Source organism: Haliotis rubra, unplaced genomic scaffold, assembly GCF_003918875.1.
Source record: "Haliotis rubra isolate DU_JTF1 unplaced genomic scaffold, ASM391887v1 Scf275, whole genome shotgun sequence".
Lineage (NCBI taxonomy): Eukaryota > Metazoa > Mollusca > Gastropoda > Lepetellida > Haliotidae > Haliotis > Haliotis rubra.
The window spans coordinates 1,107,555-1,311,860 of NW_025766836.1; the positions used below are offsets into that span (position 1 = coordinate 1,107,555).

At 40.0% G+C, this 204,306-nt stretch overlaps 6 protein-coding genes and 2 long non-coding RNA genes across 9 annotated transcripts; 2 read left to right on the forward strand and 6 right to left on the reverse strand.

The window, feature by feature from the left end:
* The first annotated feature begins 5,436 nt into the window (after window positions 1–5,436).
* On the forward strand, window positions 5,437–8,487 carry LOC124280865 (telomerase-binding protein EST1A-like). The gene is made up of 2 exons (XM_046716855.1): window positions 5,437–5,523; window positions 7,139–8,487. Exons 1-2 carry the CDS (start codon window positions 5,445–5,447, stop codon window positions 8,485–8,487), a joined length of 1,428 nt encoding a protein of 475 aa, XP_046572811.1. The 5' UTR covers window positions 5,437–5,444.
* Window positions 8,488–8,537: 50 nt separating this feature from the next.
* LOC124280864 (telomerase-binding protein EST1A-like) lies at window positions 8,538–26,978 on the forward strand. Its single transcript, XM_046716854.1, is given in 18 exon segments — window positions 8,538–9,412; window positions 9,986–10,150; window positions 12,911–13,094; window positions 14,183–14,400; window positions 14,871–14,949; window positions 15,787–15,897; window positions 17,093–17,269; window positions 19,414–19,475; window positions 20,697–20,715; window positions 20,717–20,843; window positions 21,569–21,824; window positions 22,466–22,563; window positions 23,250–23,353; window positions 24,176–24,352; window positions 24,761–24,901; window positions 25,291–25,441; window positions 26,139–26,350; window positions 26,871–26,978. Coding segments are annotated over 18 exon segments (3,249 nt in total). The 3' UTR covers window positions 26,964–26,978.
* Window positions 26,979–37,474: 10,496 nt separating this feature from the next.
* On the reverse strand, window positions 37,475–47,426 carry LOC124280868. The gene is made up of 2 exons (XR_006899789.1): window positions 47,390–47,426; window positions 37,475–37,635 (listed from the first exon to the last, which is right to left on the reverse strand). It is a non-coding gene; the product is annotated as an uncharacterized LOC124280868 (long non-coding RNA).
* Window positions 39,806–46,784, reverse strand: LOC124280867 (zinc finger protein 239-like). Of its 2 annotated transcripts, none has more exons than XM_046716858.1 (2): window positions 46,690–46,784; window positions 39,806–42,762 (listed from the first exon to the last, which is right to left on the reverse strand). In XM_046716858.1, exon 2 carries the CDS (start codon window positions 42,652–42,654, stop codon window positions 41,629–41,631), a length of 1,026 nt encoding a protein of 341 aa, XP_046572814.1. In that variant the 5' UTR covers window positions 42,655–42,762; window positions 46,690–46,784; the 3' UTR covers window positions 39,806–41,628. The 2 variants fall into 2 exon arrangements, with proteins under 2 accessions (XP_046572814.1, XP_046572815.1); XM_046716859.1 differs by having other exon boundaries at window positions 46,743–46,780.
* A 573-nt stretch (window positions 47,427–47,999) lies between the features above and the next one.
* On the reverse strand, window positions 48,000–60,636 carry LOC124280866 (zinc finger protein 271-like). The gene is made up of 2 exons (XM_046716857.1): window positions 56,825–60,636; window positions 48,000–48,010 (listed from the first exon to the last, which is right to left on the reverse strand). The coding sequence occupies exon 1, from the start codon at window positions 60,526–60,528 to the stop codon at window positions 57,070–57,072; it is 3,459 nt and encodes a 1,152-aa protein (XP_046572813.1). The 5' UTR covers window positions 60,529–60,636; the 3' UTR covers window positions 48,000–48,010; window positions 56,825–57,069.
* A 6,538-nt stretch (window positions 60,637–67,174) lies between these two features.
* Window positions 67,175–90,958, reverse strand: LOC124280877 (zinc finger protein 91-like). The gene is made up of 3 exons (XM_046716867.1): window positions 90,832–90,958; window positions 88,403–89,591; window positions 67,175–69,151 (listed from the first exon to the last, which is right to left on the reverse strand). The coding sequence occupies exons 2-3, from the start codon at window positions 89,126–89,128 to the stop codon at window positions 67,340–67,342; spliced, it is 2,538 nt and encodes an 845-aa protein (XP_046572823.1). The 5' UTR covers window positions 89,129–89,591; window positions 90,832–90,958; the 3' UTR covers window positions 67,175–67,339.
* A 28,665-nt stretch (window positions 90,959–119,623) lies between these two features.
* LOC124280878 (zinc finger protein 721-like) lies at window positions 119,624–157,153 on the reverse strand. The gene is made up of 8 exons (XM_046716868.1): window positions 156,496–157,153; window positions 155,935–156,222; window positions 140,251–140,322; window positions 139,081–139,152; window positions 138,679–138,933; window positions 136,473–138,600; window positions 132,710–132,763; window positions 119,624–122,621 (listed from the first exon to the last, which is right to left on the reverse strand). The coding sequence occupies exons 1-8, from the start codon at window positions 157,151–157,153 to the stop codon at window positions 121,889–121,891; spliced, it is 4,260 nt and encodes a 1,419-aa protein (XP_046572824.1). The 3' UTR covers window positions 119,624–121,888.
* A 13,622-nt stretch (window positions 157,154–170,775) lies between these two features.
* Window positions 170,776–175,398, reverse strand: LOC124280869. The gene is made up of 2 exons (XR_006899790.1): window positions 172,826–175,398; window positions 170,776–172,070 (listed from the first exon to the last, which is right to left on the reverse strand). It is a non-coding gene; the product is annotated as an uncharacterized LOC124280869 (long non-coding RNA).
* Window positions 175,399–204,306: the final 28,908 nt, after the last annotated feature.

Below are 204,306 nucleotides of genomic sequence, written 5' to 3' on the forward strand. Positions count from 1 at the left end.
GAATGTTTAGGTCATACATGTACACTTCAAACTGTCTCTGAGTGCACTGATGTGTGTTCATGGGTTGAAAGATGTGTATGATTTAGTTGTGAATCATTTTGTAAACACATTAAAACTAAAACATACTGTGTACAGATAACTTTCAAAAACACTGACTAACAAGCATCCACATTGTGCTCCTGACAAGAACATGGACATCCAACATTTGAATGACAAGAAACATGAAGATACATACCAACATGAGCAAGGTATGGAAAAGGGAGAAAACTCTTTAAGAAAAATCATTAATAGCTAAAGGCTAAATGTTGATAAGTGTTTTCAGTTTTGCTCCAGAAACGACACCTACCTTCCTTCCAGCTAAGTCTAACATGTTTCCATGGAAACAGGAAAAAATATAAATGCAAAATCCTCAATTAGAAGAAGGCACAAACAACTTCAGGATCTGGTTAATTCACCTGCCAAGTTATGTTGAAACAAACTGTTTTAAGTTGTGCTCCAGAAACGAAATCCGGACCCTCGTGGCCGTTAATGTAAACTGTTTCCATGGAAATCGAAACAAATAAAAATGCTGAAAATCACTACTTAGCAAAAGGCACCACTTCAGGATCAGTCCGATATATACACACGAGCATTAATCAAGCAGTCGGCATACTTTGTGTATCCTATGAAAACAAATTCCGTTAGAAATACAACAAAAACATAACTGAATGCGTGTGTATGTGTGGCTGCTTGTGCTAGTTAAGCATGAATACCCCACTCAGACACGTTATACTGACTACGCGCCAGACAGGGACCAACAAGTACCATATTTTAACGTCTTTTGGTATGACGCGGCCGGGGATCGAACCCGCGACCTTCCGCTCTCTGACCACAGCAGCATTTGGATGTTGTGGTTCATAGAAAAGGCGTTGTGTTGAAAAATGACGTTTGTTAATTGCATAAGGGGAAGGGCATGTGGCTGAAGAACGTCATCTGTGTAGCGTAGTGCCGTTAAATTGCCCTGTGCGTGTACCAAGTCTCTTACCTGTATGGGAGATGGCAGCCCACACCATTACACTATCGGCCGCCTATTTCCTGTATGCAGATTCAAACATAACGTTCCTAACGACATCTGTAAACACGTCTTCCGTCTTTACGTCTCCATCGCTGTTGTGATCATACTTAGTGTTCTTCACACAGTGACATTTTGATCAACTCGAATGACGCCTCGAATTGGTCGTCCCGGGCGCATACCTCCGGTGCGGAAGAAGTTCGTCACTACATGGGCTGATGTTCTCCGCAATTCTGGCATCTCTGTAGTGTAGAAATGGCCGTGGTGAGTCTATCCCGTAAGTGACGAACCCGTATGAACTTGTTCAGTGCGGCAGTTGTCACACGTAGGTTTGTCTCACAGTCCCTGAACCACATTATTTTCAATGCTAAAGCCCTAAATGAAGCAAGTCTAGATCTCACACACGGACACTCTTTGGGCTCCTTTTCAGTTTAAATGGGTTCAGATCTATTTGATACGATCTGTTGACCCCTACGTCTGACAACGTTTCCGTGATCTTGAAATATATGGTGCATGGCGATACGAGGAAAATCCGGTAATTTATCAAATGATACTGCACGTGTTAGTGTGTCCACCATCTGGTCACCTACCATCGGATGAGTGGGTTCTTAAAGTGCACATGGTTGTGCACTGCACACCATGGGTTATGAGTGAGTGAGTGAGTGAGTTAAGATTTAACGTCACATCGGCAATATTTCAGCCATATCGTGACGACCATGGGTTATGACAACACTGAAAGTGCCTGCAAGTAATGTTAGCTCCAAGGTTTTTACACCCGGTCACAAGGGGGATGATTCAGGCACCTTTCGCTTACTAGCGCTGCGCATAGACAGCTCACCCACCAAGCCCATTACATTATGCTCTCTGTACCTCATTGCCAAGATAAAAACGGATAGCAATTCAATGCAGCTGTATCGACAAAGTGAATGCTAACAAACATCAGTGGTATATTGTAAAGTGGATTTCCCCACAATATGTTACTGATTACTGCATAACTCACTGGCGTATGTCGTTATGCTGCACTAACGAGCAAATGATGGCAATATAATTCACTTGAATTATCAAATCGAATGCTATTTTTTTTAATATGTTAATCTATCATTCTATTACCGAACATTTAAGAATGTATGAAACATAGTACAAATCCAAACTTCAAATCCAAATATAGACAATTTAAAAAGTAATAAAATCTGTGTCATATACGATCCAGGTTAGAATTGGTTTGTCTAAGAGTCTAACGGGATCGGGTGCTCAGGCTCGCTGATAAAAACACATGTCATCGTATTCCAGTTACGTTGATTGATGCTCATGCTGTTGATCACCGGATTGTGTGGTCTAGAACGATTATTTACGGACCGCCGTCATATCGCTGGAAAACTGCTGAGTGCAACGTTAAACAACCTATTTTCGACCATACTTTAGCTATTTGTCGACAGAAACCATGACAGCCTCTACACTTTATTTCCTATGCAGTCGGGCTTCTGGCGAGTATAGTCTGTTTGCAGTGAAAACGTACCGATGAATGTCACTTTAAACCAAAAAGTAAAACAAATAAAGTGAAATTAAGACTGCGAATCCTCATGATTTTACCTTGCCAATTGAACATTTAAATCTCAGAATTTTATTCGACTTAGAATAAAAGTTGTTTAACAAACGATCATAGTTTCACATGGCTATTATTGGTTTGTATTACAAGGGGGTATGCACATCAAATGAAACACCGAAAACGACAAGGGTTGTAATAAGTTAACGCTCTTCACGTACCGCACGTGCATTTGTTTAACTGTTCCAACTACTGCGCTTACCCCATTGTAATACAAACCAGTAATAGCGATTTGAATCTATGATCGTTTGTTAAACAACTTTTATCCTAATTTGAATGCCTTTTTGAAATTTAAATGTTCAATTGGCAAGGTAAAATTATGAGGATTCGCAGTCTTAATTTCACTTTATTTGTTTTACCTTTTTGTTTAAAGTGAAATTAATCGGTACGTTTTCACTGCAAACAACCTATAGATGAAAGCTATTTTATCATCCAAAACTGTGTTCCACAGGAGATATCGCTTGTGTGAGATCAAACGATATCTCCTAGGAGATATCGTTTTGACAGTAGATTTTGTACAATGCCCTGACAATGCTATGACGTCATGTACTTGATGACGTCACAATGCTATGACATCGCTGCACTACAAGTCTAATGGCAGAACCATGTTCAGAGATGTACATTTTTCATTGAAAATTAACAAAGAGTGATTTTGGATGATAAATAGAATCTCACCCTCGTGTCTTCTGATATCAAATATATCAACACTCGTTGATAAAGTAAAAATATCCTCGGCAAGCCTCGGATATTTGTAACTTTATCAACTTGTGTTGATATAATTGATATCAGAAGACACGAGGGTGAGATTCTCTATATGTGCTGTCTTCTGGTACGATCAAGATGTAACTGCTGCTGCAAGGTAACACCTTGAAGAGTGAGTGAGTATAGTTTTATGCCACACTCAGCAATATTCCAGCTGTCTGTAATTAATCGAGTCTGGACCAGACAATCCAGTGATCAACAGCATGAGCATCGATCTGCGCAATTGGGAACCGATGGCATGTGTCAACCAAGCCAGCGATCATGACCACCCGATCCCGTTAGTCGCCTCTTACGACAAGCATGGGTTACTGAAGGTTAATTCTAACCCGGATCTTCACGGGTAACATCTTGAAGATATTGGATTTAGATAGCAGGACATCTGTCTCCTTGAAGTAAAATATTGATATACGTGCAAACCTTGTAACACACGGTATATCTGGGATTACAGTTTCTCAATAAAGTACAGATTCTAGTATTCATATTGGGTAGAGTCCCATCCGGGATTCGAACCCACACTATCAGAGTCAGGCACCTAATGGCCAGCACACAAAGTCAGCCGCCTAAATCACTCAGCCACCGAGGCTTCCACAAAAATGAATGTCGGACAACTGATATCTATGCCGCAGAGGTACAGATAAGCTGCGTATATGCGTAAATTACGCAAATATTTATGTGAAAACTCAATTCCTATTAGGTCTTTTGCGTACAGATACGCTTGTATTTTTGTAAATACTCAATAAATTTGATCTAACATGCGTGCACACAAAAATGTCAAATCTTAGCTTGTGTACTGGTGGAGAGATAAATAACAGGTATACTGAGAGGTTCTATTTCAACACATGAACTTGGCAACTTGCAGTCTTTCTTATCGTTTCTCAATTTACTGATCAATATAAATAACAAACACGTAAACCAACATTTAAACTTTATTGTATTTTAACAATTAATGGAAAATGGCAAAATATCCAATTGAGTTTGAGTGAAGTGGGTACAATTTATTTGGTTACTCAAAGGAAAATTAGGATACCCACAAGCGAGTACATATACTAATGACATCAAAAAGGTATCTGCAGCTTCGTATACCAAAGTGGTTTAGACGGCTGACTTTGTGTTCTTGCGACTAGGGGCCTAGCTCCAAGAATGTAGGGTCGAATATCCCGGATAGGACTCTACCCACCAAAAGTTCTAGAATCTGTACTTTACTGAGAAAGTGTAACCCCAATATTATAACATGTGTTACATTTGACCACTTTCCAAAATGCCATTGTGAATTCATAGCAAACCTTACTTGCATGATAAAAAGACTTGCTGTAGCATACGGTATATGCTGTGACGGGATACGGTTATCTCTCGACTGCTTTACCGTAAACAGCTGGCTAAAGTTAAAAACATTACGTGAGAGGGATATGTGTTTACGAACACCCCGTGGGTTGAGCAAAGACCTTCATTCAGTAGCCTAGTGGTTAAAGCGTTCGCTCGTCACACCGAAGACCTGGGTTCGATTCCCCACATGGGTACTGCAGTATAATGCGTGAAACCCATTTCTGGTGTCCCCTGACGATGAGTGACGTGACATTGCATATTCACTCGCACACTCGTTTATGTGTGTGTATGCGGTAAATTCGCCGAATATGCTGGTTAAGTCGTTTGTGAAGTTGTAAGGATAACATTTTGGTGAAACCAACTTGCACGGGAATAATGCCCGCAAACAAAACAAAAAAAGCACACAGGACAAACGTCGTGATTCCAACCCAAGTTCACATGTAGCGGCACACCCAGAAGACGTAACTTGGCACAATGAATCACTACGCCTTTGACGGTTAGAACTCTATTTCAAGTGGCGTTACATACAACTGAAAAAATATTATTCAGAGAAATCATGGTGATTTTGTACAAGTATGCGGTGAAAAAACATTAATCATGCGCTCTCATACGCACAGATCTCCAACGCGCAGAAGAGAAATAACGGTATTTGTTTAGAGTTGCCTCCCCTAACACGTTCTCTCGTGCCAGAGAAATGAGTTCAAAATGAAAATGGCGTCTAAAAACGAAGTTGTAAGGATAACATTCAAAGAATTACACGAAATCGTTCAAAATTCACCCAAAGGTGAGATTATGTCTATTTATATGTGAGTAGGAGACTTATTTTATAGGTACACTACTTTTACTTTCATGGATATGGGTAGAAAGCGGACACGAAATTTGACACTTACAGTTAGAAGTTCATCAAAATTCCAATTTCAATTCCTTATGGGTAGTGATTAGACAGTTCATGTACATACAATACTACCTGCAGTTTTGTACACGTAGCAAAGCCACTAATAAGGATCAGTTTGGATTAGTAAAATGCTTACAGAATCAGTTAACTGTAAATATATACACCTGACAAAACATTAGAACTGCCGGTAAATTCATTGATTAGATTTCCATTCCTATCATTCCCATTGGGTGTGCAAGTCTTTGATTCATTTTCATGATTATTTGAATGGAAATGTTGGTGTTGAGCAGGAAATGAATGCCAATCATGTTTATGCAGTTCCTTTGCTGTAATTAAGCTATGCCTGTTTCTAATTGCTCTATAAACCAATTTAAACTTTCAAGTTTATCATAGAACAAACAATTATTTGATATATTTCTCTGTATTTATGAGTTGCATGCACAGCATGTTCAGTTGAACAGCTCCTTACTGCCTCTATGAGAACTTGAACAAAACTATACCTACTCACCTTTCAGGAAAAGATGACTGATAATCTAATAATTTGTTTTGCATGTTTGTTGATTAACACTGCACTAAGCAATATTTAAGCTATTTTACTGCGATCTGTATATAATAAAGTCTGCACCAGAGAGTCAGGAGACTGACATTATGAGCATCGATCTACACGATTCCCAGTTGGCATACAATGACATGCATCAACCAAGTCAGGGAGCCTATCCACACCATCCTGTTAATCGCCTCATGCGACAAGCATGGGAATCATTGGGATGTTGAAGACCAATTCTAACACTGATCTTCACAGGTAGTGTTGGGAATCGGAAACCAAATCCACTATCCATTATCGGAGGACTTGTGGTGAACAATTATTGATTATAATCGAAATATATTTATTTTTAATGTATTCACCGATTTTAAGGGTTTTTCCCCTTATTTTTTCTAATTAATGTTAATGTAATTATTTTGTTTAATTAATACAAGAAATATTTATCAGTATATCTCATTACGTTCACAATAGATGTAACATGTATAGATAGACAGGTTACAGTAATATTTACCATAGTGATGAATACGAAACTATGAATACAATATACATATCTTTACGCTGTTGAGAGCATGTTTATTTGTGAATATTCGTCAAATTTAATTGTCACTTCATTCAAGTGTGTTATACTAAAACAACAAAATTCTTATTAATCGAAAATATGTTTTTTACAATCGATAATTATTTTTAATCCTTCTTTCGATCGATTTTCGATTATTTTCGATCATCGGAATACCACTATTCACAGGTCTTTTAGCATGTTTGGCATGTTTAAACATAATGCACTTTTGCAATGTTTACACACTTAAGATCATGATGATGTGTTTACTTCCCATTCTTACTGTCACAGGTTTTGTAGTTTTTCCAAAATGTAAACAATAACATGTTATGTTTTCAAAATATTTCATTATTATTCAATATTTTCAATATTAGTGAAATTGTATATTGATCTTTTAATTGCAGGAGAGAAACCTGAAAAATCTACCGATTCACAGAAGAAAGCTCAATCTCGACGACGCCCTCCCATACAGTTATATCAACCAGGTGTCTCTCGGTTGAGTAAAACAAAAATATCCAAAGAACTTGCTAACCAGGATAGAAAAAATAGTGTCTCAGATGGAGAGAACTGGGATGTAGATCTAGAGCAGCAGGATACAGAGGAAAGTGGACGAGGAAGCAAGGAAAGCAGTGTTGAACCTGAGGTCAATGGGGTCACACCTGCAGGTCATGTAGATGCCGAAGCATCCAATCAAAATGGGACAGAACTAGGTGAAGGTGGATCTCCAAAGAGGACTCCTAAGAAGTCCTATAAAAGGATGGATAATCGTAGAAGAGGGAAAAGACCTGACATTCAGATCTACGTTCCTAAGGGACGTTTGATGGAACAGGATACGAGAAGGGGAGATGGATGCAATAGTCCTGATTCAGTTTCACAGCCTGAGTATGAATCAGAAAGTCCGTATTCCACCCTCGGGAGGAGCTCAGAAAGAGGTTATCACAGAAGAGGGTCAGATGTTACTAGTCCCACCTCTCCGTTACCCCCTAGTCCCAGGTCTCCTTCTCAGAGGAAAGTTGATGTTCGGTTTGGTTTGCGCAACATGCAAGTGACTGTTGTTAATGATGCAGGTGAAGAAGAAAACCCTGTTGATATGTCTAAAGAATCTGGGAAGGAGAATGTGAAAGAAAATTATAAGGATAACATTGCAAGAGAACGGGCAAAAGAGAGACAAGAACTTTTGAGCACCCTGAGAGCTGCTCGAGCAAATTCGGAAACTTTAGACTCGCCAGAGCTTTCAAGAAGACTTAACAGACCATCAAGGTTGTCTCTGTCCAGGCAGAACTCTCTTGCAGACACTCAGTCAGAAAATGAAAATTATCCAGACACAAATGACAGTGACATGAAGGAAAATGTGTACAAATCCAGAACATCAGGATCTCGGGAAGGGGGAAAGAGGGGAGGCAAACGTCACTCGTTCTCGGCAATGCGTCGACAGAGAACTGGCAGCTTCAGTAGTGACGTGAGTGCCAGCAGCGATGTAAGTCTGGAGGAGGAGTTCCAACAGGAACCAAAACCACTGGACTGGGTGCAGGAGATGGAGCAAGAGTTGGCCAGACAGGTGCAGGATGAAGCCCAGAGACTCAATGACTATCTCGAAAGTTGTGTAGCAGGGTACCCGGGTGATATGGATCAGGCAGCACCTCCAGAACCCAAACCTAAATATGAAAAAGCCCCTCCACAAAAAAGGATCCATAGCAAAGGATGTGATACGATCTCAGGAATTCCGTGGCCGCAGGAAGGAGAGGAGACGTAGACCTTCTGGAACAGAAAGTCGAGAGTCAAGTGTTCATAGTAATTATCAGGATGAAGATCCCTGGGCACCAAGGATTAGACCAGCACGGCGTCATAAAAAAACGTCATTCTTCAGCTGGGTCAAGAGGGAAGAAGGATAAGATGGATAATTATAGTGATATTGGGACTGATGGAAGCAGGAGAAGGAGGCATGACAGTCACGGAGGCAGCTCGAAAGAAGGAGGGAGGAGAGATTTCTATGAGAGGAGGCATAATTCTCATGAGCTTGACATTGGGTCAAAGCGGGAGGGATTTAGACGGGGCAGGCATGACAGCTATGGTGAATCTCCCAGAGACAATATTAATATCAAGGTTACTTTGGATAGGAATCAGAGACAGGTTAAGGTGTCAGGTGAACAGAACAGGTCCGAGTCCGACATGTCCAGCTCTCAACATGCACATTCTGGTGGACTTCTCCATCTTCCAGGGCATCAGTCCAAGCAGCAGGAATATTATCAGGAAGAACAAACAGATGCAGGCATGATGGCAAGCCATCATATGAAGAACAGAGATCAGACTCAGGATCAAAGCAGGAAGATGCTTTTTGATCCAAGGAATCCAAACAAGCCAATTGTAATAACCAACTCAAAAATCAAAGGTCCGGATAAACGTGAGATGGCTTCATCACCCCAGGAATCAAATCGCAGCACTCCACCAACTAATGTGCCTCAGCAGCATCCACCCCCACAACCACCTCAGCCCCACCCCCAACAGTACTATCAAGACTACCGTCAGGGATTCACTTACCCAGACATGCCATACCCTGGCCCAGCATATGGCGGCATGCCACCACACCCGGCAGCTATGTTTGGTTATCCCCAGTTTCCATTCAAAGAGTGTGGCCTCTACACTGATGACACCTACACTAGGGACCCATATTATCACGGGTAAGTACTTTGTTCTTGTTGTGTCTAGTTCATGTGTGGAATTTGAAGAGCTTGATCTGGAGTTTTATAACTTCAGTAAGTAACTATATATTGAAGTTATAAGCAGCTTTGTATATGTGACATTATTGTGATTTATTGTGTTAAAGCACTGATTATGTGTTTGGTAATGAAATATGTCATTTATTCTAAAACAATAATAATGATATGTCACTGGATTTAAACAAGTGATATAACAAGGAAAGACAAATATTCTAATGTATTGATGTTCCAGAACTATGGTAGGAAATCAATACAACAGTCCACAAAAATGTACTGTGACAGAATTGCCCCCTGCCTGATGGAAAAAATAGTTGTCTTCAAGAAAAATTACTAGTCTCATACTAACGATCATCATTCAAATCAAGAAAAGAACACATTCAGTGACATTTTTCATGTGCGTGATACAGCTTTATTGTGGTAAAATTGTATGATCCCGATCTAAAGCTGAGGATCAATTCAGAATGTCATCACCATTATGTATATTATATTTATACAACATTAAATGTGATGTGTATCTTACATTGCTACCTTCAGTGGCTACGATCCTGACCAGGTAATTGGAGGCAGGTCCAAGTCGCAGTGTCGAGCCATGTCTGAGCAGCTACTCCGAGATACCCAGCCATTGGACAACCAACTTAACAACCTCCTGTCTCGGAGAATCTCGGGTGATGATGGGTGGAGAAGGATCACCAAACTCAGGTACAGACAACATAGAGAGAATCTTATCGTAGTTGTCCAGATATTGTTTTGAGCGATTGGGTATATACTAAGAAATGATTCACAGTGTTTTGACTTGACATTTTTCCAAAAAATTTGCTTAAACATGTTGACAGGTGACTTCTTATTTGTATCTGTTCATCTGTTGGCCAAGTGTATGACAAATTCTCAGTAGCACTATATTATTATTCCCCGCTATGCGTATAGCGCGAAGCGGGGGATATAGTATTAGGCTCCGTACCTAAGTACGTACATACGTTCATACGAATTGGAATATCTTAAGAACCGTTCTCTGGATTCTTTTCATATTTGGTACCTAAGTTCATCACAGTATAAGAAAGGCCCAAGTCAGGTTTGGTGACCTTGACCTTCATTTCAAGGTCACAAGGGGACTTTCACGTTTTACCTGCATGTTAAGCTATCTCAAGAACCGTTCTCTGGATTTTCTTCATATTCAAAACACAGCTTTATCTAGGGAAGGCGCAGGGCCCAGTCGATTTTGGTGATCTTCACATAATTTTCAAGGTCATGGCGACACTTTGAAGATTTCAGCATGTAAACCTGCATGTCATTGTTAAGCTATCTCAAGAACCGTTCACTGCAGGGGTGGAAATTACCCATTGCCCGACGCCCGAGTCCAGTGTTTTTTTCTGTCGGGCAAGCAAATTTGTATATCACACTGTACCGGTGTCCAGTTGATATTCCAATGTTAATTATGTTGTTTATTTAAAAAATCAACAAGCAAACGGCGGGTATAGTGGAAAAATTATCAGGGCAAGTGATTTTACATGTGCCACTGTACCGGAGTACACTAACAATTTTAAAGTTATTTTCACCCCTGCACTGGATTGTCTTCACATTTGAAACCAAGCTTTATCCAGGGAAGGCGCAGGGCCCAGTCGATTTTGGTGATCTTCACATAATTTTCAAGGTCATGGCGACACTTTGAAGATTTCAGCATGTAAACCTGCATGTCATTGTTAAGCTATCTCAAGAACCGTTCACTGCAGGGTGGAAATTACCCTGTCCAGTGTTTTTAAAAAGCAAATTTATATCACACTGTACCGGTGTCCAGTTGATATTCCAATGTTAATTATGTTGTTTATTTAAAAAATCAACAAGCAAACGGCGGGTATAGTGGAAAAATTATCAGGGCAAGTGATTTTACATGTGCCACTGTACCGGAGTACACTAACAATTTTAAAGTTATTTTCACCCCTGCACTGGATTGTCTTCATATTTGAAACCAAGCTTTATCCAGGGAAGGCGCAGGGCCCTGTCGATTTTGGTGACCTTCACTTAATTTTCAAGGTCACAGCGACACTGAAGATTTCAGCATGTTAACCTGAATTGTGAGCAAGATATTTCAAGAACGGTTCTCTGGATTTTCTTGAGACTTTCCAGACTTTCCTTAAATGTTTTTCAATAAGCAATTTCTTTAGTACTATTTTTGCATATTTCATACACTATGACATTCATGTCAAGGTCAAAGTCACTCTTGAAAATATGTGGGTGTTTGAACAACTAAAGAGCCAGATATCAAGAGAGGTTGATTAGCCATGTTTTTGTTGACATTTAACTTCATCTTAAACTTTCATTACTTTATAAGTTTGATTTGATAATTTGCGTCGGGGGATTATGATAATTATAAATCAGTGTTCAGGGCGATTATGTCATTCCTTAGTGACAATCTACAACCCACCGCTTCTGACTTTTTTTCAAACTTATAAGTAATGTGACAATATGTTTATAAATCTTGTGCTTTTAGGGTTATTCACTGCAGTAGAGTACATGTATGTGAGATGCTTGTAATCAATCAGAAAACTGAAATCTGTAAAGAAATATAGTTACACAAATTGGAAAGGATAAATTGGGTGTTGTTATACAATTGGGTATTGAATGTTTTGATACATGTTTGTAGGCAAGCAACTAAAAGTTCATTGGGTAATGGTGATTTGTCTTGTATATTTTATGCCAATAGGCAGTTGAGTTGGTGCTCTGTCACCCATGTGTCTTTTGCTTTCAAATAGTGACCAACAGGTGTTGATGGTCAAGTATCAAACACTGCAGTGTTGAAAATTCTCTGTACTAGAATGCTGAGAATGAAATGGATAAAATTGTAGTAAGAGTTCCTTGTACCTGAAAGACACAATTTAGAATGTTCCTGTATGCTCTGACATGTTTTGTGTACGCTGATAAAGCATATGGAAAGGATTACCAAATGGACACACATTACATGCTTTATGCAAAGTATTTTTCACAAAGTAAACCTAAGGATTCAGAACTTGCAAACAGCATTATCAATCTCATTTGAAATGAAGATGTCAAACTTTGTAAATAACTTATCATTAGCTAGGTCATGGTTAATTGACTTTCACCAAGTTTAAAGATGTTACAAAGGTATTTTCCTGGCTGGCATATGTAAATTGCATAGGGCTCATCTAAGATCAAAGGGCTCATTAGATGTGCCATATGGTACACATTAAAGGAATTGCTTAAATTTTTTTAAACTGTTTGACTCAAGTTTGATCAGTAGTTATCTGATAGTTGAGGGAATATTTAATCCAAACCATGCTGTAAAAAATTACTTTCTTAGGCTGTGTATATGGTATCCAAGGTTCAGTAAGTACAAAAAGACACAAAAAAGTATTAAGAAACATTCTTGCACTTTAGGTACCTTTTTGACATACAGTAATCTTACTTCAATACAACATGTCACATTTCGGGATTACATTGTTTCAGAGATGAACTACGTAGCCGTTACGAGCAGATCATATTCCTGGATGCAGATGTATCCAACAAGCATGGTGTTGAGCAGCTGCTGTGGAAGTCAGTGTACTACCAGGTGATTGAGGTGTTCCGCCGTCACCTGGGGGAGGATGAAGATGAGGACTTCAAGGACAAGCTCCATACTGTCCTAAATGAAGTAAGTAATGTTTGATACTAAAAGACAGTGGGACCGCCTCCGTTGTGTAGTGGTTAGAACATCCGCCCGCTGAGCGGAAGATCATGGGTTCGATCCCCGACCGCTTCATACTAAAAGACGTTAAAATATGGTACTTGTTGGTCCCTGCCTGGCGCTCGGCATTAATGGGTACAACAAGGACTGGTCGGTTTGGAGTCAGTATAATGTGTCTGAGTGGGGTATTCATGCTTCACTGCGGCATGGTATCTCAGTGGGCTAGCACTATAAAACCAGCTTAAGTTTGGGCTAGTACATGTACAAGCATCCGCACATACACACGCATGCACGTCGTCATATGAGCGAAATATTCTCAAGCACGACGTAAAACCCAATTTCACCTCACCTCACCTAAAAGACAGTGGTTGTTTTTATATAGTTGGTGAGTATATTTTTATGCCACTTTTCGCAAGATTCCAGCAATATCAAAGTGGGGGACACCAGAAATGGGGTCCCCACATTGTACCTATGTGGGGAATCGAAATTGGGTCTTCGGTTTTACGAGCAAACGCTTTAAGCACTAGGCTGTCCGAATGAGACCTCATCTGTGAAAGAACTGCAATCTATCGATACAGTTGGAAGCATAATCCCATACTCCACTGTGTTTACTTTGATGCTATTTATTCCCACTTATCGCACGGCTGAGGTGCTCATCTTGTGGGACCATCAAGTGACAGGGCAGTGGTCTTGTGAATCACACCATGATTCTGTGATAGGTAGCTGTAGAAGTTTTCCCAACATTAAATGGTTGTAGCTTTGTATAGGATCATAAAGGGATGTTTGCATCCAAACTCAAGTTTTTCATTTTCATGAATCGTTGGCTTTGTTCATCCTTTTGAGGATTTACCAAGTTGTACATCTGTATCTTTGTGTACATATCATAATTCTATTGACTTGGATTTTGCAATGAAATTAGTGATGCTGTAGCAAATAAGAACTAAACACCCAAACCTTTCAGATTCTATTATCATTTAGAATATTTCATTCTTCCAGCTGACAAAGACTAGAGTGTAAACTGCTTCTGATAATAGTTTTTATGCTTCCTTCCACAGGGTACTGAGTTTTTCCAGAATCTTCTTCAGAAGCTACAGTCTACCTATAATTTTAACATTGATGTGTTTCTGGATGTAAACAACCCTCCTGGAGACAACATCAGCCGATCGGTCAAACTGGCCCTTCTCAGTGTCCAGAGGACCTACATCTTCCTGGGAGACATTGCCCGGTATCGGGAACAGGCTAATGAAACCACAAACTATGGGCGAGCTCGGAAGTGAGTCGGTCAGATTGTATTCAGTAATGTCAAACAGCCTTTAAGAACTGTAATATTGACATGGTCATTACTAGCATAAATAAAACTCCTGTCATCAGAACTGTCTATTTCTGTTTCAATATCAAAAGTGTTTGAAGTTTAATGCTGTACTCAGTAATACATTGCAGTTGTATCACATTGGTCTGTACATAATCAATTCTGGACCAGACAATCCAGTGATTGTCATAATCTAAGCATATTGGATATGATGACATGCATTACTCAAGTCAGTGAGTCTGGTACCCAATCCTGTTAGCTGTCTGTTTTGACAAGCATAGGATTTACTACTTTTAGAAACGATTGACAGGCTTTAAAAGCTTTAAAAATAAACAGATACTTTCTATTCTATTTTTCTCTTTCACTTTCAGTTGAATGGATAGATGGATTTGTTTCACATGCAAAATCACCTACATTGTTTTTCTTGTTTCCAGTTGGTACATGAAAGCACAGCAGATCGCTCCTAAAAATGGAAGACCCTATAATCAACTTGCAATTCTAGCCATGTATACGGTAAGTGTGCGAGTGACTCACTGCAGAGATTCAGTGTTAATCAAACAGTGTTCGTGCTTTCAGTATTGATATATTAAAGATTTGTCTTTCAGAGAACATAATTAATGTCAAACAGTTCACAGTCATCAAAAATACTTCACCAGTTTGCATACACAATGTTCCTCCCATGGTTGTGAATATGTGTACTTGCAAATTTAACCAACGGCACACTAGACCTGATCCAGAGGGAAGCTACCAAGTGCTCAGATTTAGGAACAGCTGGCATGGCACAAAGGGCAAGGTTTCACGTTGACGGGTGTCAACATTGCTGTTGCCTTGTGGTTGCCTGGTCTGTGACATGATTTAAAGTCAGTCTGCTGTTTGTACAGAATTCAGGCATAAATTAATGTTTATTTGACTTTCCATACCTTCTAAATGCCATCATTTTATTAGTTAAGATGCACAATGCTTAAAATATAGACATTCAACATTAACATATACTGTTTTCCAAAGTGATTTTATGTGCTCTTCGGTGATAGAGGAATATTGTGTGTACAGACCATAGAGTACTGACAATGGTGTTCAGTGGTAATCCAGTATTCTGAACTGGAAACTATGCCTGTAGCCTGAAAATAACCAACAACCTGCAGTTTGCCTGGAACAAATGTATTAGTGAGTGACACTGAAACTGAAACTTGTCCAACTGAAACTGCTGTTAATGTTATCAGAGTAAGACTCTGATATAAATGAGATTGCCAAGAAACCACAAAGCCGGAAAAGTTAGAATCATAGGTTTTGTAGCTGTAAACTGAGAAATGTTACTCTAACTAGGACTGTTATTTTGTGTGTGTTTTGCAGAGGAGGAAGCTAGATGCGGTGTACTACTACATGAGGAGTCTGGCTGCCAGCAACCCTTTCCTCACAGCGAGGGAGAGTCTCATGTCAGTGTTTGAAGATGTCAGGAAGAAGGTGATGACTGTTGTATTTTCATATCTTAGGAGCACAGTTTGTTTAGTATCAGTTTGATGATATTGTGTGTTCAAGAGTTTGAGTGTTCGGGTTTAAAGTGTTTTCTTGCATCACATGAAACATGAAATGATGTAATTTTTCCTTATCCTGACTCATGCTTATTTGCTTGTCTCCTCCTTCTATCCGAAAGATGGGGCGGTGGGGTAGCCTAATGGTTAAAGCGTTGGCTCGTCACGCTGAAGACCCGGGTTCGAATCCCCACATGGGCGCAATGTGTGAAGCCCATTTCTGGTGTCCCCCGCCGTGATGTTGCTGGAATATTGCTAAAAGCGGCGTAAAAACCAAACTCAGTCAGTCAGTCTATCCGAAAGATAGTGGAACACTTGAAATCCCTTGAAGTTTCCTTCAAAGAGGAGGATGTAAAATCCTTACTCACCCACGAGTAAGGGATTTCGCCATGTGACCTATAAGGGCCCTTATAGGTCACATGACGTAAATTCCTTACTCACCCACGAGTAGCCTTATTTCATACAATATATTCAAAGTTTCGGTGTAGATGCTAACACTGTTATCAAGCAAATGATGTACATTCCTGATGATGATGATGTGGACGCTTAACATGCGCTTTCCGACAATGCGTTTAGTAGGTAAAGCATTTATATACATGGGTAAAGTAATGCTTATACAATTAACGTACAGGCTGATAATGTTGATGATGTTTACACATTGGACTAGGTTGATGTACAAAGGCAATAAGATTGCTTAGTGATGTGTTGATAGTAGACAGTAGGTTTGAGCTTATTGTTGAAGATAAGCTTTACAATTAAATTCATGGAGATTTTATCACTTACTGTCACATCCGTTGTACTTGCTTCTTAGGCTTTGAAGACAACATTAGATCGTCACCAGTTCTACATATAGCCAATTTGCAGTAGAATCCGTTAATAATAATAACAGGACCTGCTTAAGTTGGGAGGGAAAGTGCTCAGGTTATGTCATACAATTGCAGTATTCGCATTCAATACCTGTCATATTATAGTGTCCCCTTGCTCTAAATATCAAGCAGTGATGGGCTTTGCAAAAATTCCATGCCATTTCAGTAAACCTTTTCCATGAGTATATTGATTTCATAGTTATTCTAAATTGTAATTGATAAAGCCAGTGTAAGAGAGTGTTTTGAAATATTTTTTGATAGGCTGAAGCTACAGAACAGAAGAGACTGGCCGACAAGGAAAAACTGAAGAAGTTGAAACAGAAGAGACACCAAGATGGCCCCCGGGTTGAGATCTGGGTGTCTCATGATGGCAGGAGTGTGGAAGATAAGGTTGACGAGACACATGAAGAAGATCTCACTAATCTCTCTGCTATAGAGGTGAGATATCACGTTTGAAAGTTTTCATTGGCCTTGGTGGGTAAGGGTGGGGTAAGTTTAATATATTTATTCATATTTGACCTATGATTGGATTACCTTGAAGGTCAAGGTCTCTTAGTATGAACTTGGGCTAAAGAAATTGTGCATGATTACTTGAGTATTTATCAATGCAATGTGGTGTGACTTAGTATACAGTGCACTCTGTCAAACTCGGACTCTGTCTTTCTCGGATTGCTGTATAAACAGGACTGAACTCACGGTCCCGACGTAATCCTTCTTTGTTGTCATAATAAAAAAGTTCTGTATCTCGGACTCTCATTATTTCGGATTTCGGACCAAAGTGTCTGCCCGATAAAGTAGTTACATGTAAAAACATTGCTATATAATTCGGACTGAGCAGGAAGTCCGCTTGGCCAATAAACCTTGAATAAACATTCCGTTGATTGGTTTGTGTATTTTGTCTTATTTACTTAGCAGGAAGTCCGCTTGGCCAAGACCGCGTGGTCTAGCGGTGAACGCTTATTTACCTATGATGCGACTAACACCAATTGTAAACTTTAATTGAGCCGATCATGTCAACTCAGTGTCAATGTCACTATGCATTTAAGATGCCATCAGACACAGTGTGATATCAATCAGTTGTAAGAAGTGATTTTATTGGATAAAGATTGGTTTCTAATGACGCTTTTTCGCCACAGTCTGCTATAAGGGTCGTGATTGGTCAAAATCAGACACATGACCTAAGGCAGCCAATCATATTACGGCAATGGATACCGTCCTCGTAAACGAAAACTTTTAGATTTAGACAAAAGTTTTGGGTAAAATAATGCTATTCTGAACATATTAAGTAAGAAATTGCTACCTATAATGTAAATTATGGAACGATTCGACTTTATCGTGCTAGGCTATGACCTGTGACAAAATGCTTCATGTATATATTTTCGCATTGAACATCCTGTCCGAGTGTGAAGATTGAGGCGGCAAGAGCCGAGATGTCACTTGTCAGTGACTTGAATTACATTACATGATCGCACAAAAAGATGGAAATAGTAATTTTATATGTACGTTTGACAACTTTTATGAATGTTGTTGTTGATTTCATTCATTAGTTTATTCAATTTATTTCATGAATTCCTCGAAACATCGTTACTTTGCTCTTTGACAATGTTATTGTGGACCCGCTGCCGAAGCAGGCGTCCGAGAATCGTTGTTTTCAATAACATTGCGAAAAATAGTTTATAATTTTAATTCTGCTGATAATAGGGATATAACTCCATTAAAATCTGTGTACTTCGGACTACTGTATAATTCGGACTTTTTAGTCGGTCCCAAGCTGGTCCGAATTAGACAGAGTGCACTGTACACTTAGTATATTATCTATAAGACTGGGTCTTGATTGTTTAAGGTCAAGGACCAGAGGTCAAATTATGAAACATAGTTCTAAGTTGATATAATTTCAGATACATCATGAAATATCTAAGGTTTAATCAGTCAACTCCACAGTTATCATATGTCATGTTTTATCAGAGGCAGTTGACAGGACAAGGTGGTTAAACTTGATGATTTATTTGCTGCACGTCATCATATCCCAATTGGGTAAATCAATACTCACGATGTCAGTCGTGGATTGTCTGATCCAGATTAAATTATTTACAGACTGCTGTCATATGGCTGGAATATTGCTTAGTGCTCATACAAGCAACACTCTGTGTTTGTGTAGTATGGAGACTTCTTAACTGTTATACGACTCTTGCATCAGTGGATGATCTTTAAGGTCAAAGTGATGTCTTTTCATATCCATGATGTTTTTAGGAAGTTCAAGAGATTGAAGGTCAAGGCTATGAAACAGGAAGTGCTTATAACAAAGGGCATAAAGCATTGAACTCGTGTGAGGTCAGCTGTACTTCATGCAATTAAGGGGCCAGTGGGGTAGCCTATAGTCTATACTGGTTAAAGCATTCACTCGTTACGCCAAAGATCCAGGTTCGATTCCCCACATGGGTACAATGTGCGAAGCCCATTTCTGGTGTCCCCCTGCCGTCATATTGCTGGAATATTGCTAAAAGCAGCATAAAACTAAACTCACTCACTCACTCAATTACCACCCACTTTTTACCTGAGACATATCTAATTTTATATTTCAGCTCAACAAACGGTTTGTGCTTAGTTTCCTCAATGTGCATGGGAAACTCTTCACTAAGATAGGGTAAGTTCTTCAGGGACTATCATAAAGGATGTGTAACTTTGGGTGATGAAAAGGTGTTCCCTGAATACATACCACCAAGATTGTCAGAAATCTCGGTACATCTGCAGTTTGATATGAAACAACAAATGACTGAATTCCCAATTTTGCTCACAACAAATGTGATTATATTTTATGCAACACATTCTTTTGAAAATGTGTCCCTTTTGGGATTCTTGGTCGGAATACTTAGGGCCCCAGCAACCTCTGTTTGCTTTACGAGGTAGTTAAATGGATCAGGTTGTCAGTAGGGCTGCAACGATTCGGTTCAATTCATTGAAAATCGAATCTGACACCTTAGTTTCGATTTTCGATAACCATTATCACTATTTCTATTTGATATTTAAAAACTAGTTTAAGTATTTCCACACAGCCAGAACGTAATTTTGACCCCAACTCAAACAGTTTTGAGCGCTGAAATAAGGGGAAATGTGATTGGTTGACGTCGGGCTAATTATCCAATGAGAATTGTTGTTAGTAGACATCGCCAAGTTGACGATTGATTTCACGCTGAAAACGCCGACTCACTTGAACTCTGAGAGTTAAATGAAATCTGATGTTTTAACTTGTATAAAGAATCGAATCGAAAATGTTCGAATCAAAGGTCCAATATCGAAAATCGAATAGAATCCAGGTCTGGGTGAATCGTTGCAGCCCTAGTTGTCAGACTCCGTGACTCAGCTGATTGCATGGATCGATGTTGATATTGACAGTCACTTGTTTGTCTGGTCTAGATTCGGTTGTTTATCCAAATCACTACATTTTAATCTCTACAAGTGTCACAGCCATGGCACATTCTACTGAGGGGCAGTGGGGTAGCCTTGTGATTAAAGCGTCAGCTTGTCACACCTAAGACCCTGGTTCAATTCCCCACATGTGTACAATGTATGAAGCCCATTTCTGGTCTCCCCTGCCGTGATATTGCTGAAATATTGTTACAAGCGATGTAAAAGCACACTCACTCACTCACTCACTTCACCATGACTACTAGACAGTGCAAATAGCTACATGTTTTTCCTTTCATCCATCTCAAGTAGCTAAACACTTATATTAAATATGTTTTCTTCAAAAAGTTTTGAGTTTGCCCATGCTATCAAACACCAGTTTCTCTTCCTAGCTTTGGTACATACAAGCTGTCATATAGAACTGTGGCTTAGTAAACACCTTGGGACTGACTGTTTTCAGTATGGAGACATTCCCCGGAAGGCAGCTGCCTGATGTTGCGAGAGTTTGAGGCTCTCCTGCAGAACTCCCCGGTAGTCATCAGCAGCAACAGGCTGATACAGCTCATGGCTATCAATATGTTTGCTGTGGAAAACACAGCTCTTAAGGGTAAGCTGGACTGCAGTTGTTGTGGCATTGAAGATGCATTATGTGTGTTTTGGGCAGTTCTTATTTAATTTGTTAAAATATGGTACTTGTTGGTCCCTGCCTGGCGCTCGGCATTAATGGGTACAACAAGGACTGGTCGGCTCGGAGTCAGTATAATGTGTCTGGGTGGGGTATTCATGCTTCACTGCGGCATGGTTTCTCAGTGGGCTAGCACTATAAAACAAGCTTAAGTCTGGGCTAGTACAAGCAGCCGCACATACACATACACACACATGCACGTCATCATATGAGCGCGAAATATTCTCAAGCACGACGTTAAACCCAATTTCACCTCACCACACCTTATTTAATTAAGCAAATATGGCATCAAACGTTGATAATTTTCACTCACATATGTGTCATGTGTTTCTACTGAAAATATCAAGAGAAAAAAGAACCTTCGTAGTTTAAACTGTATTATTTCAAACTGTGGCACTAATATGTTGGCATCGACCCTTTGGTATTTCGTTTGGTCCAAGAACGTAACATTGCTGATGTAGTATAAGTGTGCTGGAACAGGACATGAATAAACCGTTTATGCAACTGAGTGTATATGTGGCAAAATGGTCAGCATTCTTAGCACTACGCAGATTGGCATACTGTAACAAAACTGAATATATATATCAACCTGTATACTACTTGTGATACGACCGATACAACAGCTGACACCCTACTCCTGCTTCCAGATGAAAGTCTTGGAGAGACGTGCCGGTCACTGCTTCAGGAACACGCTGTCCAGCTGGGTCTGGACATGTTTGGGCTGCTCATCAAGCACTGCTCTGATCTCCTGACCTCCCACCTCAGTTCCACAGACTACCCAGCCCAACTGCTGAATGAGGACCTACACCAGCTTGTCCCTGGGGTCAAGACTTGGTCTGACTGGATGATGTGTCATCCTGCTCTGTGGAATCCACCTCCATCACTCAGGCCCCCGGACCTTGGGTATGTAAAAGCTTGTGCTAGGGCAGTAGTGGGCTTGTCAACTATGAAGTGTGTGGAAATGGGTTTAACATTGTGTTAAAGATTATTGCACTTGCATTATGTGCTTGTGTGAGTATGGCAGCTTGTACTAGTTTTATACTGGTCTTACAGTGCTATCCCACAGATATACAGTGAAGTTTGATATGGTTGCCCCAGTCAGACACTCATTGCTTGTGTGGGGTATCCATCTAATTCCAAGCATTTAACAGATCAGATCTTTTCATTTGTTTTCATAATTAAGGCCTCAAACCCCATATATTACAAAACTTAAACTAAACATCTATTTTTCTTTGTAATTCAAGAATGAAATCTGCAAATGTATCTAAAATGTATCAGCATACAAAAGTAAAAAGATTTAAATTAATCCTGATACACAAATATTTCTCAGCCTCGAAGTTTTGTATGTAATTTTCCAGCTGATTTGTGAATAATGAAAACAAAAGCAGACTTAAAATACACACTTGTCTGACTCCACTGAAATAATTAATATAGACTGCTGTACTAGTTCTTGAAGTTTCTGTCACAGATCTATAAGATTTATCTGATGACTCGATTTACGGACAGATGTCTGTGTGATATTTGACTTCCCTGATATATTCCAGGCTTGACATTGATGTGTGGATGGGAATGTCGAATCTGTGTAATGTGCTGACAGGACTGGACACCTCACATGTCAAAATCTACAGAGACAGGAAGGAAAGTAAGTCGGGTTTACTGTTTGACAGATCTGGCCAGACCAACTTGTTAGAGTTTAATGATAATGATATTAAGTGTATTGATGATATTTTCAAATTACCGGTCATAGTCGTTCTGTGGATTGTGGTTATTGTTTTTGTTTCTTTTAGAACGGTGTCGACCATAAGCTACACCAGCACTTTAGCTGGGATTTGGAATGTGAGCACACTTTCAATTGCTGGCATTTCAACACAATATTTTAGATTTTTCCTTATCCTGACTCATGCTTAAGCAATAAGTATGAGTCAGGATAAGTATAAAATATCAATTTTATTCAGAAAATTACATATTTTTAGAAATCAGCTTCAAATACTTCAATATGGTTTATGTGTCTTGTTGTGTCGTAAATCCGTGAAGTTCCGGGTTAGAATTTGTTTTGAACAACCCATGCTTGTCCTAAGAGGCGATTAATGGGATCGGAGGGTCAGGCTTGCTGTCTTGGTTGACACATATCATACTATCCCAGTTGCTTAGATCGATGCTCATGCCGTTGTTCGCTGGATTGTCTGGTCTAGACTGGGTTATTTACAGACCGCCTCCATATAGCTGGAGTATTGCTGAGTGCGGCATCAAACAACAAATGAACAATGAAATGTTGTGTGGTAGATCTGTGTCTCTATCATGAATCATGAATGTTGGTGATTGCTTCAGGCTGTGAGCCCATTGTCCTGAGTGAGGATGCTACGATGGCAGGCTTCATTCCAATGTTGAGTGCACTAGTGGAGAGCTGCTACATCCATACAACCACAGACAAGGTGAGCTGCCTGTAGGAAGTAGGTAGAAATATCATCATGTTAGTCAGGTCTCCAAACACTACTTGATGTAAAAAACGATAACTACCGGTATGTCGATCAGATGCTTATAATGTGTGACCAAGCTCATTGCCAATCACTCAGTCATGTTACTTTAGTGGTAAAGCCTTGTTGGTAAAACACTTTATCTGAATATTGAGTACTATGTGAAGTTTGTACAGTGTGACTGGTAGGGGTGGAAATAACCCATTGCCCGACGTCCGAGTCCAGTGTTTTTTTCTGTCGGGCAAGCAAATTTGTATATCACACTGTACTGGTGTCATGTTGACTTTCCAATGTTTATTATGTTGTTTATTTAAAAAATCAGCAAGAAAACGGTTGGTATGGTTGGAAAATAATCAGGGCAAGTGACTTTACATGTGCCACTGTACCGGAGTACACTAGCAATTTGAAACTTATTTCCACCCCTGGACCGGGATCATTGTTTTCACACCTGAATGTTTCTGAGGAAATTGTTCATTGGGATTCTAGTGTCAAATACTTAACAGGATGTTCTATGGCTGAAAATTAGTGAAATGTATGCAAGTTGGAACAACAGATAACCATGTCATTAAACATGAATACAAAAAATGTTCAAAGGCCACTGACTGGTACTTTTATTTGGCAATGTGGGAGGTAGCATTTGAGAAGTAACATTGTAGGCATCATTAAGGAGTGAGGACATATTACTTGAATTATGTTATTGAGATAACTATGGCAGTAACTGATTCTGGCATTACAAATATGCATGGTTTTGTCTTTACTAATACCATTATATATTTTCAGGAGGTTGCCAAGGATTGCCTGAGACTTGAGAAACTCCGCCTTTTCGGAGAGTACCTATGTGGCATTGAGCCACCCATGCTTTCCTACAATGTTGAAACAAAACTGTACTTCTCTGTTGCCTTGGCTACCTCAGTCAGTGAGGAAAAGGACAGGAAAAGAGGCGGTAATTCCTCAGACGTAAGTTAATGTCTACTTGCATGTCTCCATTTTACGTACCATTTATTGCATATTGCTGGAATAATGCTAAAAGTAGAGTAAAACTAAACTCGCTCACTCACTCATCAAGTCAACAGGCTTACTCTCTTAAACTTTGTTTTTCATCCATACTGTACCTATCAATGTTTCTTTTTCGTTTCGTAACATTGGCAACCTCAATTGCCTATAGAAAGAGCAGTCTGCACCAAAACCTTTTGAGTCTGTTTTCCCAAGCTTGGCTCCAAAGCCATCTTTTTCAAATTTTATTAGATGGCCTTAGTGGACAGAACAGAATTTTACAAAACTCAAACTTTAGACCAGTAGGCAAAATCTTTTGTCCAAGTAGTATTTTATTGCATGTTGTATCTGAGTTATTCCATTTGTATTCAGTCTGATGATGTGATAATTGAGAGTGAAGATGAGGCTGATGTTGAGAGTGGTGAGGAGGATCATGTCCGCCATCTGAAGGCCCGCAAGCAGGAGCTGCAGAAGAAGAAGGATGAACAGACCAGGCACCAGGAGAATGTCCAGGTAGGGACACGTTTGATCATGTGTAACCTCATGGCATGGACCCTCCACTGGTGGGAGATATGAGTGTTTCTATGTTAACTTCTTTGAGTGGCATTTAATAAGCTTGGATATACAATATTGAACTTTATGGATGACAACTTCATTCCTGCTTCAAACAGTTCAAGGATCTGTATTGAACATCGCACTCATGAAATAACAAGAAGTTATCCATAAAGTTTGTCAATATTGTATTTCATTGTCTTCATTGTTTTGTCAGAACTGTACCTCTGAGCTTATGCAGACATGACATATGGGTACATAAGGCACTAGACAATACTACCTCATATTTAAATCTATAACCATATATGTAATACCAGACAAATTTAACATGTTACACTCATGCTTTTCAGGCAATTCTTGATGAGAATCGGCATCGTCGAATTGAACTTGAAATCCATCCAATCTTCCTCATCCCTGACACCAACTGCTTCATCGACCATCTCCCAGGACTGAAGAGAATCCTAAACTCGAACAAATACACCTTGGTTGTGCCCCTTGTTGGTGAGTGCTTTCTTAGTATGGGGAAATAGTGTTACATCTCATTTCCAGCAGCTGACAACACTATTTCAGTAAATAACTGGAGTAGTATGAACATGGATTTTTGTGTGTGAAGAAGCCATCCAAAAATAAGGAATAAAAAGTGGATTTATCTTAATCAGTTGTAACAGCTTTTAGTAAATGTAAAATAATTTACACCTCATACATTTCAGGAGTTGCAGCAGTCATATAGTAGAACAGGGTTCAGGGGCTTGAAAAGCCTGAAATTCAGGCATTTTACCCTAAAAAGACTATAAATTCGTTTTGGCCTTGGATAGGCCCTAATTGCTAGTGGTTTGCTCTAAAAAGGCCCTATATTAAGCAAAACATGTCAGTATTACATAGAAAAAATACTTTGCAATGACAGTGGGTGTAAATTAATCTCTATCATGAAGCAAAACTTTCCCAGTGCAGCGATGTAGCTAAGAGTTATCTCCCTCTGATGTTCGGTCCCACATTTCACCAACCTTAGTTCCTTACAATTGTTGATTGGGCCTTGAAAAGCCCCTAAAAAGGCCTTAAATTTGATGGCTGATAATCTGTATGAACCCTGTAGAAGTGAAATAGATAATCAGTTTATATAGTTGCAAAAGGTGTAACAGTTATTTAGTAGATGTGAAATAGCTAATCTGTAACATGTTTCTATTGTACTTGTTTCCAGTCATCAATGAGCTGGATGGCTTAGCCAAAGGAAGTCGTGAAGGCCAGTATGAATCAGCCGAGCATGCTGGGATAGTCAAGTCAAGGTCACAGCAGGCCATTGTTTTCCTGGAGGAAGAATTTGAAAGAAAGAATTCCCACATACGAGCTCAGACTTCCAAAGGTTCCATATTGGAGACAATATCATTCAGGAGTGAAGAGACAGATGCGACGGTATGTATTTGATAGTTGCCTGTACATCTTACCTGTACAAACACTGCTCCTGGGAATGTCTGCTAGTATGAGAACTTCCCTCCTACTTAGTTGGAAAAAAATGTGAGGTCTTCCCATCCGCAACCCCCTTTCTCAGCCCCCTCATTTCACATACGAAAAGCTTGCCGTATACTCGGCGATATACAGTACTTGTGTCAGTGTTTTGACTTGAATATATTATGGGCATGCTTGTACGAAGCAACAACTTATATCGATGCCATACTCTCATTTCTTTCGAGTCACTTGGATTGGCTGTTGATTTCATGCTAGAAAATCCTGTTCTACGTTAATGATACAATGGTGATAGGGAAGTCACACAGAAATGAAGCTTTGGAGATGATTGGGTCCTGGGTAGTTATCAAAATAGACTGGAGACATAATACATTGTATAATAATGGATGAAACTTGTAAGAACAGTGGTGATTAGAATGTTCTGCTGAGTGATCTGCATTCAACACGCTGAAATTATTGTTATTTCCAGGGCAACAATGATGACTTGATCTTATCCTGCTGTCTTCATTATTGTAAAGATAAGGCCAGGGACTTCATGCCAAAGAATAGAGGTAAGTCTTAGTGTATTTCATATAATAAATGATAGTACTGAAATAATTATGGTTCTTTCTTTGTGATGTGATAGAGAAAACAAAATCCCAAGAGTCATTGTTAACTTTTCCTTTCATATCCAAAGGAAAGAGTGTTAGAAAAAAAAGATAAACCAGGTATAATGCCTTGTGGGTCAGTAAGCTATGGATGTCATTAATTGCTGTGGTATTTGTCTATTATCCTGACTCATGCTCTTTGCTTGTCCCCTTCCTCTTGCTTAACATAGTGGAACACTTGTATCTCCTTAATTGAAGCCCCTTCAATGTAAAATCACTAATTGGTACTCACCCACGAAGTTACCTCCCCGCCGTAAGCGCTGAACAGGTGTCGCCACCCTCTGGCCTCATGCTTCACTCTCCTTCTTCTTCACCAGTGAGCAGGATGTGAGAGCCTGTGTCTCCTTACACACTATATCCTTTGGTTTTTCTTAGTTAGTTACCTTTATAGTTTACTATAAAGGTATAGCTAGTATCCTTCAGTTATTTGGCGCTAATAATTAATCGTATTTCTACTGTTTATTCACGGAGTTCGCGGATTGTTCAGCTAGTTTTACATTGATGAAAAACTGTACTATTTGTAGATTACGCTTTTCCGCCATGGATCCGCATGTGGTATGCCCTAGTTGTACTACGCCTTGTGCGCTTGACTCACGCTGCAGTTACTGCATAAATTTAACCAATTCTGCCTTTGATAAATACCATCTTTATGCCTTGAGACGTGGTTGCAGATAGGTCACGCAAACTAGGTGTAGACATGGCCGATACGCCGGATTGCCCATCCAGTCAACTGCTGTCGAAAGTGATCCCTCCCGCCTGGTGTTCTGCTTGAGACCCCATCGAAGAGGGACGGGATGCAGTCCGCCACCTCTAAGAAGCTTAATCGCCTCTCCCAGACATCCAGTCATCGCAGACAAAGTCCAAGAGGGCCTCAACGCTCTTCAACGCAGACTTCGTACTCCCCAGGGCAGCGCCTTCCTCCAAAGGGAAATTCCACGGTCATCGAGAACTTTCTCAGACGAGATCGCTCCAGCAGCAGAATTAGCCTCTACGATGACCAGCCGATCATCATACCCGACATACGCCACAAGAAGCTTACCAGTGACAGCGACAGTGACGCCAGCAGAGATCAACAAGCAGCCTGATGCCTCTACACTGATGTCAGACGAGATCGCTGAGGGCCCCACCGCTAACACAGCAGAAAGGGCACCATCTACTACGCCGCAGATCATCCCAAACGATCTTATGAAACAGATCATGATTATGATGGAAGGCCACTATAGACTGGAGAAGCAGCCATCCCAGGGTCCGAAAGCCATGAAGGCTCCAACGTGACAGCACCCCAGGGCACCATCTGTCAACGTAGCAGCCACGACAATGCAGCCTTCGCTAAGGAAGTCACAGACCACCTCGACGAAGGACCCAGATGTACAGCCTTCGCTGGCCTTCGCTGGCGGGAAGAATCATCACCTTCTTCGGGCGCCATACTCAGATATGGAATCTGATCACCAGACCACACGCAAGCCTTCTCGCTGGTCATCATATCATCGCTCCCCAGGACCGACGATAATGGCTTCGCTGGCTATGCTCGCGCTGGCGACACCTGAACCCAGATCGCCTTCATCTAAAAGATCAGCAAGGGACTACACAAGAGCTTCGCTGGCTTATCAGTCCCCTCATAGATCGCCAAGAAGGTCAACCTATCGATATAGATCACCAAGACGATCACCTCACCGATCACCACGCCGATCACCTCACAGGTCTGCACATAAGCCTACAACTAGATCTCCACAAGCCAAACGATATAGAGATAGAGCCACACAGCCCTACATCAGAAGAGCAACAACCTCTTATCTATGATGATGGAATGGAAGATGATGGAGGAATTATTTTCTCAGATGCAGAGATAAGATATTGATGGTCAATAATCTAGATCTCTCATCACCTTCCAAGAGTGGCAATAAGGCTTAGACTTATCTGATGAAAGAAGATGACGCAGATGCTATTACACTACCCCCCAATCGACCTCGATTATGGGCGTACCTCAGAACCTAGATACAGCATTTAACAAAGCCACAAAGGTTCAGACGCCACATCTGCCAAATTTCAGCCAAGAAGTTCTCCACGATAATATGGAACCCTTCTTCAAAGCGCAAGACATCGATGAGAACTATAAGCTGATCTCCGATGCCAAGAACAAGTACTACAAGATTGATGATCGGAAATTGGTTCAGATAGAAACCATGACGCAGGCGATGTTCTTCGGGTCTAAATAGATCTAGAACAATAAATGAGACACTTATCTCCAGATTTCGAACACCTACCTCTGAAGATGACAGAATGATTTACTCGGCCCTACTGATGCAAAAGAAGGACCAGCAGTTTTAACAGATCATCTGACGCCTGTCTCAGCAGCACTGACCTTAGCTCGTCAGTCAAGGCCTCCTAGCTTCCTGCAACTGGGGTGAGAACTTTACAGCTCCACTATATACAGCCCCGTGGTCTTCCCCATCCATATTTGACGGAGGAATAGACACAGTCTCCAAAGAAGTCACCAAGGATTCTAGAGAAGTCCTGATGATTAAATCGATGGACACGCTTAGCCAGTGTCATTCGACAGACTTCACAAAGATACTCAGGAGATCTAAATTCACGGGCCTACAAAGAGCTAGAGACAGGAAGATTGCCAGTTCCAGGGGAAGAGATTCTTTCACGCCCATATGGCAACTATAGAGGAGGGTCAGGACGAGGCAGGACACCCAGAGGTTCCCGCAACTATAAACGCTGAAAGACAGGTTCGAACGACTGGAGTCTTCCACCCCAGCCGCTCCAGTACAACCGCCACAAGTGGGTGGACGCCTTCAACTACACTGGGAAAACTGGGGAATACTTCAAGACACCTATGTCTCCAACATTCTTCAACGCTGATTTCGTGATCCCACTACAGGCCAAGCCTCCACTAACAGTCAACCCTCACAAGTTCGAGGTAGAGGCACAACAACTACTAAAGTTAAGAGAGGCGGTTACATTACTCCTAACCAAGCAGGCCATAGAAGTAATAGAGCAAGGAAACATCGAACCAGGTTTCTACTCCCCAGTTTTCCTAGTACCCAAGAAGAACTCCAAGGAGAAATACAGACTCATTTACAACATGAGCTTCTTCAACAAGACTTACTTAAACAAACCACCCAGGTTCACTATGCTACATCTACCGCAGCTACGGCAGATGATTCGCCCCATGGACTACATGGGCAGTATAGATCTACAAGATGCTTATCTGCACATCCCAATACATCCCGAATCCAGGAAATACCTTCGGTTTACGCTAGACGGGTTACATTACCAGTGGAAAGTACTCCCATTCGAATAGCATCAGCCCCATGGTTATTCACGAGGATAACGAAACCGATTGTTATTCATCTACATCGCCAAGGGCTACGCGAGCGCTCTTCCTCGACGACGGATACAAGTAGATCAAGATCCACAGCATCTCAAACTACAGTTAAACTACATCATAAAGCTACTAACACAGCTGGGATGGTTAGTAAACTTACACAAGTCGGACCTAGTACCATCGCAAGATCTGCAATTCCTAGAACTGATTTATCACCAATCTCAACCGTGATAGTCGCATTCAGAAGACCGCTGGCTCAAGATCCAACAGATCATTCCACCAGCTCTACTGTCACCGCTACCACTTCGACAATGGCAGAGCTTACTAGGTCTTCTAACATCAGCCCAAGACTTGACAGTCATAGGCAGATTACAGTTACGCCCGCTACAGGTCTTCGCCAATACACATCTCGACGACCTACAACCATTCAGTCTACCGATACATCTCAGACCTCATCTATTATGGTGGACAAAGAAATCGAATGTCTGCGAAGGGATTTGTTTAGCAGAGCAGGAATTCAAGACCCATCTATATGTAGACGCTGCCGCCCAAGGTTGGGGAGCTCATCTCTCCAACCGACGGCATCAGGGTTATGGACTCAGCTAGAAAGCAAACTCCACATAAACGCATTAGAGATGAAAGCTGTAATCAACGCCATAAGACATTGGAGCAACATTCTACAGAATGCGCACCTGATGATACATACCGACAACTCGACAGTGGCGCTTTTATGTGAACAGACAAGGCTCAACGAGATCGCCAACCTTTTGAATTTAACCTTTCAACTGTTCAATTAATCCAAGATCTAAATCTACATGTCAAAGCATGCCACATTCCCGAGCCAGGAATATACTAGCAGACGACTCTCTCGCCACATCTACCGTCACCGACAGAATGGATGCTCAATACAGAGATATTTGCACAGATAATCAAGCAAATAGGAGCCGCTAGTAGATCTATTCGCCACAAGGTTCAACAATCAACTACCGACATTCGTGGTCACCAGTGCCAGACCCACAAGCATGGGCAACAGACGCTTCTAAGCATTTCATGGAAGGCCTCAATGCGCGCCGCTTCTTCCGCTTCCAGCAATAATACCTCTAGTATTACAGAAAATCAACCAAACGCAGAGCCTACAACTCACTTTGGTCGCTACTCTATTGGTCGGCCAGAACGTGGTTTCCGCCTTTAATACAAGATATCGGGTCAACCGCACTAGAACTACCTAAGCTGCAAAACCTGTTAATACATCCTCACACCAAACAGGTGCACAGAAACCCAGAAGTATTCAAACTTCACGCATGGACTGTATTAAAATGTGTTTAAACAAGAGAGGATATTCTACCAGGGCGCAAAAGCGTCACGCTTTGCCTTTACGATACTCAACGCCAGAACTTGTACGATGACAAGTGGCAAAGTTTCAAAATTATGCAACAAACAAGGGTTTTACAGCGAGAGATGCTACGATCCTCAAGTGGCAGACTATTTGTGTTACTTACGGCAAAACAAACATTTAAAAGGCTCGACATTGTCAACATATCTTGCCGCTTTTAGTTCTGTGATTTCTATGAGAACGGGTGTTAAATTAACAAGAACACCAGAGTTACTGGCCTTACTACGCATTTTCCCGGATTGAGGACCAAAAGCGAAATTCCACTTCCAGCTTGGGATCTGAATGTAGTTTTACGACACCTCACAAGTGAGGATTACTTAACCATTGAATCGACAAACGCTTGAATTTCTCTCACAGAAAACAGTCTTCCTGTTATCGCTAGCCACGCAGCCAGAATATCTGAAATTCATGCTCTAGATTATGAGAGGATACAGTTTGATGAAAATCAAAAGACAGCACCTGGGATTAAGATGGGATTTCATCGCTAAAAATCAACTACCAGGTCAACCAGACAGGTTATTTCACATCCCTGCGCTTATCCTCAATTCTTGGATCTCAAGATACATTGGACTTATCTCTATGCCCAGTACGAGCTCTCATAATCTATTTACGCCGCTTCCAAAACAAGGCTTAAGATCGCCAGAAGATTGTTCATCCCAAGTATCGCCACAAATCAGACAGAAGTCTCTCGCACTCACCATATCAATATGGATAAGAACTGTCATTTTACTTATAAGGCAGCAGGACTGGACCCTCCAACAGCATCAAATCCTCATGAAATCAGGGCATTGGCATCCACCCTCTTCATGGTAACTGTTCATTGAATACAATTATGGAAGGATGCTTTTGGAAATCTAACATGGTGTTTGCTAATCACTATCTCAGAGATATCACCACCGAGGACGCCTCTGGCATTCATCATTTCGGGTCCTTTGGTCCTCGCCAGCAATTGACAGTCCCTCAGAGGGCTAATATTCACCCCCACGACGATTATTAGATATATGATACATATATTCACTAGCTTATAACCCATGGAGTTCTAGGGCTATGTACATATTTAGCTTAGGTTATTCAACCTTAAGCTCATACTGAGTTATATTCAGTGTACAGCTACGTTAGAGTAGCAGTTTATATATATATATTGATATATCAGTATATTAGTAAGGTAATACCCCACTTATAGTGTATATATCTATGGCTTATTATAAGGAAATATCCTAAGTCTCAATGCCTTATGAAGTTCCCGCAGGGGTTATTACAATATCACTTACTTAAATCACTAATTAATCCAAAGTATTCTGTTTACCCACCACCTCCGTGGATTCTACAAGAAAAGAGCATGAGTCAGGATAAGGAAAAATATGTAATTTTCTGAGTAAAATTGATATTTTATACTTATCCTGACTCATGAGGTTAGCCCTCCCATCCTCCCCACATAACACTTTGGATTTCCCTGTAAATTCAAGTGTTGGGCTCGCAAAATCAGGAGAGAGTGAAGCATGAGGCCAGAGGGTGGCGACACCTGTTCCCGCGACGGCAGGGGAGGTAACTCGTGGGTGAGTACCAATTAGTGATTTTACATTGAAGGGAGCTTCAATTAAGGAGATACAAGTGTTCCACTATGTTCGCAAGAGGAAGGGGACAAGCAAAAGAGCATGAGTCAGGATAAGTATAAAATATCAATTTTACTCAGAAAATTACATTAGTACTTCTGACAGACGACAGGAACTTGTGTCTCAAGGCACATACATCGAATGTCCCTGTCAAAGATGTGATGTCCTTCAAAAGATGGAGTAACATTACGTGATCAGTGGAAGATTTAGCTGGTCTAAATCTCATCTCTGCATCATGTCGGGAGCCACATCACCCGATAAGAAGGCGACCCGTCGCCGGACCCGATCTGACCTGACCTGACCTGACCTCTTCATGGCCAGTCTGTGCCTTCGTCCCTCGCTGTGTGTTATCGTTAGCTAGCAGAAGGCTGCGTACATGCATGATATCCTCTTGTCAAAAGTGGGTACCGAATCCATCCCCTCTGTGGAAGCAGGGTCTAGCCGACATTAGTTCACGTTTATGACAAGTTCCATTCACTTTGTGCTTTTGGTTCAACAGTTTGCTAAGTTTGAAGTCTGCCAAATTAGATTTTTGTACCTGCCGAAGCATGTGAATTAATTCATCACAGTGAAAACATGTTTTCTGCATGTTTACCAAAATGAAATTTGTTAACCATGTTTTTTTACAATGCTGATTGAATTCCAAATGGATTGTAGCTTACATGTTTGAGAATTTGTGCCAATAGATTCAGCTTGATGCTGAACAAGGTCATAATCAACATTCATCTTTTAAACACTCAATGCAGCATAATGTTGCAGTAGAAACATGACATCAGTCGTGATTCTAGTTAAAAGTATGAAATGAAAAACTAATATATTTACAAATAAAATGTAAGATTGCTTGTTTAAAGTATTAATATTTCAAGAGTTGTTTTCGTCATATTTGAATTGTCTGTTTTCAAATGACATGGATTGATATGAATCGATAGGTATAAACATTTGTTTTGTTACTGTTTCCCCAAGTCACCCTAATTTATTGAGCCAAATAGTTTCACTGACATTCCTGTGAATACGTGACAATGAGAAATTTTTAACAAAGCAGTTCACATGAATATTTACAACAGCAAAAAAAACATCCATTAAACATTTGCTCTTTCTAATTTGAATGTCAAAAGTTTGATCTAAGTTTGGTAATTTTACTCCTAATTCTTTCCCTGGTCCAAAATATTAAAAGTTGTGTTGTCGGAATTGTAACTTCAGGAGGAATGCAACATGGCGTTGGTCCATCAGCTGTTGGCTGCCCAATATCTGGTACATTTGGTAATATTTGAAGCTTTGTAGGGGTGTGTCTATTCAGGCTAGTAAATAATTCAGTTGAGGTACATCCCATTTTAATCTTCCCCAGAGTACTGAACACTGCCTATAAAAACAAGCTCTCGCAGAATGAAATGAGATAAGTCGGTTGAAGTGTGTTCAGTCATTTTGCTTAAACTTATCAAGGATAAGGGATTCTTGAGAAAAGTGTGTTCAGAGCCATTTTACCTTACATGCTTTGCAGGTTTCTTAAGAAAGTGTTCAATTTGACATGTAAGTTTAAAAGTATATCTATATTAGGGTGACATTGCAAGAGTGAGTTGCAGCATGCTGGGAGGTGTAGAGCTATTAATCCTAGTCAGCTGTTGCAGGTCTGCTTTCAGGGTATTCATTGCATCCCATGTCTCACAGTAACTGTTTTAAACTGATTGTAGGTTATCACAGGTCACACTGTGTTAAGCCCCATTTCATTTTCCCCATTTTTCATCAAGCCAAAGACCCAGGTTCCATTCCCCTGAATAGTACCATGTGTGGAGCCTAGTCCGTCTGATCCTGCTGGGATATTAACTCACTAACTTGAAGTATACAGGGCTTCTGAACCATGATCAGTATGCCCCCCACAAATAATCTGAAAATTAATCTTGCATGCAGCCTATGAAAGTCTTATGCAAATGTGTCTCACTTCCACCTTATCCATTTGGGCAATATTACGTTATGTTAAACTGATATGACTGAGATCCATACCGTGTCCATTCCTAATACTGTCTCTGCAGTCAAGAAAACAGGATATTAAGTTTCTTGAGAGGCATTTAGAAGTTGGTGAATGTATAAGAAGAGTAAATGGATGGCAACTTCTTCTTTAGTGTATAGCACGACGCTTCTGGGCTACCACTATATACCTCCATATGCTCGTCCAATAGGATATTAAACGTTTATAATTCTAGTTTTGCATTCTCTCACTGGGAGCTTGAGTGGTCAAGGAGTAAGGGGGAAATATTCAGTGATCTAAAGGGATTACACTTAGGGATTACAATCTACTGAAGTGCAAAATAAGGAAGGACATGCTAATATGTTCCTTCGAATAAGTCATCTTCCTATTCCTGAATGTTCCTTCGAATAAGTCATCCTCCTGTTCCTGAGCAAAAGGTTTATACTATTGAGAGGCGTAAGTGTTGTGTGGTTGTCTTTCTTTTGATTTGGTTAAGACATGAAGCTGAAGAGTCCAGAAATCTTCCGTTGAGAGCAGACCACTCATGACATAAAGAAGTATTGTATCACAGAGAAGATCTGATTTGAGTGAGACTGACACTAGGCTGCAAATGATTGGAAGTTTGAAAACTGAACACTGTCATTTGGAGGGATATGGTGTCAAGGTTATTTAACATGTACCTGTATTATTTCAGGATATATTTTAGCAGTGCAAGCAGAAATGTTTGCCAAAGAATCTTTTTGTGACTGGAGTTATTGAAATGATTGCGAGTAAGTTCTTTTCATGATATTTGGTTACCTTACAAAGTTTTAATGCTGTATGAATTCTGCAAGAAATGACATTTACGAGGTTGTAAGCAAGAAATAAATATATATCTATAAGCAAAAACTGGCCATTTTTATCTTGCAAGTAAGTAATAGTAATAGTTTAAGGATGAAAAAATTAATTTGTACTTTGTGAGAAATGAGATCTGTTTTCCGAATTCATCAAAATGTGTTTGTTGTTGATATTTTGGTCTTCGTATAGGATATAAGTAAAGTCATATTCCTGTTCACTGATGTTTAGATACACAAAAATCAGAACTTTTTTAAAATGACAAAATAAGGAAGAATAACATAAGCAAGCAGAAGATAGAATGCTCTTAAACTGTCTGTGCAATGGATTACAAATTGCCATTAATTCTTGTGGAATCGAATGTACCAATTTGGATTTATTATTTTTTCTGTTTTCCTCTATTTAACATGGTAAACCCAGTTTTTTATGCACCTGTTACTTTTGTGCCCATTTTTAGCATTTTCATCTGGAAATATCTGTAATTGGAGGTAGAAACTGAATAAGAGTAATCTATTATGCCTCCAAAGAGAGATTTTTTCGGAAGAAATCTGTGATCGTCAAATGAAAGGGTTGTCTTAGAAGAAATGTGTTGAGTAACAGATTGTTGTGTATCTCATGCTTCATCATGACTCACTGTGTGACAACTTGTTCATTTGGAATAAATTTGTTGCAATATTTATTGGGTTTGTTTTTTCGTCCATTATCGCCCACTAGTGTTGCCTGCCCTTGTTCTGTATGCATAATCCCAAGCCAGGGCTCGATTTAAGAGATGTTAACCTACTTGCACCAGGTGCAACCTAAGATAAACACCTAGTTGCACCAGCCAAATTCCAGTTGCACTGATTTTATGGAGAAATGAAAGAAATGTAATGAAAGAAACATGCTATTGAGTTATTTAGTTTACCCACTCAAAAACTGACCTGTACCTGGTGCAAGTTAGAATAATAACTACGTTGCACTTTGTAATATTGGCTAGCATCAGTGCAAGTAACAAAGCACTAAATCGAGCCCTGCAAGCCCATTCATGGTAACAAGTGCTCTCTTACTGGTAATTACCTTCTGTTGGGGTTCGTCACACCGAAGACTCAAGTTCGATTCCTCACATGGGTACAATGTGTGAAGTGCATTTCTGGTGTCCCACGCAGTCATATTGCTAAAAGCGACGTAAAACTAAACTCACTCACTATGTGGCTGGAAACTGAACCACTGACCTGCTGCTTTACAGGCAAACGTTGTATCCATTTGACAACAGTGGCTATACACTTGGAAAAAAAGTATCACAACACCTATGATTGTTAACCATACATTGATTTCATTATCAACACAAGATTTCATCGGTTTCATCAATTCATGTCAAGTAGTGTGTTAAAACAGTGGATTCCACATCATCGTTTGTCCAACAGAACAGTCTGAAATCACCTAAAATAGGCCAGGTACAGAGCCAGATGACCTATCAAAGGGTATGTTGTCATCAAAGCTGACAGAATATCTTGGAGCAGTTACATAAACATTATAGGTTGCAGAATACAACATAAGTCCTCCAGTATAAAATCTTGATCTATTGGAACAAGCCTTCCATCAAGAATGAACCCAATGCATCAATGTTAAATTCAACATCTGATACAGTTAATGAGGAGGACTGCCAGGGATGTTATTGTAGTTAGTGGAGGTTACACCAGACATTTCACTCAGTTAGTGATACTTACGTGATTTCTTGAGGATTGTATGCCAGAATCTTGAAAATGGCCGCACTTGTTAACATATGACCATCGTTATCAGCACTACAAAATAAGTCAATTTTCAGCTATGTTTGCCTTTATGAATAAACTCCAGTCAGGCTCAATGCCACTTTTAACTGGTTTTCAGTCCAATCAGGGCTTGTTATGAGAGGTGACTAACAGGATCGGGTGGTCATACTCGCCGACTTGGTTGACACATATCATTGTTACTGTTTAGACCATTGCTCCTGCTGTTCATCACTGGATTGTCTGGTCCAGACTAAATTATTTACAAACTGCTGCCGTATAGCTGGAATACTGCAGAAAGTGGCATTAAGCAACAAACCAAAAACTCAGATATTGATTCATCTAATTTGATGATCTAAAATATATCTGGAAATTATGTAATCTCTCAAATCTGAAATCAAAGCTTGGTTAGTAAAATGGACAATCATGAAAACAACAAACATATCTGCATTTCTTTGTTTTATTATCATGCTCATCGAGTTACAATATTAATAAAGCTGTATGTACCATATAGTATACAATGACAGGTGTACAGGAACAAAGGTTTAATACATGGCCTACTTGCACAAAACGATCTTAGCGCTACGACTATCTTAAGCCCATGTTGGAGAATGGGAGTTACAATCATTGCAGCTCTAAGATCGCTTTGTGCAAGTAGGCCCAGAACAACATATGGTGTATATTGTAGAACAATGGTCGAGGCCAGTAACGCAATCAGAATCTCTTCTGGAAAATATGTTCCCTGCATGTTGAGATATTATATGTGTTTTCCATATTATATATTGTATGACGAGTAGTTCTGTTACAATTCACTGGCATATTTGTTGAAACAAACTGAATCTCTTCATGAATTCAATTCATTATTCATGGTCACTACAATCTAATACATATGAATATTTTTAAGGGAGTGTTTTTACTTGGAACTAGTTTGTTTTTTATCTAAGTAAAAGTGAGCGAGTGTCTGAGTAAGTATGGTTTTACGCTGCTTTCATGGCAGGTGGACGCCATAAATGGGCTTCACACATTGTACCCATGTGAGGAATCGAAACCCGGGTCTTCAGCATGACAAGCGAACGCTTTAACCACTAGGCTACTCCACCACCCCAATCTAAGTAAGATACACAAAATGGAAGGCCCTTTACTGCACATTTGTTAGGCTATAAGCATCATTGTTTACAATGTATTGCCTTATTTAGCTTTACAGAAAATATCATTTAAATGTTTCAACTTAAGCAATAACATGGCACGTTTTCGTGTTCGTTACTATATATTCGGAAAACATCGTATTTGCCTCATAGTGTTTTTTGTTGCAACCCTAACGAGAAAGTCTATGAATGATAGTATGTAATCTTTTGGGATTTTGCATATGAACAAACACATCACACTGATGTTGTGAATTGTTCGTCGTGTTATGTTTTGAGATGCTACATTAAATCCAGCAACTGCCACATGAGGAGCCAAACCTGGTAAATATTGCAAGGATGACCAGGACTACATTTATTTGCAGCCTTTCTCAAGAGTGAGTTTAGTTTTACGCCGCACTCAGCAATATTCCAGCTATATGGCGGTGGTCTGTAAACAATTCAGTCTGGCCAGACAATCCAGTGATCAACAGCATGAGCATCGATCTGCGCAATTGGGAACCAATGACATGTGTCAACCAAGTCAGCGAGCTTGACCACCTGATCCCGTTAGTCGCCTCTTACAACAAGCATAGTCTCCTTTTGTGGCAAGCATTTGGTTGCTGAAGACCTATTCTACCCCGGATCTTCATGGGTCCCTTAAGGCTTTCTCTGGAAATTTGACTTACTGATCCCATAATAATTTATGAAACACTGTATTCTGTAACAACACTGGATTGTAATGTATATTTTCAGACTGATAATGTAATTAAGGTGAACATCTTAAGGCTCTCTTTGGACCAATCCAATGGAATCATACAAGAATTATCATTACAACAGGAAATGGTAGGAAAACATGATGTTTGTATTTTGTGAACTTCTTCCATTGTCAAATAATATCACCCACATTGCAATAACCATATCACCTTTAGCTTCCTAGTTTAACGCCACATTCAGCAATATTCCAGCTATATGACAACAGTCTGTAAATAATCAAGCCTGAAAAAGACAATCTAGTGGTCAACAGCATGAGCATCGATCTATACAATTGGGATACGGTGACATGTGTCATCCATGTTAGCGAGCCTGATTGCCCAAACCCACTAGTTGCCTCTTGCGACAAACATGGGTTGCTGAAGACCAATTCAAACCCGGATATTTACGGGTCTGCATGATTAGAGTTCTTTCAACTTATCATGTATATGGTCTGTCACTTGTTGACAAGGTGATGGGAAGAGATTTGCAACATCGTTCACATGGCTAACATGGTAAGACTCATAATCATGATTTCTGTCCATCAAAAATATCAATGAATATATTAACTATACCCTTACTGTGGCCATGTCAGCATCTTGTACAAATGCTACAATTTTTTTACAAATAATTTGGCAAACAAAATTGTGCCACATACTTAAAGGCATATTAAATGACAGTGGAAATCTCATTTCAAGGAATAAATTGCTGAGTATGTATGACAGAAAACTTGACAGAAAACCTTGCTAACGCATATAGGTCATACAACATGGAGAAAAGGATTTAATACCATGCTTCAAATACAAATCTACCGGTTACTTACTTGCCACATCTGAGGCTACATTCACTGTAAAACATCAGAGTGAGTGAGTTTAGTTCTACGCCGCATTCTACAGTAGTGGTGATCCGATTAATTGAAATAATTGAAGATTGATCGCAGTGACTAAACGACCAAGCCTGAGGTTGCCTGATATTGCTGGAATATTGCTAACAGTGGCGTAAATCTAAACTCACTCACTCACAAAATTCCTGCAAATCTGGAAAGATTGGCACCTAGAAATTATTATCAGTAGCCTTAACTGCATTGAGAACATTTGCAATGAACTGGTGATGAGATTTTTAAGGACCAAAGTTACTTTGTGTTATTTTCCATGATACTAATTCAGTTGGAAAAAATGTCATGAAATCATCGCAAGTTCACAGCAATTTCCTGCTAGCAAAACTTTCCACATTTACAATATATGCCATTTAAATTAACCTAAATCCAAAGTCATGTAAAAACCAGATAATAGCAACACCTTTTGTCAGGGATCATGGTTTCCGTAAATGTATAAATTCAGTACTCTGATAAATATCATATTGCAAGTTAAGTTTGCAATACAATATGTTTCAATTCATATCTTGTATTTCTTTCTCTAAGAAAGTTCTGAGGTAGCTACAGCCTAAGAAATAAACTGGTATTACCTCAATGGCTGACGGTGGGTAGCCAAGTGGTTGAAGAGCTTGCTTGTCACGCCAACAACCCAGATTTGAGTCCCCACATGTTACAATGTGTGAAGCCCATTTCTGGTGTCCCCTGCCGTGATATTGCTGGAATATTGCTAACAGTGGCGTAAAACTAAACTCACTCACTCACAAAATTCCTGCAAATCTGGAAAGATTGGCACCAAGATTTCGGACCTTTAATTGATGGGCCGAAGCCCAAGGTTCGATTCCCCATGTGGGTATAATGTGTGAAGCCCATTTCTGGTGTCCCCGCCGTGATATTGCTGGAATATTGCTAACGGTGGCGTAAATATAAACTCACTCACCTCAGTTTTGGCATTATTTTTTACATGCCCGATTGCCTAGAAGGTTCAAAAGTGTTTGACTAACTATACTGCTACATTTATAAGGCTGAACTTCACTGTGACAGATCATGTGGCTTTGCAGGGTACTTGAATGGGCGAATGCTTTCCCACACTCACTACACTCGTATGGCCTGACACCTCTGTGCGAAGTCATGTGTTTCTGCAGTTCAGCCGATCGTGTGAATACCATCTCACACTCACTACAGTTGTAAGTCGGAATATTACAGTGACTCTTCATATGTCTTTGCAGCTCAACAGATCGCGTAAACGCTTTCCCACACTCACTACACTGATGCGGCTTGACTCCACTGTGATATTTCATGTGTAGTCTGAGGTTGCCTGTTTCTGTAAAGGTTTTACCACACTGACCACACTGATATGGCTTGACTCCGCTATGATATTTCATGTGTATCAACAGGTAACCTGATCGGGCAAATGCTTTACCACACTCCTTGCAAGCATACGGTTTGAGGTCACTGTGACACTTCATGTGTCTCTGCAGGTCACACGTTCGTGCAAATGTTTTCTCACACTGGTTACATTCGTAAGGCTTTACATCACTGTGACAGCTCCTGTGCCTCTGCAAATGGCCTGATCGTGTAAATGCTCTTCCACACTCTGTACATTCATAAGGTCTGATGCCACTGTGAGATCTTGTGTGTGTAGTTAGTTGACTTGATGTTGCGAATGCCTTCCCGCACTCATTACACTGATATGGCCGAACTCCGGTGTGACTTCTCATGTGCCTCTGCAGGTCGCTTGATATTGTAAATGCTTTCCCACACTCCCCACATTCGTATGGCTTGACACCACTGTGAGATCTCATGTGTGCCTGCAGGCTACTTGAATGTTTAAAAACTCTCCCACATTCACCACACTGATATGGCTTCCCTCTTCCTTCATCCTCATCAGGCTTGTCAACATCACTCGTTGTTTCACATTCAGTATCAAGGTCAGGTTTGGGGTCAAGGTCACTAATCTGTAATTCTTCCTGTTCCATGATCTAGTCAGGCATGTGCACGATAACAAGTACCAAAGTACCTTCTTTCAACAACCATCTGCAGGCTTCTTCATAGGAACAGGCTACAGTGGTCACACTGACACAAATCTGAAAAGGAAAATTGATTTCTGATTTCTATTCCGTGATCATGCTGATCTTGACGTAACTCAACTGAACCCACCGATACATTTATATGCCTTCACCAGTCACACCATATCAGCCAGTGCCATACAGGTTCACCTGAAAACCTACCAAAATTATAACAGTAGACTAAAAAAGTTCCCTATACCAAGGTATTAAGTAGAACTGGGAGAACATGCAGTATGACCCTTGCTGCTATTAGGCAGACGGCAACTCTGTAACAGATAATTACTTTGGAAAGTGAAAATGATTTAATTTCTTAGCCTACAGTGACACCCCCACAAGAAAACTATGTTAATTGTTATTCAGGTCAGAACATTTTGTGCACATGTAGACATGCACCACTATTTTCAAGTTTTTTTTCTGTTCCTATTACATATTACAATCTCAAATTACAGAACACAACATTTGTACATTGAAATGCCTGATCTACATCATCGACATCAGAAGTCAAAGACACCAGCACATGGGACATTGGACAAGAAACTTCCATAATGGATGATCTGCAGGAAATGGACTTCTTGATGAACCAATGCTTATGCTCTCACAAAGTATAAAGCAGTGAGGCTGGGCCACGTTCCTGGGCCTCCTTTCACAAAGCACTAAGGTGATCGTAAGTCACTAAGGTAACCTTAGTGCAATGTTAAAGAATGGGAGTTAAGGCTCACCTTAGGAAAGGTTGCTTCGTGAAAGGAGCCCCAGGAGGCGATCGCAGCGCTATGACTGTCGTACGTCTATGTTAAAGTATGGGTGTTACGATCGTCTTAGCACTACGATCGTTTTGTTGAATGAGGCCCAGGTTTATACAATGCCACTGTAGAATACTTGTCAATACAAATAGTGCACTATTGGCTTTGTCAAGGACAAAGGCCCCAACACCATGCATCTGAAGGAGAGGATTGAAGACTGATCCATTGTCTCCCAGAGACTACATGCTGGTGCTGTTAGGCAAGACATTATGGGAATACACGTCAAGTGAAGAACAGTAACAAATCAAATAGAAAATCTCTAAAGTAATGTTTCAGATTGATTAGATGATAATTGTTTAACGCCACACTCAGCAATATTCCAGCTATGGCGGCGGTCTGTAAATAATCAAATCTGGATCAGACAATCAAGTGATCAACAGCATGAACATTGATCAATGCGATGACATGTGCCAACTAAGTCAGCAAGCCGGACCACCTGATCCTGTTAGTCGCCATTTACTCTTAGACACAAAAACATCCGGAGGGAATCATCCCAATATGAACAACTTGCATGCTTTGGAACCTTCACTTTCATCAAACGCTTGACTTTCATCAAATGAAATGGATATGTACAATAGTGGTTGAAGTCCAGTATTGTCATGTGTTGTGCATCCTCGACATGCTAAATCTCCACTATACCCTACAGGTTACACAACACCAAATGTTTTCCCATAGATTGTCTTTCCATGAAATGGATAATGTACAATAGTGGTGTGTAGGGTTCAACATGGTGATGGAAATCACAGCACTGAATACTTAAAATTGATTTTATTGTCACTTTCACTCATCAATCACAGCTGTCATCCTCTTCATTTGTTTACACGATCTCGGCTCAGTGAGCAAGCCATTCTCATTTAGTGTAGTATATCATTTGCTAGGCAAATCTGATAATCTCAACTTCTCAGGCATGAAGCTTCAATACTTTTTCCTGTCCAACATATCTATATGGCACAAGAATATATGGATTTGCTGCACTGACAGAGCTGTAAGAGTTATATCATGTCTATTTCACCAAAGCTCTCTGCACTATACCCTCTTATTTCACAAAAAAGGGGGCAATGCATCATGACTGGGACTGCCTTGATCATATCAATCCAAACTATATTTTGAACTCATTGAATTCAGGCCAGAAATTGGACAGGTTTAACATTAAGCAGCTTTAACATCCTGATTGTACTGGATGATGAACTTTGCCAGAATGTAATAAGTGAGGGGTTGGATTATGCCTAGCAGTCTGAAACACTGACCACAGTACCCTGTCAGCCTGTTAGTCCATCAAGGCTGAGATGAAATCTTTTTGATCTTACATTTGATCATTGATTCATCAAGCTAAGACTTTGAAATACTTCCAGAAATTCAAAACTATTGACTGTGTATTGTTTTGAGGCTGTTACACTTGCCAATTTCATGTATAAGCCAGTTTAGAGGGAACAAAGTGAAAAAATCCACATAACTTTGGAAATTTATTGGTTACCCTGCCCTAAACTGAATATTTTTAATTACAATTAACAGTATTTGACAATATCAGCTAAAAACAGAGCTTCTCTGCAGTAATTTATGGGTTACTATAAAATGTGAATTCAGACCCATAATATTACATTCCACAAGGGTCAGTTGTTATTATTTACATCTAAGCAGCTTCTGGGATTGATGTACAGCCCTTATTTCATGTCTGGGAAGCTGAAATACTACACACTGAGGCATTAAGGGGACACTGTCAGAAATTTCTAATGTATGAGGATGACCGAGTGATGGAATTTGGTAGTGAGACATTTTGGTGCCTTAACTGGACTGGGACACTTAAATGTACTATATGTACCTACATGTCCAAGTACTGCAACTTCTACAAGGCGGTGAAGCATATCGAAGCAAAGGGAGTATGCTTGATTAGACACTAAACAACAGACTTCTCGCCGCATGTCGAAATACCACATTGGATGTGAAGGCTTTTTTTCTGCTGTATTTGTGAAGATACACCTCCCCATTCACCAACAGGCATCTAAGCTGAAAATAGTGTTGAGATTACATTAAATGTCAAATCATAAAATCTATAACAGCAATGAGACAGTTGTTAATAAAGACAGAAATTCATTTTGAAAGTCCTATATAAAGGGGTATTTTTAAAAAAGGAAAAGAAAATTAGGTCGCATGTGCATATTCAAAAGGGGACAGGCAGAAAGAATTGATCATATGCTACACTGTTTGCATTTAAAACAAGGGTTTGTGACATGTTCTGCTGTCAGCAGTGAACAAATTTCATGATATTCTTATCATTTGACTTCAAATTGACCCTCAGGAGATGAACTTAGACACTCACATTGTTGTGGCAGTGGTGATTTTAACCTAATTTGTTGTCAAATTCATCAGTTCCAACAAATTTAGAAGCCAGGGAACCACTACTTGATGGTAAGACTCACCGTGGAGGGTCTTTTCCACTGTTCGACCACAAAAACGGGGCAACGCTCATATTCTGGACACTAAAACAATCTATTCCACTCCAAACAGCCCTATCTTTACTCCCAGTACCTTTTAAATTTGCCTCTACATTAATGCTAACATGTTTCCATGGTGAAATAAACACAGGAAATCATGTAAAGCTGTGACTGCTCGATCTTTACACAACACCAAATGTTTTGACAATGGCAAGGCTATCAACAGCCATTCCATGTTGGGTACACTCTGGCCTTTAAACTACCATAACTGATTGGATACTGTGAGAATGCATAAGTCATGGTGATGGAAATCCAGCAAATACTTAAAATTGGGAGGTGGAATAAAAACATTCTTATCATTTCATCCAATCACAGCTGTCACATGAGCCATAGATGCATCCAGGGTACTAGCTGGAGATTTATCACAACGGTATACCCTGGAGATTATCGAGGATGCCCTCGCAGCTGTGAAACAATGGCAAGCTTGTGTAAAAGACTGATGTGTCCAAGTGTCCAATATTTGGGAAAGAGTTCCTTCCGTTCCCCCAATTCTAAACCAAACTCTAAACCTAACCCTAAACCTAGCCCTAACTTAAATTTTGGACTTTTAATCATTTTGTGAGTTCTTTAGTAATTGTTGTGTTAAGTTTTGTTTATTATTCTATAATATTTATACATATTATTTGGGATTGGGGAACGGGAGGAACTCTTACCCAGTAATCAGTTCATTTCCAAACATTGCGTCGAAAACAGACATGTTGACAACCTCGTATTGTGTCGTCTGGTGTTCCGGATTTGTGCGAGTAATGACGAGTTCAAAGGGACACCACTCTATCATCCTCAATGTCCATAGTTTTTGCAGTCGGCGGTTGCTTTAAATGCAAGTTCAAACCCCCCAAAATGACCATTTACAAACTTTTGTCTTTAAGTGGGAAAAATATGAATGAAACCAACATGGTATTATATCCGTTTTATTGCGTAATTGTTGCTTGGTCCTAACCCTTGGCCACAGGCGTGTGTAGGTATCTATTCCTGAGGTGGAGGTGGAGGTGGAATTGGGGTTTACGTCGTGCTTGAGAATATTTCGCTCATGTGACGACGTGCATGCGTGTGTATGTGTATGTGCGGCTGCTTGTACTAGCCCAGACTGAAGCTGGTTTTATAGTGCTAGCCCACTGAGATACCATGCCTCAGAAAAGCATGAATATCCCACCCAGACACATTATACTGACTCCGAGCCGACCAGTCCTTGTTGTACCCATTAATGCCGAGCACCAGGCAGGGACCAACAAGTACCATATTTTAACGTCTTTTTGGTATGACGCGGTCGGGGATCGAACCCGCGACCTTCCGCTCTCCGGGCGGACGCTCTAACCACTACACCACGAAGGCGGTTATTCATGAGAACATTACTGTAGAGTGAGTGAGTTTAGTTTTACGCCACACTCAGTAATATTCCAACTATATGGCAGAGGTCTGTGAGAACGTTAGAAGAGTGGGTATGGTTTTACGCCGCTTTTAGCAATATTCTAGCAATATGACGACAATGAACATACATGTGGGAAATCGAACCCGGGTCCTCAGCGTGACGGGCGAATGCTTAACCACTAAGTTATCCCATCACTCAGAACGTTAGATGAAGCGATCTAATGCTCAGTCCCCTCAGAATGGTGACGTATTGTTAACATTCGGATATCTGTGTAAGCACCGTCGCCAGAAAGTAGAACAAAGACATCAGTCTTCAATACTGTAAATTGTTTTCCTCTAATTTCCATCTGTATGATTGTGTGCCGGTTCGACATAGAGTTATCTTCAGTTAATTTGGGAGACATAAACTTGCATTGTGGGTTCAATATTTCCTTGTGTAATTTGAATTTTATCATCCAAAACAATGTTCCACAGGAGATATCGCTTGTGTGAGATCATATGTTACCCCCAAGGAGATATCGTTTTGACAGTAGATTTTGTACAATGCCTTGACAATGCTATGACGTCATCAACTTGATGACGTCACAATGCTATGACACCACTGCACTGCAAGTCTAATGGTAGTACAGTGTTGAGAGATGTACATTTTTCATTGAAAAGTAATGAAGAATGATTTTTGATGATAAATAGAATCTCACCCTCGTGTCTACTGATATCAATTATATCAAGACTCGTTGATAAAGGTAAAAATAGCCTCGGCAAGCCTCGGATATTTGTAACTTTATCAACTCCTGTTGATATAATTGATATCAGTAGACACTTGGGTAAGATTCTCTATAAACCAACTTTTAATAACTATGTATGGTGTATATACATAATGCGTGTCATTGAAAGCTGTTAATGCATATATGAAACTGTCTTGAAGTTTACACTCTTTTTCTATATTTGCACAAGGATTAAAGAATTTAAGAAGGCTGTTTGTTACAGTGACTTCACCCCTGCTTTTTTGAAAGTGTGCGAAGTGGACAAATTAGTATAGTAGGCTCCGTCTGCCCGTCCATCCTAAAGCTCTTTCACTTCTCTATGGATCTGGTGCTGAGATGTCTTAGGGGTGTTTTTAGACCCTGATTTAATCATCGTGACTTTGAATTTGTTTTCAAGGTAATGGGAACCATTTGATCAATATTTCAGTTTGTTGTGGAAATAATACCTACAACTTAAAGGAAGTGAATGGAGCTTCGTATTTAAGCCTTAAATGTGTTTTATGCTCAATTTGTATCACCTATCTAGTTTTTAATCGGACAATTTGCATTACAGGTTAAATAATACTTTCCTCCATGCTTGTTAAAGATTACCGTCTGTTTGACTATAGAAGGTGTCCCCCAAGTATTGCTAAATATATCAGTTTAGAAAGGTAGTTAATAAATATTACGAGGCAAGATGTTCATGAATAACCTATACCCAAACACCTTTACATCTATTAGAAATTGTCATGCATCACAGAAAAAGTTGTTTGACAAACTATCATCATTATAAACATGATTGTTGGCAGTTGGCACAGACGGGCACACAGCAGCAACAGGAATGGACAGGTGCATCTGATGCACATGCATTTCGTGATAACTGTTGTGTGCTGATGACGAAATGAAGTTCACTGTACAAGCAAAAAAGTTGATAATTAAAATTAAAGTGTATGAGTTTTTTCGCGCTGAGGCGGAAACCGGAGGCCATTTTATGCCATCGATAGGTATATGAAAAGTGCTTCCAAGGCATTGTGAGTTTTTACACGGGCACTGAAACATATAATACAGAAGAGAGACACTGTTGTCGACACAACACATGTGTGTGTGTGTGTGTGTGGGAGATGTCAATGGCATCAAAGGTTAATAATTAGAACCAGGCCAGACAGGCAATCACTAAACTAAACACCTTGAAAACCAAGACAATTTGTCAGTAACGAAATACATACTATGGCGACTCTTACATTCTTTCGGGTATAGGTACCAAAAATAGCAGGAGAGAACAGGAGAGTATTGTGAGAACGATCAGATATCGTTCGTTTCAGAAATCATTTTCTCAGGACTATCCAGACAAAACCGTGATGCGGGGTATGAGCTGGTGTATCTTGACGACACTTGGGTAAATGCGTCTCATATCGCCAGCAGTCAATGGGTACCCGATGGAAATAAGGGATCACGGAGGAAACTGCCGCTGGGGAAGAGGGAAAGATTGATTATTCTCCATGCTGGATGCACCAGCCAGGGCTTCCTGCCTGGTTGTGATCTGGTGTTCAGAGCCACGGCCAAAGACAATAGGGACTACCATACAGAGATGAATGGAGGCGTTTTCTTCGAGTGGGTTCAAAATAAGTTAGTTCCAGCTTTGCTAAATAAGTCCCTTATAGTCATGGACAATGCGCCATGCCACAGCCTGCTGGATCCGAACAGCAAAACTCTGACGTCTAACAATCGTAAGGGCGATATGATTGCTTGGCTTCAACATCCCGTATCAGTTGAAAGTGACGAAGCCTCAGCTGTACGAAATCATCCAAACCCACAAACAAGACCCCGTATACAAAGTAGACACTTACATTAAGAGTAAAGGTCATGAAAGGTTGCGGCTATCACCATATTATTGTAACCTAAATCCAACCGAGATGATATAATGTATTCTGAAAGGTGACGTTGCAATATCAAATGCCACGTTTAAATTATAGTCCGATTGATTTCATTTGAGACCGATGAATTGCTCACTAACACAAAATCTAATAATTGCAACAAAATCAAATTTTGCACAGTCACGTGAAATCGACAGACCAACTCTGATGATTTGTATCTTAACTTTGGACACACGAATACAAAATTTGTTTAACAAACGATGATTATTTTGTTGTCGCTTACCGCTATTTTGTAGGATGGGGGATCACTTGCTGGTAGAACAGCCAGGCAATCAACAGGCGTCTGTAGTGAAATTTCAATTTCATACCTGCAACTCGCACACCTGGCTGTAGTAGTTTTGCAGATGGATTAGTTGAGGATGGGCAAAGTTAATATAAGGAGTAGTGACTCTGTGAAGATACTATAGGTCCCAAATGGAAGACTTGAAATTCACACCTTCTTCCGTTGATGTAAAAAACAAAGATCTGCATACTGCAGGACTAAAACTGATAATGCAGTCTCCCGGGGCTAAAACGCAACTTCTGTACTGATTCCATCTAGAGCTTGAGTGTTGATACTGAGTTCTTGAGAAAACTGGACACAGCAAGGTAAAATCTTTTGCTGACATCTGTCACTTAAAGTTCCTTATGACCTTCTTTTGTAGTATACCCGTGAAGATCAGGTGAACTGATCTTCAGTAACCCATGCTTGTCGTCATGCTGCCGCCATATAGCTGGAATATTACTGAGTGCTGCGTAAAACTAAACTCATTCACTCTTTTGTAGTAGATTCCCAATGACTAAATCCGCAGCTAATAGACTGGTTCCTTCAGGGTGGAATATTTGGCTCCTTTGTCCGAGTATGGGTAAAGGATAGTGGAGGCAGTAAGACTAATACCTTGTGAAATGAGGTTTATGGGAGCTGCTTATGATGTCCACAGAGAAGGAAGTTCTGTCCCTACATAGCATCTGGGCCTGGGGATCCTTCTCAGCCTGTTTCAGACAGTGTTGTTCCTATAATGCCACCTCAGTGTATTTGGTTATTAGACAAGAATACAGTGATTCCATTTCTATCTTCTGCCCAGAGTTTAGTCTGTCTCACAGTCCCTGAACCACATTATTTTCCCCTGCTGTCTAGCCCTCCCTGCAATGCTAAAGCCCTAAATGAAGCAAGTCTAGATTCCCTCAGGTTCTGAATTTCCCATCTGACCGGGGCTCCTTTTCAATTTTAATAGTGTATTTGTTACTATCAAAATTATATATATTCAGAGACTAAGCGTTTGTCATGGGTTGTCATGAAGTAGATATCTTGGACCTTCTCAACCTGGAGAGTGCTTCAACATTCTCAGCAAGTTGGATCAGGGTTCTCATGTGTTGAATAAGTTAAACAATATCAACCAATACCTGAATTTTCATTATCTAGTGATCTTTTTCAGACTTGACTTAGCTGATGGTGACTCCAGCACACACATGAAAGAAGTGTGGTTTTTACTGCCACTGTGAGCTGAAGAGCTGGATGCCTATTGGTGGGACTTAGCAAGTAGTTGAATGTAGTTGACAGTGAAGTAGACTTAAGCTTTGTGTAATTGCAGCAAAAATACAGGATTTAAAGCAATGATATCAAAGTGGTACAGGATTGGTAAAAATTTGTAGAAATTCTGCACAGCAACTTGCAGAGCCTGATGACTGGGGCCACCCATGTCATAATGTGAGATGCTTTCGCAAGTCTTAAATTATATGAATAAGTATGGATGGGCAAAAGGTTGGAGTGAGTGAGTATGGTTTTACACTGCTTCTAGCAATATTCCAGCAATATCATGGCAGGGGACACCAGAAATGGGCTCCACACATTGTACCCATGTGGGGAATCGAACCAGGGTCTTCGGCGTGACAAGTGGATGCTTTAACCACTAGGCTACCCCAAGTTTGGAAAGACAACAACACAGTATAGGAATTATAAGATGAGACCTTTACTTACATCATATTCAAAACTTCTACAACATTCAATATTGTATTAAAGCGGTCGTTCAAGTACGAGCCCTTTGATAAACTGAGAGGAAACTTTACAAGTTCCTCCAACCAACTCCATACAATGCCAAATATTATCATGATGCCAATTTCCTCACTTCTTCACAGAAAACAAAGCAGTGAATAAAGGGCATATAATGTCCATATGAATATAATCATCAAAGTCTGAACCATGTTTGTTCTCTCCTGCTATATTCCTGACAACAAATTTGAATTTTGTATGACTTTGATAAGCATTCCATTCATTTGTCAATCTTGTAATCACCATGGCACTTGCCAAATATGTAAAACACAAGTTGCTGTAATCATTGCTGTTACATTATAGGACAGAAGTATAAACAAATATGAAACAATTAGATAATAGGCCAGCGGTCATCTGCAGCTAGCTTGCACAAATAAACAGATCAATCTATTGGAGCTTTAGCAAGATTTTGTTGGAGACCCCCCAAAATGTTTATGTCTGTCAATGCCCATCCGGAAATTTATTTTTTCAGAGGGTAGAGTCAGTGAGGTTTCTGAAAAATTAAATTCAAAGGTCAAGGTCATGTTCCAACACAAACATGCTTGATACTTTCATAAGCAGTTAAGTGCTACATACAGCATACCATTATAACTTGTATCATTAACAACATTGTCTTTTAAAAGTATGGTGATGACAGTCTGTTCATGACCTTGCGATATGATATCCTGACATACCATCCAAATAATGGATTTAGGGACCGTTCATAATTTATGGCTTGGGGGGGTGATGATGATTTTTATGGAGAAGCATGTACAATGTGACTGCCCCCCACTAAAATCTATGTACAAAGTAAGTGACCCCTCTACTTGTCATGTACAAAATCAATGACCCCCCTCCCCTTCAGATATTTTTCACGCATAATTTTCAAATATTTTTGAGTACAAAATTGATGACCGCCCTACCTCCCCAGAACAAAATGGGTGATCCGCCCTTAAAATTATCATCACCCCCTCCACACACACACACCCACCCACCCCCCAGCCATAAATTATGAAAGGTCCCTTACTATGATAAGAGAAATAACATCAGTAAAAATGAACATTGACGGAAAAGAAATCCAAATTTTAAACCTGAAAAATTGAAACTAAAACATACTTCTAGTTCATATGAACAACATTTTTTATCTATGACTATCTACTAAGGCATTCCATGTTTTACTTTGGAGCCATGGTTTGATGTTTTAACAGATTGACCCTAAATTACATTCACTAATTCACTTCACACCATGTCACAGGCACTGGCACTTTCTTGAAATTGTGCACTGAGTGAGAGAGTAAAAGAGTGTATTTAGATTTATGTCACTTTTATCAATATTCCAGTGGGAAACACCAAAAATAGGCTCCACACAATGTACCCATGTGGGGAATCAAACATGGGTCTTTGTTGTGACGAGTGAACGCTTTAACCAATAGGCTACCTCTTGTGCACTAAGAATCAGCACAGTACAAATGGGACAAGTGACTCATTTCTTGTGGGGCAGTCTTTCAAGAAGGTGATAGAAACTTTCATCAATAAGTCTCCATCCAAAGAAGGTGGGTATGGCAACTGACCATGGAAGAGCCCAAAATCGTATGTGTCAAAACATTTGCCAACCCGAAACTTCTTTTTTAAGAATGTAGCATCAGTGAGGTTTTTGATACAATACATGGTGCTGTATTTAGCAGTGACGAATGATACCAGATAATAAATTAAACTTGAAGCGAGAATAGCCACAAATTGATTGCTGCAACCTTGACCTTTGACCTAGTCAAAATACAATGGTTACCTTGGAACACTCCTAGAGATTCCAAGTTTCCAAGAATTCTAATGATACCAATACATCTTGCTACTCCTCCCATAGAAATGTTTAAACTTTGGACGCCAGAATCAAATGGTCTTGAAAATTCCATAACCATTCTAAACCTGCAAGAATAAACATATTAGGGCCCTGTTGTAGGGCATTGTTGTAATAAACAGATGTTTTTTCCACAGCGTTTCAACTGCGAACATTCTCATAAGGATATTAATCGTTCATAATGTTAAAGGCCATACAATGTTCCCATTTGTTACCAAAAAAACCCAGTAAAATCATAATGATTTGAACCGCCTCCGTGGTGTAGTGGTTACAGCGTCCGCCCGGAGAGCGGAAGGTCGCGGGGGTTCGATCCCCGGCCGTGTCATACCAAAAGACGTTAAAATATGGTACTTGTTGGTCCCTGCCTGGCGCTCGGCATTAATGGGTACAACAAGGACTGGTCGGCTCGGAGTCAGTATAATGTGTCTGAGTGGGGTATTCATGCTTCACTGCGGCATGGTATCTCAGTGGGCTAGCACTATAAAGCCAGCTTAAGTCTGGGCTAGTACAAGCAGCTGCACATACACATACACACGCATGCACGTCGTCATATGAGCGAAATATTCTCTAGCACGACGTTAAACCCAATTTCACCTCACCTCACCTCATAATGATTTGAACAATATACCCGGTATGACATTTTAACAAGGGAAACACATGTTCCAAGGGGCAGCTTCCTCAGTCTGGCAATTTCATAGAAAAATTACAGCTGTGAGCTAAAAGATGTTAGTCATCATATACTAAAGGAAAAAAAATAAGGGATCACATTAAAGCACAAGTGTTTCTTTATTTTGTTCCAGGTTTCTTCACAAGCGTTGTATCGCACAACTTGTGAAGAAACCTGGAAACAAATAAAGGACCACTTGTGCTTTCATGTGATCCCTTATTTTTTCGCCTCAGTATACATTGGATATTGAGATGAAATTGTGGTCAATATTACAGATATATCATATCTGCCTATAAGTAACTGAATACACTGGTTGGCCAGACATTACCCAAGGTCTGCTGGCATGATAGAAACAATGCCTGATCTGCCAGCAGAAGTCCAACTACAGGCTTTCTAAACCAACTGACCTAAACCTACACTACAGAAAACAAACCGACACCAGAGTACTAAACTAAATTCTTTCTAAAATCATATTATAAGAAAGGAAAGATTTTGGCCCACAATCCCCGTTATTTTAATCAACCCCAACCCTAAACATAAACCTAACCCTAAACTCTCGAAATAATCATAATGAATAGAAAACATTTCAAGCAGGGTTATGGGCGGAACTCTTACCTAAAAATACAGACATACTACATGTACTCAAGTGAAGGCCAGGCTATGGACATACTAACCTAAAGGCTATGTAACGACACAGGCATACTAGACAAAAAGCTATGTAACCTCACTGACACAGACATACTGAAGTAAAGGCTACGTAAACATTTACAGAGACATACTGAAGTAAAGGCTACGTAATCATTTACATAGACATACTCAAGTAAAGGCTACGTAAACATTTACATAGACATACTGAAGTAAAGGCTACATACAAACATTGACACAGACATACGAAGTAAAGGCTACGTAATCATTTACATAGACATACTGAAGTAAAGGCTACATACAAACATTGACACAGACATACGAAGTAAAGGCTACGTAATCATTTACATAGACATACTGAAGTAAAGGCTACATACAAACATTGACACAGACATACGAAGTAAAGGCTACGTAATCATTTACATAGACATACTGAAGTAAAGGCTACGTAATCATTTACATAGACATACTGAAGTAAAGGCTACGTAATCATTTACATAGACATACTGAAGTAAAGGCTACGTAAACATTTGCATAGACATACTGAAGTAAAGGCTACGTAAACATTTACATAGACATACTGAAGTAAAGGCTATGTAATCATTTACATAGACATACTGAAGTAAAGGCTATGTAATCATTTACATAGACATACTGAAAAGTAAAGGAAGTAAAGGCCTAACGTAAACATTTACATAGACATACTGAAGTAAAGGCTATGTAATCATTTACATAGACATACTGAAGTAAAGGCTACGTAAACATTTACATAGACATACTGAAGTAAAGGCTATGTAATCATTTACATAGACATACTGAAGTAAAGGCTACGTAAACATGAACATAGACATACTGAAGTAAAGGCTACGTAATCATTTACATAGACATACTGAAGTAAAGGCTACGTAAACATTTACATAGACATACTGAAGTAAAGGCTATGTAAACACACTGTCACGGACGCACTCATGTAAAAGCTTTGTAACCTCACTGACATGGACAAAGTGAAGTAAAGTCTACGTAAACACACGAACACAGACATACTGAAGTAAAGTCTACATAACCATGTTGACATAGGCACACTGAAGTAAAGTCTACGTAACCACGTTGACACAGGCACACTGAAGTAAAGTCTACGTAACCACATTGAAACAGACATACTGAAGTAAAGTCTACATAAACACACTGACACAGACATACTGAAGTAAAGTCTACGTAACCACGTTGACACAGGCATATTGAAGTAAAGTCTACGTAAACACACGGACACAGGCATATTGAAGTAAAGTCTACGTAAACACACGCTTTGACACAGACATATTGAAGTAAAGTCTACGTAAACACACGGACACAGGCATATTGAAGTAAAGTCTACGTAAACACACGGACACAGGCATATTGAAGTAAAGTCTACGTAAACACACGGACACAGGCATATTGAAGTAAAGTCTACGTAAACACACAGACACAGGCATATTGAAGTAAAGTCTACGTAAACACACGGACACAGGCATATTGAAGTAAAGTCTACGTAAACACACGGACACAGGCATATTGAAGTAAGGAACACATAGTGTTCCTTTAATTATTCTCAGATTTCCACCCACAGCGCTATTCAAAGCTGGTGATGAAAACTGGAAAATATTAAAGGAACACTTGAATTTTCCAGTTCCTTTATTTGTTTCTCTCAGTATATAATTTCAGGATGATTCACTTGTCTGTGATGAATCGCTTGCCATAATTTCAACCTTTCATACACCAACTTCTCTGACTTTGAATTCACATTTATTCTTTCCATGATTCAAATATCATTTCAGGATGATTCGCTTGTCTGTGATGAATCGCTTGTCTGTGATGAATCGCTTGTCATAATTTCAACCTTTCGTACACCGGCTACTCTGACTTTCAATTTACAGCTATTCTTCCTGTGCGTCTGTAAAGAACCTGACTGGGTGAACGACTTCCCACACTTGCCGCACCTAAAAGGCTTCTCCCCAGTGTGGTGCCTCATGTGTCTTTTCAGGCAACTTGCTTGTATAAATGCTTTGTCACATTCACTACACTGATAAGGCTTGTTTTCACTGTGAAGCTTCATGTGTCTCTCTAAGTCAGCCTTTCGTGAGAAAGATTTCTCACACTTACTACACCTGGTAGGCTTGGCCTTGCTATGTGCCGCCATCATGTGGTCCCTCAAGCTGCATGACTGTAAGTATGCTTTGTCACACTTAGTACATGGATAGGGCCGGACTTCCTTGTGGCACCGTTCATGTCTCACCAACGTTCCCAACTGTGCAAACGTTCTCCCACATTCATCACATTCATAAGGTTTGCTGCCACTATGACACCTCTCGTGTCTTTCGAGGTCAGATAATTGCTTAAATACTTTCGCACAATTGCTACAACGATGACTGTTTTTCACAAATTGGTTATGACAACTTATCATGTGTCTTTCAAGCTGACATGAAGTTACAAATTCTTTCTTACACTGATCACAGTTATGAGGACGTTCTCCACTGTGAGTCCTCAAGTGTACTCGTAAAGATTCTGATTGTGCAAATTTTTTTCCACAAATACGACACTTATATGGTTTCTCCCCAGTGTGACATCTCATGTGTCTCTTGAGGTGATTTGAACGTGTAAATGCTTTTCCGCACTCCTTACAAGCAAAAGGCCTCTCACCACTGTGACACCTCATGTGAGTGCTAAGAGTTCCTGATTCCGTGAAGGTTTTCCCACACACGCTGCACAGGAAGGGTTTGATTCCATTGTGAGTCCTCTGATGTGCATTGAGGTTACTTGAATGACTGAAGGATTTCCCACACTGATCACATTTATAAGGCTTGAGTCCACTGTGGCCCCTCATGTGTCTCCTTAGATCACTTGAAGAAGTGAATGATTTATCACACTTTTTGCACTTGGCACCTCTGTGACTTTTCTTGTGTTCCTTTAGGTCACTTAATGAAGTAAATTCTTCATCACACTTTTTGCACTGTAATGGCTTGGCACTTCTGTGACTCTTCTGGTGTTCCTTCAGATCACTTGATAAAGTAAATTCTTCATCACACTTTTTGCACTTTAATGGCTTGCCACTACTATGACTCTTCTGGTGTTCCTTCAGATCACTTGATGAAGTACATTCTTCATCACACTCATCGCTCTGTAATGGCTTGCCACTACTATGACTCTTCTGGTGTTCCTTCAGATCACTTGCTGAAGTACATTCTTCATCACACTCATCGCTCTGTAATGGCTTGCCACTACTATGACTCTTCTGGTGTTCCTTCAGATCACTTGCTGAAGTACATTCTTCATCACACTCATCGCTCTGTAATGGCTTGCCACTACTATGACTCTTCTGGTGTTCCTTCAGATCACTTGATAAAGTAAATTCTTCATCACACTCTTCACACTGAAATTCAACGGTACTTCTGTGACTCTTCATATGTCTCTGCAGTACACTTGCTGAAGTAAATTCTTCATCACACTCTTTGCATTGTAATGGAACCGCACTTCTGTGACTCTTCATATGTCTCTGCAGTACACTTGCAGAAGTAAATTCTTCATCACACTCTTTGCATTGTAATGGAACCACACTTCTGTGACTCTTCTGGTGTTTTTTCAGATCACTTGCAGAAGTACATTCTTCATCACACTCTTCACACTGAAATTCAACCGCACTTCTGTGACTCTTCATATGTCTCTGCAGTACACTTGCTGAAGTAAATTCTTCAGCACACTCTTTGCACTGTAACGGTTTGGCACCACTGTGACTCTGGTGCTTTTTCAGATCACTTGATGAAGGATTTTTTTTATGACACTTTATCAGCTTAGCATTAACGTGACTCTTTTTGTGTTTCTTCATGTCACTTGATGAGGTGAACTCCTGTTTACATTGATCACACTGTAATGGCTTGGAAACACTTTGACTCTTGCGTTTCCTCAGAATTCTTGATGAAATTAATTCTTTATCATGCTGCACTGGCTTGGCCCCACTGTGACTCTTCTTGTGTTTCTGCAGAACTCTTGCTGAAGTAAATTCTTCATCACAGTCTTCGCACTGTAATGGCTTGGCACCACTGTGACTCTTCTTGTGTCTCTGAAGGTCATTTGATGAAGTAAATTTGTCATCACACTCTTCACACTGTAATGGAACGGCACTTCTGTGACTTTTCTTGTGTTTCTGCAGAACACTTGCTAAAGTAAATTCTTCATTACTATCTTCGCACTGTAATGGCTTGGCACCACTGAGTTCTTTCAGTTCACTGCTCGAGGTAATTTCTTGATCACCCTTTCCACTTTGTAATCTCTTGTCACAACTTTGACCTCCATTGTATTTCTCCTGAACACTTGAAGTAAATTCTTTTTCACGCTCTTTGCCCTGCAAAGACTTGGCAACACCGTGACCCCTCATGTGATCTTGAAGGTGACTAAACAAGCTATATTCTTGACCACACTGACCACACTGAAATGCATGTATCTCACGCTGGATGTTTGCGTGAGCTTGATGGTCATCAGATGAAGAAGTCTTGGCACAACTTTGACCTCCATTGTATTTCTCCTGAACACTTGAAGTAAATTCTTTATCAAGCTCTTTGCCCTTAAAAGACTTGGCAACACTGTGACCCCTCATGTGATCTTGAAGGTCACTGAACAAGCTATATTCCTGACCACACTGTCCACACTGAAATGCATGTATCTCACGTGTGATGTTTTCGTGAGCTTGATGGTCATCAGATGAAGAAGTCTTGGCACAACTTTGACCTCCATTGTATTTCTCCTGAACACTTGAAGTAAATTCTTTATCAAGCTCTTTGCCCTGCAAAGACTTGGCAACACTGTGACCCCTCATGTGATCTTGAAGGTCACTGAACAAACTATATTCTTGACCACACTGTCCACACTGAAATGCATGTATCTCACGCTGGATGTTTGCGTGAGCTTGATGGTCATCAGACAAAGAAGTCATTTCACCATGCGAAGACCCGGCAACACTGTGACCCCTCATGTGATCTTGAAGGGCACTGAACAATGTAAACTCCTCATCACACTGACCACACTGAAATGCATGTACATCACAGTGGTTGTTCGTGTGTTCCTGCAGGTCAGTTGACGAAGTAAATACCGCACCACATGTGCTGCACAGATACGGTTTTTCTTCCCTCATGTGCTGAACAGATGTGTCAACACCATCGCTCGTCAACACATCCTCACATTTTATGTCTGCCGGCTCTGCCTTAAGGGTACTAATGGTCATTTGTATTTGGTTCTCCATATTTAAAAATGGATCAATCAGCCTTCTCTATATCACCATTGTTCATAGGTCTTTGTTCACTTCCTCAAGAACCTTCTCATTTGGAAACCCTAGCTCACTTGTCAGTTGGGTACTGAAAAAGAAAATTTTAAAATGGAGAAAGGTGTTCACAGAAACAAATATCCTTTAGGTCATTTCTAACCTTTCCGTTACTGTGAGACCATGACTACTAGATGAAGACCCTTCAACATATTACTTGCAGGTTAATGATACCACCTTTGTAAGACCTTGATAACTAGATAAAGACCCTTCAACATATTACTTGCAGGTTAATGATACCACCTTTGTAAGACCTTGATAACTAGATAAAGACCCTTCAACATATTACTTGCAGGTTAATGATACCACCTTTGTAAGACCTTGATAACTAGATAAAGACCCTTCAACATATTACTTGCAGGTTAATGATACCACAATTGCAAGACCTTGATAACTAGATAAAGACCCTTCAACATATTACTTGCAGGTTAATGATACCACCTTTGTAAGACCTTGATAACTAGATAAAGACCCTTCAACATATTACTTGCAGGTTAATGATACCACCTTTGTTTAGGAAACCACATATCTACTGTAGTACACATTTTTAAAAATTACCAATGCTCATGCTGTTGATCACTGGAATGTCTTGTTCAGACTTGATGTTTTACAGACATATAGCTGGCATATTGCTGAGTACAGCGTTAAATAACAAACAAAATATTTAGACATCCCGGTATGTGCTCAGCTTGAAGGATTAGATTGGTTTCACTACCAAGTTGGGTCAGGGTATCCATACACAAGCTTCACTTTGATCTTTAGATGGAAGCTGCCTTGAGTTAGTGAATTATACATAGTCGACAAAATAACATATTGTATTAATGTTAATAACAAGGATGCCACGATACATCGATACTTTTTCTAAGATGATACAATTATCGATATTTAGTTTTGAAATTATCGGTTTAAATATGTTTATGTATCGTTTACATTTTGCAATTGTATCATGTTTTTTGATGTTATGAGAGTTATAAATAATTATTTTTCATGCTCAAAGATGGGAAATTAGAACTTTTTAATATCTGAGAATAAAATACAGTCAAATCCCGATGAGTCGAATCGCTGGGGACCAAGTAAAAGATTCGGCTTATCGATGTATTCGAGACATAGGTATGTCTATGAGGATAGAAAAAAAAGATGATTGAATATTGAACGATTCCTTTATTCAGCACATCATATCTAAAAATCACTAATCTGCCTTTTGAACTCACAACGACAATAGCGGAAAGGTGCGAGCCGCGCCGGTTTGTTAATTGGATCAGATAGCAACGCCAATTAACTTCTCATTGACTGACTTCGGCTTATGTATACAAGATTACTATTGTTTGAATCTCATGGGACCAAATTTCCATTTCGAGTCATCGTGTGTATTTATGAGACGAATTCGTGTCACCGGGAATCAAATGATGACAACAATAGCAGGGAATGGTCGGGACCGACAGGTACTTCGTGTTATGCATAATATTCGAGACACCGGCATTCGACTCATCGGGATTTGACTGTATGTTGATCTTTTCATGGACAATTATAAGATATGCAATATCAATGTAACTAAATTTACGCAATAATGCCACGAAAACAGGTATAGTGATACGTATCGAATGGTGACATGGGTATCGTGATACGTATCGATCCATGAAACTTATGTATCGTGACATCCCTAGTTAATAATGCACTTCTGGTTCAGTGACTTTACTTTCTGTTTTAGGAAACATTTAATGAAATGCTGTTTTGAAACAAAGGTTACCGTAAAAATCATATCGGTTCGTCTGATGAATTACAGCTATAAAACATGAAAGTACCAAGAAATTAAGAAGCACTTTTGAGTGAATTAATTTACTTCAGGCTAAAAGAACATACCAAGAGAACTACTGGCAAACAAGGATAAGTTGAGCACCAAACTGACAATTGACCGGTATCAGCATGTATGAGTGCCGCCCATTGGCGCTTGCCATTGTTAGCGAAGGGGCCCCGAGGTTGTCCGCGATCAAGTGTAGTGCCACTTGCTACACCGACGCGAGTCTTATGAGCAAGGTGTGTGCAGCTACGCATGGAATTAATTTCATTGTCATGCAATGCATGTGAACTAGCCTACATCTGCTCTACCTTTCACAAACCAAATGGGTTTGTTCATTGCCGTGCACCACTTATTCTTGTAAATGGCGTTCTCTGTGCCGGTCCAACTTATCCTTGTTTGCCAGTAGAACTTGTAAACTGGACATACCCAATCTACAGGGATTGGGTGGTCATTCTTGGTGACTTGGTTCATACATGTCACCATATACCAATAGTGACCTGTGAAGATCCGGGTGAGAATTGATCTTCAGTAACCCATGATGGTCGTAAGAGGCGACTAATGGGATCTGGCGGTCAGGCTCGCTGACTTGGTTGACACATGTCATCGTATTCCAATTGTGTAGATCGATCCACATTCTGTTGATCACTGGATTGTCTGCTCCAGATTTGATTATTTACAGGCTACTGCTATATAGCAGGAATATTGCTGAGTGCGACGTAAAACTGAACTCACTCTCTATACCAACAGTGTACATTGATGCTTACGATGTCAATCACTGGATTGTCTGGTCCAAACATGGCAAAAGCTACCATATCATAAACAAACAAATATGTTCACTGTCTGTAGAGTAGGATCAGCATTCAAAGTTAATCTATGGTTCCATTGCTGAGTGCGCATTAACCAACAAACAAACCAAATCTATGGTTCCAGCCGAATCCAAGCTTGCCCAGAGATCATGAGGCTTCTATATCATGGGTATGACTCCCAACTTGTGATGTATATCACATTTGTTGTCGACTTTTAGTGTAATTGTGCGAAATGGTTGGTTGGTTGGTTGGTTTGTTGTTTATACTGCACTCTACACGTCATCGTATCCCAATTTTGGAGATCGTTGCTCATGCTGTTGATTACTGGATTGTCTGGTCAAGACTTGAATATTTACACCAATATATAGCAGGAATATTGCTGAGTGCGGCGACAGGTTTCTGGTTTGCCCAAGAACGCTGGGCTACCCATGCCCTCAATCCTAAAATAGCATAAGTTTTCCACTATTACTTGGAGACAGAAAAGACATTTTTTAAGTCAACCAGCTAATGTACCTGTCCACAATAATTCGACACAAAGACAAAGATAGTCAAGAAACCTTTATTTGCAACATACACACATGAACAAGAAGTATACATTGGTCATGGGCTCTATTTGACAGGTAACCATGGTAACTGAGGTAAATGTTTTCAAGGAAATCTTTGTAATTCTAGTCTACAGCAAACTGTTAACATGAGTTTGTGAATGCAGGCCATACTACTAACTACCTGTACGCCTAGCAAAGCCTGAATTATTTACAGACCACTTTGACATAGCTGGATAATGGAATATTGCCGATGCAGCAAAAAAAATTTAAAATTACAAACCCCAAACCCCCAAAAATCAGGAGCGTGGAAGACACATCAGAATATATAATGTATTTAGCAGTAATATTTACATCCTACACAATGTGGGTCCCATCTGACATGTTGAATGATTTAACAGTCACATGCACATGTAGATTACATAATGCCCACAAGAATAAAGATACATCAAAAGTCCTTTTGAAGTTCTTCTTTTTGGCCCACAAGGAAGAAACAAAACATTTTGAAAATGTTGTCAGTCATCCAGTATGTTCTGATGAATGAGGACTATACTCATTTCAACACATGCATGTTTCGGACTTGTGAACACTGACTGTATATGTAAGACTAAACATGATGCAGTAAGGCTTAAAGGCTGACATGATAGGTTTGGGGAAACATCTTTCTAATATCTTAACAAAAGGAAGTGTTGGATCTGAGCTAACTTTCATTCGAGACATCCAAACAAACAGTAACAACACATGGTTAAGAATTCCACCCGGGCCTAAAATTTTCTAAGCTCTCTTAGTACTAAGATAGTCGTAAGTTAATGTTAATGTATGACACTTACAACCATCTTAACACAGAGCTTCGAAAATCTAGGTCATGGACTTGCTCATCCAATAATTATCATTTGAAATTGGAAAAATTAACCCTTTTCACCCATTTAGCCATTCCTATCTACTGATCATGTCAGTCTGAAAGTGTAACAAAGCGAAGGCTAGATAACAGCCATTTGAATATATCTGATAACTCTTATTCTTAAGTTTGAAAGTATAAAAAAACCAACACTTCCAGTGGACCAAAGAGAAGCCATTTAAACCATTTCATTTCTTTTGTATTAAAAAGCACCACATCAATAAGTCTTATAAATTTCATTTCATGTCTTGAAAAGCAAGGTGTGTATATAATAAACAACAGTGACTGACTGACCAAGCCTGTTGGTGTTTTCACAGCAGTAAAACATGTTTTGACACAATGTATAACTAGCTATAGGTATTTACTGAATGGTCGATCCAAAATTTGATTTTGATTTCCAGTTTCAGAGTTATGTCCTCATTTCATTCATAATAACTCATTTAGTGCATCGAATCTCCCTATATTTAATACATGGGCCAGTTCATCGACATAGCTTTGTTTAGAAAAGGACATATATGACAAAACACTACAAATAGTTCCCAATGAAATGATTCCGTTCTTCCATGATGGCAGCTTTGTGCAATGTCACTTGCATGATGTTTTCTGTGCTGTTTCTGCTGCTCGAAACAGTTGATTTTACTGATACTAGCCCAAACCAATATTCCAGCAATATCACGGCAGGGGAACACCAGAAATGGACTTCACACAATGTACCCATGTGGGGAATCGAACCCAGGTCTTTGGTGTGACGAACGAACGCTTTAACCACTAGGCTACCCCATCGCTCCTTATTACAACCTTTAAGTATAACCTCAATCTTTAAAAGATAAATCCTTATAATGACCTTCAGAAAAATTCATGTCAAGTCATGATTTTGAATCCTGCATGTCCTGAAAAGGTAGTTGTCTTTTGACTGGGCATTGATGTGAAGTTAAGTGTAAGAGTGAGTGAGTGAGTATACTTTTACACCACTTTTAGTAATATTCCAACAACATCTCGGTGGGGGGGGGAAAGACACCAGAATTCAAACATTGCACCCATGTGGGGAATCAAACCTTGGCGTGTCGAGCGATTGCTTTAACCACTGGGCTACCCCACTGCCACAATTAGTAAAGAGATAATGAGAGATAGTGCTGACATCACATCCAAAACAAGCCAGGTTACTATTTACTAGTAACAGAATGGAGACATGAAGTGGAACACTTTTTATGGATAGACAACTTCTTTGTTGCAGTAGTAGTTGCGACGTTTCGGTGTAGATCCTAACACCGTTATCAAGCAAATGATCATACCAGCTTCTAAATGCCACTTAAGGAAGAATGGAGACATGGCACACTGACATTATAGAGGAAGAACCACACTGTGACCTCTAACAGCTGGTGCTTTCGAAACAGTTGATTTTACTGATACTAGCCCAAACCACCAGAAATGGACTTCACACAATGTACCCATGGGGAGGTCGAGACCCAGGTCTTTGGTGTGAAATGAGCGGCAGCTTTAACCACTAGGCTACCCCATCGCTCCTTATTACAACCTTTAAGTATAACCTCAATCTTTAAAAGATAAATCCTTATAATGACCTTCAGAAAAATTCATGTCAAGTCATGATTTTGAATCCTGCATGTCCTGAAAAGGTAGTTGTCTTTTGACTGGGCATTGATGTGAAGTTAAGTGTAAGAGTGAGTGAGTGAGTATACTTTTACACCACTTTTAGTAATATTCCAACAACATCTCGGTGGGGGGGGGAAAGACACCAGAATTCAAACATTGCACCCATGTGGGGAATCAAACCTTGGCGTGTCGAGCGATTGCTTTAACCACTGGGCTACCCCACTGCCACAATTAGTAAAGAGATAATGAGAGATAGTGCTGACATCACATCCAAAACAAGCCAGGTTACTATTTACTAGTAACAGAATGGAGACATGAAGTGGAACACTTTTTATGGATAGACAACTTCTTTGTTGCAGTAGTAGTTGCGACGTTTCGGTGTAGATCCTAACACCGTTATCAAGCAAATGATCATACCAGCTTCTAAATGCCACTTAAGGAAGAATGGAGACATGGCACACTGACATTATAGAGGAAGAACCACACTGTGACCTCTAACAGCTGGTGCTCGAAACAGTTGATTTTACTGATACTAGCCCAAACTTGTATCATGGAATTATTTGCAGATATTACTGGTTATACCTAAGCTATGTTAGCTAAGTTAGAGAAATAAAGAATATGATACAACAACTTGAGCTAGAGGCTCAAAAAACCAAACTTTTCAGTTACACAGCCTTTCTCCACACGTCTTACAATCTTGTGTACACAAAAGCATACTTTAACACTGATAAAGCTTTGCAGGGCTCGATTTAGTGCTTTGTTACTTGCACTTGTGCAACCCAATATTACAAAGTGCAACCTAGTTATTAGTGTAACTTGAACCAGGTGCAAGTCAAGTTTTGAGTGGGTAAACTTCTGAATAAAACATATAAATAATTTAATAGCATATTCCTTTCATTACATATTGTAATAGAAGCAGTGCAACTGGAATTTGGCTGTTACAACTAGGTTTTATCTTAGGTTGCACCTGGTGCAAGTAGGTTAACATCTCTTAAATCGAGCCCTGTTTTGGTATATAAATTCTCACTTTTAATACATAACATGGTTGATAATAAGATACATAATTTTGTAGATGCTTTCAGTGTTTGGGTTGACTGTGACTCCTCATGTGAGACTGAAGATCATCGGTTGTTTCAAAGTCTTCATCACACTCGACACATTTAGAGGGATTTCCTTCACTGTGAATCATCATGTGTCTATGCAGTAAACTGGATTTGGTGAAGTCTTTCCCACACTTGTTGCAATGGAAGGGTCTGTCACCACTGTGAGAACTCATATGGGTCTGCAAATGACCTGATTCTATAAATGTTTCGCCACACTCAATACACTCATATGGTTTGATTCCGCTCGGAGTGCCCATCTGCGTCTGCTGATGACCGGATTCTGTATGTATTTTCTCTTTCTCTAAGGGCTTGTCTACCAAGTTATTCATAAAACGTGACTGCAGGTTACCAGATTCTGTAAATGCTTTCTTATAATCGAACGGCTTCTTCACACTATGACTCAAAATGTGAATCTGGAGATGACTTGATTCTGCAAATATTTTCCCACACTCACTACACTCAAAGGGCTTGTCTCCACCATGATTCAAAACATGGGTCTGCAGGTTGAGCGATTCCATAAATGATTTCTCACATTCAAATGGCTTGACGCCACTATGATCCAAACTGTGAGCCTGCAGGCCACTTGTTTCTGTAAACGATTTTTCACCATCCAACGGCTTGTCTACACTGTGATTCAAAATGTGCATCTGCAGTTGACTAGCCTCTGTAAAGGTTTTCCCACATTCATTGCACTCAAATGGCTCATCTTCATTGTGACTCATCACATGTATCTGAAGCTGACTTGGATCTTTAAATGTTTTCCCACACATTTTGCAAAGATGGGCCTTGCTTTTGTTGTGACACCTCATGTGCCCCACCAGGTGGCCCGACTGTGTAAATGATTTCCCACACTCCGTACACTTATATGGCTTGACGCCAGTGTGAAACCTCATGTGTATTTGGAGGCCACTAGACCGTGTGAACGTTTTCCCACACTCACCACACTGATAAGGTTGGACTCCAGTGTGAGATCTCATGTGATTCTGCAGGTTTCCTGATGTAGAGAACGCTTTCCTGCACTCAGTACAGTGATATGGCTTGATTCCCGTGTGAGATCGCATATGGATATGTAGACTGCCTGATGTGGTAAACCCCTTTCCACACTCAGTACACTCATAAGGCCTGATTCCGCTGTGGGACCTCATGTGAATCTGCAGCTCGTTGGTCGTTATAAAATCTTTCCCACACTCGCCGCACCGGTGAGGCTTGATACCACTGTGATACACCATATGCCTCTTCAGGCTCATAGACGCCTTAAACGCTTTGTCACACTTAGTACACTGATAAGGCCTGACTCCACTGTGACATCTAATATGTGTCTGCAGGGTGCTTGAACGAGAAAATGTCTTTCCACATTCGCTACACAGATATGGACGGATTCCACTGTGACAACTCATGTGTCTCCGCAGGTCATTTGACCGAGTAAATTCTTTCCCACACTCTCTACACATATAAGGCTTTGGAGTACTGTGCCGTTTTACTGGGGCTTGTGCGGCACTTGTTCCTGTTAGTGCTTTCCAAAACTCACTGGACTGAAAAGGCTTGACTCGCAGGTGACTTCTCTTATGTCTCCTTTTGGTACTTGATTCTTCTTTCGTACCATCACCACTCTCATTAGGCCTGATTCCAATTTCAGTGTTGGTCTTAGAATCATTGGCTTCCATGGATGCGGCATCCTCATCCGTCTTACCATCACTTTTGGAAATGGACGCATTATCCTCCCCCCGTCCTACAATCACTTGTCTCCATGGATGCGCTGTCTTCGTCTGTCTTCTCATCACTTGTTTCTATGGATAGGTTGTCTTCGCCACTATCATCATCGGTTTCTACTGATGCATTGCCCTTGTCTGTGTTCCCATCATTGGTTTCTGTCAATGCATTGTCTTCGCCACTCTTGTCATCACTGGTTTCTACTGACGCAATGCCCTTTTCTGCGTTTCCATCACTGGTTTCTATGGATATGTTGTCCATGTCTGTGTTCCCGTCATTTGTTACCGAGGATTCTTTGTCACATCCATTATTCATGTCTGTTTTGGAGTCATTTGTCCTCATGTGTAACTGGTTTGGTTCCTCCATAATAGAGTAATAGTCAAACTGCCTCGCTGGATCAGCAGTAATGTCAGATTTCCATGTCATTCACTTCTTCATGAGACCTTTTCAGGTGTCTTCATTAGCATAAGAACATCCAGTAGAAACCAAATGTTACAAAGGTCACATGGGAACACACCTAAAAAGGAAAAAAGAATTTCTGTAGGAATAGTCTCAAAAGGGAATTATTTCACAAGTCACATACCTTTAACAAATTTAGGACTCTACAACTACAAGCATTAGTCAAAATGTCCACGTGATATTACTGACAAGCTAAATATGTTACATTCATCATTTTAATGGATTTAAAAGAAACTGTATGCCACAGGCAAATTGTGGGAACATTATTTATTTAAATTAAACTGAAAATGTTTTTTGAAAAGGCCCAGGTTCTTAACATGCTAACATCTTAAATATAGAAGTATAATAACATTGCATTCTTTGCAAAAAGTGTAAACATTATAGTCACAGCCCAGTTTTGTCATAAGAACCATAAGAAAGCTAAAGAGATAGTTATGATTATAGTTACCATGTTTAATGTTATTTGTTGTAGGCCTTGTCCTGAGCATACTGAGTGAGTGGGTGAGTATGGTTTTACTCCACTTTTAGCAAATATTCCAGCAATATAACGGCGGGGGGACACCAGAAATGGGCTTCACACATTGTACCCATGTGGGTAATCAAACCCAGGTCTTCAGCGTGACAAGCAGCCGCTTTAACCATTAGGCTACCCCACTGCCCCTGTCCTGAGCATAAATTCCTGTCAGTGAGTGTCAAATTATAAAAACAACCAAATATTTGTATCAGTACTCTTGTTCTGACAATCAATAATAGACATAATTTTATTTCAAATTGATTAATATTTCATTTCTTAATTTATGGGATCGTAAACGGTTAAGTTCTAATAACCAGTTAAGGGGATAAAACCCACCAAATATTTGGTACATCACAAAACTTTATACATTTTAAAGCTGACATAAAATTGTATGCAAATAATTTTCAATCTCAATCAAATCAGATCTCCATACTTGCTGCCGCTAACTGAGGATCCCATTATGTCAGAATACATTTGATCAGACGAATCACAGGATCTCTCACCAGATCAGGAAGGGCCGGTGGGGTAGCCTATTGGTAAAGCGTTGGCTCGTCATGCCGAAGACCCGGGTTCGAATCCCCACATGGGCACAATGTGTGAAGCCCATTTCTGGTGTCCCCCGTCGTGATGTTGCTGGAATATTGCTAAAAAGCGGCGTAAAACCAAACTCAGTCAGTCACCAGATCAGGACAGTGAGTGGGAATCTGTTTCTTAATCATGCAATCTTATAAAAGGTTAACATGAGTTTTTCCAAATGATGGTTTTAGCCATATGTCTTAATCTGTAAATGTCATCATTTACTTCTTGCAGTACTGACTGACTGACTGAGTTTGGTTTTACGCCGCTTTTAGCAATATTCCAGCAACATCACGGCGGGGGACACCAGAAATGGGCTTCACACATTGTACCCATGTGGGGATTCGAACCCGGGTCTTCGGCGTGACGAGCGAACGCTTTAACCATTAGGCTACCCCACCGCCCCCTCCTGGAATAAACATTTGGAAGGTAGAAACTCTGCCTAGCCCAAGGGTCATAGTGCTACATGTATACCCTATATACTGTCAAATACACACATTCTGTTCTGTATGTGTAGAACGTGTGCAGCTCATGCACTAGATATTTAAATAACAAAGAAGAACTCAAAAGTCAGCAAACTTACAACTTACAACAATGAACAAATGATAAACTAGTTTACAGAATATTCAGGGTACTGGTTACTGCAGAGTACATTTTCAGGACATATAACATAACCTTAAATTGTATAATAATGTTTCATATGGTCACTAACATAACCAGAAAGTGTGCAGTTTCTCCTTCCAGAAGTGTGATGTCACATTTAACATCGTGTTTATGCTGGCCAAAGTGTTTTTCTATCATAGGTTCTTTCTGGACTTACGGGGTAACTACCAAGAAACGAATGTCTTCAAGCCGTTGCCATGACAATCAATGACAAATCATCATCTTTCAGTAAGCTCAATTTCAGAACTTAACAATGTCAAATGATATTTCTAAAACAGTGTTGGATGTATATAATTAGGACAGTGCCAGAACATTGTGGATAATTTCTACATCCTATCATTTGTCATCTCTGTAGCAAATACACTCAGTGTGTACAATCAAAGGCATATTTGTGTCCAGTGTAAGTTTTCTTTTCTTAATATTGGCATTTCCAACTTGAGGTGGTAGAGAAATGAAGCCAAATTGTTGTAAAAAGCCAAATGACCTGTGCTTCTTTCATTCAGATTGGTTAACCAGGGTTTAATGCAACTTAATAATGTCTTATCAGATGCAAAACACAGAAGTATCACTCAAAACAAAACAATTTGGTTTTAAGGGTTTGTCTAAAGTGGACTAGATGATCATGAAACTTTGGAGATTTCTGTGATGTGACAAACATTATTCCAAATGTACTGGTAGTGGTACTAACCTGGCATCAGACAGAGCAGCAGCCCAGGCGCTGTAATTTGTGTCATGTTGTGAATCGCTGTCTGAACTCTGCTGCCGCGCACGGCCTTATCGAGAGAAGTGCTTCACACAATGTATAGCACTAAAAATAAGTGGCGACTAGTGTTGGAAATCATCGAAAAGAATATTGGTTAGCGTCATTTTTCAGATTTTCCAGTTCAGGTTGTTATTGCAGATAATTATAAAGAAAAAACATGTGGTTCTCTGTTGTTTTTTGTTTTATTTAGACTGACTGACTGACTGAGTTTAGTTTTAAGCCGCTTTTAGCAATATTCCAGCAATATCACGCCGGGGGACACCAGAAATGGGCTTAACGTTTTATTTAGAAACTGTGCAAACTACCTTTGCAAATTTCACATCCAGTGTAAAATTATGCAACTTGCTACTTTAAATGATGACTAATATATCATGAACATAAAATTCCCAGAGCCATCAAGAACTATTCAGTCATGTCTTTTCAGTAAGTTAAATGAGTTTTCTAAGAATTTAACACATTTTCAGACCCTGACAACTCTTAAGCTATGTTCCATCGTCAAATGTTTAACCACTTAAACAGTAGTTCCAAAATTAGTTGTTTATCGCTTGCTTGGTCGTTGTTTCACTACAACCAACCTTCAATTAATTTCAATTAATCGGAACACCACTAGGGGTGACTTTCACCTCGCTGCAAGTTTTTGATAGCTAGTAGACAATAGGGCTGCGCAATATAACCGGTTTACCAGTATTTACCGGTTCAGACATGAACACGATAGGTATTGTGATATGCTGATCGAAAACCGGTATTTTGACATGCATTCGAAAATCTTTGGATATTTCCGTTTTTTAAATTGTTCCTTTCCTTGTTTCATTTGTGTCAAACATTATTTACATATTTATTTTGTCATCATTAAAAGTTTTTATCAAAGCCTAGTCAAGCATAGTGATTTTGTTGGGTTTTTGCTTTATAAATCAAGCAATAACTCGATTATAAGTAGTTTTTGTTAAAAAGAACTTCTTGCAATATATTGCAATACATATCGCAATATATGCTTTCGCATCACAATATATCGCAATATGAAAATTCTCTGCAATACCCACCCCTAGTAAACAAAGAAGAGTATGTAAGAATGTCACATTGTTTTTACTTATTTTATCTGTCTCTTCTCAGTTCACTTATTTATTTTTCTTTAATGTGTGAATCAGTTTTATTTCAATCATGAGGACAACATATAGACATTAAACTAACAAATACAACAAATATGACTGACTATATAAGTATGAAATTTATGATACTGCATTTGATCTATCAAGCTCCCATTAAGCGTCCCCTGGCCAATTTCTAATCTGAAACCTTTCTAAGCAAGCCCTAATAAGACTAAAACTTTGTTGGTCATTACTTTCTGGTGTACATTAATGAGCTTTTACAGAAGGGGTATACTGTATACAACTCCAAGGCAACCATTATTGAAACGAGTTTAGTTTTAGCTGCTTTTCAGCTAATGTTATTGGTTAATTGGTTGATTACAAACAAAACAACGTTCTGGACACAATTTCAAAGTGGCCCATGGGTAAAAGGCTTAAGTTTGTGTATTATATATGTAAATCTTAACTATATTTCATCACAATAGTTCATGAAAGATACTTTCAATGATTATGATTTTAAAATACTTCAAATTATCAATCACTTTAGCCAGTCCTACTGATTACACTGATTACAATACTCAATGTGTAAGTTTTCTCAGACAACTGAGGCTTGTTTCACATATGCAGGGCATCATCGGCAGTAATCTGATTGAAATAACGTGGCATAATGCAGGGTACACAAGTAATTTTGTGACAGTGATTGAATGATGGTATGTTGAGTTGTAGTGGTATATTTTCTGTGAGCATAATACATGCTCACTTTGTAGAAGTTTAGCTTTGTTTGTTGCGAACTTTGACTGAGGAATATTCCACCTACACGAAGGTGGTCTGTAAATAATTGGCTGGACCAGAAAATCAAGTGATTGACATCATGAACATCAATCTACAAATAATAATAATAGTCCATTTATATTGCGCATTTATCCATGCACATTGCATGCTCAAAGCGCTGACATATTACCCCTGTTCAACGAGTACAGAACACTCCCTTTGGAGAATACAACCGGTCGCCTGTCAGGCGCGCTTGAAGGTTCAAATTCAGACTACCATCGTATCATACCAGGTACCCAATTTTACTGCTGGGTGGACAGAGGCAAGTTTGAACAAACTCACTTGCCTAAGGTGAGACCACATGTATCACATATGCTTCGTTGTGGGGCAGGACTGAAGTCCTAGATATTCTCAGGAGTCAAGCTACCAAACACGGTCACCCATCCGAGGACTGTCCGCGACCACCGTTGCTTAACTTCAACTGATTGTGACCTGAGCTCTACGCACAGGACCACACACCGCCAAATGGATATGGTGATATGCATGAACAAAGTCAGCTAGTCTGACTACCTGATGGGATGTTGAAGACAAGTTCAAGATCACCATGTGGTAAACACAAAAGACAACAAATATGGCCTGCAAATGTCTACATGTACACAATCCAATTCCAAAACAATTTCATTGGCATTACCAAAGAAAAAAAACAGATCAATGTGTTCTAAAGTAACATACTCATGAGAAAGTGGATCAATTTTTGGAGAATTTCTTACAACTTCATAAAGACAAGATAAGAGACCCTAGAACAATGACGTCTTGCCAAGGTGTGTGTTACTCGAACTGTAAACTGCCTTATCACTTTACATATTGTACTGATATTTCAGTTTCATGACAGTGGCCTGGAAATACTCAAGTCTGACCAGACAATCCAGTGATCGATATTAGCAATGATCTGTGTTGTTCAGACAGATCAACAAAAACAGCAAGACTGACCACCTGACCCAGATAGCATTCGAACATTGGCCCAACGTTGGCAAAATCATTGCCAACGATGGGCCAACGTCTGAATGCTATCTGGGGATTTGAATCTTACAACCAGCATAGGTTGGCTGGAATCACCCCCACACCCCTCACTGTTTCCCCAATGTGTCCCCTCTTATAGCTAACAATAGGGGGCTGGGGATATGCTAACCCAGCTTTCCGCAAGGAATATCCACACATAAACTTTGCATACCTATTAACAGGCTTCATATTTATTTTGCATTAAAAGCAGAATCTGATCAGTTAGCTACCAGCACAAGTATTACAATGCTAAGTTCGATGAAGATTGATATGATGTGCAGTTTAGCATCAGAGGTCATTGTTTTATTACAGAAATGGGACCCAGAAATGGCCACTCTATCACTTTCGTCAGTGGGTTTGTAAACGTGTTCGTATTTCTTTGTTCTGCATTTCCACATAGATAATTAGAAATTACGAACATGTCTCATATATTATTATCTCCATATCAATATTAAGAAATGTGGTGAAAAAGTATCAAATGTAGAAGGTGTTTCCGTTATAGTGAAATACAGCTAATCATTACACAGGACTGCGTTTCATGGCGGGTGTAAAGCATGCAACAAATATAGATCCATCCCAATTTCAATAAAGGTGAAAAATATAGGAAAATGAGTTTATACACATCAACAGCTTTCTAGAATAGAAGGTCCCCGGCGAAAGAAGGCGGACCGGAAAGGAGAAATGGGTCCTCTAACCGCCAAAATTATTATGCACATAATGTCGGGTCAATACCGGTCTGGAGAAGCCAAGTTTGCCTGTACGACCGTGGTCTCCAGATTTTACGGTTAGTTTGGGGAACAGGAATGTATATTAATCAGTCTGAACATTCTTACCTTCCTAAATAACTGCAGGTAATTACCCGTTTACATGAATAGATCTGATTTGACCGTTGTATCTTTGAATTTGTTTTTGTTTCTCGCAGGAAAATGGACGAGCGTGAAGAAATGTCGAGGGGAGGTAACTCCTTCTGTCTCATGAACGACATTCTTCAGCCGGGCATTTGATTGGATATTAGTTCGATGCCATTTTCCGCTCGCAATTTTTGTGTTGATGTAAAGGAAAATCTTGTATATATGTTATTACATCTCTCTACAGTTTATATAAAATTCCAGATAAGCAGCGCATTTGCATAAAATAAACAACATTACCAAATTACGTTTGAAAAAAAGTATTAATTCCAATAGCAAAACAACCCTTAGAGAATCTCACCCAATTAGTGTCTACTGGTACCAATTATATCAACGAGTGTTGATACATTTGATATCAGAAGACACGAGGGTGAGATTCTATTCATCATCAAAAATCACCCTTCATCAGTTTCAATGAAAAATGTACATCTCTGAACACAGTACTGCCATCACTCTCCTACCCAGAGTTCCATGCGGCAAGCCAGCATAGTACCTCTGCCACAGGCCAGAAAAATGTGACGATTCGTCACATCTTGCAATGTCCATTCAATATAATGTACAGATTTCTTTTACTCTTTTATTTTTGACTAGTCTACACATCTAACTAAACATCTTTAATATAATGAATTAGTTTCACTGAGAAAATATCCAAAAACATGTAACACTGTTTCGATTTGCGTAGCGATCCTTTGTTTACATAGGTTGTACCGCTCCACGTGCTGTCATGCAAGCCGACGGAGAGCGAAAGATGAAGCCAGTTTGATATCTAAATATGTACTGTCATAGACCTAACTGTCGCAGTTGTGGAAGAATATATATGTAACAATGTAAAACATTATGAAGAGAGCGCCGAAAAGCTTTCGTGAGTCCCGTCTCTTCTTATTATGAATATGCGCGTTTGATTACAAACAAGAGAAAAGTCCGGTCACGTGATATGCAAATTAGCCTGTGGCAGTGATGTTATGTTAAGTCATCGCTGTGCCGGAGTGTGTACTGCCATTAGACTTGCAGTGCAGCGATGTCATAGCATTGTGACGTCATAGCATTGTATTGTCATCAGGTTTTTTTACGCCATAGCATTGTGAGTCAGGGCATTGTACAAAATCTACTGTCAAAATCTACTGTCACATCTCCCAGGAGATATCGTTTGATCTCACACAAGCAATATCTCCAGTGAAACAGTTTTGGATGATAAATAGAGAATCTCACCTAAGTGTCTACTGATATCAATTATATCAACACGAGTTGATAAAGTTACAAATATCCGAGGCTTGCCGAGGATATTTTTACCTTTATCAACGAGTATTGATATAATTGATATCAGTAGACACGAGGGTGAGATTCTATTTATCATAAAAAATCATTCTTTGTGTAGTTTCCAATGAAAAATGTACATCTCTCAACATTGTACTACCATTAGACTTGCAGTTCAGCGATGTCATAGCATTGTGACGTCACCAAGTTTATGATGTCATAGCATTGTCAGGGCATTGTTCAAAATCTACTGTCAAAACGATATCTCCTAGGAGATATCATATCATCTCAAACAAGCGATATCTCCTGTGGAACACAGTTTTGGATGATAAAACTGCATATGTGCATTGTGTATTATCTGCAGGCTTCAGGTACGCACGGCAATACAGTAGTGATCAGTCCATATAAAAAAGCGCAACCTCTCTCTTACTGCGACATACGCATTATGAAAGAAAGCGCACGTTAAATCTCCAAATTACCATCACCAGCTTACTGCTAATTAGAGATGTGTATGTCTGTGGGTTTATGCACATGCTGCAGAATTCAGGCAGCACACACACCATTACAAATTAGAAGTTACCGAAAGCATCATTTCAAGCAGAAATACGTCTACCCACTGGTGTAATTATAGATCCAATTAAGTGGATCCAATGAGTGAATGTGGTTTGACGCCGTTTTAAAGCAATATTTCAGCAATATCACAGCTGGGGTCAGCAGAAATGGGCTTCATACATTGTACTCAGGGGGGAATCGAACCCGACCTTATGTGTGACGAGCGAACACTTTAACCACTAGGCTACAACATCCAAGAAGTAAGGATATGTATACTCAAAGAAAACAAATATCCAACGTGCGTCATCACGTGAGTAACCACTAATTGAAACAATGGGCTATTTGGAACCCTGGGTGCTGTTGTGCAAGGCATCCTCAGCGCTATGATGATCATATCTGATCTCCCATTCCTTACATAGACAAACAGCTGTGTAACGATAAGGTTGTTTGCCTCGTACAGCTATAATACTTCTTAATGCGGTGTCCCACACACCCACTCTCATTATGTAGTCAGACTTGTACAATCCGCTCTGTTTTAGTAGAGATTTCCTATGGGCGTGGACAGGGTTTTGTCGTTTCTATTGTACCACTGCTCCTCGAACTTTTGTTATCTCGGGGTACCCTATACTTGAAAATGCGGAAGATCAGCGGTATTTGTAACAATATCCACAGTGAAGGTTTTATTCATTTACAGGCCGTGTGCGAAATAGCCACTGGTCCTCTAGCCCGTGGCTAGTAAAGTCCACTCGGGCCAGTAAATCTCCAGTCACTGGCCCGGTGTTCGGAAAAAAGTCCTTGGAAAAAAGGACCGGTAAAAAAGTACTAAATTTGCCGAGGAAAAAAGGTCCTCCTGAAAAAAGTCCTACTTTTAATTTGTTATAACAAATGTTAAGAAAAAACTCAGATCTGCAGTTTTTAATACTTTATTCACATACAACAATGTAAATTGACAAAAATTTGCATCTGCACTGATACATTTGTTGAAATTTACTGAATTTTAGTCAGTCTTATATTGGTGGCCACACGACGGCAGTTAATACTTGACTTACGGCTGCACTTCCAAACATGTACATGTGACCATCTAACACCAGCTTCAAGCCACCCTTGTTGGTCTGAATGACTTCCACGATGAAATGGTTACTAATGTTTTTCAGGAATACATCTACATGTATATATCCCGCAAGTCAAAATTGACATAATGACCCTCAGTAATGGGTGTAACCACCTCGGCTGTTTATCATCTCCTGACATCTTCGCCTGATAGAGAGCACTAGATTACGCATGAATCTCATTGGTAAGTACTAAGTTGTTCCAAGCATTCAGTACAGCATTTCTAAGCTCTTGTAAGTTGGTCAGAGGTTGATCACGACGGTTTACTTGTCTACCGATCTCATCCCATACATGCTCTGTCGGGTTGAGATCAGGACTCTGACTTGGCCAAGGAAGGGACTCAATTCTGTGCTCTTGTTTGGCTTCCTGAACAACAATAGCACGATGTGGACGAGGTAAATGAATGCTGTGTCAGGATTGGCGTGGAGGAAAGGAATAACGGTATTGTCAATAATCTGATTGCGATACTTTGCCCCTGTCATTGTTCCTTGGACAACCTTGATGTCCACCTTCTCGTCATAAGTGAAGCTAGCCCATACCATTACGGAACCGCCGCCCCCAGCGACAGTAGGAAGGACACACTTTGGGTTCAGCTCATTCTTGGTTGCCCGTCTGACACGTAAACGACCGCCAGCGACGTACAAATTGTAGCGTGACTCATCCGTCCTAATTACTCGTCGCCAAGTTCGAATGTTCCAGTTTTGACGTTGTCTAGCCCAGAGTTATCGGTCTTGCATATGCCTAGGTGCCAAACGTGGGCGTTTGATTGGTCTTCGAGCCCTTATTCCAGCTGCCACAAGACATTTATTCACTAACTCACGTGACACGTTGACGCCTGTTGCTTGTGTCCACTCTTGGCGTAACTGGTTAGCTGAATGAATCTTTCGCCATTCTAACCAAACGACGATCGTCACGTGCACTGGTCTTCCTAGGTCGACCATGACGAGGTGTGTCCTTCACATCACCTGTCACTCTGTGTGTGGATAACAGTCTGCTGAGCACTGACTTACTAACGTTAAAGTGCTCTGAAATGTGTCTTAGGGACATGTCTGCTTCCCTCATGCCTATCATCTGCCACCGTGAAGCATCTGAGATCCTGTTCCGTGCCTTGTTTGCAGTGTAATGACATGTACAAGACCAGTCATCAAACTTGTATTGTGCAAGTCGCGAGTGCTTTCGTGGAATTTACTAGCCATGTGCAGCATGATATCTGGTCTCATTCTGTTGGGTGTGTTTGAGTGAAGTGTTCATGTATCTTTTCATGTGCAAAAGCATTAGGTTCAAATCTTATTACCTACGAAGAAATCAACATGAACATACAGGGTTGCTTAACCTTATACCATCAGTATATAAACTGACCGGCAAAAGAAAGTATACAAGGTTTTCAAGAGGTCATTACCATGGACCCAGACTACCTGGACACACAAAACATAATGCAGGGGTGTTAACAACATCTTTACTCAACCTGAGATAAACATCACACGTGGCGTGAGACATGCGCAAGTTCACTGGGGGGTCCTGAAAACCAGTGTTGAGTCACATGGAGGATAAGCAGGTAATGAGTTACACACAATAAATGTTCACGCAGCCTCATTCCAGCCGAAGACGTCAGGCGCCGGGCAAGGTCACGCGGTATGCGACGCCATTCGTCCTGGAGGGCTTGTGCAAGTTGCTGTCTATTCTGTGGTGGGTTAGGGCGTTTCCGCACGCGTCTGTCTAGTGCATCCCACGTGTGTCCTTTGAAGGGTCTGTAGGCTCCGATACCTGCTGCCCGAAGACGTCTAGCCACCGTGTATCGGCTGACACGGTGATCAAGAGAATTCGCCGCTAATGACGTTACCGTCAGGAAACGGTTTCTCGGGTGTAAAGTCCTCAAATGCCGGTCTTCAGCTGGTGTTGTTACTCGCGGTCTACCACTTCTTGGTCTGTCCTGTGTCTGGCCCGTCTGCCTGTAACGTTGCAACAGTCTAGAGATGGCTACACGGGTGCAGCCGTAGGTTCTTGCAACGTTGGCATGTGTCGACCCCATCTGGAGCATATACCTCTCACGTTCAACTGCTGACAGTCGTGGCATATCTGTGGTGGTCGTTTTCAAACTGCATGTGTAACCTGTCTACACACTAACTTTTATACCCTTAGTGCATGTGGAACTCTGACAGAGGCCCAAAATCATGGTTTATACAATTGGCCACTTCGACGTTTTATTCACGACGTACACGTGAATTTCACTGCAGGTATCAAATTGCTACGTTGGGGCAACATGTTTCAGTATATAATTTACCTACAAAAATATTTCTTTACAATTTGAGAAATAGTAACTTTTGGTATACTTTCTTTTGCCGGTCAGTTTAGTAAGGACAAAAAGCATTTTTTAAGCCTGTCAATCGTTCATGATGTAAATGGCACAAAAGCTAAGAAACATAGATAAACGTCCAGTCATATACTTTGTCCTTAAAATAACAGTCACAACGCAAGTTACAGAAGTTTTTCTCTAGTTTGGCAAAGAAGACGCAATTTATGGATAACAGCTTCGTTAGTCTATGGAAATAGCTACCTGAAGATTATTATACTGGCGTCAAGCAAGCTACATAAATTGTTTTATTTGTTTGTTGTTTAAGGATGCATTCAGCAACATTCCAACTACTCAGTGTCGGTCTGTAAATAATCGAGTCTGGACCAGACAAGCCAGTGATCAACAGCATGATCATCGATCAAACCAATTGGGATACGATCCCTAAACTGTATCTTTTGTCTCAACTTTTATGAAATATCAGATATAATGTAAGTAAAAACAACAAATATGACAGAAATATTTCTGATTATCACGAAAGATGATTCCAGAATGCACATCAAATATTTTATAGAGTTTTAACTTCTCTATAACTTCTAATGGCGATTAACAGTACAACAACTATGAACTTAAAATACTTGTCATATCTTAATGTAAATTACAATTGCGTAGATCGATGTTCATGCTGTTGTTCACTGGATTGTCTGCTTCAGACTCGATTATTTACATACCGCCGCCATATAGTTGGAATATTGCCGAGTGCCGCGTAAAACTAAACTCACTCACTCACTAATGTAAATGAAATTATACATGTCGCAGCCAAAGATAAGTATTGTCTCTATCCATATTGTTAATAATGAAGTTACTTTTCCATCAATATCTTTGTTTAGATGCAGGGTGAAATAAGTTTTAACATCATGTTCAAGATTCTCAAGGTGTGGTGAAATGGGGTTTAACGTCGTACTTAAGAATATTTCGCTCATATGACGACGTGCGTGCGTGTGTATGTGTGGCTGCTTGTACTAGCCCAGACGTAAGCCGGTTTTATAGTGCTAGCTCACTGAGATTCCATGCCGCAGTTAAGCATGAAGACCCCACTCAGACACAGTATATACTGACTCCGAGCTGGCCATAATGCCGAGCGCCAGGCAGGGACCAACAAGTACCGTATTTTAACGTCTTTTGGTATGACGCGGCCAGGGATCGAACCCGCGACCTTGCGACCTTCCGCTCTCCAAGATCGTCAAGACTTAAGCCAATTTTTACATTGCCAGAACACTAACATACCATGGTCCAGTTTAACGTGGATACTCTTCAGCGAAGGCGGCAGGCCGGCACACAAAACATTTATTCTTTAGGACTGAACAGGACAGGAGACGAGACTGATGTACACATGCAGTATAGATGATTGGTTAACAATACTTGTTCCTGATTGGCTCAGCTGCCACCTGCGTGAACATGGTTCTCATTTCCTTTAAAGGGAACACCCACCTCATGTTTACATCTCACAGCCGACAAGTCTTGATTTCACCCACTGAGGTATCTTGACTTCTCTGGATATGATGCGGCCACACCACCAACCTGCCATTTGCCAGGCAGACGACACACAACATCGTTGAGAAACCACATCGTTAGTGAAATGGTGAATAAAATAATTCATAGAATTCATATAACAATGTACATGCATGTGTGTGTTTGCATGGGTACCCTTCTCATACCTAGATTAAAACTGAGAGCCATTCTAGCGCATTAACAGTAGCATATAACATGGGAACCTCTAATCAGTGTTTGCCCTTAACCCTGAAAAGCTGCAGGCCCTAAGGACCCAGAACCACAAAAATTCCGTAGGAATGTGTAGGCCCCATATTTTAGCTACAATATAAGTAATTCCCAGGAAAACAAATGTGACATGTGCTAAATTGCTTCCTTGAAAATGACAGTCATTTCACTTACAGAAAACAGCTGCTGATAGAGATAAAAACCACAAATTACTGAATGTGATTTCTGAAAAATAATACTCTTAGTTACTGGGGATGAAAGGCTGTTGGCCATAAGGACATGCAGAAAACAAAAGCTGTGGGTCCCGGTGGTTTTGAGTCAGCTTCGGTCCTAAGGACCGACATTACTTTAAAAAGGCTGGAGACAGTACTTTTATCTGCTAAAGCATGATGCCAGCCTGGTAAGAACGACTGACTGACTGAGTTTAGTTTTACGCCGCTTTTAGCAATATTCCAGCAATATCGGTGGGGGACACCAGAAAATGGGCTTAACACATTGTGCCCATGTGGGGAATAGGACCCGGGTCTTCGGCGTGACGAGCCAACGCTATAACCACTAGGCTGCCCCACTGCCCCTGGTAGGAACGAGTACAATCTTCCTACATCTGTAGTATGAAGTGGATCAAACCACTGACCTTCTGCAAGCAGACATGCTATATATTACATCACTGATGTGGCTAGAAACACAAAGAATAACTCAGAAAAATATGGAATTGTCTTTATCATTTTTAACAGAGTACAACAGTAATAATCGAGGACTCACCTAATACACACATTCTATTCTACAATGATCCTGCGTACTATCTTAAAACATGATTCAAATATTAAATAATATATATCATGATGCCCAACACAGCAAATATCAACTTTATGCACTCCTTTTCAATTGAAACATTGTTGACATCTAAGCTAGTACACAAAACCTTGACATGACTTATAAAGTGAATACTATGTAACAAGGGGTGCTTGGAACTAGGTTCCTGGGAGCACTTGCATGTCCTCATCCATCCTAAGCAATGGTTATTTATTTCGTGGGTGGGTGGGTAAGAGGTCTTTGATGCACTTATCTGCTGAAAATAATGAGTGAGTGAGTGAGTTTAGTTTTACTCTGCTTTTAGCAATATTCCTGCAACATCACGGCGGGGGACACCAGAAATGGGCTTCACACATTGTGCCCATGTGGGGAATCGAACCTGGGTCTTCAGCGTGAGGAGCCAACGCTTTAACCACTACAAATATGCTTCGAAAATCTAAGTACAGGGCAACAAATACAGGTAATAGTCATGAGAGGAATCAACCTAGTCTGCCTTTAGGTGAAAAACAATGCACTATCCAACCAACCCTTATAATCTGAGCATTCATGTTATACGTCATATAAAAAAGCTAAAAATAAATAGAACTATAAGGCTTTGTACACCAAATTGTAGCTCACCTTCAAAGCAAAACATAAAAAAAGCACGGACACTAAAGAAACGTGTATATAAAGGTCAGAGGTCTTAGCTTGATAAAAGTTGCCATAACATATCTTGACAATAAACAGACAACCAGATGTTGGAGCCAGCCAAAACATAAGCTCACTTGACTTTCAGTCATGTAAACTAATATGGGTGGAGAGATTCAATATCTGGATCATTATCAAAATTGTCTGCATGATGCAGCTGTAATTCATTTGAGAAGCAGAATTAAACAAGGTAATATTTACATTACACTGACAGAATCATGCCAAGGCTGATAGCCATAACAAGTTTAAACAAGAGTCATCAGAAGATGACATATCCCTCCCCCCGGTTTTTGAGTTATGCTCCGGAAACGAAGCCCACCCCCCTTTAAGACTAAGTCCGAAACGTTTCCATGGAAACCGAAAAAAATAAAAATGACAAAAATCTGTAAATAGCAAAAGGCTCCACCTTCAGTTCTGTTTGATATATCTACGATTTTTTGTTGAAAAATATTGAACATTTTTTTAGTTATGCTCTGGAATCAAAATGATTACTGACGGACGGACAGACGGACGTGGCGTCGACTATATCCCCCCACATTAAATGCTGGGGGAATTAAAATTGAGTGAGCTTACCTAACACTCAGCCTAAATGTCAGCCTTAGAAGTTATAGTTAAATTTGTATGTTTACATTTTCTGTTCAGAATTACAGCCCTCAAACATTTAAGTCAATGAGGACTGCCATTACTTGACTTCAGCTAAAAACTTAGTAGTCACAGACTAATGATTGTTTCTTTTGTTAAATGCCGCACACAGCAATATTCCAGCTACATGGCAGCAGTCTGTAAATAATCAAGTCTGGAGGAGACAATCCAGAGATCAACAGTATGAGTATTGATCTAGGCAGTTGGGATATGATGACATTTGTCAACCAAGTCCGCAAGCCTGACCACCCGATCCTGTTAGACGCCTCTTACAACACAAGCTAATAGAATAGTGCATGTTTACTAGGGCTTGCTAAAAAGATCAATAATTGAAAATTCAGAAATATTGTTGATAGGAAAAGTTATTAATGATTATCAATATGAAAATAGTGTCATGGATGATATCGTTCATACACTTTTGCGATAGAATTAAGTTTTAACTTACTCACACAATACACTAAATTAGGTCTTAATTTAATTCATAGAGTGCTTTTAAATTATGTTCAGGATACATTTTCTTAAGAAATCCATGCATTAACATGTCACCACTCAATGGTGATGTGAAATATATTCATTTATTTCAGATGTTTTCGGCATTTTTGCTCAGAGTTACTTCTCCGATATTTATCGAAAATCGATCGATATTTTGTCAACGATTATCGATTCCTATGATCTATATTGATTGCCAGTTCCAATTATTATGGCTATAAGAATCAAATAGTATGAGTTGTGACATACGTTTTAAGTCTATCAGCTGAGGGTTGTCCAATGAACGTGTAGTATGATTTACAGGTGCCTGGTGCCTCTTTTAAATAGTCAAAATATGCATTGCTTCACTGATTGATGTTTCCTGGAAGTGACCCAGTATAGTCTTACGCCTCTTTTAGCAATATTCCAGCAATAACATTCATAACAAGTAGGTGTGTTTAGAAGTTTTAACTCCTTGTTTTTCCGATTTGAGCAATTTCTTAACCAAATAAAAAGTAGAGAGGCCTTATCTACGACAAGTGAGCATCAAGTATGATATGTCCTGATTCATGCTATGTGAGTGAGTAAAGTTTTATGCCGCTTTCAGCAATATTCAAGCAATATCAAGGTGGGGACACCAGAAATGGGCTTCACACATTGTACCCATGTGGGGAACACTAGCGAGATTTACAGGCTTTTACAAACGAAAGAGTCTAGGACATGGAAGATTGAATTGTGTACACAAACATTAGCAAGATGTACAGCCTTTCACAAACTGAATAAGCAGGAGATGGAATAATGAGCTATGTACATGAACACTAGCAAGATTTACAGGCTTTCACAAACTGAGGCTAGGAGATGAAGATCAAGGACTGTACATGAACATATACAGCAAGTTCAACTTAACAACATTTACATAGAACAGCTAAATATAGCACTTTTTGGCTCAGACCGCTGACTGCTCTCGTTCCACAGGTCTGGTGTGTCTCATACAGGTTGGATTCCCATTCCAAGCACCCATTTACAATCTTTAGGGTTAGCTACACCTTTCCAATGAAGCACTCATTTACAATCTTTAGGGTTAGCTACACCTTTCCAATGAAGCACTCATTTACAATCATTAGGATTAACTACACCTTTCTTACCAAGCACCCATTTACGATCATTAAGGTTAGCCACACCATTCCAATGAAGCACCCATTTACAATCATAAGGGTTAACTACACCTTTCTTATCAAGCACCCATTTACAATCATTAGGGTTAGCCACACCATTCCAATGAAGCACTCATTTACAATCATTAGGATTAACTACACCTTTCTTACCAAGCACCCATTTACGATCATTAAGGTTAGCCACACCATTCCAATGAAGCACCCATTTACAATCATAAGGGTTAACTACACCTTTCTTATCAAGCACCCATTTACAATCATTAGGGTTAGCCACACCATTCCAATGAAGCACCCATTTACAATCATTAGGGTTAACTACACCTTTCTTATCAAGCACCCATTTACGATCATTAGGGTTAGCCACACCTTTCCAATGAAGCACCCATTTGCAATCATTAGGGTTAGTTACACCTTTCCAATGTGAAGCACCCATTTACAATCATTAGGGTTAACTACACCTTTCCAATCAAGCACACATTTACACCTTTATGAAAAATATCTTCACCTATCCTAGGGTTGGGCACAACTTGCCCATTAAAAACCCCTTTTATGATCTTTAGTGTTGAGACCCTTCAACGATCCTTTGAGGTAGGGTATTGGTTATCACTATTCGTGTATAATCCCTTGTAATTTGAGGAAAGTCTACACAACTACAGAGAAAATGTCTCCTGCCCTTAAAGTTAAACAATCAGATGCTGACTTAGTCCACAAGCACTAATTATCCAACGTCCCATGACAAAATGATGCCTAATATATTTTAACTCATTTCTTTAGCTTCACATTGGAAATGTGAGTTCAACCCTCAATGCGGAGCTAACTGAAATAAGTGTTCCTGGTCAAGTGTACTTCTCTACACCCAGCTGTTGACACATGTAGTTCTTTATTGTTACGAGTTTACCATTTGTAAAAGAACTACAGAAACATGTTTTCGGTGCATTATTTGCAGGATCTGTGACATTCTCCTGTACCAGAACACTAGGGCTCGAACGATTCGGTTCATCGAAAATCAAATCTGACACCTTAGTTTCAATTTCTGATAACCATTATAACTATTTTGATTCGATATTTGAAAACGTGTTTAAATAATTTCCACACAGCAGGAACGTAATTTTGACTCCAGCTCGAGCAGTATCGAGAGTTGAAATAAGACGAAATGTGATTGGTTGACGCCAGACTAATTATCCAATGAGAATTGTTGTTAGTAGACATCACCAAGTCGACGATGGATTTCATGCTTAAACAGCCAATTCTGAGAGTTAAATGAAGTCTGATGCTTTTCCTTGTATGAAAAATCGAATTGAAAAAGATCGAATCGAAGATTCAATATCAAATATCGAATCGAGGTCTGGGTGAATCGTTACCCCCTACAGAACACCCTTAATGTAATACCCGAAAGTGCGAACTGGTCAGTTATGATACTGTTATGGAGCTAACACTGTTATGGAGCGGCCCACCAACTTGTATTCAGCACAGAATGGCTACAAGCTAATCAGGTAGCAAGATTCTTTAACAAGTGAGTATGGTTTTACACCACTTATAGCAATATTCTACAATATCACAACAGCAGACACCAGACATGGGCTTCACACATAACACACCTTATGGAATCTGAAGCATGTCAGATATGACAATATGACAAGCAAACGCTTTAACCACTAGGTTACCCGCCCCTTTTTTAACAAGTAATAATACTCTTTACCAGTAGATTTCTACTGTGACATGTCTTATGTGTTAACAGGTTGAAGATTTCTTCAAATAATTTTCCACACGATGCAGTCGTTTGAAGTTCCGTTGTGTATTTTCTTGTGATCCTGCAGTTGTCCTGGTGTTGCAAAAGCCTTGTCACACTGAGGACACTTGTGGGTTTTGGCTCCGCTGTGACACCTCATGTGCCTATCAAGGTCAGCTGACCGTGAGAATGCTTTCTCACATTCACTACAAGGATAAGGCTTCACTCCACTATGACACCTCATGTGCCTCCTTCGATTACCTGATGTCGTGAAAGCCTTGCCGCACTCGCTACAGGGGTAGGGTTTGACTCCAGTGTGACTTCTCATGTGCGTCTTCAGGGTATCAGATGTTGCGAAGGATTTCTCACACTGTCCACACTGGTAAGGTTTTTGTTTTGTGTGACATCTCATGTGAGTTCGCAGACTACCAGCTTTTGTAAATGAATTCCCACACTCTCCACACTCAAAGGGCTTCACTCCACTGTGGCTCTTCATGTGAAGCTGAATCCCAACCAAATGTGCAAACGCCTTCCCACACTCGCAACAAAAATAAGGCTTGACAATGCTGTGAAGCCTTAAATGAATCTGCAGGCTGAAAGCACTAGTAAAAGCTTTCCCACACTCCTTACAATGATGGGATTTGATTCCAGTGTGACTCCCCACGTGTCTGTCTAAGTCTGCTGACCGGGCAAATGCTTTCCCACACTCAGGACACTGATGAGACTTGGCTTTGCTGTGACCATGGTAAGACTGCATGTGTGTCTTCAGGCCTTCCCGGTTGAGTAAACGATTCACCACAGTCAGTACACTGATATGGGGTGATTTCGTTTAACTGCGTACATACTCCTTCGCATCCTGCATCTATGTCCGAGTCATTGTCACATCCGTAGTGTTCATCTGTTTGTGTACAGGTTCCCTCGCATTCAGGATTTATGTCACTGTCATCCTCATCGTCTTCATCAATGTCATCTGTTTGTGTACACATTCCCTCACATGCGGGATCTCCATCACTATCACTGTCACAGTCCATCTGCTTCTGAGGATCAGTTGTTAGGGAATGTGCTTCTTCGGTGACATTATCCCACTCTGTGACTTGACTACTAGTCTGCGCTTCACCTTGTGCAGCCATGACAAAGGTTGATGTTGAGCCTGCAACTTGACCTGTCACGCTTTACACAAGCAATGCCGTAAGATGTCTCTATGCAGCTTCAGCTTTAGTCTGGAAAAGAATATCAGAATGAGTGAGTGAGTATGGTTATACACTTCTTTTAGCAATATTCCAGCAATATCACAACGGGGGGACACCAGAAATAGGCTTCATATACTACCCATCAAAAGTTTAGACTCACTAGTGTAAATGTTGCGTCTTACTTCAGTCAACTGTTCTAAACTAGATTTTGCAAAATATTCCATACTGTTTAAAGGAACTGTTTACACATGAAGTGAAGTACTGTAAAACAAAATTGTAACATTGAAAAGATTATTGTCATGAGTTCAATTTATGATGAAACTGGAGTGCAGAGAAAAGGACAGCCTGGTGTTCGAGAACGGATGGAGACAGCACAGCACAGGTTAATGAATAAATAACTTTGTCTGTGAACGTGCTTCTCAAACACCTGGCTGTCCCTTTCTCTGCACTCTTCCCTCGTAACAAACAGTGAACTGTGTCAATATTTTAATGATAGTTTGTTAAACAACTTTTTTTATTTTTAGGACAAAAATTCAGCAAAAACCTCACAGAGTGGGTCTGATGTTTTGATTATGATCAGCGTTTCATTGAGTATGTTATGTTTATTAGTTTTCGAGTTAGATTGCAATTCATCAGTCCGCTTTTGAGCCAAACGGACTGTACAAGTCAGGACTGACACAGGTTTACATACATTACAGTGAAGGCCATTTAAACATCATACTGTTGTTATATAGAAGGATTTGTTCAAAAAATGTATTACAATGATGACATGTAAATACAAATGACATTCCATCTCAGTGTTATTAGTTTAGCTGGCTGAACTCAAACAGTCTATGATATGTAGTTTGCCATTATGCTAAAAAAATAGTAATCATCATAATAACTGTGATGCTAATTTCGAAGTTACATGTTCTGTGTTATAATATCTAACCTTTCAGTCACTAACATCAACAGCGTGATGGCATTACACTCGTGTCAGGGGAGATAATTCACTACACACAAGAACAAAAACAAACCTGAAAATATTTGGATGTGTACGCATTTAAAAACAGGGCGATATTTGAAACATGACGACAGACAGATCATTCAAAAAATCCCCATTTTTGTATAATATTCGAATTTATGTGTAGGATATATCGAGTACAGCGAGATCGGGGCATGTGGCTGACTGTTCTTCTGCCATGATCTGCACTCACATTCCATAGCACTTCCAGTATCATATTCCGTCTCGACCGCTTCCTGCGATTTTCAAAATTCTGCAAACTCTTACCTCGACAAAAATAGTTGTTGGTCGGATAAACAACAAGAAAGTTACACAAATCTACATGTAATTTGTGTTTGACCCGTCGTTTCCCTTTTTTCTCTCATTGTAGTCTTCGGATATGAGTGGTTTTCAAAGGGACGTCACTCCATGTGACTCATAAATATTGATATTTCTAGAGAACATGTGTACCTTTACTTGAGTTCCATCCCCAGTCGATATTACTTTTTAGAAACTTTGTTATTATTAAACTGAAAAAGAACAACTCCTCATTACAACTTCCCCATCTTTTTTTCAATCCGTCAAGTGGATTTTAATGCATTCTTCAGTGATAAAAGTGCAGTAAAACTTGCATGATTGGTAGCATGAAGTGTATACCCAACCTTTAGACGACCATTCCCCATCCCCAATACACACTCTCACATATAAACAAGAAAGGAAAATAATCTAGAACACCCAAACAAATTATGAATAAAGAAGAATTCTTAACGGCAATCTCTGAACAGTTACAGTTAGCAACACCCGTGCAGATCCGGGTTATAATTGCTCTTCAGGAACCTATGCTTGTCGTGAGAGGCGACTAACGGGATCGGGTGGTCAGGCTCGCTGACTTGGTTGACATATGTTATCGTATCCCAGTTGCGTAGATCGATGTTCATGATGTTGATCACTCGATTGTCTGGTCCAGACTCGATTATTTACAGACCGTCGTCATATAGCTGGAACTTTGCTGTGTGCAGTGTAAAAGTAAACTCACTCACTCACTACAGTTAGCAGAGAGCTCTCGCCTAAGTTACAGTTTGAAAGTCTGTTATACTACAAAAGGAGAGGAGTACCAGTAATTGCCAAAACAGATAGGGCTATTTAGACAAAACATCACTTTTGTGTGTCAAAACGGAACAATGAAAAAAAAATGAATGAAACACGTGTAATTTGGATTACACTTTCTCAATAAAGTACACATTCTAATATACTTTTGTTGAGTCGGGACCCTCTCTCTCGGGGTCAGGCACCTAATCGCCAGCACATAAAGTGAGCCATGTACCCCACTCATTAATGAAATGAAAAACAGTTGTTGTTTTTTAATATCATATTTATCGTTTAGTTGCCTTTAAATTTGTATCTCCAGTTTACATATATATTTCACTATATTAGATGGCAATGATACAAAGTTGCGACTGAAGAGTTTCATGTCGTTTACCTTAGGCACAGGCACAGTTGTTAGGTGGGAAACGTTTTTGTGTGAAGACAGGATGATATTACCTTTGTCAGCTTAAAATATGTGAGTGCACTTTAAAATCGCCTGATAGACTCGAGAAGTGAGTATAGGCGTCCACTCTTCCCAATGAACTACTGGGCGGTGGGGCAGCCTAGTGGTTAAAGCGTTCGCTCGTCACGCCGGAGACCCGGGTTCGATTCCCCACATGGGTACAATGTGTGAAGTATATTTGTGGTGTCCCCCACCGTGATATTGCTGGAATATTGCTAAAAGCGGATTAAAACTAAACTCACTCACTCACTCACTCCAGATGAAATGCGAATGACTAGACGTGAGGTGGGGTAGCCTTGATGTAAAAGCGTTTGCTCGTCACGCCGAAGGCCCGGCTTCGATTCCCCATGTATACTACAGTACGTGTGAAACCCATTTATGGTGCATGTCCCCCTCCGTGATATAACGGGAATATAGCTACAAGCTTCGTAAAACACAACTCACACTCCAGACCCACCGATTTCTACAGATTATTACTTCTCTTGATATGAAACTGTCAATGCCCTAATCTCAAGTCAGAGATATAGATGGGATCAACCAACACGCGGTGGATATTGGGTATAACATTAACTGGGCCCCGTTTCACAAACCTCTCGTAAGCCTAAGATCTCGTAACTTTCCTCGTAGCATTCGTACATAGGAAGTACGGCTGCTACGAGAAAAGTTACGTAACAGAGGTGTGTGACGTCATCCCGCCACGAAAGCAGTCTTATTCTGAGAGAAACTCCGGTTTCCATAGATGCGATTCAAGTTTGACTGATAACCGGATTCTGTCAAGTGCGCATAAGGGTTGTGTCAGAACAAACCAGGAAGCTGTTGGTATTGAGTCTGTCTCACTGACTATTCCTTTTAAGGGCAAAGTCAACAAGGTACTTGAGGATCTGAGGTCACTGCTAATATATTTTAAAATATCATGCAAGTGCTTTTCTTACGTCACCCTCCTGGTTTGTTTTGTTGTCTTACGTCGCACTCAGCAATACTCCAGCTATATACTGACTGAGTTTGGTTTTACGCCGCTTTTAGCAATATTCCAGCAACATCACGGCGGGGGACACCAGAAATGGGCTTCACACATTGTGCCCATGTGGGGATTCGAACCCGGGTCTTCGGCGCGACGAGCCAACGCTTTAACCATTAGGCTACCCCACCGCCCCCCTCCAGCTATATAGCGGCGGTCTGTAAATAATCGAGCCTGGACCAGACAATCCAGTTATCAATATCATGACCATCGATCTACGCAGTTAAGATACGATGACATATGCCAACCAAGTCAGCGAGCCTGACCACTCGACCTCGTTAGTCGCCTCTCACCACGAGCATGGGTTACTGACGACCAATTCTAACCCGCATCTTCACGGGTGCACCTTCCTGGAGTGAGAGAGTTAAGGCTTTAAGTCACCTCGACAGTCACATATTCCAGCCAAATCGTGACCGTACCTTGACAGCGATGGGAAAGACAAGATCTAACTGTCACAATCCCACAGGGAAGTCGCTATCAGAAGCAACAGGATGACTCAGAGGTGTAAGTAATCAATGGCTGTCCGGCAATCTGAAAAAAACCCTTCTGAGCTGGCTTTGTATACAGAATTAGATTCTTATTCAATGTAACTCAAACATCAAGACCAGTAGATAGGAGCGAGTGAGTTTAGTTTTACGCCACTTAGCAATAGTCCAGCAATATCACGGAAATGGACTTCACACATTATACCCATGTGGGGAATCGAACCCGAGTTTTCGGATTGATGAGCGAACGCTTTAACCACTAGGCTGCCCAACCGCCCCCAATAGGTATAGGATGATTGGTGACATTGGACCAGAATCTGAAGCACATCACATCCGATCATTTGAATCTGGAGGTTGCTCTGAAGGGATACAGGCTAGGCTTCAATCCACCCGATAAGGTCCGGGTTTGAATTGATCTTCAATAACCCATGCTTGTCGTAAGAGGCAATTAACAGTATTATAGGTAAATATTAATCTAACCTTACAACAAGTGTAACACTGACCAGAATTTACAAAACATTTGTTCAGTATCCACTGATAAATGGAGACATCTGGTAACATCGTAATACTTAATAACTTCTCTTTTTAACAAAATTGATGTGAGGCACATAGTCGCTCATATTGATAATAAAGAAGTTGTATATCCATAGAACTCTCCTCGTTGTTCATCCGTTGTTCTCCTCGCCACTCAAAGAAGCATCTTTCCAGGCTATTCATACTCAACTGGACAAAACAGCATTATGGTAACTGGGGAATACAGATCATAGCTGAGGCCTATATTTCAGTTTTCTCGGCACCCAAGATCATAGATCTGAATGTTGTTATACAGAAAATATAAGTTTTGAAAAATACCTTTATCTACCTAAATACGTCTATTATCCAATCTTGAAATTTAGAACAACAAATCACAACTTACCAGTTGAAACCGGACTCTGATCTGATACCCCAAGAGTGGAACGTTTGTGCCATCTATGTAATTCCCCGGTGGTGATGAGTTCCACTACCTGTTCAGGTGTGAAGCCCTTCTCCAGCCGCGGTCTATACACATACGTAAAGATCTCTACGAATGGCCTAATATGTTCAAGCTAAAAAAATGTTTATCTAGAACCAGAGTAAAAAATGTGAAAAACCTGTCTAAATTCATCAACATCATCTTCAGACTAGTTGCAGCTGCATGAGAATCATGCTAACTTACTTTGTCATATTTCATTGAAAATTTCACTATATATATGTATTTACCTTATATTGCTGTCATCTTGATTGATTATATTATCATATGCGAATTTATATTGTACTTTTCTCATGTACCACCGTTGGTGGGTTCTTTTGAGAATAAACTGTCTGTCTGTCTGTTAGTCATTATTCTAATGAATACAGACCCCCTATTTCATGAGTGCAATATCTCTTGTGTCCAGTCTTTTTGGACCAGTGACAGAGGTGACTTTCCCAATATGGCGAAGACTGCTGTATCTCACGCTCTGTCCCTGATCACTCCTTGCATTGTTGAGTGAGTGAGTTTAGTTTTACTCCGCTTTTAGCAATATTCCAGCAATATCCAATTCTGGGACACCAGAAATGGGCTTCGCACATTGGACCCATGGGAATCGAACGTGTAGAGCGAACGCTTTAACCACTAGGCTACCCCATTGTATATTGTTGACATGGGGGATAGGTTAAAGCATCGACAAGAGGGTATGTTCACAATGCTCAAGAAGAGATTGCGGGCCTTTTCCACATACATTGACCAAGTTTCTCTGTCAGGTGAGAACCGGGAAGAGCCTGGTTAGAACTGATCTTCAGTAACCCATGCTTGCTGTAAGAGGCGACTAATGGGATCGGATGGTCAGGCTGGCTGACGTGGTTGACACATGTCATCGTATCCCAGTTGCGTAAATTGGTGCTCATGCTGTTGATCACTAGATTGTCTGGTCCAGACTCGATTATTTACAGACCGCCGCCATATAGTTGGAATATTGCTGAGTGCGGCTTAAAACTAAACTCGCTCACTCACTTCACTGTCAGGTGAAGGCGACACTCAGCACATGGATCTGTCCGTTAGGGCAAAGGTTTTAAACATAAGTACAATGATGTCACCACAAATGAACGCTGGTTGGTTGAAAGGGGTTGCGGAGGGTTACTGGCTGTTGAATCAATGGGTGATTAGATGAACAATAACCACTGCTGAATGGGGCGGAGGAGATAACCCTGGACCATGAAATAGAAGTATCTAAAAACATACCCACTGTTTGGGTTGCTGATGGCCACTGGCTCTAACAATTCATTGTCATCTTCTCCCTCAGATAAATTCGTGCACAATAGGAATATACAGACCCTTTGCATGTTTGTTTGTGTGTGTGTGCTCATGTGCGTGAGGTGAGGTGAAATTGGGTTTAACGTAATGCTTGAGAATATTTCGCTCATGAGACGTGCATGCGTGTGTGTGTGTATGTGCGGCTGCTTGTACTAGCCTAGACTTAAGCTGGTTTTATAGTGCTAGCCCACTGAGATACCATGCGGCAGTGAAGCATGAATACCCCACTCAGACACATTATACTGACTCCAAGCCGACCAGTCCTTGTTGTACCCATTAATGCCGAGCGCCAGGCAGGGACCAACAAGTACCATATTTTAACTTTTGGTATGACGCAATCGGGGATCGAACCCGCGACCTTCCGCACTCCAGGCTGACGCTCTAACCACTACACCACGGAGGCGGTCGCGGTGCGTGTGTGTGAAAGAGTGAGAGAGATAGGATATAATTGGAAGTGATGGCATCAGATTGGGAGTGGCAATGTAATTGTAACTGTGACAATGAGCAGGATTTTGAGAGCTTAGGAGGTTACATAAAGTAAGAGAAAATAGCAATTATATGTGTCAACCAAGTCAGCAAGTCACCAACTGAGCCAGTCAGTAGCCTCTTACAACAAACAAGTGTTGCTGAAGACCAATGCTTTCCCCATCATTGTTTTGAGAAGAAAAAGGATTCCAGCGAAGCTGTGGTGAATCAAATTGACCAGAATTATTTTCAAGATGTAAATCACTGAACTGTATGGTACATGTAATATATTATATTTTGGATTACACTTTCTTAGAAAAGTAAACATTCAAGTACTTTTTAGGTTGAGTCCCATTCGGGACTGGAACCCACTCTCAGAGTGATGCACCAAATCACCAGCACACACTCAACGATCTAACCCACTCAGCCACCACTGCGTCCACAAAAATGAAAATCTGATACCTGGTAGTCCAGATCACATACTTTGAGTACCCCTCTGAAGTGAATAGGATCACATGTATGAAAGCTATCAAAACACAATGAGATTTAGAAAGTGATAAAAAGTACATAATTTGTAGAATTATATATTATCGGTCAATCTTGAAATATTGTTGAAAGTCAAATTGAAACAACTGACTCTGTTCATAATTTCTTGCAGGTTATTCTCTATATGCACTTAATAAGGTGAGGTGAGGTGAAATGTGGTTTAATGTTGTACTTAGAAGACTGACTGACTGAGTTTAGATTTACGCCGCTTTTAGCAATATTCCAGCAATATCACGGCGGGGGACACCAGAAATGGGCTTAACACATTGTGCCCATGTGGGGAATCGAACCCGGGTCTTCGGCGTGACGAGCCAACGCTTTAACCACTAGGCTACCCCACCGCCCCGTACTTAGAAGAATATTTCGCTCATGTGATGATGTGTGTGTATGTGTGGTTGCTTGTACTAGTCCAGACTTAAACTGTTTTTATAGTGCGAGCTCACTGAGATACCATGCCACAGTGAAGCATGAATACCCCACTCAGACACATTATACTGACTCCGAGCTGACCAGTCCTTGTTTTACCCACTAATACCGAGCGCCAGGCAGGGAACAACAAGTACCATATTTTAATGCCTTTTGGTATGATGCAGACAGGGATTGAACCTGCGACCTAATGCTCTCCGGGTGGACGCTCTAACCACTACACCACAGAGGCGGTTACTTCATAAGAACAACATAAGTACAGACACATTTTCACAGTTTATTGACATATCAGATCAGATTTATCACAAGTACAATACACACACAGACACACAAAGAGGGAAAATTATGAAATCTTTCTCATACATCAATACTCACATCATAACAGCATCTGATAAAGTAACATCATCAATACATTGCTGCAGTTGACACTCATTATTGGTGCTTGTATTTTGGAAAAGTAGGACACTATTGTGACACAATAAACATAACAATCACAAAACCATACTTATTATTTTTATGGTATACAGATCTGCCAATCCTATACTAGTAAAAGAAAACAATTTAAAGACCACCTGGTTCTTTCATATTATTGTAGTTATCTGTCATAAGCTGGGTCTGTGCAAGGGACATTAGTCCACTTATGCATATTTTATACACAAAGAAATTTGTTAAGCACCCCCCTGACATATCTCACGATTGAATGAGCCCCAACCATAACCCTTTGGAGCACATCTGGGACATGATTGGAGTGAGGGAGTGAGTGAGTTTTGTTTTACGATGCCACTCAGCAATATTCCACCTATATGGCGGCGGTCTGTAAATAATCGAGTTTGGACCAGACAATCCAGTGTCAACCAAGCCAGCGAGTCTGACCACTCGATCCCGTTAGTCGCGTCATTGTGTGCAACAAAGGGATCCTCCTACACAGGACCTGCCCGAATTAGAGGCTGATTTACACGAGGGAATCGTGTAGACTGCCCCTTCAGGAGTCTGACAGGGAGTATGAGGAGGTGAGTGCTGGCTGTCATACAGTCACATAGAGGTTGACCTTGAATCGTATAAGACACTCAAAACAACATTTTGAATTCAACAATAAACATTCAAGGGCCATACTTGTACAGACATGGTTTTATATGAAAATCAATCAGTTTTTTAAAAAAATGAGCAATTATCATTATAAAATCAACATGGATTCCAATCATTTTGTCGTTTATTATGAGTCAAAGGATCATACAGGTCAGAAAAATACAGGGGGTGCTTAATTAAGTTCTTTGTGTATATTTATCATGTTTATTCCACTAACCCTCAATTTACAGTAAACTAAACTACAGATAAGCTTTCAGAAGCCCCATAAGCTGGTTCAATGAACTACTGTCACTGTGACTCACTAGCTGACGCTGCATTGTATAGAAAACCTGGGTCTTCCGTGACCACAGCACCCACCTAAAACTACTTCAGGCAGCCAAAGAGCAGACATGAAACTAAGCGATATACTCCTTTTTAGAATATGCATTGGAAGACACTTTTGTGACCATAGAAAGGTACAGAGAGTAACTAGTATGAGAGCATCTCATCACAATGAAGAAAGTGCTGATTAAGTTCAAAAGGGATTTGTGTTCAAGTCAGACAAAAAATAAAAGGTATTCAAACCAGGGAAAAATATTTTTACTGATTTTTCCTGAACATGTTCATGTTTATGTTCAGTAGATTGATATCAACTCTCTTTAAAGATGTTTTTTTTTAATATTGCGACTCAAGTGGCTCTGAAGTCTCCAAGAAATCAAAAGCAAATTGATAATATCCACCCGCCTCCTGACGACTCCAGACACCCCCTCAACAACATGGAAGACTGCTGTATATCTTTTATCATACAATCTCTTACATTGAGAAGAGTTTTGGATAATATTGCTGGCATCATACTTCAATCCTGGTGCAAATCAACTCAAGGTCCATCCCACCTCAAGAGGATCTAAATCCCAACCTCTCAATGTCCACACACACACAGCAGACACTGACAGACAGGAGGAGTGAAACATAGCTGCTATCCAGAAAAGGGGATCGGCCAGCCATGATGACAGTCATGCATATCTGGAGGGGTTGCTGGATTCAGGAAATTAGGCGATTACTTTGCTTATTGGCCACAGACTATAGGTGAAGTGTCACCAACATTCTATTGTGATAGAAGGTATTGGACATCATTCTCTACCTATAAAATACATGTACAAAGGCGTTTGCAGCGAAATCAGACAGACGGACAACAGATGAAGAGAAGCAACATCAGCCGCTTACACGTGACACTGACCAGCCATTGTATAACTAACGGCATAAGTGCAAATTTCTTTGTTTGTTGAAAAGAGCCCTGTTAACCCCACTGAGTGATGAGGTTGCTGCCCACTCCATTGTTGAAAAGCGTTACAAAAGTAACCCGAGTGGAGCTGAAGAGATGATACTGTAATACTGTATGGACTGTGGGGACAAGCCACACCTCATTCATCTGATGCCAATACACCTTGTGGAATGCTAAAGAACTTCCTGAACACTCAAAAGTCTACTCAGATATCTTTTGAGAAATTAAAGAAGATCGATGATCGGAAATACTGTCAATAGGAGAAATCATTAATGATTATCAATATGAAAATTGTGTTATCGAAAGTACCGTACATTAATATTTGTGATAGAAAAACGTTTTACTTTTCTGAGATAATATACAAATTCCAGACTTTATTCACGGTCTGCTTCTAAATTATATTCAGGATGCTGTTAATCATCCAGGCAAAAACATGTCACCACACAGAGTGATGTGAAATATATTCATTTAATTTTTTTATATTTTTGCTCAAAGTTACGTCTCCTATATATATTTAACGATAAACGATTGATATATTGTTTACGATTATCGATCTATATGATCTGTATTGATAGTCAGTCCTACTAAACTGTCAGTTTCTTAAATGCAGTAAGCAACTTGAGACCTAACTTCACATCTTCATAATAATGTCGACTGAAAGGCAACATGCAAATTGGCAAAGAATGCGCTATTAATGTCAGCAAATGAATCTTATGAACTGTTTCTGCAAGAAACTGTATATAACTAACAAATTGATTTCTATGGTCCCGAAGTATTTATACATCAATTTTCTAGCAAGAACTAGACATTGTTAGTCTTTGACCTTCTACACCAGCTATACATAGCTCACAGTAGAGGAAAGTATGGACAAACACCCATGATGAAAGCAGCTAGCAGGATCATTAGAAAGTGTCACATCAGCTTTGTATATCTACTTTCTACAGTAACGCCATCTGGGACTAATTCCACATGCCACGGATACTGATCCAACACGAACAAGGTATTATTTTATGATTAAAATATTTCTTGACGGTAAGGTGACACCCCTTTGGCTGTTGGACACTTTAAGTGTCTTGCGTTCATTACAGTTACTTCCCTTGGTGGCTTTAGCACCAGAGGGCATTGCTTTCAATTACCGTGGGCGCTGCTGTTTATTCGCCGCTTGCAGTTAGTGTTACTGCTTTTTATGCATCTATTTCTGTAAAACACCATGGCAGAATCTAAAGATGACGTACAGCTGAAGCGGAAGTCGGCGGGGAACAAAATGCTGGAGGTGATGGCAGCTTTGAAGTATTCTCCAGGGTTGACTAAGGAATATTAGGCTACTCTCAAGCAAGCCTTACCAGTTCCTGGCCACAGTCCATGGACAAGTGCTAGTCCGACTACTGCAGACGAACTAGCAGCGGAGTGTGAGTCGTTGGTGACGGAGTTCAACAGACTCAAGTTAGAGAAACGTAAGGAGTCACATGCTGAAAGAGATAGATGCCTTCGACCCTCTACACCAGCTATACATAGCCCCCAGAAGAGGGAAGCATGGATAGACAACAGTTATGGTTGCAGCTGAGAAAGACCAGAAGAAAGGGTTTCAACAGAATCACCAATTGGCAAGACAAAGAATGGTCCCTGGCTGACAAGGTGTTTAATGCAATTTAACGGAGGTATCCACATTTAAAATTACGCTAAATTAAGTAGGGTGGACGCATTATAAGATGTTAATAAACTGGTAAAAGCTATCAGCTATCGATAGATAACCTTCTGATGTTTATTGGGCTTCAACAGCCACACAAGGCAGTGTGCAAAAACACAATTAGCAAATGAGTGAAGCTCGCATAAATTAGAGCCAGCTTGGACATTGCCATATTTGAACCACAAAATGTGTGATCTGTTGCGACTAGCACGGCATCGAGGTGTATGGTGCCGTTCCACACAATACTGAGGACAGCAGGTTGGACTCAAACGTCCACGTTTAGAAGACATTACAATCTACCATGTACATTGGAGATTCGTGTATAAACATGTATTCAACAAATATTTGCATCTACCGGTACTCTAAACCTCTCATGTGACCCCTAAGGAAGGATGGTTCATGGAATTACTATCAAACTTCACCTTACAGGTAAGTCTGGTTTAAATGTATAAATATACCAATGTTCAATTGAAATGTCATCTAAGGATTATTAAACATTCCATGGACACTGACCCTGCAAGAACAAGACATTGATTGTCCTGCTCACAGTTAAGGGAAGCATGGGTAGACACCAGCAATGAAAGCAGTTGTGAATGGATCAGAACAAAGTGTTTCATAATCTTTTTACATCCATTATCTACCGTAGAGTCACTGGAGGTCCATACTGAACCAGCAAGCTCAAGACCTTATTTGTCTTTGAACCTCTACACCAGCTATACATAGGTAACAGTAGAGGGAGAATAGATTGTACACCAGTGATGAAAGCAGCTGAGCAGGATCAGAAGAATGTGTTTTATCAGTTACATATATCCACTCTTTACTGTAACATTATCTAAGGTTCAGTAAACATTCTGTGGAATTCTCCTTGCAAGAACAAGATATTTTTTGTCTTCAACCCTCTACCTGTTATACATAGCTCACAGTAGAGAAGATGGGGTCACAATTAGCTCTTATGATTGCAACTGAGATGGATCAGAAGAAAGTCTTTCATCAGTGCTATTTATCCACTTTCTAATGTAACATCATCTAAGGTTTATTAAAATTCCGTGGATACTGACACTTTTTTCTTTCTTCAGCCCTCTAGACCAGCTATACATAGCTCACAGTAGGACACGCAGGTTTAACACCAGTGATGAAAGCAGCTGAGCAGGATCAGAAGTGTTTCATGTTGTAATATCATCTAAGGTTTATTAATATTCCATGGATACTGACACTTTTTGTCTTTAACCCTCTACACCAGCTATACATAGATCACAGTACAGGGAGAAATGGATTGTACACCAGTGATGGTGGCAGCTGTAATGGATCAGAAGTGTTTCATCAGTTTTACATATCAACTTTCTTGTGTAATATCATCTAAGGTTTATTAATATTCCATGGATACTGACACTTTTTGTCTTTAACCCTCTACACCAGCTATACATAGATCACAGTAGAGGGAGAAATGGATTGTACACCAGTGATGGTGGCAGCTGTAATGGATCAGAAGTGTTTCATCAGTTTTACATATCAACTTTCTTGTGTAATATCATCTAAGGTTTATTAATATTCCGTGGATACTGACACTTTTTGTCGTTAACCCTCTGCACCAGCTATACATAGATCATAGTAGAGGGAGAAATGGATTGGACACCAGTTATGGTTGCAGCTGAGAAAGACCAGAAGAAAGGGTTTCAACAGAATCATCAATTGGCAAGACAAAGAATGGTCCCTGGCTGACAAGGTGTTTAATGCAATTTAACGGAGGTATCCACATTTAAAATTACGCTAAATTACGTAGGGTGGACGCATTATAAGATGTTAATAAACTGGTAAAAGCTATCAGCTATCGATAGATAACCTTCTGATGTTTATTGGGCTTCAACAGCCACACAAGGCAGTGTGCAAAGACACAATTAGCAAATGAGCGAAGCTCGCATAAATTAGAGCCAGCTTGGACATTGCCTTATTTAAACCACAAAGTGTGTGATCTGTTGCAACTAGCGCGGCATCGAGGTGTATGGTGCCGTTCCACACAATACTGAGGACAGCAGGTTGGACTCAAACGTCCACGTTTAGAAGACATTACAATCTACCATGTACATTGGAGATTCGTGTATAAACATGTATTCAACAAATATTTGCATCTACTCTAAACCTCTCATGTGACCCCTAAGGAAGGATGGTTCATGGAATTACTATCAAACTTCACCTTACAGGTAAGTCTGGTTTAAATGTATAGATATACCAATGTTCAATTGAAATGTCATCTAAGGATTATTAAACATTCCATGGACACTGACTCTGTAAGAACAAGACATTGATTGTCCTGCTCACAGTTAAGGGAAGCATGGGTAGACACCAGCAATGAAAGCAGCTGTGAATGGATCAGAACAAAGTGTTTCATAATCTTTTTACATCCATATTCTACCGTAGAGTCACTGGAGGTCCATACTGAACCAGCAAGCTCAAGACCTTATTTGTCTTTGAACCTCTACACCAGCTATACATAGGTAACAGTAGAGGGAGAATAGATTGTACACCAGTGATGAAAGCAGCTGAGCAGGATCAGAAGAATGTGTTTTATCAGTTACATATATCCACTCTTTACTGTAACATTATCTAAGGTTCAGTAAACATTCTGTGGAATTCTCCTTGCAAGAACAAGACATTTTTTGTCTTCAACCCTCTACCTGCTATACATAGCTCACAGTAGAGAAGATGGGGTCACAATTAGCTCTTATGATTGCAACTGAGATGGATCAGAAGAAAGTCTTTCATCAGTGCTATTTATCCACTTTCTAATGTAACATCATCTAAGGTTTATTAAAATTCCGTCGATACTGACACTTTTTTCTTTCTTCAGCCCTCTAGACCAGCTATACATAGCTCACAGTAGGACACGCATAGGTTTAACACCAGTGATGAAAGCAGCTGAGCAGGATCAGAAGTGTTTCATGTTGTAATATCATCTAAGGTTTATTAACATTCCATGGATACTGACACTTTTTGTCTTCAACCCTCTACACCAGCTATACATAGATCACAGTACAGGGAGAAATGGATTGTACACCAGTGATGGCGGCAGCTGTAATGGATCAGAAGTGTTTCATCAGTTTTACATATCAACTTTCTTGTGTAATATCATCTAAGGTTTATTAATATTCCATGGATACTGACACTTTTTGTCTTTAACCCTCTACACCAGCTATACATAGATCATAGTAAAGGGAGAAATGGATTGGACACCAGTGATGAAAGCAGATGAGATTGAACAGAAGAAAGTGTTTCATCAGTTTTATATACCGGTATCTACTTTCGAGTGTAACATCATCTAAGGTTTATTACCATTCCGTGGATACTGACCCAGCAAGAACAAGACATTGTTTGTCTTCAACCCTCTACTACAGAATGTTTAATAAGCTATACACAGCTCACAGTAGAGGAAGATAAGGACAAACAGCACTTATGACTGCAATTGAGTAGGGTCAGAAGAAAGTGTTTTTTTATCAGATTTACATATCCACTCTCTAGAGTAACATCATCTAAAGTTTATTAAACATTTTGTTGATACTGACCCAGCTAGAACAAAACATTACCTTCGACCTTCTACACCAGCTATACATAGCTCACAACAGAGGGAGATATGGATAGACACCACTGATGATTGCAGCTGAGGAGGAAAATGTTTCATCAGCATGAACAAAGATAACGGGAAAATTCAGGTCTGGGAGTTGTTTCTTCCAAGAAATTGATTGTTAACATGTTGACTGCCCCCATATCTCTTTTTTTTTTTGGCCCATGGCCAAAGCAAAACTTCATATGCATTTGATTCTCTATCAACATACATGTAACGTTTTGAGTTAGGATCAAACAACTTTTCTTCAACTTTGAAGGAATAAGAACGTCTTGTATTATCTTGTATCTGGCAAAAGGTAATAGTGAGTTGTTTTTTGTGGCAAACCAAAGACTTGTAGCTTGGCAAAGTGAAATATTCTTTCTACTACGTTTGCCAACCACAGGTCGTATGATGGCAATGAATTGCTGCTATTGTTCTTGATCTGATGGAAGGCTATCTTGACTAGGGACATGTCTTGTCTTGTCAGACAACTACTACAATTCTGTCAGTCTTGTGAAACAGATAACTGATGGGTCAACCTACATTTGTGGGACGCTTTGCCAAGACAGAAAAGAAAATTCCAAGGATGTTGTAAGGCACAAACTGATGAAGGAGAACATGTATGGAAACAGTCTGAATCTGTGGTTGTCTGTAAATGGAAGGACAAACGAGACAACCTCACAATCAGCAACATGCACCGCATCGAGATGGTTGATCTCAGAAATAGGAACAACAAAGTGTCAAGGAAACCGAACAGTTTAGGACTACACCATGGCATGTCTGGAATAGACAGGTTCGATCAAATGCTGTCCTATTATTCAGCTCTTACGGAAGACGATCCGATGGTACATGAAGATCACCCTTCACATCCAAGAAATGTCACTTTTGAATGCTTATTTATATCATGTACAGTGCAAACCGCATGGAGCCAATGATGTTATTGAACTAGTGACGATTGGTCTCCTTGGTGAAGCCTTTGAGCAGGTTCATGGCCACACTCCACATGTTGGTCAAGTTCAAGTCTTCCATCACCTCCCTGCCACCCACAGAGAACAAGCTTATGCACAAAGGCTGGTCTGCAACGTGAGACACGCTACATATGTGAAGCCTGTCCAGAGAAACCAGCCATGTGTGTGGATAATTGCTTTAAGAAATACTATGTCCCAGAGTAAAGTCCTAAAAAGGATTCCTGTCCCTCAGCGTGATGTCTGTATCATTGGTTACTAAACAGTTCCTTAACCAGAGTATTGACTTTTTGTGGTTCTTTGATACTGCCAGGAGACGATTGCTGCTTATGGCTAATTTGCCAACATGTGAAATTTGTTTTAATATATCTCTGATGTAGCTATGAGATAACTCCTTGTGGCAAATTCTGTTTGATAACACGTGTATACTTGTAGTAAGCAGTCAACGTGTTAATCTACTATATAATAATAACATATTTAAATAATTATTATCATGTGCATAAAACATGCTAAACATATTTAGCAAGACCTGAAGTCAGAGAGCTAATTCCACAGATACTGACCCCGCAAGAACAAGACATTATTTGTCTTTGACCCTCTACAACAGCTATACATAGCTCGCAGTAGAGGGAGATATGGATAGACACCTGTAATGGTGGCAGCTGAGAAGAAAAGGGTTTCTTTTGTTTTAGTAATCTGTGAACTGTAACAGCATCTTAGGTTAATTCCTGTCCACACCTGGAGCAGTCGCCGATGTAGCACTTGAGGATTGCTGAGAGTGCCCTAGCGGAAGAACATGACTGCTATCAGCAGCTGTCAGTAACACTGCCATCACACCCAACTGAGTACTGGCCACACCTAGAGCAGCTGCGGCTGTAGTACTTGAGGATTGCTGAGAGCCCTGTAGGTCAAGTTTTTTGGCTGAAGTGGGATGCAGTAGTCTCCATCAAGCACAAGTGCCGCCGTCCATAGCCTACTGGATACAATGATGAACCCCACCCCCAATCATGTCTCCCTGCAAATGGGCAAAGAAAACGCAGAGAATTTCATGGAAATTTTCCATCACTACTCATCAGTGTATTCCTTTCTCAAACTGGATGAGTATGTGTCCGTCAGGAGCAGTAAGGTCAGCCGCGAGGAGCAATCTCGACTGTTCAGCTTTATCCCAGACATCGATGGATGTGTGGTGGAATGGAACGATATCACGTACATTGTTTAAATGTATAAATATACCAATGTTCAATTGAAATGTCATCTAAGGATTATTAAACAGTCCATGGACACTGACCCTGCAAGAACAACACATTGATTGTCCTGCTCACAGTAAAGGGAAGCATGGGTAGACACCAGCAATGAAAGCAGCTGTGAATGGATCAGAACAAAGTGTTTCATAATCTTTTTACATCCATATTCTACCGTAGAGTCACTGGAGGTCCATACTGAACCAGCAAGCTCAAGACCTTATTTGTCTGTGAACCTCTACACTAGCTATACATAGGTAACAGTAGAGGGAGAATAGATTGTACACCAGTGATGAAAGCAGCTGAGCAGGATCAGAAGAATGTGTTTTATCAGTTACATATATCCACTCTTTACTGTAACATCATCTAAGGTTCAGTAAACATTCTGAAGATACTGACCTCGCAAGAACAAGACATTTTTTGTCTTCAACCCTCTACCTGCTATACATAGCTCACAGTAGAGGGAGATGGGGTCACAATTAGCTCTTATGATTGCAACTGAGATGGATCAGAAGAAAGTCTTTCATCAGTGCTATTTATCCATTTTCTAATGTAACATCATTTAAGGTTTATTAAAATTCTGTGGATACTGACACTTTTTTCTTTCTTCAGCCCTCTAGACCAGCTATACATAGCTCACAGTAGGACACGCAGGTTTAACACCAGTGATGAAAGCAGCTGAGCAGGATCAGAAGTGTTTCATGTTGTAATATCATCTAAGGTTTATTAACATTCCATGGATACTGACACTTTTTGTCTTCAACCCTCTACACCAGCTATACATAGATCACAGTACAGGGAGAAATGGATTGTACACCAGTGATGGTGGCAGCTGTAATGGATCAGAAGTGTTTCATCAGTTTTACATATCAACTTTCTTGTGTAATATCATCTAAGGTTTATTAATATTCCATGGATACTGACACTTTTTGTCTTTAACCCTCTACACCAGCTATACATAGATCATAGTAAAGGGAGAAATGGATTGGACACCAGTGATGAAAGCAGATGAGATTGAACAGAAGAAAGTGTTTCATCAGTTTTATATACCGGTATCTACTTTCGAGTGTAACATCATCTAAGGTTTATTACCATTCCGTGGATACTGACCCAGCAAGAACAAGACATTGTTTGTCTTCAACCCTTTACTACAGAATGTTTAATAAGCTATACACAGCTCACAGTAGAGGAAGATAAGGACAAACAGCATTTATGACTGCAACTGAGTAGGGTCAGAAGAAAGTGTTTTTTTATCAGATTTACATATCCACTCTCTAGAGTAACATCATCTAAAGTTTATTAAACATTTTGTTGATACTGACCCAGCTAGAACAAAACATTACCTTCGACCTTCTACACCAGCTATACATAGCTCACAACAGAGGGAGATATGGATAGACACCACTGATGATTGCAGCTGAGGAGGAAAATGTTTCATCAGCATGAACAAAGATAACGGGGAAAATTCAGGTCTGGGAGTTGTTTCTTCCAAGAAATTGATTGTTAACATGTTGACTGTCCCCATATCTCATTTTTTTTTTGTCCCATGGCCAAAGCAAAACTTCATATGCATTTTGATTCTCTATCAACATACATGTAACGTTTTGAGTTAGGATCAAACAACTTTTCTTCAACTTTGAAGGAATAAGAACGTCTTGTATTATCTTGTATCTGGCAAAAGATAATAGTGAGTTGTTTTTTGTTGCAAACCAACGACTCGTAGCTTGGCAAAGTGAAATATTCTTTCTATTACGTTTGCCAACCACAGGTCGTATGATGGCAATGAATTGCTGCTATTGTTCTTGATCTGATGGAAGGCTATCTTGACAAGGGACATGTCTTGTCTTGTCAGACAACTACTACAATTCTGTCAGTCTTGTGAAACAGATAACTGATGGGTCAACCTACATTTGTGGGACGCTTTGCCAAGACAGAAAAGAAAATTCCAAGGATGTTGTAAGGCACAAACTGATGAAGGAGAACATGTATGGAAACAGTACGGAAGACGATCAGATGGTACATGAAGATCGCCCTTCACATCCAAGAAATGTCACTTTTGAATGCTTATTTATATCATGTACAATGCAAACCGCATGGAGCCAATGATGTTATTGAACTAGTGACGATTGGTCTCCTTGGTGAAGCCTTTGAGCAGGTTCATGGCCACACTCCAAGTGTTGGTCAAGTTCAAGTCTTCCATCACCTCCCTGCCCTGCCACCCACAGAGAACAAGCTTATGCACAAAGGCTGGTCTGCAACGTGAGACACGCTACATATGTGAAGCCTGTCCAGAGAAACCAGCCATGTGTGTGGATAATTGCTTTAAGAAATACCATGTCCCAGAGTAAAGTCCTAAAAAGGATTCCTGTCCCTCAGCGTGATGTCTGTATCATTGGTTACTAAACAGTTCCTTAACCAGAGTATTGACTTTTTTGTGGTTCTTTGATACTGCCAGGAGACGATTGCTGCTTATGGCTAATTTGCCAACATGTGAAATTTGTTTTAATATATCGCTGATGTAGCTATGAGATAACTCCTTGTGGCAAATTCTGTTTGATAACACATGTATACTTGTAGTAAGCAGTCAACGTGTTAATCTACTATATAATAATAACATATTTAAATAATTATTATCATGTGCATAAAACATGCTAAACATATTTAGCAAGACCTGAAGTCAGAGAGCTAATTCCACAGATACTGACCCCGCAAGAACAAGACATTATTTGTCTTTGATCCTCTACAACAGCTATACATAGCTCGCATTAGAGGGAGATATGGATAGACACCTGTAATGGTGGCAGCTGAGAAGAAAAGGGTTTCTTTTGTTTTTGTAAGCTGTGAACTGTAACAGCATCTTAGGTTAATTCCTGTCCACACCTGGAGCAGTCGCCGATGTAGCACTTAAGGATTGCTGAGAGTGCCCTAGCCGAGGAACACGACCGCTATCAGCAGCTGTCAGTAACACTGCCATCACACCCAACTGAGTACTGGCCACACCTGGCACCCAACTGAGTACTGGCCACACCTGGAGCAGCTGCGGCTGTAGCACTTGACGATTGCTGAGAGCCCTGTAGGTCACGTTTTTTGGCTGAAGTGGGATGCAGTAGCCTCCATCAAGCACAAGTGCCATCGCCAACCGCCGTCCATAGATCACTGGATACAATGATGAACCCCACCCCCAATGATGTCTTCCTGAAAACTGGCAAAGAAAACGCAGAGGATTTCATGGAAATTTTCGATCACTACTCATCAGTGTATTCCTTTCTCAAACTGGATGAGTATGTGTCTGTCAGGAGCAGTAAGGTCAGCCGCGAGGAGCAATCTCGACTGTTCAGCTTTATCCCAGACATCGATGGATGTGTGGTGGGATGGAACAATATCACGTACATCAAACATCCCATCCGAAAGCTTTATCAGTGTGCAGCCGTAAATTACACCTTTTCAATCGTTCTTCTGCGAGATGAGTTTTACTACTTATGACTGGAGTCTTTCTCAAAGCTATTACTTATGCATGATGAAACTAATATTCTATATTTATATTTTACTAATATCTGAATCCTAATATATTGCTTGTAGTGGTTATGTGAAATTTGTTTTAAAATATCGCTGATGTAGCTATGAAATAACTCCTTGTGGCAAATTCTGTTTGATAACACGTGTATACTTGTAGTAAGCAGTCAACGTGTTAATCTACTATATAATAATAATACATTAAACTAATTATTATGTGCATAAAACATGCTAAACATATTTAGCAAGACCTGAAGTCAGAGAGCTAATTCCACATGAAGTGGATACTGACACAGCAAGAAGACATTGTCATGGGGGTGGGGTTCATCATTGTATCCAGTGGGCTATGGACAGCGGTAGGCAATGGCACTTGAGGATTGCTGAGAGTGCCCTAGCTGAGGAACACGGACTGCTACCAGCAGCTGTCAGTAACACTGCCATCACACCCAACTGAGTACTGGCCACACCTGGAGCAGCCTCCATCAAGCACAAGTGCCATCGCCTACCGCTGTCCATAGCCCAATGGATACAATGATGAACCCCACCCCCAATGATGTCTTCCTGAAAACTGGCAAAGAAAACGCAGAGGATTTCATGGAAATTTTCGATCACTACTCATCAGTGTATTCCTTTCTCAAACTGGATGAGTATGTGTCTGTCAGGAGCAGTAAGGTCAGCCGCGAGAAGCAATCTCGACTGTTCAGCTTTATCCCAGACATTGATGGATGTGTGGTGGAATGGAACGATATCACGTACATCAAACATCCCATCCGAAAGCTTTATCTGTGTGCAGCCGTAAATTACACCTTTTCAATCGTATTTCTGTGAGATGAGTTTTACTACTTGACTGGAGTCTTTCTCTAAGCTATTACTTATGCATGATGAAACTAATATTCTATATTTATATTTTCCTTATATCTGAATCCTAATATATTGCTTGTAGTGGTTATAATTAATAATGAATTTTCGTATGAATTATTATTCCATGATAGAAGCATGGGGACAAAGATGGTTCCCCAGTAAATTTCGATTACAAGACCATTAGTCAGATTTGACATGATTCTGTCATGGGGATCTATTAAGCCAAGCCTAATTAATACAATCACCACCGAGCGTGTTGAATTAGCTAGGAAGGTATCCTTATCTTGGTGAAAGCATGTAGATTAACCAGAGTTATGGATGAGGAGTATGTGGCAAGCATCTCACTGATACATGGGACTGTACAATACCCGATACTGGTTAATGACTCAGCTAGACCTTCTGCTCCACCGCAACAGAGTGGACACAAACAGCTACTGTTAGAGATGCTGTCAGGTTAATCTACCCGCAGGTTCCTCCGAGACAGGAGAATATTGAAATAACACAGTTCTGAACTATTACACAAACTCAGACATACTAAGTGTCTTCGTGTGTAAGAATTGATTCAAGTTTATATTCAATTGACTTCTTGTTGTATTATTTATGGATTTATACTACTGTCTATGTATAAGACTGTATGTTAGGTATATTTACTATTACAATTTTCTTCTGATATCTATGTGATTGATATTTACTTATGATGTGTTGATCACATCAGATGCATATGTATTAAGCATGCATTTGGTTTTGTTGAATATGGCTGATTGTTCATAAACAGTAGATGCAGATGTGTTTCCAAGTGATTTAATACTTAACATATTGTATGTGGATGCATATATTATTCACATCATTTATAAAAAGGGGGTATGTGTGTCATCTTTGTCTATCATGCATGATTAATTATAGGTTGTCTGTTGTACGATACTGTAATATTCAAAGTATGGAATATACACTGGCAAGTTATGCAACCACCTTATAAATCTGGTTGCAATTTTATATAGAGCAATGAGACTCTGCGCTTTAAAATGCCATGTCAGTTCATATGGGGGTTTTGTGTGGCTAGCTGGTACCCTGAAGTGTATATCGTTGCTCGATTAGTGCTACCTTTTGATTGCTATCATTATCAGATATTATAACACTAACTGCTTATACGCACACTCATATGGTTTATCTGACTCACTATTTGTCATATACTTTGGCTAGTCACCGGTCGTTGACCAAGGGGTTCGCCTCCATTAGTTAGACTTTGTTATGCTTTCCCTGAAGTCTTGATATTGTGATTAGTATATTCCATCAATTTCCACGGAACAATATGGAAAGTGATAATGTTACTAGTGTTTTTGGCCCTGCTTATAAGAAAAGACCAGTCTGGATCAAGAGGAACCAGCTGGAATATTGGTCCCGATTTGCAGTACTATTTTTCAAATTAATGGAGATTTATGGGGAACTGATATTCCGCATACAATTAAATTTGACGTACCGGAACTCATACATTATTCAGAGTTATACAAGAAAGAATCTACAAGTTCTTCTAAGTATTCTGATCCGTGAAACTGTGTTCATGTCTCTAGACATCAGAGAACCATTGTGTGTGATACTTCACGCTAAAATAAAAAGGACTTGAACACGCTACGGGACTTATACTTGACTATCCATATTAGCTACATCATCCCCAGACCCAGAGTGGATAGACAGATTGCCTAGGGAGAAGGGTACAACACCCGGACAATCTCAGGTAACTCTAATTCCACATTTCCGTGGATACTGACACAGCAAGAAGAAGACATTGTCTTTGACCCTCTACTACAGCTATACATAGCTCGCAGTAGAGGGAGATATGGATAGACACCAGTAATGGTGGCAGCTGGGAAGGAAAGTGTTTCCTTTGTTTTCTTAATCTGTGAACTTGAACAGCATCTGAGGTTATTTCCACAGGATAGCACAGATACTGACCCACCAAGAACGAGACATTCTTTGTCTATACAACATAGCTCAAAGGAGAGGTAGGCTTAGATAGACAGCTGTAAGGATTACAACTGGGAAGGATCGGAAGAAAGCGTCTCATCAGCTTTGTATATCCATGTTTTACTGTAATACCATCTAGGGATAATTCCACATTCTGTGGATACTGACACTGCAAGAACAAGCTATACATAGCTCGCAGTAGAGGGAAACATGGACAGACACCTGTAATGGAGGCAGCTGAGAAGGAAAGTATTTCATAAGTTTTTTAATCTAGGTTCAACTGTAACGTCATCTGAGGTTAATTCCACATTCCAAAGATACTGACCCAGTAAGAACAAGACATTGTCTTTGACCCTCTACTACAGCTATACATAGCTCGCAGTAGAGGGAGATATGGATAGACACCTGTAATGGTGGCAGCTGAGAAGTAAAGTATTTCATAAGTATTTTAATCTGGGTCCAACTGTAACTTCATCTAGGGCTAATTCCACATTCTGTGAATACTGACACAGCAAGAATAAGATATTGTCTTTGACCCTTTACTACAGCTATACATAGCTCGCGGTAGAGGGAGATATGGACAGACACCTGTAATGGTGGCAGCGGAGAAGGAAAGTATTTCATAAGTTTTTTAATCGAGGTTCAACTGTAACGTCATCTGAGGTTAATTCCACATTCCACAGATACTGACCCCGCAAGAACAAGACATTGTCTTTGACCCTCTACTACAGCTATACATAGCTCGCGGTAGAGGGAGATATGGATAGACACCTGTAATGGTGGCAGCGGAGAAGGAAAGTATTTCATAAGTTTTTTAATCTGGGTTCAACTGTAACGTCATCTGAGGTTAATTCCACATTCCACAGATACTGACACAGCAAGAACAAGACATTGTCTTTGACCCTCTACTACAGCTATACATAGCTCGCAGTAGAGGGAGATATGGATAGACACCAGCAATGATGGCAGCTGAGAAGGAAAGTATTTCATAAGTATCTTAATCTGGGTCCAACTGTAACGTCATCTGAGGTTAATTCCACATTCCAAAGATACTGACCCAGTAAGAACAAGACATTGTCTTTGACCCTCTACTACAGCTATACATAGCTCACAGAAGAGGGAGATATGGATAGACACCTGTAATGGTGGCAGCTGAGAAGGAAAGTATTTCATAAGTTTTTTAATCTAGGTTCAACTGTAACGTCATCTGAGGTTAATTCCACATTCCACAGATACTGACCCAGCAAGAACAAGACCTTGTCTTTGACCCTCTACTACAGCTATACATAGCTCGCAGTAGAGGGAGATATGGATAGACACCTGTAATGGTGGCAGCTGAGAAGTAAAGTATTTCATAAGTATTTTAATCTGGGTCCAACTGTAACTTCATCTAGGGCTAATTCCACATTCTGTGAATACTGACACAGCAAGAATAAGATATTGTCTTTGACCCTTTACTACAGCTATACATAGCTCGCGGTAGAGGGAGATATGGACAGACACCTGTAATGGTGGCAGCGGAGAAGGAAAGTATTTCATAAGTTTTTTAATCGAGGTTCAACTGTAACGTCATCTGAGGTTAATTCCACATTCCACAGATACTGACACAGCAAGAACAAGACATTGTCTTTGACCCTCTACTACAGCTATACATAGCTCGCAGTAGAGGGAGATATGGATAGACACCAGCAATGATGGCAGCTGAGAAGGAAAGTATTTCATAAGTATCTTAATCTGGGTCCAACTGTAACGTCATCTGAGGTTAATTCCACATTCCAAAGATACTGACCCAGTAAGAACAAGACATTGTCTTTGACCCTCTACTACAGCTATACATAGCTCACAGAAGAGGGAGATATGGATAGACACCTGTAATGGTGGCAGCTGAGAAGGAAAGTATTTCATAAGTTTTTTAATCTAGGTTCAACTGTAACGTCATCTGAGGTTAATTCCACATTCCACAGATACTGACCCAGCAAGAACAAGACATTGTCTTTGACCCTCTACTACAGCTATACATAGCTCGCAGTAGAGGGAGATATGGATAGACACCTGTAATGGTGGCAGCGGAGAAGGAAAGTATTTCATAAGTATTTTAATCTGGGTCCAACTGTAACTTCATCTAGGGCTAATTCCACATTCTGTGAATACTGACACAGCAAGAATAAGATATTGTCTTTGACCCTTTACTACAGCTATACATAGCTCGCAGTAGAGGGAGATATGGATAGACACCTGTAATGGTGGCAGCTGAGAAGGAAAGTATTTCATAAGTTTTTAATCTAGGTTCAACTGTAACGTCATCTGAGGTTAATTCCACATTCCACAGATACTGACCCCGCAAGAACAAGACATTGTCTTTGACCCTCTACTACAGCTATACATAGCTCGCAGTAGAGGGAGATATGGATAGACACCAGTAATGATGGCAGCTGAGAAGTAAAGTATTTCATAAGTATTTTAATCTGGGTCCAACTGTAACGTCATCTAGGGCTAATTCCACATTCTGTGAATACTGACACAGCAAGAACAAGACATTGTCTTTGACCCTTTACTACAGCTATACATAGCTCGCGGTAGAGGGAGATATGGATAGACACCAGCAATGATGGCAGCTGAGAAGGAAAGTATTTCATAAGTATCTTAATCTGGGTCCAACTGTAACGTCATCTGAGGTTAATTCCACATTCCAAAGATACTGACCCAGTAAGAACAAGACATTGTCTTTGACCCTCTACTACAGCTATACATAGCTCACAGAAGAGGGAGATATGGATAGACACCTGTAATGGTGGCAGCTGAGAAGGAAAGTATTTCATAAGTTTTTTAATCTAGGTTCAACTGTAACGTCATCTGAGGTTAATTCCACATTCCACAGATACTGACCCAGCAAGAACAAGACATTGTCTTTGACCCTCTACTACAGCTATACATAGCTAGCTCAGTAGAGGGAGATATGGATAGACACCTGTAATGGTGGCAGCTGAGAAGGAAAGTATTTCATAAGTATTTTAATCTGGGTCCAACTGTAACTTCATCTAGGGCTAATTCCACATTCTGTGAATACTGACACAGCAAGAATAAGATATTGTCTTTGACCCTTTACTACAGCTATACATAGCTCGCAGTAGAGGGAGATATGGACAGACACCTGTAATGGTGGCAGCTGAGAAGGAAAGTATTTCATAAGTTTTTAATCTAGGTTCAACTGTAACGCGTCATCTGAGGTTAATTCCACATTCCAAAGATACTGACCCAGTAAGAACAAGACATTGTCTTTGACCCTCTACTACAGCTATACATAGCTCGCATGCAGAAGAGGAGATATGGATAGACACCTGTAATGGTGGCAACTGAGAAGGAAAGTATTTCATAAGTTTTTTAATCTAGGTTCAACTGTAACGTCATCTGAGGTTAATTCCACATTCTGTGAATACTGACACAGCAAGAACAAGACATTGTCTTTGACCCTTTACTACAGCTATACATAGCTCGCGGTAGAGGGAGATATGGATAGACACCTGTAATGGTGGCAGCGGAGAAGGAAAGTATTTCATAAGTTTTTTAATCTAGGTTCAACTGTAACGTCATCTGAGGTTAATTCCACATTCCACAGATACTGACCCCGCAAGAACAAGACATTGTCTTTGACCCTCTACTACAGCTATACATAGCTCGCAGTAGAGGGAGATATGGATAGACACCAGTAATGATGGCAGCTGAGAAGTAAAGTATTTCATAAGTATTTTAATCTGGGTCCAACTGTAACGTCATCTAGGGCTAATTCCACATTCTGTGAATACTGACACAGCAAGAACAAGACATTGTCTTTGACCCTTTACTACAGCTATACATAGCTCGCGGTAGAGGGAGATATGGATAGACACCAGCAATGATGGCAGCTGAGAAGGAAAGTATTTCATAAGTATCTTAATCTGGGTCCAACTGTAACGTCATCTGAGGTTAATTCCACATTCCAAAGATACTGACCCAGTAAGAACAAGACATTGTCTTTGACCCTCTACTACAGCTATACATAGCTCACAGAAGAGGGAGATATGGATAGACACCTGTAATGGTGGCAGCTGAGAAGGAAAGTATTTCATAAGTTTTTTAATCTAGGTTCAACTGTAACGTCATCTGAGGTTAATTCCACATTCCACAGATACTGACCCAGCAAGAACAAGACATTGTCTTTGACCCTCTACTACAGCTATACATAGCTCGCAGTAGAGGGAGATATGGATAGACACCTGTAATGGTGGCAGCGGAGAAGGAAAGTATTTCATAAGTATTTTAATCTGGGTCCAACTGTAACTTCATCTAGGGCTAATTCCACATTCTGTGAATACTGACACAGCAAGAATAAGATATTGTCTTTGACCCTTTACTACAGCTATACATAGCTCGCAGTAGAGGGAGATATGGACAGACACCTGTAATGGTGGCAGCTGAGAAGGAAAGTATTTCATAAGTTTTTTAATCTAGGTTCAACTGTAACGTCATCTGAGGTTAATTCCACATTCCAAAGATACTGACCCAGTAAGAACAAGACATTGTCTTTGACCCTCTACTACAGCTATACATAGCTCGCAGAAGAGGGAGATATGGATAGACACCTGTAATGGTGGCAACTGAGAAGGAAAGTATTTCATAAGTTTTTTAATCTAGGTTCAACTGTAACGTCATCTGAGGTTAATTCCACATTCTGTGAATACTGACACAGCAAGAACAAGACATTGTCTTTGACCCTTTACTACAGCTATACATAGCTCGCGGTAGAGGGAGATATGGATAGACACCTGTAATGGTGGCAGCGGAGAAGGAAAGTATTTCATAAGTTTTTTAATCTGGGTTCAACTGTAACGTCATCTGAGGTTAATTCCACATTCCACAGATACTGACACAGCAAGAACAAGACATTGTCTTTGACCCTCTACTACAGCTATACATAGCTCGCAGTAGAGGGAGATATGGATAGACACCAGCAATGATGGCAGCTGAGAAGGAAAGTATTTCATAAGTATCTTAATCTGGGTCCAACTGTAACGTCATCTGAGGTTAATTCCACATTCCAAAGATACTGACCCAGTAAGAACAAGACATTGTCTTTGACCCTCTACTACAGCTATACATAGCTCACAGAAGAGGGAGATATGGATAGACACCTGTAATGGTGGCAGCTGAGAAGGAAAGTATTTCATAAGTTTTTTAATCTAGGTTCAACTGTAACGTCATCTGAGGTTAATTCCACATTCCACAGATACTGACCCAGCAAGAACAAGACATTGTCTTTGACCCTCTACTACAGCTATACATAGCTCGCAGTAGAGGGAGATATGGATAGACACCAGCAATGATGGCAGCTGAGAAGGAAAGTATTTCATAAGTATTTTAATCTGGGTCCAACTGTAACGTCATCTAGGGCTAATTCCACATTCTGTGAATACTGACACAGCAAGAACAAGACATTGTCTTTGACCCTTTACTACAGCTATACATAGCTCGCGGTAGAGGGAGATATGGATAGACACCTGTAATGGTGGCAGCTGAGAAGGAAAGTATTTCATAAGTTTTTTAATCTGGGTTCAACTGTAACGTCATCTGAGGTTAATTCCACATTCCACAGATACTGACACAGCAAGAACAAGACATTGTCTTTGACCCTCTACTACAGCTATACATAGCTCGCAGAAGAGGGAGATATGGATAGACACCTGTAATGGTGGCAGCTGAGAAGGAAAGTATTTCATAAGTTTTTTAATCTAGGTTCAACTGTAACGTCATCTGAGGTTAATTCCACATTCCACAGATACTGACCCAGCAAGAACAAGACATTGTCTTTGACCCTCTACTACAGCTATACATAGCTCGCAGTAGAGGGAGATATGGATAGACACCAGCAATGATGGCAGCTGAGAAGGAAAGTATTTCATAAGTATTTTAATCTGGGTCCAACTGTAACGTCATCTAGGGCTAATTCCACATTCTGTGAATACTGACACAGCAAGAACAAGACATTGTTTTTGACCCTTTACTACAGCTATACATAGCTCACGGTAGAGGGAGATATGGATAGACACCTGTAATGGTGGCAGCTGAGAAGGAAAGTATTTCATAAGTTTTTTAATTTGGGTTCAACTGTAACGTCATCTGAGGTTAATTCCACATTCCAAAGATACTGACCCAGTAAGAACAAGACATTGTCTTTGACCCTCTACTACAGCTATACATAGCTCGCAGAAGAGGGAGATATGGATAGACACCTGTAATGGTGGCAGCTGAGAAGGAAAGTATTTCATAAGTTTTTTAATCTAGGTTCAACTGTAACGTCATCTAGGGCTAATTCCACATTCTGTGAACCCTCTTCACCAGCTATACAGAGCTCAGGGTAGAGGGATGCATGGATAGACAGCAGTAATGGCTACAGCTGAGATGGATCAGAAGAAAGTGTCTCATCATTTTATAACTTCCTATTGTAATGGTATCTACTGACTTAGCAAGAACAAGACCTTATTTGTCTTCCTTCAACCCTCTACACCAGCTATACATAGCTCACAACAGAGGGATACATGGATAGGCGGCAGTGATGAATGCAACTGAGAAGAAATGTGTTTCATCAGCATAAACTAAGATAATGGGAAATTTCAGGCCTGGGAGTTGTTGTTTCAAAGGAATTGATTGTTGATCTACTTTATAATCATATTATAATATATTCATAAACTAGTTATCATGTGCATCAAATATGAGGGTGCTTTTTGAGGACCTGAAGCCAGATTTCGAAGGGACAATGTATATAGAGACATTCAAAGCCAGTTGGTCGGACAAATCGCAAGAAGCTTGTAACAACAAATGATTATTTGACTTTCATCGAGATGAGCTAAACATGAGCTAAAGTTACAAGATTTCCTAGTCCTTGTGGATTTTGAAAAGATGCAAAAATTGATGGAAAGAAGGACGATATACAACACAAGAAAAGCTCACCTGACTTTAAGTCTGGGGAGCTGAAAAGCAAACTCTATGCATAATGGGATCCCTTTTTCAAAGAACATGGGGCTTGGACACATGAACTTCAAAATAGTTCATACATCTGTACTTCATAGGCACTTCTGAAACTACAGTAATACCCAGGGGCAACATACAGGATTTCTTTAATTTTTTCCTTTGTGTGTGTCCTATTTAACAGGTGACATGCATCCCCTGAAGCTATTTATTGTTTAACACAGATGATGCCTTCTGTGTGTCTTCGAGCAACTTGATGCTGTAAATGTTCCACCTACTCTCACCATAGTTTCTGGGCAGGATTTCATGATGCTGTGAATGTTCCACCCACACTCACCACACTTTCAGGGCAGGACTCCATGATGCCCTATATGCGTCTTCAGACAACCTGATGCTGTGAATGTTCCACCCACTCTCACCACACTTTCAGGGAAGGACTCCATGATGTCTTCTATGTGTCTTCAGACAACTTGATGCTCTGAATGTTCCAGCCACTCCATCACACTTTCAGGACAGGACTACATGATGTCTTCTGTGTGTCTTCAGACAACTTCATGCTGTGAATGTTCCACCCACACTCACCACACTTTCAGGGAAGGACTCCATGATGCCCTATATGCGTCTTCAGACAACCTGATGCTGTGAATGTTCCACCCACTCTCACCACACTTTCAGGACAGGACTACATGATGTTTTCTGTGTGTCTTCAGACAACTTCATGCTGTGAATGTTCCTCCCACTCTCATCACACTTTCAGGGCAGGACTACATGATGTCTTCTGTGTGTCTTCAGACAACTTCATGCTGTGAATGTTCCACCCACTCTCATCACACTTTCAGGGCAAGACTACATGATGTCTTCTGTGTGTCTTCAGACAACTTCATGCTGTGAATGTTCCACCCACTCTCATCACACTTTCAGGGCAAGACTACATGATGTCTTCTGTGTGTCTTCAGACAACTTCATGCTGTGAATGTTCCACCCACTCTCATCAGACTTTCAGGGCAAGACTGCATGATGTCTTCTATGTGTGTTCAGACAACTTGATGCTGTGAATGTTCCATCCACTCTTACCACACTTTCAGGGTAGGGCTCCATGATGCCCTATGGGTGTCTTCAGACAACTTGATGTTTTGATTGTTCCAACAACTCTCACCACACTTGAGGGCAGGATGACATTTGAACTGCTGTGAACGTTCCCTCCACTTTCAAGGAGAAACTCACTAATGGTGTCCTGTGCATGGCTTCAGACAACTTCATGGAGAGAATGTTAACATACCGGTACACTTTCAAGGCATGTGTATCTTCAGACAATGGACGCTGTGAATATTCCCCACACTTCTAGGGTTGGACTCAATGATGCTGTCTTTCATGTTTCATCATACTTCTGATTCTGCGATTCCATATGAAACCTCTTTTTGTGCATCTTCATGGTCCATGAAGTTGCGAACCCTTTCCCACACTCCTTACACTTATGAGGCTTGATTCCACTGTGACTTCCCATATGTCTCTGCAGGTTACCCGAAAGTGCAAACTCTTTCCCACATTCACCACATTTAAAAGGCTTGATTCCACTGTGAAGCCCCATGTGTACAGTCAGATTACTTCTTTGTGTAAATGTTTCTCCGCATTCACTACACTCATACGGCCTGATTCCACTGTGACTCAGCATGTGAGACTGCAGGGTAGCTGCTCGTGCAAACTCTTTCCCACATTCAGCACACTTAAAAGGCTTGATACCACTGTGAATTCTCATATGTGTCTTCAAATTACCTCTCAGTGTGAATGTTTTCTCACATTCACTACAGTTATAAGGCTTGAGTCCACTGTGACTGGTCATGTGACATTTCAGGCTGTCTGCTCGTCCAAACTCCTTCCCACATTCAGAACACTTAAATGGCTTGATACCACTGTGAATCTTTATGTGTGTCTTCAGAGTAGCTTTCAGTGGAAATGTTTTCCCACACTCACTGCACTCAAACGGCTTGAGTCCACTGTGACTCACCATATGTCTCTGTAAGTTCCTTGATGTTGTAAACACTTTCCCACACTCACCACACTCATATCGTTTCGCATTCACATCACTGTGGCTACTCATGTTTCTTCATGTGTGCCTCCAGATGACATTTGTTGTGAATTCTGTCACATTCCTTTCCACCCACACTGGACGTTTGAAACAAAACTCCATTATGCCATGACTCCTTCACTCAAAATGCTTTACTTGTACAATCTTTGTGTTTCTTGAGATGTGCCATTAACAGCAATGCTCAGTAACAGTGAGTGTGTCCACATGTGTCAGTTCGGATGTGGCTCTTGAGATCAAGTTGTCCATTATGACATTTGTTTCAATACCAGAGCTAGGATTCACTGGTTAATCTCTGTATCCATCATCAACTGGGGCTGTTATGGTGTTCGCTGAAAACAAAAAAAGTTTATTACTTTCTTTTTTTTTTCATACCGACCATGTCTATGCATTTTTGTTATAGATCTCTACAAACACTGTAACAGCAACCAGAGCTGTGACAATACTCACAATGTACAAAGATTTATGAATTGTGACATGATTGATTGATTGTGGTTTAATGCTGCACTCAGCAATATTTCAGCTATATGGCAGTGGTCTGTAAATAGTCGAGTCAGGAATAAAACAATCCAGTGATCATCATGAGCATTGATCTACACAACTGGGATACGATGACATGTGGCAACCAAGTCAGCAAGCCTGACCACCTGATCCCATAACTTGCCTCTCACGATTGTTCTTGATGAAGAACAATTCTAATCCGGATCTTCACAGGTCGTATTGTGAGATGAAAGACACAATGTGATTAAAGTATATTAAAACATTACTCCTTGTAACTCAACTATTTCAGATTAGAAACTAAAACAAACATCATGACAAACATCCAAACACTCAACGAAGCTGTACTAAATGTTACAGTACAGAAACAATCGCTGTCCCTTAACAAAGAATGCCTGGGAATTAAGTAGAATTTGTCTTCAGCAACCCAAAAGACACCAGGATCTGATGGGCAGGATTACTACTTGTCCCTGTATTAAAATTCTGCAGATTGATGATCATAAATGTAAATCACTGGATTGTCTGGTCCAGACTCAAACATTTACAAACATACAGCAGGAATATTGCTGAATGTATCATTGAACAAGAAAAGCATATTGTTTTGCATCACCATGATCATGATGATCACTGTGACTATCTGTAACATAATCATGAGGTAATGTGATCCATAATGCATCTATTTCTCAGTGAATGGTTGCTAACTATGCTGATAACACAATCACAATATCAGTTAAATATTTATCAGTGTTGCATTATTGTAATGCATCGTTGTTTCATTGCATTACAGCATGTAACTGGGATAATATCACATGCATCAAATAAGTCAGCAAGCCTGTCGCAATGATTAAAAGTGATGTTTGGAGACCAGTTCTATCATTATCACATAGATAATGAAAATAAACAAACCTACAGCCCAACTATCCTACATGTAAATTTGTCTCCATTACCATGATTACTGTGATCAAATATCCAAAATGTATCCAGTTCCTCACTTACCCCAATCGATGACACTCAAGCCATTTTCATTTATCAATGCGATTTTACACTGTCAATAAAAGCCACAAACGCATATATGGTGGTATGTCACAGGTATACTCAACTAATCCTGATTACCAGGATATCTTGGTTTTCAAAGGAAATAAATCACAACAAAGGCAATTCATTTTGAAAATAATGTGAATTATTCATGAAATGTCAGAGATCATAGTACCCTGAAATATATACTATTTTAGTAATAAAATCAACTGCATGATACATTTAGTGGGATCAGTACGTGAGTCTAGGTCAAAGGTCCCTCTGGACAAAAGGCCCCTGGTACAAAAGCCCCTCTGGACGAAAAAACCCTCGAAAAATAACCTAAAGCCCCTCACTTTATGTATGAAGAAATAATTAATGACATGAAAATGTGTATTGCTTCATAATATAATGACCCTAAATAATATATAAATTATTATTACCCACGTGGTAGTTTGTATAGGGGTTTCATAACAAAGTGTGTGTGATTTGATTGAGTAATACCTGAACTTTGACATTACCGGTACTACTTTCATCACTCATTCCATTCATGAATTTCATTCTGAGAGCATGTAAAACGAGAACACTTCTATGAAATTAAATATATAATTTTTTGTGTGGTAAAAAGCATAGGTCTTCAATCCTTTAATAACTATAATAATATTTCTGTACATAAAAATGAAAATATAACAATCTAAATAAGTAAACAAATACGTCTACTAGTCTATTGTGAGTGTAAACAAATATGGCATCGCCCGTAAAAGTTAATGATTGCAGCAAAATTGAAGGACAACTGGTTGGAAGAGTTGTAAATACTATCAGCCCATTGAATACCGGTACCTTCAGCGTATATGTTGTCAGGACTGCACAGGGAGTTTCTAACACACAACCTAAAAAGATGAGCAGCGCTCTTGTATCTTGATCACTGCCACTGTCAGCCTCGTCCTGCACAAAAAATGTGTTCTACTGCAACTGCCATGCCTCCCGTGGTTTCTCATGTAGAGGGTAAAAACATGTTATTCACATTCGGCTTCTGCTGCCGCTCCTAATGCTTCCTTTTATCTGCTTGTTTGTGAACAGTTCTCAACATGACGACTTACCCGACAGTGATGCCGACTGACATTCAGGAGAGATTTAGGTCACGTAGTTAAAGCTTACATGCAACGCAGAACACAACTTTGCAGATTCTGATACTTTTCGGTATGGGTGAGTGAGTGAGTTAAGATTTAAAGTCACATTGGCAATATTTCAGCCATATCGTGACTAAGACTAGTTCTAAATTCATAATACATACATATAATATATAAAACCCTGTCAACGAAGGACAGTAAAACCACTAGATTATCACAGATTGAGTTAAAACTAGCTAGCATATATCCTTAAAACTTTCGGTATGGACTTACAGTAACAAATTATCAAAAATGCAAATTCAACCTATAAAGTTGAAAAATAACTGGCTGGGTTCGGTATCCCTGCTGCTTAGTTTCAAGGTTAGTAAACCCAAGTACACAATATTGCACTCTTGATTTGCGATTGTACGCTTATAATTTTGTTTATTTGTTTTTTCATAATCAGCAATGCATATCATATGTCATGAATAAATGATAATTGTGTTTTAATTATGTTTATTTTGTTGGTTGCATCTAAGCTGTAAGTTTAAAATGCTTACACTTTACAACTTATACAAGTGTTTTGATGAATTACATTATTGCATTTGAAACCAAATCCTCAATTGAAATGAATTATATTTTGGTCTGTATGTAAACTTTACTTTAATTGAGGTAATTTGCTCAAGTATGAGCAAGGTGTATACATTTCTGTGAAAAACATTTGACTAATACTTGATCAAACTAAAATTATTTACTAATTACATATTTATAGGATATCAAACGAGCTTCCCCTTTCATATCAAGTATATGTTTTGAGTGAAATAATTTTGCTTTGTCACAAGCTTTAGTGAGTGACTCAGCAAAATTATTTCACGAGAGACATAAAGTTGATATGAAATTGGAACGAGTTTTGTATCCTATTTATTACCCACGTTCTAAAAAATGAAAATTTCCCTAAAAAATGAAAACATCATTAAAATAAAGCAATAATTTGCCTTCCTATATAGAACCCCACAACAGAGAATAATACAAAATGTACATCATATTGGTGATTAGAATGTCAACCGCTTCACTCCAGGAAAATGTATGCTGCTTAGAGGCAATGTACTTCCTATAACTAGTCAAGAAAATATGCAAATGAAGACAGAATCAAGTCTGTGTAATAGGTCTGGTGTGTATGATTTGCAATACACTCATTTCCTTTATAGGTGGCAGACTTTCTGAGTAAGAAATTATCACACTTTCTCCATATTGTTTACATTGATACAATAAAATACTTAAAGGGCGACTGATCCAGAGCAATTTCAGTGGACTGGGTGTTGCTTTTGTTATTGTTTTTCTCCAGTGAGTACCCGGATGATATCCCAGAATTCATGACTGGTTTGTTACCTCTGATGTGCCACCCTTACGCGCAACTGTTAGTATAAGTATAGACTGATCAACAAAGATAAAATCTTTTTTTACTCGATAATCTTATGTTGATTTTGTTGTAAAATTATGTAGACTTTGATGAATAATTTGGTTTCTTATACAAAAATATTCACTTTGATAAAAATGCTGATTTTGATGTAAAATTTTGATTTCATAGTAATGTTGACTTTATAAAAATGTTAACGTAAATGGATGTAGAATTTGATTTAAGAAATGGTTTGACCTTGAATTTGGTAAGAAGCCTGATATAATAGCATTGTTTTGAAAGTAAGGCTAACTAAGTACATGGGAAGTCTTGGGGAGAGTAGTGAGCTTGGGTTCACTACTAGTCAATCTGAATGTTGTATTAAATGGCATTATTTTGATAACAAATGAAAACATTTTAAGTTTAACCATCTGCCAGTGGTAAAAAATGTTAGGACTGAAAGAACGAAGTCAATGTACTTCTTTACATTATGTCTTATAATCCTAATTAGTTTATGATCATATTTGTATGCATTTTGAAACTTAATAAAATGCACACGATCTGCTTATACTAAGTGAATTTATAACATGACTGTAAATCTAGACATCTTATAGATTGCCAACGTGTATCATATTTCACACACAGCCCTAAGTGTGACCTAGTGTATGTTGTCTGTCTCATTACACTTCACGAAAAAAAAAAGTGATTCTGTTGAATGCCATAACAAATAAATACAAGAAGACAAAGTCATCAATATCCCCCACAATGGCAAAATACTCTTCATGATTATGTCAAATATTTAGGTGTGTATATAGAAAAGTGGAAGGAGAGTATTGAAAGGTTTTTAAAGTTCTGCTCCAGAAAGCAGCACTAACACCAATTTCAGGCTAAGTCAAACTTGTTGCCATGGAAATGCCAAAAATATTTTATTCAGAATTTCAAAACTACCAAAAGGCACCAGTACACCACCAGACCAATCTATGTGCCAAGTTTGGTGAAGAAACATTGAACGGTTTTAGAGTTCTGCTCCAGAAAAGAGCACAACCACCAATTTCAGTCTAAGTCAAACTTGTTGCCATGGAAACGCCATGAATATTTTATTCAGAATTCCAAAACTACCAAAAGGCACAAGTACACCACCAGACCAATCTATGTGCCAAGTTTGGTGAAGAAATAGTGAACAGTTTTCGAGTTCAGCTCCGGAAAAGAGCACTACTACAATTTCAGGCTAAGTCAAACTTGTTGCCAAGGAAACGCCAAAAATATTTTATTCAGAATTCCAAAACTACCAAAAGGCACCAGTACACCACCAGATCTATCTATGTGCCAAGTTTGGTGAAGAAATATTGAACGGTTTTAGAGTTCTGCTCCGGAAAAGAGCACTACCACTAATTTCAGTCAAAGTCGAACTTGTTGCCATGGAAACGCCAAAAATATTTAATTCAGAATTCCAAAACTACCAAAAGGCACCAGGACACCACCAGATCCATGTAGGTGCCTAGTTTGGTGAAGAAATATTGAACGGTTTTAGAGTTCTGTCATGTCATGTGTCTTTTAACAGTCTTATATGCGAAAAAGTGATCTATCGTTTCAGGTTTTTCACATTGGTGTATAGTCCCATTGGTCACCCAAGATAGCACACCTGGCAACTAATTGCATGATGTTCGCCATTCTTTGAAAAAGTAATTCAGTTAACCAATAATGAGCACACAATCAATGTACTGGCGGTTAATCCTTTGAAGGAAGGACGCTGTTTTTACAAAGAGACTTTACCACAGGGTGTATTCAGTATAGATTAGTAAATCTACATACATAAACACTACTTTTTGACAAATCCGCTGTGCAGGATATAAGCAATTAATCAATCAGCGTGTTATCGGTTAATCCTTTGACTGATGTTTGTTTTGTAAATCAGCTGATAATTCCTCTTACTGCACTTCCGTGCGCATATTACATAAGATGTAATACAGTTGCCACATCAGACCCCAATTTATAATGATGAGTACTTACCCCAAACACGAGAAATGCCAAATGGGAACATTTGTCAGGTAATCTGAGTGGTGTTATCACTTATTATACCTGTTATAATTCATTACCTGACCATCAAGTGAATAAAGACAAATAACGTGTAGGTTTACTACCAAACAAGGGTTACAGCAAGAGAGTAGTAATCGCTGTATTCCATGCAAGTTTGATTGCCTGAAAAAAAACCTTATGGTCCGGCACTGTTTTGAGGATACGAACGGAACTTCATTGTTACATAAGAAATATATATAAGCATTTGCTGTGTAATTAGTTAAAAAATGTATATACCTTTGTACCTAAGTAAAATTTCAGGGTTTTTTTGCAATGGCAAAGTGGGTTTGTTTAGTTTATGGATTCAAATGTATCAAATGTGTGTTTTTGATACCATAGCATACGTAATAGACATCATATTTTTAAATGATTAAATATCAAGCTAAAAACACAGAAATAGGATCAAATTGGATCAGTCACTATACCATCCAAACATTTGAAAATCTGAAAAAGCCTACACTGCTGGGATACCTTTTTACAATCAGACAAGAATTACCAGGGATATTTTCAAATAATGGCATCTGATGGGCATCCACCCTTCCTAATATTCCACTGATTAGGTTGAAGAAATTCTGCCAAGGTGGACAGTAGCCCAGTCCCCGTGTCCATCACGGTCGAGGGAGCACGGGCTGACCAGTTTGCAGCTAGGTTTCGTAATATAGACAGTTGGCTGGAAACATTAATCACTCTTGATCAGTGGCCCTTAAAACACTTCATAAAAAAATGTTATCCACGAATTTAGGTTACGGTTCTGTGTAACTTATAAGAGCAGTGAGAAATGTTTATTCATTTATGAAATACATGAATCCAGGGGCTTTTGACAGAGCGAGGGGCTTTTGGTCGAAGGGCTTTTGCACCAAAGGGCTCTTGGTCGGTAAGCATTTCGAACAAAGCCATATTAGTGAGAATCATGAACACAAAGACAGAAGTCTCATTCCCCGAAACTTCTTTTCAGGAAGAAAATGCATTACAATTCACGTTTCCGGACTGAAAGAGGACGAAGTCGAGACATGTGGCGCGAGGCGGTGGTTCCCCCAAATAAATTAATTATTCCACAAAACCTGCTCGTATCATATCCCTACTCGAACGTTTACTGTGGATTTCAAAACTGGGGGTGGATATGACGCACTCTTACCTTTGCATGACACAGCTCTATGTCGTGAAAAACTACTGGGACCTCCAAGTAGATTGTCTGCGGCCGGCCTTTCCGTTTCTCCAGTCTCTCGCGTCGTCTGCCTCCAGGGGTGGTTATGAAAGGGACGTCACTCTATGTTAAAGCATACACTCAGTCTGGTTCCCGTGGTCGGCTGCGCTTACGCTTTTGAAACTGCGCAGCAGACCACGGGAACCAGACTGGGGTCAGCGGGAAATAGACTGGACTCAGCCCCACTTCCCCTAAGACATTTATGACGTCGTGAGGGAAATAAAAAGAAGCTTAATCCATAAAAATATCATGGACATCTATGTACAGCTTCTAAATGCCACTGAAAGACATTTATGACCTTCTTGTTCGAGGCCGCCATGTTCGAGGAGTGCTCAAAGTCTGGTTGCTCATGGTGATAATCTTAAACAATTCATATTAAGTCATTCTAAACCCCTAGACGCTATATGTGTGCAGGAGAATTCTTATGATGGCCGGAGAGCAGTTTTAAAATTAATGTTTACAAGTGTCAGTTTCCGCCACGACAAAATCACGGACAGTCCAAAGGTCACGAATCCTCGTCGGGAAGGCTGTGCAATATTTGCTAGACGGATATGTTCTTCATAGAGCAGTTAAGGTGACGCCGCATAAGGTACCCAAAACTGCTCGAATCCAATGCAGTTAAATGTTCTTTGACGACAATAAATCTGTCACAGTGGTTAATGTTTACAGCACTTGAAAACCTATAAACGATTAACGGCTTGTGAAATAAACACAGGATGAGTTTGGTCTCTAGTTCATTTGTAGTTCATGATGGTAAATTATCCGTGTGGATTTGGGGAGATAGTTGTTTTGTACCTCGGACCTTTTGATTATATTCCCCTCATTAGCTCCTAAATGTAACTAAGATGTATTCCAAGTAGTGATCACTTCACAGTATTTTCTTGATTTTAGTTAAGTGTGAACATGCCAATTGGTCCATTCTTCTTCTCTTTGTGAGGAACATATTTTATCATCCAAAACTGTGTTCCACTAGAGATAATGCCTGTGTGACATCAAACTAGGACGTATATAGAGAACACCACACTCGGTCTCATTACATACGAATTATACGAAACGAGTGTCCTTCCTGTGGTATCTGACCTAGCGAAAGCGAACGAGTGTCCTTCCTGTGGTATCTGACCGAGCGAAAGCGAGGTCAGATAACATAGGAAGTCACGAGTTTCGTATAATTCGTATGTAATGGGACCGAGTGTGGTATTTTATTTATTACCCACGTCTTACATGCATTAAATTGACAAAATAGCGTAATTTTGTTATGTTTTTGGTTTCAAACCGAAACCGGCTTCATAAAGAGGTTGCGGAAGACTTTTGTACTGTAGTACAATATTTGCATGACGTCACACTGTAATGACGTCACTGCCTTGGTAACCGACGTCACGATGCATGTCAGTTGTCATCGCCTCGTACAGCCTCCTACAGTAAACTACTCCGTAGCACCTCGTTTCTTGGTTTCCAGTTGCTTCATTCGGCTAACATCACTGGTGGAAACATTACGTTTATGTTTTTCGACGGATATAATGTCTCAGTTCGACTCACAATTATTCAGCGACACGGCAACGTTCGCAATGTTTACATTCCCACAATGCATTTATAAGTTGCAGAATGAATGAATTCACGTGTTTGTTACGAATGAAAAAATAGTTACGTCAGAATGTGACCTAATTGAGAAGTCATTGGTTATCCAATCACATCATTAGAATCTCAGATCAAGTCGTTACGACACAGGTCAACGCGATACGACACTCGTGTGACGTACGAGATTAGTATGCAACTACCCATACGTTGACCTCGTGGGTAATACATTTAGGGGATAACTGTACTGTGTTTGACGAATTGGGGACGTATACCAGTGGTTATATAGCCGCAAATTTACTTATATCGGCGACGCGTAAGCGGAGCCGATATAACGTTAAATTTGCGGCTATATAACCACCGGTATACGTCCCCAATTCGTCAAACACAGTACAGTTATCCCCATTCTAATTCAACTCGTTTTACGCTGTTTTTTCGTGAAAGAAATTCATTATTTAAACCAGGTCAAAGTTCCTCTAGGTCAAAGGTTAATCATATCACTCCTTCAACTTACACCATCGCCAGAGAAAGTAGTTCCCTTTTCAAACTACACACGTTTATTATGTGCACACAGACTAAATTTGACAATGATGAATAGATCATAGTATTATAGATAAAATGGACGGTATTATGATGAAACCGCCCTCTAGTTACAGAAATGAGCGGCCCGCTGATTCCTCAACTACGGGCCATTATCAGTTCTGTTGTCAAATGACGTCATAGCAGGTGACGTCACGCTCCATAATGACGTCATAAACCTTGTTTCATGATCTAACAGTGTTGGGTCAACAGCCCGTTGCGAGTAAGTTGTTTGAACTTAAAATTAAATTTATGATACTGTTTTGTCTTTTTTAACACAAATTCCACCCATTTTAGCTGGATAGGGGAGTTAATTGACCAATGGCTTCTGCAAATGACAATGTCCTGCGAAACAGCGTTACCCCAATAGTGTAGGGATACATTCAAAGGTTTCGGTGAATCGGTTTTCAAATTGCGACCGTATATGCTGATTATACGGTCGTCTGAAATTTATAGCATTGACCAAAATCAGAACTCGTGTGCTACATACTAAGTTGAATTAGAATGGGGTTATGGGTTGATATACCCTCTATGTTTGATTATGTTCCATGAGACCCGGATGCGTCTAGGAAGGAACGTGACGAGTTTCATTGTTAGTGTACACAGATTCACTCCATTAACTTGTTTGGTCTACACTTAAAAGTATAAGAGGTTCTCACATCCGTTGTCCTCTACCCTGTTTAGGCGGAGACCTGTGGCCAATATTCAGAAGGCTATTGCACAAAAACTCAAAGACTCTTATGAAACTACATTTTTACGTGACATCTCTGCTACCATGTTGGACAGTACCTCTGACTTGACAACACAGTTCTCTTTCGATGAACATAAAAGATAAAAGTGGCATATTAAAACAACCAATTCCTCTCCTGGAGCAGATGAGTTAAATTTCACGCCGCACTCAGCAATATTCCAGCTATATGGCGGCGGTCTGTAAATAATCGAGAATGAACCAGACAATCCAGCGTGAGCATCGATCTACACATTTGGGATACATGACATCTGTCAACCAAGTCAGCGACCCTGACCACCTGATCCCATTAGTCGCCTCTTACGACAAGCATGGGTTACTGAAGATCCATTCTAACCCGGATCTTCATGCAATTAAGAGCACATTCCTCGATACCGAGAAAGCTTACGATTTGATTGGAGAAAAGGATTTCTTTTCAAATTAAACACTTGGGGATCAATGGCAATATGTGAGAAGGATTTACTCATTTCTTTCTGAAAGGATTAATCAAGCCCGTATTGGTGAATACTTTTGTGGTAACAGGTTTGTATGTGACTGATTCAGAAATATTGAGACATCTTTACGGTGTGGTTTCCCGGTCCGAATCTGGTGCAAGAATGATAACAAGGCGTAAAATTCCTTCAGGCATAATCTTGGCATGGGCGGATCCAGACTTTGTGGGTGTGTGCGTGCGTGCGTGCGTGCGTGCGTGCGCGACAAAATTTGTTAAATGACCATTGAAAATCTCGTGTGCACCCCTCCTTTCTCAAAAGTGTGCACCCCATCCCCACCCCACTTTCTCAAAAAGCTGTATCCGACCCTGCTTGGTAGCCACAAATAGAAACAGCGCGAGTATAAGCGGGGAATCGAACCGAGGTCTTTGACGTGACGAGCGACTGCTCTAACCACTAGGCTACCCTACCGTCCCTCTCCACTGTGAAATGAAGTTTTCCCTGCTTGAGAAGCAAAATAAAACCAGCTCTGCAACTACTTAAAGATAGTTGATTATTGTTCGCTCGTCAGGCGAAGGACATGGGTTCGATTCCCCACATGGCTACAATGTGTCAGACCCATTTCTGGTGTCCTCCACCTTGATATTGCTAAACGAATGCCCACTCAATCGCTTTTCATACATGAGAGAACACTGTAAATAAGACAAAAAGAGTTCATGGCCCACCTAATTAATCATTCAGTAAGAAAAACTCCATAATATAAAGTCCGTGGTATCGTTCAGTGCAGGAAGGTTGATGAATAAACTGCAATTCCTTTCAGTGGCAGGGAATGGCATCGGACATCATTTTGTCACCGATACATCAAATTTTGAAATTTCCTCCACGTCTAGTATAACACTTCTTGAAAGCTTTACTGAGGCCTTGGATGTTGTAACCTTGATCAAACAACTTTTGAGCAAGAGTGTCATGACGCTCTTTGAAATAGACACCAAAGGCTGGAGCTCCACATAAATGGAATCTTGACTGTTGGAAGTTGACTGACTGACTGACTGAGTTTGGTTTTACGCTGCTTTTAGCAATATTCCCGCAATATCACGGCGGGGGACACCAGAAATGGGCTTCACTCATTGTACCCATGTGGGGATTCGAACCCGGTTGTTCGGCGCGACAAGCCAACGCTTTAACCACTAGACTACCCCACCACCCCGTTGGAAGTTGAAATCATCCTTTTTGTCATATAGCCTTGTATAGTTTTTTTGGTCACTCTCAATATTTATGCATAGATTCAAAACCACTGTTTCAATCTGTTAGTAACAATGGTTCTGGACTTCATCTGTTTCCAATTTTGGAGTGGTGATACCCTTTGAATCACCATGTGACTGATGATGGGATGCTTGGGAAAGGTGTTCCCAAGATTGTTATGAACCAGCCTTTATATGTTGTGCAACAAAGTTTCAACTGTTATACATCATACCTGCAAGCTGCAGTGGTGTTCTATTTTTAAACTTGTACTAGATTAATTCCACAATCATCAGCCATTGGGAGAATTTTCCAGCATCTTTTTCTTATGTATATAAGCAGGTGGTCAGGCGCACTGACTTGGTTGACACATCGTATACCAGGGGCGTAGCTGCCATATAGGCAAAAAGGCAATTGCCTACACATAATTTTGTAAAAAAAAAAAATTAAATAAAGGAAATGATAAATTTGAAAGAAAAATGTCACAGGTGAATTTATTTCAACATGCTGAAAGCATTGATATGTACGAATAATAATTGCACTCTAATCGTTTTGCCTACACATAATAACTGGCTCAGATACGCCCCTGTGTACCAATTGCAAAGATCGATGCTCATGCTGTTGATCACGGGATTGTCTCGTTCAGACTCGATTATTTACAGACCGCTGCCATATAGCTGGAATATTGCTGTGTGTGGCCTAAAACTAATCTCACTCACTCTTAGATATAAGGGGAATTGCCTCTCATCTCACATTACACCTCTCGCCACAATAACATCAGCATTGTATGTGATGATCATACCCTGGACACTCTCCAGCATAGCTTTTAGCAGAGGTTACTTACGGATGTAGAAAGGGTTATTTCACTTCTATTCCAAGTAGAATTACTGTTGCTGAGTGGTGAATATTACCATCATTGTCCTTATTTGCAATAATCACTGCTCTCGTATAATATCACTTCTGAATTTGTACAACCACCCAATCTTATACAGCAATAGTGATACATTTGAATCGATCTTTTAACTTAGTTAATTTTAGAATACAATAGTTACTTCTAGAACATGTTTTTGTTGTATGTTGGTTTCACCTCTAGTTCTTTATGGAACGATTTCCGGTTAACTGTTTATTTTAAACTTTGGAAAACAGCAGGTACGAACAAAACACTGAAAGGGCAGAATTCCACTGTGACACATGTGCTCTTTCATGTCACTCAAGGGGACGAGAAGTTCTCCCATATTCCCTACATTAACATCAAGTGAAGATCTTCAAATGGATTCTTTCCCCCAGTCAGTACATTGCTATGGTGTGATTCCAGTGTCAGGCTTGGTTTCACCATGATCACTTATGTGTCTCTGCAGATCAGATAAATGTATAAATGTTTTTCTCCTCACACTCGCCACACTGCAAACTTGTGCAAAGGCATAATTTTACTTTGACATGGGTGCTTTTTCAAGTCATTTAAATTTTTAAAAATCCCACCACAGTCCTGACACATACTAGTATATGGCTAGAATTGTGGTTCCTCAGATGGGCCTGCACAGCACAAGAGTGTGTAAATGTTTTATCACACTGACTACACTGATAAGGTTCTATTTTACTTAGAATAATGTGGTTCCCCAAGCTGCCTGATTTTACAAATTCTTTCCCACTATCAGTACACTGCTAAGCTTTATTCTAGTGAAACATCATATCAGCAAATTCTACGTAGGTCATATGAACGTGCAAATTCTTCCCAACATTCAACACACTGAAAAGGCTTCACTACATTATGAATCTTGAAATGGGTCTGCAGGTGACTTGGAAGTTTAAATGCTTTCCCACATTCATCACACACATGAGGCTTGATTTTGATGTAACTTTCTGTGTCTGTGCAGGTCAGATGAATGTGTAAATTCTTCCCCACACTCAACACACTGAAAAGGCTTCACCTCTCTGTGACAAATGTGGCTTTTCATGTCATTTAAGTTCGCAAAAGATCCCCCACATTTCTTACACATATATGGCTAGACTCCACTGTGATTCCTCAGATGGATCTGCATGGCACATGTGTGTGTAAATGTTTTCTCACACTGATTACACTGATAAGGTTTGATCCTTCTTTGATCCCTCATATGGTACTTCAAGCTACCTGACTGCGTGAATCTTTTCCCACATTCAGTACACTCATATGGCTTGATGCCACTGTGAATCTTCAAGTGTCTGTTCACGCTGCCTGCATGTGCAAATTCTTTATCACATTCTTCACACTTAAAATTCTTGATTCCACTGTGATGACTCAAATGAGTGCGCAGTTCTTTTAACTGGCGGAATGTTTTATCACACTCGCCACACTGATAAGGCTTGGTTACACTATGAGTCCACATATGTTTCTTCAGGCTCTTTGATCGTAGGAATTGTTTACCACACTCAGTACACTGATATGGCTTGATTCCACCATTTTCAAATGAGCCCTTTCCACTGTGAACCTTCAAATGTGCCCGTAGTTCACTTTGTAGTTTATATCTTTTATCACATACACTGCACGCATGAGGCTTTGTACTGTGACTTCTCATGTGATTCTTCAGTAAACCTGAGTTTTTAAATTCTTTTCCACATTCATTACACTGTGGCTTGACTGCACTGTGACTGGTCATGTGTGTATTCAGGTGACCAGATTGTCTAAATTCTTTCCCACATTCCGTACACTGAAAGGGTTTCACTCCGCTGTGAATCCTTAAGTGATTCCTCAGGGTAGAGAGACATGTAAATCTTTTCCCACACTCCTTACACAGGCAAGGCTTGATTCCACTGTGACTCCTAATGTGGACCTTCAGGGAAGACGAATGTTTAAACTCTTTCCCACATTCACCACACTTGAAATGCTTGATTTCGCTGTGACTGATCAAATGAGTCCGCAGTTCAACCAATTGTTTAAACGTTTTCCCACACTCTTCACACTGATAAGGCTTGATTCCACTGTGTCTCAACATGTGTCTTGTCAGTCTACATGATTGTGCGAATTTTTGCCCACATTCAGTGCACTCATAAGGCTTGATTCCACTGTGAATCCTTAAATGAATGCGCAGGCAAGTTGAATTTGTAAACGCTTTCTCACACTCACCACACTGATAAGGCTTGATTCCACTGTGAACCCTCATGTGTGTCCGGAGATCACCTGGAAGTTTATATCTTTTATCGCACACACTGCACTCATAAGGCTTGATTGTACTGTGACTGCTCATGTGTGTCTTCAGGTGACCAGACTGTTTAAATTCTTTCCCACATTCAGCACACTTAAAAGGCTTCACTCCGCTGTGAATCCTCAAATGATTTCGCAGGAAAGCTGCTTGTGTAAACGTTTTCCCACACTCATTACACAGATAAGGCTTGACTCCACTGTGAGTAGCTACATGTTTCTTCAGGGAACATGATTGTGTAAATTCTTTCCCACATTCTCCACACTTGAAATTCTTTATTCCACTGTGAATTCTCGAATGAAGTTTGAGGGCACTTGATTGTGTAAACGTTTTCCCACACTCATTACACTGATAAGGCTTGATTCCACTGTGTGTCAACATGTGTGTTGTCAGGTTACTTGATTTTGTGAATTGTTTACCACATTCAGAACATTGATAAGGCTTGATTCCACTATGAATAGTCAACTGAGTTTTGAGGGCACTTTCAGTGTGAACCTTCATGTGTGTCAGCAGATCACCTGGAAGTTCATATCTTTTATCACACACAGTACACTCATAAGGCTTGATTGTACTGTGACTGGTCATGTGTGTCTTCAGGTGACCAGACTGTTTAAATTCTTTCCCACATTCAGTACACTTGTAAGGCTTCACTCCGCTGTGAATCCTGAACTGAGTTTTCAGGGGATCTGCGAAAGTAAGCTTTTCCCCACATTCATTATAAGTAAAAGACTGCTTTGCTGGAACCTCACAACCTTTGTGTTTCTTGAGATCACCTGTTTCCGTCATACCTTTCTCACAGTCAGTGTTTCTACCTGTTTCAACAACAGGCTCTTTTCCAAGACCAGTTGTTTCCAGTAATGCTCTCTCATAGTCAGTGTTTGCACCTGTGTCAGTAAGGGGTTCTTGTTTGTGATCATGTGTTTCCAGCAATTCTCTCTCACAGTCAGTGTTTGCACCTTTATCAGTAACAGGTTCTTGTTTCATGTCATCTACACCTATATCAGTAACAGGTTCTTGTTTCAGGTCATCTACACCAATATCAGTAACAGGTTCTTGTTTCAGGTCCCCTATGTCCAGTAATGCTCTCTCAGAGTCAGTGTTTGCACCTATATGAGTAACAGGTTCTTGTTTCAGGTCATCTACACCTATATCAGTAACAGGTTCTTGTTTCAGGTCTCCTATGTCCAGTAATGCTCTCTCACAGTCAGTGTTTGCACCTATATCAGTAACAGGTTCTTGTTTCAGGTCCCCTATGTCCAGTAATGCTCTCTCACAGTCAGTGTTTGCACCTATCATAACAGGTTCTTGTTTCAGGTCATCTACACCTATATCAGTAACAGGTTCTTGTTTCAGGTCATCTATGTCCAGTAATTCTCTCTCACAGTCAGTGTTTGCACCTATATCAGTAACAGGTTCTTGTTTCAGGTCATCTACACCTATATCAGTAACAGGTTCTTGTTTCAGGTCCCCTATGTCCAGTAATGCTCTCTCAGAGTCAGTGTTTGCACCTATATGAGTAACAGGTTCTTGTTTCAGGTCATCTACACCTATATCAGTAACAGGTTCTTGTTTCAGGTCTCCTATGTCCAGTAATGCTCTCTCACAGTCAGTGTTTGCACCTATATCAGTAACAGGTTCTTGTTTCAGGTCCCCTATGTCCAGTAATGCTCTCTCACAGTCAGTGTTTGCACCTATATCAGTAACAGGTTCTTGTTTCAGGTCATCTACACCTATATCAGTAACAGGTTCTTGTTTCAGGTCTCCTATGTCCAGTAATGCTCTCTCACAGTCAGTGTTTGCACCTATATCAGTAACAGGTTCTTGTTTCAGGTCATCTACACCTATATCAGTAACAGGTTCTTGTTTCAGGTCACTAATATCCAGCATTTCTCTCTCACAGTCAGTGTTTGCACCTATATCAGTAACAGGTTCTTGTTTCAGGTCATCTACACCTATATCAGTAACAGGTTCTTGTTTCAGGTCACTAATATCCAGCATTTCTCTCTCACAGTCAGTGTTTTCACCTATATCAGTAACAGGTTCTTGTTTCAGGTCACTAATATCCAGCATTTCTCTCTCACAGTCAGTGTTTGCACCTATATCAGTAACAGGTTCTTGTTTCAGGTCATCTACACCTATATCAGTAACAGGTTCTTGTTTCAGGTCACTAATATCCAGCATTTCTCTCTCACAGTCAGTGTTTTCACCTATATCAGTAACAGGTTCTTGTTTCAGGTCACTAATATCCAGCATTTCTCTCTCACAGTCAGTGTTTGCACCTATATCAGTAACAGGTTCTTGTTTCAGGTCATCTACACCTATATCAGTAACAGGTTCTTGTTTCAGGTCACTAATATCCAGCATTTCTCTCTCACAGTCAGTGTTTGCACCTATATCAGTAACAGGTTCTTGTTTCAGATTATCTATGTCTAGTAATTCTCTCTCACAGTCAGTGTTTGCTCCTATATCAGTAACAGGTTCTTGTTTCAGGTCATCTATGTCCAGTAATTCTCTCTCACAGTCAGTGTTTGCTCCTATATCAGTAACAGGTTCTTGTTTCAGGTCACTAATATCCAGCATTTCTCTCTCACAGTCAGTGTTTGCACCTGTGTCAGTAACAGGTTCTTGTTTCAGGTCACTAATATCCAGCATTTCTCTCTCACAGTCAGTGTTTGCACCTACATCAGTAACAGGTTCTTGTTTCAGGTCATCCATTTCCAGTAATGCCCTCTCACAGTCCACGAGTACAACTGTTTCAGTGACAGAGCCAATTCTGTGGTTCTCATTGTATTTCCATCATGAACTTGTGGATGATGTGGTGTTCACTGAAAATGTAAAGAACTTTTTATTACACCTATTCATTTTATCAATCAACACATTATCAGTTAATCAAGTTTGATCAATGTTGTTTATTTCAACTGATAATGTCTCTCTTGCTGCGCTTCCATGTGGATATTACATAACATGCATACATTTACCACACCAGACCTGAATTTATACGGCCCCCAAACATGGATGACAACAAGAGAGTAGTAATCATTGTCTTGTATGCAGTTTATGTGCTTAATAAACTTAAGGGTAATTGTTGTTTTGTGGATATGAACGGAACTTCACTGTTGCAGAAAATATATTTACATGCATTTGCTACGCACTAAAGTCAGTAAAGATAATATCTGTTATAAACATATTTCCATATGTGGATATTTAATTATAACAATGGCAAGATGGAGTTCATTTTGTTTATGGCCTAAAAAAGAATGTGAATTTTTATGTACTCTTAGAAAAGTAGGGGAACTTCATTTTTAATTTACGATTGAAAACATTGGGAGATATATTGGCGTCAATCAATGTTTAGATGGAAATAATGAATGTTTTGAGAGCGCATCACCACTTGCACCTCCTTATGACCATAGTTGTTTGTACAGTAATCCTCTTGAAAGATGATTGGTGTATGACATGAAATTTGCATGTGTATGAATTTCATTTTCGAACAAAAAGAATGGCTAGAAGCAAACACTAACGACTGTGTGATGCAACATGATTGTCAAAATTTATTGTCTACAGTGATTTATCGACCTCTTGAACACAGTCAAAATCAAGAATGACACCCCATGCGTGTGTATGGGGCTACTGCGTTGTGCACGTGCATCCCATGCCTTGTGTTTAGTTGTGATGATAAACAGAAATGGTGGTGCTCTCATAAGAAATGTCTTTGAAAAGTTTGTTAAGGCTTATACCTCCTTTCCTAATTGTAAGTTCAGGTCCCTTACTTCTTTTTAAGACTATATTATGGATAATATCACTACATATGATTACTATCAAGGTACAAAACACAGTAATAGGATCCAGATCAATTTTGGTCAACATACCATCAGCAGCCCGGAAATCCAAGAATGCTTTCACTGCTGGGATACTTTATTAAAGTCTGACTAGATCCACAGTATTACTGGCAAATAACGGAATCTAATGGGCATCAGCTGTTCTTTTCCCATGCTTTTTTAGAATACACAATGCCTTTTAGAAAGTGGTTAAATGTATAGAATGTTACATTTGGGATTACAATTTCTCAGCTTATTTCGGCTGAAGAAATATAAACCATAGGCCTATATTCTAAGGCAAAAAATGATTAAAGAAAATATGGGAGTTACGAACAGAAATCTTTCTGAAATAAAGAAGCTCGTGTTCTTTGCTATGTGTATATGGCTGTAGGTGAATTCGTAGACCAGACTGGTTCGTAGACGTGGAAATCTGGTGGATTCGTAGACGTTAGTAAAATGGGAAAAGTTCAACCTCAATGATGATGAAAATCGACGAAAAGTGTTTGCATTTTGTGAAATAAATAAAATATATCAGGTAAGTATGATCGGCGGTGAAAATGTGCTTAAAATAATAAAATATGCTTCACAGTGGTCCACGTCCGACAAATTCCGACAAATCATATATATTAAATTCAGTTGTGTAAAATTAAAAGATATGTATTAGGTAAGTATCGTCATTCAATTCAACTAAGCAGACCAGCAGAGAAGTAGCAGAAAACACTTTTTAAGAAAACACTTACATCTCCCACACAGAGTATTTCGCAATCAAAACAACTCACCACTTCCTAATTAACATTCACAACAACTCAGTGAAACCTGATAATCCTCCCACAACAATGAAAACAGTCGGGAAATTATGATGAGGAGACTAATTTTGTCTGATCCGCCGACAAAGTTTACCTGTACAAACACTTTTTGCTTCTTTTTACACTCTTTCAGATGATCTTGTTTAAAAAATTATCTGCATTTTATTAGTATAATGATCATGCCTCACATATTTATAATTTGTTTTCCAGATTCATACAAATACAGGTAGAACAAGAGACGGGAAAATATTCGTTCACTCTTCAATCACACTTTCTTGTCCTTAGCTGCCCTTAGTTTCGTATTACTGAAAACAAAGCATAACAACTTCGTTATACACATTCTAAGTAAAAATCAAACTTAATAAATACTATTAATCAATTATTAATAATTTCGTGCTTTCAAGTTTACACAGATTCCAGAACGTTGGTTGGTTGAGAGAGCGGTCATGTGATCTAAATTTCAAGGTTCATTACTCTTGAACCCCTCTAATCGTTCATACTTGTGTAAACACCGTTCATACGAGTGTGAACGTTTTTCGCTCCGGTTTCAAGGACCCCCAATAATTGGTGATACCAATTTCGCGAACGAACCTGTTTCAACTCATCCCAAGTTTGGCAATGTCACTACCAAACGGATTGCCGAACATTGTTCCTTTTCACAGGAGTTTAATGTCTCGCAGTTTGCGGGTTCATCCGGCGGTTTTCTGCCCTGAGGTCTGTTTAACAACAGCTCAATAAATTTCACAATAAACAATCACAAATAAATAGAATACAACAAGATCTGTTTCCTATTCGCCACGCCGCACAACTTCGAAGTCGGTCAGTGTATTATTACGCAGTCAAACAAGGTATTTACAAGTGAAAAGGTACAATGCCAGTTTGTTAAAATGGTATTGTTATTGCTTCTGATATTTGTTTCTGTTTGATACTGTTATTGATTATACTTACTAAAGCAGTTTCAAACCTCATAACGAATTTGTTGTTATATTTTAAAGATCGAATACTTTCAGAACTATTTCTTCAAGGGTTGGGATACATGTGTAAAAGAAAAATCGCTGTGTATACAAACATCGCTGCAATACGTACGTTCTTGAACCGAATGCCATTACAACATTTTACAGGTATTAAAACACACTAAACAATGATCATCTACAAGTGGGTGGAAAAGGTATGTGTATACTTCAAATTGCGAAATTATATAAGAATTGAATGTCAGTTTGTGTGTTTGCACTGAAAAATGAACGCTGTCAAAGCGTTGTTCAAACTCTCGCGTGAACTCGCTCGTTCACACGTTTTTGAACACCGCTTTGACATCGTTCATTTTTCAGTGCAAACACACAAACTGACATTCAATTCTTAAATACACGTCTACGAAATCACCGTCTACGAACCAGTCTGGGTTACGAATCCACCGCGTCTACGAACTGGTTCAGTCTACGAAATCACCGTATCCAGTGTATATTTGGTGATTTTACGTGCGCTTTCCGACACAATGCGTATTTCCCATACGAATACGTCTGAATGTTGCCTCAAAGTTTATATCCGCGACCCTTGTCGACAGTACTGCAGTAGCCCAGTCTTGTGTCACGGCAGCTGATGAGATCTCGGTGGCAGTGTGAAACTGCCGGGTTCAAGCCATACATCAGTCCCATTCGAAGTTCAATCACGACACGATTCGCATTCCCCCCATAGCACCTTCAGGTATCATATTCCGTTTTCCAACGAATTTGTAAACTCTGAACACTCTTACCTCGACAAGAAATAACTGTAGGTCGGGGAACAACTGGGAAGTTACATGCATCTGCAAGTATTTTCTCAATAACCAGCCGTTTCGTTTTCTCATTTCCACTTGAAATCGTGTTTTTGGAAGGGTGTGATTAGCAAAGGGGCATCACTCTATGCGTACATCATGGGCGGCCACTATTAACTAAATGGTTAGATGTATTAGAATCGGGAACGGGTCAAAAGACAATAGGGCCCAAACTGGAAAAGTCAAAAGTGGAAAAGTAAAAAGGGCCATAGTTTTAAGTCAAAAAGGCAAAACTTTGAGAAAATAGTAAGATTAGAAGAAATTCATCACATGTATGTTGTTGCGGTAGTTCTAATCCTAAACATCTCAGAGTGTCTTAGTGTTGTTTATTTAAAACATCTCAGAGTGGTTGAGTGTTTATTTAATTTTATGAGTATAGTCAACCATACAACTACTTATTCAATGATTACAAGATGTTTTAACAGAGTCACTGGTGACAATTACACTAAAGTACTGTCGGAAATAGAAAAAACAAACTGTTTTAGGCTGTTACTCTGTATCCCTAAATTGTACACAATTGCAAATACAGTACCTGGCCATAAGTATTCGTGATTTTGACGTTCACGATGTCATGCGCACGGGAAAAGGAGGGAAACTCAAAACAGCGTAACTTGATAACGTTTGAAAGTCTTACCTTAATATTTTGTCAGTCGACCTTTCATATGCAGCACTTCCCGTACACGATCAGGTAAAGATATAAGTCTCTAGCATAATCCAGTGAGAGATTTTCCCACACACGCAGAATTTCCGCGTGAAGTTCGTCAGGTTGATGCGATGTGCGACGGGTTGCAACCGCCTCTTAATTTTTAACCAGATATTTTCAATTATGGTGAGATCTGGAGACTGTGGGGGGCATTCTGTGTCAATAATTCCATTTTCTTCTTACACAATTCTGGCCCGATGTACGGGAGCATTATCGTCCATGAATACATATCGCTCGTTTGTATAATGACGGGCTATAACTTGCCAAAGATTGTTTTCAAGGATGTCTATATACTTTGCAGCATTGATGTTACCATTTACTGGGGTAAGAGTTCCAATCCCCTTGAAGGTGACACACACACCCACCCCCAACCCCCATATCATCAAAGACACTTTACGTTGCGAGGGCCGACACACTAAATGCGGCCGGTTTACTTCATCGCCCTTTCTCCACACATACACACGCTTGTCACCTCCACTAACATCCTGACTTTCGTCAGAAAAAAAATATTTACTCCAGTTATTATCAACTGTGAAATTCCTGCGTTCCCGACACCACAAGCTGCGTTTTTTCAATTTAACTTCCCGAATTGACACTGACTTTTTGACAATCCGTCGTTTATATCCTTCGAAATTTAATTTTCTTCTGACAGTCCTCTCACTGAATGTTCGAGTCTTATTATCGTTAAATTTGTTTGTAATATTTTCCAATGTTGCCCGACGATTGTTTTTGACACACCTGATCAACGACGTTCGATCACGATCAGTGAATAGTCTTCTTCGTCCGCTTCGCTGCTTCCCAGATAGCAAAGGTTTGTTGGGCCAATGTTGGTATATGGTTGATTGGTTGGCCAACGGTTTGACAACATTGGCCCAACGTTATCTTAATGACTTAAAGTAATAGTCGCTTTGCATACGTTGGTCCAACAGTGGGCCAACATTTGAAAACTCTGCCTATTTTCTCTGATCTTACATCTATTTCACTAAGTTGGGCTAACGTTGGCCCAACACTGATAATAAAAGAGTGAGCACACGGCCATTTTTTGCCATGTTTTCGTAGGTATAGCGTTCACTGTTCATGTCAGTGAACGCTATGTATCTTAGCTAGGAGGAGTTTCTCTTTCTCTGCCATGTCTGCTCTGAGCCCGAGTCTTAGTCCGTAATTTTACGGTTGAACACTTTACAGTCGAGTTGGAGCAACCTGCAGGCATGTCGGCCATTATTATATACTTACTTTATATTGTTGACTTTATGTTGTAAGAATTTCAAATTCTTTATTAAATTCAATGATCTTATTATCATATCATAATATATCATCATATCAAATATTGTGTACTTCATATTCAGGTCCATGGAGGATGAGATTCTCAGTGATGAGAGAGAAGAAGATCCAGATGCACCAGCCGACACACTGGACCAGGTTGGATCTCAGAAAGCCATACTACTTATGACTATTTGATCACATATCAACACCTGAATGTATGATGATGTATAATAATGTATAAATTATTACTACATATTGATACAAATATAATAAAACATATATTAGTTTGTATGTTCTTATTTGAATTTGATCTCTATGGCCCTTTTGACTTTCTTTTGGCCCTTTTGTCCTTTGGCCCTTTTGACTACAACCCGAATAGGGAACTAAACCTGTTAAAGTGCTGTCCATTTTTTACTCTATCAATGTGCTATATTATATGCTGTTTCTGTGTAGTTCAATAAAAAAACCAACTACATACTTATTTTATATAATGTATTATTATGTTGGGCAAAATTCTTCCCCTGTAAAACTTGTGGTGGGCAGAGTTCCTGTGGGCAAAGTTCCGTACACCAAATGCGACACAGCATCAGCATACCCACTGGGAGTCTTCCTCCTGGATCTGATGTTCCCCGCCATGATGTTGCTGGAATATTGCTTAAAGCGGCGTAAAACCAAACTCAGTCAGTCAGTCAGTCAGCCTTCCTCTTTGTTAACAAGTCATTTGTTTTCACTTTCAATTTTTGTGTCCAGATTACGGTATTTTCTTCTCTTTTTTGGTGCCAGTCTACCACCAGCCTTGATCTGGAGAAGTTATTATTTTTAAAAATTCAACTTAGCCATCAATTCTTCTTGGTAGATTGCTGGAACAGGCTTCCTCCCACTTGAATTTTCGATTGCAGGTTAGACAAGAATTGCTGAATGACAACGTCTTTCTCGTCTCCATGATGGTTGTGATGAAGTGGTTGGATGTGTTTATTGTATCACGATGTGTTGTGATGACGTTGTTAGATGTGTTTATTGTATCACGATGTGTTGTGATGAAGTGGTTGGATGTGTTTATTGTATCACTATGTGTTGTGATGAAGTGGTTGGATGTGTTTATTTCATCACGATGTGTTGTGATGAAGTGGTTGGATGTGTTTATTGTATCACGATGTGTTGTGATGAAGTGGTTGGATGTGTTTATTGTATCACGATGTGTTGTGATGAAGTGGTTGGATGTGTTTATTGTATCAAAATGTGTTGTGATGAAGTGGTTGGATGTGTTTATTGTATCACGATGTGTTGTGATGAAGTTGTTAGATGTCTTTATTGTATCACGATGTGTTGTGATGAAGTGGTTGGATGTGTTTATTGTATCACGATGTGTTGTGATGAAGTGGTTGGATGTGTTTATTGTATCACGATGTGTTGTGATGAAGTGGTTGGATGTGTTTATTGTATCACGATGTGTTGTGATGAAGTGGTTGGATGTGTTTATTGTATCACGATGTGTTGTGATGAAGTGGTTGGATGTGTTTATTGTATCACGATGTGTTGTGATGAAGTGGTTGGATGTGTTTATTGTATCACAATGTGTTGTGATGAAGTGGTTGGATGTGTTAATTGTTGCCAGTCAGTTCCTTTTACAACAACGAAGGTGCACAGTGGTGTTTCTTCTGCTCTTAATTCTAAATCTGTGACCATTATGAACTAGAATCTGTCCACCTTGGGGGACAGCAACAAACCAAGCATTTACTTGAACATTTGCCATTTTGCAATGACCAGTGTGACGAAGCAATATATACACCTGGCACCCCCTGATATATGTCATGATAGTAGAGCAACTGTTAACCATCGTTAAACATGAATGATATCTCTGTATTACAACACATCTCTAGTAGTCTAAAAAGGTGTTTCAGTTCCTGTGCACTCGTCACAATGCATCCCTTGTGCACGTGAAGCATACAACCCTAACTTTTCCCAAAATTCAGTTTCTCTGACATGCAATTGATGGGTATAAAAGCAGACAAATTTGTAACTGTCTCCATTAATGAATACTGAAATGGCGAGGAGAAGACTTTCTGAAGCACTAAGGTGGCAAATTGTCGGCATGCATGCAACAGGCATGTCCTTCAAAGCTATTGGACGACAACTGGGCTACAGTCACTCGGTCATCAGCCGACTTGTCCGAAAACATCAGATGACAGATGTGAGAGATCGTCCAAGGCCTGGACAACACAGGAAGACAACGGCCCGTGATGATCGCAGCCTGGCACGTCTGGTAAGGCGAGAACCCTTTGCCACAACTTCGGTTTTGAAGCGCCTGTGGTTACCCTACAGACAATTATCCACCAGAACCGTCAGGATGAGGAGGATTCAAGCTGTCATCCAAGCACGTGGGGGATACACCCGATACTGATGCCAGACCCATCAGATGTTAACATGTGACATTCCTTGTGCATCGTTTCTTGTAATAGTCAGCCATTGACAATGCTACGACCATACTTGTTCAGTGACTATTTTCATCAAGAATCAATAGTGACCAAATCACATTGGTTACGCTATTAAAACAACACGTATTGGAATCATTGTCTTGTTTTTCATTTGCCAATAGATCGTATGTTTCACAATAGCTAAGGTTCCACTATCTTTGGAACAGCAAGTTTTGTTTCTCATCATCCAGAAAATAGGGTGGGGTGGGGGTGCTTAATTAAGTTCCAGGTGTATATATACATGGCAACACTAACAGCCACCAAGATTAATACTGAGCCTACGTTTATTTAGACTGCCTGTAACCAGAAATGCTGCGAGCGCTTTAACATGTAGGGTGCAGGCATTGAGGTTAAACCGTCCTGACAGCAGGATCCCACCGCGGCTCTTGCGCAGTCCGTCTGCTCGTCTCACAGTCCCTGAACCATATTATTTTCCCTTAAGCCTAGCCTTCCATGCAAAGCTAAATCCCTAAATGAAGCCAGTCTAGATTTTCTCAGGCTCTGAATCCCTGGTCTCATTTTCAATTTAAATGGGTTTATTTGTTACAATCAAAATTCAGTGTTACTCTATCCGTTTGCATCCGTATCGCCCATCTTGTCATCCCTCTTGCGATCACACAGATCTGAGTTAACCATCCCATCAGTAATTTTCTTACGAAGTATTTATAATATTTTGAAAAAACGACAACACGTCAGTCCTGAATGATATTCCTAAAAAAAACAAAATTTAATGTCAAATGAATGTCAGAAAGAGTGGGTGGGGGTGTAACTTTATCATACCCCACTTCCGGTCCCGTTGCCAAGGATGCCTTTGTTTGTTGTTTAACGCTGCAGTAAGCAATATTCCATGCATCTATACGGTCTGTCAATAATCGAGTCTGGACCAAACAATCCAGTGATCAACAGCATAAGAATCGATCTCCGATGACATGAGCCTATCTGACCAACCCACACCGTTAGTTGCCTCTAACGATAAGCATGGGCTGCTGAAGACCAATTTTAACCCGGATCCAGGGAAATGAAATATTCTTGTTGGAACGTCACTCCAGGGCCATGTCTCTGCATATATGCAGTGAGTGAGCGAGTTTAGTTTTACGCCGCACTCAGCAATATTCCAGCTATATGGCGGCGGTCCGTAAATAATCGAGTCTGGACCAGACAATCCAGTGATCAACATCATGAACATCGATCCGCGCAATTGGGAACCGATGTCCAGCTATATGTAAATAATCGAGTCTGGACCAGACAATCTAGTGTTCAACATCATAAGCATTGATGGGACACGATGACATGTGTCAACCAAGTCAGCGAGCCTGACCATCCGATCTTGTTAGTCGCCTCCTACGACAAGCAAAGTCGCCTTTTGTGGCAAGCATGGGTTGCTGAAGACCTATTCTACCCCGGATCTTCATGGGTCCTGCATACATGTATATGGAAGCAGGACAGGTTGCAAAATATGATCCTGTACTGGGCATCATTTACGTTCCCTTGAACGACGAGGGGAGAACAAGCCCCATACCATTACCTTGGCGCCACCAAATCTGTCCACTTGTATCAAAAGCTAAAATAAAACAGGACACTGAGGCTTGTTTGCACTGTGACTGCTCACGTGAGCTTTCAGGTGACCAGATTGTTTAAAATCTTTCCAACATTTAGTGCACGTATATGTCTTCACTCCACTATGAATCCTCATATGAGTTCTCAAGTTTGATGAGAGTGCAAATGTTTTCCCACACTCAGTGCATGCATAAGATTTTGTTGCAACCTCACCATCTGTATTTGTCTTGAGATGACTTGTTTTTATCGATGCTCCCTTGAGGTCATGGCCTTCACCTGTGTCACACTGATCAGGCCTGGTTACACTGTGAGTCAACATGTGTCTTGTCAGGTTATATGATTGTGTGAATTGTTTCCCACACACAGTACATTGATAAGGCTTAATTCCACTGTGAATTCACAAGTGAGCTTTGAGGGTGCAAGTCTTTGCAAACTTTCTTTCACACACCCCACACTGGTAAGGCTTGATTCCACGGTGAACCCTCATGTGTTCTGTCAGGCTCTTTGATGTGAACTGTTTCCCACATTCAGTATATTGATAAGGCTTGATTCCACTGTGAATGACCAAATGAGCTTTGTGGGCACTTGACTTTGTAAACTTTCTTTCACACTCCCCACACTGGTAAGGCTTCATTCCACGGTGAACCCTTATGTGTGTCTGCAGATCACCAGGAAGTTTATAGATCATAAGCAAATTTATATCTTTTATCACATACATTGCACTCATAAGGCTTGATTGCACTGTGACTGGTCATGTGAGTCTTCAGGTGACCAGATTGTCTAAATTCCGTACACTTATAAGGCTTCACTCCAGTGTGAATCCTCAAATGAGTTTTCAGGAGAGCTGGCCATATATATGTTTTCCCACATTCATTACAAGTATGAGAATGCTTTGCTGGAACCTCACGAGCTTTGCTTTTCTTGACATCACCTGTTTCCAGAAATGCTCTCTCACAGTCAGTGTTTGCACCTACATCAGTAACGGGATCTTGTTTTAGGTCAATTATGTCCAGCATTTCTCGCTCACAGTCAGTGTTTGCACCTATATCAGTAACGGGTTCTTGTTTCAGGTCATCTATTTCCAGCAATTCTCTCTCACAGTCAGTGTTTGCTATGTTTCAGTAATGGGTTCTTGTTTCAGGTCATCTATGTGGAGTAATTTTCTCTGTCAGTGTTTGCAACTGTGTCAGTAACAGGTTCTGGTTTCAGGTCACTCATGTCCAGTAGTTCTCTCTCACAGTCAGTGTTTGCATCTATATCAGTAACAGGTAGTAGTATAGGGAACGACAGTCCGATGACAAGCCCCCATAGCGATATTTTTCACGAATTACGAGCCCTATGCAGTATGAAAATATAGCTAAATAATGAGAACCATCATAGGATGAATAAGGAAGGTACATGCAAAATTTCATGAAGATCGGTCAAATAGTTTAAGAAATATTTCACGGTTTAGTGAGCATGGGGTCAGTCGGGCGAAAGGCTAACTATCCAACGTAATGCCGTGCTCGAGTAGCGATGAGAAGTATACTTGAGGGCATGTCCCTCTGTCGGCCCGGTCAATACATCCTCGATAATCTCCAGGGTATACATTACGATTACTATCCACTATACCCTGGATGCATCCACGGCTTAGCGCCGATGATTTTATTACCTCCCTTTGCTAGCTTTTTATCCAATCAGGTGTCTACGCTGGGAAGTTGAGTGGACCAATCACAACTCAATTTCGCTTCTTAAATTATCTAACAGTTTAAACTTGGCAACACAATTGATGCAGAGATACTCTGAAAGATATAGAAGGAGTTCTTTTATATATTTTATTAAAGTTTCAGATCTGTCAATTTGTCTGTATTATTTCCTCAAAAATCTCAGTGGCACTGCGTACAAACCTTTGCGACTGCGACCGCTATCCGTGTTGACACTGGCAAGCTCGGATGTAACGGCGGCTTAGCTTCTTATAGTTTGGCATGAAATGCATGTGGACCCGTTTTTTGGTAAATATCTCTTCATCCAATGACCCAATCGATCTCAAACTGTGCAAGTGGATGTTTCGTCAGACAACCTAATCACATTGTAAATCACCGATTTTATGCATTTGTATTAAAGAATCTGTCTATGTAACTGTCAACAAAATAAACAGCAGAACGCAGACGGCTTGCAGAGGGAGGGAGCCAATGACCTGTAACAGCGGCAGTGTTGGGTCATAACGGTAAATGCACGTGCAGTTCATGATAGTTACCTGTGCACTGCACAGTGATAGACCGTTTGGATCATTCACATTGACTACTGCTAGCTGTCATCATGAAAGCTTATTCAGATGATGCTAAACGTTTAATTAGAAATGTGTTGAATTTTTTTTAAAAAGAGAGCAAACGTAGCAAACTGATTTATAAGGTGTCGGATTACATGAAACGTACAACTTTTGCTTTTGGCATGAAAATGAACATCGTGCTAAAAATTGTAAAAAATAAACCAACAACCAATAAACAAAACCTTGTACAAAAAGGTAGGCATCCAAAGTTACATTCTTTTGACATCAGGGTCATCAGAGATGTCATTCGCCGGCTATTCGCTCGAAATGAACACCTGTCCACAAGAAAGTTAAAACATATCCTTGCAGAGGATCACGACATTAATGTTTCTAGGTTTATGCTGAGCAAACTACTGCTCAAATTTGGATACAAGTACAAGAAGGTAGCAAACCAGAAACTTGTAATGTGTGAGAGATCTGATATTGTGAAAATAAGGTGAACTATCTGAGAGAAATTAAGCAGGCAAGAGAGGATGGGTTCGAACCCATATATCTGGATGAGACCTGGGTCAATGCAAACCATACTGCTGCAAGACAGTGGCTACCCACTGATGGTAGGAAAATACCAACAGGCAAAGGTGAACGTTTAATCGTTCTTCATGCTGGTTCCCACCGTGGATTCCTACCTGGGTGTGATCTGGTATTTCGGTCAAAGAGCACAGATGGTAGGGACTATCATACAGAAATGAACTCAACGGTTTTCACACAGTATGTTGAGGAACAATTGTTGCCAGCTCTGCCTTACAAAAGTCTTGTTGTCATGGACAATGCTCCCTATCACAGTGTTCGAGATCCAAACAATAGGTGCCCAACTTCCAATACAAAGAAGTCAGATATGCAGCAATGGCTAACAAATAACAATATACAATTTTCAATTAAGGTCACTAAACCACAGTTGTACTCTTTGATTAAACCTAACAAACCTCCACCCACATATAACATTGACAACATGCTACGCCAACATGGCCATAAGGACTTGAGATTACCACCGTACCACTGTGCTCTCAACCCAATCGAACTTGTTGGGGAGACCTTAAAAGTACAGTGGCCCGGAAAAATCAATCATTCAAGTTGAATGATGTCAAGCACATTGTCAAGACTGCTATATGTGACATTGACATAGCACGCTGGCATGCATGTGTTGAACATGTCAAGAAGGTGGAGAAAGAGTACTGGCTCAAAGATGGCTTGAAGGAGCAAACAGTTAATCCAGTTGTCATTCGTCTGGACACTGATGACTCCTCTGTGGAAGAATGGAGTGAACTTGATGAAGTTTAATTCTGTTATTATATTTACAGATAATAATAGTATCCAGCAAGAAATGCTCAAAGAAATATAACTTCTTTTAACAATGACAGCACTGACTACTTCCAACGACTGATAGTGTAACATGAAACACTCATTTCACATAAAATTATCATGAAAATATAAATATTAACTATCTATATGCTTAAAGCTATTAGAAATGCATTGCTTCATTTGGAATGTGAACGACATCAAAACATAACACTTTTGTCTTCATTCTATCTTTTCTTCAATGAGTGTGCATGATTGTGTGTGCTTGTGTCCGAGGGAACGGGGCTTTAATAGTTGTTGAGTTCTAACCATAGGTGGTTCGATTAATGATTTAGTGTAAATATACTTTATGTGTTCTTTAAATGCATTTCCACTTAGGTACTGCATAAAATGACATTAACAAAATATGACATTAACATTACAAATTTAAAGATTTTAACCTACAGAATAATTCTCACTAATGGGTTTTGTGGTTAATGTTGAACAACTCAGAGAAACAAACTCCGTATGATGGTTAACAGTTGGCACCCACCTTACCCTATTCACGACCTGTGACACCTCTTCATACCTGTCACGTGCATAGCTGACCTACATTGACGAACGTTGACCTTTATGACCCAACACTGCCGCTGTTACAGGTCATTGGCTCCCTCCCTCTGCAAGCCGTCTGCGTTCTGCTGTTTATTTTGTTGACAGTTACATAGACAGATTCTTTAATACAAATGCATAAAATCGGTGATTTACAATGTGATTAGGTTGTCTGACAAAACATCCACTTGCACAGTTTGAGATCGATTGGGTCATTGGATGAAGAGATATTTACCAAAAAACGGGTCCACATGCATTTCATGCCAAACTATAGCTACTGTGAGAATGCGGAGCCAGCAAAGGGAGGTAATATAATTATCGGGCCAAGCTGTGGATGCATCCAGGGTATAGTGGACGTAAAGTATGCCCTGGAGATTATCGAGGATGGGTCAATACGGCAGTTTAGGAAATATGAATGCAGTGCGCTGGGTATGTAGGCCAAACGTTCCTGTAAGGATGTTTGACCAAACTAGATACCCTAGCCATGTGAAAGGCCGTGCCACATGAGCGACAGGAGGTTATGTAGGTCAAACGTTCTTATAAGGAACGTTTGACCGACCTAGATACCCACGCCATGTGAGCGACCAGTGCGCTGGGTATGAGGTTGACCCAGCTACTGACACAGGCTACAAACGAGAACGTCCCCACTCATAAGCCTGCATGGGGAGCTTGTATTCCAACAAGTGAAAATAAAATGAGTTCTTTCAATTTGTGGTCATTCAGTGGGTGATACAAACAGCAGGCAGTGAGCAAAACAACCCTCAAATCAAATTGTGAACTGGGGAAATATCAATTACAAATAGCTTTGTAATACATACAAAAAAACAACAGCATTCATGGTTGAGTGGTATATTTTATAACTATGCTGCCTGGCTTTCATGCAGCACTGGTATTACTGCCAGTACTGAGCCAAACTGCTATCTGTTATCAACATGCCTTCAATTTGTTTCCTACGACTATATACCTCTGAAAAGGAAAGACCTAGTTTCCTGAAGCGGGTATATTTTCCTAACACTTTTGAAATCTCTCGTAGTTTTCTGGCATAAGAGTCTTCAATGCCAACTTCTCTCTTTTAAGCCATTGTTTCCAAGTAGGGGCTGGTTTTCTCCCATTATATAGTTCCCTACAATTTAGTTCAAATGCTTCATTCAGCCATTCCCCATAATCAAGTGAGGCGGAAAGAGAGCTTGAATTACATTGTTTCAACAACTCATAGCCTGATCTGAGTGGTTCTAAAATGTTTTGTAGGCTTGTAAACTGGCCCACCTGGGACACTGTAGGGCAGTGTCCTGGATCCACTGAACATAAATTGTTTGTTAAATATATATGGAGATTTTTGCCTGTTAGGAGGCTTGACTGCTTCTCACGACCCCCAAAGAGTGATGTTAGATCTACGTTCGGTTTCTTTGGCATAATCATTCCATCAGGGCCATTTTTATCAAGATCCTCAATGAACATCAACATGTTGTAGTGGTAATCTCGACAAGCTTTAATAATCTTCTGCTGTTTTGAACCCCATCTGCACTGCGTCTCACCCGAAATGCTAACCTCTGGGGTGTCTACATCAACGAGTGTTGGTTTGTTACTACCAATATCTGTATCAGTAACAGGTTCTTGTTTCAGGTATCCTTTGTCCGGTAATCTTCTCTCATAGCCAGTGTTTGCACCTGTGTCAGTAACAGGTTCTTGTTTCATGTCATCTATGTCCGGTAATGCTCTCTCACAGTCAGTGTTTCCACCTAAATCAGTGACAGGTTCTTGTTTCAGGTCATCTATTTCCGGTAATGCACTCTCACAGTCAGTGTTTGCACCTATATCAGTAACAGGTTCTTGTTTCAGGTCATCTATGTCCGGTAATGCACTCTCACAGTCAGTGTTTGCACCTATATCAGTAACAGGTTCTTGTTTCAGGTCATCTATGTCCGGTAATGCACTCTCACAGTCAGTGTTTGCACCTATATCAGTAACAGGTTCTTGTTTCAGGTCATCTATGTCCGGTAATGCACTCTCACAGTCAGTGTTTCCACCTATATCAGTAACAGGTTCTTGTTTCAGGTCATCTATGTCCGGTAATGCACTCTCACAGTCAGTGTTTCCACCTATATCAGTAACAGGTTCTTGTTTGAGGTCATCTATGTCCGGTAATGCACTCTCACAGTCAGTGTTTCCACCTATATCAGTAACAGGTTCTTGTTTCAGGTCATCTATTTCCGGTAATGCTCTCTCACAGTAAGTGTTTGCACCTATATCAGTGACAGGTTCTTGTTTCAGGTCATCTATTTCCGGTAATGCTCTCTCACAGTAAGTGTTTGCACCTATATCAGTGACAGGTTCTTGTGTCAGGTCATCTATTTCCAGTAATGCACTCTCACAGTCAGTGTTTGCACCTTTAGTTCCCTTGCGTTTAACAAAGTCCATGCGTCTTAGAAGCGATCTAGCCCAGGAATCAGTCAACTCAACATGTCCACCAAATTCTTTCAACACAGATTTGTGACGTTTTCGCATGATTCCATCAGTTGCTGCAAGCAATGTTCTTGTGTTGACAGCACCACCAGACAATCTTGTTTTTTCCACCCAGTTCTTAATCTCGTCTTCGTATTGACCCAGCTTTGGCCTCTGACCTCGGACAGCCTTAACCAATCGGTGTGGAGATTCTGCCGTTTTACTTGTACTTTGCTGTTTCAAGTAACTTGCTTTCATACTACGGACAGTAGATTCATTGACTTTCTTCTTCAGTTCACAAGAGTACTTACGGGCTGCCTTCATTACACCATGTTCAATCGCATACACAGCAATTTTCGCCCGTACTTCTGCATCATAATTACGGTATTCCCCACGTTTCCTTTTACGGAATGATGGGTCACGTGACGTGTCACTTGTCGCCATTTCTTCCTGGAGTAGATCTACTGCAGCATTTGCAGCGATTACAACTTTTCGACCTCAGTGTCATCTTTACAGTCATTTGGATCTGGAAGTCCAGGTGTCTCGGGGGTAGGTGCTTCCTAAGCACTTAATACTTCCGTGAGTAAACGGATTACTGTGTACTAGTATATCGCACAGATAGGAATTTCCTGTGAATAAGCAATAAACGCCACCTGACAGCTTAAGCCACTCTGTTTGTTTTCACTGCTATTAGTGGCGGCCAAAGAGACAGCTGGCAGTTCCGGCAATTACTGATTGCGCGAATAATTGACCGCGTGATGTAGTCTAAACTGTCAATTTCGGCGAAAATTGCACCACGCGAAAATAAGTACGTTTACAGTATTTCCAGTAATGCCCTCTCACAGTCCACGAGTACAACTGTTTCAGTGACAGAGCCAATTCTGTGGTTCTCATTGTATTTCCATCATGAACTTGTGGATGATGTGGTGTTCACTGAAAATGTAAAGAACTGGTTATTACACCTAATCATAATTATAATACCATATCCTAAAGATGTTTCAGCAAGTGTACCCCAAAAACAACCATACACAATTTGATAATATGACAAAGTGAAAGAAAACACATACACCATGAAAACACATAACCACATTAGTTTGGATCAGATATGTTTTTGTGCTCAAGTTCAGCTTGAATCACACAGAATTTATCAGTTAAACCCTTTCACTTTTGACAAATCCCCTCTTCAAGATAACAGTGATTAATCAATCAACAGATTCAACACTGTTTTCAAGTAATTTTTTACAGGTTTGGGAAACCTACCAATCGGCCTATAATAGGCCGAATGGGATATTATAGGCCATTTTGCCTATTTTGGCCGATTTGAACATTTTCTAATTATTTCACAAATTTTCAATTTCCTCACAAAATGGTTTGATAGAGATGAATAGTTTAATGGACCTCCTCAGCTTGAAAAAAATAAGTTTTGGGACAAAATGGAAATTTATATCATGTTCAAGAAAAGATGTTTCATTTAGAACACAGATTTTCCTTTTGCAAACAAAAACTGAATACCTATGTCATTAATTTTCTGTGAAAATTGTCAAAAATATTATAGACTTATATTTCATTAGCAATTTCCAAACTCCTTTATTATGTGATGAAAATTTTCAAAAAGGATTTGAACAGAGATCTATTACCCTCGCGTCATGGGTTTCTGTGGTATTAAGAAATTAACGACTATGAATATGATCGCTCATATTGCCAAGTCATATAAACATAATATAGTGTTCGACGACATACCTTTGTATCATTTAATGTCAATAAAACACTTTTGTCATTCTGAAGTTCATTGTTGTCCGTTCATTGTTTACACAATAGTCACATTTCTTCAACATAAATTTCCAGTTCATAGAATATGTAGAGTTGATACGGGATACATGAAATGAAAAGTGAAAAAACAACTTAAGAGATGACCCTATCGGACTTCTATAGTTTAAAAAATAGAGCTGGGATTCCCCCCTTAGGTCATGTGATTGTTTTTATTGATGACATCAGCTAGCAGACGAGTGATGTTTGGAAAACATTGAAGCTGAGTAAGTTTATAGAATATGTTTGCAAAGATCGTGCAAAAAATGCATAACGTGATAGACATAAAGTTGCATTAGTTTTTAATAGTAGATGACTGTACGTACGCAAATTGATGAAAGTCTGAACATGTTTTGTTCAGACCCGTGCCGATCAACTGATGAACGTAAACGATCGATAGGTGGCGCGATTTGGCGAGTGGCTCGTGAGAAATTGTCATTAGAAAATACCACGGAAACGTAAGTACCACGGAATCATATGACGGCATGGTATATGGTCTCTGGTTTGAATGAAAAACTCAGGACATCAAAACTTGAATGATGTTAATATCCTCATGTGGAAATTCACCACCTGCAGTTTACGGGTCCCCAGACCCGGAAGTAGAAATGTATTCTTTATAGCTCGCGCAGTAAGTGACGCGCGCAGCACGTCTTATATATAGAGAGGCACGCCAGAGCGGGCTGATCTCTGTTAGGAGACATTTTAGACGAAATTAGAGGTCATTTTCGTGTTTACTGGCAAAAGTTTAATTTAAAACTTCATCTGAGAGACCATAGTTTTTCGATAGAATTTTAGTAATGCTCCAAAACATCAATCCAATCGTTAGTAATCAAGGGGAAATCCTGATGACGTTCCTTTTATCTGATTGGTCAATTGTGGACGCACGTGTCGAATGTTCCAAATAAGGTAGTGGGTTACTACGACTGCCACAACTTTAACGCGCACGGTTGGTGAGTTGTATTTTGCTTGTCGCTTGATTTCAATCTTGTTTATTTGACTTGCTTAGCTATGGCTGTAAGGAGAATGGTGTATGATGATTTGTATGAGTTGTGTAGAGATGAGAGAAAGTTGATGGATTGGTTGGAAGCGTTTGGTTTGATTGGAAATTTCAGTGGGAAGTGTGACAGTGGGAGTATATAGGAAAGCGAAAGGATTTGAGTCGTAGTGAGGGTTATGTGTGGCGTTGCTCAAATAAAAAATGCAATTATAAAATTGTAGCAAGGCGTGATTCTTGGTTTTTTAAGTCTCATTTGTCCGTTAGTGAAATTATGAAATTGACGTTTTATTGGGTTTATCAAGTGAGAGAGAATTTTGTGAGAGTGCAGTTGCGTCTGGGTTCTGATCACACTTTGGCTGACTGGTTTAATTATTGCAGAGATGTGTGTTTGTTTATGATGGAAGAGGAGAATGAGATGATAGGTGGGCCAGGGATTGAAGTTGAGATTGATGAGAGTAAGTTTGGGAAGCGAAAGTTTCACCGAGGAAGGCGAGTGGATGGTGTGTGGGTGTTTGGGGGGTATCGAGAAAGAAAGTAACAGGATGTTTTTTGAAGTTATGGAGAAGCGTGATGCAGATACCCTTTTGAGTGTGCTGAGAAAGTGGGTGCGACCGGGATCGATAATTCATTCTGATTGTTGGAAGGCGTATGCTAGGCTGAATCAGATGGGATACGAGCATGTGACAGTGAATCATAGTAAGGAATTTGTGAATGCAGAGAATGGTGCGTGCACTAATAAAATTGAGAGTACGTGGAGAGCGGTGAAAGCGTCCCTGCCCAGGTATGGAACTACGAAAGGATTGTATGATAGTTATTTTGTGGAGTACATTGTGAGGAAGAAATATTTACGTTGTTCTGATGATCCTTTCGTTACATTTCACACTTTTATCCGCCGTGTACTTGACCAAAAAAAACCACATGAATACTTTAAAATGGTTGAAAATGAAAATAAAGAAAATGCCATGCAAAATGAAAACACAGATGAATTTAATTCAAGCGCAGATTTGTTCTTGTAAGGTAAGTCAATTCAATTCAGGCGCAGATTTGTTCTTGTAATGTAAGGTAAGTGAAGCGTTTCGATATTTGTTTTCTTGCTGTGCTACATATCATGTAAACTTACCTGTTTTGTTTATTGTGAATGAAAATGGAAAAAGAAGGATACATTGAAGCATCTAAGGGCTAAAATATTTCATTTCAACGAAACAATACATTACTGGGGTATTTTTATGTCAGCGTCTACTTTAAATATGAATAAACATTGCAATTGACAAACCCAGGAAATAATACAAACCCTAAAACATTGTTGAGGAACGAAGGGGTAGAGAAGATTATCGATTAGTATCCAAGGGTAATTTAATGGGCCAAAACAGCGATGTTGTTATTCGCTGGAGCAAACAAAAAATGGCGTCAGCGTTAGTGCTCGCTTCGATGTAAATATGGCTTCTGTGCATGTCTGTAGCGAAAACTTTCGGGGACCCGTAAAGTGCAGTCTACCCAATTTTTTTTGATAAATATCATAATTATAGGCCGATCGGCCTAACACAAAATAGGCAGAACACTGAACAGCCTATAACTGTATAATATCCCGTTAGGCCGATCGGTAGGTTTCCCCAACCTGTTTTAGATCGGGTTCCCTTCAACAGGTCCTGTTCAAAGTTCAATCACGACACGATTCACATTCATTCCGTAGCACCCTCAAGCATCATATTCCGTTTTGAACACTCTTACCTCGACAAGAAATAGTAGGTCAGGGAACAACTGGGAAGTTACATGAATCTGCAGGTATTTTCTAACTCGCGTTTTGAAAGGGAGTGATCAAAGGGACATCACTCTATGGGGTTATAGCTAAAACGGCACCACAGCAGATCGGCACCAAATTTGTTTGGCGAAAACGGCTACTGATTTCGGGGCTAAAAAAAATCACAATATATAAAACAAAGTATGACGTTGACTTTTGATTTTTATTTCATTTCCTTATAACATTAGCAAGTGAGTGAGGTTTGTGTTTTACACCGCTTTTAGCAATATTCCAGCAATATCACGGCGGGGGACATCAGAAATGGGCTTCACAACATTAGCAACATTATAACAACATATAATATATACAACAAAGTATGACGTTGAGTTTTATTTATTAGTTCCCCGTTGTTAGAATATTACTAAAAGCAAAGGTTGCGATGTTTTCACGCTAAATTGGAATGCCTTTCCAATCACAATATCTGAATCTAAATCGGCTATGGGATGCCCTTTCAAAACACTGTCGGCAGAGTAGACATATTTATTACCTAAACCAGGGATACTCTACAACAGGGCCTTATAGAGTCTCCCTGCCTAAACATACTGCAATCCGATTATCTAATGACAAACTAGTTTTCCCCATAAGATTTTAGTTGGTTCCGTTTTCGCCATAAGATTTGTAGCCGTTGTAGATGTTTTGCTGTGGTGACGTTTTAGCCTGAACCCACTCTATGCGTAAATCATGGATGGCCACTATTATTAGACTGAACTAAATGGTTAGATGTATTAGAACGAACTAAAACTGTAAAAGCGCTGTCCATTTTTTTACTCTATGAATGTGTAGCTCAATAAAAAAATACATACTTATTTTATATAATGTTGTATTATTATGGTGGGCAAAATATTAATATTGACGGCACATTTCCTTGCCTGTAAAAATTGTGGTGGGCAGAGTTCCCGTGTGCAAAGTTCGGTACACCAAATGCGACGTGGCATCAGCATACTCGCTGGGAGTTTCCCTCCTGGTCAACAAGTCATTTGTTTTCATTTTTACTTTTTGTGTTCATATTACGGTATTTTCTTCTTTTTTTTTGGGTGCCAGTCTACCACCAGCCTGGATCTGGAGAAAATATTATTGTTTAAAATTCAACTTAGCCATCAATTCTTCTTGATAGATTGCTGGAACAGGCTACCTCCCACTTGGATTTTCGATTGCAGGTTAGATAAGAATTGCTGAATGTCGTCTCGGTGATGGTTGTGAATGTGCAGTTGTGTGCAGTTGAGCCTTTTATTCCAGAAACCATTACAACCTTCAACCGTCCTTCACAAACCCCCTCGAGAGTTATTCCCCTTTTCCGGCGGCATGCTCTCTTTGCATACCGCTAAAGAAAACGGAGTTATCTCCCTTACACCAATGTTAAACTGAACCTATTTTGTACCTTCTTTCCATATTTCCTCCATTGGTTACACGAATGTTCAGTTTGAGAAATATTTGAAAGTCATTTATGAGTTTCTGCTTTGGGATTTAATGTAGCTTTTAAAATTTTTATTGACAAATTTAATAAAACAAATCCCATTTGTGATATCAAACCCTATTTAGAATATAATTGGAAATAAAAGGTGAACATCTGATAATAATTACGTCAGAATAAGCCTGTAACAAATAAGTCTTTCTCCTTCTTTTAGTTGTATCAAAAAGGTTTAATTCTTTAAAAGCATAAACAGCAATACAATGTATGATAACTTCGGTGATATTAAGTACCATTGGAATCAAACAAGAATATAGTTATTGTTCCTGTTTAAATAGTTCTGGTGTTCATGCGCCAATATGAAACCCTTCCAGAGGGGCACAAGTCGCTATTTGGCTTGTCCCGGAATAACACGAGTTGGTCACGAATGCGTTTCCTCAACGTAAATTTGCAACGTTGTTATTACGTTCTGACATAACGTTATAAAATGACCATAGAAATGGAGAAAAGATCTATAATAATGACGTATTACTAACGTTGTGACAACGTTGTGTCATGACGTTACCAATCTACAACCATCCCACAACGTTGTGTCATGACGTTACCAATCTACAACCACCCCACAACGTTGTGACAACGTTGTATGTTAGCTGGGCACTCATGACATAAACACTTCTTCACACTAACAAAGGTAATCAAGGTACATGTAAATCCTTTATTGAAGGACAGAGGTACTAACGGCCACGTCACAACCCGTACCTTCCAGTAATAGATATGCGCGTGTATTACCAAATATCCAGAAGTTTATGAGATATAGATATGAGGATATTGCTTTAGACCGGAACTGTCCGGATTATAAGAAAGTCATGAAATATTTTGTTATTTTTTTATGTTTTTAAGTTTGGTTTTTGGCTTATAAACTAGCACCAAATGACATAAAAATCATCTTTAAATAACCTAAAAACCAATTTTGTCCAAGAATGACCATTTTTACATTTAATTTAGCAGAAGGATATTTTAGGCGTATGGATTTATATATTTCACAAACATATATAACACATGAGATTCGTCTTCTATGGCTCCAAGGTTACACGATGTACACACTACATTTGAAAGATCATCTTCTTTAGATTTACGGTAATTGTTTATTTAAAAGTTATGTATGTACAGAAATTCTAAATTTACAACAAAAAAAACCACGTATTAATGATTTATCAGGTATTTGTGTTACATACTAGGCGTCATTAATAAAGTGTGAAATGATATATAGCACATGTAAAGAAATCTTTCTCGGAAATAATAGAACTAAGATAACGTTTAATGTGTTGACAAACGTGACACATCGTGACATACAGACAAAAAGGTCAAACAGCACTAGCAAACATAAGTTGTAAAGACCAACCCCCCAAACTGAAAATGACAAACATGAAGCACTCGTCCATTCAATATCTTGTGTACCCTCCTCGCGCGTCCAAGACGCAGGTACACCTTGTTCTCATGCTCCTTATTAAGTTCATAGAGAAAGCTTGCGGAATCGCATTCCATGCCTCTACTAGAGCTCTGCGGAGTCCTGGGAGATCAACTGGTTCTTGGTGACGTGTGTACACACGTCGACCGAGTTCATCCCCAGGCATGCTTGATTGGCCATATGAGGCCTAGCATTGTCGTCTAAAATTGCAGTGAAGAGGGTCTACCATAAAAGCCATGCATAGCTTGCAGGAATGGTACTGCTATATAGGAGCCAGAATCTCGTCGCGATAACGCTGTCCGGTAAGATTATCGTCGACCACGTGCAGTGGAGTACATTGTATGTCAATCAGGCGTTATCCCTATCCAAACCATAACCGACCCCCTCCCAAACTGGTTATGTGTGGATACAGTTGCATCTGTGATTCGCTTTCCATTGCGATGATAAATCTTCTGCCGACTGATGTCATGGAACGTCGACGAACGGTGATCCTGGATATTCTTACATTGTTAACACTGAAGTGTTATGTCTGATGATCTGCCGCGTTAGGACTCTGTTACCTAACGCAGTGTTAATCATGTGCCTATCATCTCGTACTGTTGTGACTCTGGGGTGACCTGGCCGACGTGCATATATTCCCCGGAACTATTGGCTTGAAATCTCTGCCAGAGTCTACCAATAGCACTCTGACTAACATTAAAGTGAACAGGAACCTGCTGCTGAGTTTGACCAGATTCCAAAAGGCCTGTAGCTTGACCCCTTTCAGCAAGTGTAAGAAAACCGTCTCATTTTAAGCTGCGATTTCAAACAGGTACCTGAACAGTGAACGACAGTGAAAAAGCATCAATGCATGTGTATTTTCCCCACTTTCCACGGATAGGGCGACGTGCAAATGATTGACATTAAGTGGCAGGTGGATTTCCATATTGACAATTTTAATAAAAAATATGCTATTTGTAACAGAATGTATCGGACGTTAAAGAACGTAGTAATGACATTTCAACGGTCTGCTGTGTTTTCTCATACTGTTAAGAAAGTTTGTAAAACATTCAGTTATATATATTTCAGACAAAAACGAGCATTTTACAACTTTTAAGAAATAGTGTTACCAACAGCTTGACCCTTCATTAATGACGCCGAGTATATGTATAGTTGAAGAAGAGATTTATGTCGAATTGTATACGTCTTTTGAAACGAACTATCTTTTATTCTTTGCCAAAATGTATATAAAATCAACGACACAACATCTTGCCTAATCCATACAAATGAAAAACCAGTTGTAAACAATAAAGTTTTCATATCAGACACCCAATTGCTGCATTTAAATATTTTGAATATATCACACGGAAGTTTACGTTTGGAAAGCATGGTTACTCTATGGTTATGCTATCAGAATACCTTGATGAATTTAAGAAATAAAGTTCGCTCTACCCCAATGTGTTTTGTAATAAAGTATAGTTTTGCCCTGAACTATTATAACATCAAAGCACTCGGACTACCGTCCTCGTGCTTTAATTATAATAGTTCAGGGCAAAACTATACTTTATTACAAAACACATTGGGGTAAAGCGAACTTTACATCTTTTCTAAGATGCTAAATTTAATACTTTCTAAGGATAATTACGATTAATTTAAGGCAGAAAACAAATGACGGTGTCGGTAACCTAAATTAAGAATCCTCGCACAGGGCTAACTGGTGCGCTGTTCTATTGATGTGTCTGCCCCCCTACGTTAAACGAACGTTACCAGAAAAAAACACAAATGATAACAGTTTGATGACGGTTTACGTTCGGATTTAATATCTTCTCTGAATTATTTTAATTACATCTGTCATTAACGTAAACCATATGGGGCAATATCAACGTCGCATTTCTACTACCAACCTAAGTTTAGATCAGTACATCCAGATGAAGCGGAGTAGTCAAGCGACATTCCACGATTGCATTGTGGGAATGTAAACATTGCGAACGTTACCGTGTCGCTGAAAACTTGTGAGTCGAATTGACACATTTTGACCGTCGTAAAACATAAACGTAATGTTTCCACCAGTGATGTTAGCTGCGTGAAGCAACTGCAAACCAAGAAACGGGATGCAACGGAGTAGTTTACTGTAGGAGGCCGTACGAAGCGATGACAACTGACATGCATCGTGACGTCACTTACATTGTGACGTAATGTAAAAATAATTCGATTACGAGGGGGCACACTAGAATGGCGCAGTGACGGGATAACGTCATTCAATTGTTACGTCATCAAAAAACTATACCTTTATTATAAGGGTAATGCTATTTTTGAGGGCATTATCATTTGCAGAAGCCCGAGGTATTCCATTAACTGCCCGACGAAGGAGGGCAGTTGAAAAAGACCGAGGGCTTCTGCAAATGATAATGCCCTCAAAAATAGCATTACCGTTATTATTGCTAAAATACATGGAATTTGTGTTGAAAAGAAAAAGGAAACAATGAAGGAATTTGACTGTAAGTTTACTCAAAACCAACTTCTGACGGGGTTGACTGCCCGAATGCAATTACGTCATCAAACAATTCAAGTGACGTCACAACAGAAAGTGACGATATTCGACCTTGGCCTTTGACAAGACCATAGCCTGCAACATGCAAAACCATGTCAGTGTTCAATGTCAGTGTTGCAATTGTTAGGGCACAAGCAAAAGCAACATTATCGCTTAATAAAGCAATTCGGTTAGGACTTGTTTGACCCACTGCCAGTCAAAGCCAATGTCGAATGATTACGCACCCAATATGACGTCATTGAAGCAACAGAACTGATAGGGCCCTCGTTGAGGTTGAGCGGTCCCATATCATCTGCCAGTCAAATTTCATAATAGTCGAATGAAATTCCATGTACCCAATAATGTCTCATAATGTATTTTTTTTTCGATTGTTCTAACAGCTAGGCATCTTAGAAACGTTGTTAAAATATATAACACAAATCAATGACCACCTGATTCTTTCATATTATTGTAGTTATCTGTCATAAGCTGGGTCTGTGCAAGGGACATTAATCCTCTTCTGCATATTTTATACACAAAGAACTTAGTTAAGCACCCCCTGACATATCTCACGATTGAATGAGCACCGATCTTAAACCTTTGGAGCACATCTGGTACAATTGGTCGTCGTGTTCAACTAAGGGATCCTCCTGTACAGAACCTGGCCCAATTGGAAGTTGCTTTACGCGAGGAATGGCGTAGACTGCCCCTTCAGAGGATCAGGAGGCTGACAGGGGGTATGAGGAGGAGAGTGCTGGCTGTCATACAGTTACATGATGGTTACACTCGAAATTGACTTTGAAAGTTCGCATTCACCAATAAATTCAACATTAAACATTCCAGGGCCATACACAGACATGGCTTTGGATGAAATGAGTGTTTTCTTTTTAAAATGAGCATTTGTCATTATAAAGCAAAAACATAGATTCCAATCATATTGTTGTTGTTTTTATTATACGGGTCAGAAAAACTCAGGTTTTTCCATCGTTGTCATCACAAGAAGTTTTATGTGCGCGTTGAAAACCTATCATTGCAAACATACAGGGGGTGCTTAATTAAAACCTTTGTGTATATCTTAGTGAAGGTTTTGTTTCGTTCCACTCAAACGGATTTTCGCTGATGTTTGGGTCTTTAGGTATCACTAAATAATCTATCGACATCAGAAATTCGATTTTTAGAAATCATAAAATGATTTATTTATAGCTCAATTCGATTCACAAATTGCAGACATGGGTTGTGGAAAATTGAACTCAATATATACTTTAAGTGTTTTTCAGATACAGAAATAATCAATATATCATAATAGATGTTTCAAATTTTGGCACAAGTCATTGTCACTGACAGAAGTGCATCACGGTACCCATAAAACAAACGAATGTCAGGGTGAAGGTCATCTGTTCTCGATATCTTGTATGGCCCTGTGACACTAGTCCAGAACTACTTGGCATGGCAGAAGTCTTAACGTATAGGTGCAAATGAATTAAGGAGAACCAAAAATTAACCCAAGAGATTCTAGCCAAACTCAACGACGGGGTCATGTCTTGTCCGTAGGACCTCATCAAAGCGGCTCTCGGCTTCTAAGACACCAGATAATTGATGACGACTTGGGGGATGTTATTCCAGTTGGGTCAAATGAGGTAAAATTTACAGCCGGTTCCGGGCCTGTCGTACGTTTTGATCTATCTGATCCCAGGTGTCCATGCGGATTGAATTTTAGAGAACAAGTGAGATGGGAGATTCAGAACCGGAGGAAACTCTTACTTTACTTTATTTAGGACATTTGCATTTTTGGTAAATCAGTGTGAGGTGAATCTTAAAGTCACGTTGAATTTTACGCGAATACCACAATAGAACATCTTAATATTAGCTAGTTCTGATCACTGCCATGCAGGAAGTTCAGGTAACTATTAGTCCCTACAACCTCGTGGCAGATGGCATTGTACTGATCGAAATAAACGTCTGTCCGTACGCCCAAACTTGTCTGCAGTAGAATTACATATCGATTTATGCATCACAAAAACTGGTTTATTAAATGAATCCTGCTAGCTATGAAATTGTGGAGGCCTTGATGGTAGCTTGACTTTTCTTGGGGAAAATTCCAAACTAAGTGACCTGTGGTTTTGCTACTTATCATTGTGTAACTTGTTCATATTGGCTAATCCTGTTCACTGTCACTTCGGTGGGGTAGCCTCGTGGTGAAAGTGTTCACTTGTCATGCAGAAGATCCGGGGTTGATTCCCCATGTGGGTACGATATGTGAAGCCCATTTCTGGTGTCCCTACCATGATCTTGCTGGAATATGTAAAACTAAATACACACACACACACTCTTTTGAATAATTCGGCCCAGAGGAATTTTATGCATGAATATATTATAATGTTCAAAAAGTTCTTTTACATGGGTAAGTATATCACCAGTGTTTAATGCTAAAAAGAGAACTAAATAGACTGGGTGTAGGATCACAAAGCAAAGGATAATTGACAAATCTGTGCAAAAGTGAATCATTACCATTTTGACGTCAACGTTCGAACGACGTTATAGGCATATAGCCAAAACGCATCCCCCAAGAAATGCACGTGCAGCTGTGTTTTGTTCACTTACCCATGCTGATGGCCTCTTTGGGTGGCTATAAAAGGCCATCAATCGAATCCATGTGACATATCACATTGTGACAGTCTATGGTGTTAAACATGTGAGGATGTCGGAAGCACAACGTCAAAATGCTATTGGTCGCCTGGAAGCAGGAGCAAAACTACAAGACAACGTCAGACCACCCATAGCCATTGTTTGTCAGGACCTATTTCGTCAAAACAACGTGGCTGTTCTGCCTTGGCCTGTTCGTTCCCCGAATTTGTCACCTATTGAGCATTTATGGGATGTCCTTGCCGACGTGTTCGTGAGCGAAATGCAGCCCTTCAAGAATGGCAGAACATCCCACAGGACACTAATCAACGTCTTAATTATTGCTTCGATGCGTCGTCGTTGTGAGGCAGTGATTAAAGAAAGTGGTGGTCACACAAGGTACCGACCCCCTCTTCCTTCTAAGACTTGTGAACCTTGGACATTTTGAAAAACCATCAATCTTGTGATTCATTTGTAAGCATAAGTATCTTACCTTTCGATGTACTGCAATAAATCAATATATGCATGAATGTTGTTCCCTTTAACACCGGTGTCAAACCTTTTTGGAACAGTATATTAATCCCTGGGGTTCTTGCGGTGTAAAACTATACTTATCCACTGTCATGCAGGTATAAGGTGTAGTAAGTCCAAATCTCATGTCAGGTGAACATGTTTTGTTTCTTGTGGATTATAGCCCATGTATTAGACATATGTCAATATTAATGCTATGCAAAACCATGATCCATGGGGATTGGGGATGAGTGAGTGAGTATGGTTTTACACCGCTTTTAGCAATATTCCAGCAATATCACGGCGGGGACACCAGAATTAAACCCGGATCTTAGGCGTAACCACTAGGCTACTTCCGCTGTGCATTGTAACTGTTGCTTTGTTCAGGTTGGCTTGTTTATACCCTACATGCCATATCTTTGTTAAGCATCCTAGTTTTATTACCACAAATAACTGTTGTCACATGACAGTTTTATATTTTGATACAGGTGTTCCTATTTGTGAGACCATTGAAGATTCGGGTCAGAATTGATCTTCAGTAAGCCATGCTTGTCGTAAGAGGAGACTAACGGGATTGGGTGGTCAGGCTTGCTGACTTGGTTTACAACATGTCATCAAATTCCAATTGCTTACATCAATGCCCATGCTGTTGATCACTGGATTGTCTGGTCCAGATTATTTCCAGACCGCCGCCATACAGCTGGAATATTGTTGATTGCGGCGTAAAACTAAACTCACTCACTCTCTTACTTGTGATGTGGAAACAAAACTTTTGCACGCTTCTTAAAAACAAGCTAAGGTGATATATAGAAATATAATTTTCAGAAATAATGGAATTATATATCATAGGTCATGCATGAATAAATGTTAGCAGCCAAGATTACGTAATTATTTCACTCACAGTCTATTCTCCAAGTGTATTCATAAGAACAACATAAAAACAGAAAAAGGTTCACAGTTTATTCATATGTCAGATCAATCAATCAATACAATACAAAAATGCATTCAACATATACAGAAACAGATCTTTCACATTCCTCAATACTAAATAACATTCGCCAGTGTTGTGACACAAATACCATAACTGTCGTATCTGAAACTCAGACCCTGTTTTGGGGTTACATGTAGGTATCCTGCAAACCATGGAAAAATATTCATTCAACAAATGAAATTAACAGGGTTCCCATATTTTTGTGGAAAAAAATTCCATGATTTTTCAAGACAAATATTGCTTTTTCCAAACACAATATATGTCCTAGGGTATTTTGATACCTTAAAATATCTTAAATACGGCCTCCCATCTCCCCTTACAGCTGTCCATTCACACCTCTTTATGATAAGATGACAAAATAGAAATGAAACATCAATTGAATACATCTTATTGTTTACAATTTTAGTACCACATGTATTTAATTAAGCAAGTATTAACATAGATGCAAACTAATCCCGATACACATGTTGATGGCTGCCATAGCCCTTGTAGTACTGTTGAGATATACTTGTTTGATAAAACCCCTAAGATTCTTCCTTGAATTTTCCATGATTTCATCCATTTTTTTAAAATTCCATGAATATTCTAAGACTGGAAAATGGGGTGTGAAATTTCCAGGTTTCCAGGTCTTGTGGGAACCCTGCTAAAACAGACAGGCAAGGTTTTCCATATGGATGTTGAGAACTAGGAGAACCCACAATAACACCTTGTTGACCTGATAGATCTGGATGTTATCAAGGTTGCTTCTTGAATTGATAACACAAATTCTACAGTGGAGACAATAAACATACTTTAGGATTTGAACATCCGATCACTGGTTTGAATGATTAAAAATGTAGCAGCGCCGTTGTCAAAACCCTTTCATGAAACCTCACAGAAGCTCCTCAGTATCTGAGACCGTATATCTGGGTAGGGATGCATGTTGTTATTGTGTTATGTATGTAATTATTCGATTGTTGTTTTATCACATTTTTTCATGCTTCATAATACAGGGATTGGGAAAGGCAGGGGCCATGGGCCATTTTGCACATTAGAATACAAAAATAAAATTTTGAAGTTTACTATTGATACAAGGGCAGTGGCCCATTCTAAATTCAGAAAATGGGTAATAATCCTGAAAATGGCCCTTTGTCAAAGTTCTCTATCCCAATCCCTGTAATAATACAAGCATTTTCTGTTTATAATGCTAATCTAAAAACACAGAAACAGGTTCAAAGAACATCATACCCATCAAACATTGACATTCATTTATCTTCCTAATAAATGAGTAATATATCTAACAAAAAAAATACAATATATTTTTCAAAATAATTGCTAAATAAATTTGTAGTTTGTTCCTGTTGTTTGTTGTTAGAATCTTAGTATCAAATAATTTGGATAGAATCATGATTTAAAGGAATCAATCATCACCTCTCAAATCAGTGCTGTAAGCTGACATTGTAGGAGAATTATTGGTTGGGCCTTGCATGATAATCTTAGTGAGTGTATTTTCAATGTTTTGGTAAGCAGTGATTAAACCTGGAAGACAACCAGTGGAAAACATCAGACTCTCGTGAATGTCACTAAAGACATCTTAGGGACATTTAACATTTGGCAAATCTGGTGACCCTGCATGAGCAAGACATTGCCTTCGACCCTCCACACCAGCTACACATAGCTCACAGTAGAGGGAGGTAGGAACAAACACCACTCATGATTGCAGCTGAGAAGGATCAGAAAAAAGTGTTTCATCAGTTTTTGGTAATCCGTGTTCAAATGTAATGGCATCTAAGGTTAATTCCGCATTCCGTGAATGCTGACCTCGCAAGAACAAGACATTGTTTATCTTTGACCCTCTACACCAGCTATACATAGCTCAGGGTAGAGGGATGTGTAGATAGACAGCTGTAATGATTGCAGCTGAGCAGGATCAGAAGAACATGTTCATCAGTTTTATACATCTATTTTCTACTGTAATGTCATCTAAGATTAACCATTTCGTGGATGCTGACCCAGCAAGAACAAGACCTTATTTCTGTTTGACCCCCTGCACCAGCTATACATAGCACACTGCAGAGGTGGGTATGGATGCACACCGGTAATGGTTGCAGCTGAGAATGGACCAGAAAAAAGTGTTTCATCATTTTTTTACATCCATATTCTACCGTAGTGTCACCATACTGACCCAGCAAGCACAAGATATTATTTGTCTTTGACCCTCTACACCAGCTATACATAGCTCACACCAGTGATGAAAGCAGAAGAGCTGGATCAGAAGAACATGTTTTATCAGTTTTTTTCATATCCACATTGCATAACACTGGATTTCCAAATTACAGGCACTCTTCTCAGCTGGACACAACTTGACTTGTCTCCAAACTACTGAAGGATAAGTCAATTGGAGAAGCCCTTGCAAGGAAGTTATTCCAGCTAGTTGGAAGGAAAGCCACTGAGCGGCCATCAGATGCAGCTGCTCCAGTAGATCTCACCCACCTTCCTTGGATCTTGGAAGGCTGTAACCAACAGATAGACTTCGAGATCAAGTTATCAGATATTAAACGGGCATACTCCTAGCCATCTAAATCTTCCACCATTTGTCCGCCTAAGCGTCATTCTCAGGGAGAGAGTACTACTACGAGCAAGAAAACACAGTGCAGTACCTCAGCATCCTCAGTGCTGACATCAGCATCCATAGGCCACAGTCCAAGCATCATGAAGCGGGCAGAGGACCTGCTGAAGACAGTAGCTATGCCCCAGTTTCCCCTAGCAAGGAGTGAATGGACCAGACGGGGAAGTCTTCTTTGCCTTGGCAGAACCTCCATCCTCCAAAGGGATGGACAGCCATGACAGCAGATAGGAAGCTGTTAAATTGGGAATTCGCAGCAATGAAATTTGAAAAAGAGGTTCGGTATTGCATGCCAACTTCAGCAGGCAGGACTTATTAGACAGGTATAACTTCCTGTGACTTCCAGGCACTGGAGACGCTAAAGTCGAGCTAAATGAAATCCACAAGATGCGACTGTACCAGTACAAGTTCCTCGTGATGGTGGCACGTGCAGAGAAAGAAAATGACCTGCCCCCAACTGCAGCCAGACAAGTGCAGATGATGACAACTCTTGCCACCATGAGAAACTCCGAGCTGGATCCTCTACTTCAACAACTGGACGATGTGCCGCTGCGCCTTGAAGCATGAACAGATGAAGACACAGCTATTATAAATAAAGGAGTATTTCGGATTTTAGTGGGAAGTGGGATGTGTCATAAAATCTGAATAAATGTAGTAAAAGTATTAAAAACATCATGTATAAACTTGGTCAATCATAAGTGTCACCTATTTTCGTTATATCACTATCTATCTGCAATTGTCCATCCATATTTTTAAATATTAAAGCAAATAATAAGATAACAGCATCATAGACATTTACCTGGTTCTGAAGTTCACATATTTGAGTCACCTTTAAGGGAACATATTATAAGTTGTAGCTATGTGATTCAGGGTACACAGGGTTATATGCATCCCGAGCTTTTCACACTTAGTTGGTCCAGCTCCCGAGATCCCCACTGGGACCACACCATTAGGCACATTTCAGATTTGGTAAATCCTGTCATCCAGCAAGAACAAGACATTATCTGTTTTCATCCCTCTACACCAGCTATACATAGCTCACAGTAGGACAGGTGGATTGTACACCAGTGATGGCGGCAGCTGAATTGGATCATAAGTGTTTAATCAGTTTTACATATCAACTTTCTTGTGTAACATCATCTAAGGTTTTTTAATATTCCGCGGATACTGACACTTTTTGTTTTCAACCCTCTACACCAGCTATACATAGCTCACAGTAGGAAACATGGATTGTACACCAGTGATGACGGCAGCTGTCATGGATCACAAGTGTTTCATGGCTTTACATATCAACTTTCTTGTGTAACATCATCTAAGGTTTATTAATATTCCACGGATACTGACACTTTTTTACTTCAACCCTCTACACCAGATATACATAGATCACAGTAGGGGGAGAAATGGATTGGACACCAGTGATGAAAGCAGATGAGATGGAACAGAAGAAAGTGTTTCATCAGTGCTATATATCTACTTCCTAGAGTAACATCATCTAATACTAAATCATGTCAATACTCGTTTAGATCCTTTGATATTCGTATATAGAGTGAGACGAGGCGTGGAGGATGCAACTGTTTCATTGTTAAACTCTGAATATCAACATCTTGAAAAACATGCTGCTTATGTAAGAATTGTGTTTGTAGATTTCTCCTAAACCTTTAACACCATTTATCCTCATCTTTTGATAAAGAAATTAATTGATCATAAAATGTCTTTTGCACCATTATCAATTTCTTTGTTGAATAACCATTATGTTCTCCATTCTCATGCTTTTGTATATTTGTATGTAATTATGATCACATTTTTATGTATTTATTTGAAATACATGTATTTATGCTCACTCACAGGCAATAAAGAATTATCTTATTTATCTCATACCCTCCACACTGGCTACACACACCTCACAGTAGAGGTAGGTATGAATAGACACCAGCAATGATTGCAGCTGAGAAGGATCAGAACTAAGTGTTTCATCAGCTTTGTATATCCATGTTCTAAAGTAACATCATCTGAAGCTAATTCCACATTATGTGGAAACTGACCCAGCAAGAATAAGACCTTATTTGTCTTCCTTCAACCCTCTAACCAGCTATACATAGCTCACAACAGAGGGAGACATGGATAGACGGCAGTGATGAATGCAGCTCAGAAGGAAAGTTTCATCAGCATGGACAAAGGTAACAGGCAAATTAAAATCTTGGAGTTGTTGTTTCCTAGAAATTGATTGTTAATCTACAATATAATCATCAGATAAAATATCTATATAATTATTATTATGTGCAATATGCATGAGGATGCTACAACATTTGAGAGAGAACCCACAAAATGTAGAGAAAGAGCAAAAAGCATAGAAACGTGTGCAGATCAAGAGAGAATAAAATTTGTTGCCTATCAGTCACGTTCAGGGGCAGTTAGTCACTTTATCTATCATTATTTGCAAGATCATGATCAGGCAATGTGGTAGGAATTAAACCATGAACTAAATAGGAGATTTTCTGAGGTAAGGTACTCACAACATGCATTCATGTTGTTGAGGGCAGTAAAACAGAAGCTTGATAAAAGCGTACAACAGAACGAATCTTTACTGAAGAAGCATACAAAGGACTTGGTAGAGAAGGGAACGGTGCCGCAGTAGTGCGCCAGTTGGTGGAATTCTTCACACATGGGCTGGCCTTAAAATGAAAGTCATGAGGGAAAACGGCCCAGACCTACATACAGCTGTTACATATGCTATACACGAACAGATCTGATCTGCTAGGTTTAACTTGAGACTAGTATCATAGGCAATATTTACAGGCCCGTTCTATGTTATAAGAAACACTTATCAGTAACAGTCCTCACACCCTCCCCCCCCCTCAGGCAATCACCCTGGTGAGGGGGAATACACTTTTGACCTGGCCAGAATAGACAGACTGTCCAGAGACGGCTGTCCAAAAAGGGATGTGAGAGACGCAAGTATTCTTAGAGCACTGATGCCTCCCCCACAGACAAACACTCTGATGGGGGGACACACCTTTTCACCTGGTCAGAATATACCACTGGCCATAGACGATTGTCCAAAAAAGGGGAGTTGGACACGAGTATTCTTAGAACTCTGATGACGACTACAGTAGGAACATGGAGGATCGCGGATGAGGTACTACTGGTCAAGGGGTATAACCTTTTAAGGATCATGTATGTATGTAATCAGGAATGTATGTATGTGTATATATACTTGTGAGCCAGCAAGCCTGGGGGGGTCGAGACCTGAGATCAGAGCTGTAACTGGTGCAAGAAATAAACCCTGTTGTGGACCCACAGACGGACTTGTGTTGTACTTGAACATACTCGGAACAAGAGTCATCGCAATAGAAAGAATATCCCACCGCGGATATATTGGTGGAGAATCCGGGTACCTCACCAAGCTAACAAGCAGAGTACCTCGCAGCAACAAGAACTGAGGTTAGTTAAGCCTATTACTTCATTAATTTCGTCTGGGGTCCACAACCAGCACCTCAAATTCCTGCCGACTGTTTATAAACTTCCACCAAGAGCACTATATTCTAGTCATACTACTACCTGTGCGCTCTAGGTCAAACTTTCAATTCACAATAACTGGCACTACTTCCATCAACGCCGACCTCATAGGAGACCTCATCAGGCCATCATCGTGATGTTTCTACAGTGTTTCAGCAGAACTAAAATTATCCCTATCATCAGTGACGAACTCTTGTGCCCTCCGTTGCCGCCAAGACCAGTGTGATAACCTTCAAGTCATCGGGGACAAGTTCACTGTGCCTTCCCTGCGATCTCAAGACCAGAGTTCCTTACTGCGCCACCAGAAGTGCCGACCTTCCGCTATCACCACCCCCTCACAGCATCAAGATCAACGCTTCACCACTTGTTTGTCTACTACCTACTACAGTGCAACTACCAACGCCTGTTTCTGTGAACTGTGACACGATCACCAAGAGCTGACTTATCAACTGAACTTTCCAACGCTTATATATCTTGGTGAGCATTTTTGTGTGTCCATTTTGCTTTCCATCCTACTCAGTTAATTATTTGTATCATTTTCATATTTATACCATGTCTGTATACAAACTTAGACCTCTAAACGCCGATGATCGCCTCCCTATACTACACTCAGACACTCAGTACCAAAGCACCCCCTTAATGCACCAAATCGCCCTTCCCAACCTGCAACCCCTATAAATCGTCTTCTTCGCCCCTAGACCCCTTCTCACCCAACTGGGTCACATTCGATGAAACAGGAGCAGACACAAACCCTCTCCCCAGACCGCGACTCAACCCATTCCCCACAATCTACCATTAGTTGATATCCATGAACCCAGTGTTCAGACACACCCTTCTTCTTTTCTTCCCCAGCCCCTCCTCGCCATCCCCTGCCCACCACCCATTCAACAGTCCCAGACCAATACTCTCTCTACATTGTCAAGGGCAATTAACTGTTCCCGCGTTCCCCTACCTATGCGATGGGAAAGATCCCATAGCTGCAACAGCTTGGCTTCGTCGCTATGAGAAATTCGCATCAGCCCAGCATTATGCCGATGATGACCATCGGGACATTTTCCCCTTTATTTGACTGGAATGGCAGCGAATGGTATGAAGGTACCAAAACACTGCACACATGTCTTGGCCTGAATTAAAAGCTGCCTTCTCACGGGCGCTTATGCACCAAAACCCCATAACTCTCCTTACTCGCCAAGATGCACTCTTGATCCGTAAACAAAGGGCGGACGAATCGTCGCCACTTTCTTACAATCTATTCGACACCTAAGCTGAACTCCTCCACAAGAACGATGATCCGTGATATACAGGACTTAATAATCAGAAATGCTCTTCCCCATATTCGCCAGTTTATACTTACTCACCCCCATGATTCACTGGAACAGGTTATTAACAGTGCCGAAATAGCAGACGCCACGTCAGTATTAACAGATCCTAAATCTGATCAATTGATGTCGGCCATCACTGCCCTAACTGAAACAGTAAACGCCCTCAAATCACCTCACATAAATGCAGTGACCACTGACCACCGCCCCCAACCATATGACCACTACATGGACTCTAACACTCCTTATCACTCAAAAGACTATGCCCACCACAATCGACGATTTCAAGCTCCCTTTCACCGCCCAATACTGAATAAACCACAACTTACCTACCATCAACAGGTATTTCCAGCAGCTAACGCCAGCCATTCCTTTCCAAAACAATTCCGTTGTCATGCCTGTGGCTTATTCCATTCATCTCCTCAGGAATGTAAGGCACAACACCTCCGTTGTTACAAATGTAACAAACAGGGCCACCTCATCCGCATGTGTCCCCTACAATCTACATATAGGCAATGATGCCAGAAGAACACTGTGCACGTAACACAGCAACAACCCACCCTCTGCCCACACCTAAACCCATAAAACAACATTTGTCTGAAACACAGTACAGTGTTGGTCACCATTAACAATACCTCCTTCCATGCCCTTGTAGATACTGGGCGAAAAGCGAGCTGTATCGGTCTATCCCATTTCCACACTTTGGGAGAGTCAGACAGATTCCCTCGGCGCGAAAGTGATGACATCCAATTAGCAGGGCCAGATGGAAAAATGCTTAGTGTGCCTGGGTCAGTTGACTTGGTTTTGTACATTGCCCACCTGAAACTCCTCCACAAGTTTTATGTAGTGGATGGCCTACAGCAAGATGTTTTACTCGGCCTTGACTTTTTGAAACAGCATGAAGCTTCAGTAGATTATTCAAACAACAAACTTTGCCTTTACAATGGCCTAGCCGAGGCGCCATTCCTTAGTCCCCGGACAGATAGCCTCCTAGGCAGATGCTCCACACATGTTAATATTCCTCCAAGGTCAGAAGTATGTTTGGTTTTAGACATGCCACTACCACCCCCACGGATTCCCCTGGTACATTACAGCCAGTCAGTAATTTGACCCAAACTCATCAGGTCATAGGCATCCACTGTGTAGTGAAATGTATGGACTCTCAGGTTCCCTATAGATTACTCAACCCTACCAACTCTACAATTACCTTGCCAGCAAACACACCTGTTGCTATGTTTGAGTCACTTGACCCAAACTTTGACTTGGGCCCACTTAAAGAGGCCTCATATCAACAGTTAGAGACAATCAATCACGTTTCTTCGACTAACAGTTCAACTACTACTGACTGGACTCAACAAGCATTGGAACTAGACATTGACCTTTCTTCAGCTGACCTATCTACCGACCAGAAACACACCTTGTTATCATTCATTGGCAGACACCGCGGATCGCTTCGCTAAAGACATCAGTGAACTAGGTAGGACGCACATGTTCTCTCATTCCATAGACACCGGAGATAGCCATCCTGTTCGTGAACGCGTCCTTACCCAGTTCATCCCAAACATAGACAAGCAATGGCCACACACATCAAGGACATGTTAGACAATGACATAATTGAGCCTTCCTTTTCCCCATGGTCTGCCCCCTGTCCTGTTAGTTAAAAAGAAATCAGGAGAGACACGCTTTGCATCGACTTCAGAGAACTGAACAAATTATCCCGTGTCCAGCACTATCCTATCGGGAATATTGATGAATCCCTCATGTCACTGGGATATAGCCATCCTCAGATTTTCACATCGCTTGACATGATGAGCGGATATCATCAGATTCCTATGTCCCCGATAGTCGGGGAGAAAACAGCTTTATTGCCCCTGGTCACGGTCAGTTTCATTTCAAAGTCATGCCCTTTGGACTGGTCAATGCACCAAGTTGTTTTTCCTTCATCATGTCCTCCTTATTCTCGGGAATGTCCTACAAATATGTCTTAACATATCTGGACGACCTGCTAATTCATAGCTCATCATTTGACGAACACCTTCAACATTTAGAAGCAGTGTTCAACAAATTTCGAGAGGCAGGGTTAAAACTCAAACCATCAAAATGCCAGTTTGCTGTGAAAGAGATTCCTTATCTCGGTCATGTTATCTCCAAACAAGGAGTATCAACTGACCCCGCCAAAGTGGAGAGTGTTAAAACCTACCCACGCCCAACAAACGTCAGTGAACTACGAGCATTCCTTGGTCTTACTTCCTATTATCGCAAATTTATTAAGGGCTATGCTACAATAGCTACTCCCCTTCATGCCTTGCTCCACAAGAATGTTCCTTTCACGTGGACTGACACGGCCGAAAAGGCATTCCTGGAGTTGAAACAAACCCTTATCTCTGCTCCAGTCCTGGTTTACCCAGACTTCACAAAACCCTTCATCTTAGCGTGCGATGCATGTGACAGTAGCATGGGTTGGGTACTATCCCAGATTGACAATGACCAACAGGAACACCCTGTAGCTTTCGGGGGCAAAAGTCTCAATAAAGCACAGAAACTTTACCCTGTCACTCAAAAAGAATGTTTGGCTATTGTCGAGGGGATCAAACATTTCAAATCCTATTTAGCATACAATAAATTCACTGTCATTACGGATCATTCAGCACTTCAATTCCTGAGGTCCATCAAGGATGCCACCGGAAATTTGGTCGCTGGTCTCTCCTACTGAGCCAGTACGATTTTGACATTCGGTATGTCCCCGGGCCCTAAACATGGCAATGCTGATGGCATGAGCAGACGGTCATACGCCGCGGCAGTTCCCTATGATGATGAAAACCCGCTGGGGCTACATACCATCACTACACTTGACACTGACCCAATGACAAATGAGGAAACACCAGCTGACCCTTACCAAACTCCATTAGACTACTGCAAAGCAGTCGGCATATCAGGAGCACAATTAGCTGCATTACAACAGCGAGATGAAGCATTTACAGACATCATCCGATATCTCACGGATAAGGTACTCCCGGATGATGACAAAACAGCCCGCCGTGTGCTGCTACAAGCCCCTGATTACGTTCTAGACGAGGGTTTGCTTATCCATCATTACACTCCACAGGACCAAGGGGGATACCCAAAACGGTGTTACCGCCAGTTATGCATCCCGGTCATTACATCATTTACATAATGAAAGCTTATCATGATAGCTTTCTGTCATCTCACCTTGGCGCCGATAGATGTTATGCATCAATTCGCTCAAGTACTATTGGCCTGGCATGTACAACTTTGTCAAGATGTGGGTCGGCTCATGTACTGACTGCCAAGCAGCAAAACGGTATGTCCATTACCGCCCGCTCCACTTAGACCCCCTGCCGCTCGTTGATGTCTTTGACCGGTGGTCAATTGACCTAATTGGCAAGCTTTACTTAAAACAGTGGAGGGATACCAGTACGTACTAGTGTGTGTTGATTCGGCATCCCGCTGGTGTGAAGCATTCCCCTCAAGTCTAAAGTTAGCAAAGAAGTTGCATCTGTTTTCTTTGACAACATCATCTGCAGATACTGCGTGCCCTCGTGCAGTCCTAACAGACAGAGGCAAAGAGATGACATCACAGTTGATGACAGAACTGTGTCATATACTGGGAGTGAAACGCCTCAAAACATCACCGTTTCATGCTCAGTGCAACGCTGCAGTCGAACGCATGAATGCTGTGATCTCACAATCAATAAGAGCATATTGCGAGGATGCTAAGGAGGCGTGGCCCTACATTCTTCCAAGCATAATGGCTGGTTATCGTTTAAGCCCCGCCATTAATTCTACAGGGTATTCCCCCTTATTTCATGTTGTTCGGGCGAGATCCTCGTATGCCAATAGACAATATACTACAACCAATCCCGACAAACTCCCTCGTCAGACCCGAACGGACCTTAGGGAACTACTAGATAATCTGGAAATGGCTCGAAACATTGCCAAACAGAATGTCCAAGCTGCCCAAGATTCCTACAAAGCAAGGTATGACAAAAAGGCCCAAACTCCGACATTCACTGTTGGTCAGAAAGTATGGTTGAAGAAAGGAAACCTTCAACCCCACCTCAGTCGCAAATTACAACGACAGTGGGATGGACCATACTATATTGTCTTTGCATACCTAAACAATCAACTACCTACTTAGGCAATGCCTCACAAACAAGCCCCTAAAGGCACCAATACATGCAAATCGCTTAAAGCCGTACGTGGGTGAGGACAGCCGACCACAGCCTTCCCCATTTGAACTAGCCCCCCAAACTGACCCCCTCAGAAACCATGAGGCGGATGTACATGATGATAGTACCTCGAGCAATGCTCCAATATCCACGCCCCAAAATAGCAGTTGGGACCCTGAGGATGACATTCCACTTGCTGTTTTACAGAGGCGATGGAATACCCCAATCCAAAACCCGCCTGTCGATGACTCTGTTGACCACGCACCGTTCATTGAACAAGTGTTGTCATCAAAACGCATTGGCGGCATTCAACACTTCAAGGTGAAATATGTTGGACACCCTACTCCACAGTGGGTTTCCCAGTCACAAATCCCCTCTTTTATTGTTGAAGACTACTACGCAAGGTGCACATTACAGAGTAAACAAAAACAACAAAGAAACAAATCTGACAGGAAACCTACACTTCCGACATAGTTAAACCATTCTCCCCACTTCGATGTCAGCCCAACTAACAATTATATAGGCGTGATTCTATACTGTAAGTATCACACACTCACGATATGGCACATTAGGTACAGACTCCGTTATTTACAGACACCCATCGACACGAGAAAACAGATATAAACCAGAAACCACACCACATTTTCTTAGTAGATCGGTCATCACCTTTGTAGATTATATATATATTTTATTCATGTATGAATGATTGACAGGACGAAAGAGCTGTGTAGTTTGTGTTTCGTGTTGGTGTCAACTGTGTACAAACAGGTACAGGATAACCACAGACAAAAGAGCCATCACGCCATTGTCTGGGGCCCTGGAGGGACACCAGGTGTTATATTGAAGGTATAATAGAACAAAGAGTTGAGTAGAGTAGGTGTCAACTGTGAAGAAACAGGTACAGGACGACCCGCAGACAAAAAAAGAGCCATCACGCCATTGTCTGGGGCCCTGAGGGACACTAGGTGTCATGTCGCTATGCGACAGGGTGGCTGATGGATTCCACCGTCTGTCTGTCCCTTGATCACGGACAGACGCACAGGCGTGCTCGATACCCATGGGAGGGGGATAGAGCGATCATCCTCCCTCCCCAAGTCCCGGTAGTTGTGAAGGGCCAGCCAAACCGTGGAGAAATACAATGAAGTGAAGTAAAGATGGATATGGTACATGGGAATTTATGTAATGTAATTGTTGAGAAAGAGTGGTTTACGCAGCAGTAACAAGTGCGAATGTGTCATGATTCACCCCCAGGTTTTAAAGTTGTCAAAGAGAAAGGGTCATCCTAATATTTGGCTAGTAATGATATTACGGAGAATACTAGTAGATTTACAAAGCGACCTTTATCTTTACACAGGGTGATGACCGATATACCAATATGTTCCTGGTTGCTGCTGGTCGTTGTGATCAGTACAACATACGGCCGGGACCATGACCGCCTACACTACGGTGTACCTTCTCAGAGAAAGGGAAACTAACGGCATTTGACGAGTCATGGACACACACATTTGCCTTTAACCCTACCACAGCCTTACTTAAGAAACCTGTCATATGAATTACCAGCCTGTATGTCCCATCTCAACACTACCTGCAGAAACACACGCTTTCATGTTAGCACAATACTCAGTTTTGTAAATACAATTCACACACACGCCAACGCTGACCTGGTAAAACAATTAAGTTAATCACAGACCTCATCCCTGATACCCCAGAATTAACTTCGAGGACAAGAAAACACGTAGCTTATTACCATGGCTAGGACAACTAGCCAAAGGAGCCTTTGGGTTAGCCACCGAACGCGACCTAAAAAAATAGTAACTGACCACATTAGACTAATAGCACAAAAATATGCACGCACGCGACATTGGGTTCAACACTTCCCAACACCAAATGGCTTCATACATGACGCAAACAAACACCAGGTTTGATAATATAGTCAAACTCATAGAGAACAATCATAAACAAATAGTCCAAACAGGGCATTCACCCTTCGAGAAGTGAAGTGGTATGAAAAATTTTTTCCACACTTCTCCTAATGGTAGCTCGAGAAAACCAACTCGCAACCGTCGTACATTCCCAATCCCAGTCTCTCCTGTCAGGAATTTTTCAACTATTAAGAGGTCGTTTGTCCCCTAATGTCGTCCCATTCCACACACTATTATCAACAATCACATCCATACAGCAAAACCTTGCTGACAACTACCCTGACTTTCAACTCCGCTATACGGACGCCACCATGTATTACACAGACGTTGACGTCCATTTGGCCCGACATAAGGACATAGTATTTGTAACTCTTTTAATACCCTTAATATCAGACAGTACCGTCATGCGAGTATACAGGGCATCTACGTTTTCACTACCGACTCACGTAGATTCCCCACACGCTACATTGATTCGAAATGTGGCTCCTTACATCGCTGTATCAATGGACAGTAAAAAGTTTGTTGAACTTCAGACTGAACAATATGCAGCATGTAATGGTCAGTCACATATACACTGTGATATACTTCCACCAGAATCCACGTTTGAATCACCGACTTGTACGCTCGCTTTGTTTCTGAACGATATCGACCTAGTACATAAATTGTGTAATTTTCATTTTCTACCAAATGGCACTAAGACTGATATATTTGAACTCAAATCAGGTAAAGTTATTGTGAAAAAACGTTCCTAATATCACTTACAGATGTGGAAGAAAGGTACACACACACAAAGGATGTAGCCTGTGTCTTGCCCCTATGTACTGTTCATGCTCCCTACACGCCAGCAATAAAACCCTTCCCCCACGTCTGAATGATTGCAGTATCCATAACAACGCCACAAAAATTGAATACCCCGTTAACATTGGCTTCTTGCGTCATTTCTTTGATACAGCCCAAATCCAAAATAATATTCCCTCCTTGTTAGCACAGGAACCGGTTCAATATAAAACCGCACCCCCTCCGTTTAGCAAACGCAACTTTCTCACAACTTATTAAAACGGACCACCAACTAAGTGTAAATCTGAAACACGTGGTGGCCAAAGCAAAGGCAGATAAGATTATATATACTGATCCCTCGGATCCGCTGTTCTTAAGTTCCCTAAACGAAGAGTCCAATACCTTCAGTTGGACTGACCCCTTTACGTATCTTAATTTGGCCATGTGGGGAATATTAGCTTTATTTGGATTTCTCCTATTTACTATGCATCGTAGAATTGGCCTACTACGGGTACAACTACTAGCCCGAGGTATCACTGCAATGACCATATCCACAACTCCTGAGATTTTAGTATGGACCCTCCACACCTGGTTCAACGGCAAATCCCACCTCTCCATACTTGATAAGATTCAATCTTATCTTTAAACTTGAAATAGTTGTCCTAATTCTTATGTTCATATCGTTCTCGCTTTGAGTTTATACATATACAAACTCAAAACTAGCGTGATGTCCACACTCCACATAAGTTTTCAACCGGGTACCGAATCTGTCCACCTAACAATCGCCGAGATTTGTGCGCCACCTCTTGTTCTCTCCCTTTCTGACCACGATTTTTCACCCTCGGGCGGTCGCCATCAATGATAAGCATCGGGTTGTTCTCGGACCAACTGACGATTACTTGGCCAAAAGAACAACTTGGCTCTCATTAACCGCGGTCACACAAACGCGCCTTTACCCTCACGCCCCACCTCACGATCTCCAAACTAGTAGCCAGGAAATTAAAACGAATACTTCGGTCCCATTACATTACTAACCTGTACATACTCACACGCCAATGTATATTACTCGATCAGGGCAGTAGATCAGTCCAACCAAGTAGGCCCCCACCTAGATATTCCTTAACGCTTGTACCCCTCGGCTCCAATCATAACGACCACGGCAAATTACTTACAGTGTCAAATGCCCAATTGTATAGGATTATGATTTTGTTTACCTAACATTATGCAAAAGTTGGTCTCGATTGTACCTAATATTTTGCTTTTATATCTATGTGTGCTTTACTTTACGATTGTAAAGGTGACGGAAGTCAAACATTGTCCATTATTGTACCCATTATAGCAATTTATTATGATTTGTTTATTAATCATTTTGTAAAGATGGGCACACATTGTTCTTTTGTACCATCGCACAACGATCCAATATTTAGTTATCAATTATATCTATGTAATTGTGTATCTTACTATCAATTGTAAACCGACGTGACGTCGGAAATATTGTCCATCATTCTACCCATGATATTGATGTGTTATATCGCCACTACTACTGTTTCCTTTTCACCTTATAGATGTATATTATGTGTTTTAACATATATGTATAGATAGCCAGATATGTATAACAGTGTGGTCCACACACATGATCGATTGTAGACTGTCTTCGATCCAACATATATAATTCGTTAATATCACCCCTATGTATACTTATCATGACCATAACCATCGTGCCCTCATCTGCATCTCACTAAGGACGCGAGGTCGCTACCCTTAAACATAGCTAGGGCCGTAATATCATAGGCAATATTTACAGGCCCGTTCTATGTTATAAGAAACACTTATCAGTAACAGTCTCACACCTCCCCCTCAGGCAATCACCCTGGTGAGGGGGAATACACTTTTGACCTCCACAGAATAGACAGACTGTCCAGAGACGGCTGTCCAAAAGGGATGTGAGAGACGCAAGTATTCTTAGAGCACTGATGCCTCCCCACAGACAAACACTCTGATGGGGGACACACCTTTTCACCTGGTCAGAATATACCACTGGCCATAGACGATTGTCCAAAAAAGGGAGTTGGACACGAGCATTCTTTAGAACTCTGATGACCACTACAGTAGGAACATGGAGGATCGCGGATGAGGTACTACTGGTCAAGGGGTATAACCTTTAAGGATCATGGTGGTATGTAATCAGAATGTATGTATGTGTATATATACTTGTGGAGCCAGCAAGCCTGGGGGTCGAGGACCTGAGATCAGAGCTGTAACTGGTGCAAGAAATAAACCCTGTTGTGGACTGCTGCAGACGGGATTCGGAAGTTGTAATTTGAACATACTCGGAACAAGAGCCATCGCCATAGAAAGAATATCCCACCGCGGATAATTTTTATACGCGCTCGCTTAGCTTGACAACCTTTATGCTGTGTGTAGGTGTCATAGGGCATTGTTTCGGGAACGTGCTTTGGAACAAAGTCACACTAAATTACGTAAAAGGGTATAATGACGTATTTTCAAGGTTTGTGGTGCTGTATTCTAAAGGAAGGCCTCCTCTACGTTTAAGGACACAGTTGAAATCGCCATAGCATGTCAGGTATTTGTAAGACTTGTGCTCAGCAATGGGTTTAATCACCCAATTTTTGCAATGCTTGCTATAAGCAACACGGATACGTGACGAGTCTGGGGTTTGCAGACTACTGGTACTCTCTGGTGAGATACCTTCATCTCTGTGTACATGATCAAACTGACTAGGCGGAACATTGGTGTGGTTGTTATGGTCCAAAGCTGCCAACTGTGTACGACCTGTCATTTGCTTCTTGTCAAAATCCTGTCGTTTTGGTCAGTACTTGTTTAGAAGAGAGTGATATACCTCTAATCTGCCAGTGTGCAAAAATTTATTCAGCATTTTGATGTCATCTCCAAAAACTTTTGTTCAAAATGATTTCCATCTTAGAGCCCTGTGTGCTGCAGAATCACGATGTCAACCACTTCTTTGTACATTTCATTTTCTTCTGATAGCTGACCATGACAACATGATGTAACAAGACCTGGCCCCGCCCACTCATGACAATTCACACGGTGATATCGAAGTGATTCCCACCTAGCAACAAGTAAATCACTATCCTCCACAAAGATGCAGCACCACCATAGATGATTGTATATCGACTGAACCAAAGGAGCAAGAGGCAGAAAAACTTCCTGTACCTCCATATTTCTCCTGCAGTTTCTTTCAAAATTGTTTGATAAATGGTAAGGATCAAACTGATGATCAATGTTCATTGCTTTTTTTGGTGTTTACGCATAAGTTTTCGAACTGAAACATGACGATCTGTACAAACATCAGACACGGCAAGATTGAAACCAAAGTTGGATTCATTATTACATCCAACCAATCTGTCCAGGACTCCCTTTCCAAAGCCAATCTTTTTCCATTCCCAAGTGGAGCTATATATTACATTCTGTCACCTTTGACAACTTCAATTCTACCTATTTTCAAAGGAACTCGTGATCCATCATGTGTGTAATTACAAGGTATACCAAGACATTATAACCTGGTGAATCACATCTACCATCTCCTATCACTTGAAACTAAGTAAACCTGTCATGGACGTCACAACAGATTGCTGTTCTCTCCAGAATTCGATTACCGGCTAAAGATAATCTCTTTGTGTCTCTCATAAAATGAACCTTTGCCAACAAACTTTTAAGTTCATTAATGAAGCTTCATCAGCAACATGCTTGTGGTTTGACCAAGTGAATAAAATGCTTGCTGATAGAAAAACATTACCTGCTGCTACTCTTGGAGCAATAAATGGCTGAAACTTCCAAAACAAAATTTCATGACCACCTGTACAATATAGTTTTACAGTTATCATACTGCAAAAAACTGACTTTTTCATTTCATCTAGTAGACAAGAACATTGTTTGCATGGAATTCGATGAAACAAATCATCAAGTGCATCTGAAAACACAATATATTTGTCTTTTGACAGTACCTTATGCATTCCATCTTTAGAAAAAGAATCATCCAGTTCAGATTTGTCAGTATCTGATTCAAATTCACTTGACAAAGTTGTAACTTCAAAAGGAGTTCAGTCTGGTCAGTTGACTTAATTGAATCAAATGTCACATCAAGATTTTCTACAGTGTATTCAGTCTCTGCAGAATCAGCTAGCTTAACTGGAGTATACTGCATAGGGGGAGATGCAGTGATGCTGACCAGGGCATTTTCTTCTTTTGAACCATGTGGTAAGTATGATCAGAAGACAGCATACTATCAGCAGCTGTAAGAGGGCAACTGTGACGGTTCAGGTGGTAACAGTCAAGGCACCAGACATATGTCTGAACAGCTACGCCCGCTGAAATGTGCAATCAGATTTTTACTTCATAAAAGGAACAAACCATTTGTTATTCTGGGGTGGCCCTGGGCCTGGAATTTTATTGAAAAAATAATACTGTCCCCAAAAATGCTTGAATAAATTGACTTATGCTACAGACAATAAATTATTGCAAATTACTCATAAAAATATATATTGTAATATACAGCCCTAATTATCTTTTCTCTCGTTTTGGCCTCGGGTTAATTCCGGTGTGGTTTCCATTCGATTGAGTTTTCCCCGTCGGTATATAGGCAGTGAGTTTCATTTGCATTTTATCCTCAGTCTTTGGATTTGTGAGACGTAATACCAGTTTGAATAACATTAAAAACTACTCGATGTTGTGTACATTGTAATCCATATCCTTTTACCTGATAGAACTTATATTTAACTGTCGTTTCTTCTGTCAGGAGCTTTATTGCTTGGCAATGTTATCCTTTGAGGGGCCATATTTGATGATGACGTCATGAGTTTGTGTACACAGTTCGTTGACAAAATTACTTTTGCAAATTCTGTATTTTAAGCGTCAAAAAGACATTTCCACACTTATAATGAGTCCTGTGACGCTCTACATTTATTATTCTGCACCAATGAACTAATTAATATGTTTTGCTTGTTGATTGTAAACAAATTACGTCATGAGGATTGTGACGTAGTTCTGGTCAGTTGTCAGTTGACAGTTGATACAGTTCTAGACTGATTGTGGTGGATGCGAGTCGCAGATTTTCCATATATATTTTCACCGGTATCTACCGAGAACACCACAATATTATGTAAGTATAATATATCCAAGCTTTTGCTTGAGATAGTACTTACTTAATCAGAAGTTTGTTCTGATTTTAAATAATATTTGACATTATTGACTGTGATAAATTTATGTGTAATAAATCCTTGTTCATTGTTTCAACTTCATGTTGTCAAGTTATTTCTTTTTATTGGTAAAAACTGTAATTAACAGGGTAAAAGTGAGAGTGGTGCACAGAACAGACATGCTACTTAAATAAAATATATTTTTCTCGTTTTACCCCCATTGAACCGTTACAATATATTTGGTATTATTTACACTCATATTTGTATCAGAACATATATCTGCTTTTGCAGCTGTAGCTGAAAAATATCCAGTCTCCATTCAAAGTCTTTCAGTGTGAAACATGTTGCTGCGTTCTTCAATGACGATAATAATTAACTCAATGTGGATTAATAGATAAAATGGCCTACAAGTTTCAGCGAACTCACTGTTGATTGTTCCATGGTCACATCAGTCTTTTGGCTGCACATTTCCTCAGGAACAAGCAAACATTATTAATGTAGCCATGATGGGCATAAACTGTAAAAAAAAACAAAATGCAGGGAAACACCAAGGATTGCAAACAAACTTGACATTTTGTGTATATGACAGAGTACTGATTCAGGCCATTTTGTCAATAATTTTCTCGTTACATTCACTTTGAAGTTTCTAGCTGGTGTAAAAATAATGTACCTCTAATAATGTAAACACATATTTGTATGCATTGATGCACATGTCAATCAGTGGATTGTCTGGTCCAGACTCGATTATTTACAGACCGGGCTGTCATATAGCTGGAATGTTGATGAATATTTAAACAAACAAACAAAACTTAATAAGTAGAGAAATAACCTTCAGTGTGATAGCCAGCCAATGTCAAATATGATAAAAAAAATTCTAAAAGCATATTATTTAAAAATTACTGTACCAATAAATGCAACTGTATTTCAGTAGTCCGTTTATGCTCATAGTAAATGCAAAGAATTTTAGAAACTTGCCTAAAAATGGTAATTTTAGTTTTGAAAACATGATGTAAAATGTTTTCCAGACTCATTTAAAGTGTAATTATTTTATGACAAATAGTGGTAATTTGCTGTGAACCAGCAATCTTCAAAAACAATAACGCTCTGAACAATCATATAGAGAGTACAGACATAATGAAATAAAGCTCCGAGAGACAGCGCTAACGTATTGTGAATATAGTTTTAGTTTCAGGCTTGAACCCTACCTATATGGTATAGGGTAGGTTCGGCACAGTCAACCATGCTGACGATTTGCACGGAAAGACTTGTGCTTGTTGGAATTTTTAAAAAACGTGAATGTAATAATATATTTATAGGAATATTGTGAGAATAATAATCGATTATTTTTCTAAACAGGTCCAACTTATTTATAGTAGACCTAAATTCAAAGCCAGTGCACTGGTGGTGCTTCACGGAGGCTGTAGACCAACATTATTTTTTGCGCGACAGAATACGCTGCAAATTACCGAGCTACAAAACAATCGCAATAATTTCCATTTAAATTATTTGCAAAGTTAGATACATCCATACCGAAAAGAATCTATCTTGTGCCTCCCAAATGTGAAGGTCGCCGATGTCCAGCCAGTGCCAATGTTGTGCAGCCATCTATCAGCAAGCAATTTTTTTCTGGATGTTTGGAGGCGTTTGGGATTTGAAAATATGACTTCTATATCCCGGTGTCCCTTCGCCTCGGTCGTTTCTGTTTGAACACCCCCAAGCTTGACACAGCGGCATGTCCAAACTGCACTGTACGCGGCAAAGGTAAACGCTTCGATTTGGCGCTTCTGTGGTGTGTAGCGTACGTCATAATCTCGCGATCTCACGCTCTCGTTGCATTGCGAGACTGAAACATGGCTGCCTCCCACGGAATGACAGAAGAGCGTCAGATTGGCGACTCAGCTTACTTTTTTCTCTTTAACTAGAAATTATTTTTTAAATAAATGAAAATATGATGTATTATTACTTTAGAATAGATGGTTAAAAGTTAGTTTCCTTTGAGTGGAATTGTCCTTTTAAGCTGCACTGGGACAATGCCATGCCCATGTATGCTTACCTGACGGAGCAAAATCTCTGAGGATCAATGCCAGCAGCTTAAAATCTCATGCCCCATGAGCCAGTTCAACCCACAACTGGTGCCCGTCAGGAACCTTTGCATGAGCAGAATGCTCTAGTGGCAGCAGACCCAAAACTTCTAATGGATGTCCGCGTTAACCGTCCTTCCTCTTCCTGATGGAAACTCTTCTGGTAAAGAGCCAATTTGCCCTGAAATTTCGGACCCTCACTCTTCCTCTTCCTCAGTTGCAGACCTTTCCGAAAACCCTGTGTATATTTTGTTCATTCTATTTATGATGAAATATCTGACATAATTCCTTTAGAAAAAACGGAGGCCAATCAAACAAACAAGTGAATCGTTTCCCAAAATGAAATTAATTTATTAAATGACATTATTTCTATGAAACTTCCTGCGGACTGTTCATTACATGAAGTTAACTGCTGTGTCTTATGCTGCCGCTCGAACCTTTGAGGAACTTCACACGGTTTCCAAAGAAATATCATCTAATACACCAATGAAAACCCGGTTTCTAGTAAAACTGACGGAAACTAGAAAATACATTTCTGGATAGAGCTGTGCCTGAAGTTAAGATTATCAGGGGGAATCCCATGTTTAAAAAGACAAAAAGTCAATTTGAAGAAAATTAATATTACAGTATAAGACAACAAAAGAAAAAATACTTCTTCAAATTGTCGATTCCCTAAAGGCAAAAATAAAGGTTTGGACTGAAAGAAAGAGAAAATGGAAAAATAAAAATATATTCATCAAACAAAATAAACTTTTAGAAATAATGAAAACACTTCTACAGGCAACTTAAAGCAAATGGTGATGGTGAGCATGATAAACGGCCTCCCATGTCTTCCGCCAATGAAAGGTTCTTGGAAACAGTTGTGGTCTGTACCCGGCGACTGTAACCTTTGAGGCACCATAGGTCCGTGATTATGACCATGCAATGCATGAGAAAGTAACTAGGTCGTTTGTCTGTAACATCTCACCAGATTGCCTTAAAAGTGTTATAAAAAAAAAGTCCAAGTCTAATACAGCTCCAGGGTCTGATGGCATTCGAAACCGGTACTGGAAACTATTCCCCTGTGTCCAAGCACTGTTTCAATTCTCTCGTGTACACAGGGAATTTTCCTCCATGGTTCTGCAAAGGTCGCACAGTACTCCTTCCCAAAAAAGGAGACTTGACTGATCCCCAAAACTTCAGCCCTATCACATGTTTGAATACGCAATACAAATTATTCACAGGGTGTTTGACAACTCGCGTCATCATACTGCTCTGCTAATGATATCATTTACAGAGAGCAGAAGGGAGCAAGAAAGGGATGTTGGGGGTGCAAGGATCAACTTCTTGTGCAGAAAATGATTTGGAAGAGGCTAAAACATATGTTGTATTGACCTCCCTGAGTGACTACTTGATTTACTCAAGTCTTTAATGAGTTGCTGGTCGACTGAACTTGAGATGTACTCACAAGGGCAGGTGCAGACCTCGGAATCTATTCCAATCAGAAGGGGAATTTTCCAAGGGGACTCCTTCAGTCCTTTGGGTTTTCGTTGGTCTCTAAATCCTTTGAGCTTTCTGCTCAATGGAGCGGAGGGATACCATCCCTGGACCTCCTCAGCACAGATTCCCAACACCTCTTACTCATCTCCTTTACATGGATGACATCGAGCCCTTGCCAAAGGAGATACCCAATTTGAAAGAACAGAGGCGTGTTCAGCAAGCCGAGTACACGCGAATATTAGCGAGACCTCGCTTCCGAACACCAGCGCTGAAACGAGTTCACGCGTGTACGCGCTGATTTGCCTCAGGAGGTAGTGCGCCAAACAATCCAAGATGGCGTCCAGCATTGCGAAGCTTGTACCGCTGCAAATGACTAATGCCGATAAAACCGTTGTATTTACGGTTCACGTTCACCCTGATGTACAGGAGAAATGTGTGCAAGGTAAGCTTAAGGTAAGGAAGCGTTTTAATTGAATACGTGCACATTTTTAGTATTGGGCTTCATTGACTAAATCGATTATCTGTACAGTCATGGGACATAGGTATTCGTCAGCCGGCAAAATTCTCATAGACTTGCATTGTTATTTTAGTGTAGCTGTAATAATTTTGCAGGTTGTTAGGAAATCATCTTGGTCACAGATACATAATTTCCATGTAATGTTCCTTTAAGTATTTTCCGCATTGTAGTTACATGAGCAACATACATATACAACATTGTGCATTCTATCCCCATAGACCGCCATGTTAAACATTCTCATAACCATGACATGGCATCAATCAAAGTGCAGTCATTCTTGAAATACTGAATGGAAAAATAAAACGGAAATTGTGTCTTTGGAGCTGAGATGATTCATGACACATGTGCAAAATATGAACAAGATCAAACGACAAATTACTTCAAGGTAACTTTTCTAGCTTCACAAAATTAACATGTAAGTCTATGGAAATTATGCACAGTGACGAATACTCATGTCCAATGACTGCATATTGTTGCAATATTATGGAGTATCTGAACGAGTGAACAAATATTTTCCTGTTTCTTGTCCACACTTGTTTATTTGTGTAAATGTATTTGTATAAATGTATTTGTTTAACGTCTTTCACACATACAACGCATAGAGCCATGGTTGATGCTGAATGATTATTTTTTTCACCTTTTGAGGTTTCTATACCATAAGTGTTACCTAATATATTTTATTTATTTCACAAAATGCAAATACTTTTCGTTTACATTAAAGTCATAATGTCGATTTTCTTCATCAGTTATTTTGAAGTTCCCCATTTTACTAACGTCTATGAACCCACCGCTCAATCCGCCTACGAATCCACCGGATTTCCACGTCTACGAACCAGTCTTATAGTCTACGAATTCACCTACAGCCATCTGAACTAGACAGTACATTTTAGATTCCACTTGTTTCATGAGCCAAACTTTTCATAAATCTTTGGGGCATATTAGTTACTTTCTAGTGTTTTATTTGTGAGTTTTGTTGAGTCGTAAATGATTTTGTATATGTTTTTTATCTGCAGACACACAGTTGGCAACTGAGATGTTTATACGAATGGACGAGAAGTACAAAGTGGACTCTTCAGGCCACAGAAATCTTAGTAAGTGAGAGAGTACACCACAGTACATAACATCTTAATGTATCAGTTACATGGAAACCTGAGTCTGATTCACTAAACTTCTAAGAATTTTCTTAGTTTTTTATTCCCTAAGAATTCTTAGCTGAGAATTTATCTTAAGTATCAATCCACCATGCGACTAAGCAGAAATCTTAGCTGAGAATTTTAAAAATTCTAAGTGAGAAACGCATGGCAAAGCACAAACACCGCTCTGGTTCAGCATGCGCGAGTCATGAGTGGAACCGGGCCATTTCTGCAACAACATCAATGATATGTCATCTGTGGTCAAAGACAACCTGAGTATTGATGCTGTGGTACTGCTTCCTGTTCACATAAATAGGTTCGTGCTGAGATGGTGCCATCTATAACCCCAACCACTCCGGAAAAATTAGCGATGCCATAGAAACCAAGTTGGTTTCGTCGGATTTCAGTCGGACTGGTTGGAAATGAAACGAACTGGCAAACAATGGCAGGGGCAGACAGTGCAGTTATTGTTTGGTTAACGGCCCTACTCACTGAAGACCGTGAAACACCAATGTTGTCCAGATTACATAGCTGCATTTTGCCTGTGGCAAAGTAACGCAGCATGATTAGAACTTTGTCAGTAGCTGATAAAGGATTACTTCTTCGAGTCACAGGTGAAATTTCATTTGAAATGAGACTTCATAAAAATTGTATACCACTTTGGATAATCTAAATATTCGTGTCAACTCGGTTTCTGTTGTTTTTTCTAAAATGTTGGTTCTGTCGATGAATGCATTGGCGGCCATCTTTGTTTACTTTAAGAAAAATTTTAGTGCTTAAGTAACCTATGGAGGATTCTTAAGTTAAGACAAAAATCTGAAGCACTAAGAGGTTTGATGAATATTGCTTAAGCAAAAATCTTAGTTTTAGATACGTTGCTATGGAAACTAAGAATTAGTAGACTTAAGAATTCTTATGGCTTAAGAATATTTACTTAAAATTAATATGGGCAGTCTTTCAATCAATTAAAATATTTCAGAAATGAGTAATTATATATGTATCTTCACAGGAATGTTTTAACTGTTCACTTTGAATATGTTTCTTTACTAATAAACATGTGTTTTTTTCATCTAGGAGCCACTGGTAATATTATCTTTTTCTGTTTCCAGCATGTTCACAATAGCTACAGCAAATCCCTTTGCAAAGAATTAATCTTGCTTTAATCTTGCTTTAATCATGTCTGTATTACATGCTGTTGTGGGTAGTAGTATTAGTTTCTTAATTATCCCCCTAGGGGATATAGTCAACGCCCTGTCCGTCTGTCCGTAATGATTTTCTGAAGACTTTTGTTGCTATTTTACTCATCTTATGTTTCCTAGTCATCATTGTCTTATGTGTTCCCTTAGCACAGTCCTCTTAATACATTTGTCACAATTCATCACCTTCTTATCATGTTTAATAAATTGCACACGCTTATGGCTTATCCATTGATGGTTTACTGGTACAATAATGTGAGGTGCACATTCTTGAAGTCTTTCTACTGGTGTGGTTTTCTTTGCCTCTTAATATTTTACTTATCTTCTCTACTCATCTTTTATAAAGTATACACATGTATGTATAAACCCTATGTATATAGTGTTTGGATACAGCTATTTTCAATATATATATATAATAAAGTAATTAGTCACTTTCATTTTAATGTAATGAATGAAGTAATGTATCTCATAATGGTACTTGTCAAACTTGCTGTAATAGTTATAGATTTGACTGTACATGCTGTATGACATACTAAAAAATTTTACTTTTGTTAGGTGCAGGTTTGGGAGGAAAGTTATTACCGGTAATCCTTATTTCCCTTTCAGTTTTAAAGGTAAAGGTATTTTGTGAGATAACAAAAGTGGCGATTTTACATGAGTAACAATTTAAATATGTTCATTGACTTATTGCTGGAAAAAATTATTCTTATTGTAAATGTTCCATAATATTTGCCTTATTTTCATTATCCCATTTTCAAATATTATAGTCATTATATTTGAAGAATAGATATTGTATAGAGCTTTTATTTTTCATTAAAGGTGTTGCTGAACTTTGAATTAGCTTCTGAATTTGATTGTTGAATACTGTCTCCGCTGCTTGTGAAAACAGTGGGGTCAGTATCAGCATGAATATAACAAGACCGACTCACTTTGATGATGTGTCTGCATCTGCATATGTGAAAGATGTGCCGGATGAAATGTTATGTCGCCTTTGGGCGGTTAGCACCAAAAGATCTCACGGCACAAGAAAGAGTTAGGTTCCTGGAACAATTGGTAGCATCAGTACCAGATGGTAAGCATTAAATATTACATTTATATGATTGAATAAACAAGGTAACTGTCAATCCCAACAATTGTTTTACCTTTGAGTATCATTTTAATTTGATGTGGCAAAACTATAATACCACTAAAGATTGCTTTCATTATTTGCATCTGCTCAAAACCTTTAGAAGCCCTGTATTATATATATGGTCACACTCTTTGAATTTGACCCAGTTTATGTATTGCAGATCATAATAGTGAATTCAGTGTTGAACCCAAAGCCAGTACAAGAAGCGCTGGTGCCAGTGACAGAAATAGATGTGACACACTGGGAGATGACATGGAACTGGACACACAAGATGACATAGGCACGTACCAAGCATTTTCTTCTGTTAAAAATATTTATTCATAGTCTTCTTTCATTTTATTCATTTGGGAGTAAATTTTGATTAAAGGAACTAATTCAGAGCAGTTTGCATAAAGCCTAAATGTTAAAAAAGCATTTTCCTTTGTGAACTGTTCAACCTAAAATTGTAAGTTCATATGTGTATTATACTTGGGAATCTTAAGTCTGAATGCCTAGCTGTAACAGAATATTATAGAACTAATTTCGTTACAGATTCAGTATTTTCAACGACCACTCACTCCAGTTGGTCAAGCCAGAGTCATCAGTCACAAGGTAATTTAATGCAAATGTTTACTTAATAAATGGTTTTAGAGCTAAATATTAGGTAAAGTTCCGGTAATTCTCACTGAGTCTGGTAATTATCTATCTATCGCAACACTGGAACATTGGGACTAAGTATTCAGCAACGTATGTCCGTACGTACTTCCCTGTTTCTTGTTAACACGATATCTCATGATCTGTTACACGAAAAGCAAATAATCAATACGCGAAGGGCTACGACCCGAGCAAGCCAACTACAATCATATTCTCTATTCTTGACGTTACACCCAACGTCTTCAAATTGACAGCCTATATTTGGGGAATACGCAGACACAAAAATATAAAAGTAGTAAACATGTTATAAATATTTATTTTTAGCGGTGGGGACATTGCCACAATATTGGCAAACACTTGTTAATATCATTTCTTTTAATCTTTGAAATATTCATTTTGTTGGAAATTTACATACGTATCATTTCCAAATGGGTATCTTTAATTTTTTTTAGTGAGAATAAACTGGACTGAATGTCATCCGCCTGCTCACACTTCCGGCAGCAGTATGAGCATTTGTTTACTAGCAGCATCGTCACCCAGAAGCAGGGCTTGGAAGAAAGTAGCCGACGAAATGACTGAGAAAGGTTACTGCTACTCTGGGGATGAATGCCAGAGGAAATTCCGGTCTCTTGGAGGCTAAGGTATTATGATTCATTCCTGTACTCGGTTCAAACAAGAAATGGTGTTCTTTGGTTCCTATTTTCACAACTGTTTCATTCGTTCATTCCTGTTTTCATCCCAATGGCTAATATAAATGTGGGGGTATATAACACCAGTTTCCAGAGCATAACATGTGCAACAGCCTTGCTGCTGTTGTTCTGGATTTCCACATGGAAACGATTTGTAGTTCCACTCACAAAAGAGAGGGAAACAGAGTACTTTGTCTAAGTTTAATGCACGTTGGTTGGAAAATTCCGCAACTAAAGTGTTTGCATCGTTTTCATGTGGCCACTATGTGTAAAAGTACACAGGCTGTGTGTGCCACTACATTAGGGGTTGCGATTAACACTGAAAGAGTCTCTACAACAAAAAACGACTCCTGTTGGGTTTATATACTGGAGGGCAGGTGGGGCCTCGATTCCGGCACCTCGAGCTGGCTGGACTACCAGCCCGACGCGCGATAGATACTCTTCACCCACCGCGCCCCCATTGTGTCTGCAGTTATCATTGAAACTTGATTTTAAAAGGTGGTTTTGACTGATTATTGCAGTCAGGGTTCCTTTTCTCTTTGCAGATACAAAACAATAAAGGACCGTAATAACAAGATCGGCAGGTAAGCAGGTCAACATGGAAATTCTTCATTCTCATGGATGAGGATGTATGCTAGGATCCTGAAGTTATTGAACCCCTTTGCTGAAGTCAGCAGCCTTCTGTGAACTGGAAAAATCCAACCAGGGCCCCCAAATAGTCCAGGAGAGGTGGTTAGCTGACTGGCGTAATGCGTTATGATTCTCCCATCACATCCAATCAGCAAGAAGGCCCCTGCTAAGACAACAACACCTAAACTCCTGTATCTAAGAGAGGCACAGCCTCACTGGCGGATCTATCGGAAATGAGAGAACAACAGAAGAAAAACAGCATGAAGAGAGAAATGGAGCTGGAGAAGAAAAAGATTTCAGTTAATCTCGAGGAAAAAAAGACTGGAAACTCTTCAGAAATTCAGTAGATGCTATAGTAAATTTTAAGAAGTGCAGGGGCCCATTTATATAATATTTATTCAGGTTCACGATTCTGTACCTCTCTTTCTCTTTCTTGATTCGATCATGAGTGGAAACGAATAAAGTCTTCTGTTCCAGGCCGACCTTTGTTCCTTTGTACCCGTGCTTTCAGCATGCCTTCCCGCCTTAGCTGTGTGGGTGTCTTTTGTCAGAGTGATTTTGTGGTCGGTCCTTCACGCACCCCAGGTGAATCAGGATATCCCGTCTAGTCAGTCTAGGAGCTTTCAGTGAGCACAATATTGGGACAATATTCAACACGACAGGTCATGATGTTTGTGCCCCCAAGTTATATTGGGACAAAAGATTCAGCGGAAGCGCACGACCTCTTTGTCCTTGGCGGTTCCAAGATCGAGTAGAATGAGTATGTAATGCGATCAAGTGTGGGTGAGGACTGTTTACGCAACGTGCTGCCACGGCCTTGAAGTGAGCATGGCGAAGGCAGGCTGCTACGTACCAGCACGGGGACAGGGAACAGGGAAAAGGTCGGCCTGGAGCAAAGCTTAACTCACTTCCACCTCATGGTCGAAATTCAAGAGAGAGGTGCAAGTCGTGAGATAGGATAAGAAGGATAAAATACAACAAACTTATAGCTAAGCAACTTCCAAATCTCTGTTTCCATAAGATCCATTTGAATTATTTCTATTTTGAAACGCTTTTTTAGGTCTTCAAACCAGTAGGACGACCCTTTTTTCATCACAAATATTTCTGGATATAACGGCGGCTAGACTAAAGTTAGAGCAACTCTTAGGCAATTACCTTGTTCGAGGTATGTATCCGCTTTGAACATAAGGGAATGATATGCCAACGCAGCTGACAAAAATCTTGTTCCATGTCGTCTAATACAGAGTGTATTTAGTATAGATTAGTAAATCTGCATACATTTCAACACTACCTTCTCACAGATCCAGTGTGCGCGTAAAGTAATTAATCAATCAGCGTTATTGCTAACCTTTGATCGATGTTTGTCGAAAAAACTTTGTAAACCCATTTGTTAATAATTCTCTTGGTTGTGACCCTTTCTCTGCCATAACATACCATGCTTATATATTTGCCACATCAGACCTATTTTGGTACCGTCTGAGTATTTCATCTAGCGCCACAAGAGCTGCAAAGGGAAACCTCGCCAGGTTATTATCTCTTGAGCTGCAAAGCTGGTTGCCTACTATTGCCATACCTGGGTCATAAATTCAGAAATCAATGCCAGGGGCGCGGTGGGTGAGGTGTCATCGCGTCAGGCCAGTGATCCGTTTCAGCTCAAGGTGCCGGAATCGAGCCCACCTACACTCAGTGTATATAAACATTTGTTTGCACACAGTGTTTAACCATGGTAAATATTTCCATTCAGAGAGTAGAATAATGTAGACAGGAAATATCATTATGTGCACTTCCATCTTTAGGTGTCGAGATCCATACGGTATTTCACAGCAGATCTTATAAATTAGTAACCATTGTTTCTCCTTCCTGCATGCATTTACCTTCAGATTGTCTCCAATGCCATTCCTTTGAATTTACAGAATGTAGACGTTACCAAAGACAGGTAATATATGTTTCTGCAGTAAAAATCATTTTAAAAAATCCAGAGCATAATGACTGATAGCTTGAGGTTGAAATTTTCAAATGCTGATCCTGACACCAACATGCTGTGATACAACTGAGCCCATGTTTGTAACATATATTACATGTATGGCACTTTCCCACTTTCATGTATGTGATGATGCATTTTCATTCATTATTAGCATATCCAACTCTTGAATATGCAGACTCTATGGGATGCTTCTTCTTGTAACATATCATGTTTCATATATATCTGCTTTCCTCTTCTTCAAGAAGTTGTGCCCTTGTCTTGTGTCTATTAAACTTAATGTGTACATATATTAAAAGACTGTTTTATCCACATATATTTTGTTTGCATTACAACATAGACGTGTGTGCATCGAGTCACGTATTGCTTGATTAGATCATATCATCAAGAAGCTTCATTTTATGTAAATAAATATTTAATTGATGGAAACAATTAGTTTCAGAATACAGAACTTTATTTGTATGGTATGGAAATTACGGCTGGTAGTAAATTAAGAAAAGATTGATTTATTTACGTACAAGCCGCATTTTGTACATATAAGAACTGTTATCATATTATTGGAATGTACAAAAATATGTCCATTTTGGCCTATAAGGACACTCAAAATACAGTTATATGGATTTAAGCAATATTAACGCATACATCACTCCTCCCTCAGTCAAATATATAATACTATACGAGACATTGATTATATTTCCTAATTATTTCCTGAAAAACTTGGGGCGGTGCCGTGTTTTATTGGTTAAAGCGTTTGTCTCGTCACGCCGAAGACCCAGGTCTGAATCCCCACGTGATTTACAATGTGTTAAACTCCATTTTCACCGGTACCCCGCCATGCGTGTGCTGGAATATTGCTAAAAGCGGCGCTGAAGGCTAAGCTCAGTCAGTACAAGAAAGAGCAGGGCGGTGGGGTAGCCTAGTGTATTAAAGCGTCATCTCCTGTCACGCCGAAGACCAGGGTCTGAATCCCCACATGGGTACAATGTGTGAAACCTTCAGGCGTCCCCACGGTGATGTTGTTGGAATATTGCTATGAGCGGCGTAAAAAGCCGGGGACTCCGAGTCCTGAAAGAGAGCTTTTGACCGTAATGAGAAAGAAAACCTATATATCTTTACACCCAAGAGGATGGAGCAAGTTTTCCGATTTCTCTTTTTCAGATACAGATTTAAGTTCTTGAGGGATCCCGCTTTCTGATTATTGGCCTTCGGTTTTTCTACTGCATCAATGTCTCCAGTATCATCGTCAATTTCTGTCAAAGGATTCCTGTCAAAATAAATTGTGCAAAACACAGCATGTGATATCGACTGTGCATTTCCCCGAACATTTTTCATGTCCAAGCATTTGAGTTTTCTGAACTTCCCTTCAAAAAGTCCAAAGCATCTTTCTTTAAATGTCCACACGTTGAACTGTGTGCATTGTTGAATGTTTTCTCTAATTGCTGTCAGATGTCCATTGTCTCGGAATGGGACAAGCAGGGACTTGACAGAGCATAAGCAGAATCACCAAGTAGGTGTACATTTCCGGTAACGGATTATCTTTTAAGTACTGACACAGCGGGCTGTTCCGGTAGACCCTTGAATCGTGTGCTGATCCAGGATATGCACAACAGACATCGATGAACTTCAAGCTGCCGTCATCACACCCTGCAGGGTTCATTGCTGGGAAACCTTTCCTGCATATGTAGGAATCTTCTGGAAGAAGCTGGGTCCTGAATTGGTATGTAAGATCCATCCAGCATACACTACACCTGGAAACCCAGCTCGTACAGACGCTTTCGCATCAGCATTTTTCGATAATCTGTGTCCTTTTGGCCATTTTATTAATTGTGTCATAATTTGTGTAATTTGTCATGGCGCACAAAAATTCGCTAAGAAAATAATGCAAAGAACCTTGCTCATCCCAAAACCATCTACCACACTTCGAAAAAGTTTCCTGGTTACTAAGGTACCACAAACAGCTAATGCGGGTCTCCAGGCTTGTTGGTTCGACAGCTGCGGTGTGAGGACCAATCATCTCCAACAGGGACTGTAAAGTACCAAAACAAGTTGTATGTGGATAGTGGCGTAACTGGCGATTGGGTGCTATTATACCCTACCCCAGTTACCTATTAATTGCGGTGGATTTCCACATTATCGGGGGAGATGGTAGCCTCAAGGCTCCACTCCGCTTAGTCCGTTGCAGGACGCTAAGTCAAGGAGTGAGGGTTCTGACGACCGTGATCTCTAATTAATCCACATAACAGTCGTGGCGCTGGCGCACATACATTTCAAAGATAAACGCTGCTTTAAGTTTGCTTATGCACGCCAAGACTCTTCTACTGAGTCTCAAGTCCATCTCTACAACTTCAGCATCAGACAAGGCAGGTTCGTACCACACGAGGCAACTGGAGTGGCGTGGACTGGCTTCCGTCACTAAAAGCGCGCACCACTCGCCCTGTGCGCCCAACCTATCTTTTATATGGTTCGAGCCCGGCCTGATCTTTGACTGCTACGTTTCAACCAATCATTTTGATT

Bases quoted from the DNA above. Each gene is read 5' to 3' on its own strand.
- LOC124280867 (XM_046716858.1), bottom strand. From the start codon at position 42,654: ATGGAACAGGAAGAATTACAGATTAGTGACCTTGACCCCAAACCTGAC.
- LOC124280866 (XM_046716857.1), bottom strand. From the start codon at position 60,528: ATGGAGAACCAAATACAAATGACCATTAGTACCCTTAAGGCAGAGCCG.
- LOC124280877 (XM_046716867.1), bottom strand. From the start codon at position 89,128: ATGCAGTCTTACCATGGTCACAGCAAAGCCAAGTCTCATCAGTGTCCT. The intron at 69,152-88,402 runs ATTATTTGAAGA...ACCTATCCATAG, and splicing joins ACGACTGCATCGTGTGGAAA to AAACAAGTGATGAGAAGACA.
- LOC124280865 (XM_046716855.1), top strand. From the start codon at position 5,445: ATGAAAATGGCGTCTAAAAACGAAGTTGTAAGGATAACATTCAAAGAA. The intron at 5,524-7,138 runs GTGAGATTATGT...TTTTAATTGCAG, and splicing joins CGTTCAAAATTCACCCAAAG to GAGAGAAACCTGAAAAATCT.
- LOC124280878 (XM_046716868.1), bottom strand. From the start codon at position 157,153: ATGGCGACAAGTGACACGTCACGTGACCCATCATTCCGTAAAAGGAAA. The intron at 140,323-155,934 runs GTGCAAACACTG...TTACTGATGTAG, and splicing joins AGAACCTGTTACTGACACAG to GTGCAAACACTGACTGTGAG. The intron at 138,601-138,678 runs GTGTAGATGACC...TTACTGATAAAG, and splicing joins AGAACCTGTTACTGATATTG to GTGCAAACACTGACTGTGAG.